General features: G+C 38.9%; 1 protein-coding gene across 4 annotated transcripts; it reads right to left on the bottom strand.

The window, feature by feature from the left end:
* Window positions 1-66,569: 66,569 nt before the first annotated feature.
* Window positions 66,570-267,968, bottom strand: LOC114158692 (MAM domain-containing glycosylphosphatidylinositol anchor protein 2). 4 transcript variants are annotated; one of them, XM_028040436.1, is made up of 18 exons: window positions 266,949-267,968; window positions 205,355-205,494; window positions 194,932-195,106; window positions 168,524-168,720; window positions 164,124-164,259; window positions 163,316-163,585; window positions 149,273-149,364; window positions 148,463-148,700; window positions 132,883-133,203; window positions 122,363-122,635; window positions 110,210-110,358; window positions 100,316-100,493; window positions 90,183-90,203; window positions 86,845-87,000; window positions 83,151-83,312; window positions 75,060-75,190; window positions 74,691-74,787; window positions 66,570-72,104 (listed from the first exon to the last, which is right to left on the bottom strand). In XM_028040436.1, the coding sequence occupies exons 1-18, from the start codon at window positions 267,019-267,021 to the stop codon at window positions 72,016-72,018; spliced, it is 2,898 nt and encodes a 965-aa protein (XP_027896237.1). In that variant the 5' UTR covers window positions 267,022-267,968; the 3' UTR covers window positions 66,570-72,015. The 4 variants fall into 4 exon arrangements, with proteins under 4 accessions (XP_027896237.1, XP_027896238.1, XP_027896239.1 ...); XM_028040437.1 differs by having other exon boundaries at window positions 164,124-164,256; XM_028040438.1 differs by having other exon boundaries at window positions 132,883-133,176; window positions 266,949-267,967.
* Window positions 267,969-288,358: the final 20,390 nt, after the last annotated feature.

The raw sequence follows: 288,358 nt of genomic DNA, 5'->3' as shown, positions 1-288,358 counted from the left end.
TCAGAATTGGAGCAGAAAATTCAAGATCTGATTTGAGTTGCGGACCTGCTCTCGCTACTTTCAATTTGACTGGACTTCGTGTTGTGCACAGTCACGATGAAATCGCTCTTCAGGAACTTCATTAGGCTGTGCCATTAGACCATAGGTCAAACAAAACAACAGAATCCAAACAGAGAAACAGGAATAAGGTTATTAATTTCATTTACAGACCCAGATACAAAATGAAAGTGTATGCAAAATTAAACATTTATTGCGGGGAAACTCAAAGGGTTACTTTAAAGAGAATAAACAATGCAATGCCAAAAAATAGAAGCCCTCTATTTTGGCTGTATCCAGTGATGCGATCAGTGACGTCATAACCCAATTTAAACAGGAAGTGCTGTGCCAGACCCGCCCATAGCCACTCTTTATAAGACAGGGAAACGTCTTAATGGTTCATGTAATTGGTGTAATACTGTAGAAATGATGCAACATGTTTTTATTAGTTGGAGGAAATAAGTGCTAAATATGAATATTACTGAATATGGAAACAGGCTTTAACAGGGAATTGAAATTTGAGAATGTGTTTGCTCGGTTAAATAATAATGAAGGAAAAGGGAAGATATTTAGTTTGTTTTTTTGTTTTTTTTAAATATCGGGAATTTGAGGAATAAATATTAGGATCCAACAGCTGGCAGTAGTGCAACAGTAATGGATGCAAACTTCCGTTAAAATCTAAAGAAGAAGAAGAACTAGCCCATGCATCTGTCACAATCTGAAGGGACAAACAATGGCGAGTATAAAAGAAACAAGCAGAAGAGATTTACCTTATAATAGAAGAATAAATAATATTTGTCTAATGGTTTAGTAGTGTTAGCTTTAAAAAAACAGATCCGACATGCATTACGGTGCAGCATTAATAATGCTAACGCACAAACAAACCCAGGCTAGCAAGTGAAGCTAAGCTAACAGCGATGCTTTTACTAAAGCCTTATGACCAACTTTAAAAAGATTAAATTAACTTGAAATATGTTTAAGGGACAAGTAGTAAATAAATACGAACTTAACCACTTTGTCACAGTGATATGTACTATTTGAGTGCAGCCAGGGAGTTTTTCCAGTGGCTATAATTTATTGACATTCACTGCGCAGTAATCACTGAACCCTTTTGCGGTTTACAAAACACTAAAGTTGCGGTTTTGGGGGGTCGTGCCCCTCTTTTGTGTGTTTACTTGCAGCAGGACAAATACCCAGTGATGACTCAGTCAAAAAGCCAAATGGAATTAAAATGGGAGTTAACTCAATTTGTTTAGGCAAATATTGTTCAAGGCGCTCATTAGCTGGTGCCCGGAAGCCTCCTGGTGCGAAGCCGCATGACCCCCCACCACTCCTGCAGTGTCATGCTTTCTTTCAGCCATTTCAGTTTAAAAAAAGAAAGAGCACACAACAAAATGAATATTCACATCACAGCGAGAGCACTTGTATTAACTCCTGCTTTGTATTTCGAGGATATTTTATATAAATTACTCTGAGGCAAAGGGGAAGGGGAGAATGAAAAATTGATTTAAAGAAATATGCACAGAGAGACTCTCTCCCACCACCTCCCCTTCCCTTCCTCTCTTGGTTTTGTTTCGATGGTGGGTGACATTAAGAAGCAACACTTAAATGGGATTTCAATTAGACAGCTTGCGGCCACAACTGTTCAGCCTTCTTGGTTAAATTGTATTAACTACAGAAAGTCAAACATATGTGTTGGCATCTTTGTGTGTTCCACGATAAGCCGCAGACATCCATCAAAGGATTTCCAATTATCACACTGAAAATAACAGTTTGCTCTTTTCCTGATGTTATTTTCGCTGTGGATTCATGTCTCCGTCATTCAGAGCCAACCGCGGCGCCCTCTGGCTGCCCTGCTCCCCTTTAGCCAGCCCCTCTCCCCCCCGGTGGAACACTTGGGTCCTGAACTTGACGACACACTCCAGCATGCCCTCTTGTCTGTCCGCTTGCTCGTGTTGAGGGCAGTGATGGAGAGGATTGTCTGGCCGGAAGGTGTTGTCCATTCGCCGTGGGCTCCTCCGTCCCGCAGGTGTGTGACTGACAGGCAACCACATACCAGGAAGGCGGCCAGATTAGTCAGCGACTCCACCAGTGCTGCCACAATGACCTTCACACCAGTGCTACGATTTGGACTTGTTTTAATACACAGTCTTGGTATGCGTTTTTCTTGACTCAGATGCTGAAAATTGGACTTTCTGACAAAGATAAAAATGCTTTTGAGTCCTAAAACAAGTGAAATGTTTTTTTTTTAAGTCCTATTAAATTTTTGTCAGTGTTAAAGTATAAACAACTTTCTACTCTGACTGCAGTTCTTTCAGTCTCCTGTAAAAAGAAACTCACGAGGCTTTGCAGACAACACTGTCAGTGGAGCCTCTTCAGATCCAGCCTACGAAAGTCCAAAACTTTGAACAATCGTGGTCATATGTCCTCCATTTTATTTTGCTTGATCCAGACTCCCTACTCACTAAAAAGGAAGAGCTCTTTGAAAAGTATGTGATTGGAATTTTACTGCTCAGCACTGCAAAAATATGCATCATTTTAAAAGATAAGAAAAGAAATTATATTGTCTGTTTGCACAGAAAATTGTTTCGCAACACCAGCTTGACACTCTTAACAGGACGTGAGACAAATACACAAAACCTGAGCAGCTCATCAATAAAACAGGCAGGGATGATCGTGTCCATGAGCTCAAAAGCTACAGCAACGGGCTGATGATTCTCACAATTTTTGGGTGAATTTTAGGCACAGGGATGGTGTTAATTTTTATCTATTTATTTATTTATTTATTTTTTACCCCCAATTTGTTGGAACAAATTTCCAAGCTTTGGATAATTCACGCAGAGTACATCATCCTAAATTTGACAGATCTGACCGGTCGTCCACCAGAACTGACAAGTCGGGCAACGAGGGCAGAAAGGCGCCCATGGCAACTCTGAAGAAGCTGCATCAGCTCCAGGCTGCCGGGGTGCTGTGCTGATCCACAGTGTGGCATCATGGGATATGTGCTCAACATGAGCAAGAAGCGGTTGAAAGTACCACAGACCTCCCGAGTGGTACCAGTGCCGAAGACCACATCTCAAGGACCTTGACAGACTGATCCATAATCGCCTTCGCCCCCCGGTAAGAACCTCATTAGACATTTGTTTGCTGCAAATGGTTTTTTTCTTATTTTTAATGGGCAAAAAAAAAAAAAAATCAGGCAGATTTTGTACATTCTAAAAATTATAACAAAAATAGAAATTACTTAATTCCATAGCTATCTCTGATGACCATATATTTTTTTGTCATTGTAAATTTCTTTGCTGTACAGTCTCTTATTGTTGTTTCCATTTACTTTAACTTGCGTGACAATGCAGCTGTTATTTCTATTGTATTCTACGTATTTTGTTTGATTCTGTAGGCCTTGCTAGCTTAGATAAATCCCAGTTTTCCTTCACACTGCTCCTCAGTAAGCCAGATTTCTCCTCACAGAAACTTTCCAGGGCATTATTCATCCGCCAGAGCAGCCTGGTGTAAAGGTGGATGCGAATCAAAAATACTCCAGAGTGTTATAACTGGATGAGATTCAGGGTGGGGGAATGTGATTAAGCAGCACTCTTCCCTCCCTCATTTCAACAATTAATTATGATAAGCTCTCCGACAGGCACTTAAACTTGTTTATGTTTAGGTTTAAGGCTGCGGTTATCCTATTATCCTGTTAGATGTTAATATGTGCTCCGCGGCTGCGCCAACGTTAAGCCTCGCGTTGCTGGAAAAGAGCACGCATGGTCAGCAAAGCATCCCTGGACAAATGGAAGAAAAAAAAAAGAGAAAAGAATATTATCCTGGATCAAGGATAAGTCAAGCCGGCTGTTCCCGTCCTCCACAGCCTGCTGCTTAAATCCAACACCAGCTTGCCAAATAAGCCTTGAGCCTCAGCGCTATTTCCCTGAGCTGCAGACCTTGACCCTTCACGCCGAGGGCCCAGAAACACTCACTCGGCCCCGGTATCATGACTGCTGCCGCGGAGGCGTGAGCAGATAAGGCATGATGAATGCAGATTGTTTGCGGTGTGACAGCCTCATTCTTTTACAGTGGGATGGTGCTTTCACAAGGGGCGCGCCCATGCAGCCCTGGGAGGGACTGAAGGAGGACAGGAGAAAATCAAAGAAGAACAAGATAGAGGACAAAGTGAGAATGTAATATAGAAAATAAGAGATTAAAAAAAAGGAAAAAAAGAGAAGGGTTGTGGGACTATTATCAAGCTGGAGGACGTCGACAAAAGAAAGATTCACTTTTGGGGAGTCGATTTTTCAGGCAAGCAGAGAAAATAATGAAAAAAAAGGATTCAAAGAAAACTCTTTAAAAAACAGAGCGAGCAAAGCAAAAATGCTTGACGGAGACGGGAAAGATGGACACCTTGTGCTGCACAGTTACTAACCTGTCGTTGTCTTTCGTTTTTTATCTCTGAGTTGTGGGATTTATGCTTCTCCCAGATACACAGACAAAGCCCCCGTCTGATACTCTCCATGGCAACTGAAAGTGGTGACTAATTTTAGGGTTGCTTTTTGGATAACACTTCACGTTATTAAATACCCGTTGGACAGCTTCCCTGCTGTGCCTTCTCCGAACAGGAGGGGGTTGTTTAACATGCTTAGAGGCTGGAGAACATGACACAGTTTTCCTGTCAGGCACATCGAAGCTTTGCCTCAAATGCAGACGATTGGCTCTTCCCGTTGTTGTAAAGTGCTGCAGAAAAGTGTCTGCACCCTAAAAGATCCCCTTCTCTTTTTGCTTTCATTGTCACACTACAATGCTTCAGAGAAACAAAAAAAAAACAAAAACAATTTTTGTATCAGAAACAAAAACTATCAGGAGGGAAAGAAGGAAAATAAATAAATTAAATGATACTATGTGGAAAGTGTTGCAAATGGGCAGTGACAGTTTCGTGATGTAAGTTGTAGCAACTTGTTTAACATGAAACAAGCGAAATGTCAAGAGGTCTTATTATAAACGCGAGTTGGGTTTCAACAACCAATCCGAGAGTAAATCTGATATGAATCTGCAAAAGAAAATGTAATGAAAACAAATCACACGCTCGCCAAAAAAGGCTCAGATCTCTTATTACATGGAGTTGTGACTTGCATCGCCTCATGTTGAGCCTTGTAACGAAACTTAAATTGTGTTTTTTTTTTTTCTCGTTTGTAGGACGTCAGAAGAAGGAATGTTTTCCTTCAGATGTCGGGGAACAAACAGCACTTTGAATGGGAGCAGCATCTGTCTCATGTTTCGATGCCAAAACAGCAACAGGAGAGTTTTGTCAGTAATGTCGACCCACCAGCCTGCATCCACGGTATCTATGGTAACAGCACTTTGTTGAAATCCACAGATCTGTTCTGTGGATTAAGGTGGTCCAAAGATGGGTCCAATGTTTATGGCGCTTTGATTCAGCATATTTGCTTTGACATCCAGCCACAAAAAAACTCTTGCTCTGAAAGTCAAAGGCACCACATGGATCAGTGGTAAAGCAGGACCATCATATACACAATAATCAATAAATCAGTTAATCGCATGATAAATTAAAACAAACTCAATAATTCCCATTGGCATGATTTATCGTTTCCCTCTTTTTTTCTCTTTCTCTCTAAAAGTTGATGATAAAAGTCTTCGGTTTGGTGCTTTGGTCTCAAGTTACCCTTTTTTTTTAAGGACAATTTTATTTACAAAGACTTCAAAATGAATTTTATTTGTTTTGTTTATTTATTTTGGATATTTAATATGTCTTCCAATTCCAGTGTCAAATGTTCATTATAATTTAAAGTTCATTGATCTTTTAGTATGTACTCTTGCATTATTTTGCCATTACCATTATATAACTTGAAAATGGTCTCAAAACAACAATATTATTGTTTATCGCAATCACTTCCGGAACAACTTATCGTCCAGCAAAATTTATCGTGACAAACCTATTCTTCAATTCAATGGTCCCAGGCTGGATTCCTGGACCCAGGCCATTTACTCCATGTCTTCCTCTTCACTCTCTGCCCTTCTTTTACAGCATTTACTGCTGAATAAAGGCAACCAGTGCCTTGAAAACCTTTAAAAGAAAGTCAAAGAATAGAAGCGTAATAAACATAATAATTTTTTTGGTTTGCTTTTAAAACTCGGTATGTTTTGCACTGTAAGCCAACTAATGTGTTAATTCCTTATTTTCAATGATATCCAAGTTGCATCAGTATGTTATTTGACTATCTGCCCAGGGGATGATCTGAATTTTCTGATAATCTATCATGCCTCGGTTTGGTATTCAAAGCCGCACTGGATCAGATCAGCAGTCACTGCTGTGTACCTGATCCTAAATAAATACAGCAGTCTGCTCCTGCTCTGCAGGAAGAATGTCCGTCTCTGACGTCATGCTAAAATCTGTTAGCTTCACTATTCTTCTGTATTTATACTATTTATTTTCCAGTGTCAGATTAATTTTTTGCACTAATCGTTATGTGAAACGTTCCTCCTATTACCTCAATATCAAAGCTCTTGAACTTGTTAGGAGCTGAAAGACCTTCTTCCAGCAGCCTTGTCGATTTTGTTTCCAACTTGTTTTTTCTTTTGACCATATTAAATGCTCTTTGGTTTACTTTATTTCCCGTTTTAATATGCTGAACTTGATGTTTCTTGACTTTGTGACTTTAGCCGTAACAAATCTGGTCTTTGCTGATTTCCGCTCACCAGTTCATTTGTAATGACTTCCCCTGGGAGATTTTAGTCTTGTTCCAGCACTTCTTAGCTCTTGTCTTGCTTCATTTCATGTTCTTTTCACTCTTTTGCAATGTGTTCCTTGCATTATTTTGTTCATCTATCCACTTTTCATCCTGGGGAGTTCTTTCATCACATGCTGTAGAAGCTTATTCACAATACAGAATTTTCTCTTTCGCAAAAAATAAAAAAAAGTGCTGACAGACCTGCAAACTGCTTAAAAAAGTTACAAGTTGAATCAGTTCGAAGCTAAAGCTTGTTACTTAAAGCTATGAAGTGTAAATAAACTAATCCTTATTTAAACAGTGAGCCAAAACCAATTATAAAAATTGAAGATGAGCCTTGAGATCCAGTGGAAAAGGCTGATCTAATCAATTTGTGCTGCTGTGAAAATAAGGTCTCTGAATAGCTTGGTCATCCGATTTACTCTAAAGACACAGAAGCCACCAGTATTAGAGGCAATGGGCAAGCGACGTTTTGAGGTCAAATTTATTTGTAGTTTCTAATGTAAAATGCAATTTCAAGCAAAAAGTACAAATAGGTTGAGTGATTATTTTCCTCCTTTTCTTGTCATTGGCAGCTACATTTAAAAACTTGCATGTTTGTTCTTGCACTTTGATAATTAGGACCTAGACCCATCTGTGTAGTTTTTAGAACCAAGATTTATTTATGGATTTATTTATGTATTTATTCACCATCCCTATTTCCATCAGGCTCCCTGTTGGTGCTAAAGAAAAAAAACAACCAACACCCCGCCCTAATTTGGGATAGTTTCTCCAAAGTGATGTGCAGCGTTAGCTTTTAGCATTATAGGAATAGTTTTCCTTTTACTCTCTTATAAAGAAGACTGACATGTTTTAAAGACATATTTAAAACACGTCCGCTACATACTGCAGCAGCTTTAATAGACTTTTTTTCTAAAGGTTTATTCACATTTGTAAAGAAGAACCTTGTAATCTCATGTTGTAAAGCATCCTTGGTCTTTATACAGCTATAACAGAGTGAGTTCTGGGGTTTTGTGGGCTACAGTTGACTTCTTGCTTCACAATCAGTTTTAAAAATGTTTCATTTTCATCAGCTATTTAATTATTTTTTTCTTATTTCCTTCTTGCTCCATGTTGTTTCCTTTTCTCCTACTATTTCAAGGTCTTCTGAACAATGAGATCTATCTCTGGTCTATGGAGACTGGATGTTTTATTACATAACACTTTGTGGATGGCCTGACTGAGAGCAAAAAAGAAACAACAAAAAAACCTGAGCCTAATTCAGAATCGTTGCACGCGCTAAGCGAGAGGTGATTGACTGCTTAATTGATACTCTCCACTGCACATACGTGGGCTGTTATCCCAGAAGCCCACAATTATTGATGAATTACCATATCATCAATATTTAAGCAATCTCACACGGGGTAACAAAAAAAAAGAAGGAAAAAAGACTGAATATAATGGGCTGCAATTTGTGAAATATTCAGAAAAGGGATCTTTCGAACTGGTCCCATGTGTGATGAGGAAGTAAACGGTCCAGAGCGGTGGCGTCTTTTCCCCCGCCATTATCACGAGGGCAGTCGTCCCTTCTGGCTCCAGATCGACAAGGAAGTCAGACGTCGGGAAGGACAATTGGCAACTTTTGAAACTTTAATCGCTGCCATGAATTAATCAATAAAAGTGGATAAATGAAGCAGGTGCGTGCGCCTAAACGATGACAGGGTAGGCCCCCGTGGCGCGCCGCTGCGCTCGCCTGCTGAATAAATCATTTCCTGTGAAGGCCTGGAGTGTCCTGCGGCGCGAGTGCTCCCTGACTCCAAAGCTTCTCCCTCCTGAATCTCGGCGGCGTTGATCTCAGGGCCGCGACTCGGAGCGCTGGGCTGACTCTGTAGGATCCCCTCGCCCAAAGTAGACTCACCCAGAATATTTATCACACAGAACCTTCGCTAATTTCTTGTGGGACTCAATTTACACCAAGCTTTTGCTGGTCAATGTCAACTGTTGGACTTTACGACTGACTCTCTAATCGCAACCTATTGTTGTGTATTTAGATTCAATCCTTAACACCAAAGCACATCAGAGACATAGCTTAATATCTTCCTCTGTCCCCAGACCCTTCAATTGATGCTCTGTGTGTCCTTAATACAATTATAGCCCACACCTCAGTTTAATATAGAACCACTGGTGGCTGACGGGTCCAACACCGGCTGCTGGTGTAATTATGCAGTTTGAGGGACTTGATTACTAGCCTCCAACACAAAGACTTGTCACAGCTTAAAGGTTATCCACTGTGGAAGAAGCAAACATCAATTTCATATTGTACTGGATGTCCAGAGCGAATCTGACAACATCTATATGAAGGCGTGTGGGACGACAACTTTCTTTTCTCGCAAGGGCCGTTGGCAGCAATAACATAGCATGTGGAATTGGCAGAAGATAATTACATTAGTCTATAAACAGGGTGATATTGTTGTTGATGTTCATTGACTTTCCAATCCCATGAACACTAGTTGGGAATTGCATTGTCAGTAACTTTTATAATATTAAGTTCCTCATAAACATCAAAATTAGAACCTACTCAACCCACTGGCCCCTATAATGTTTCACAGTTGTTGCCATGTCTGATAAAACAATGGATTTTAAAATGATGGCTAATAAGAGTGTCAAACGGCTACTTTTCACAGGACTGTTCATCTTTGGCTAGGTTCGGAAGAGTGTCAGTGTTATCCTGCGGTGTGTATGTTTTGCATATTTGCCTGTTCTTTCTTAAGACGTAGAAACCACAGAAAATAAAATGCCTTTGATACCTGCTGCTGTTTTTGGGAGCTGGAGCCAAGCGAGAGGAAATGTACGGGAACTAAGTTTAATCAAAGTCAGTGAGCATGCTGGAGACCCTCTAGTTGTAAACATTTAATGGATTGACGGATTGATACATGAACAAACCGACGCTGGGACAGATAGATAAATCATCATGCTTACACCTCCGTCTAATGTCAGGGTTTCATGCTTTTAAGAACAAAGCCAATCTCGGCTTACGCCGGTGCTCTTAGCCATGTTGCACCCGTCTATAGCACCGTGGTGTCTCTGGAGTTCAGTTTCTTTCTAATTCATCCTCAGGATTCAGTGGAGCGCGACAATCGCTCCTCTCCACACTCTTCCACAGATCTGAGGCTGTGATTACACCCCCAAATCAAATGAGGAGAGAGGCTGTAGGGAGATGGGGACGGTCTGGCAGATGTGCACACAGATTTATCATGAAAGCAGTGTGTCTGAGCGCTTTGAGACAGAAAATGTGGGTGGTGCGCACAGAATCGTTAAGGATTCACGAAATGCCCGTTGGTCCAGGAAAGGGCGTTGAGTTTTTGTATAGTGATTCAGTTGTGCATGTGTCTCATGAGACCCAAACATTGTTTGTTTGCGGTTGTGCTGGCATACACATTTTAGTTTCTGTGACAGAAGAATAGCCGGCCAGTGAAGCCGGTCAGAACAAAAATAAGTTCCAGCATCATCACTTTGTCCAGTGGAAATTGGTGATCCACTGAGTAGGCTTTTTCTGTATGTGGCAGCTGTGAACCTTTAGGCTTTGAGAGGTTTTTGTTGCTGTATTTCTAATTTTTTTTTTTTGTCCTTCAGTAGCCCAAGTAGCGCCAGTATGAAATATATAGTTGCATGTGGAATGGCATTTTTACAAGTGGATGGATTGCAGTTTGACTAATGGGACCTGCAGAAACCGCTGTGTCCAACCCCTATCTCCATTCCCCATAGTTTGGAGTTTCTCTAGGGAAGCAAATTCCAAGAAAATCTCGTTAAGATCCCCACGATCTGCTTAAACAGCAAAAAAAAAAACAAAAAAAAAACCTTTTACAAGGAGACACTTGCACGACAAGAAATTATGGATACTGGCTCCAAATGGTTTTACAATGTGCAGTGTGGACAACATTTTTAAAGAAGCAAGCCGCTACTTTGCCTTGCTTATGAACTTTTCACATTTGTCACGTTACAAACACAAACATCAATGTATTTTATTTTTTTTGTATTTCTTAATGATAGACAATCCCTAATTGTACAATTAGAAAATGGAGAGAAAATTATTCGTACAAATTCGATTCTCAGAAGTGTGTTATGTGATTGCGTTAAAGTAAAGACTTTGCAGAATCACTTTATGCTGCATTGACACTTTGAAGGCTTTTGAAACTGCAACTGATTAAAGAAAAAAATAGAATCAGAATCATTTTGGTCCGTACTGAAATCACCGTTAAATAAAAACAACTATGCATTGAGGTTTTTAAAAACAATACATCAGTTATACCTGAAACATGAAAACTTTCCTGAGACTTTTTTTTTGAATTACCTGAAGGCTATTTCACCCTTCTGCTGTGCATTTGTGGTCCAGTCTTTCTCCCAGTATGAAATGGTGCCATCTACCACAGAATAATTGCTTCCTGCCAAGGTGGCTCTACTGCTGCTTTTGCTCTCCTTACTTTTCTTTGCCAACATATTTTCTTCCAGGATTATCCTCTATTTAGCTCAATCCAGCTTCCCATCGACACACATAGCATTTTGCATACAGGGTGAAAAATTGAACTCATCTGAGTTCACAAGTGCCGTCACATGTGTTGAGTCTGTTGACATTAGGAGCAACACATTGCATCAGTGAAAGAACATCATACTCACAGGTGTCAGGACTTTATTTTTTTTTCCAGATGTACTGTAAATCTATCTGTGAATCTGAATGAGAGAAGAATTAGTTTTGAAATGGCCTAGTCAAAGTCTAGAGCTAAACCCAAAGAGAGAGATCTGGACAATCTGATCTATTTAGAGGACCTTTAACTCTTTCTAGCATGTAGCAAATACAAAGAACGATTGTTATGCCAGCTGACCAAAAACCGCTTTGGTCTAATTAAATTTAGTTTTGTGTGGACAGTGAGGAAAATGTCTTTTCTTCTTCTTCTTTTTTTTTTTTTTACAGTGTCTGCTAATGTCTGGTTAGGACTGACCCAGTATTGTTTTTTCCACAATGAATTTGACACCTTCATTGTGGCAAGCCAACAGTGTTTTTGTGTTTGTGAAATAAAAAGGATAAAATACACAAAGCCAAATATTGGGGTTTTGCCAAAAGATGTTACACATATTCATTCATCCATGTAATGTCTGCAGGCCCGCCTATCCATGCGTGGCAATCATGCAACCAAATTTCTCAGATATAAACAGTAGATGTGTAAAAAGCAAACGTAGCTTTAACATGGTGCTTTACATTTATTTACAAAGCTCTAACTATTTGGCATGAAGCATTTGGCAGCTATTTATTTTTATGTATTTTTTTTGGTAATTCTCCAGTCCCATTGAAAAGTTGCAACTGCAGTCCGTGCTTGTACAAATGAATGAAACAAAGAAATTACACAAGTAAAAACCTGATTTTGATGTAATAAAATGTAATACCAGAGTAGGGAAAGCAAAATATTTCTATAACCATGGAGTTTTCAGTCTGAAACGGTGAAGTAATGCTGCTCATCATCTCAGACTGAGGAGTGCATTCGACTCATTCAAGCAAAGTAGAGTTTGAAGAGCAGAAATAAATTGCTTGCTAACCACTTACCATTCTTAGTGCTCTAAATAGCCAATTAATTCTTATTTTAAAGGGAAGGTTAATTATCAAATCATTTAGCGATTTAATTAATTTTTTTGTTCTCATCAACTTAGTTTTAATAAATTGCAACTAATGAAAACAATTCTGTTACATCTTTTGCCAAATGCCTGATGAAAGCCCATTTCAGTTTAGTTTCTCAATAGTTAACCAAGCCCAGGTAAAAAAGTTCAAATTGCTTACATCAAACGTTATTTTTTTTGAAAAGTTAATTTTTTTCTGGAGTAAAAAATCAAAGAGGAAACAGATTAAAGAACCGACCGTTTTCTCTAACGTTAGATATAAACTCACCTATGTTTCACCGACACAGTAGCGAGCTGTTTGGAAATGAGAAAGTTCTGATTTGGAAAAGGACTGCAGTCACATTAATATTTTAAATGCATATTGAATATGGGATTTAAACATCGTCATACACACAAAAGTCTCTGTGCAACACGTGGAATTCAACCAAGAGACTCAGAAATCCTTCTAAATGTTTTACATTCAGCAAGACCATTTATGTTAAAGGTACTGACACCTCTTTTTTTTGTGATAGATTCTTTGTGTTTCATCTCTGTGCAGGACCTTGTGGGTTTATATTAAAATTAGTTTTTGCCTCCTGGCTTAGATAAAGTTACCATCCGTCCATAACGGAAACATGTTTCAGTCCCTTGAGCTCTAAACAATATAAATATCATATTGAATTTCTGCTTTGCATTTCGACAGCAAAGTTAGATATGGAGCTTTAATACTACTGCCACCGAGCTTATTGATTTCTGATTTAAAACCCCTAAAACTACTGTTTTCTGAAGAAATAGACAATTTCACCATTGCCTTCCCATATATCTGACAATTTCAGAAAACATAATAGAATCAGGCAGGCACCCGTCTTTTTGACATTTTTGAAAAACTCTGTGGCAGCTTTAGGAAGTCATCGATCCTGTGTTTGTCTTTATGACGACGCACTGAGAGCTGAACTAACCTGCGACATCGTGACCTAAAAGGACACGATGTCCCACAAGCTGGACGGCACTACCTCGCACGTAGAACGATGAGCTAAAAAAGGCAGAAGTGTAGAAATGTTCCTCAAGTTTTCACAATGGCCGATGTGGCGCAGCTGATTTACAACTCCGCTTAGCAACGCATGACTTCCTTCAAAAGCTCGTGCCAGTTAACATAGAGGCACGTGCAGGACCCACTTTGAACTCTTATCATGTGTAATTTGTTAAAGCCGGGAAACAAAAGTGTTCTTCACCACTCCACATTAATCTGCGGAAGACACTGCACAGACTTTCTTTGTGTGGGTGCATTAAACCGTCATTGTGCGTCTTTTTTTTTTTTGCTCGCCTTGCTGTATACACGTTATTTGTTTGCTTGAAAGGGACGAGAGCTTCAAAGTAAATGGGATCGCCGTGACTTCAGGCGGCCGCATCTGTCTCGGGCGTTTCACTACGTGTCTGTCAGCAATGAGGCCTGTCGCTGGTTGTTGCCGGTCCCATCAAGATGAGTGGCAACGTCCCCACAAGGGCATGGCGAGGCTTCAGCACGTCCAAGGGGGGAGAAAAGAAAAGAAAAATTACCCCCGGTAACAACAACGAATGTTGTTCCTGACAAGTCGCTTGTAATTTTATTGTTGACCAACCGACACCGTCTGCAGTTCAAAGCTGATACTGGGCCACACGCTAATGAGATCAGACTCTGATCCGGCTTCAGCAAAAAAAGAAGAAGAAAAAAAAATGATCTAAGCAACACCTTGTTTGTTAATAATTTATTACACAGCAACAGCCGAGGTCTAATTGGGGGGGGAAAAAACAAACATAAATTGTTAAAGCTATGAAAGTTCAAAGGCATATTTTGACACACTGTTTTTCTAGAATGCATCTACAAAAAAAGTGAAAATTTAAACAGATAGGCTGTGGCTGTGAGACATTTTTCAGACACGCATTACTGCGTCTGGCATGTGGGAACACAATGCAGCTGTTTGCAGTCAACTCAAAGGCTGTCTTGTTGAGAAAAGACGGCATCTTGAAATGGCCATACAGCATATGGTTACAGTCTTGTCACCTTTGTATTTGTTAAAGTAAAAATTGTAGCGAACTACCAAAGTTATCAGGGGCAGATTTTTTCCAAAAGTATTGTTATCCTTTAAAGTTTTTTTTATTCTGCCCTGTTGCATTATTTTTTAGAACATTCCTTCCCATTCCTCTTCAAGCTTAGATATATTGAAATAAAATCATATGTTATCAGTTTTCAAGCCTTGTCACAGATTTTAAGGTTTGTACTTCAACTAGGCCATCCTTTCACATGAATTTGATTTCCTCTAAATTATTCCATTAAAGCTCTGGTTGTATGTTTAAGGTTGTTGTACTGCTGAAAGTTTATCCTCTGCCTCACTGAAGCCTCTAAACAGCTTGACTCACAGGATTACCCCATTTTAACCTCCATCCATTTTCTCATCAATGCTGACCAGCTTTTCTGTCCCTGATGAAGAAAAACTATCCCCACACCATGATGTTGCCACCGTGTTTCACCGAGGAGATGATGTGTTCAGGGTTATGTGCAGAGTTATAGTTTTCTAGCATAATGTGTTTTGGCTGTCATATTGTACCAGCTTACATAAATGTGATGTACCCTGCATAGCTTGTGGCAAAGTAGGCAACAAGCAGGACTTTTTATGTTTTTCTTTTTCCAGGCAGTCTTCGAGAAAGGCAGATTTTTTGGAGGGTATGACAGATTCTCTCAGCTGAACTCCGCAGCTCCTCCAGAGCTACCACGACCAACAGGGCTGTTTGTTTAAGGGTCATCTAGGTCATGAAAGGCTTGCGGTTCTGTCATGCTATTTCCATTCTTGGATAACTGACTGAGAGACGTTTAAAGTTGGGATTTTATTTTGTAATCCACTCCTGCAATATCTACAACACCTCAGTCCTCCTCAATCAGATTCATCTCCAGTCGCTTCTCTATTTTTCATACAAACATCATGAGGAGTACAAGCTGTGTATTTCACGCAAGACATTTAATTGACAACAGACTGCAGTAGTTGATTGGTCTGTGATTTACGTCACTGCAAACTCCAAACAGCATCTCAACCGCCACAGTGGGCCGCTGGACATGCCATCTGCTATCAGAGAGCTGCACAGTGTGGAGGAGGGTTATTATGAGTTTAATTTTGAGCAGTGCCAGGAACACACAACTTTTGGAGTGCAATGATGGTGATTTTGCAGCCTCGCAAGCGGCACGTCTCTGAAGAAGTGAGAAATTATGCAGCGCTGAAAAAAGTAGTATGGTTTTTTTTGCTGTATTCATGTCTGAAAGTATATGAGTACTGTCATGATTTTTTTCCTAATAAACATACATCATATGACTCTCGGGCATCTATGGCACACATACTACAGCAGAATTCTGTCTTTCCAGATGTAGCTCCTGGGAGTACTTACAATGGTGATCTCACACATCTGCATACTGATGTTTTCACAGTCAATTAATAATTTCCATGTAAAGTGAGATTTATTGCACCCAAAGTTAGCTGAATACCTGCAGTACATCAACGCAAACAATCCTACATCCACACACTCATACCTGAGGATAATTTGGAAACCCAGTGAACGAGAGAAGAACCCCAACATGCACTGGGAGAATGTACAAACTCCATCCTAGAATGACATTTAAGCTTCGGACCTTCTTCTGCAAAGCAACAGTGCTACCATCTGCAGCCCCTCTTGAACACTGAGCACCTTTATGTATGGATTTCTCTAAAAAACACATTGTTTTTGTTGAAAGTTCAAGTATTTAATAACTAACAATAACTTCTAACATTTGGCTAAACTCAGACTGTAACTTAATCGGCTACTCTGTATTAAACTGATGGCAAGACATGGTAACCATTCCGCCATATTGGATTTCAGAAGCTGAAAGTGATGGCAGATAGATATAAAAACATGTGAACTCTGTTTTCTTTTGAAAGGTATGCAACCTAACAGCAAGTGACTGGTGAACACGGAGAGTCACTGACTGAACTGTTTTCATCCTGAGGCTACGTGTGCAGAGATGCTGAAAGAATCAGGTGTTGCTGTAAATGCTCCCCATGTATTCCCAGCTGAATTCAAATGGTGAGAGAAAACAAAGAATACAATGAGCTGCAGACATGACTAAAGATTTTCTACCTCTTCTTTCTTGATACTCTTTCTTCCTCAAGCCACATGTAATATTAAATGGTTCTTTTTATTATTACTATTTCTTGTCAACAGTTCTATTGGCTTGTCATTGGACTTTGACTACTTTTTGTTTTTGCTCATTTTCAGGTTATCCTTGCACCTGGTGACACCACATGCAATTTTGTGAAAAAGTGTTTTTTCTCCCTCTGATTTCTTTTTTTGTTTTTTATGTTGCAGATTGTGGAAGAAATTTAACACAATCAATCAGGTGAAAAATTATCTGAGAAATTAAAAACAATTTTCAATATGTGAAGGAAATAAATGTATCCAAACCAACTTCGCCCTTTGAGAAACAGTAATTACCTTTAAACTTAATAAGTGGTTGTGCCTCCCCCTCGGCAGGAACAGTGTTATCAAGCATTGGTGATAATTAGCAATGATTCATTTACAAGTCTGGAGAGTTTTTGACCCACAATTCTTTGCAGAATTAAGTAGAAACATTGGACAACCTATTTAAAGTCATACCACAGCATCTCAATCAGACTACACTTTGACCAATTCGAAACCTCAGTTTTTTCAACCAGTTTAGAAGAGGACCTGCTGATACACTTTGGGCTATTGTCCTGCTGCATAACGCCAGAACACTCAAGTTTCAGGCTCGTTGTTTGTCTGATGTTACACAAGATGTAAGGGACACACCATCCAGGAATTTCATCTCCCATAGATGCAGTTTTTGTACAGACTCAATCTTATTGTTATATCATAAATTAAGGTTGGGGTTCATGCACCCCATGAATTTATGTGATTTCTGCAGTGGTTTGGGTTATTTTGTGACCACCAGTGAGTGACTTTGGTAGGCCCGCCATGCCGGGGAATAATCTAAGCTGCTCCATGTATTCTCCATTTGTGGGTAATGGATCTCTCTATAGTTCTCAAGAGTAAAAAAGGTTTAAAAGTTACTTTGTAATCCTCTCTAGGCTAATAAGTCAATGACTTTGTTTTTCATCTGTGTTTTCTTTAGATTGGGGTGTGATATACAGTTGATTTGTCTTGGGTATAGCTCGTGAAACTGTTTATTCAGAGTAAATTTGTGTTTTAACTGAAGCACAATTATGTTTCCACATAGGACCAGGCTAGTTTGGACATCGATAAATGAAGTCATCATTTGAAAACTGTAAGAAATTTGAAAAATAAAAGTAAGAAAGAAAAGGAAAACTACAAGAAATTTTTAAGTCAATAATATAGTAAAAGGTGTATTGAAAAGTGGAAAATGCACAATTGGAAGAGAAATAAATGCATCATGCTTAAAAAGAGTAAGAGCAGTATCTGAAAAAATACAGTTAAGCCCTGACGCAGACTCCCTCCTTCACTGTATGCCAAAATTTTCAATTAGCTATTTGGGAATCTTTTTATTGGTGCTAAAATACTATTTCATGTTGTTTTTTTAAACGGTGCAGGGAAATCATCTCAGTTGTCTCTTTGACAGGCTGCTGGGAATAACGAGACCAAAAACAATCCCAAATTGTTCTTTGCTTAAATGTTCTGCAACGTGTAGACACAACTATGATTCATCTTTTATGTTTAAGAGCCTTTTTATGCCTGAACGATTCATAGGTCAGAGTGAAGTGGCTTAACAAACCATAGATCAATACTGTGAAAAGGGACAGGCAGTGGACTGAAATGATTGAAAAAGCAGCATCAATCTTTCTCAAAGCTACTTAAAAACATACAATAAAGCCCATTTGACAGTCGCCTCTGTTAAAACGTCGGGGGTTTGTTCCGAGGTGAAAAAGCAACTTCTCTGAAAGTTTAATTTCTTTTAAAATGTGACGCCTATTCAAAAGGCATAGAATGTGAGTCTGTGTCTTCCCACTGCGACAAACCCAAAGCTCATGGGGGCACCTTGAACTTACACCTTGCAATACTTTGCAAATAAGATTAGAGCAATTTAATTAGACAGAAAGCCAGAGTAATAAAACCATTAAATTAGTCAGTGGTGCAGAGCAACAGTGGCAAGGAATCACACTAATTAACCTGTGTCTCTTACTGTTAAAGCCCAGCTCGTCATAATGGAGAAGACTTGATGCAGCACTGACCCTAATGTCAGAACCTTGTCCGAAGCAGTTAAATTTTCATCTGCTGTGCAACATGACGATATACATGCAAAGTGTCTAATACCGCCCATTTCCTCAACAGCTCAATGGATGCAACCGTTCGACAACTGGCTGCGTGCCTCAGATACATGCATGACAGCCTGACAGCACGGATTTAATCTTTGCTCTGAAATGTGTTGAGAACAGTTCCAAAAAGCTGGGAACCGTAAAAAAAAAAAAAAAAGGACAAATTTGACTCTGATAGTGTTTGTGCACAAAAAAACAACAACATTTCATCGTGTTGCACAATAGCTTGCTGCTAGTGGTGGAAAAAACATTTGAAACATGGGGAAAAAAAGTGATGCTTCTGCCAAAACTACCAAAGGTAAATAGACTCGTTTTTAATGTGTCCACCAACAATACAACCTCCAGCATAAAGAGAAAAAAACAACTCCCAAGGTAAGAGTACTTGTGTTAGCTCTGTCAATGCTAATGAGGAGATGGTACCTAAGGCATTGCCAATAGCAGGTGTTGTATCTCTTCTCTAAAAAAGCAACAATGTCAGTAACGACCTGGCAACCCAATTTAACACACAGTAGTCAGAGTCACAGAGCAGCTGCCCATCTATCCATCTGTCCATCCGTCCATCCATGACTGATAAGGTCACAGGTAGTAACGGTTCCAGAAGGAATCCTCATACATCTTCAGTTTTTGGGAATCCCAAGGCATTCCCAGGCTAGAAGAAATATATCGTCCCCTCAGCAGGTTCACTGTGTGCCTTTGGGTCTCCTCCTGATAGGACCTGCCTAGAAAACCTCCAAAGGGAAGGCACAAAGGAGGTACCGCCTATTCCCTCTACGTGTCTCACAAGTTCCTTGTAGGATCTTGTTTTCAGTCATAGTCCATATAGACTAGGTCACAGCGTAGATAAGATTTTTCTTTTTGACTCGCCTTCCTTTTCTCCATGACAGACTGGATTGATGTTCTGAGAATAATTCATCCAGCTACTACAGATCAATCATTCCTAGGACCCCTCCCAGAATGCCTTGCACCAGTTGGAAGCCATCTCCTCATTCACAAGCTACATGTAGACTAGACAACCAGGAAGAAAACCACCAAACTCCTCCTGAATCTAAAGTTTGGTTGTAGCCCTCAGTACAACATCCTAGAGGTTATCGTACTCAATACAATCCTGTAATAGTTGTAACGCAGTCTGCAGTCCTATTTTTAAAAGAGCTGGACCAAAAATCACGGTTTGCCGCTCTGTGGTAGTTGTCTTAGTCCTTCTCGGAAAGTATTTCTTTCCCTGCAGCCAACCACCAACCCCACTCCTCATTTCTTTGTGAATTGTCAGATGATTTTCCAGAACTTCAGTAAGACCAACCAAAACTCCTTCTTCGTCGACTTCTCCAACGCCTGAGCTTTTGCTTCTCCAACAGAAGTCAGCCCTAACCATCAATAGCTAATATTTTAGTCATCTCTCCTGAAAGAACAAAACATTTAACTTTTAAACGATGATATGCGACTCTAGTCACTCATAAGCAAAATATAAAGATATAAATATCTGTGAAAAACACCCTTTGGACAGAAACTCCATGAACAAAACACCAAGAGCAACAATTCTTGTGAACTGAGATCTTATTGAGCTTGAAACAAATAACTGAGATGGATAAAAAAACAACAACAAAAAAAAAAGAATCGAGATACATGAACCAATTAATTGCAATAATAATCAATGGTAAGCTAGGAAGGAAAACGGTTGATACAAAGAAAAGTGGCGGGCTGCAGCCCTGCTGTTTGAGTCCTAATTTGAATAAATCTACCTCTGGAAGGAGGACAAAAGAATAACTACCTTTTAAAGATTTAGATTCAAGGTCAGTTTTACAGAAACTGAAATCAGCATGAACTACCTCTGTAGCATTTAAAAAAAAAAAAAAACGCTGAAAAATGTGTTGTCCTTTGATGAACACATGTAAGTTCACTGCTGTTCACAATTTCCTGAAACTGCAACTAGAGGGCAAGCTAGCACAGAAAACTTACTGCTCTCTGAGAGGGTTAAAGGCTTTGCCATTTTTTTCACTGGTGATAAATATATATATATATATATATATATATATAATATATATATGGGCAGAAAAGCATCATTTTACAGTTGCTTAAAAGTGAAATCTTACTGCAGTAGGAAAAAAATAATCATATTTATTAAATGTGAATATGTTATTCTTAAACCTCCACAAGTCAATGATTTGGTTTATTCGAGCGCTCACCTTTATTTTTTTTCTCTGCGGTTGTGATTCATCAACACACAAACCTGCGTTGAGAACCGGAGAGAGACACTAAACATGACATGTTGGGAGATTTAACATGAAAATTTGAGCAGCTCACATGTTTCTATTGGTCTTTCTATTTCGGGCAGCTACCGCTTCTGGCATGTGTTGGCCGACTGCGTCGCCAGAGGGATTTTGCCTAGCCCCTGGCATTGTCATTCTTCATTGATCAGAGGGGAGAGGCTAACAAGGTCTCCAGGCTACATGCTGCTTTCCGACTGCTGTAAGAAACCTGTTCCCACTGCTCACACTCAGTTGGGCTTTTTTATGCTGTCTTTCTCTTGGCAGTGTTAAAAAGACATGCTTATTCAAGAGTTTGCAAGAAATTGGACTATCTGGATAGCTTCTCTAAGGGGCTGGTGAACACGGGTCAATTTCCATAGCTGAGAATGGAAAAGGAATTAGCAATTTTTTCACATAGCATATCTTCAATATGCTCTTTATACATCCATCCATTTTCTAACACCCTTGTCCCTAGTGGGGTTATGAGGGGTGCTGGTGCCTATCTCCAGCAAACGTTTTGGGCGAGAGGTGGGGGTCACCCTGGACAGGTCGCCAGTCTGTCGCAGGGCAACACAGAGACAGACAGGACAAACAACCATGCACACACAGAATTTAGAGAGACCAATTAACCTGACAGCCATGTTTTTGGACTGTGGGAGAAAGCCGGAGTACCCGGAGAGAACCCACGCATGCACAGGGAGAAAATGGCAGAAAGACCCCGGGCCAGTTGTCGAATCCAGAATCTTCTTGCTACAAAGTAATAGCTCTGCCAACTGCGCCACTGTGCTGCCTCTTTATATTTACATTTTCATTTTATACTATCCATATAATACTGTGGTGCGAATGTACACCACGTTATCCATATAGAAGCTTTACCTAGTGTTTTAGTTGCAAACTCATAACATCCATGAACTACAGGGAATAATACGGGATTGCTCGTTGTAAAAAGGGAAGACAGTTGTAGAAGCAGCTGGACAGTGAGAATAGCGTCGCCGCATGACTCTGGAAGAGTCTATCTGATCTGAGAAACGCACTCAGTTGGGCTTTTTTATGCCGTCTTTCTCTTGGCAGTGTTAAAAAGACATGCTTATTCAAGAGTTTGAATAAGCTCTTGAATTATTCAAGACAAGCAAAGTTGTTGGGCCCCATTAAACATGGGCAGGTCGACATGTTTAATGGGGCCCAACAACTTTGCTTGTATTTAAAGCCGTGAACTGATGTGAAAAGTCTGCATGAGGAACGCGACGTAGAGCTGAGCTCTTTGGGAACGTCCCATCCGGAAATACATCACGTATTTTACCCGTTGCTTGGGTCAAGTTTTATGGTTTCACGATGACAAAGTGATGCTTTAGAATCACACAGGAACCGTGATTGCGGCAGATCGGGTTTTATGATGTGAAAGTCATCAGAGTTTTCAGGCTCCCAGCCGAGATGGGGAGCGAATAGTTGTAAAATGTTTGGGAACGTCCCATTGTCGTTGTCGCACAAGCACTGCAGCAGGTCCAGCCCAACCTGTTTGTTATTCTACAGTTCAACATTGCTGTTTTACTTACACAAGTGGGAAAAGCCTATCCATAATTAGGCTTGTTAACACTTTAGTTCAAGTAAAACAATCTTCATCATGAATTTAGGTAAAACTATGTACAGTTACAGCAACAAACAAAAGCCTAGCTTAAGGCATTAGCTTAGACAACACATGTTTAAGTGTTCAGTATTTATTGACTTGTCCCATTAAAATAAACTAATGCCCAAAAAGAAAGGAACTTTTTAATTAGCTTGCCTCCAGGTTAACCGATCCCGAGTCTTAGATCTGACCTTTTAACCTGCAACCTGCACAGCAATCAGCCCTCCATGTAACCTAGTCTGGTGACCCCACTGCAACTCTTTCTCTTTCTTTTCTTACTTCCTCATTAGTGTCTTGCTCTCATTGAAGAAAATCTATTAGACATCCTTCTGCTTCACACTGCATGACTCAGGATTTTAAAAAAAAATTCTTTTTGGTTTCCACATTTTAATCCACTCAAGTTTGTATGCCTCCGAACGTTAGCACATGTACAAGTCACGCCGTTTACCCGAAGTTGCTTTATATTTCCGTCTTTGATTTATTGCGCACTTGTTTATCTCCACAGACTCCATTCCTTCTCTTCCTCCTTCTCATGTCTGAGAAACATCCAGAGCAGCACATGCATCCCTCTTCCCACGCACTTTTCCTCTGGCACGCGACGCATCTGGACAGGATGAAAGCGAGGTCTGAACACATCTCTGCTGCTCGCATCTAAATTGACTCACTTTAAACTCTGAGCTTTGCCGAATGTCCCGTGGTTACAGACAGGAAGAAGGTGAAGCCACCAAAGGGCTCTGTGCCAAACTATCTGTAAATTTGCCAGAGAACTTTGATGCTCACAAAAAACAAAAATGAGGGGGAGGGTTGCATAATCAGACGAGCGGCGAATATTCAGCCTTACATATGTTTCACGTGCTACTTATTGCCTAAACGAATGGCAGTATTTAAAGCAAAAACAAGAGCATAAAGAAAAATCAATCAATCAATCAAATTTTATTTGTATAGCACATTTCAGCAGCAAGGCATTTCAAAGTGCTTTACATCATTACAAACACAGAAACACAAAGCAATATAGAATCAATAATCAAAACACAGCATTAAGTCAAGTTCCATCAATAAATTTGTAATTGATTACGTTTCAAATACAATCCTAAACAGGTGGGTTTTTAGTTGAGATTTAAAGACACTCAGTGTTTCAGCTGTTTTACAGTTTTCTGGAAGTTTGTTCCAAAGTTGTGGTGCATAGATGCTGAAAGCTGCTTCTCCTCGTTTGGTTCTGGTTCTGGGGATGCAGAGCAGAACCAGAACCAGAAGAACTGAGAGGTCTGGAAGGTTGATACAACAACAGCAGATCTTTAATGTATTGTGGAGCTAAGCCATTCAGTGATTTGTAAACTAACAGCAGTATTTTAAAGTCTATTCTTTGAGCTACAGGGAGCCAGTGGAGGGACTTTAAAACTGGTGTTATGTGCTCTATCTTCCTGGTTTTAGTGAGAACGCGAGCAGCAGCATTCTGGATCAGCTGCAGCTGTTTGATTGATTTGTTGGACAGACCTGTGAAGACGCTGTTGCAGTAATCAATACGACTGAAGATAAACGCATGGATGAGTTTCTCTAGATCTGGCTGAGACATTAGTCCTTTAATCCTGGAAAAATGCACTAATAACACACTGGAAAGCTGCAGACTGAAGTTGCTGAATAGATTTTGTTCTTTATTAGGAAGCAAAACAGAAAGGCAGCCCGTCTGGGACCTAATTGTATCAGAATTCGATTGATCTTACCTGCGTCATGCTAAAGCAGAGTGATGCAAACCAGAATAAATCCTACCAATTAGGTTGTAGCAACAGAGCCGTGCCATTGTCATCTTCAGACCCTCCAAAAGTTATTATTGTGCTACAAATTTCTTTCTTTCAAAAATCACAAAACATTTTGTCCCAAGCAAAGCAAATCTGACTGTGCAAAACAAGGGTAAATGTAACAAGGGAAAAGGCTTGTGTGTGTACAGAAATCGACTCAAAACTACAATAAACATGTGTGCAAGTCAGAAACACAAGCGCCAAATCAACCCACAAATTAAGATTAAGATTAAGAGTTTCACTTTTAACATGAAGACATACTGTACATGTCAACTGATGTGGCAAAGCACTAAGTAAGTTTGGCAAAATGTAGATGAAAACGTTCTGGTTTTAATATTGACCATAAAACTCCAAGGTGTGAGATTATTCTCAATGTCAGCGGCTTGGCAGCAGGAAATAAAAACCTGGTAATATCCCCATCAAACTATTGCATGTCTGCCAAGTGTTTTAGTGGAGTAGGAAGACATTTAGCTATGAGCGCGAGTACATCTGTTTTGCAAATATTTCAAGCTTTTATCTCCTCTAATTTTAGTGATAATGACTTACAGATAATAAAAACTCAAAATTTAGTGTCTTAAGACATTAGAATGTTGCATACGTTAAGTGCGGCGTGGCAGTGGCACTGACCGGCTTGCTTTGATTGCGGCAGCCCTCTACGGGAGGTCCAGGTCAGGCCAGTTCGCCGGTCAATCAAATACAGGAAGCGGCTTTTGGTAGCTTTGGCAGCGGATCAGGATCCAAGTTCTGCTGGGAAATGAAATCAGCTTCTCTATGTAGCTTGTCATCAGAGAGAAGCACGAAGAGATCAAAAATGTCCAAGTGAACGTCTGCATTGCGCGTGGAGTTCAGAAACCCAAACATGACAATCTCCAAATCATGAATTTCTAAATAAAATTCAAACTTTAATCTGAAAGGAGAACATTGGACCACTGAACAGCATTCTCGTTCTTTTCCTCCTTACCTATGACGGTTTTGACACTGTGTCTGGTTCAGCAGTGACTTGATACAGCAATACGACGCTAAGCTACTTTGAATAATTAGCTGACCTTACTGTACTGTTTATATATCCATGAACTGAAAAGATTCTTTTGCAATGGGCCTCAAAGCAATTGCTGTGTATTTGTACTACATAAACAAATTGAGCTGAACTGAAATGTGTAGGATTTGTCTGTATGCAGTGGCTCTTGATGCACTGACTGCAGCCTCAGATCATTTCTGTTTAATCGCCCCAACAGACTTGAATGGATTTCACTTAACAATCCTGTCAAAGCTTTGGTTGTTCCTACTGCTGGTGTCCTTCTTCCTTACACACATTTTCCTTCCACTCAACCATTTTTGTCTATGCCTGGATAGAGTGAACTACCGGGTTATTTAGCTCTGACCTTTTGAAGCTTACTCTGCTGTGTGGGGTGTCGATGTCATCAGTCTTCCCCATGACTGTGCAGGCTACCGACCCAGGCAAAGTATAATTTGCTGATAAAGGTGTGACAGTATGAGTTTTGAAAACTCACCTTCTCATGGTAGTTCCTTTAAATGCTGGGTTTTCATTATCTGTCAGCCATAATATTCAAAATAAAGGCAACAATGTAGCTGCTGTAATTTCCTTTTCAAGATAAGCTAGTCTGGCACAAATGTTTTGAAAATGCTCAACGTACTGCACATGAATGGCATTAAGCATATATTTTTAATTGTACGAAAATAATTCAGAAGTTAACTGAATTTCTTGATCTCATGCAGATACTCTGTCTGTATCAATAAAGATCTACTCTCACCAAGATGCTGAAAGCTTAAAATGGCCTAGATAGCGTAATGTTCTGACCAGTTTTCATTTCCTCAGCTTGACCACCTGAATCAAAACTGTTTCCAGGAGTCAGCAATGTACCGTTATGTAAAATAATATGTTACACGCAACGTCTGAAGATAATTCTCATGTACAAATAAACATGTTTGTACTAGGGGTGCACCGACTTATTGGCCAGCAGATTTATCGGTGCCAATTTCCTTAATTTTGGGAGATCGGTGATCGGATGATTTTTACATATGAAGCCGAGAAACTGGCTGACCAGGTTATGTCTGCACATTACAGTTAACAACAATCACACTACTGTTGCCAATTCAGCAACTTTCTTGATATATTGAGCAACATTTCAGACAAATAAAATGGTATCAGCCAAAATCAGAATCGGTAAGTTAGGCTTTTCAAAAGATCGACAATCGGCGATCGGCCAGAAAACTGCAATTGGTGCAGCCCTAGTTTGTACATTGGTATTTACATAGTTGCATATCTCTCTTTTTTAGGCGTTTTAATTCAGCAGCCTTGACTACATGCTTGCATACATTGTAGCACAATAAAATTGTAACAGTGAAGTCCATTATTTAACTAAAAAGGACAATGCGGTTAGAAAACAGAATGCTTGGCTTAGGAAAGATGTTGACTAAAACATTAGAACCTTGTCACAAAATTGCCGCCTCCCTGTCTGCTGCTGCTCACTGCATCGTCAGCTGGCCTGTGTTCACTCTGACTGCCTTCTGTCCGTCTCTCATCATCCTCTGCTTTTGGTTGCTGTTTTACGTCTGTTGCACCAGAAGTTGATGCTACAGCAAATACATGTGTAATTTTCCAACAGTTAGCAGCGTCTGCCTTCAGATTTTTCTCTATGCTTTGTGCTTTTCTGCCACCACTCTTTCTCTTTATGGCTTTCCGATCTGGTTTTCAGTCAGAAAACTAAAACCCATGATGAATTATGACAGACAGGGCCAACACAACGTCAGAAAATTTTCAAATGAGAGATGTTTAAGAGCCTGTCGGTTAGCGGGGGGAGGAAAAAAAAATTGAATCAGTCCAAAAGTGCTCCTGCCAACCAGGCAGAGGCCCGGTTTGCCCAATGACCAGTCCCGCCATGATGCCTGAAAAATGAAGCATGGGATTCAGTTGTCAGGTTAGTGAGACAGGTCATGTCGACGCTGCCGCTCCTTTTACGCGACTGAAATGCAAAGCAAAAATAGTGCAATTTAGATTCTTCAAATAATGAGCATTTATGTTTTTTGAGAGTAGGAGGAAAATCAACATGTGTATAGAAAGAATGCTAAAACTTCACACAGACCGGCTGGAGGAGCTTCTTCTTTCAGAGCTACAGAGCTTCCTAATTGATCACATGCAAGCGATCAATTAGGACAGCACTAAATACAGGTGTGAACTCACTCAAGACACGTGGAGGATGAATATGTTTTATATGTACACCACTTTTTAATCCTGGAGAAAATGTGAAAGGGGGATTGTAACCACAATTAAGAAGCAGCAGAGAAAACTAGAGGAAAATATGTTAGTGGATAAGTATATCCACATCACATGGTCATCAATACAAGCCAAATGGATGCACTTCCCATTGTGTTTTTAATTAAAATGCACTGCAGGTGTTGCCTATTACTGAGACATGAAAGCAAGTTTCAACTTTAATCTCCGAGATACGGTTCCGACTGTTCGCTGCGAGGATGAAAGGATGAAAGTGAATCAGTCCAGCAGATGAAGTTACTGTCTGCGTCTGTCATCCGGCGCCTACAAAGTCACAGTCGAGGCGCCGGCCACAGATTTTGATCTCCAAAGAATTTTAAGAGATCCGTGTAGATCTGGAAATAAAAATTCACGTACAATATAAAACGGTTTTACGACGCAGCACACTGCACCGTAATTTAGAAGCTTGTCATCATTTAATTCATTTTAAGAAAGAATAGTATTTAACATTTCTGAGAAAACTTTGGAGTAACCAGTTTCCGTTTTGAACATATTCAGACATATTCAATAAATCATTTGAAAAGTTTGTATTTGAAAGTCACAATTAACAAAAATAAAGGCCGTGTGAAGTTGATCTAAGCAATGTGTTTTACTTTACTGAAATAAACAAAGTATTTAAGATTAGAATATTGTAAGGTAGTAACGTGGGCTTCTTCTCTTTTTAAAAAAAAGTGTTTAATATCTATTAAAAGGTTATTTAAGGGCATTATTAATCAACTCCCAAATTTTCTCACTCAAAGCAAAACGTGAAGCGTAACTCAGAGGGGAGGATGACCTGTTGCTGCCCACACAGCGCTCCCAGTTTAAGGTTGAATGAAAGAGTTCTGGTTTACAGGGACCAGACAATTAAACATTTATGTCATAATAATAATAATAATAATATACACATAAAATATCTCGTTTTGGTTCTTTCTCTTGGCATCATGGAATGAATTTTTTGAGATTTGGCGCCAGGACTGTCAGTGATTTTGTTTGACTGTTGACGTTTGAGTGGAAAAGAGCCAGATAGTTAACTGAGAGCATGTGAGGGAGAGCAGATCTCCCCACGTTCCAGCAAAGGGCAGATGAGGCTGAACGCAGGTTCCAGCTGTCACTTCGGCTGTGCTTGCACATTGAGTGCGCCGCGACCTAACCCTGTCATCCCCACCAGTGCACACGACATGGCCGGTCCTTATCCTCTGTTACCCTCTCAAGGGTTAAACACACATGGTCTTTTCTTCAATCTAACTCTTGATCAGACAGATAATGACTTTGGGGAACAAGACCGGTCGAGTGACTTGAAAGGCTGTGTGTGTGTGTGTGCGTGTGTGTGCGTGTGTGTGTGTGTGTGTGTGTAAAACAGAGCGCACCAACACGGATGGCAAGCTTCAGACTTACACTCTGCAGGAAACAAATGTGTTACACATAAATATATTGACATTGATGTTTAAAGTATATGTAGTCAGAAAAAAATATATATTGCAGAGCATGTGTTCAAGGTTGCATTTATTTATTTTTACATTCTGTAAAGCAGTATGTTAAGAAAATATGGAAATATGCAGATTTTCTGTGAATTCTGGTTTTAATGTGTGTACCTTTCAGAGTAGCAGCTCTGCGTAAGGTCAGTCCTTCTTTAATGTCACACAAAACAGACAAACCGAGGCCCCTTCTGTCAGGTATAATAGAGCAAAAGCCGTCTCTGAGACCGGAAACTGTACTTGTGTACAGTAAATTTAGCGCATGAATAGTAATAGAGGTCACCACTTATAAAGACAGAATGAGGCAAAGCTGCTCCGACACCCTTTTATTAACTCTAAAATGTCAACGCAAAATCATATTCTATGAGTCTCCCTACATTTGCTTCCTTTATTTTGCTCCTTTTCCCTTGTTTTTTTTTCCACAGGAAATTTAGAGGGATGCTCACTCTCCGGAGGCGACACAATTTCCTGCGTCGTACACTTGAGGTCCCCCAGTCAACATGTCTCCCGCTACATTACAGCCAGACTTCACACCCGTTCCCGGTTGAGCTGTGTGCAGAGAGATGGTAAACGTTTGGAGGAAATGCCTGTTAAATCAGTGTATGAACATTCAAAGTGGGGCCTCAGGTTTACATGAAACTCCATTTGAAAGCGTTGTTTTCGGTTTTTTTTATTTTTTATATCTATTATAAATATAATGCTAAGCAATTGTAAACTTTGGGAAAAGAATAGTTTTCTTCAGAATCTTCAACTTGATTTTACATCAGCCCATTTCACAATTTTCTCCATCTCTTATTTGGGATATATCTTACGTAAATGAACAAAAAGCAAAACAAAGCAAATAGCAAAGAGCTTGAAGGGAATCAAAATACAAATCCCTCTAATGAAACCACACTTGAACTTTTAGCCACAAAAAAAAAAATACCCACACCCATAGAAAAATGCGCTGGCAGCAGCGTCAGGCACAAGTTAGTTTTCTCAAATGGCTCTGGAGTTTTAGTCGAGCTGGATAAAAACCATGATATTTTGCAATGGCAGTCAGTTTTGAAGTGCTGTTAGAAAGCGAAAGGAAAAGAGAGGCTTTATTTTTAGCATCACACCACAGTGCAGCAGAATAAAGATGGTTTTGGATTGTTACAGCCAGAGTGGCATCATCTGAAGAGGACTGTGGAGACGTGATGTCCTCTCAGCCTATCATATTTGAAGAACATTTGGAATCTACAGTGTCCTACTAAAAACTTAATCAAATAGGCTTTAGCAATAAAATGTTTTTATTATGGTATTCCCACCTATGCAACCAGTTTATGGCAATTATTATTATTATTTTTTTTGTATTTCATGACCCTCCTCCACCCCAGCAAGCTTGTTTGTCTTTGGCTTAAATTGTACAGAGAGGTTCTATTATTAATTTTACCGTGGACTGTTTAGTTTTGTGGTCGACTTCGGCTTGTCAGAGCAGAAGAGAAAGAGCGACATGCTCTTTTACAACGTCGGCACAGTTGCAAAATGGTCTTTTCCCATTCCAGCTCTTCTCCTGGGAAAGACTTGATCATCAAATCACTGTCATTATGTATCAGAAATAAATGATCAGGAATCCTACTGAACAGTGTGTGGGAAGCTATCAGTTGTTTTTAGGACAGGTGTCGTGCTGAACATGACACTCCGTCCAGGGAGGGACCGTCGCCCTGTGGTCACGTTAACATCAGGTCAGTGACTGTCTCAACATGTAAAAGGCCCTGGGAGAGCCCGACTTTTAGTGTCATGACATGACGCTGACATTTAGTGACACGGCTTACGACCGCCAGAAGTACATTTCTGCCCTCAGGAGAAGGACGTATTTGTGTTTTCTTCAGCATTAATATTATTTGCTTATTATAAACTAAAAACATACATCACTATAGGTCAGTAAATCGCTAGGGCCACCCTCTAATGACCTGAGTGGTCAGCCATATTGCCAATATTTAAAACAGTCACTGCTGTGTTGAAACTGTAACAAGCACCAGTCGCATCAGACATTTGAGTATGTGTTTGCCTGTTTCTAATTTTATTGTTTTAAGTTTTGTTTTCAAAAAAAACACAGAGTTCTGTCAGAAATTATTCAAACCATTTTTTTTTAAAGTAAACTATTTCAAGCCTTAATCTACCAATAAATTGGCCATCCACAGGTCAGGCGAGGAGAGCCTTGATTGAAGACGAAGCCAAGAGTCAAAAGGAAAACTTTTGACAAGTCTTAGGTCTGGCGTTTATGGCAGGAAGAAATCGACAGAAAACTTACACTGCACATCATCCGGAGCACCAACCGGGCAGTAAAACGCGGCCGTGGCAGCATCATGCTTTATGTATGCTGCTCATCAGCAAGGGGGCAAGGAAGCTGATCTGAATTGATGACATGAATGGAGATAAGTAATAATAATTTTTTTTTTTAAATGTCTGGAGCGGAGTCTGCTAAAACGGTCCAAACATTTGAATGGCCACGTCAGAGTCCAGACGTGGGTCAACTTGAGAATATGTGGCGAATGTTTAAAACCGCCTGAGTCAAGAGACGAAAACTCATGATCGTTCTCACTCCTCAAAGAGGTGAAAAGCTCCAAGCAGACTTGATCTCAAAGGATAGTGTGCGCACGTAGCTTACATCAGCACACCGCATCCCAAGCGCGCTTGGAGTGCGCCTCGCTTTCAAAACGTAGCCCAGTTGATCGTGCAGACGGCCACAGCTGTGGCACATTGGCACACGCCGCGCTCTGCTCTGGGTGACCCTCCTCCCCCCCGCGCTGGCCAGGATAAACGGTGCAGCTGTGGCAAAGCTTCGCCACACACACACACACACACACACCCACCCACACACACACCCACACACACACACCATCGCTCAGTCCTGTACTCTCTGGCTCCCCGTTCTCTCACAAACACTCACAAGCTGCTCGTCTCTGGGGACGTATCTTCATCTGTGGATTCGGAGAAAAACAAACTGCCATCAGAAAGCAACATATGGCTCGCTTCTAACGGAGCACGCCTCCCGGGACCAGGACCCACGCTCTTCAGACTTCCACTGCCAAGGTGTTGGGTTTTTGCCAAATGCACGTGTGATATTATGACGTATTTATACAGGTGTCAGTGTTGCAGTACATCCACACAGGTTATTTAGGGGTTTTTTAGCAAGCTTTTGGAATTGAAAGAACTGTGAGGTACACTTGGTGATGCAAAGATTTTCCAAACTGCTTGTGGATGCGGGTTGCAGAGGAACAATGTCAGTGTTAGAAGCACGACCTTGAGGGGAGCGTTTTCTGAAGACGTAGGAAAAGAAGGTTGCACCAATAAAACGCAGAGATTAAAATGAATCTGTAGAAAGCATAAACTGCAAAAAAAAAAAAAAAAAAAAAAGAGCGAAAGTGTCAGCTCGACAAACTGGAAAAATAAAGTGAAAGCAGCCAGAGCAATGAACAACAGGAAGAGGTGACACGGAAAAAAAACATAAACAGAAAGGCAAGGTAGAAAAATCACGGCAAGGCCGAGGGAAGAGACAGGCAGCGGCGGCTGTTATTAAAAGACACAAAGCATGAAATGGATTCATATTTAATATTCAGAAATATAATTTCACACTCAGTTTACAAACTCCTACAAAGTTTTATGTGTTTGTGTTATTGCAGCCGAGAGATTTGGACACTGTCGCTTCCCTGAGATGCCTTTTCTGATTGGCTCCGCACTTTTTACGCGGACGTAAATCTAATCTCTGAATTTACGAGCCGGAGTAGATTGAGTCGTGGCGGTGGGTCCTTCTGCTCACGAAGAGCGAAGGAGGCATCTGGTGGAGAATGTTCAAGAAAATGACATTGCTTGTTCTTTCTGCCTGGAAGAAAAATACAAATAAAAATATGGACCCGATGACCACTGGTTAGATTTTTTTGGAGGGGTGGTTTCCAAACAACAACTTATGGTCAGAAAGTTTGAAATGTCTGTGTTTTATTGTTCTGACTGAACTAATAACAAATAAAGTCTCTACTCTTCAGGTCACAGTCGGTAAGCAATTAAAGCAGGAACCGATTCACAAACTCCTGAGTAGAGAAAAACAAATCGTAGTGCCTCTTTTAAATGGTAAATACACTAAATTTAAATGGCCACTTAAAGCCCCTTTTCACTGCAAACCAAAGTCACCCATTCACACACATTCATGCAACTTTTAATACAGACAGTTTTTTTTTCTAAGCCTTGCGGGTCTAATCCTTCTTTATATACAGATTCACAGTCCAATGAACGCATTGCCAGCAACGGGGTCAGAGTTGGGTTTAGTCTTGCCCGAGGATACTCTGACATGTGGACAGTCAGTCTTTTGATGCCAGCTTTCTGTGGAAAGCTCGCTTTCCACACAACATCTAAAATCACATTGATCAAGGCTCCCAAATTGCGGTTAAGATGGCGGATGTTTTTCCAGGCGAAGCCCTCTGGGGGATAGTTGACTCTACATCATGGTGTCATGGCTTAATGTTTTAGTTCTTCAAATAAACTTTCATAGGGACGTTTTTTAGGTCGTTTACTACCCAACGACTGTGTTTTGATGTCTGAAGTGTTCATAAAAGAGTAGCTTGTGTGGCACAACTACTTGGTTTTATGTGGTTAATAGTAAAGTTGAATATGATCAATTCAGTGATGAGGTGATTTTGCAATAGCCCAGATCAATAAGATTAGAGGCTATTTTATGTATTTTACTGTCTTTGATTCATTTCACAAAATGTTTAAACAAGTAGTTTCTACAGCAACACTACAAGATCAGTGCATTTAGCAGAGATTGAACAATAATCAGGGGGTGCCTTGCTGTTATTTAAAATTAAGAGGTAAAACAATGCTGAGCTGCTTAGCGTCTATTTACCTTTAGCAAAATACCAACTTCATAAAGAGACAAAACCCAGTGAAATAAAATTACTTGGTAACAGAGACAGTCAATGCTGGCCTGGGCTAGTATTTCAATAGATAATAAGCTAATCCGTTGTAGCAGTGGCCTCCGGCTCCTGCCCCAACATCCAACCTTATTTTGGGTGTTTTTCTGTTGCCACACACCTGTTTTACAGGAATGGGTCACTGACAGGATTCTGTCAGCGCTTGAGGGGTTTGTGCAATCATTCATCATCAGGTCTGCTTTAGCAGGGAAATATCGAACACATGCAAAACAGGGTGAGCCGTTAGGAGCAGGTTTGGGGACTACCTGAGTTAAGCTGTGCCGCTTTGCACATCAAGCATCAAGCCTCCAGCTACAGCCGTAGTCGCAGTAATAATAATTTCATAGGGTTTAGTTTATACTATTCTCATAATGTCAGAATTTGGTTTGAGTTTGGTTTTGAGTCAGGATATTGCGTTCTTGAATTTCAATATAGTTGAGGTTTTGTTCATACTCTTTGCTTCGTGAGTGTAATTTATTTTCTTGCTCCTGTGTTTCTGTGTTGTGTTTACTTGTTCAGCCAATCAGTCCTATTAGCCTCCCCCACTCCCACTCCCCCACATGCCTCCATCTAGGTTACTTCTCAGCTCTTTCCACTCGGTAATTATTCCCACTTGGTCTTCATTCCTGCAATTATTCTTCCGACTATAGATAAATACCCCTCGGTTTATTAGGTTGTTCTACTTTGCTTCAAACTTGTCGGCCTCCAGCCCACCTTAAACTCACCAAATAATCATGGGAGTTTGGATTTGAAGGAGAGAGCAGAGTTCGCTGCCTAAAAATAAAATTCGGTACCACATTCACACTTTCAGCATGAACTAATTCAGATTTGTTCAGAGGAGACGTTCATATGCTAAATGTGAATTTTGACTTTTCATATTTGGTTATGTGGTGAGCTTTTTTTTTTTTTAGGAGTTAAAATTTATTTTAAAAATCCCCAGCTAAAATCAAGAGAAATATATTTGGATTGGAACGTGAAGATGATAATTTGTTACACTAAAACACACGTCTGGCTCAACAGGAACAAAATTTCTGTCAGTGATTTGTTCACGATTAGTTGCACTGAAATATTGTTTTGTTTCTAACAATGCTTGATGACAATGATGCAGAGGAAAGACAAACATTTCATGATTGCTCAAACAAATATATCTTATTTACTTTTATTCATTACTTCTTATCTGTTTGTTGCTGTTTATGTCAAACTTAGCACAACAAATAGACTGAGTTCAGGAATCTTAACTTGATTTTCTAACAGTTAAATATTCTCATAATTTTCAACATATTGTTGTTGTTTTTCTCTGCAGACTGAGTTTGGTATTATTGTCCAGATTCTAATTAAAAACAAGTAGGATGAGAACAATGGCAGCTATCATCAGAGCCTGATACTAATATTACAATTATAGGGCACTCTTGCATACTTTGTATGTTCAATAAATATTATAAAATACCAAGCTACATTTTACAAGCAACCACAACAGATGTTTTGTTTTTTCAATATCAATTTTATATCCATAGTTTATGTTCTGCCCATTACTTTGGACCCGATTCTGAAACATCTGCACCAACATGAACATTTTCCTAAAAACAAGTTGAACTCAGCTAAAGATTTCTACTCCTGTTCAACTCCACAAACATCGATGAGGTCATGTTGGCTGTAGGGTGACAATAATAATAACAATAACAATAATAATAATAATAACAATGATGATGATGATGATTTATCCTGAAAATTCCAATGGCATTTTTCTCTTTAAACTCTTCCCTTTGCATCCGTTAAGGCAGAAATAAACCCCATGCCATTGTTTTATGTAGTTTTATGTTTTCCATGAAAATAAGAGGGCTTCTAAGACAAAATAGAACTCAGTTTGTTGAAGACTATCATTAATAGTCTGGGTCTATGCCAGTCCTTTAGTGCTTCATTGGCACTGAGGTGATGAGCGGTGCTTTGGCTGACGGTTGGTTTGCATATGTTTAAAATCTTGACAAAACTCCACAGGCCTTATTTGGGCAAATATCCTACGACTTAATGCTTGTGGTATAACAATTTAACTGTATTTTTTGATATTTACTTTGTAAAAGGACACGACCTTTCTTTTTTTTTTTTTTTGCTCAGTGTCCGACTTTAATCAAATTAAAGCTGTTGTGCTTCAGGTCAGTTGTGGTTACAAAAATTATTTCAATTTGCTAAATGCTAAATTCTTATAAAATTCAGAATTTCACTTGGATTTCTATAGAATTGGGTGGAATTGGATTTTTCTGTATTATTTAACAAGCTTCTCACAGTAGCGTGATGGTTTTTTTTTTGGCTTATTCCTTCTGACAGAACTGGTGGAACCGAGTCGGCTTTGTAGGCTGCCGCGCCTGTTCATCTCGTTTTCTATAGGACTGAGATCAAAGTTTTGTGATGGCCACTCCAAAGCACTGATTTTTTTTTGTGTATGTCACTGTATGATTAGAATAATTGCACATTTGGGCTCATGTGGTTTTTATTATACAGATATTGATATGACATATTAGAGAATGAGAAAACATAATCAAAAAGCGAAAACTGACCATTTTCTGTCACTGATTCTGGCTAATGCTCTGCTTTAGTTGCTACAGAATCTGTGCTTGCTGTTTTCAAAGTGAATCTGGTTCAGCGCTGTGGTGTGAAGCCTACATACTGCGTTTCATCCGACATGAAAAATTTAGAACATGTTATATCACCATGCAGCCCACAGAGACGGGGAATTTCTGAGCAAACGCGCTTTTTTGTTTCATAATGCACATATAATTCTCGTTATTATCTCTCCTAAGTCATTCACTGAGGCAACATACAAATGTGTGTGTGTGTTTTTTTAACACTATTAATACACATACATAGAAACATAAAAGCACACCCCGTCACGGTTGAAGAAAAGCATTCAGAAAACAATAAAAAGCCCACTGCTGTAACGTCTCTTTTCTCGTCTGGTTTTGCGTTTTATGTCAAACTAACAGATGATACTAATAGAAGGCGTAAACTCAAAGACCATCTCCTTCCTAGCACAGACATCTTGGCACATGATATATTCCCACCTGGTGAGGAAACCAATGAGGAAAAGTGAAGGGATGGCACTGTCTTATCTGACTTCTGAAGACCTTCATCTTGCTCCAACCCAACTTCCCCCTCCTGTGCTCCCACTTGCCTTTCTACTTCCTCCCACTCGCCTGATTTGATCTTTAAAGTGGTGGAGCGGAGAAATAAAGGGAGAGGTATGCGTTTTTCTGTGTTAACCATGTGTGCAAAAGTTTTCCAATAAACCCACCCATACTCAGTAAATCCCCTCGATGGGGTTCTTAGATGAGCCCGTTTGCTTTACGGACTTCTTTCTCTTTCACAAGATGTAAACATAAGTTCATTCTATGTTTGCATGTGCTGAAACCGGCTTGTCTTTATTCATCACGTTATTACAGTGTAGACTGCTATGTGTAAAGAGAATATTTCTCGGCCTAAATGAAATACAAGCTGTTTTGTTTTAAGCTCAGCTTTTGTTGCAACTGGCTTTACACTATAGTGATGGGAATTTTGTCTCTTTTCAGAGATCCAGCTTTAGTTTATTATCATCTGCAGGCCCATTTTTTAACATAACTTGGCAAACAGGGATGTTTTATATCATAAATCCTTTCACAATCAACGTTTCCTAAATGAAAAGCCTCATACTTCCTTAATTTGACCTATTTGTTCTTTTACGAAAGACCTTCGAAAGACATTCTTACGTTTTTTAACACTTTAAGCAAATTTTTAATTTTGAACAAAAACAAACAAAATCTGCCAGACAGACCGATAATAAAAATTTATTATTACATAATATCTTTAATTTTTTGCAGGTGTTAGTTATACTTATAGGTTTTTGCAACCCACAAATATAACTTCATTCTTCACAAAATGTAAGCAAGAATGGAGTAGCATCAGATTTGAGCAAATGTAGGATTTCTCGCGTTTGCTTCGGTTGTATCTACTCACAATGCCCTGTGCCGTAGTTCACTTCCTGCTTTTGGAGTGGTCTCCAGTCCGTTTGCATCCACATATGCATCCGAACTGCACCAGAGTTCACTTCAGTCAAACCGAGACGAAGGTTTTTAGGTGGATCAGAGTTCGATTGCACATGTACACCTCTTCCAAACAAAGCTATGTACTAAAGATCGATTAGAGCGGACTATGCAGCCTTACAGGCCTAAAATAACAAATATGCACCTCATGTGTGGTGTGTATTTTTGGCTATAGAGTATGATTTTGACATTTGTTGAAAAGCCGGTGTGAGTTCTCTTTTTTTTCCCTTCTTTTAAAAAAGGGCAAAGATGGTGGGGTGGCGCTGACACAAAGGCAACCACAGCTGCATGAAGGCTTTCCACACACGAGACAGCAAGTACTACAATAGCAGCAGGAATTCAGAATCTCATGAGGATTTATACAACGATTTGACAGGAGGCGATCAAGAGAAACTTAATAATCTTGTCAAGAGATATGATGGGAAGTAGCCACTAATATATGAGCTATAACAACAGAAATATGCTACAGCTAACTGAGCAGCAGAGGAACTAAGACTAGCAAGTTGTGTGTCAATTGCTGTAACGTTCAAGTTTTGAGACGTGGTGAGCATTTTAACCATGTTTCAAACATCATTCAAATTACTAACTTATTACAGACACAAGAGCTGAATATTAAAATAAATAGTTACTGACATCAGATCTACTGGATAGTGTGTCAGTAAGATGCATTTTTCACCACAGATCAATCACAGAGCTGCTAGCTAATGTATCACCCCTTTGCTCTATTTTGCAGCCACGTTTTTCCACTTTGTCGCTCCCCACTTGGTGTTTATTCCAAAGATAACAAGACAGATTGTTTACATCTGCAAGTATGCATGAATTATGTACAGACTACATGTGTAACAGGGATGTGTGGAGCAGCCAATAATAAAACCGGAGCTGACACTGAGGAGATAGTGTTGTGTTTGTAGTCTGCTAGCGTAAACACCAAGTTTTTTTCTTCTTAAATCTGTGACAACTAACAGTCTCATGTAGCGTGCCCCCGGTTGAAGTCACAAAAAAGGACATGAGTCTTTTCTATTTTTTTTTTTTTTACATGGAAATAAGCTGTAAAAAATCAGGGTTTGGTTTATACCTGCACTCTAAAGATTTGTGACTTGTCCTGACTTATACTGTAGGTTTGGGACTCAAGGCTCCTGAAAAATATGGTTGTCATTTAATCTGGGGTGAAAGTCAGCCAGTGAGTAAAACCACAGACCACAGTGTTGTCAGGGATGTGGGTAGTTCTGTTGCAAAAAGAATAAAAAAAGAGTATTTTATTTATTAACTGGGGAGATTAGCTGTAGGCAAATGCAGCTTCATAGCAGTGAGTTTCTGTTTGTTTGTTGTTTCAAAAGTTTCAATTTTGATATATTTTTTTATATCCTGCTGTAAATCTAGCATCACTTCTTGTTCAACTCATTTAAAGCGCATCCTCTTTATTTCCTAATTTAAATTGCGTTAAAAAAACATATGTGCTGCTTAGAACTGATAACAGATTTAAATGTGCTGAACGCATGATTTTCAGAAAACAAACATTATTAAAAAGCATAAAGTTTCTTTATGAAAATAAATGCATATTGATGATGATTACAGAATGAGACACAGTTATTTTTCAGAGTAATTCACACTTTAATGTGCTGAAGTAAATGTTCCGAAATGTATTTTGTTCAATGTTAAACAAGGCCAAACCTCAAAGCAATCAATCAGTCAGTTAAATTTTATTTGTGTAGCACTTTTCAGCAACAAGCCATTTCAAAGTGATTTACATCATAAAAACACACCAATTCAAAACGCACAGTCGTCAATTAAAACATTACATTTTGTCAAGTGTCATCATCACACATCATTAATTTTGCATTGATTATGCTTCAGAAGCATCTCTAACCCGGTGGGTTTTAAGTCTGGATTTAAAGGCTCTCAGTGTTTCAGCTGTTTTACAGTTTTCCGGAAGTTTGTTCCAGATTTGTGGTGCATAGAAGCTGAATGCTGCTTCTCCTGGTCTGGTTCTGGTTCTGGGGATGCAGAGCAGAACCAGAGCCAGAAGACCTGAGAGGTCTGGAAGGTTGCTGCGGCAACAGCAAATCTTAAAAGTACTGTGGTGCTGAGCTGTTCAGTTTTATGAACTAGTAGCAGTACATGGCACGTATTCATAATGTGCAGCAATGCAGCGTTGTATAACAAACCGCCCACCCAATAACAGGAAATGAAATTCACACATTCATGACTTGAACTGAATTGAGAAAGAAAGAAACGAGATTTGAATTGGAAACTTTTTTACCCCCAAACACACAATTAATCATATGAAAAAAATACGTAGAAAAAAAACTTTTCTAAGTATTTTTTCAAGTATTACAAACTCTTGCCTGATGGTGTATTTATTACTTGTGTAGTCCTGTTTATCATTTACAGCACGTGTGTCAAGCTCAAGGCCCGTGGGCCAAATCTGGCCCGCCGCAGCTTTTTATGTGGACTACAAATTACAACAATAAATCCCTCCAGTTTCTCACAAATCCTCAAAATTCACACAAAGTTCCCAACAGATCCCCAGATTTTTTCTGATTTTGTTGTCAAAAACATTGGGTTTAACTGACTGCTGCCTTAGCCTTACTTGATATCAAGTTATAGTTCGTGATGGATATGGAAAGTGATAAAAAGTCACATCATACATTAATAAACATAAAAATCTTTTACAAATATTTCTAACTTAGCAAGGTTCCCCCCAGAAAACCTGCTAAGCCTGGTGGTTGGGTGCTAGGCCAGCCATCCATCCAGCAGCTCGTCGTGTTTTTGAGTTAAACTTTTTTAAAAGTTGACAGGAAATTTGAAAATATCACTTGATAATTATGTGTTATTGAAAGATTGGGAGATTAATACCTGTACACCAACTATAAAGTCTTAAAAAATGCTAACATTTTAAAAGGACTTAAAAAAAGAAGAAGCAATGGTTAGCTTGGTGGGGGCACAAGAAAAGCCTGGTGGCCCGCCAGGCTTATCATACACTCAGGGAAACTCTGTTTAGCATCACAAAATATGTGGTTTGGAAGAAAAAAGTCACAAAAACAATCAAAATTCTGGCGGGACAGCTAATTATTAATATTTAATGGATTTTATCAATACATTCTGACACAACAGGTCCTTTAATAACATCCAGAATTTTGATATGGCCCAAAATAAAACTGAGTTCGACACCCCTGATTTACAGCAATTATTACTACATACTACAAAACGCTATGGCGTCATCCGCCAACCTTCTGAAAAACGTTCTAAACACTAGCACATACATCCTTTAAAAGTTACACATTTCTATTAAGGGCAGGTTATTACCTCCAGAACAACTCAGTGTAAACTTTAAATCTACAACAGTAATACTATTTAGGACATGATTGTGTGGTAATGTTTGTCCACAGAAGGGAGACTGAGTCGTTGTCTCCAGGGTTACATTCTACACTGATGACTCAAACTCACATGCTGATCTCCCAGAAGTCATTTCCTTGCTTTGCATAAACCAATAATGTAATGGGGGGAACGTAATTCCCCAATGAACATTGAACATGAATAATTTAAAACAATACAGATGAAACGCATCTCAAAGTATTAAAGTCTTTCCAATCGAAGTCCATAAAAGAATGTAATCACAGCGCATTAATGTAATGTTGCAAAATCCCCTTTACAAATGAGATGAGTTGCTTGCAGTTGCAGGTATATCACTTCGATCTAATAAGAGCTCAGTCTGTGCATGTTTTATGTACTTCTGATGGATGGTAGCTGGTTAGTGAAGTCACCTCACGATGAACAGATGTCCAGCTTAAGTTTCACCTTTCTGTGAAGTTCAATGATGATCTCATGCTTTTGTTTTTTCAAACTAGCTCTCTTTCACATTCCAAACAATAGGCGATTCTATATTGGATCCTTTTCCCTTGGTAGTTTGGAGGAACGTGAAGAGGGCAAGGAATTTTCATTGATCTTCACCTGATTTGAGAAAAGGGCCAGTTGTGCCAGAATGTATTGATAAAATCTATTAAACTGTTAAAAATATTAATAAATAGCTCGTTTGTTGATACTGAACATCTTTTCACACTGATCAATCCTCCAGGATTGTGTGATTGTTTTTTTGTGTGCAATCCAAATCACAGATTTTGTGGCACTGATTTATAAATATCTGTAAGAAATGTTTACAATATCTGCATTAATGTAACTTTTTATTAATCACCTTATCAAATTGATCAAAAACCCAATGTCATTGATCAATCTGCAGTAAAATCAGAAAAAAAAGTGGGGATCTGTTGATTTTTGTGTGAATTTTGCAGATTTAAAAAAAAAAAAAACCCCAGGGACTTATTGATGTAATCTGGAGTCTTGCGGGCCACATAAAAAACTACGGCGGGCCAGATTTGGCCCCCAGGCCTTGAGTTGGACACGTGTGGCTTAGCTAAATGAGAGAGATTACTCAACCAGACCCAATGAATGAAGGAAGTCCTGATAAGGTTGCTAAATTCTGAATTGTGGGTAAAGGTGGTGTCGTTTTGACATTTAACTTCTTTCGACACCACAGGCGAAAGGTGACCGCAACAAAAATACCACCCTGGTGCAGGGGGAGGGTGTGTGTTAGGGATGCGCATGTACGGTAGATAACATTATGAAATGGCTCAGCGTGGTATTTGCAACTGCAGCTGCTATCTGCCAAGGCTGGAACAGCAGTGTGCATGCCTCAGGTCAAATGTCAATTTGTGGGTAGATGTTTTAAATACAATGTCCACCGTTAGTGCTCCGCCTCAGAAATATGGTGCAAATGTATTCAGTGCATCTCAGTAAATTAAAAATATTGGCTAAAAGTGCAATATTTGTTGGGAGTCACCTCAGAAAACAAAACTCATACATATAGGATCAACGATTTTGTCTCACAGATGAGGGAAAATCTAAAATCCAGTGTCTCAGAAAATTAGAATACTATATATAAAAAGAAGGTAATTATTGGAAACACACTCTAATCAGCTAATTAACTCAGAACAGCTGTAAAGGTTTTCTGAGCCTTTAAACTGTCAGTAAGACACACAATCATGGGGAAGACACACAATCCCAGGGAGTTTAAGTCACAAAAGGTCATTGATAAAGAAGCATGTTAACAGAAAACTGAGTGGAAGGAAAAAGTGTGGTAGGCAAAGGTGCACCAGCAACAGGGAGAACCGTATGAAGTGTACAAAGCAGTCTTAAACCAAGCAAATTTGTTGATTGGAAGCTGCCTATAAATAAGATGCTAAAAATAAAAGCAGGAAATAAAGAAATAAAAGTTAAGGCTAATCTACGTCAATCACTCTAATCAAGACCCATGAACAAAACAAAGTCATTAACTAAAATCAAGAGACAGTATTTTGTCAAAGAAAAAACAAACTACTGTATTTTTAGGACTATAAGCCGCTACTTTTCCCCCCCCCACGCTTTGAACCATGCGGCTTACAGCCAGGTGTGGCTTTTCTGTGAATTTTTCTTCAACCACCAGGGGGCTCTTTAGCAGGAAGTGAATCATTGGAAGTCAAAATTGGAAACCAAAGAAGAAAGCACTAATTTTCACTTAGAACAAGCACATGCTAGCAGCAGGCACCACAGAGAAATGTTTTCAAACTCAAACCAAGAAAACCACACGAAGAAGTTCATATGATGCAGTTTTTAAGTTGAAGGCTATCGATCTGGCAGTTAATAGAGCCGCTGCACGTAAGCTCGGCGTGAATGAATCCATGGTTCGGCGTTGGAGACGGAGGGCTGCGACCTTAATAGCAGATTTATTAAGGACCCAACCTGCATCCTTATGGAAAACCGAGAGCGGCGGAGATACCAGCAGCTTATATATGTACGTTTCCAGTTAAAAAAAAAACAACAACTTCATAGATGCGGCTTTTAGTATGATGCGCCCTATAGTCCGGAAAATACGGTACTGCAAACATTTGTGCCTGCCAACACAACTGTACACTGCTCTCATTGAAAATAATCAGTTTCAACAAGCCCCACATTATCTCTAAAATACTAGACCCAACAGAAAAGCAGAGCTTTATTGGAAATCATTAGAAATATTAAGCAGCAAAAATATCCAGCTACGTCCTGAGCTAGAATGCGCTCGTCTTTTCCATGTACATTTTTCTGTTCAACGTATTCAGCCCATCACCATACCTCAGCGCGACCAGCTGAGTTTGTGCGCGTTGGGCACATCCTGTGGGAGTCTGTGGAGGTCGTGTCTGGAAGGAGGACTGTACATCAGCTGGATGCTAATCGGCAGACTCACCTTCACAAAGCTCCCCGCTGGGATGGGCGAGGGGACCCGCGAAAAATATCCGACTGTGAGTGATTAGGTTAATGAAATAGAAACAATGGAGTTAAAGGACAAGGAAAGGTGGCCCTGAGGCAAATAGGTTTAGAGGAGAACCGGACCAATTGCTGAGACGGTTTCAGAGGAGAGCGTCGGGAGAGAAGATTGGCAGAAAAGAAATGAGAGTCAGGAGACACTGTCAGTCGGTGAAAGAAATGTCCATTTGTTTCTATAAACTGCTGGGAGGTTAATGAATGTAGTGCTGTCTCACAAAAGTTTTTAAACGGTCTCTTTTTTACTCACTATCTGTATAGTAACGACTCAAACAAAACCTCTTTTACAGCTTTTCGGATCAGAAACTGATGTCAGAAAATGCCAAAGTCTCAAAAGTTTGCAGCATTGGCAAGCATGAAATGTAAGTGTAGAGTTCATTTGTAATCAATAACCTTTATTGCTAAAACTCTGAAGGTGATAGCACAACAAAAATCAGAAAAAGTAATAAAATGACGACCTTTATTTTAATTTTACAAGGCATCTTTACTCCCCTGCTATTGGGTAAGAAGGATAAGGCCTATAGGCAGCAGGATCATCCTTTGAGTTTGTTTTTCCATCTACAGTTTCAAAAAGATTGTTTTGCAATACGTACACGTGAGCTGATTTTAAAGGAAATTAGTTGCTGTTTCCAAAGAAAACAGGCGTGAATAGATTTTCTGCTAGTCAGAAGCGTCATGTATCTGATTTGGTGCAGCACCAGAGTAATTCGGCGGGGAACACATGAAATGTCGTCAATGATCTCGAGGATTTCAATCCAAGTTCTGCTGGAAAAACAGCAAAAAAAAAAACAAGCAAACATTAGATATCAGCCTGAATAAAGCAAAGGAATTGTTTTGTGAAGAGTTCGGGGAATAAAAACCCAAAAGCTAAACGTGCCAGGTTTATAAAGACGTGCAATAAAATACCAAAGAAATGAAGTGTTTCCTTTGTGGGGGTGAATAAAGAAACTTAAAGACAAAGATTCGCCTTTTTCTTATTATTGAAACAGATTCTCATTCTTTGTTAAATGAAATTTCCATAACAGGGGGTAAAGTTGTTATGATGTCTGTCTTATGCTTTTTACGGTAAATACATTTACACCCTAAGTGACTTGGTTTTGATGATCAAATATAGAAAACTCAAAAAAAAAGAAGACATATTTCAGTTTCAAGACTTTCTTTGAGGAGATTAATAAATCTCAATGTAGCGAATCTCATGATTATTCTTCCTTTTTTCAGGGAGGAGCTTTATCAGACAAAGCAGTTGTAACGTCACTTAGCTGCCGTCAACACACTTTATACGAAGCACTGCAGAGGATTTTCTTCCTGCTCCCAGATAAGAAGTGTCTCTAGGTGATCTATTGCTGACATGTGAGACGGTAAACATTAAGTGGCTGAAGTCCACTGGTGTAGCCACAGCATTTATTACTCGTCTCTATGGAGGACTTTCACTCCTTCCACCAGGACAAGAAAAATGTCTGATTCCCCATTTATATTCCAGGGACTCGGCTTGCTTTCAACAACACAAACATTCCCCTCGTTCTCTTGTTCAACCTTGTAATTTTTTTTTCATGGCGGATAAAAGCTTTCCACAAGGTGCCCGGAAAAGGACACCTCTGTTTAAATTCTGTTGTAGGCGATGAGGTGTGTTTGATTGCCAGCGTTGTCGGCTTCGCCGCAGCCTCGGAGCGTTGTTGAAATTGGGCTGCTGACTGAGACGGCGGCGTTCCTCCAGATGTGCCAGCATCCTCCAGTTGGGTGATATAGGACACCTCAGGACAGGCACGAAAACACTTCTTCATTTTTCTCTACCGGCTAATTTTATTTTCTGCTGTTGTTCTGAAGAGGAGAAAACAGTGAAAGAAAAAAGCAAACTCTTTAAGAACAGTGATTTAATAAACTTGCTGACTAGAACCTGTTTAACCCCTTTGCTCCTTCTCACATTTACATTTTTAACTAGGAAACTACTAGTAGACTTGTTTGATAAAGATGATTTAGCGGCTCATATGCAGTGAGTCGGATTTTTCTAAGTTACTGGATAAATTACCCTTTTATCTGCTAATATAATCAACCCAAGTGTTACGTTTTAAAGGGGCTTTTCCAACCATTTTATAACTCAATCAAGTTACTATATTACCTTCAGTTGTTGTAAAAATCCTGCATATATCAAATATGACTAAAGAGAGATTTGACTTCATGATTTAATAACATTAGAAAACGACGAAAAGCTCAAAAAAGTCGATTCTGCACAATACTGCCTCTTTAAGGCCACAGCCAAAAGCCCCAGGTGTTCGTCTTTTCTTTTAGAAATCTTTGCCCCACTTTTGTTTTTCCACTCTAAGACGTATGTACTTTGGTTATGGATGTGCCATTTGTATTTTGTAGCCACCGGCAGCAAGATTTTATCCAGTACGCGTAATGTAAAAGTGATCGGATTCAGATTAGAGGTCCAAGAGACCATTTACTGGGAGGTTTGAAAGAAATGTCTTTCTGTCTGTTCCTTAATGGGAAGCACTACATCTTCTGAAACTTTTGAACCAAATGGTGAAGAGTCCTAATGAGAAGCACATTGACTTCCTTTTGTCGTTTTTATTCATTTGAATAAATGAAAAACTAAACATGTAAAAACTCCTTTCTGTTACCTTTGATTATCTTTCACATCAGATTTAGTTTCCTCCTATGAAACATTTAAAGTGTACCAAATAAAAAGCAAAGATAATAAACCTGCGAGAAGGTAGGTTGGAAATCTCTGTACTAGTAAAAAATATTATGACTCGAGGTGAAAAGAAAGATGTTTTCCAGGCAGACTTTAAACATGTTTAAACCACAGAAGCAACTGCATCCCTCTCTGCAAGTTTCCATCACAGCAAGAGGAAAAAAAGGCAACAGAAGGGGAAACTACTGGAATAGAAAAAGTAAAAAAATAAACCCTCAGCAAACTCAGTGATTCACCTCACGCTGTAGAGGAGTCCTGACCCAGAATCCCCACAGAAACCAACTCCATCACTCATAAACACTTTCCCTGTGTCTCAGTGAGGGCCTTTTGATCCGATAGAAAAAAAAAAAACACATCACGTGTTCAGCCAAAACAAAGAGTGTCGAGGACTGGCTTCAAGAGGTTAGAGGTCACGGCTTCCAGAGACAAAACTAATGGTAGGAAAATTATTTTTTTAGGCTAAGAAAGGGATAGCAAGGCTAAGATTTTTCTTTCTCCTTCCTCCAAATATTTTTCTTTGCTTATTTGTCTTAGAGGCTGAACGCGGGGCATAAAGTAAACTAACACCAGTCCACCCCCAAGAAACCTCTTAGTGCTCCATCAAGAAAGTGTGAAATATAACTGGACACCTGCATCCAAGAAGCACCAAAAATAACTCTGTGTGTTTACAACAGATTTAGGAGGGGGGCTGACTAGTTGCAGCCAGAATATCACTGTTAGCCTTTGTTAGACTTTTTGGCTGTTCATTACTCATGTCTGATTGCGTTGCCACTTCCACAGCACAGGAATACAAATGCAGCCGTTTCTGCTTCCTGAAAGCTGGAAGGAATTTCAAGTGTTTTTTTTTTGTTTTTATTTTGTAAAGAGTGATATCAGTGGAAACTTCTAAAAGGCCCTAGATGGATCACTTCCAGACCTTTTCCACCTTTAGCGTGAAATATATCTTGCCTAATTCGACTGGAGAAACTCACAAATGTGTTCGATCAAAACTTTAATCAACATAAAGGTGCAAAATGATTGCGGTGACGAGACTGACCCCTAAGGAACTGGTGCTGTCCCTGAATAAACTTTGATTTATTCTATAAATAAATGAATATCTTTTGCACTCATCCACTTAACCAGGGGCTCAAACTTGGTTTATCAGTTCATTAATCTAAGTGTTGATTTTTTTTTTTCACTTTCTCTTTCTGCCTGAGGTCACCTGGTCATGGGTTGCCATGGAAACGTGCCCGGGAGCAGGACTGACGAGAAACTAGTCTGTTCAATCAGCCTCACTTGGAGAGAAAGAAGAAAAAAAAAAACGCACATGAGCTGACAGGAAGAGAGATGACCTGGTTTGAGTCTTTGGGTTTTGTTTTCTGCTTGGTTTTGAACTTAAGCTGTTTGAGTAAAAATGTGTTTGTGTTTGTAGATTTTCTAGAAATTTTGTCTAACTGTGACTAACTGTGAAAGACGTGCTGGGTCTGAAAATGTTTCTTCCTTTGCTTGCTGAATCAATCACCCTCTGCTGTTAAAGATGTAAGAAGAAAAAAATATACATAAAAAAAAAAAAATCTGCAACCTTGGATCCAGTGCAGTTTTTTGTTTTGCTGCTTTTTACCTAAATGCCAACTAATGTGAAGCTCTCAAAAATACACATTTGCAAAAGAAATGCAAGAAATATTGTTGAAATACATGTTGATTTAATTCTGACAATCATACAGAGCTCTTTGTCTATATTGTCATCATTTTTGTTGTTTTGCTTCTAACTTATTAAAATAAAACTGGAATAGTCACAATTTACCGCAATGAAAACAAATTGCAGAATATTAATAACATTTTTGAGAAATATACATAAATATGGACTTACTTTCTGTCTCTTAACACTACTACAAAAAATATGACCAAATCAAGAACAGAATTTCTTTACCAGAAGAAAGCATTTACTCTTTACAATTTTTAAGTTTAGGATAACTTTACTAAAGTGGAATACTTATTGACAGTATAATGTAAAGACACCTAAACAAAACAAATCAAATACAGGAAAAAGTAATAAAATATATATTTTATTGTCTAAATGTTGTCAAATCTTAAAAGAAATCTTGCAAGCACTTTTGCAAGAGTTAAACATTCCTTCAAGTTGCTCTAGACTCGGCCAAGGTGTGCTGCTTTTCACCCTCCGATTTTTTTTTTTTGTCCTTCCGTGCCCTTTCTCTTTCATTTTCGATTTTAAACGACGTGTAATTATCTCCTAAGTGAACCATGAATTTTAATGACTGCTGCCAGTGAACAGAAATATGGAGAAGCAGCAAATCTCTTAAGAACTGAAGCATTTAAAAAGGGGTGGATGAAGGAGCAGCTTTGTTTGTCCATGTGCCCACTTCTATTTACAGTTTGGCCCAATCAATAGTTGCTCCGGGCCGTGAAAACCTCACTGAACCAGATCCACGTCTCTACCTCTTACCTCTGGGGACCCGACGAATGCTCTCGGCACACAATTAAAATTTCACACTTGATTGCATTTCACGGACTGTCAATATTGTTAAATGAATAACATTAAAGTTTAAAGGTATACATAAAGTTAAGGATACCAGAAATGTTCAGAAAAAAAAGAATTATTTATTTTCTAAAAGTACAAATATGAAGAGAAAAGGACTTTCCTGCCCCTCTGTTGGTTAGACCCTTAAGAAGTTTGTATTTTCTGAACCTAAATTTACTCCAACATCTTAAAAATCCTTACTTTTGGATAAGGTATACGTACGGACATTGCGTTGATTAGTTACGTCAACTATTTACCTGAACATACTAAATGACCATGGTTATTCCATCAATGGATTTCTTCTTCCCTGATGGGACGAGCATAACTCAAGATGTCAATGTCACGATTCATCGGGCTCAAATTGACGAAGCGTGGTTCAGGGAGCTCGAGATGATCATTTATCTGTGGCCTGGTTAAAATTTACAAGGAACATCCGCAATCAATACCATCAACAGGAACAGATGGATTCTGTATCTCTGGAGCAGCACGCTGAGGAAAACCATAAACCGCCTTGATTTGCATCACTTTGTGCCTTCGCTGTACTCAAATGGCATCACTGAACAAACCTTACTCTGGGGATGGATTATAATTTGGTTCTGTTTAGAACGTCTCCTTTTAATCTGATATTCCCAGACTAAACATCAGACTATATGCAGTTTTACAGAGTTTGACATGTTCTGCTAAACTGCATTCAGGGTGCGTCTCTCATTTTATTTTATTTTGTTTCTGTTTACACACTAAAGCATAAACTCCTTTGCAGTCTTTCACCATACAGAGTTTGAGTAGGTTGTCATGTTTTTTATGCGCAAAGTAGACCCTCCACCACTTTCTGCATATCTTCCCTGCATTTCAAGAACATAAATAAGATCCCAGCGTTGCGTTTCTAAACATTTGATGTAATTTCGTCCCACGGGAAGCGTTTCGTAATACTAAACATTAATTTAGACCATAGCTGTCCGCTCTCACAATGAGTAATCTCTGCCGATATTGAGGGTGTTAAGACAGTCACCTTAAATTTTGTGAGAGATAGGGAGCGTTATTGGACAAAAAAGTGCTGTAGTTGGAGGATACAGTGACGAGTGCGTGAGGACACAGGCAGATCCTCGGCCCAGATTATGGTCCATAATCTGGTAGCTTCAGACAGCACCTAAAATGGAAGACTGAGAAAATATGTTTTATATTGTGATGAGAAAAGGTTTCATCTAGCCAGTCCTGATGGCTTCCATTCCTTTTCCCACTTAGCCACAGCGGCGACCCGTCGCTTAACCCCAAGTTGCACACCGATCTGGGTATTGGTGCGAGAATATATGCTCGCAATTGTGATTGAGATTAGGCGAATACGGCTCGTACGTATGACGACAACAAACGTTATACAAATTCAATCCCTTTACCATCTGCGATTGTTACTAGCATGACAAGAATATCCCACTGGAGATGTTTTCTACATACCTTAGTGGAGGACGATTGTTATTACAAAACAAGTTTGAAAATGTGACTAAAAAGAATTTATTTATGCAAATCTTTGTGCCACTTTTAAGCTTCTATTACCATCTCAGTTGTAAGTGACTCGAGTCGGTATAGAAAAGGGTCGATTCAAGCTTTTACAGTAAATCTCGTAGCTTGGCGGAAAGCAAATCTCCTGATTTTCATGCTGCTGCTTTGTAGCAGTGCAGCCAAGCCCAAGCACACCTCACAGCAGAAATGACTACTTGTAGTTTCTTCCAATTTAGAAGCCAAGGTTGAAATCCTCTTGCCAGTTATTCACACCACTAGATAATGTTGTGTATTTGCTTTGCATTCTTTAGTTTCTTCCAACTAAATAACCAAACAGTTGGCGATCAGATACTGGCAACCCTGTTCATCCTGTGTGGCAAGAAGAGAAAGCAACATCCACAAATACAGAAACTGTGACACAGCAAACACTGTGTATGTTTCAGTCCCAAGGAACTGCCATGTGTGACAAGACCCTGAAATCTGGGATCCTCTTTCCTTGTTTTGTCTTTCTTCAGCCAGCAGAAGGTTTAGTCCTCTGGGAGCAGAGTTGGCACAGGACGGCTGCTTTGTTCTTCACCAACATGACAACATTGCAGCGCTGCAGCCGCAGTGCACTAATCTGTGTCTTTCTGACCAAAACAAAAAAGAGAGCGAGGGTCCGTGTCGCACGAAGTGACATTCGTTTGACCGGCCTTGTAAATCTCATTTCACATGCGCCACGCCACGGCGACGACATTCCAGCACGCTTCTTGCCGCAGTCCGTGACTAAAAACAAACAGAATAAAGCCAAGGGAATTTTCAGAGTTGTCGGCCTCAGATAAGTGCAGAAGACAGGTTCGCTGTGGTGCAAGGTGAATTTCGTAGAGGCATCAAAGAGGCACGGCTTGTACAGCTGAAACCCGAATCTGCAGAGCTTGTCAGAGCCTTGGCGCCGGCACATTTTTCAACTGATTTTCAGCCATATGGGAGGTTGAGCCACATGGTGAAAATATATCAGCGCAGCAAAAAGCTATCTCGCGTGATAGATGGAGGATTTTCACACAAATTCATCATCTGTCTGCATCCATCTCGCTGTCTTGCTGTTTTGGCAAATTCAACAACAGACAGAGATAATTAATTGGTCTAACTTCTCATCGTCATGCAAAGAGGTGCTTTGGTGCTGTGTTCTGGGCTCCACGGCACAAACGTGTGAAATCAAAAGCTGAAGGTGGCGCGGGAACAGACGAAACGAAGGCAAGACTGAAATGGTGGAATTGGAGTTTTACATGGCTGAACACTGATTTCTATCTGAGCGGCATGTTGTTGCAGCTGTTAGCGCTGATGCTTCACAGGAAGAAGGTCCAAGGTTTCTTTTCTGGCCAAGGCATTTCTCCATGGAGTCATAAAACAATTTGTGAAAGGTCGACAGTTTGATGATACATAACGATTTCATTTAAGTGATCCGAACCCCTTTGACAAACATAAGTGACCCCCTGTTAAATCATCGATTAACTGGGATTAACCACATCTTTAAATTCCGTTCCAGTACACACACCAAGACCTGATTTACTGTCTGAACTGAAGGATGAAGAAATTACCTATATAGAAGCTGCTCGACAGCATGAAGCAGGTAGAAGTCTGGATTTAAATGTGAATGAGATGAAGTTGCATTACCATAAAGATATCGGTTGTAGTTGAAATATTCTCAGTGTAGATGAGTTGAAAACATTCAGTGAAAAAGAGTGGATCAGCGATTTAAAGGACTTTTAAGCAGTTATTACAAATACATCAAAATTGTAGAAAAATAGTTGAGATTGAAATCAAATCTATTCTCACACCTCGCATCTTTGAGACATGTGAGCTACTCCAAAGCTAACCCATTGCCTATATTCAGCTTCTTTAATCAAAATTTCATTTAGACATCTTTGACTATTCATACTGGGCGTTTGAAACCTTACAAATCTGTAACTCTGGGGATTTCATCGCTGCTCATAAGCGGTCTGAGATGAGCGAGCGCTGGTGGGGCGGGGCGGATCCTCGTGGCATTGTACAGTCGAGACGCAGTGACGAGAAAAGGTCATTTGCACTAATGCAACATTTTTTTTTACTCCGTGTGAGAGATGTCAGCGCTGATAGATGATTCAAAGGTCAGCCGTGTCGCCACGCCCCGATTGTCCTGTAGGGTGATGCAAAACAGATCCGATGACCGTCCTCCATTGTTTTGTTTTTTTCCGCCCTTCATCAGGGAACAGGCGATGACAAAAGGCTCATCTTGTGGGCGGCCTGGACCTGGGTGGAGCTGGCTCTCTCGCACACATGATGGAATAACCTCGCCTGCAACCTCGCTGATGATGTTAAGTCCCTGACTGAGAGGTCAACGCAGCGGAGTTCAGGAATCCTGTGTGTCTAACTTTCATTTATTCTCTCGCCGACTCCGGTGACCTTCCCGGAAAAAAAATTCCTGCTCTTCTGATCAGTATCAAATACTTCCACTTTAATGAAAAGGCCTCTTGGTTTCACGCACACGTGTGACGCCCGCTTGGATAAACACACAGTTCATACAAATGAATCGCCCACTTGGTATGCACAGGAGCAGCAATGATTACTGAGCAGGTTTGTAGGCATTATGCTCACATCTTTCCAGTAAACAGAGCTCATGAAATCCCTTTGTGTCAATTAGTAATTTGAAAGCATCCAGATCCACCGTTGTGCTTTATTTACAGTCTTGAATTAATTAAGTTAAACAATATTGAGAGAGAGCTGCAAATATGAATGAAATGCACCAAAACAAATAACGAAGTGACTGTTTACTTTAACGTTGCTCGTAAAGGTGTTTACGTCTTTTGACCAAGCAGCCCAGCAGCAGAGACATAAAGCCCAGTAATGTGACTTAATCGAGTTTCTGATTTAATGACATCGTCTCGACTTCATGACTTTATGGAAGACTTTGGACTTGACTTGGATTTCCACACCAATGGCTTTTGACTTGCTTTTGGACTTGAACCGCTGACTTGAAGAGACTTGTTATCTTACATCAAACAGAATGTGTGTTGCAAAAGGGAAAAGTGCCGGGCACAGAACCGTGGAACCATGCCAGGCTCACAATCCCGCTGAGGCCCCCCGCTGTTTGCCAATAATTCCTCCTCTTGTTACGAGAAGCATGCTGCATCTGCTTCGCTCTTTACCTGCTCTCCTTCTACATCCTACCATGACGGCAAAAACACAGATTCTGGTAGAGAAAATAATAACAATAATTTAAAAAAAAGGCTTTTATATGAGGCATCATCATGTAAACAGGCATCTCTGGACCATGTTGTTCAGGCACTTTCAGTGAGATTTTAAATCTAGGCAGAGGGCAGCGTCTCAGACTGAGAGACAGTAATTTGAGGGCTGCAAGCAGTCATTCAATGTTAGTGCAGGAAGCCAGAGCTGCCTTAAGTATGTGGGTATTGTGTTTGGTGATGGGCCCAAGAAAAGACAGAGAACAACCATGATGCCTTCCCTGAAAGAATGAAAAAGAACAGCAAAAAGTTTAACTTTTAAAATCTCCTCTTCCCTTTCCTGTCACCTGCAAAAGATTTTCTGTCTTTACTCTTTCGGCTTAATCAATACATCACAAATCCAATCCATGAAATGCTCCAGTGTTACAGTTTCGTGTATTTATTCAATTATTTATTATTCCCCATGCAAATCTGTAAAATGTAAAATTTTTCTCTGTTCTGTGTTTTACTACTTATATGGGAGGAGCCATAAGTTTCCATATATAGAAAAAATAAACATTCTATATTGGACAACCGTTTTTACTTTTGTGGGTCTCTGTGTAATCGCTGTGTGGTGGATCTGCAACATTTCCAGTTTTCTGAAACTTGCAAATAAGTTTCGCCACAGTGTCGTGTGTGTGACGCTCGTTCCATGTTTTCTGTTAAAGTTTCGTGGAGCCGCGCGACTGCTTCCCGATCCAGCCTTCCGTATAATTTCAATTCTTTGCTCTTTTGTCAAACGCATCTTCTTGGGTATCTGAAATATAAACAAAATGTACATTTAATATTCTCCTATGTATGGAAACTTATGGCCCACCCTGTATATTTCTTGAATCAGTTCGAGTTAAAGTTGAACATTTCCAGCGAGCTTCTCATAAAATTCTCATAAACTGACACAGCAGAGAAAAAATACACAGTTTGTTTGCTCAGAGTGCAACATGACAACAAGAGGAAATACATTCGCTTAGAAAAACATGTGCGCTGAAAACTAGAATAGAAAGGCATCAAAATGTAAATTTACACAAAGACAGATTGATCAAAATTAATAAAGGAGCTAATGTGTGCTTTATGTTTAGCTTAACAACTAAGTTATTTGTGTTTGCTAACTTAACCGTGGAGCGTGGAAAGCTACAGGTTAGCAGCAGGTTTATATTGTTGCTTATTGTATGTTGATTATTATTATTATTTGTTAGTATGGATCAGTTTTTTAAAATTATTATTTTGTAATGTTGCCAAATGTTTTTTGTTCTGGTTAATATTAGTTGTTAAATTCAGCACAAATTGCCAGAGGATGTTGAAGTTCAGCCCAGTTAAACAAAAATAATAAACTTCTAAAGCCCTTTTAGAAAGTCAATTTTATTATTACTTCAATTAGTTTACATAATCAGTGAAAATAACGTGGCTAATGCTCGAAATGAAAAGTTTGGGACTTTGACGCTGTTCAAAACTGTCATGTTTCCAGCCCTTCAGCTCTGCCTTGGCTGTGCTGATTGCTTATTGCCCTCACCTGCACTGAGCTGGTTCCTATTTAAACAGCTGCTCGTCACCAGCTCAGTGCGAGATCGTCTGTTGCCACTGTCACAGCTTTCAAGCCTTGTCTCATGTTCCAAAGAGTTTTCTGGTTTCTGATCCTGCCTGTTTTTGACCACAGAGTTTTGCCTAATCCTTCTGCTGTTGAAAGTCCTGTTGCTGAACCCTGCCTGTCTCTGACCCTGCCTCCTGCCTTCTGGATTCTGGATTTTCATTGAGGCCCCCCCGTGCATGAGCCTGGACCGTTTCAAGACTCAGCTTCTGGTTGGTGGAGTTTGTCCCTGTCGTCTGCGTGTCCCCTGAGCCCCCCTGCCCCCAGAACTCCCCTTGTCCATTTACCCTACCTGCCCCTGGCTGGACTCCTGACCTCTGTGGATCCCCCATCCCTGACTCCACCAGTGAGGCCACACCCTTCTACACCAATTACTTTTGTAATAAAACCTTTGGTGAAACATCCTCTTGTTGTGGCTGCGTTTTGGGTTCTGGCTGATTCTCCTTTTAACATTACAAAAACTCGCATGCCTTGACTTTGAAATGTTCTTGTTTTTCTTGAGACTTCGCTGTCACTGGCAAAACATCTAAGCACTCTTCAACCCAACACAGAAATGAATGAATATGAAGAACGAGACAAAAATCCAACTTTTTGACTTTGATGCTCCAACACTGCATATTGCCCTCAACTTACCGGTGCCTACACAGTAATACATGGTGGTGGCAGTATTGGGCTGTGGGGATGCTCTCCTTCACCAAAGACAGTCAGGCAGGTACAAACTGATTGAGCTAAATATAAAACACGTATGCAGAAAAGCATTTAGAGCTGTCAAACATGCAGGGATGGAGGTTCACATTATTGCAGAACGAGGACCCCCCAAACTTCCAACTGATCTGGAAAACTACACTTTGATTTATTTAAAAGAGATTTTAATTAGTTTCCCAGTCTTAGTTAAAGCATAGCGCGACCCGCGCTGCAAAACAAAGCTACTGCTCTGCATTTTGAGGTCATGTTGTCCCACTGAGGGAACTGCGTGTAATACCACTTTGAAAAAGGTATCTGTCTTGCACAAAAGACAGCTTATTGCACAAAAATCTTCCATCCGCGTTCCAGAATAGCGCATGCTGTCATTATGGCTGCATTAGGAGCAGAATATGCTCATATTAGCTAGAAACTATTTTTCTGTTAAATCAGCTGGAAGAATAAAATTGAAAAGTGAGCCGGTCTATAGTGTCAGCACGCTCTGAATCAGTCATCGCTGCAGCGCTGATTCAGAGAGCATCCTTAGGGACAAAGCAAAAACAAAACAAAAGGAAAAACCGCAGGAATGGCTGGACTAATAAATGATGACCACTGTACTTCTTGGACAGTTTTTTTTTTCTTTTTCTGCTTCCCCTCTTTATGTCAATACAGTGGCCACAATTGAAAAGAAGATCTGATGTCTTCCTCCCAGGATGTGCGCTCTTATCACAGAGCGCAGATGTCTGAGTGGGAAGCCAGCGGGCCCAGGTCTGTGATGAGAACGGCTCGTTATGAGCGGTGGCACCCGGTGCGAGCGCTGCCTTCCGAAGGGCAGACGGATAAATTATTCAGCCCCAAGTTTTGCATCAGCACGGCTCAGATGGCGCCACATGAGAGGGATTAATTTATGCAGCATCCATGCGAGGACAATAAGCGCCGTCTCAAAGCAACGAGTTCAGTGAGAGGTGTGTTCGCAGCCATGTGGAGAGGCGACTCTCTGCTCCTCATGCAGAAACTGCCAATTGTTATTGCGCTGTGCAAGATGGTGGCTTTCAGTTAAGTTTGTAAAAGTGGAGTTCTCTGAAGGATCAGACAATATCTCAGCTACATTTAACACATTACATTTCACTACTCGGAGTTATACTGCGCCATGTTTGTTTGCCGTGTGTGTGTGTCTGCGTCCACACACTCCCTGTTGACGGATTAACATACTTGTAAATAGAGCCCAGAATGTGTGTGTGTGTGTTTAACATTGAGCATTAACGGCTCCTTAATAGGCCCCTACGTCTCACTTTTCACATATGGTCTGGTTGACTTCTGGGTCCCAGCTGGAGGCTGTTCGCAATGAGAAACAAAATAGCTTCTGTTTTGTTTGAAACTATTTAAAAACTCTTAGGAATTTTAGACATGTGTTCACTTTTTATGCTTTTGGGGTGTTTTGTCTCTGATGGAGTGGTTGAAAAAAATAGTTTGAGATCATCAAGGCTAAGAATCCTTCCGGCAAAGCGGATCAGGATGTTTTGTTTAGAGCTCTCTTTAAATTGATTTTCTTGGCAAGATAATTGAAAAGAAAATTGAAAATGATTTGGTTTTAATAACCAAACTTATTTAGCCTCTTATAAAATCTTTTAATTTCATGTTAAGGTTACAGTTTGTGATAATAAGATTGGGGAACGGCGTACTACTGCGCCGCAGTTAATAAATCATAAAGAATCCCAATGGTCCGTCTGCAAACATCTTTAATTATCCTCCCAGTACACCGATGGTGTTTTTTTTTTTTTTTTAAAGAAAAAAGTGAGGCGCATGCTGTCATGGAAAACATGTCGATACGGCACAGGCCACAGAAATGGCAGCTTCACACGGGCCTGAACGACTTTGACAGCAGCAACCGATATTGTTTGACTGACATGGCGGGAGGGTGAGGCGATGTTAGAGGAGAATTAGAAGATCATTAGCATTCCATGACATTTTCTCATCCACCCAGAAAGCAGAGGCAGCCTGCAAGCAAAGTGCCGTCGCGCATGTGCATGGCAAGGAGAAAAGGGGAACAGGATGTAATGGAAAGCGGCATTGTTTGGCAGCTCGGATACCAGGCGCGCATTCACATGCAGCTGTACGGGGCAACCTCTGGCCGGCCGGAACAGAGGAAGGAGGCGATAAGGGAACGGACAAATGGAACATGCAGCAGGGTAATTGAAAGTGCCGGGGATTTTAAAGGCCAAATGCTACCAGAGGTTATCCAGCAAAAACAATCTGAATATTTTATGGGACTAACTTATTATCTGGACACTAGAAAAAAAAAAAAAAAAGGTTAGTTGCGCTTCATAGAGGTTACACATGACAGAAGCGAGATCATAAAGGCCACCAGTAAACTTCAGAGTGCGTTTAACAAACTGGAAAATTACTTAAAGGAGCAGCGATTGGATTATTTACCCAACAGCCTTCATGAGGGAAACGCTAGCCCATCATAGCTTCAACTCTGCAATGTTCCTTTAATGCTACTTTTTCTTTTAATGAATCTGGAGAAAGAAAAAGAAAAAAAAAAAAAAGTTCAGCTGCTGGATATTAGTGAATAAGTTTACATCACTGCTCCTGTAACAAGGGCAGACAAACCTCGGACTCAGAGCGAGAGAGCCGCGGATGTGACGATGTTTGTTCTGATTGCCCATCACAGAGCTGCCAACTCCCAGCTCCGCCGTCGCTGCAACGCGCAAACATCGGTTTGATGGCCGGGTGCGCAGGCGTGTGTGTGTGTGTGTGCGCGCGTGCTCACGGTTAGCACACCCACACACATCCCACGCGGCGCGCGCGCACGCACATATTCGTAGCCTTCACTAAATCCGTGGGCAGCCCAAGGAAAGCCCTGAGGCTAAAAGAAGACTGATGGCAAGAACCGCATCTCATTAAACGCTCCCACTGTTCCTCCGGGGAAGGAGATGGATAAACAACACAGCTGGCAACCAGAAAACTCACCTTTAAGGTGTACAGTACGGCTCTGCCCTGGGGGAACAAGCGGACCCACAGCAAAGGCAAAAACTACACTGAGAGCAGAACATTATTATTATTATTTTTTTACACTCTTCACCGTACTTTCCAATAATTTATGAATAGACATTGCCTTTTAATGTCATCTTTTAAATATGAATGAGAAGGTTGAAAGGATGGGAAATGTTTACAGCAGTCCACTTTGCTGCAGTTGGATCATCTGAAACGAGCGTTGGCTGAAATTAAACCGGTGATGATTTGCAGGTGGGCTGAGCTGGTTGTCAACAGCAGCGCGGTGGTTCAATGTAATGTTTCCCAAGCTGCTCCGTCTGTGTAAAACACACCGATATTTAAATGTGTCGCCATAATAGCGTTTACAGTGCAAGTACTTTGTCTAAAAGTAATTAACTTAGCGTTTATTGTTTATCTGTGCTATGTCTTTGTGTTGCTCTGTCTCACTCTGTCCTTTCATTCTTCTCATGTAATGGCGAGCTTTTAACATTTTAACGGTGACCTTGGAGCTAAATAGTTGTAATTCAGTTCTCCCTAATAAAAAAAAAAAAAAGTGTGACACAAACATGGTGTCAGGGTTTGAATTTCTTGCGCTTCCCTGCAATCCACACGGAGTCGAAATACTTTTCGTCAGCCGCGGTGGAGCTGAAACTAGGATGTAATTGGCTGTTCAAGCAGCTCAATTATACCAAACATTCGTCACGCCTGGTTTTGAAATTGATAAATCAGACTAGCAAGAGCCTTTAGCAATGACCTTGTCAAAGCTCAAATCACATCAATCCTGCCAAAAATCAGGACGATGCCTAACAGTTCACTGCGTGGCAAACCCCCCACCCCCCAAACTACTTTAAATATACTGTGAATTATATTGATAAAATGGTTCAAACTTGCAGCTTAAGAGATATTTGACTAAATATTAGGTATGTTTGTGAGCCTGTATGCATAATTTTGAAAGTGTGGACAAGAGAAAAACCCAAGAAAAACATCATATTTTTTTTTGCTCACTTTAATGTCTCAGATTCACAAAACTATGAGTAGGGATTTCATTTGGAAGATGGGAATAAAACTATTCAAACCAATCGGGCCCCATGCGGAAATCTCACCATCCCTTTTGCCAAGTCATGACTTTACCATCATTCTTTAAAGAGTTATGGTATTCACAAAGAACTAAATACCTTAAAGCACACTTGCAGGTTCACCCCTGGATTGTAAAGGAAAGAAAAAGGTTTCTGAGTGGCCTAGTAAAAGTTCAGGGTTTGTTTCCTGCTTGAGACGCTTCAAACAGGAAGTTCATGCTTAAAATCTCTACGTTATTGCTGAAGTAACAAGACTAATGTAAACTAACGTAAAAGTGTCAAACACTCGATGGAGAGGGCGGCACAACCAGCTATTAGGTTTCCCATATGTTGTTTTTGTTTTCTTTATTTTTTTGCTTAAGGAATTAAATTAGCATTTTAAAACTACTTTTTGCTTCATGTTTACAATCTGATCTAAAACGTTGCTTTTTGATCGTCTTAATTATTTAGATGCGAGATAAAAGCAAAAACAAAAGAAATGTGTGAGGGAGCAGACAGGAGAAGAAGAGTTCAGATGAACGATTTAAAGTCCCAGAGGTTCGTATCAGTAAACGTCTGGCTGGATCTGCACATCCTGGGTTTTTGAATAAGTCTGCCTATAAGTTCAACAAGGCTTTTGTTTCTCAAAAACGTTTTCAGGCAAAGCGTTTTATTTCATCTTTGTTGGCTTACTAGCGTCTTATCCGCTGCCTTAGGTCAAAGGTAAAGGTAGTTATATTTATATAGCACATTTTCAGCAGGAGGCAATACAGAGTGCTTTACAGGATTTAAAAGGAAATACAAACTAACTAACAAACCAAAGGAAAGAGCAAAAGAAAAAAAAAGCTAATGTTGATCCAAAGTAAATAAACTAGATACTCCTATTCAGGGTTGGTAGATAAGTATAAGTAAGTTTACTTTGGTCTAATTTCTTTTCTGGTTTGGAAGAATAGGAGTCTGGAAAATAGTTGCTAAGGTTTTTCTGGGTTCCAAGTTCTAATCCCTGTTCTGGGTTGCTAAATAATGTGTAAGTAAGTAAGTATTCTCTGGACTTTCTAAGTGGGTTCTAAATTTGTAAAAGTAATGAGTACCACACAGTTTCTAAGTAATAATAAAAACTAAATGTTCCTGTTGTGGAAATTTTTTTTTCTGGATTCTAAGTTCGTTCTAATTCCTTTTCTGGGTTGCAACAATAGGAGTCTCTCTGCATAATAATCTAAAAAAATAATCTAATCTTGATCTAAATAGTGGGTACTCGACAGTTTCTAAAATATAAGCTAAAGGGTGACTAATAAACTAGAGTCTGGATTAAAAGTTCGTTCTAATTCCATTTCTGGGTTAAAAGTGACGCCACAGTTTGTAACAACATAAAATAAAAAAGAGGAAAGGACACATTAGGGCACATGGCAACATTCAGACAAAACAAAGGATAAAAGGACAGACTCATTTTTGAACCTACTAATCAAGGTATTGATCAACTAGTCCCATCTTTATCTTCCCCGGGTCATAAAAAATTTTATATTTTAGACATTTAGAATGCTCCAAATTTTGTAATAAATAAGAAATTGCCTTGTGAGCCTTTAGGGTTTTTGCTCAGGACGACTTATCAGAAAAGGAAGTCTGGTATTGTTGATTTCAACAGGACTTTCTGGTCACGTTGCCACTCTATCGTCCAGCCTCTCTCAGCTGTGCCTGACCTTTCTGACCTTTGGATGACTCCCCAAGGGGCTCCACACAAACTATTATCTGGTGTTTTTCCCTCAGTTGTGTATTTCTCACTACAATAAAGTCCCAGACTCGCATCTCCAGGAGAAAAACTTGCACTTCTCACAAAAAAAACAAAAAACAACAACTCCAAACTTGGAAGTACTGTCAAAGGAACAATTTGCACAACACAAAAGCTTTTGTTTCCGGGCTTTTGAGTGGAAGACAGCTTGTCACATTAAGAATGGCTCGGCTTTCTCTCTGAGAAACGACGGGGACGGAAGTGTCGAGCGCTTACAGCTAACGGGGAAAGAATGGTTTGTGTTTAAGCATCAAACATAAGATGCATAATCAGAATTCGAGTTTATTTCATTTATCAAACTTTTTTTTAACCGCATATTTGTTCAGGTCAGACGAATATACAATCAAATGTGATCAATTACCAGACGATACTCCTGCAAATGTTTCTTTGGGGAAAAATTAAAAAACATTTATAACCCTTCTTATGACCAGTGGGAAACTTCATATTGTTTATCTAATACGTAGCCTGGACGTTGTGAGTTAGAGAGCTTTAAGATGGACTTTGTTGGTCGTCTCTCAGCAGATCTCTGTCCACGTAAAATAAACCGACGTCGGTCTCGTTTCTCCACAGAGTGGCATTAAACTCTGTAGCTCTGAAAGAGTCAGTAATTCTTTGGAGGAAAACGGAAAGGAGAAAGTGCAAAGGTTTTTCCTCACACTGTTAACCTCCTCAGTTTTTACCACTACATTCATTAGTTACTGTCAAAAAAAACAAAAGTAATTTATCGTTCAGGCCACACAAAACACGGCTTTGATTTACAGCGTGCTTCCGTGGGAGATTTATGCAACCTGCAATTCATTTCCGTTCAGCACATTTGAGCTGAAACGAAGCGCAGCGTTTGCCAACAGTCTTCGGTTTCTATGCCAATGTGAACAGACTGAATCTCCTGGCAGAATCCCTGAGGCAGAGCCCTAGTTATTTTGTTACGTCTTCCACGGCGGTATTAAATTTCAGCACGGCAGTATATTGTAGAAAAAGTCCAGAGGTGGATGGAAAAAAAAAACCCTCCATAAAAATTTTTTTTCTTTTTTCACATTTCTCAAGTTTATTCCTCATTTCATCATCTAAACAGTAACAGTCAGAAGTTTTTGGACAGCAGAACATTTTGCTGCTGGTTTGTACTTGTATACATGATGTTCTGTATCGTCGATTTGCCACATTACAACTTCATGTTTTTGTCCTGCATTTTTGATTGTGTTAAATTTTCAGTTAAAATCTAAATCAAGCTGAAACAAACTCAAACTAGAAAAACACAAACCTCACAGCCTTTTTTTGGCATCTAGACCCTTTTGGATGAAGGGAATTAGCTTGGATCTTATGTTCACCTGGTTTTTGTAAGATAACAAAGCACCGACTCTGTTTTCATTAATTTTTTTTCCTGTGATAAATTGCTTGCAACTTCCAGAGAATAATTATCACATGCACACAAACGGTCTCTTGCAAAGCATATACGGCTTTTACATTTCAAACCGGATTGCGTAATCCTTCTTGCACTTTAATTTTTTAAAGGTCGCCAGGACGACCAAAAGAAATTGACTGATTATGTATACTGTACCAGCACATCTATCTGCCTTGTGAAACTGCATTAGCACAGATGAGGAACAAAAACTACAATTTAATTGGGTATTGCTCTGGCATTTTCTATATGCTCTCTAATTGTGCGTTTGACTTTTTAAAGTGGCAATTCTTGGCTGGGGCAGAACAACGTGGCGGGGAAAAGAACAGGATGACATGCACTAAGGAATCGGTGAGCATAGAAGAACTACACACATTACGTTACAGTTCTTAAACCCAAAAATCATATCTGATCTGCTTTCAGAAATGCTCTTAATCATTCCCATAAGCTTAAACTTATTCTCTGGGGGTCGGTTGCAGCTGAAGCGCAACTGGGAATAAAATTTAGGCTTTTAGTTGACAAAGTACACAGGTTTTATTAATGGTAGCCTTTAATTTTGATGCCATATTCGCCTTGATTCGTTGTTTTCTGGTGACAAATGATCACAGGAATAAGTCCCTGAAGTCTGCAGAGCAGGTCACATTACTGTGTTATTATTGAAACAAACAAATATATTTTTATTAATACATCTCACTACAGCCGTGCTGCACATACTGGTCTGTGTCTAGAAGCTGCAAGCACAATACCTTGTACATGACCAGCACCAGAAATATGGGAGATAAACAATATAAATGTGTAAAATATCATGTTTTATATTGTTTCCATCATTATATAAATATAATCAACTGCAGTATCATATTTTGGACTGAATTGGACAGCTTGTAAGTGTATCTGGATTTTTGTTGCGTTGGCTTAAAAACGCTTTGAGATAACATTTGTTGTGAATCATTTTGGTAACACTTTATTTGACGGGGCGCGCATAAAACTGACATGACATTGTCATAAATGTGACATAATACCTGCTATGAACATGAAGGAGTCTTCATGAATGTTTACGACTGTTGTCATGACATTTATATTCGGTAAATAATGACACATATAATGCAAAGTTGACTATTTTAATGGACTTTTAATACAAGTTTTAATGCAATTTTGTATAAAAAGTTTCATTATTTATCGAAAGACACTTCATGACAACCGTCGTAAACATTTGTGAAGACTTCATCGTCATGACAGGCGTTATGTCACGGTTATGACAGTGTCATGTCAATCTCATGCGTACCCCGTCAAATAAAGTGTTACCATAATTTTAGCACGTTTCTCGACTTGTGTCATGCAAAGTAACACTGAAGGGGCAAAGCAAATAAAATATTTCTTTTCTTTATTTTTTTTTTCCATTAGTTGCAGGTATGGCACAAAATGGGTGATAAAATCCAAAGAAATACAATGAGAAAGAAGCCTGATCAGTCATACAATAGATATCGAGCACAAAACAGAGAAGAACGACAGGTCATCATTACAAGGCGTCTCCACAGAACAAGATGAACAACGTCACTGAATTCACAGCTTCCTCATGTCAAATTTCATTCTTCCAATTGTGTTTTCATGTTTCAAAAGTGAGAGAGAAGGAGTCTTTTTTAGCATGTTATTGTTTTTAGTGTCGCATAAGCTGGAACTGATGTGAAAAAACAACATATGGCCTCTGCCCGGCCTGTGCTTCCTGATCAGAAAATAAAAGACAACAAGAAGAGAAAAGCCATCAACATGTAGTAAGAGTCGCTGTGGCAGTGATGAGGCAGTTTACCGACCTGTGAAGTTGTCAGGCTGAGCGGTGATGGCATCAAACGGTGACACACCGCTTCTTCCTGACAGCGTAAAACAGGATATTGTGTCTGCCGCTCTCTCACCATTCAGTGAATTGCACCAACTTTCATCCTAGACGTCACTCTCCCTACCAGTAAAGCCAAACTTTCCATATTAAGGGGACAACTTGAATCTTAAAACTCCAGTAGTAATAAAAGAAAATCATGCAGGGTTTGTTCCTTTTTGAGCCCTTTAGACGACCTGACTTCAAGTTTTTATCTCATCACAACACAGTTTTGTTTGGATCATTGCTGTCTCACTAAAATGATCTCTGTGTATTTCCACTCATAAAGGGGCATAAGGCTACAATTATATCAGATTTACATAGTTGGAGAAAGCAGATATTTACTTGAAATGCGCAGAAAGACAATGTTTTTCTCTCACTTCCTGACCTTAAATCAGCTTAAAACTCATGTTTTGCTCATGAGTCGGCCTACAAACCCAACTCAGTTCTCGTTGGAGGAATTGGCCAAAAGTTCTGCAAGCTGTTGCGAGAAGCTTGTGGGAGGATAGCCAAATATCTGGCCCAGGTTTTCACTGGTAAAAACCCAATTCTACCTCATTTTAGAGAAATATGTGTACACTTCTAAATAAAAAAAAAAAAAAAAAAAAAAAAAAAAAAAAAATCTGAGAATCACTTTCTTTTATTTTTGATGTTTGGCAAACAGAAACAGTTTTGGTAACTCTGACCTGAAATGGTACAATTTCAATTTCGCAGTGAGAGGAAAAACAGTTTGTTTTCTTACACTGCGTGCGTTTCAATAAACGACACAATGTGTCAAAGCCCTTCTTAGGTTGTACTGAAAATGAAATCATTTTCATTCAGAAAGACATGTTAGGGTTTTTTTTTTTGTAGAGACCCCTGACGGCACTGGGTCTTTAGACGTAAAATAAAACAAGAAAAAGGACGTGTGAGCTGACAAAATAGTAATTGGGGGACCTTGTAAAAAAATACCCAGAAGAAGCCACAAAGGGACATGTTTTCCTGAACAAAACATCGCTCTTTAAACTAAGTTTGTTTCAATGTGCACTTTATGTTATTACAAGGTATGCACTTTTAGGAATTAAGGCAGAAATCCTCCTATAAATTACATTTTGTCCCACAGCGGCTTGACATGGTTCTACACACATGGATAAATTTAATCACATTTACTAAAGAACTGGGAAATTGTTGGAACATATCTCATGTTGCAGTAATTATTTTCCATCTGCTGCCTGCAAAAAAAAAAAAGAAGCTCCTGACAGACCTCATCCCTGTAATGCTACGGTACCTCCAATTTAATGGCATTAAGGTCAGCGCTGGATACATTCATGCACAGTTGCATTTTCAATCAATGTTTTCTACTAATGTCAACATAAGTAACATATATTTGGAGAAAATAAATAAATTTAAGGCAGACCTGCAATGAGACTTTATGCAGTTTTTTTTGATAATCCTGGACCAAAGCCTATCTGACAATAGGTTACTTTATCTCTCTTCCCTGGAATGAAAAAATATGCTCTATCAGTAAAGATTATAAAACTGCATTAAAGCAGAAAAAACAATTTACTGCAGCATGCCTGCCGTCCTCCACCAGCCAAATGTTATTGCCTTTTGACTGCAGTAAAAGTCGACTTGAATCACTTGTTTTCTACTGCAAGGTAACATCTAATGTGTGGCCAGCATGATGCAGAGGTTTGCTTTCTGACCCAAACAATATGTTTGTTTCATTACTTGTCCTATCTGCAGACTGGAGTACTATCATGTTTCTTCTTATTGCTTAAATTCTCTATATATTCCAACCAATTTGTAATGTGTGTTAAGACTTAAGGTTCAATATAGCAAAAGTAATTAAATAGTTACAGGAAGAAAAATCAAGATATTGAACTGAGGAAATCTGCTGACATATTAACTGAGTTAAGACCAAAAAGTAGATTCAAAGATATTCAGTGATAACTGCAGTCTAAAATTAATAAGCTGAGATATTGCTTCAAAAATATGTTTTTTTAAAATAAAAAATACGCATTTAATAGAATTTTTTACAATTCTATATCCTTTTGAGATTTGCCTTTGTTATGCAACCAAACAACTTCTTGAAATCAAAATCTGCTAAGGGTCTAAATAGTCAGATCTATATCTATGCAATTGTATTTGAATAGTTTAGAAACAAAAATTCTCATAAAAAAGTTAACCAATTTAACTGCAGATATAAGAAAAACTGTTGGTGTTTATTAGAAACGATAACGCCTGAAAAAATGAAGCCACTTTGATAGAAACAAAATCTGATTAGATGAACTTTAGCCTGTTATCAGACAAGTAAACACTGATGCTGTTTTGTGTACAGTGTTGAAAGCACATTTATTGTGTCATATTTTAGTTGCTAACGTCTGCATGCTGCATTTCAATTCTTGCTGATCCATTTAATATGAGGATGGAGCTGAAGAAAAGGAAGAAATGTTTAATTTTTATTATTCAAAGAGAAACCAAGAAACATACATGTCACAAATGTGATGGTGGAAAAACAATACCACAAACCAAATACATTTGCCACTTAATATTAACATCCAGTTTTAATTTTAAACAAAAACTAATGCCCTGCTTTTTATTTCTGAAGCCTTTTCACTTTCGACAGATTCGCTCATCTCTTTTTCATTAAGATAACTCATTAAAACCTGCAAGAAGCACAAGTGACCCACATTGTTTATATATTCAAAGCCTATTATTTCAAACAATGGTACTTAGTCTGAGGTATTTTTACTCAAAGAGTAGATCAGGGCTCAGAGTGTAACCCACTTTTTACAATCACAATGCTCATGTACAAAGGCAAAAGAATGGCTTTAAATTAGCGAAATGCACGGATTAGAAATGAGGGATAGGGTTGGTGCTGCAGCGTAAAAAATCTTTCATCTGGTGAAGTGACTTAGGTCAAATGTAAATTTCCAGTTAGTCAAATTGAAATGAAAACCGGATGAGGTCTGTCACAGAGCTGGCAAGCTAACATACTATTTCTTAGTGTGATAAAATTTGGACCTAGTGGAAAATATCCATGTCCTCCCTTTCAAGTGATTGCAAAACTAATAAATCCACAAATGAACTGACTGCCAAATTAAATCCAGATATCTGAAGGCTAGACAAACAGAAATTTATACTTTGTCCAGGCCCTCTAACTTCCTTTCCCCCAGGAAAAAAATGGCAACTCAGAATTTAAACACTTTATTTTATTAAGGAATAAACAGACAAGATATAATGCATTATTTAACGTTTTGGAGGAGATGGTTAAAAGATTTTGTGGTTGTTGGACAAACTGCTTTTTCTCACTTGTTTTCAGTCGCAGGCTGTGCTAGTAGCATGACACTGGTACCAGTAGAAAACAGTTTCCCAGAATGTAGAAATCATTCATTACCTAAAGGAATCTTTGAATCAAATGTTGGAGCATTTGTGTTTTAAAAGGGTCTGTTGTGGCTATTATGTGCCATTCTGGTGTACTGCTTAGGGGTATGAAAGCAAATATTTTTAATAAACTCATATTGATGCCAATAACAACGACTTTGCAGGGACACTTTGGCACTTCTTGTTCTCTACCATACCATTAGGTGATACGGTTGTTTTAACTGAGCTCGTAGTTTTGGAAAAACTGCTTCAAAGTCGTCATCAGACAAATCTTTTATGCTTTATGATGCGTCAAATAAACTAGAAAGTCTGCATCATCAAAAGCACACGGAAAAAAAACATGTGATTTAGTAAAACATTACATCTAGTCAGAGCGTAAGGTTAAAAAAACGCCCAAGAACTTCATATACATTCAGTGTGATCTGAAATTGAAAATGACTAAAATAATAATAATAAAAACGAACAAAACAAAACATAAATCTATGGGTAAAATCTTTGATAAACATATTTCTCTGATAATATCATACAGACCAAAACATCATTGTATGGATGCCCTGAAATGCTCGTCATCCTGCTCTGTTTTGCTTATAGCATATTTATCTTCTTTACATGTTTCAGTTTCTTATAACAACTATTGTACACAGCTTTATGCTCACACACAGACACACCCTACTCAGACTAATCCAGGCTTTTACTGAAGAGGCTACATATGTTGGACCACGACTGCATTCATGGAGATTTCATTTATACTCTCGGCTGCAGTGGCGGCATTATAAATATGAACAATATAAGTAGAAAATGGACAAAATTTCCTGTCGAACACGGACTTGAGTGACGAAAAGCCTGAATCCGTGAGAGTAGGCCCCGCATGTGTTGAGAAATATAAAGGAATATTATATTGTCAAGACCTTAAACTGTAGGTTGTGCTTCCTGTACTCCAACATAAAACATTTATCATAAACCTTTGAATAGAACTCCTTGAACATTTACAAGTTATACATGTACCAAATTGGTTTACTGCTTATGCTTCCGTCGGCTTTGATATTTCAACAACGCAAAGGGAGACAACAAGAAGAGAAAAGGAAGTTTAAGTCATCGTCCAAAAAAAAGAAAAAGAAAAAAGAAAAAGAAGGAAAGAAAGAAGGAAACAAGACACAAGTCCTCAAAACCAGCAATGAACGGAACTCTTGACATTGTTGATTTCTTTTTTTTTTTATAATACATTTTTTAAAAACCCCGCTGGTTAAGGTTATGGTCTCAGGTAGATCTTCCACAGTCAATCTTCACAGTTTGTGTAAAAGCAGAGAAACATTCTCGCTAGAGTAATAAAATATCTCGACTATTATTATGGTCACTATCCCTTTTTTTGATTTCGATATTGTTCCATATAAATGGGCGTGGAGACGGGTGGGCGGTGTCACCCCGGCGAGGAGCCTGCGGTCCCAAAGTTTTTGCGTCCCTCCCTGTACAACTCCATGTTTTACTCAGCAGTTGCTCTTCTCTCTCTTTTGTTTAAAAAATACTCGCCCACAGGGAAGGAGGATTATGAGAAGAGAGTGGGGTATTCATTCCTTGAGATGTCTTTATCCACTTGCTTGATCTTCAACCGTCTTCCAGAAGAAGAAAAAAGCAAATCCACAGCCTCACTTTTTCTGTTTTTCATCCACATTGCTTCTGAACGCGTGGCAGCGGTTGGCTGCCCCTCACGTTAAATAAGAAAAAATAAATAAAAAATAAAAAAATGCAACGCCTCAGGCATGTCACACACACACATGGAGTCACAGGCAACCGACTGCCCCATGGGGAATATAATCACTGAGCAGCTCCACCCCTGTACTCCCTCTGAGCACGGCGTTGCCTTCCCTTCAGCACTTGTGGGGCGAAAGAAAGGATAGAAAATAGCCCATCAAAAGAAACATGAACAGAGACTTGTTCAATGTTGATCAACACTCAGGCTCACGATTCGGTTTGTAATCTGAAGGCACTTTTGTTTCATGGCAGAAAGTAAAGTGGCTTCTTTTCCACAGGCAGGCCACTAAACGGATCCCTCTCTCCTCCCTGCCTGTTTCTTCTCTTTCAAACTCTTTTTGAACACATCTTGCTTCTTCTTCTTTGTTCCCCCCCCTAAATTTGAACTAGCTGTGTACAACTCTGCTGATCGTTCTGCCTTTTTACAATTTTATTTATTTATTTATTTTTTTCCCCTGCCACCACACTGTCCATTGGCCACTTGGACTCGTGAGCACAGTGTTATCAGATATGTAGGCAGCTACAGGGGAATAAGCAGACATAACTAAATGTTGTCAGATTCCAGGTTTTTCTACAGAAGAGCACCAAGCAGATGAAGAAATGCCAAAGTGTGGTGTGAGGCTGGGCTAGAGAGAAAACAAAAATGGTGGCGATTGGCTTCTACTGCAAGAAAATGAAGATAAAGATACACAAGGAATGGTCTGATTCCATCTACTTGAAAGGAGAGAAAAGGTTTTCAAAATTCAGAAAGTCAGCATTATGTCCGTTCCGCTGCCATCCAAAGATTTTTTCCATTTCTTCGCAGAAAGGATTCTTGTGCTTCGCAAACTGATTTCCCTCAACCCATGCAAACTCCTCTTCCTTGTGCTCGTAAGAATCATCCCAAGTCCTGCATCGAGAGTGTTTTACATAAAAGAGGTCTCTTCAAATGGAAAAGTAGCATGTGTTCTTTATTACTTTTTGTCTCGTCTTGCTTTCACAAACTCTACCCCGCCCTCCCCCCGTGGTCTGTGGTCCTTCCGGGGACCCTGATGCTTTCAGTATGCATGAATCTTTGGTGATTGGATGCTGAGGGTATAGCTCACAGACGTTGGGTCTGAACTCTCTCCTCCGAGATGACGAAGAAAGGGGGTCACCTTTGACCTTCCAGGAGGGTCAGCACCAAGGTGGTGCAAAGCAACCATATATGGGAGGATGTGGACAGAGCATTGGCACTGATATCTAAACAAGGGGAACAAAAAAGGAACTGTCAGCTTTATGCACATTACTGAAAAAGACTAAAGGATACATTTTAAGAAATAAATACAACATGGCTGTTGTAACATATGATAGCCTAAAATCCAGATAAATCACATAGTCTTATCCACAGCTTTTCTGAGTTGGAGATGAAACGAGACTTCCAGACTGGCTGCTAACTCCAAAGGTAATTGGGTCACGGTGCTAAACTGATTGTTTGCTAACCTTCTGCAGCAACTAGCTGTGCTGCGAAGCTAGCTTGTACATAGTTGCATTTTGGTGTTAATGTCCTCCTCTAATTAAATGTTTTTTAAAAGCAGTTTCCACAAAAAACTAAGTAAAAATATATAAAATGTTTTGATTGTCTAATACTTCTAGTGAGTAACTTCCAATATCTTTCAGCTGCTAGCATGAAGTGCAACCCTGAAAACTCCTAAACATCCAATGCTAATAGCATTTGTTGCTAGCTGTAGCGTTCTGTGTTAACAACACAGAAACATATCAGACCAGTGACGTGCGGTCAGGTGAGGCAGATCACCTGTCATCATGGAAAAATAATATATAATGATAAAATAATTAATATTATTTTCACCTTGTGGTTTGTACTATAAAGTACCTATTTTTCATTTAGCTTAACCAATTCTGATTATTCTTTCTTCAAAATTGCTGGATTTCCCCATTTTCCCATTCAAATGCTCGGAAGCGCAGATGGTGAGGCAGCAGCGAGTTGAGCCTCACCTGGGATTGATCAACCTCTCTAACTGCACTGGCTGCTATTCCATGGGAGCATGCTCCTCCTGTCTGTACGTCACTATAAAATGGTTAAAAAACATTTAATGTATGAACTAATTTTCCACAATTTAGCTTATTTATATAATGGACAGTGTTTTTGTCACCAACTGTGTGTGTAACGTGTTTCGTGTGCTGAGCAGCGATCAGAAACGGCAGAGAACAGATTCAAGGTGAGGTAGGCAGTTCTCTTGCCTCATGGCAGGGGGCGCTCATGATCCCAGACATTGTGACTCCACAACTGCAGAGTAAGAGACAGTAACAGCGAGCTAGCCATACAGTAAAGTCAAGTGCAGCGATATATTTATAGTTTTCTCCTCTTACCACAGCAATCACTTATTAATAATCGCAAAATAAACATTAAGCCTAAAACTATACCACTGCAACAGACTGAATGTTCTGCTCTTTGTGTGGGAAATATTTTAGTGTTTTTTATGTGGCTTTGTTGTCAGTTGCTATGGCAACGAGTCTGCGTGTAGCTGCGCTGATACAGAGAGCGAGAAAGACGTGGTTATGAGTTGTTCTTTAAGGGTTTTTTTCCCTTTGCTGTGGAGCACAGTGCAAAATTAATAACGTCTACATGTCCAAGTTTGATTGAGTTAAAGGAATTATTCTACGGCGGCAGCGCGGCTACGCATGACATGTAGATGAATAATTTTTGCCCTCCAGCGTTGTCCGCATGCGCAAAATTTCCTTATGTGAACAATAATATGCAGGGGGTCTATATTTATATATCTGATTATGATTAAGTCAGTGCCTCACCAGCTATGAACCTCACCGCAAGTCACTGTATCAGATATATGTATAGCTCAATGTAAATCTAAGGCTTTACTTGAAAAGCCTTAGATTTACAAGTATACTAACCCAAGTATTTACTTGTGTTAGATTGAACCATATTTGTTCTAAAAATAAGTACACTAGCTAGCAAGGACCTCGTTAAACTACAATCTGTATGGAAATAATAGTAAACTTTCCTTCTGAAATAAAATACTTGATAACCCCAAACCTCAAACTATTCTCTTTAACACTAAAACTTGAGTCTTTATCAGCTTTTCTGAAGTTTACTGTCAGGGTTACATGAGTGAGAAATCACCTCCTTTTAGTTCCTTCTGAGAAGCTGCTCAATATTCTCTTACATCACCTAAAATCATGTAAGATTCATCATCTGAGATTGAATTCCATAATTCATAATCCTCTACCCTCAATCTGGGTGACCAGTCCTTTCACTTTCTATGAATTAATGTTGTCACTATTAAGCACAATGGATCCAAATAAATAAGGACGAAAAATAAAAACAACGCAGTAACAAAAGCAATACATCTGGCAGTCCAGATTTGCTTCTGCTTGATTTGTGTTTTTGATTATTTTTCTGCCACTTAAGTAAATGGATATAATAGATGGGCCTGCTTTGTTTGTGAAATATTTAAGCTCAACTCTCTTTCCGGCCATGAATAACAGGAATTAAATCAAAGCAGCAGCGTTTCCCTGGCTGACAATATGACCTTGTCAACTGCCGGCCATTTTCTGCTGCCCATTTTCTGTTTTTGTCTTGTTTGTTCCTGAGGTGCAATTACTGTGCCCCACTCGGCCAGCAGCATGGCTATCGTTCATGTGATTACAACCTCGTTGCCGTGGCAACCATGTTTCCTCCATGAGAGGCTGGGTCGGCGCTGCCAACTGTCTGAGATTAGATTCTGTAAATCTCAAGTATGTCTGGCGATGCAAACAGAGAACGTGGAGCTGAGATAGGAAGAAAGAAAGAAGCAGGTGGGCGCTACTCACTGGGCGGTGGATCTCGACACTCCCCTTCTTCGAGCGTGATATCGTCGATGGCGATGTCCCCCTCGATTCCTGGGCCCCGGACGCCTTCGAGAACAACCTGCAGAGAGTGAAAAGCAACTTTTATTATTGCAAAAGGTGTCAGATGTTGGTGAAACAATGTAAATAGTATCAAATTAAATGTATGAGCAGGTAACAAATGAATCTTTCTGAAATTATTTCTATACAGCTACAAAGTATACCACGGTATGCAAAATATAACACTTCTTTCCTAGTTCCCTCAGCATCTGCAGAAAACAAATAATTTATAGACAGAGACTCAGAAAAAGGGCAGAGTAGGTGCTCACAGGATTGATTACTTTTTTGTCTCACCTGGAAGGACGATGTGGGATGGATGCTGACTTTGGCCTGCTTCCACCGGTCACCTTGGTTACCACTTAGTGACCACACAGGAGCCTCTAAGGTCATTTGGCCCTTTTGCTTTAGAAAGGCATTAAGTTTTCCTGTGTGAAGCAGAGAGAGAGAGAGAAAGTGACAAGCTTTCTTAGGCTATGCATCAGTGAAATAACACTTTCTTTAAGTGGATTGTTATTACTAAAGCACCAAACAATCCTTACCACCTATAAGGTTTCAGCTGCGCGAACTAACTGTGTGGATTTTTTTGATTTTTAGTCCGTCATCATTTCATTAAAATGGGTACAGAGATGCCCCCACACAGGGCTAGACTAAATAATAATAAAAAAAACCCAGCCTGCTTTGTTTTTATGAGTTTTCATTTGTTAGTTGGAAACCAAGCAAAGGTGTTAAAAAACAAGCAAACAATGAAATAAACTATCCAAGGGATGCAATTAGTCTGTTGTCTCTCGAATGTGCATTTTAGTCCAAGGTCTTCCTTTCCCAAACTCTAATAAGGTATGAATGGTTTTGTTCTGTTTTGTCCATCAGCCCCCACAACAGCAACACACTTTAGAGAAATACTCGTTTGCTCAAAATGTTCCACAAATCATCCCCGTGTAAGAAGCAAAACCACGGCTTAAGACACGAGAACTTTATCAAGACAAAGTTGTTTCCAAGACCGAGTGCGATACGCTTCAATGATAAATAAAATGGAAAACTAAAAAGAGGCACCAGCTGTGATCTGAAAGCTGATTTTACAGCCAAATCAAGCAAGACATTTCACCAACAGTTTCATCGAAGAACAGTAGACATTTTGTTATCTTTTTAATGTCAGGATTTAGGTTTCAAATTGGCAGAAACAAGACTGTGATTATAAGCAACTAGTTTATTCATGGGTTAAAATGATCCCTATAGTGAAGCATGGTAGTGACCGCATCATGGTATGTGCATACGTTTGCACTTTAACACTGAAGGATAGTGGAAATGAGCTTTTTGGTCAGAATTGAAGTCCGGGTTAAAACAGCCATGAAAACGAGAAGATTTTTCTTTTTCTAAGTGACAAATGAAAAAGGATCTAAACAGAGACGTGTGAAAGCTCCTTAATCTCGCTCCCACACACAAAGACTTAATTGTGTATTCAGGTCGCAGTCATTTAAATGGAAATTTAAGAGTTATAATATCCTCTGCTTCCAATCTCTTGAAATATTTATATTCTCTTGCACATAAAGCAAAGCCAAGCAGTGACAAAGGTTAAATTTGGGTCATATGAGTTGATGCATTTATTAGGTGTTGCAAGTGAATCATTATTCTGTAGCTAATGATAATCCAGTCATACTGAAATTTATGGGTGATGTGTGTTTATGGGTGAGAATATATATGACTAAAGCAGGTTTATTCCCAGGGAATAAAAATATGGTTGGTTTCATTTGAATCAAACTCTTTCCACTCAGTTCAGGTGATTTTCCTTAGCCAAACCTGTACCATTATACAGAAATACTGGCTCCTGTTGATACAGAAAACCCTACATGGCAGGTCTGAGCTGAAGCCTGCCTTCACAGAGACCTCCTGTCTGGCCTCGGGCTTTGATATGAAACTGGAAGATGATGACACCGAGTGCAACCACTTTACCCTTCCTCCGAAACACACCAATTGTGCAATGTATTTATATAATTCATTCTATTTTCCAAGCTGCATGCGCGAAAGCAAGCACTCTCCTTTTGTAGTAGGGCCAGCAGGAGCAGCTTTCAAAGGTCCAAATGAGGTTAGCTTTAAAACCAACTGTGAAGCCCAACAGGACCACTCCTTAAGGGTCAAGCGAGTCTTAAGTGTGGTGTATTTCTGGCTTAGAAAGAAGCATCTAAGCACCGGCGGAACTGGTGAGCCAAAGCTGCAGCAACTGGAACAGCAGTCTTGGGTTTAATACATCTTTTCCTCAGCAAGGTGTCTCATTACTGCTAAAAAAAAAAACATATCTATGTGAGAAATTGAGGGGAAGCTACACTGTATGTCTCTGTTCATAGTGTCTCATCAGCACGGCACACACTTTCTCCAACGACAGCACAATCTCCTGTGAGAGATGAGCTCCCGTACAAAACATGACCCGCGGTTTCATCTCCTGTTGGAGTGTTTAGGATGTAGGAGGTTTTCCTGCTGAGCAAGCGGGCTCACTTTGTCTTTGAACCCATCATGATGTAGGTGGTTATGTCAGTGTCATCACATCCTGAACAAAGGCGTGTGTTGTATACTCTTTGTTGTACCTGTTTTTTTTCCCTTTCTTTTAAAGAGTACCTTTGGCAGCCTTGTGAACTTTAAAGAGATGCGAGACCTAAAAGATGTGAGTCTGGTGAAAAGTGAGCAATAGCTCCTGGAAATGTTTAATTATACACTGAAGACAAGAGAGAGGTGTGTTGAGAAGCAGTACCACCATACTTGCTAATAAAAAAAAGAGAGTTATTGCTACTAAAAGGGTCAGGCTTTGAACAGATGCACCAACTGTGCTTTGCTGGATACTTAATCCTATAAACAGAATCTGGTGTGGGCTCCAAAGTCAAACTTTGATGTGTGGCTCAGTAATTGAGTGTGACCTTGTCTCAGGTATACCTCCACAAGCAAACTACGGAGGAGTTTCTTTGACGCTGTGCCACTGTTCTCCTCGACGTGTAGGCAGCTCGCTATATTGACTGATTGTGGTTTTCAGAACGGCTGCACTGAATCCTGGCTTTTGACTTCCTTAAACAGAACAACCCAAACGCCTAAAAACAGCAGGATTGATAGGAAAAGCATAGATAGGAACTTTTATTTGATGCAACATTTAAAAGACCTTATAAGGTGTTTCACAAAATGTTTTCTGGTTGAACTTTTTAACATTTTCACAAATATTATTAATATTACAACCGCAAACTTAAATGCATTTTTTGGAGACAAACCAAAGTACTCCAATGTAGCAAATGGGAAGAAAATGGTTTTCAAAATATTTTAAGAAATCAAATTCTTGTGTCAATTCTTTTTGGGAAACTGATCAGAAAATTCAATGAGACCGAATGGAGGGAGTCTGTGAAGATCAAATTATCTCGTATTATGACAGCCTTTCCACCAGATTTTCTGAACTTTGACTGGGCCATTTTAAAGATAGTATGCTGTAATCTGAAATATTCAACATTTAGGGTCCAATACCGACTAAACATTTAGGGTCAATACTCCTCTTTCCACTTTAGGTTCAAATTGTTTGCAGTGTCCGACATATTTTCTTCCTATATTGCTTCTTAGTTAGTTATATCCATCTTCAAATCGTCTCCAACCAGCTCCACTGTTCTTGCAAAAGGGCAAATTTATTAAGTAGTAGACCTCTAAAGGCAACCTGCTGCCCTGATGACCTAAGCAGTAGGTCATCAGTAAGGACAGGCTACACTTTGTAGACTTTTCACTTCACAATTTGGAGCTTCTTTGCTTATCAAGTAGAATTTCACTAAAATAATTCAAAATTTTGGGTTGTAATTTAAAAGATCTAGACATTCAAGGTGTATTAATACTCTTTCCAGCTACTACAGAACACTGAGCAGCCAAAGTCTCAAGTGAATTTCTCTGTTGGCTGTAGAGACGGTACACTAAACAAAGCGTAGCTATGGACGGCATGAGCCGAGTTTGAAGTCCTTGACATTTAGCCCATTCATCATACCACACCATAGTCTGGGCATGGATTTCACCGCAGACAGGGAGGGCAGGGAAGAGAAGGTTGGCTGGCGATCAATTTGAGCAAATTGGAAATGTCACGGCCTACTCAACCTCGGCAGGGAGCCGGAGGAGCTCTCATCTCCCCCGCTGAGCCGCCCCGCCAACACCTCTATCCTTATATTCTCCCGACTGCCCTCACTTCCACCTCTCCAGATGTTTGTTCCGGCCCCCTGCCAGGACACTTCCACTCTGCATTTCCAGTGGGGAAACCCAGAAATGTGGCTGAATTACAGCGCATCCATGTTTCTGTTTGTTTTTTTTTTTTACGTATCAGATATCATCAGAAATTTCAGACTTAAAAAAACACTTCCAAATATTACTTCAGTATATTTACATTTGCCTCCCTCCTTACAAACTTCTATTACATTTTGTTAGCAAAAAAAAAAAAAAGAGAGAGGAAAAAAAAGCTGTTTTCAAAATAAAACTATCTACTGGTGTGTAAATCGGAAATTAAAGCTGCGTTTAGTTTCACATTTCACCCCTGGGCTTCATTACTCCCAGAGCACAATTCATTACAAAATCTCATCAACAGAACCAGTGTGATGATGTGAATTGGCTAAAAGATCTAAAAGAGCAAGACATTATGTCCTAACGCTAACGTTAATAATGTAAAGACATTCAAGAACAGAGAGGAAACTAAATCAATAGCATCTATAATTCTGGAAAAGGTTAAAGAGATATTTCAATAAAATGCAGTAAGAGTAATTGTCCAGAAATGTAAAGAAAATGAAAAAGTTGTGGCGAATGAACTAGGAGTGACTGGCCAACCATATTTACCCCGGAAGCTCATCACTGACTCATCCAGGAGGCGACAAATCAACCCGACCCAAATCATTTGTACCTCAGCGCTGCCTCAGTTGAACTCAGTGATTATCATTCAATAGCAAATAAACCAAGCAAAAATGCCAGCTAAGATGAGAACTACGCCTTTTTTCATCAGTAAGAACAAAGGACCATTTGACATTTCCCCCAAAATATCTTAATGATCCACAAGACTTCTGGCAAAATATCCTCTGACTGATGAGAAAAGAACTTTATGGAAGGTGTGAATTTAGTAAGATATCAGATAAACCTACAGCAGCATTACAATTGAAGAACATCACACTGACAAAATGTCATTTTCATATTCTTCTTCTTTTTAAGTGAGCAATGTATGGTCCCTGACAAATATAATTTACTTTTCAGATATCAGATTTTGACTGATAAAAATAAAACGTACATTTTTAAAGCTAGTTTTAATACATACTGAGGTTATCCAGGCATTGTGTAGAAGCTGTGGGGAGACTTATTCCTATCCATTTCCTACCTAAATTACTATATTATTTTGGCCACTCGTCTGCAGTAAAACTTTGCTATGGTGGCAGTCCCATTGTAGTATATCAAAAATGTTTTCTCATTATGTACAACACTGTGCAAAATGCAATCTCAATAGGACTTGCATAAATCACAGGAGGTAACAGTTTGAATTTAGTCAAAGCGAATCAATAAATTGTCACTTATAACAGAGGAAGTTGACCTCTTAACTCTGCTCTATGATTCATTTTATATTGTAATTATATTATGTGCTTAAGCCCTTGAAACCTTGACTCCTTTTGGACTTTTGGTTCTTTTCATGTCTCTATATTTTTTATGATTTGACTACAAACAGCTCTGCTCTGAGCCTTCTGTAGCCTTCAAACTTTGTCCTCTTTTTAATACTTTTAAGCCACAAAAATTGATTTTTGACATAAAAAACTGTGTTAGATAGTTTTAAATGCACTTTAATTTAAAAGGAGAAACCGTCATGGGCATAGAATTGTCTAATACTACAAATGTTTTTCTGGGTTTAAATTGCAGAGGAGCTGGCTAACGACTCAAAATTTGTTCCAGCTATACAACCTTATTTGAGCGTCAGCTAAAACCTGTAGACCTTAACAAAGAGCCCACGTGGGCTCTTCTCTTTCTGGACCTTCCTCCACCTGGTGCAATTTGTTAAAAGTCACATTCAGCCAGACCCCCTGTCCTGACTTGTTCTCTCTCCCCGTCCCGCTCTGCCAACTTGGCCCCACATTCAGGGACTGAGCGAAAGACCCCTTTTTCCTTTGAACTATGCCAAATCTCCAATTGTTGAGCTCTGATCATACTGTTCTCAATCAACCAAAGTCCTGATCCACTGTTCCCACTGACCAGTCAGCTGGTAGAAACGCCAGATTCTTCAACGCCACTTTGATGTGTGTGTGGGCGTGTGTTTATAATACTTTGTGGGGACCATTTTCCTGACATATACTATGTTGTGGGGACAAGGCTTTGGTCCCCACAAGGGGAAACGCTGTTTTTAGGTCAGGGGTTAGATTTAGGACTAAAGTGTGAATTGAGTTTTTGTTATGGTTAGTATAAGGGTAAGATTTAGGCTGTAGAAATGAATGGAAGTCAATGGAAAGTCCCCACAAAGATAGCTACACAAACATGTGTGTGTGTTTTTCTTAAAGCTATCATCCCTATTATCTTGGATATCTGCTAAAAGAGTCTGGGATCATTTGTAGTTTTAGCCAAGAGATTGTTTCTTTCATAGCTCCCTGTATTTTTTGAAAGTCCATCAATACCAACTTTTTCTTAAATTCTTTGAAAGTACATTTAGAAATTTCAGGGATAATCTTCCACCTCCACCCCCCTCCCCTCTTCTTCCACTTATCTTTTTCTCCATCCTGGTCATCATTTACACTTATAAGTTTTCAGGATGCTAATCTGGAAGCCCTGTCAATATTCTCCCAACCTGCCAATGTTTTTATTGTAATTGGACCCAATATTATGCATATTGTACATCTTTACCTCATAATCATCGCTATTCTCACTTCTCTTAAACAGGCTGGGCTCCTTCAAACCCAAGTTATGCTTGAAAACCAGATTGTTATTTGGCCAATAACTACAGTGACATTTCTTAATTCCCTTTTAATTCAGATATCTTAGAAAAATTGGTGGATGACCAACTGATGTCTGTTTTTCTGGAACAACTAAATTATTTTGATAAAAGCAAATGTGGCTGTTGTTAAATGTATCTAACTGTGAAATGTATCTAACAGACACTGGCCAATCTACTGTTTTAACCTTTCAGCAGCCTTTGGCACTGTCGATCACACCATCTTAATTAAATTAACTTCCTTATTTACTCACTAAACAGAGGTGTACAAATTAATCTTTCTTTAAAGCTACACTACTTTTTACTGTTTTAAAGTAAAAAGTACAGTACTTGAGTAAACTTTCTGAATGATACTCAGTGAGAAACTTCACTGAATGAAGAAGAACACTGAATTACTTTCATTTTGATTTTTAAAATACCAAAATTTCCATGTATATATAAATGTATATTTTGGTCTGTCTGATGATGTAACTTTACCCAGAACTCGATCGTAGCCTTTTTACCAAATACGTTTTTTCACTTTCCTTGAGTAAAAATACGTTGAAGTAGTGCCACTCTTACTTAAGTACAACCTTTGGGTACTCCACCCGCCTCTGCACGGCCCCTGACGATCGGAGGTAAACCCGAGGTAGCGATTTCACCACAAACAGCCTTCAACTGAGTCTGTTTTGGTGTGGCAGAAGTCATCTTATCCACATCCCCTAAATGCACAAACACTACAAACAGCATGTACTCAGAGAGCAAGGAGTGCTCGCGGTCGACTGATTGGGTCCCCGGTGAAGAGAGTCACTCACGAGCGGCAGAGTGCTCCTTCAGTCGCTCCGCTATCTTCAAATGGGCCATGCAAGGTTGTTATCTATATTCAGAGATGAATGTTAAGAGCTAATGCCCAGGATCTTTGTACGCACCTTTGAGGAGGTTTGTTGCAAAAGTGAGATACCTTTTGCTTGAGACATCTGTCAGATGCACTTGCTAAATTTAAGCTTCAAAGCACAAAATTTCCAACCTGCAACCACCATCGATAAATAAACCCTGTTTGCTACAAGGCAAATTCTGTCCTCTGCAGCAAGAGTGCTTTGCTTTCTCCAAAACATTTCATTCCTTCAAATCAGAGACCCGGAGATAAGTTGGGAATTACATGATTCGGTAAATAAAATAAGCTTTCGTACGTCATTCTTGACGAACTTAGTTGTTGATGAACTTCAGTAAATCTCCTTGATTTAGCCAAGAATTGCAATTTAATTTGAGCTCACACTGTGGTAAGTAAACGTGAACAACACGTCCTTCAAAGGGTCGCAGTAATTATTCTTTTCTTCAAGTGGGTTTATGATTTAATTAAGATAATCCCTCAATGTGGATCAACTGCTATTTGTTCCAGAAAGTAACACAAATATTTCTGTTGTAGAAGAGACAGAATTAGTATAAAAAGTATGTCTTACCTATGTGTTTCCCGTACATGTGGTAGAAGAAGCCAAAGCAATAGGCGGGCGGGTTGGGGATGCCGTAAGGGTTTTTGGGTGCGATGTTGAAAAAGGGGCTTACAAGCCGGGCCTGATCTCCTTCTTTACGTGGCCTGGATGTCTCAATATACATGTAGAAACCTTAAAGAAACAGAGACGCATTTTTAAAATGCGTAAAAAGTTCAAACAGGCAAAGAAAGAGGAAACATTTTACATCGTCTTGCTCAGAAGAAAAACCTTATTGAACTCAACTTACAACAGAGATCCTCAACATCGTCACTAAACATCAGTCAGTCAATCAAAACAACATAAAATCAACACAAAAGCAGTAATCCATCTATAGTATTGATTATAAACAGTTAGCTGTGATATAAATAAAGTGAGAAGCCCAAACATGGTGCTCTGAAACTAAAACGGGACACTTTTCTCAGTGTAGTGAATTCAATAAGACGATGTTTTGAGCTCAAGCCACACAAATAGGCACTATTTGTTTCAAATTCAATCTTAGTGTTATCTATTAAAAACTAATTAATTTTATTCTAATTCTGTGACATAAAAAAGTGCACTATGTAAAAAAATAAGCAATGGTTATAATATTACACTCATCAGTTATATTACTATAGTTTCTACGGTTTGCACCAATAAAACGTCCCAAGTTTTGATCGTAAAACTTCCAAAAACAGTAAATGCACCCAACGATAAACCTATTGATTGTTTTTCATATCAACGATATTTAAACTCTGTGACAGATAAATGGAAACTAAACCTTCCTTGTGCGAGATAACGTGGTTTTCTTTGAAGTTCTCTTTCTGCTAATCGCGGCAGCCCGGAACCAATCAGGCTGATAACATGTGGGTTAAACTTACACTCGTTCGGCCTCACACTCGTGCACGGCACGCAGGCAAAGAGACTTCTTTTTCTGATTGTGTCTGAGTGAAATAATCTGCAGCCAATCTGTGCCCTGCCACAGGCACAAGGAAGGTAGCGAGTGAGCAGCTCTAGGCCCCTGCAGCCAAACTCAAATGGAATATCTCCCTCTGTTGAATCTCATATCAGATAATTATACGCAGAGAGGAATCGGCCTGGTAATGAAATGCCGGACATTTGGAAACCATTAGGTGATTAAAGCCAATGCATTATTTACTGCTCCAGCTGCTGCCGGAGCCACAGCAGCATAATAGGCATTTATATTCCATCACAGATAACAACCATCAGAGCCCTCGTATGGAATCCTCAGACTGATTCAAACGTATCTGGTTTTAATGGTTCTGTCCTGATTGAGTTAGTTAATTCATGGGCCATGAGGACAGAGGGATTATTTCAAAAATAAATAATCGAGACTGCACACTGCTGGACTGAGATGTGACGACGCCGTAAACGTCTCCCATGCAATCAGACGTTGAGTGATACAAACTTATTCAGCTCGTCAAAAACAACCGACAGAAGGGACCAAAATAGTCAAAACACTCACAATATGTTTGTGTTGGCACATCATTAACACAATAATCATGCCATGTTTCCGTGCACTGCAGGAGCTTTGTGTTATCTTACACAAATTACACCACGACATCATAACTGTGTCAATGTTTAAATGAATGCACGGTTGTGTGTTTTGCAGTGATGCTTACAGCTGTCAGCAGTGATCACCAAGGAGCAGAGTGGGTTTGATCTGAAGGGTTGCCATTATACTGCTTGTGCAACACAATGACATTTATGTAAACCAGGCGTGTTCGTCCTCAGTCAGTTGCAGAAAGAGCAGTATTTATGTTTTCTTCAGTGTCTTTGTAATTTAACAGTTTGCTGAGAAGTTTTCAGAAGTAAATAACCACATTTGTGTTACTGACATGTTCCCAGTTCTCTGTATGAGAATCTGACTGAAAGGCAAAACATGTATTTAACTGCAGACACATAAACATCCAATCATTAATTAACTGGATGTCAAAAAAAGATTATTAAAATAGTTCTTCTTTTGTTTGTACTGGTACTTCGAATGCTTGTTTTGATGGTTGTTCAGCATGATGAATTAGCCCTCCACAAGTAAAGATGTTTACAAAAGGCTTACCTGTGTCGTTATTGGGATCTTGAGACGCCAAGGTGCCCTGTGTTGCTGCAGTTCTCATACACTGATTGTTAAGACATTTTTTACCTCCATCCTCATCAGTGTGTGTGGTTGTAAAACAACATGGGTCATTGTCCAGCCTTGTTACTCATGCAATAGTTTATTTATTTATTTTAATTATTGCTTTGACTATAAACCTTGCTTGAGCAATTTTAAGTGATTAGCTATTTTAGGTATGGACATTTTTGCCAAACAAAGATTCTCGCTTTACTTGAATGCCACGCTCTATAGTGCTTTGAGTTTTGAAAAATCTTTATTTTCTACAATCTACAATCATAGAAAGTGACTTTATGCTATAATGCAGAACAGTTTCCTTGCAGAATAAGTCAAATGTTTTATAAGTTGACAAATATTTCAATAGTATTTTGTATAAATGTCTTTTAAACTTTTCCAGGGTGAAACATTTGGGTGTCCTTGCATCAGCTTCTCAGAACAATTGTGTAACTGAACAATAATAAAAATGTAACAGAGTCAGAATCATAAGTTTTTTTATTGCCTTGTCTTTTGCTTTTGTTCAGGTGTTGCTTCACACATTTCATGCCAAAAAATATTAATCTTTGGGGCACGGAGCAGGACCGAAGAGCAGAGAGAGAAGGAGGAAATTCAAATCATCCCTTTTTTCAATCACAATAGGCAAGAATCATTTCACTGAGTCCAAAGTCTCTCTGCCTAGGTGTATGTTGACAGACAGAAATTTGAAAAGGTACAGCAAAAGCAAATGATAGCAAAAATTCACTCAAAGGTTTAAAACAAAACAAACAAACAAAAAAAAAAAAAAACATTTCAAAAACTTTTGAACTTACAATTATCTACTTTGTAAGGTCCCAAAAAAAACTAGTATGAAGTGATTGTCTTTTATTTTCTTCTGAAGATCAGCATTGCTTAAAAACAGCACAGAAAGAGATGAAAGCTTAGGTTTTGCAACCGTTTTGAATTTCTAGAAATAAAACGTCTGAACTTTTCAGAGAGGTGCTGGTTATGATACCATCACTTCTTTTCAGACTTACTCATGTATTCTGAGGCTCTGTCTGTGTGGGAGCGGCGGTCTTGTTGTGAAGTGATGATGAGTGGTCATGAGCAAAGCACTTTATAAATGTTTTACCCCACCAAAAAAACCCCCAACTATAATATGTGCACATCTATCTGAAATGTGTCATCATTTATGACCTCGAAGGCAGTTCTGTGGTTTTATCTGCGCTCCCCCAGCAAGCGGTTAAAAGTGCACGGAGGATGCTGTAGTCAAAAATAAAATCAGCACTCAAACAAACTCGGTGCTGCATTTTTATGGCTTGCAGTTTGCACAGTCTAAATTAGATTCAACAATTATGAAGAAAAGCAAACAGCAGTAAAACTGAGCGATTTCTTTAATAGTCCTGTTGAGAGAGATTATTGTAAATAAGATCACCTTTCACAGATTTTAGAGAAAACACTGCACTGTGTGAAGAATTATTCTAATAAAAATGGATAAAGTTTGGAAAAATCCCTCCTTTCATCAAGTGTAAAATCGCTTTTTGGCGAGAAGCTTAGCGAACGGGCAAAACTTGAACCACTCACCCTGCTTAGATCCAGAGTGGTCCGCGCTGGGGCCGGTGTTGGGTGTGTACTTTGTGTCCCGGGTGGCGGCGCTGTGCCTCGTCCAATCAAAATCATCGTTCTTGTCCTGGGTAAACATGCAGATTGGCTCTTCCTCAAAGCTGCAGTGGAACTCCCCTGGAGATTGGCAGAGAGCACACCCGGGCGTTCGCGTCATCGCAAAGAGAGCGGAGGACGGCACAAACTGCCTGGAAGCTACAGTGATGCATGTGAGCTGCAAGACCCCTGCTGTATATTTATGGGCTTTCCTGTAGTGTCTCTGTCTCAGCAGTACAGACAACAATCCATGTCCTAATTACATCATGAAATGTGGTGCAAAGGGTTTCTAAATTAAGACGTGACCTCTGTTTGACTGTAGAGAAAGCGCCGCTCAATGTTTTCAACCTTTTTCCTGACGGTGGCAGGCGGTGTAGTGAGCTGATGCAGATGTGGTACTGAGAAACGTACGGAAAAGCATGTGTGTGTGTGTGCGTGGGAGTGAAAAGGCATGTCATTACTGAGGCCTCAAAGAAAAATATTCAACTACGTACGAGTCTCATGTGAAAACATTATTTTTTACAGATTTTGCAAGGGGTTTGACATAGCTAAAATCAGTTCTTTTAACATTACTGGGTAAAAAGATGAGACGGCTGTCTTTGGAGGCCAAGTAAGGCTTCATCTGTACACACTCTGTGTGTGATCGGTTTGGAAATCCTCGTCATCTCAATCACAACTCATCCTCAAGGTGCTCCGCAGGCGGAGCCACCGAGGCCCCTGCTCTACTTTTTCCTCTGCACGTCTCCATGCCCCTTTGACAGCAATTTTTTTTTTGAAAGTGGAGTGTGCTGAGAGAATAAAATGGAATGAAAGGGTAATTGTAACTCTTATATGAGGTTATGAAGGGTCACTTTGACGGGAACGTCTAACACTGGATATGCTAATGAACAGTCAGAAATCCCACGCAAAAAATAAGCAAGAAAAAAAAAAGGCAGAGTTTTGGTTTAATGAGGGCAGAGCAGTGGGATCGGCAGTGTCGAAACCTCCATTTAATCCGCAAAAACAAACAAAGCTAAACACATAATAATCAGAGGACGCGGCAGCGCCGAGCAACATCCTCAAAGAGACAGTAAACCGGGAGCATTTAGATGCAGGATGTAGCCATGTGAGCTGATAAATATACATTGCTTTATTAAAACGTGGCCAGTAGCAGCTTGGAGTGGTGACCTTGCGAGGAGCAGGATCTGCAGCTTTTACTCAGGTAATGGAGCTAACGTCGACACAGGTACTTGGTGGGTGGATCGACAGAAGAAGAGAAGAGGGCATGGATGCCGGGAGAGCGCCAGGCGAGAGACGGAGAGGATAGAGCTGCGTTTGCAGGCACTCTCGACTTTTTTCCTCACAGGCACACAGATTTAAATGTAGGCCTGGTGCGAGACATTACCGCCCCCATCCGCTCTGAGCTAAACTAAATGTTTCTGCCTCCCGCGCCCGAGAGGGAGGCGAAGATTCGGAGAATAGGTAGAGGATTGAGGGTCGTAAATGGAGGCGTTCAGGTAAGATAGTCTCCTACGGGGATTTGGATAATGATGCCGGTGATTAGGATGTTTGTTTCTGTGCTGGCGATGTTTGTGTGAACACCCACCAAAATATAAATCAGCTGCATATAAATATATAACAGCAGCAACGCACAGCAGCTTACCACAATACAGTAAACAATGATTAGGATTCTCAGGCGACAAAGTGAATTTGTAAAGTTTTTGTGTAAAAATGCGCAACAAATGAGACTAAACATTACAATCAAAATACACTGAATGGGCAATATGCACAAAAATAGAAGCAACATGCAAACATTTTATCCAAAATTGTTAATTTCTCTCCCTGATTATTCACAGTATCCAACACTGTTTTGTGGAAAATTCAATTATCTGGATATGAAACTCTATTGAACTAGATTTTCAGATGAATCAACCTTTCACATCACCTGAATCTACTAGTTAAACTAAACTCAAAGAGAGAGAAACAATTTAAATAGATTTGATGAGACTTGACAATACAAATAATTGAATTTTTTCTTGGAAAGTTTTGCAATTAGCGCATCATTTTATGTTAAACTAGTAGTTCTCCATTGGATCTAAGAAAGGTGCAATGATATTACAATTAGGGGTTGTGAGAGGGACATCTTCATTGGGAAGTGTTATGTAGTCGCTGTCAACTTGTGACTGTCTGATGAAGTAAATGTGAGTTAATATTAGGGGCCCTGATATGAAGACGAGTGTTTCAAGCTCGACACTGAACTTCTATGACTGAAGCTCCATAGACACAACTTTTGAAATAAAAAAAGGAGCCAGTCCTTGAGACGTGCCAACAGCCTCAACCAATAAAGATTTCTCATCAAGTTGTCTGAAAACACTCATTTACAAAAGTATCCAAATAATCAGTTTGGCTCAACTTTGGAAACTCAGCAGAATAAACAAACTGTGAATGACTGACAGATGAAATATGATTTGCAAACACAGTGAGCATGCACGAATTGTAAAAAAAAAAAAAAACAAGACTACTATATTTCAACCAATATGAAAATACCACTACTGACTGACTGCTAGTTGCTGACGATGCTGAAGGTAGCATTTCCTTGGTAGCTAGCAGTAATGAATATTTCAGAGGTTTGACTCCATTTGATCAGTTCCTCTATTAGATCAAATTTGGCATTAGGATTATTTTAGATTGAGACAAACATAAAGGTGGATTTCACCCAAATGTTACTCTAGATTAAATACTTTACCATGACAACAACCACCAGAATGTGGATGTGCATCAATATATTTTTACAGATATAACTGAATTTGCATTCAAAATGTATTTCTTAGTTTAAAATACATACCTACAAAAACAGGAAATGATCACGAGGGTACAGTCAGCATATTTTCCCTTTTTATTGACAAAAATGAAAGTGTATGCTGCAGGATTGCTAAATCGTTACACAGCACACAAAGATATATTAAGTCATATTTACATGCTAGAAAGCAGCAAGAGCTAATGAAATATCAATCAGCTTTTTAAACATGTCACATCTTAAAAGACTCCATTAGGTGATGTGGTATAAAAAATAAGAAACCTCACAATATATTGATTGGTGAAACCTAAACTGGGATATTTTACAATATGGAATGTGATAATAAAAGATGATTCTTAGTTTCCCCCCAAATATTAGTAATACCTTGTCTTATTTGATATATTAGAATCATTACACCTGTAGAATCTAGTCATGCCAATGCTTTTACGCACTCTTTTGCAAAACGTAGAGAGAAAATGTTACTTACTCAAGTGAGGGTTGATGGGAGCTGTGGAAGAGAATCACCAGAGACATGAGTTAGCACAGATCACAGCAGTCTGTCAGCACATGAACCATTTTTAAAAGAAAAATACAGACATGCAAAAAGTAGAAGCACTTAGTTTTGAAATATTTTGTGTGATTCGCTGTAGAATCGTGTGCAGAATGATGCACGGGTGTATATATAGCTGGAGCACTGAAGGTATGTAAAACTCAGCCCAGGAATGACTGAAAGTATAATATCACAACAGATGAACAATAAAAAAAAGGCTGCAGCAGTCCTCTTCAACTTAACACGATGATTACAGAGTAGAGCGGGAAAAAAACGATATCTGAGATTTCAGAAAGAAAAGGTGGCGGTAATCATTCCCCGACTGTTATCTAATGTAAAAGAAAGGATTAGGAAGACGGCCTGATCACATTAATAAGCTCATAACGCAGCCAGTTATCATTACTGCCATTTACCGGCGCTGCTGATGTTCTCGTCCAAGGTGACTTCCATTTAGAAAGCTAAGCCTATTTTACACGTCCATTTAGGAGCCAATAAATTTTAAAAATGACTAATAATAGCAGCCGTTTCAGCCAATAACCTCCATGGAACATCTTGTCTGTGTTTACAAAAGCGTAGTTTTAGAAACTTGTAGATTAAATGTACCTGGGTCTCGGTGAGATTCTGTTTGCGTGTTGTTCACCTGAAGCACAGTTCAGCGCGTTCCTCATTGATAATTTAAAAGGCTACCGCCGAAGCAAACACATAAAGGTCAAGGGCATCATACAGAGCACAAGCCAGTTAGTTGGCACTTCACTTTTTGCAGATTAAATACCATTTAACCTGTCTAGAAGATTCATGGGCATTTTCATGATCGATTGCCGACCGGCTGAATAGATGAGATACATCAGCTTTGCTACAAAAACCATGTTGCTGTGTGATTTATGAAACCTTTCTGTGCAAGGGAGGAATTGATTTTAATCCAGCCAATTAAAGGAAGCAATAACAAATCATTCCTACAAAGGAAAACATTCACTGAAGTGTGAAGAAGTATTGAAATGCTGGAATGTTTTTTAAAGCAGTAACTCGAGTAGTCATTTCTGTTTATTATGCTGCTAATGGAAATGTATGTTACTTGTAGAGGAAAGAAAAAACCTTGTAGAGAAAAGTATAAAAAACACAGCATGAAAACATCCACTTTTACTCTGCGTCCTCATCCTAATAATATATGATGCCAAACACACCTGCATACCAACAATCACAGCTTTTTTTATTGAACCCACTGGGCTGTAGAAAGGCACACAAATTACAGAAGGGCAGGAAATCATCCGAGCTGTGGCAGAGAAAATGTTTTAAGAGATAACTTGCAGCCTCGGGCTTGCAGAAAGGATGCAGAGTTTTACGACAAATCTCAGCCTCTCTCTTGCTTCTTCCTCTCTTTCCCCCCTCAACCTCCTTTTTCCCCGCCTCCTCCCAAATCCTTCCTGCACTCCCCCGCCCCTCTCTCCCCACCCTCCTTCCTCTTTCCGACACTGCGGTTAAGAAAGTATGTTTTGTTGTCATATTTCTTACCTGCAGCTTCTCTTGGCTGATGCTCTGTGCCCGAGTCCAGATTAATGTGTCTGCTCAAGCAGCGTCTTCCCCCCACTGAGGAACTCAAACTGAGCAGTGAGCAAGCCCCGAGGCTTTTTAGCTACTGTCGTGTATGCAAGCGCTCTCTCCAAACCACAAACGCACAGATAATTTAACTTCTATTGTAAAAAAAACCCAATTCGGAATATGAATTATAGACAAAAATGTAATACTTTTACACCAAAGAGCTACTGCAGACTTCAGACTGCATGAATCATTATAAATCTTTGAGCCAATTGTTTTTCTGTATTTAAAACCTGAGAGTATATGATCAAATTTATAGGCGTCCTCAGAAATGCATGTTTTTTAATTAAAGAATTAATTGGTAGTCGTATAAGAGAGCAAATTTCAAACTCTTGATATACTAAAATTAGTCCATATATTTAATAGTAATTATATGAATTCATAATAATGCTTATATAAACACCTGCAGCCAAAGAGTTTGAATTTTAGACTCATTAGCAATTTCTGCTTTCAACAAGGTGCTTGAAATCCCCTTATGATCAGAACCCATGTGTTATCTTGTTAGACAACGGGTGTAACCATAGTAACGAATGCAGGAAAGCATTAAAAATGTTTATAATGGGAAGAAAGAACTTTTATCACAAGGACATTTTAAATCTTGCCTGAACTAAACCGATACCATGATTAAAAGTCCAAAAAACACATCTTTACATTCTATTAATGCAACCTGCCTACTTTGATTTCATAAAATCAATCAAACAATAATCTGTGTATCCTTTTTGGAGCACATACGCGACCAGCGTATTCATATGGTATGCCAAGGAACAAAAAATAAATAAATGAGAAGTCAAACAACAAATGTAGGTCTTAAACCCTTCGGCTACTTAACATTACACATGTGAAGATTTACTTTCTGTTTTCAGTGAAGCACAAGTCCAGAATATGTCCGACTTGGTAATAAATGTGTCTGAATGAACAAAGTCTTAAACTCCCAAAGCAAAACTAGAAAAGCACAAAACCTGCTGTCTGCAAGGAGGGAGAAAATATGCAGTAACTGGGAGATCTGGCAATGAGCTGCAGGAACCCAGTAATGTAAACCCTATGGTGGGTAATTAGTGATAGAGAACAGGTGGGTTGATTTACTGATGAAATAAAGAGTGGGACAAACAGGACGCTGAGCCATAAGCTGGAGGGATGTCAAAAGAATAAAAAAAACAAAAAAACATCAAAAAGGAAAAACAAAAAAATTAATCACCAAACAGAATATATGCTGACATAATAAAAGACTCAAGATACAAAGCCAACACCAAAAATCCCTCATTACGACAGGGTATAGCACACAAAAAAGAAAATTAGTTTGTGTCATGAAGAGAGATTATGTCGGTGCGACTGGATTTCTATTGATTACCTCAGATGTTTATTAATGTGACATGTAACACGACACAAGAAAGAATACTGAGGTCGGAGTAAAACACTAACTAAAAGACTTTGTTGTATCCTTTGTGAACACAATAAAAGCTAGAAAATATTCAACACAGCATTTGAAATCTTCACATTTTCCGTTTATTGTATAGACAACTTATTAATCCTGATGAAAGTTTTGTAACGTGCAGCGGTGCTATAAAACATCCATTTGTATTGGGTGCATTGCTGACCCGTGTTGTGTTCTTTTCCAGCGGAGAGGACAAGACAGACTGTTGTCTGACGCATGATTGACTTCCATCCAAAGTGCCTAATTTTGATTGAAACACAAAGTGAGCTCAGTGACTGCCAAAGGACACCGGTCCATCGAGGCAGTTTCAGATACCAGCGCTGACTTCATCTTGGCAGGAGTCCCGGCCCACTGGTACCTCGGTTGTATAACAAAGCGGCAGACATTTCCGTGACTGCAGCTTCATGCCCTTACAGAGAAATACCGCTCGGACTCTTCTGTCACTTCACTGACCTTGTGTAATGTAGGCTCTGAAAAATTCTCTGTGATTCACAGTTTGAACATCAGCTAAGCAGCAGAATGGGTGAGTTTAACGGAGTGATGTTTTTCAGGTAACATCAAACCCTTTAGCTAAAGTCTGAACTGTGCACTCAGACTCTAACACGTAGAAAACTCAATTGCGAAAATTATTCTTGTTTTTCATCAGATTGCAAAGTTACAATAATGAAAGCCTCTGAGTTTTCCAATAGACCCTCATATTGATCAGCTTTGCAGTGACTGCCTAGTAGAAAACAGAAATAAAAAATAAAGACATCAAAAACACAAACAGACGAAATCAAATCATATATATTTCATGACTTTTCTTTTTTGAAGCAACAAGGGTACATGGCTAAAATCCAAACAAATGCTGCTGTCTGCTTTTCAGGAGCTGATTTCTAAAGAATGTCAAGCAAAGGAACCCAAATGAGTATAAGAAAATCCATAAGAGCCCCTGATACGGGGTCTTAACAACCAAACAGATAAGTAACTCGCTTGCAGTCTGGCACAGCTGGGGAGCTTAGATTACCATAAAGAATCCTAGAGGCAACAGGTGTCTGTGGAGTGGGGGTCGCTTTTCTTAAATATGTTGATAAGCAAGGAAATTTACCCATCAGAAACCTCAAGAGCTCACTAATTTACATCCATCTATTTTTTTTTTACACCTACTTAATTCTCTTCAGGGTTGTGTGTGGGACTGGTACCTATTTCCAGCAGTCAGCATTCAAGAAGTACAGAGTGAACATGTGCTAATTTACATGTTATACCTAATATTACTGCTGCAAAACTGATTTGTAAAACAGCTATGACTCTCGTATTTTCTGTGATTTTGAGCAGCAGCCAGGCAAACAAAAGCTCCAGGGAGTTGGCGCTTCGAGTCCGTCTTCCAGTCTTTCTTTCTGTTATCTTGCTGCTGACTGAATTTCTTATATTTAATAGGTACATCTAAAGGATCCACTGATCCTGTCATCGTGGGAACTGTTAGAGAATTTATGGGTGCATTTCTTTATTTTATGAAAATAAAAAATAGCAACTGTGGTGTTCTTTCCCTTGTAGAAGCTTTAGAAGGAGTTCTGTGCTGCACCTATTTAAAGAGCGTTGAATAAGTGTTCGAGGAATGAATTTTGCACCAGAACAAATGGAGCTGAAATTCATTCCTCAAATGCATAATACAGGTTTTAGATTTTTTGTAATTAAAAAAAAGGAAGAAAAATGTCATTCTTCATAATAATTATGTATACCTTTCTACTTCCACTTAAAATACACAATAAAACTCAATCAAAATGTGAAGGTATGAATACTGTTTCAAGAGACTGTGTAGCATTTTAGCCAATTTTTAGGATTATTATTAAGAGAATCTGATGTTTTCACTTCACTTCAGCCAATTTATTATTACAAGACCTCCACAAGAACATTTTAAAATAATAAATAATTAAAGAATGTGTTTCATTTTTCAGATTTAAACATCGGTTCAGGTAAAAATTTGATTAAACACACACAAAAAAAGAATTTTTTGTGAGATAACGTATTAGATTTTTTCCAAGTAGGAAGAGACTCCAAGTCAGCACAAATATCAAAGATCCTCCACAGTGATAGTGAGACAGACATCCTTCATGCATAAAGATATGGCATCAGGAAACAGCTGTTGTACAGAGAGGGCAGACATAAAGCTTAAACTTTAAATCTTGCATTGTTCAGGGAAAGCTATGACAGAGAAGGGAGGCGATGACAAAAACCAAGCAGAAGCTGAGTTTGTCTCCGCAGTATATTTTAAAACGGCATCCAGAGCTGGCCGACACGACCATTCTTCATCCTGCAGCTGGAGACACAAGAACTGCTTTGGGTGTTTTCTTGCAGAGTCACAGAAAATCTACTGCCATCGTAGATAATAAAAAAAAAAATGGCTCGACCAGCTGAATCACGCTTTTTTACATTTTATTTTTTACGTAGTAATTTTTTTAGACTCTTTGGGAACTAATTGCTCACCATCCAAGGCATAGAGAACCATTTTCAAAATGCTGTACGGATGGAAAAACAAAGAGGTGCACACACCCAATCACGCAGGGTTACGCCATGTTTAAATCCCTTAAAATTTGTCACAATAAAAAAATTATTATATTAGTATTTTATGTCAACACAAAGTAGCGTCTAAATGTGAAGTCAAAAGGAAAGCAACACAAGATTTTCAAACATCCCTGTGATCACACTGTCTTCACGATAAAACATGGCAGTGGCAGCATCATGCTTTGAGGCGACTTTTCTTTAGCAAGGACAAGCTGAAACTTGTATGGAGCTAAACACAAGGCAATATTGAAAAAAAACTTGAATTGTAGAAGACTTGAAACCTGGGTTCTGGTTTAACTTACGACAGGACAATTGTGCTAAGTTACAATGGAAAGATTATGATAAGTTAGAATGGCCTAGTCAAAGTCCAGACCAAGTGAGAATTTGTGTCAAAATGAAAAACCGATGTTCCCTGACGGACCAATCAGGCCGAGCACAAGCTACTTAAGAATCTGTCAAATTGTGCAAAACTGAAAGAGGCATATACAAAAATATTTGCAACTATAGTTGTAGTCAGTGGTGGTTATATAACATATTAAATAAGGGGTCTAAGTACCAATGTATGCAAGATTTTTATTTCTTAATAATCGTAAAAACCTTTCCCATTTTTACCATTGTTTGACACCAAGACGGCTCAAAAAACGGTGAACTGAATCTATACAACTTGATCCACAGCGTTTGTCAGTGCAGGAGGCAGAACAGAGGCGGCCTTCGTCCACAACTGTGGCATTTGTGCTAAAAGTCCTCTATAAAGATAAATGTGTATAAAGCTGGGCGCACACTTAATAATAACTAGAATAGTTGAAAATATCCAAGTAAATTCACATAAACAGAGCAAAAGGATGAGACCCCATAAACAAACACAATGATTAACTACAGTATACAGAAAAAAAAAATACTACAATATATTTCTTTAGATTGGAAAGCCCTGAATGTAATAAAACACTGACAGTTTGTACACAGGAGCCCCCTCAGGTCCTTGTTCTCCTACCATGATTAAACAGTAGCCATAGCGCAGACGATCTCGGGCCGCATTTCAGCCGTCAGTCAGGGTGACTAATGGGACCCGTTCTCGGTGCAGAGTGAATTTGGCTCAGACCTGCGTTGGCCTGATACAGTAACGTTATAGAGAGCATGGGAGAACAGAGCACCCTAGAGTGATAATTAGTCCAGTCTCTTGTTGTGCAGGCTGGAGATTTGAACACCAAAACTTACTTGGTTTCTTTCTGTTCTGTCTCTCCCCTTTTCTCTTCAGCTCCAGTTTGGCTCCCTCCGACTATCCTCCTTTGCTTCTCGCTGTCTTAATTAGCCACAGTTCTTCACATATTTGACTGAATTCAACTCGATTCAGTTCATCTGAATTCAATTCAAGGTTTAGCCCAGACCACTGGGGGAAAGTTTGCCTGTTTCTCTGTCTTCCCGCCTCTTCTAGGATTCTCTTTTCCCCTAACAGTCGTGATGAGCTGCAGTGAAACTAAATTATTCACAACTGCAGCAGCAGCGCCACTCAGGAAGATCTCAGCAGGCAGTGATAGACGGAAAACAGTTACTTTATGAAAATGCACATCTCAAGTACCTGGGTATCTGGATGGGACTGTCAACCCTTTCGTTGCATATCAGTCAACATGCCAAGAATAAAACTGTACCTGCAAGCTGGTATTTTATATCCTTAAAATAAAGTGTATTATAGTGTGTGTTCATTGGGCTCAACCTGCAGTTTACTTGGCTGATTATTTTTGTGGTGAGCCAATAGTCTCACTAGCATCTTGCGTATTTTGAGATTTTATGTTGTCTTGATGTCCATCTTTAATATTTCTAACATATTGTCCTTGAATGAAAGGACAAATCTTCCTTCAGCCCTAGTGTCTTAGTCATAGTGCTTTATGAAAAATATTGATCTAGCTTAGTTTTCTTCATTTCTTGCCATATTTTAGACATTGTATCATATATTATCAAAAGGATGTGCAAGTAATCTGTCCATATTTTGCTTTAACATGTTATATTTTCAGGGTTTTTCCATCCGCCTTTAAAAAGACATACTAACCGTTTGCTAAGGGATAAGAAAAAAAGGTCCCGAAACAAAAGCGGTTGTATTTGAAAATGTAACTGCCCCCCTTGTTAAATCATAAAATAGCTAAACTTAACACGTTTTTGGAGGGTGGATTTCAGTAGACACATCGATGCCTGATTACTGCCTGGTGGTTAGAATCAAGACATCCGTCTAATATAATGTGTCTAACAGTAAATACGCTCAGGCGGTAGTGACTTCATGGAATCCTCTGATTTGATAAAGCGCTATACAAATGCAGGTTATGAAAAAGCATCTAAAAGTTGTATCTGTGATCATCAAAACTTTCTGTGAGTTGTACGATTTGGAAGGTATGGCTTTCAGTCAAATCCGGTGTAAAATGTATTTACAGAGGGAAGACCATGCATTTAAACATGGTAGCCATGGTGATGTGATGGACTGTGGTCAGAGGACTGGATGTAATTGATGAAGTCAGCTATGTTGCAGGACTGATACAGAGCACACCAGCGAATCTGTAACTGAATGACTTAAAAATAAAAAAAGTTTTGGTAAAATTGTTTTGCAGTCGTTGTGGAAGAGCAGTCAAAGTACCAACTGTAGACTTGGATTTAACAAGAAATAACATTCAGCATTACTGTTTTGTTTTTTTTTCATTTTGTTTTATTTTGGACGCCTTACAATAGTTTTATTCACTTCATAGTTGCATAAGAATGTAGATTTAAAAGAAAAAACTTAACATTGCTTTCTTCTGGTCAGGCAGACACGTCTCTCATCTTTCTTTGCATGTGGCGTTATCGAATGGATCTGCTTGATTACGGGTAAACTGCTAAGGAACGGCTAAAAGAAAAGTATTCCAAGAAGCGGCCTGCTAAGCTGCTTTTACTCTGACTCAGACTCTGAAGTTGTCTATTTATTCTTGCAGCTCAGCTACAAAGAGGGGCTTGCTTGCGAGAAGACAGCCAAAGCGCAGTTGAAACACTTTTCTCGGTCATCATAACTGACATAGAGGATAAAGACGTAGAAAAGATCACCTAGGAGATGTGCATTTATATGGAGCGCTGCAGAATATAACAGTATTGACTATATGTCTTACCTATTCCTATCTCTGTGCTTTTGTCCTCTAAGTCTGGGACAATAATCTGAGATGCGGCAGTGGTTTTTATGTCATATTAGAGAATATATGTTTCACTGCTTCCCTTGATAGCAGGAATTCTGATAGCATACTAAAGTTTTATTGATGTATGCATATTACTATGATGAAACAATATCTCCAGTATGCATTCAAGTTTAAAACTACATGATTTCTTTTTGCTTAAATGTAAATATTGTATAAACTCCAGATCTGATGTTTCTGTGGAGGAGAATCCTTCATGTGGCCAGAGTTCATTTAAACTGTCAGCAAAGTCTTAAGCTTTTTGCAGTATTGCTCAACTTAAGGTAAATATCCATATTATTTAGGATATTAATGTCACAACCCTGGTTTGCTTCCACTATGCAAATCCTGAAACTCATGCTTTGAATCACTTTGTTGAAACTTAGTGTAGTGGGCTTCTCAATATACATTTGTTTCTTCATTCCTTACGTATACAAGGAGAAACAACAATCAACAATCTCAAACTGAAACACTTATCTTTTTGCAATTTCACTGCAGTTTCTACAACAGTTCTTTGTAAAGCACAACTCTTTACTTTATTACCATGATCTTTGGTTTAGAGTCTAAAACTGGATGAAATACTACGATTGCTCTGTTTGATCAGCACTGAAATAAAAATACCTTTGTGCTATTAGAGAAACATTCCAGGAGACACAACAAATCCTCCGGCAGAAAAAAAGAGACAAACAAGAAAAAAAAAAAAAGTTGTCCATGGGCAAACTGAGTGCAGAGAAACATGAATCATCTCTGACCAGTTTTGTTTGGTCTGATGACCTAAATGACATGTTTGAGTCATCTGATGCTCTGATGTTACGGCGATCTCTCGAGCACACAAACAACAAGTCAGCCTTTAACCAAGCCAAGGATAAAAACCTGACTCAGGGAATAAAGGTCAGAGGAAGAGATTAGTCAGTTGATCAGCATTCATTTGGCTCAAGCTGGAAAGGAGCAAAGCACGCTGCGCTGAAATCAGGCTCAACTCTCAAGATTTAATGCGTTAGATGCAATTCAAATGACTTTAATGAGTTCACTTTTTACTGGTCCATCCTCATACATATCATGCATAATAGATCTCCGTCATGATCACAGAAATGGCTGCTGATGCCAAAGTGAAATTGTGATATTCATCCACGAATTGATGAACATGTGTCATGGTGCAGACGCATAAACTGGATTACAAAGTCATAGTCACTATTGCAACACCACGGAGATGTGTTTTACGCCACACATAGAACCAGCACTTAATTTGTTTTTTCTCTTTTTCGACCTGCTTTTATGTCGCTTCTTGAGACAACACTTAAAAGACACTTTTTGACTCTTACCACTGTAGGTGACGATCCGGACGGTGGGGTCACCGTCTCCAAAACGAGTGATGGGAGTGAGACGCACCTCGTACGATTCGGGTCTTATCAGCTCGGTAAGGTTGTGTGTCATGAGCTCCCCTCTGCCGATGGTATCGCCCACAGAGATCTCCTGCTCCCACCAGCGCTGCAAGCCCACCTGAAGGGAAAAACCAGCAAGAAAACGGGATTAGTAGAGTGTAAACGGCACTTGATGATGTTGTCACTGACATTTGTGCACAAAGCTGTCAACATAAAATGAGCTTTAAAGTTGAGAGCGTAGTTAACACATGAATATTTGATTTGCAAAAATTTGCTGTATTGTTTTTCAAGCTGTACAGAAATCACAGCCCTGCTCTGTTTTAATGAGTGAATCATAAATAACAGCTGTTGCAAATATGACAAAATGGACTCAGACGTCACTGCAAATCTGTTCAAAACGATTAAAATGTTTGAGCTTTGTCAAGAAAATCCCTCCAAACATTTGATGCAATGCCACGTAGTTAATTTAGTCTATTTTGATTTTCATTTCAGCTGCAAACGGTTACAAATACATAATATACCAGCGAAATGTAACTTTTAATTTGACTCAATGTTTCCCCTACGACTTCCATGTTGCGTAAAATGAAGATTAAAACTCACAATACCACGGAGCAAATTTTCACGCCCTGATAATTATTCTTCACTGGTAGATTTTTAACCAACAAACCACAAAAATTCTAAGTTTTTGATGCATCACAGGACATTTTGCTGTGTTTTCAAAGCTGTTGAAATGATGGAAGGAATAAAACACAACTACACACTTTTTACTTGTGAAACATGAACTTTAGAAAATAATACTTCGGGGCGCAATAAATAGTGTTTTTGCACTCAAAGAGTAATTGTAATAAACAATCAAGGTTGCAGTATTGATCAAGATAATCACATATTCACAGTTTAACAAAGACAAATTAAAACTCCAAAAGGCAAAAATCAATACAATCTAAAGAAAGCAGGGAACCGCAATAACATAAACGTAATTAAATTCCAGTTTCAAATATCCTAAGTTTGTTGAGGTTTGCTCTCTAATCCAAAGGCTATAAAACACGACTGGTAAAAATCAAAAGTGGCTTTAAAGATTAGGATCTGCAGGTTATGTAGAATATAAATTGGTGTAGCATTTATTAAAGTTGCTTTACTGAACTGAAGGGAAGACATGTAAGTGAAAACACCGTTGGGCATTTAAAACTCTGAGGAACTAGTCACGATGTTGCACCCTATGTCACAGCTCTCATCGGATGATGTCAGTATAGAAAATAAGTCAATAAAACCAGTTTGTTACCACTTTATTTACAATATTGTGTGTAAAAGACTGAATATGTTTTAAATGTAAACCTCTAAAATAAGGCTGTCATTTTTCAATTAACAGTTTCTATAGGCCGACTAAAACTACCACTAAGTGCCAGTAGAAATAAATACATTGAATATTTTGTTGTTTTAATGACTCAAACTCATTTTTCCTGGCTGCTGCAACCATTTGAATGATGTTTTTCACAAAGTAGTCAAGCAGAAGAAAGAGTCTTACATTCAGTCGTGCAATCAAAAATCCCAACCATATGTGGGTGACCCAGGTGTTGATGAATGCTGCTATGTTTGCATCATTCACACATTTTCTAAAGTGTTCTGCAAACCCATTTCAACATGGACCTTGGATTTCAAATTTGGCCCTGCAGTGTACACAGCCTTTCTCCAGTTGAATAAGCCCGGTTATCACACAAAATATTGAGTGTTTTTCATCAGCAGCGATACAATGCGGCCCATCTGGATGTTAAAAAGACCCAAAAGCAGTCTATCGGGGGCAGAAAGAAGCAGAGTTGGCTACATTTTATCTGTAGGAATCAGTTTAAGGGAATGACCTGCTCCAAGATAAGTTACTTCTTCTGCGGCACACTGATTATTCATGCTTTCGTTTGCACTCTGAAGAGTCAGTTGCAAGCCCGGCGCAATGGAGATGGAGTGAACGAAGGTGTGATAACAGAGCACTGGAGTCATAGTGTTTAGGTGAGCACAGTACTAATGAAGTAATTACTTGTAGTTTGGATGATCTGTAATTATGGGGTGGAAGTTTTCATCACCATTACCTTTGCAGGTAAATAGAGTGATTCACCCGACAGAGCTAGCTTGTCCCTACCTGAAAATATTTTCCTTCCTCTTCAGTACAAACGGCATTGCTGCTGATTGCTAACACAGTCTTGGGCTGACAGCGTGTGTGTTTCTCAAACTCTCAAATAAAAGAGGGAACAATTTTAAGCAAAACAGATCTTATTCGTTGGAAGGGAAACGACGTTAATATGTGTTTTTCTTGTTGGCCGGAAAACGAGCTGTCATTTGCGCTCTCAACATCTGAAACGAGTCTACCTTTGAACCCCAAACACCAACAAAGTAATTCTGCCTGGACTTTTAATGTTCACTGGAAACACTCTCTTTATGGACCATTCTCTGTAAACCCACAAAGTGGTTGTGTGTAAAAATCCAAGTAGATAAGCAATTTCTGAAATACTTAGAACATCCCATATGGACCCAACTATTTAATTCAGCCTATTTGTGTCTTTTTTTTCTTGAATTATAGATGTTTAGCAATAGTTGTTGCCACATGTTTTAATACAAATACTATAATTTTTAAAAAAGTATTCTGGATGAAGTAAAGAGAAAAAACAAATATTTATTTATATCACATTTATATTTACTATCCCCACATTATTATTGTTATTGTTACATTTATATTTATTACTACCACATTTATATTATTGATAGAAATTATTTACAATTTATATCACATTCTGGATTTACCACTACCACTATGTCTAAAACAACATTTGCAATAAAATTATGTGTAATGGAATGTAACAACACTTTTCTTTAAGACTGTTAAACTTATTTTTTTTATGATAAAAGCAATCTGTTTTCCATCCACAATATTAGCCTTTTAGCATTAATCCTGTTTTTTGTCATGCTTCCAGAATGTCTCCAGTTTTTCCTGTTTGCTGCTATCTTGGCTCTTGACACTTGCTTCATTGAGTGAGATTTGAACAGAAAAAGAAAAAAAACAATCACCTTTTGTTTGCTAAGCACAGCACACTAAATGTGGACTTACTCTGATGCCAGTGGGAAGGCTTGTGGCAGAATGTGAGTGTGTGGGGAACCCTTTAAGTCCCATTCAGAGAGCACTGCATCAGTTCAGATAGAGAGGACTAATGTTACTTCTAAATTGCCTGCTTCACTCACCATCACAGCAACGAGCTCTTCAGCTGCTTCTTGGCAACCAGCTAATTATAATGCCTTGCGTGAACATATAGAAGTGCACAGTGCAGCATTTATGCTTTTCATGTTTGACTTGTGAATTCAGCTAAGCTTTCTACATGTTTTTGCTTTGTGTTTTATTAATTTCATGCTGTTATTGTTCCCCAATGTGCATACATTTTTACAATGGGTCTAAAAAAAGGGCTCAGACACATGTGGCCTCCAGGGGCACGCTGGATAAAGAAACTCAGATATTCATTTTGAAAAGACAGAGGGCTGCTGAGAAAGAGGAAGTTCAATAAAAAGGAACATTTCAACAAAAGTAACAAAGAGACGCAACTTGAAAAGCAAAAGACCACAAAAATGGAAGGATTGCAAAACCTAAACACTATGTTATTGTTTTGGATTTGATGGAAAACGCCAACTTGAAATTTCTTATTTCCAGCAAAGACAAAAGGACAAAAGAAATCAAAATTAAAGTCAAATATTTTAATTGTCAAAGTGGATATGCTTACAATTATATATTTAGCTGTAAATCTGGTATGGGAGCAGCATTTTAGCATCCTCTACAAATAAAACAGCTACTTTTCATAGTTCCTGTAGCATCTAGCTGTGCTACAGTGCTAACACAAATATGGATCTAATCAGCAACAACAAGGAGAGATTCTGTTTCAGCTGGTTTTTATATATACAGTACAGACCAAAAGTTTGGACACACCTTTTAATTCAATGAGTTTCCTTTATTTTCATGACTATTGACATTGTAGATTCACACTGAAGGCATCAAAACTATGAATAACACATGTGGAAATATGCACTAAACAAAAAAGTGTAGAACAACTGAAAATACCCCTTATATTCTAGTTTCTTCAAAGTAGCAACCTTTTGCTGTGATTACTACTTTGCACACACTCTGCATTTTCTTGATGAGCTTCAAGAGGTCGTCACCTGAAATGGTTTTCACTTCATAGGTCAACCTGCCCTGTCAGGTTAATAAGTGGGATTTCTTGCCTTATAAATAGTCATGGAAATAAAGAAAACCCATTGAATTAGAAAGGTGTGTCCAAACTTTTGGTCTGTACTGTAGATATAAATAAAACTGTACTAAAGTTTTCAGAAAAAATTTGTACTCTTTGAACATCTTTGTTTTCAATAATTGAGCTAAATTTAGTGATCAATTAAAAACATCAGTAAAAACAGTTTTTACTTGACAATAAAACTGGAGCGGTGTCAGATGAGATGTAGTGCCAATAAAATAATCATAGAATAGTTGTTTGTCTGTTCTTGTAACAAAAAAAGTAAATCACAAAGCATGTTTTGACCAATTTATCAATAAATTAAGCACATAAGATTTGGCATTTCTTATGTGCAGAGCCATATGTGTTACCTTGACATTTCCGTTTGACTCCACTTTTAGCAAAATCACTGCTAAAACGCAACAGTGTTAAAATGCAAGGAGATGAAATAAAAAAAAAAACCCACATGATTAATATAACCGTAAAGAGTAAAGATAAAACAAATTTATGACACCCATTTTATGTATTTAAGGTTTCACAAAAATCTGTAAAATATGTTGTAATATGAAAAAAAAAACATCTTACCACTTCACTCGGATGGAAGTAGTAATAGTAGTAATAGTACTGTATCAGAAAATCCATGTTATCTAAAACCTATTTGATAACACGGTTAGAAGAGGACGCTATTGTGGAGAAATAACAGATTTTCTTCTAGAACACGCTTCATTTGTTTTTCCAGACTCCACTTTTAGTCGAGTTGGCTAAAAAATGTATAATGCTGCACATGAATCTTAAAAACATATATTATTATGTCCAGAGTGGTCATTGTGTATTTTCTGAAGCTGCAAGTAGAAGTAAGCCCTTAAAACTAGTGTTGTCAAAAGAAAAACGTCAAACGAAAGCCAACATCAGCTTTTCCCTCATTTAAAAGCGAAAAGTGCCATTAACATAAAAATGAAAATGAAATAGTCAATTTAAACCACAGAACTCCTGACTTTTGGGCCTTTTTCTTGGCTCTGCTAAATTGAGTCATCTACCTCCTGTCAAGTTTTTTTTTCTTCCTGAATTTCTGATTAAAAACATATCGATTTATTTCACGTGATTGCAGCAGCAGCGGTAACTTCAGAAAAAGAAAAAAAAAGGAAGACGTTAGCAATGTTCAAAGTCAGCCTGTGAGCCAGAAGCAACATGAGAACAATCAAACGGACGGCGTCATGTTTGACAGGAGCAAATCGTCTATGGATTACCAGCATGTAATTAATATGGCTTCTATTGATCCGCTTGCTCATCCTGACATGTCAGATCAATTCAACAAGACAATACAGAGGCAGGAGAGTGTGGCTTACAAGAGTGGAGAACAATGTTGGTCAAGTTGTATTAATTGTGGCTGAAGTCATCCCTAAAATGTATGAAAACTCACTAAGTATGTGTCAGTTTTGATCAATTTATAGCAGTAACACAACTGCAATAGCTCAACAAGTATTTTAGCCCAGATTTTCTTTTTGTCGTCACTATTGGTCATTTATTATTAGTGTTGATGGTGAACATTTCCTATCTGTAGTAAAAAAATACTCAAATTTTTGAGTTCAGGTCTTCAGGAGCAAGGACAAATAATTCATAATTAAAACAATTTAAAGCAAAAATCCAAACTATGTATGAGTGCAACAAGATTTCTGACAAACCATTTAAATAATCACTGCTGTAGTGTGCAGGCAAACCTACAAAACAGTTGTTCACCAAGCTATGAAAGGGTAATCAGAAACACTTTGACACTGTGTGTGGGAGGTTTGATGATTTGATATGTGCCTTTCACACATGCCTGGAAGAAAATCTAAATAAACTTAATGAGAGCTTGCTGCATTTTTCGTCCAGTGGATGTCTGTGTTGAGAAGCATGACATTGTTTTATCACTGAAGCCACAACATTTTGTCCTGCAGCAATTTGGGTAGCCTGGCCATTGCCTTCCTGTGCAATTTTGCTCGAAAAAACTCTCAGCTGATGTTAAGCGATGGTTTCATAAGTATTTTTTTCTCTTTCAGAAACCCCCCCCAGTATTTTTGGACTATATTACTTTGACTACTTTTTCCACACGCTTTGAACCATGCGGCTTATGGCCCGGTGAGGCTTATCTGTGAATTTCTCTTCAACCACCAGGGGGCTCTTTAGCAGGAAGTGAATCATTGGAAGTCAAAATTGGAAACCAAAGAAGAAAACACTAATTTTCACTTAGAACAAGCACATGCTAGCAGCAGGCAAGACAGAGAAATGTTTTCAAACTCATACCATGGGAACCACACGAAGAAGTTGATATGATGCAGTTTTTAAGTTAAAGGCTATCGATCTGGCAGTTCAGGAGGAAAATAGAGACGTAAGCTTGGAGTGAGCGAATCCATGGTTCGGCGTTTCTACGTCCTTAATAGCAGATTTATTAAGGACGTTCCCTCTGCTGCTTCCTTGTGGAAAACCGAGAGCGGCGGAGATACCAGCGCCTTATAGCCCGGTGCGGCTAATATATGTACGTTTCCAGTTTTTAAAAAAAAAACTTTGTGGGTGCGACTTATAGTGAGGTGCGCTCTATGGTCCGGAAAATATGGTAAGTGAATTTGATAAAAATTCACTTGAAAACTTCACCACAAAAAGCATGCCAATGAATTGAACTATAACTTTTTCTGCTTGCTCCCCTTATATATTCTAGACATATACAGGATCAAGCCTATGTATATGAGCTACCATTTGGTATATCTTGCTGAAAGAAAATCAAGCTCTAGGAACAGAGAGAAGATTTTGAAGCCTGGCTACAATATCAAAATAAGGGCAGATGTCACACATTTCTGCTGCATCTCTGACAGATGCTGTGATTTATGCTTTGTGCGTCTGGCTGGTGCATACCTTTCAGCTACAGCTTTATTCCCATTTCCCCTCCAGTCAGACTGTTTCTGACGAGGGCACCGGGCGATAACACACAGCAATCCGTTATAAAGGCATAAGGTTCACCACTACCAGGTATTAATTCAGAGGCAGTGGGGGGAAAATGATCATAATTCTCTGGGAAAGGCAAGGGAGCTGCTGCTGGATCTATAAATAGATTTAAGTGTTGCAGTGTGCATGTGAGCTTTCTTTACTGCACCAGTCACAGCGATCCTGGGGATATCTCTGCAATTTTTTATTTTTTTTTATTTACAAAAGGAGCCTTTACTCCCACATGTTTCTGTTTCATTTCTTGATTTTTCTTTTGCAAGCTGCCATGAAACTTTTGCTGCTGTCTGACTAACTTTTCCAGAATATATATATATATAAAAAAATCCAATCAGTCTCTTCAAATCTGTTCTAAACACTGAAATGCAATCAGCTACAGAAAGAACGAGTGGCAACCTAAAGAATAATTATGAGCTCACGTCAAGAATGCAAAAAATAAATGAATGAATTTACATTCATAAAAAATCTATGCGATTTTTTTTCTTATTAATAAGTAAATGAGAATATTAGATTTTAGCAGGGTTTTGCTTCGCACAAATTTAAAACCTTAGAATGTGCAGAAAACTGGCTGAAACTTAAATAACAAATTGTGCATTTTTGAAGGTTTTCACACAAAATGTTCAGTAAAAGCAATATTGTTTTTACTGACTCCGCCAAGTAACATAACAGGCAAATAAGTGCATTGCACTACACAAACATAACAACCTTAGAAAGTGTTTTGAAGCTCTGTGTTCCTTCAGGGTGTAGAGCGAACGTGATTTTTATTATTCATTACAAACACAACCAAGGACGTGTTTGCTAATTCTGAGCAGGAATGAGATAAATTCAGAATTGCAGCTTGCATGCATTTTTTATTTGTTTTGCTTTCTGTTTGATTTTTTTTTTTTATTTGTCATCATCCAAATGTGCAATTCCTAACTGCAATGTCAACATTAACCTGAACTTATAAGGGCAATGCAATGTTTGTGGCCGTAATAAAAAAAAAATTATATTTAGAATGAACCTTTTCTAGTTGGAAATCCGGGGAAAGAGAGAGAGAGAGAAGAACCGAGAGAGGAAGGTAAACATTGATTGCCCAGAGAGAAAATGCAACCTTCCCATCCATCAATGCCGCCTGCCTGTCATCTGTGGAGTTTGCAAGAGAAGCAGGGAAAACAAGAGGAGTGCGTGCTAATTCTCACTCCGGGGCTCCACTTCCACCTCTCTGATGGGAAGCACAAACAGAAGCAGTTCGAGAAAAAACACCGTATACGACTCCTAATATGTTAACAGCCTCCACCAAGCATAATGAGACAGACCATGGAGAGGAAATAAAACTCTATAAGTACCACTTCTAGTTGCTCTATATTCAACACTCATGTTTCATGTTGAAAGGTTTTTGTTTATATAGTCTGAAAAGTCTGAAACAGCTGAGCAATGCAGTGGACGTTAAGCACGACTGAGTTTAAGTTGTAATAATTCTGTCTTCAGACACATGCCTTTTACTATTTAAGCTTAATATCCACTGTGGACATTTAAGAAGATATAAAGTTAATCTGTAAACAAGTAAATCGCACCATCACAATCAATCAATGAAGTTTAAGTACAATGATGAAGTTATTGTTGTAGGACTAAAAAAAAATCCTATGCTGCTGACACCAAGAACTCAGAAAAAGGGTTTCTCAATTATGTAGAGCTGACCATGCCCTTCAAAAGCATGTTTTCACATTTTCTAATTTTACAACACACTTAAATTACTTTGTTATCATTTGATGAAACTGATCAAATAAGAAAAACATTACAGAGTTGAACTATGTGTGGCATGTATTTCTACTCAGCTCATGTTCTAATGTTACAAAATACATATTTAAACAACAACAAAATACACATTATTATTTTTTTCACCAAAAGTTAGAAATTAAACCCCAATGTTGTGTATTGAAATGCTATCAAATAATACATTTGTTTCTGAGATCCCCCACAGGGTCACAAACTACCACAACTGGAAAACTTGAAATATTACAACACTGCTGTAGCACATTTAAATTGGCATCGATTTATTTTTTAAATGATCACAATACAAATATCCTCATGTTCCTCCCTTTGCATGCCCCATTTTATACAACTCTGGAAAAAATGAAGAGACCACTGCAAAATTATCAGTTCTCTAATTCTAGTCTTTATAGGTATATGCTTAAGTAAAATGAACATTGTTGTTTTATTTTATGAACTACTGACAACACATCTCTGACATTCCAAGCACAAATTCTGTATTTATTTGCAGAAAATGAGAAATGGTCAAAATAGCGAAAAAGATGCAGTGCTTTCAGACCTGAAATAATGCAAAGAAAACAAGTTCATATTCATTTAGAAACAACAATAATAATGTTTTAACTGAGGAAGAGTTCAGAAATCTATGTTTGGTGGAATAACCAGGAAGTTTTCAATGGGGTTCAGTGCAGTGGGCTCTTCATTTTCTCCAGAGCCGAATAACATTGGCAGTATGTTTCTGTCTATTGTAAAAATGCGAGGTTGTATTGTCGCAAAATGAGAAAAGGTTAAAGGGTTTAGAAAACTTTCACAAGAAAATTTAACTTATTATTTTTTTAAATCTTTGCATTCTTACCTGTCTGATGCCGAGCCTGTAGGCAACGATGGGGTCCACAGCACCGGGGTTCATCTGGGTCCACTGCAGCTTGAAGCCATAGACTCGCGGCCTGTATTGCCACAGAGGGCTGTAGGTGTCGTAGTAAAACTCCGGAGGGTAAGCTTTACCTAAAGGCAAGCACAATATGACAAACATTTACATTTCATGTTTATTTAAAACATTTTGGTCTTTAAATTCACATTTGTTCAGCGCTTCAGCAGTTGGGGAGCTTTCTGTGAAAAGTAATCTCTCTCTTCTTTTGTGGGCTCTGGGCTGTTTACTTTTCCTGCCATTTATAACATACTGAAGAAAAGAAAAAAAAAAAGACCCCAAAGCCAAAATAATTCCTCTTTAAAGTTCCCCAGAAACTGCTCGCTGAGTGCTATTTCCTTCTTCAGATTTATTTAGCTCCTGATAGGCCAGAGGGGCATTTCTTGGTGGTTTGTTCTCGTTAACTTAGGTGTTTTGATCAGATAACCACTTCCATTCTGCTAAGGTTTCTGTAGAAATCAAACTGTTGTTTTATCTGTCCCGCTATGAGTTAGTGATTTTGAAACATAAAGAAATATATATATCAATTACCGTTAAGAATGCATAAAATTAATCAGTCTGTGGGCCACATGCTTATGAGAATAATCTATAGCGCAACACAGAACACACACAAAGAGCTAATTTTATTTTCCTTGCTCAAAAATACTGTAGCAACAAAATATTCAGTGTTCAATTGGAAAACCAATATAATTTGTTCCCTACATCGTCAAAGGTCTGGGAAAAAAAATCAGAAAAATTGCAGCACATATAAAGTAATACTTTTAGTGGACTCAGAGAAACCTTTGTGTCAGTTATTTTCAAGAAAATAAAAATAATTAGTTGTTTGGGCAGACAAATATTTACTTAAAACATACTTCTCTAAAAATAATTAGAGTGGAGAATATGTCGATTGAGTTTCTTAAACCAAGACTGCATCTGATGTCTTGGTACGAACTTCAACCATGTGGGTTATTTGTGGAGGGGCATGTGGGGCTGCGTGTACATACCAGTGAAATTCAGACTGGAAGGGACCCTTTCAAAAAATATTCACTCTTAAAACACGAATTTCCAACATCAAGATACAAGTGGAACTCATGATTAAGAAAAACCCAGCAGATAAAAAATATTTTGTTTTGATATAAAAAGGCAAGAAACCGAAAAAAAAAATTAATTAAATGCTCCACCGTACTACTGGGAAAACCTAGTGTTTTCTGAGGTGATACTATTTTTGAAAAAACAATTGAACCATTATTCTACACAATTTAAGCACATTTTATACTTGCTTCCTGCATCACAACACACCACATGAATGCTCTTCAAACTACATACAAATACAGTAATGTGACACAAACGCAAAGCAATGAGTCCAATACATTTATGTACTCTCTCGGCTCTCTGCCAGGGCTAAAAAAATTGAGGTATACAGGCTCTTATCAGTAACATTGCTTACTTTGTTAGAATCTGTGAAGATATACAATATTGAAACAATAATAATAATAATAAAAAACAGATTTTTCCAGCCTTGAAGCTAATTTCTGACAACTGAAGAAAACATTGACTTGTACGCTGAATTCTAATCAAGATCCAGCAACAAGCTCAGAAGATGACATTCCATGGAAAAATAGAAATCCACCTCAATGACATATCATGCTGTGTTTGTCCTTGTCATTTGGGCTTGTTTATTGTTGGATGACAATACCCAGAGCAGATGATTTTAATGGCCATGCAGCAGTTGAGCTACCATTATTAGAAGCCACACTGGGACTTCCACACAGACATGTGGTGATTTTTAAAGTACTTTGTGTGGATAATAGGTGATATAAGGTTATGTTAATGGCAATATTTAAATGTTAGTGTGTTAGGCCTGTGATAAACTGAAAATGTAGTCAGTGTCTAAACCGTCTTTTGCCAATGCTTAATTTTAAAAAAGCCTCCTAGTGTCTTCCTAATTACACTAATAGAAAGCCAATTAGTTTTATGTTGTCAGAATGACACTGAAGGGAGAAAAGAAAGAGAAAAAAGTTAATCAGCACCACTGGACAGCTCCTAACTTGGTAAATCTCAAGCTAACTTAAAATAAATGTAGTCCATACAGACTAAATGTTCTGCGAGAGGAACTATTAGGTCTGCAGTTGGAAAAAAAAAAAAGTCTTCCTTCGTTGAGTATTTACTAGAAATACAGTCCTTTGCAAAAGAAAAAAAGTTTTAAAATGTTGCCACAATACATCTACAGGGTACTATAATACATCCTATAGAGATTCTATGCTTGAGATAAACAGTAAAGCATAATTACAAAGTGGAAGGAAAACCAGACACGGCTTAGAAAAATTCTTGCAAACAAGAAATCTTAAAAGTGTCCTTCTGCTTATTTATTCAAACTCAATAGTTTGTGCAAACACCTCTAGCTGCAATTACAGCTGCAAGTGCTTCTGGTTTCTACCCTCTTTGCATGCATGAATTTTATTTGCCAATTTCTTTATGCAACACAGCTGAAACTCAATCAGTTCAGATTTCACACATGTTGAGTCTTGAAAGGAGCAATATAAAAACAATTCTTCTTATTTACTTACTTAATGTGTGGCATATTTATATTTATATCCAATGTAAGGTTTGTGTTAACATCTCAAAAGAGGAATTGTAGCAATTATAATATAGAGAGATAAAATAGTGTACCAAATAGATGTACAAATGTCTTATTCATAATCTATAATATCACAAAAAGAGAATTAAACACTTAAATAAACAAAGATGAACAAATCTATATAACACAAACATGTTAATAACACTTAACATTGAACTGCATAAGTTTTTTTAATACAGCTGAAACAGCCAAACACTCCATGTGTAATTATTGAAAATGGCCAGATTTGATGTTTCCTGCAGCCTCTAAATAGTTTAATCAATTCTCTTAATAACCCAACAAGTCAAAGCTGCTCAAACAGTGGGTTTTGTTCTGCATTTTAGACAATAAATCAGCTTAATGATGCTTTGGGCAGCCTGTTGCAGATCATTTGGCCTTCGCATGGATAGAGGTATTTAAAATAAAAAAAAAAGAAGAGGGGGAAAAAAACAGCGATACAGAAGAAAATAACATTCATTCATCATCTTGATAAAATCACTCAGAGAGGAAAACAAATAGGCTCTGGCAAAAGAAACAGTGCTGATGATTAAGCAAAGTAATTTATATACAAATAGAATAGAATAGAATAGAATAGAATAGAATAGAATAGAATAGAATTACTTTATTCATCCCAGCAGGGAAATTATTTTGCAGTTACAGCAGCATAGAGACAAGACACACAACAACCACCACTGAGTAGCAATTTAGACAAGATAAAATAAAAATAAAATATAACATGCTGTCAATATAAAAAGCAGCTTAGAGCAGTCCTTGCAAGGATTCAAAATGCAGAATACTTCATGGTTTAGTTAGAAGCAAGAAATACACCTCAAAAGGTCATTGTTGGTCGTCTGCTGGCTAAAGCTAGCTGACAAACAGGAAGTGATGATGCCGCCGTGCAAGCTGCCTCCGCATCTCCCCGAGATGAACCAGAGGACAGCACACGTGCTAAAATAAAAATAAACACGTTCACAGAAAGAGAAAGAACACGAATGTAGGGATAATTACTGCCTGCACCTCGCTAAGCTCTGTTTTGCTGCATTGAGCCAGCTGTGTTTACAGCACACTGTACAGCAAGTGTTACATAAGCCTGCCTAGAAGATAGTGACAGATAGTGCTGGGAAGGAAAAGAGGATGCCGCAATTTGCTGCGAAGCAAGAGCGAAGAAAGGTTAATTAAACAGTCTCAGAGAATCCCACAGAGACGCTGCTTCTGGAAGGCGTGAATCAGTTCTTTTATCGCATAAATGTATATTGTTTCTGACATTTGTAGTAAAAACCAGGATATACATCAACCTTTTCTTGTTTACCTTTTAGCACTTACAGGGGGAAAAAAATATCAAAAAGAAATTTTTTGGCACATAGTCAGGACTCTTTCTTTGAAAATCGCTCAAATATAAAGTATAATAAAGCAAAATGGACTGACTTCCTAATCACACATTATGTGTGGTAAAGCGCATTACCTAACCCACTTAGGCTGCTTGAAATGGGTAACTCTGGGTGGGAGACATCAAACATAAAGCACAGAGGGCTTAATTGATTTTTTTTTTTTAATCCTGTTTATAACACCATAACCAATGCAGTGATTCATAACAGCTCAGCACAAACCTTCAGGCAAGAAGTTGACCTTATTTGCAGACTTATTTTTCCTTTTTGAGAATTTACATGTGTGTTTTCATCTTCAGGAAAACACTGTACGGCTGCAGCTGTGGCGTCACAAGGTTCAGAAGAAGACTTGCTAACTTTTGGATGCACAACAAAACCATGTCATGATCTGTGTCTTTCTGTGTTTATTTAGAGTTTTCTGTCCCCTTAAGTCTCTTCGTTGTCCTGTCCTCCCCTTGATTGTTCCCAGGTGTGTCTCGTTTCTATGATTACCCCCAGTGTATTTAGTGTCACCTGTGTGTCTGTTCTTTGTCGGGTCCTTGTCGTTACTTGCCGCCCTTGGCGTTTGTCGTGCCGTTCCTGTGTGCCCTGTCTACCTTTCGTCCCTCGTTAACCGTTTGCTACCGGCGTCGAGCCCTGGCTTTAGCTCGGCCGTGCTGCCCGGCTTTGGGACTGTTTTTGGACTGTGTGTTGCCTTATTAAATTCCTTATTCATCATACCTGGGTCTACAGCGTCTGCCTCACCACCATCCACACCACTTTCATGACAGAAGGACCCGACCAATTGTACGGTGAGGCACGCTAATTACATCATGGACCCAGGGGGCTTGCGGAAAACCATAAAGGACTATGTCGAAGAGGTGGCAAGGCCATACTCTGCCCGTCACCGCCTGAATATAGCCACACGCTTGGTGATTATGCTGGACGAATGGATCCCGCGACTTCCGCATCTGGGGCTGGCGGAGTTGCAACAGGAGGCAGAGAGGGAGTGCCTGACGGCGGCTGCCGTGCTGAGAGGTAACCCTCTGCCTCCCAATCCGCACAGTTTCTCCGCCAGCCCAGATCCAGCTCCAGCTCCGGGACCAGCACCCCCAACCGGCGCAGCCGGCGCACCCGAGGCCGTTTCAGCCGGCGTTCCAGCCGGCGCACCCGAGGCCGTTTCAGCCGGCGTTCCAGCCGGCGCACCGGAGGCCGAATCAGCCGGCGTTCCTGCCGGCGCACCGGAGGCCGAATCAGCCGGCGTTCCTGCCGGCGCACCGGAGGCCGAATCAGCCGGCGTTCCTGCCGGCGCACCGGAGGCCGAATCAGCCGGCGTTCCTGCCGGCGCACCGGAGGCCGAATCAGCCGGCGTTCCTGCCGGCGCACCGGAGGCCGAATCAGCCGGCGTTCCTGCCGGCGCACCGGAGGCCGAATCAGCCGGCGTTCCTGCCGGCGCACCGGAGGCCGAATCAGCCGGCGTTCCTGCCGGCGCACCGGAGGCCGAATCAGCCGGCGTTCCTGCCGGCGCACCGGAGGCCGCATCAGCCGGCGTTCCTGCCGGCGCACCGGAGGCCGCATCAGCCGGCGTTCCTGCCGGCGCACCGGAGGCCGCATCAGCCGGCGTTCCGGCCGGCGCACCGGAGGCCGCATCAGCCGGCGTTCCGGCCGGCGCACCGGAGGCCGAATCAGCCGGCGTTCCGGCCGGCGCACCGGAGGCCGAATCAGCCGGCGTTCCGGCCGGCGCACCGGAGGCCGAATCAGCCGGCGTTCCGGCCGGCGCACCGGAGGCCGAATCAGCCGGCGTTCCGGCCGGCGCACCCGAGGCCGAATCAGCCGGCGTTCCGGCCGGCGCACCCGAGGCCGAATCAGCCGGCGTTCCGGCCGGCGCACCCGAGGCCGAATCAGCCGGCGTTCCGGCCGGCGCACCCGAGGCCGAATCAGCCGGCGTTCCGGCCGGCGCACCCGAGGCCGAATCAGCCGGCGTTCCGGCCGGCGCACCCGAGGCCGAATCAGCCGGCGTTCCGGCCGGCGCACCCGAGGCCGAATCAGCCGGCGTTCCGGCCGGCGCACCCGAGGCCGAATCAGCCGGCGTTCCGGCCGGCGCACCCGAGGCCGAATCAGCCGGCGTTCCGGCCGGCGCACCCGCCGGCGCACCGGAGGCCGTTCCAGCCGGCGCACCCGCCGGCGCACCGGAGGCCGTTCCAGCCGGCGCTCCTGCCGGCGCACCGGAGGCCGTTCCAGCCGGCGTTCCTGCCGGCGCACCGGAGGCCGTTCCAGCCGGCGTTCCACCCGAGACCCTGACCTCCAGCGTTCCACCCGAGACCCTGACCTCCAGCGTTCCACCCGAGACCCTGACCTCCAGCAATTCACCCGAGACCCTGACCTCCAGCGTTCCACCCGAGACCGAGACCCTCAGCGTTCCTCCCGAGACCGAGACCCTCAGTGTTCCTCCTGAGACCTCGACTCCCGAGACCCTCTGCGTTCCTCCAGAGACCCAGACCCCCTACGATCCTCCTGAGACCCCGACCTTCTGTGTTCCCACTGAGACCCCCTGTGCTCCACCAGAGACCCTGCCTCGGGGGGCTCGTCGTCGCCGTCTGTGGGCGGCCCCCGGGACTCCCCGTTGCCACCTCCGGCGCCGCGGACGGCCGCTAGACCACCTCCGGGGTTCCCGCCTCCAGCGCCGCGGGCGACCGCCGGACCGCCTCCGTGGTTCCCGTCTCCAGCGCCACGGACGGCCGCTGGACCGCCTCCGTGGTTCCCGCCTCCAGCGCCGCGGACGACCGCCGGACCACCTCCGTAGTTCCCGCTGCCGCGGACGACCGCCAGACCACCTCAGTGGTTCCCGCCTCCTTTGCCTCCGCCCACCCTGTGGGTAGTTTTTTTTTTTTTTTTGTTGTTTATGGACTCTTGGCCCTTCTTGTTTTTCCGCCCACGACTGTGGGTTGTTTTTTTTTGTTCGTTTGGACTCTGGCCCGCCGTCCGGCACCCCTCCACCCACCCTTGTTGGGTTTTTTGGGTTTTTTTTTTTTTTTTTTTTCTTGGGCGTCTGGTAGCCGCCCTTGAGGGGGGGGTACTGTCATGATCTGTGTCTTTCTGTGTTTATTTAGAGTTTTCTGTCCCCTTAAGTCTCTTCGTTGTCCTGTCCTCCCCTTGATTGTTCCCAGGTGTGTCTCGTTTCTATGATTACCCCCAGTGTATTTAGTGTCACCTGTGTGTCTGTTCTTTGTCGGGTCCTTGTCGTTACTTGCCGCCCTTGGCGTTTGTCGTGCCGTTCCTGTGTGCCCTGTCTACCTTTCGTCCCTCGTTAACCGTTTGCTACCGGCGTCGAGCCCTGGCTTTAGCTCGGCCGTGCTGCCCGGCTTTGGGACTGTTTTTGGACTGTGTGTTGCCTTATTAAATTCCTTATTCATCATACCTGGGTCTACAGCGTCTGCCTCACCACCATCCACACCACTTTCATGACAAACCAAGCAAAAAGCAAAACAAAAAAAAGACAATGGTAAACAAAAAATTATAAAGAAATGGCTCAGCTGCATTCTACTGTTTTGATAAAGGAATATTAACTTTTTCGATTAACAAAAAGGCTAAAACATAAACTTTTATTTATACAGTTTTCTTTTTCTGGCTGTTCTAGTGTGAGAAACCCTGAGATAATTTTACTAATGCAGAGATGCAGCAGAGAAAATATAATTCAACATTAAATAACAACAGTAAGGCAGAAAAATGGCAAAACAGGATGTAGCAGAAAACATTAACATAGGCCACCTATAACATGCTGTGTATAAAATCCAAGCTGTGGGAACTGGCGACAGGTTTTAAACACAAAAACAGAACGTACGTAAAACCGCCAAAGCTTAATAAGATTGATGTTGATCAAGTTTTTAGAATCCTTTCTCTAAGAAATTGATTGAAAAGGTTTCAAGGTAAAATCAATGTACTTCCTGCACTTTTTAAAAGACAAAAATATATATATATAAAACGCACAAATTGATCCAAAAAGACCAAGTATGTCTTATTAAAACACGCAAAAAAAAAGAGCCAAATAAACAAAATACAAAGTGATGCCAATGCCATTTATAAAACAAAAATAAACAGCATAAAAGCAACCTTGGGGACCTCATCTCTACAAACTGCTACATTTGAATAACAAGTGAACTTTGTAGTTCATTGGGCTGATTTAGATTTAAAAAAATCTAAACTATTCAAGCAATTCACCTGTTCGTCTCTGGTTAACAACGGAAAGCCAAGAGAGTTGAGGAAACATAGAGACCAAAAACAGTTTTAGATGCAGTCAAAATAGACCAAAATGCACCGCATCCTACACAGACAGAGCATGTGAATGCTATTCCTAGCATGCTAATGCTAACATCCATACCTAGCTAATCTGATTAGATCATTAAAAATGCCAGTTCATGACAACACAATTGAAGTCAATTGAAGTCATGTTCTTCTATCTCTGGAATATTTGAAAGTTCGACAATATTTAGTTTTGTACACTGACCATCTTTCAAAAATTTCTGTTAAAGATTATTACAGCTTCAGTTAAATTAGATAAAATGTTAAAGTTAAAGCTATACTGCAAAAAGGAAGTAATATACAATTGCTAACAAATTATTTTCCAATAGGCTGCTATTATGAAAGGAGTTTTACTATGAATACGCATCACAGTACACCAAAAGGAAATTAAGTTCCTCTTATGTAGAGTTATTTTTGTATTTTTGGCAATACAGATTAGTGTCTAAACTCACACTTAACACTAAAACTTTCAAATATCTCACCTTGCTGGGAACAGGCTTTAGTAAGACTTTTATTCCAGTAATTATAAATTGTTGGAGTAAAACAAGCTAGAAGCATGCGTGTTTCACAACCTACATCTCAATCTAGAGCTGCTGCTTTGGAGAACATTTGCTGCCTTTGGACAGAAACCCTGTGCATTAATCATCAACCGCATCAGACTGGAATGGAAACAGAAGAAACAACGGCGCGATGATTCACAGACGGAGAAGCAATTCTCTGCCCGTTCTAACTCCTCAGAGGAGAGCATTTGCTAAAACTCAGGGTTCCAGCAGCAGAGTGTTCATGCCAAAGCTCAGTGGTACACATTACATTCCTCTAAGGGGCCTCTCCCATGGCACAATTTAATGGCCAACTTGGCCCTTGCAGCCAACTCACAGATGTCCCAATAGCTTTTAACATGGGCATCCATGCACATGCACAAACGCTCTCCCCTGGCACCATCTACTTCTTCTGGGTGACAGTATTTATGTAGGCCCAAGACTGGCTTGCTTTCTGACATTAGTGTGTGTATGTGTGTGTGTGTCTGTCGGCATGGAAGGAAATATGTTGTGCATGGTATGATGAGTGGCTTTGCAAGTTGAATGGCTGCGGGCCAGGACTCCAGACTGATATGTTTGTTACTCATCAGCACAGCCCAAGAACGTCAGGAATGCAGGTGTGAGGGAATATCTATTAAGGTGGTCTCCGTAGAGAGAGTAAACTAATATTTCACCAAACTGCATCAACCATAAAAGATATTTGATGAACTTCAGCTAAGAAAGGACTCTCTCTATCTCTCTACAGCATATTATTTATTTCAGCCACACACACACACACAGTGGTGCTGATATCATAGCTATTGAGTTTCAGATAAAATTGAAAAATCGTCAAGACTAAGAACTGGGGTTATGGGAACCGGGTATGGCAGACTTCATAGATGATGGAGGGAACCAAAGTGGATTTTCTGCACTGTGCTCCTGCACTCAGGGAGTTACTAAAAGAGCCTCCATACCTTTGGCAGCTACTGAGTCCAGATGGTAGGAATCTGGAGCATTGGGCAGGAGGAATCAAGCAATGCGTAGTGGGAGGAAAGGAGGATGAAAGGGGAGGAAAAAGGGTGAAAGTAAGGGGTTAGAAATATCAGGAAAACCTTAAGCCCAGTTAAGAAAAAAAAAGACAGTTGTCTGAAGGGAACTGTCCGCCTCTGTCTCTCTGCTCTATCTAGTTCACCAGGAATGACTGATTTATGCAACACAGACCAGCTTTCTTTTCTGCACAGCACGTTGTAGGAGAAGCTTAAAAGGAGAAAGAAGGATGAAGAAAAAATTAAAACACAAAGAGGGCCAGAAAAGCAGCAGAAATGTTGAAATTTTAAGATTAGAGAACACTAAGAGATCAAAAGGAAGATAATAAAAAAAAAAGGAGAAAAGCAGGTGGCAAAGGATTAAAGTGACAAATACTCATCTTGTGACCCTGCAGCTCTTGTCTCTAATAGGAGGTCTAAGAGATTGAAACCTTGGTCAAAGTTCCTGCGGTCACTCAGTGTGGCCAAACTCATTTGGTCCTGTCACAACAACCAACTCAAAGATGGACGCATTGTGTATGAAGTAAGAAGAATAGCGACTACACAAGTCCAACAACCTGCTGGGTTGCAAGTACAAAGAAAATAATTTTTAAAAATCCCATTATTGCAGAAATTTGGGCATCGAGTTCATACATAAGAAATGTTGAAAGATATAAAATGACCTGGACACATTTTGTATCCTGTTGCAAAAAGAAAAGAAAAAACAAATCACTCAAACACTGATTTCCTACAGGAGTAACTTTAAATAAAGTCTCTAAACCGCAGTGAACAACCACATCTCTTAAACAGCAAATTGGCTGTTAAATGAAGAGGAGAAAGAATAACAAAAACACTCTCTTTCCTCTATAGACCAGTTTTTGAAACACAATGGCATTTGTGTCGACAGGCATGAAAACTGTGAGGAAAACTACAAATGAATTTTAGAGCTTACTGGATCCAGCATGAAGTGGCAAAAGAAAGGTTGGCCTACAGGTCAGCAAAGACAGTCTCAGATCAGGTCTAGCAATGAGGCTAGAAGGAAGAGCTGCATAGAAGGAAGTGATTAGCAATATGAAATACTCAACTAAAAAATTGGAAACGGTAGGAGAGCAGAGGTTGATAGCAGATCTGACCATTTTAATCACCACGTTAAAATGTATGGATGTCCACTTTTTGGATGAATGGACAGATGGCTAAATCTAGCGACTGATGGACAGAGGTAAGGCTGGACAGACAGACTGATAAACTGCTATAACAATGCTGTGCAGATTAACAAATTGATGGGTGAGCCTAGGCCGATGGACAGACAGCAACATGGGAGGGTGATGGACAGGTTGACGGATGTTAACATAGATGGATGGACTGGACGAAAAGCCGGACTGATGGATAGTTGAATGGATGCATGTATGGATAGATATCGTTTTTGCACAAAAGACAACATATACTTTGCTTTTACATATTCCAATCTTTATCACAAAGCTGATCTGATAGAAAAAAATTATCTACTTCTACAGAAAACCTTTTCTGTTAAAACATTGTAAGATTTTTTTTATTTTAAGCCTCTTTGGAAACCCTATGCTGAAAAGAAAAGACATACGGGTAGACATGACCCTCAAACAGGCTTTACAGGTAAATTATCTGAAACTGTTGAGAACCTACTGGCCAAATTGCCATGAATTAGGGTGTAGAAGCTGAGGATGGACGTGGTCAGAAGCAGGGTTGAAGTGCACCAATGAGTTTAATGATGATGCAGAAAATCACAAAAACCAGGAAGCACAGGTGAACGGTGATACAACGAACATAAAAGTCTGGTAGACACTGGAACGTGACTCGGACAGGAACGACAAAAACGATAGACAAGGACCCGGCAGGGAGCAGGGGACACAGGCGAGGTTAAATACACCAAGGACTAATCAGGGAAACAAGAGACAGCTGGGGACAATCAGGGGGCAAACAAGACGACACAGGGACAAAATAAACTGGAAAACGCATACAAAACTCAAATCACCACACAAATAGCAGGGAATGACAAAAAGTGACTGGAAAGCAGACTAACTAATGAAGCATTCTGCAGTGCAATAGAGAACTTTAAAAATGCTTAATTAGCCCAGCATGAAAAGAAAATTGATGTGTCAGAAGTGTACAGACTCGCCTCTATCAGTATAAAAGGAAGAAAAGTGTAAAGTTGAAGGACAGACAGAACAGTTGGTTCAATCAGTGAGAAATGTAAAAAAAAAAAAAAAAAGAGTAAATCTTAAAAAATATCGCCTCCTTACCTGTCACGCTGAATGTGCATTTGCCTGCTCCGGCCTCATTGATGACGTTGCACGTGTACTCCCCCAAACCTTCACGATTCAGGCTGCGGATCCTGTGCTCGGTCTCGTCTTTGTGTGTGTCAAACGCGCCGGCGTTGAGCAGATTGTTTGCGAGACGCCACTCGTACCGCAACACCCGAGAGGGGTGAGCTCGCAGCACCCTGCAGGTCATCACCACCGGCCTCCCCAGGCCCTGACGGACCTCCATGTGCACAGGCTCCACTGTGGGAGGATCTGAATGGCAGGAGAGAAAAAGAAAAAAACTCAATCATTTTTGAAAGGGACAAAAACAAAAAGAAAGGAATAAATGGAAGGTATGGATGAGGTAGAACAAGTTGGTACAATTGCTGGAATGAACAGGGACAAGAATGTTTTATAGACAAGGACACAGAGTCATTTCACACAAACTTCCACGTTGATGTTATAATGTAAAAATATTTACAAGTGAAGAAATTGAAGGAATAAACTGTTTATTTTTTAATTCATCACATTACATCCCCATAAAATACACTGAAGTTTGATGTTGAAACAAGAAAAATTGTGAAGAATTAAAGAACTATGAATACTGTTGTAAGGCAGTGCAGTGAAATTGGCACAGACTTTTGCAAGACAAACTGCCGAAGCACATTCACTTTTGAGGAAACAGGGGCGGGGGGGGAAAAAAGGTGGGGGAACATTAAGCACCTTGTAAATAAACTTTAGCCCATCTCCACTGTAAATCGATACATTTCAGAAACAGATGAAAAATGAAAACAATTGCAGGTGGAGCGGCACGGCCGCGTTGAAATCAATTTGCACGAAAACCCCAAGAACGTTTGAAATAGAAATCAGTTTCGCTTCGCAGAAAACGGGTAACAGGATGATGAAGTGCACCTCGAGCTTTTAAAAATGGAAAATTAATAACTTATTTGAGTATCTGACAGCCTTCACCTCTTCCCACACAGAAAACCTGCTGGTGAATTATTCAACCAGTTGAATGGCCTTGATGAGACCCAGGCTGAGTTTCGGGAAAGTTTCGCCATGTGTGATGCATACATTCCAGCCCATTTAGTTTGCATGAGACAATACGTATGATGGTGCGCGTGTAGATTAACTGTGTTTAGGTGTTTGTGTGTGCAAGCAGTGGAACAGTTATGAATAATTCCCCCATTTCAGGCATCTTTTACCGTTGACTGGCTCGGGTGGGAGCTTGACAAAAGTCACGACGGGGCTTGGAAAACGACGGTGAATGAACACGGCGGAGATGCGACAGAATGACACAAAACCCCTTGATTGCCTCAGATTTGCATAATTTCTGACAGAGTGCAGGAGAGACGCCAGCTTCAGAAAAGGTTGGGGATGCTATTTTTTCAGAATGTAATCTGTTACAGATCACTGATTACCTGATTGAAACTGTTATCTCCGACATAATCTTCTACATTATTCACACTCAGTAATATAATCTGTTTACTGAGCCTTCCAAACTTGATAGGATGTGGAGCCGTGAGCAAAGTATGAAAATGTACAGCATTAAATTTGATAACACTATTAACGTCATTATCCCTAAGCCTAATCAGAAATTAAGGGAAGAAAAAAAGGAAGAAATTTTATGTTGATTTCGTTTGCCGTGTTTTAGCAACAGTTGCCTTTTTTTTTATTTTTATTTGCACATAAATAAGTTAACCTCACCCCTGGCAGTAGAGAAGGACAGATCCACAAGGCCAGAAATGTGCACAGGGGGTACGTGGGCTGTGAGCATTATGCTGAATGCAAAACAACACGCTGACATGCAGTAACAGAACAGAGTGGGGTTTTATATCTTTGCCCTCGATGCTAATTATCCTTCAAGTCGCAACATCCTACAGTTCACTGAGGCGCCATTATGATTAATGACACACCATTAGATCATATCATGACTGGCCGAAATGGGGAAAATGATAAATCGTAACAGTGGAGGGTCAAAGTAAAAGTAAACATAAACCTTCTGAGGTTTAGGACTGAGAAAAAAGACAAAAACAACAAAAACTCTTTCACCTCCTGATTCTATTCAAAAGGTGGAGAGTTAGAGTTTTTTAAAATTTCTGCTAAGTGAAACAGCAATCAGTTCCTCCTCTTTCATAAGAACACAGCCTCGGCTTTTACCACAACCCAAAAGCTTGTCTCTGAAGCCAAAAGGAGTGCCTGGACGTCTACTTATCACATTAATATTGTAGGACTCGTTAGGACGGCGGTGAATAACAGCTAGCTCCACAGCCTCCGTGAATGGCACTGGATCAAATTGCAATGAGTACATTCCAATTTCCAAAGAAAGACAAATAATAATAATAAAAAATCTCTCATATAATGAAAACATCCTTTAAACAAGGGGACAAGCCTCATCTCTCCCTGGTGCATTTCTTGTAAAGCACCTGCCAAAGCAACGTATGAAGAAAGGAGCAGGAAGGTCCTGAGTGATATTCCCTGAGCAATGCTTGCAGTGGTTAGCGTAGCAACCACTGTGAGCTCAGACTTGCTGTAATCCACAGGCTGGGGAAAAGCCTGAGTGCCTCCTGAAATGTAATCTGTCATCAGTCACTGGTGGATGGCTTGACACTAATGTTGAGAAAAACAACATTTAGGGAGCACAGAGGCCTTTTCTCCCACGGCCCATATGGACTGACATCTACAGTTGCCTGAAGAGATATGAATGAACTTTAGGGAAATATACAAATGTTTCTTACACATACAGGAAGCTAGGAACATTTCTGCATGCACCTGCCTTTCCACAAGCCAGTTTATAAGCCTACAGGAACAGGTTGTGCTAAGGAGTCACTTGAAGTCTGCAAGAAGGTAAACATTGGTTTGAAAACACAAACCAATGAGAAAACACACTACTGTTGAAATGACAATTTTTTTGTAAAATAAGCACCCATCAAAAAATTCACAACCAAACTTTTTTTTCACTTAATAGGATGTACATCCTGTAAAATTCTGCTAAAAGACAAACAAATCCGTGAAGGGGGAAATGAATAGGGATAATAACATGGTCACTGAGATTGCACACCATGGTTCTCACACTATGAAGCACTGCTGATTAAATAACAACAATCAGTAGGTAAGTCAGCATGCCACATCTTCACTATAAAACAATAATTAGCCGCTCCACCAGTCGGCCGCCCCCAATAGATTTAGTTTGGTTTCCAAATAGGCCTTTTCAAAACCTTTATTTTATTCTGTCTAAGCCATTTTCTTGTTATTAGGATGACTGCTTGGACAAACTGTGAAGCTGAAAAGGAAATCTCTTTTCATCTTAGCTTCCTAGGAAACAAATGAAGGTTTCAGATTAAAACTGCCTGCTTATTGTAAGAGTTTATGATTTCATCGATACCTGACAGGCTCATTGGTGACATCACAGTTCATGCAGAAACATCAGTTCTGTGGGACCTCTTTTTTTTTTCTGACACCAGGTTTAAAACACGGTTTGGAACCAGAACAGGTTCCGAACTGTAAGGGAGGAAAAGAGCAATGTCAGAAATCTTATGAGGGGATTTATGGTGAAGTTCTGTTCTTTCCCGTTCTGGATTACAGCTCCAACATCGCACACTGGAATATTTAGAAGTTTTGAAAAGCACTTGCAACCGTTTCTATTTGCATGTTTTGCAATAGTGTACGTTTTTGTGGAGGGTTCTTTGCTTTTATCTTCATATTACATAAGTGAGCAATGTTTTTAAAGGCCATCAGTTAATAATAAAGTGGATATTGATTCGATCAAGAATGGTTTCTAAATAATTACCAATTTTACTTTGTTTTTTGGCTTTCCATTCTTTTTTTGCAAATCAATTTCTTCTCATATTCAATACATTATTTATGGACAAAATTTGTCATGCTTTTTTCTCAATACGTGTGAATTACTTTGGTTGGTGGAAAATCTGTTATATATTTCATATAAACAGAAATATCTGTGTTTTTCGACTACTGACAATATTTTGAATGTTGACAAAATTTGTAATGGAACCATGGTTATTGTTGAATTGTTATCATTCTCAACCAGTTCCGTGTTTTTATTATGCCATAAAAATGTGACGGGAATATTCAGCATAAAGTAGGAAGCATAAAGTATTCATCCTTTACCTATTTCACAACTGGACTTATTACACCATCATGAGCCACCCGTTCTTTCACAAATGTTTGCAGAAGCAGTCTGCATGCCTCAGTGTTGGATTTTATTCACCTCAAGCTATGAAAGTGAGTGAGAACACCGTCATTAAGTCATTCTATGTGATGACCCAATGCATTTGTCAATAACGCCTATTTAAATAATGTTTTTCTTTCTTTTTTTACCCTTATTGACACCTTAATTATTACTGACATTTTATACAATGACCCCCTTTTGCAACCTGATAGCACAAATGTATTCTCAGTTGTTTACATAATAAACTCCTTGCATTTTAAAGGTGATTTGAATATGTTTTACATTAACTCACTAAAGAACTAAAAACATTTAAAAAAAAATACTCTATGGATGGATGTGGCAAGAGAAGAAATTTAAAAGAAAAAAATATATATTACAAATAAATTCTATAGCCATTCAACGCAACATGAGCTTTTAGCACCAATATTCACTTTATGGTATTAAGAATAAAAGCACTAAGAGCAGTTCACTCACTGCCACTGAAATAGACCCAGTGGCTCCTTTTCTTTTATTGCACATAAAAGCCTACATTTACAATAAGGCTGAAATAGAAAGCCAGTGCAAACAACCAAATGCTCCCTGGACACAGAATTAAGAAATTCTATCAAAAATAAACACAATACTGAAATTCTTCAATATTGTAATACTTGTGACATATGGATGATAGCAATTTGATTTGCAAAAATAATATAAGCTACTGACTTTGCAGGCATATTTTAAATTGGTTTTGAATGGCTACAAAAGTGATGCTCCAGGCAGGACATGCTGTAGCGAGCATGAAGTACTCATCCTTTAACTTTTTAAACAATAATCTACAATCACTTGTGAAATTATAATTTCAAATTAGTAGCCATAGTGGGAAATGAGAAAGTTAATTGTTAGTCAGAAATGATTGTCATTGTTTTTGTATGTCTCTTTGTGATGCCTGAAAGTGATGAACTGACATAAAAGCCAGACAAAAATATATTCACAGTTTCCTTAAGCACACAAACTGATAAACGCATGCGACATATGCTTCATCCTGATTCTTCCTGAAACTATTTCTTTCTGATCAGTAGAAATGCAAGCACTGACATAAAAAGGCAAAAAAGCACTTCATTTGTTTCAGAAGAAAATAAAATGTGGAAGTGCTACTAATTGAACTAAATCCAATTGACAATTTATGGCAAAAACAAAAAAAAAAATCAGACAGCACAGAAATGACCAACATCAAGATTTGAAGACAGTTTGTATGGAAAAATGGGTAAGAAACAGATGAGCAATGAATGGGATGTACTAAAATATTTAAAAAGTTCATACATTTCTGTAAGTGCATTTTTTCCCGATGTCATTTGAGGAAAAATTTCTTTGATTTCTTTGACTTTTTAATAGTCTAAGGAGGGGTCTGCAGTCTTTGAGTGCAACAGTTTTGAATGCAGCAACATACCTGAATCAAATGAATGGAAATGACTTCACCTTTGCTAAACCTGTCTGAGATGCCAAGGAGGTAGTTAAGTGCAATTAGAAATGCTTTAGAAACATGTTTATTGACAATAAGTTGTTGTGTTCAGTAGTTATTTTACCCACTGTATTTCATTTGGTGTTCTGTGACTTTGGGTGACTTTATATGTTCTCTGTAATGTATTCTTAATGTATACAAAATAAAGGTGAGATTTCTCAATTTCTTTGGGTAAGCGTATACTCATAAAGCTCTAAACAGATTTACCAAATGTGCCAATAAATTAGGGAGGCACTAAAAGCCTGGGCATTGCATGGCCTATGTGAAATTGGTTTGACCCTGTATATTGTGTGTCAGAACAACAGATCATTCCCCAAAACACTCCAACTTATGTTTTTCATAGAGCCGGAGCAGCTTTATTCTATGTGGGTGGAAGACAGAAAACCAAGGACTTTTGTTTTTTAGATGGAAGCAACAACCTTTCTTGTGAGAGATTAACCTTTGTAGTCTAACAGCTCAGTATAGAGGAAGAAATACCTTCATTAAGAAGTCACCAGATATATACAGAATATAAAACAATAACCCTAATTCAAGTGTGTTATAATGAGTTCCTGTGTTGAATAATGCATGAAAACACAACTCTGCATCAGCGTGTTGTCCTTCTCTTTCCCTTGCCGCCGTAGTTGCTCACAATGAACCTGAGCACCATTATTATTATACTGTTTTTAGAACGGAGTGGCACTTCATAACTGAAACCTAAAACTAACAGTAAGAAATGTAAATGTTATTATTACTGGGAGAGAGGTCTGGTGATTAACTAATAGTTTTAGTACAAGTGACCAAGTAAGGAATTTGTTTCTCTGCCTAATGCAAGCTTCTGTTTACAGGATACAAACATATTCTTGACCACTTGGGCCGTTTGCTTGCAGTGGCTCATCGGTGCAATTACTTACCACCAAAACAAGAAAAATAAAAGTAAAATTGTATATCTAAATACTCTGAGTGAGACCAGCTGCAGTGAAAAAGATTAATTTGCTAACTTGGGTTGGCGGTAAGCTAATGTGTTAGAGGAACAGTGACTCTCAGGGGTCTGCGATGCAGCCCCTCTTGTTGCAATAAGGAAAATTAATTAAACACAATAATCTTGTACTGCTGCTCATTACTTTTTCCTAGACAGTAGCTCAGTGTCCCTGTGTGTCTGCTTGATGCATGTCAGGAGGCAAGGCAGTTGCTCAAGGGGACAGTCGCTTGGTTGAATCGGGCAGGTGTCATGAAGGATGTGGAGGGGAACAGAAAGGGACGTCTGGCTAAAAGATTTCTCTGCATCTCGGCTGAAGCAGAAGTTGATCACACCCTGACAGACATCACTATCTAGGACAGACGACTTCTCTATACCTCTTTCCCCGCTCTCTATCTGCGAATTCGCTCCCTCTTTCAAGCCCCTGGAACATGCCAAGTCAGTTTGACTAAGAACATTAGGGTGTCACAGCTTGGGATTTGGCTTTTGCAATTCTATTAGAGCGATGCCTCTAAAGGCAGGCGCCTTCCTTTCCCCCTACCTCTCCTCCTGGCGTCGCCGCTGCCAGCCAACAGATGCAGGTTTTTACATATCAAAGCCGTTGACTTGCCAGAGTCGTTCCTTCACGCCTCTAATGCTCTTTGCTTCAGAGGACTGTACCTCGGTGCCTTGATCAAGTTACTAAACGCGGCTTTGCACATGGCTCACCACCAAAGGCGGGCGTCTCATGCTGGGACCTGGAAATGCAGCTGAGAAAAGCATCTCAGAGGGATTGGCTTGTGCTTACACACCATAAGACAGGCCAAGAGAAAGTGGGGAGGGGGGGATATTCACACAGCTCAGAACACAAGAAGGACCAACTATTGTGCTAATAGAAAGAAAAAAAGATCACAATCTGAGAAAGATGAACAAAGGTGTTTGTATTTGGTAAATGTAGACAATGACACTTGTGGATGTAAAAATAGTGGACAAAAGAATGTCAAAGCAATAGAACAGCTCAAGTGCTTTTTAAAAATTGAGCTTTGATGCCAGCTAATAGACAGAAACAAGTGTAGCTCTGCAACATGGCAGAATGATTGATTTATCACAAGCGAGGCCAGAATAAGTCTCTTCATTTTATGTTTTGCTTTGAAGATGGAGAGCAGATGAAAGTGTTGCACGGCATCAAAAACTACAGAACAAGAAGGCGGCTTTATTAAAATAATACCAGATAATAAGAAATAATTGGAGCCTCAGAATGAATTTAGTTAAAACGAAGAGGGGATTTTTTTTTTTCCCAGTGTGTTCTGTAAACTCTGTGTTCATCAAACAATGATGCAACTACATACCAATTTAAATCTCAACAAGAAAAGGAATAGATTAAACACGTGAATTTTCCTTTTATTCAGCTGAAGCTTTGGGAGTCTTTGCCTTCTCCCTGACAGTGTCAGTACGTGCAGAAGCTAAAAATACAGGAAAAGGGACACAGCAAGTCTGATCTGGTTTATTCTCACTGGACATTAAGGAGAAGCCACCATTAACTTCCGCACAGAGAGTTGTTATAAGTTACGAGACCTCAACAAAAAATGTGCTTACTTTTTAAAAAAAGTAGCCTTAAGAGGTTGTTCCCAACTTCCCCTGCATTATTTGTAGGGAAAAAGTAACACCTACAAAACTTAATGGTTTTCACTTTTAGTGCTCACACTAATGTTTACTGGCTAGTTAAAGTCAGACAGATTTATCGTCTTAACTGAATGTCCAATACGGATCATCTGTTAAGACAAAGACCAAAGCACGCTGTGTCAGCAAACTTTTTGTAATGACAAAAATTTCTGCAATGCTTAATTATTATATCATTTAATATGTCCTTCTATCCAGATTAAGATGCAATGCAGTTTTTTGTAGGAAAAATGGAAAAAAGGTAAAAAAATAGATAAATAAATAAAAATTGCGGTGGAATTAACGATTTTAGTTATAAAGTTTCTGGACATATAGTTTTTTATGATGTTTCTTGTCTGCATTTGAGCTGAAAAAAAAAAAAAGATTATCCAGAGAATTGTTCATGTTCATGCTTCTCTCTGATCTACATGCTGTGCCTGTAAACTGGTTTCTGATGAGAGTGTCAAGCAGGTGATATATTACCCATTTTTCTTTTTGTAAGACGAAACAAATGATACCATGTTATTAACATAAGTGTAGTTTTTTTGCATTTGTTTAAAAACAATAGCCTTCTATAGTGGCTATAATCATAGTCAGTATAGAGATACAAAAACAGATGTCCATAAAATGTCATCATCAGTTCAGCTGAAAGGTGGATGCCTTCGCATAGAGTAGCTTAAAACCATTGAAACAATGAGGGGAGAATTACATACTAATCCTTTATGGCAAAAACGGAAGCTGGTTTTCGATTCTCTTGGTAACCTTCGATCAAAATATTTGTAGTGGTAGCGTGAAGTTAATCTTGAATCAAAACAGACACAATGAGAAGGCACAAATCTTCACTATTCATATGTAAAATCTTTTCGGACATTTTTCTTTAAGTGGAAACATTAGCAATAAAAAAGGGCATATTACTTATAGTCATTTATGGGTTCTTGTTCTTAAAAGGGCGTTTTTTAAAAATCAAACTAGAGAAGTCAGCCTCAGGATAATTTAGATATTTTAATGTTGTTTTTTTTGCAACCACCAGTTGTAATTGAACTGTCTGTAAGTTGCTCAAATTTAAACCAATAAAGTTATCTTCCAGCATTATTATACTGCTCCCAAAGATTCAAGAGTTTTATTGTTCTTTTTAAGTGTTGACTTAAGTTTCCTCACCAAGTTCACATTTTAGCCATGACTGAGTAACAGCTTAAATAATTAAGCTCTCTTTTGGTTTTTGCCTGTTTTTTGCCTCATTGGCAAAATACCATTTTTGAGTTCAGGCGCATAAAGACTTTTCTTCAGATAATCTTGCCAGACTAAATGACTAGCTCCATGTCTAGTTGCATTTTGGTTGATGTATTTAATATAAAACTTACATAATACACTGGTTTGGTTTAGGTGAAGAAAATAAAAGTGCAAGTCAATATAGGAGAAAGTATGGATTAACTTCTGTAAGTAGGCCATGAGGAAAATGATGCGAGCTTGGAGACTAAGTCTTTCCAGTTGCTATAATCACTTGCCAGAGAAGGGTAAGAACCGTACATGGCTCACATTCACTTTCTTCCTAGCCATCTTTCGGTCTTTCTTCACCAGAGAAAAACCTCCCTATTGCTGTCAGAGAACAAAGGCACTTTGAATCTCTGCTGCTCACTCAAAATGTTCCTTTCAAATGTCCACAAATGAGGACAAAATGAATACCAGTGGGAATAAATTAGCTGCTTGGTAATTAGCCCTTAAGCCATTCTTGAATGTCACCAATCAAAGTAGGGGGAAGAAGTTTCTCAATAAGCAGTGGGTCGGCAGTCGGAGGGAGGCCCGGAGATAGGGCATGAACTCCTCGGATCTTCTCAGAAATTATCACACACACTAAAAACTAAAGACGTCTAAGAAGTCAGGACATATCTGCAGCTTTGTGCATTTGTTAATATTAGTTCTGCTCTCTTCAGTGGATAAATTCCTCTCCGTAGAGCAAGAGGTGGAGTTTCCTAAGAAAGATCGGACGAAGGTTGACAAGTGGGAAAGAGGGGAATCATTTCACACCCTTCAGATGCATTTTGGATGCATGAATGTACAGACACAGAGGACTAGAACCCATAAGGATTAATTACACGGGACACAGCAAATACATCACAGTAACAAATGGTGGACCTTATGCAGAAGCAGACCCTCTCACATAGCTACAAGTAGCAGGTCACAATACATTTACATTTAACTTTAGCTACATGCATGACAGCCTCAACCTGTTTACTCACATTGGACGATCAGCTCCACCACAGCCTCCCGGGGCTTCACGTTGAAGCCGTTGTACTGACTGGTCTGGCAGCGGTATGACCCCGTCATCTCTCTGGAGACGTTCACAATCCGCAGGACGCCGTCATAGCTCTCCATCTGCATGCTGCCGTCGGGCATGGGCGCCTCCTTGTCTGCTCGTGACCACAAGATGATGGGCTTAGGCTTCCCTGAAACAAGGCACTCCAGCTCCACTGTGTCACCCTCACGGGCCACCAGGGGGGACTTGCCCCGGGGGACTGTCAGGCTGGGAGGAACTAAGAAAGAGAAAAACAGAGGAGGGACTGATATGGGGCTCTAGAAAGTCAGCAGACGGGGTGAAAGGCAATGGTTGACTTGGAGGGGAAAGGCAGCGAAAAGATATGGGAGGAGGGAGCGAGTTGGAATGATGCACTCTCAGCGAGATGCACAGCATGAATGGATGAACCGTGAGATATTAGCAACAGTAATGGCAGACAGAAGGAAGCAGACAGTCATAGCACAAAGGAGATGTAAGACCACCATAAACAGCAGCAATGAGTATCAATGTAATCAGGCAATGGCCAACAATGAGCAATGCAATGATAAGCAACAACCCCAACCTCAACAAAACAAGTTCAGGTGTTGAAGTTCTACAGAAAATTGCTGTAAACTACAAACTAAAAGTCCCAGGTGGACATTCCTTCTTACACCGGCATTATATGTGAACCATGAGGATTAGACAAATTAGTCCAGCAGAGAATTCACCCAAGAGACAGCGCTCACAAACAAGGAATCGATGCAACCATTGTGCTGTATACCAAAGCTCATTTCCCTTGTTGATGTTCAAGGGAATTCAGTAACAAGATGCGAAATGAACACATAAACATACAAAAAAAAGAAAGAAAAAAATCCAACTGCAATCTGGTGAGAAACATTTGCTGAATGTGTCATTCAGCAACGTGTGTGAGCTGCCACAAATACTACTATCTGTTGGTCAAGTAAGGAATGCAGCAGCAGATTCCTGGGGCAAAAACAGATACATTTGTCAAAGTGCACATGCCATCGGTAAATAGAAAATGACTTTTTACCATTAGCCATAATATATTAGCAATCAACAAATTTCAGTGGTTGGTGCAGCCACGGTTGATCAGTGGGGTTAGGATTTTTATCTTTTGTTGTAATCCTTGCTTTTCAAAACTGCTTTTCAGTTTTATTATTTTCATACACAGTAGCTCTTGTCTCTTCAAAATAGTGAAAACAAAGAGAGCATATCATTCAAGTGAGGAAAATAAATAATCAAGAAACTGGAGTCAGAAAATTGTCACAGAAAAACATTTGGCCTGAAAAATTTATAAGATAATTTAAAGCTGCATCTCTACAAATAAACCAAACAAGACAAAACAAAAAATACGACTGAATGAAAACGTAAGCGTATCTTACTACAAAACGCTGATTGGTTGGAGGTTAATTAAAAATGTCTAAAACTCACTGAAACAAACCTTTCATTATAAAATTATGCTACTTAGCGAAAAAATATGTTTTCAAGACCTTTTACACATCTTCACCAGGGGTGCCAACAATGTGAAAGTCGCTTTGTATACACAAATCTCAGTTTTTACAATAATATCCTACACTGCAGCTGCACATTGATTACACTGAGTTTAAAGAATGACAGTACTTCTTGCATTTGACATACATTATTTAAAATACATTATTCTTTCTGTTGTGAAAAGTCAAGGATTAAATTCCTGAAGAAATTTTGATAAAAAGATGTTTCTGCCCAACAGTTACCCATAAACATGTAGTGTACCATCAGCAGCAGGAGCAGAACTGTCATTACAATCAACAGAAAAACCGTCTTCTTGCTCTTGTTGGCTTATTTTCTCCGTAATATTCGTCTCGACATCAAACTTACATCGACAACTTACACTTCAAGGCCGTTTGTGCAATTTTCATCGTTCTCAGCATTCACACCAGCATCATTACCATCTCTTGTCTGAACTTTTTACTCATTCTTTTACTTCTCACCGAACCACCCTACAGCAAATACACAAATAAAAATCTTTTAAGTACAATCTTAGAGTTTACGAGCAACTATTGACAATTGTGATGAGAGGAATATAAAAAAGAGAAGTAGGGCTGAAAGGAGAAAGTGGTGAAAGTTTTAAGTAATGGACATTTTTTTTTTGTAAGGGTATTTATGTGTCTCAGTTTAAAAAGCAGCAACTCCAGCAGGTTGAATCAGGCCGTCTGGTTTCTCATCGAGCTTGCTGGCCAAGTAAATTTGTTTAATTAGTAAACCTGGCAAACAGCGCCAGCTCCTAGAGTGCTGTGCAACATGCATTTGTGTGTTTATGTGTTTTTGTGTGAGTCCAAGCTATCAGTAGACTCCAAGACTATTTTGTAGCGCTGCTCCCCAAAAACAGTTTACAGCAAGCTTTTCACGGGCCGATAATCTCCTCAGCAATGATGAAACCCTGTTGTGCTTCCCTGATGATTTTTGAATCACTGTCATTCTGTCCAAACAATGCTGCAACTGGAAAAGAATCAAGCCAAGTTGGAGGGTTTTTTTTGTTTGTTTGTTTTTTTCTTTTTTTTTTAACTGTGATGAAATCACATGCAATCGGAGAAAAAGAAAGAGTCAAGACATACTTATAAAAAATATTTTGCGGCCATTTTCTGTTTCATTGAAGGTAAAATCCTGCACCCATTTCAGAGCTCCAATTGTCTTTTTTACCCCAATGAGCACATCTTTATCACAGTGTTAGGATTGTGCTTAAACACCCACTCGTAAAAGAAGGAAATCACATGTGCAGCAACAGAATAATAAGGATGTAGAAGCATCTCCATGGGCTGTGAATTGCAGCAAGAAATGCTTAAATCTTAAAACTGAATTTAGGCCAAAATTACTGTAATCGGTTTCATGGCAACAGTTTTCACACGTCAATTTGAATCTTTCTACAAGGACAAACTGGCAGCGTTTTTTTTTTTTTTTTCTTCCTTTAATCAATTCAAGAAGACATGACAACAAAAGAATAACCAGTTACACTAGAGGCCAAAAATTTGGACTCAAGAACACATTTGTACAAAACCTTGGCATATTTTGCAGCAAATTAAACATGATCAATCTATAAAGAATAACTCAACAAATTATATTTTGCTTTAATTATGTATTTTGACTGTTTGGCTTGAACACCATGATTTAGATATTATGTGCAAAATGCACTTTATTTTTTTCCTCTTTAGACTGAAGTTGTGACTCTTCCAAATTTTCTCAACCATAAAACTAAGTCCTTTTTTATAAATCAATATTTATTCAGAAATATGTAGGTAAAGACAGCAAACAAAAAAAATGCTTAGAGATGAGAGCAAAGTCAGTTAATTCACCCCAACCTCCAAAGATCTCACAATGGTTTTTAGCAAAAGCTCTGTAAGCACAATTTGAAGTTTTAATCGTCCTATTTTTGGCTCGACTGGCCAGTTGGAAACATGAAAATCAGATTTCAGTGACTATCAGTGAACAGATGATATCTGAGGGCTGACAACAATCATCTTCAATGTGGAAGTTGCTAAAGAGGAAAGGACACTCAGAGCTAGCAGGTTCCAGCTTAAATTATGGAAAGTGTTTAACAATTAATACAGAGGAAGCAAAAAAAAGTGTACAAAGCAAATTTAAAATGCAACTATATTTTCTATGGAGGCATGTCGGCTCTTTATTCAGGTGCCTACTTTTAACCCTTTCATGCATAGTGGTCACTACAGTGGACAGCTATCTAAAAGCCATTTTCTTGTGCTTCCTGTGGATTTTTATGTTATAAATGCACACAGACCACTGAAGTGGACACTAATGCATCATAAAATATACCATCAACTACTGACCATCAGCTGCAAATGCAAGAAATTATTTTTTGTTAAATACAATATGGCCGACAGACAAAAAAGCATGAGAACCGACCCGGTCCCTCCTTCTACTGTAGACGACTCTTGCAAGTAAAAAAAATATTGTGACATCAGATAACCCCTAAGGAACAATACTACTGATGTATTTTTCAAAAAACAACTTTGTATTTGGAGAAAATTACAATTGATCACATAAAAATAAAAAATAAAAAAAAATTTATTTTTACAAAAAAATTTTCCTACCTTTTTTATGCCTTAAGAAAAGAATTTTAAAAAATGGAAAAAAAAATCTGACACAAAGGATCATAATTCATGCATCAGAGGGTTAAATGGAGGGAGTAAGCCTTCGGCCTATTTAAATCTTTAAACCTCAGTTTGTTGTGGAAACTTGCTGAAAACATTGTCAGCCTTCATTTTATTGTTGACTTAAGAATCTCCATTCATTTACTCCAGGGAACCCACAAACAGAGACTGCTCCTTGCAGGTGCTAAACTTGCTAATTTTTATTATAAGATGCTAAGCGAATCTTGAAATAGCAAGTCTATTCATATTATTATTTTTTTTTTACTTTAACATTTACAATTGTGTGACAGAGCGGCTGCTCAAGCAAGAAAACAGAAAACAACTGGAGATTGTAAATTAGCTACAAAATTCTGATCTGAGGTGCACAGATCAAATTAATTTAAATTAAAAAAAATTACATAAAATTTTTTAATTACGTTAAAACATAGTTTTTAAATTATTAAAGTTTAAATTTCTAACTTATCAATGAAAATAATCTTAAATATTTCATAAATAACTAGAATGAGTTCAGCATAAATACTGTATGTACAATGATATTTACATTTTTCATTGTGGCTATTTCAGAGGACCTCTGCTCAATTTTTAATGAATTATTTATTATGAGAAATCTGAAACTGGAGGAGATCTAGCCAACACAGTATCTTGTAGGGTATGTATGAATAATCTAATTACAAGAACATTAATTAAGAACACTATCAACATTTGGCTCAAGTTGTGGGTCACAGTCAAAAAAACTGATCAAAAGCTGAAAGAAAAGAGAACAGGTGATCCAACTTAAATATGTTGCATTAAATGGTGGTAAGTAATCAAATTAAGTTAATTTTTTTAAGTTGTAAAGTTAAACAAATGTACATAAAGTATGTTTGACAAAATTCATTCAGTTCAACTACTTGTGACCAATTAACACAGCTTTATTAGGTTGGAAATCTATTCTCTTTTCTCATTGCATTAAAATGCTTCAGTCATCGTCTCTGCTTACGGCCCCAAATCTGCATCTACCATCCCTGCAGCCAAACTGATCGACTTCACTCACTTGTGAGTTTAGTATCAAAAGAACAAAAATTATCCTCACGGCAGTAACAACATGTTCATTTCATATTGATACATTTCCTGATTTTTATTCACACACCGTCTCAGCGGAGGCAGCCGGGTGTTAAGTGCTGACGTGCTTTTCTCCATTTTAAACGTCCGCCATCTTTCCTCGGGTCCAAGCGGTAAAACAACAGCCAGCAGGGAGCAGCGGGTAACCGTCAGCATATGGAGGAGAGGTGCATTCGCTGAGCTGCCATCTTTACACCTGGCCTCTTCTGCCTAGATTAGACAAATAATTACTGTAGTCTGTCCACAGATTTTGGCAGCACAAATGCTGGCCATCAGCTGCTGCCATTTCTCACCTCGTCATCACAGAAAAGCAAACAAACCCCTCCCCTGCTCATGCCCGCCTCATCTCAGATCTGCATTTTTATCCTTCCTCCTGGTGACCACCCTGTCTTTGCATGTGAGAATGTCCGTTGAGATGCGGAGTGTGGCGGAGGGCCTGCTGTTGGTCTTTACTGTGCTCTCATTGTGCCAAAGCCCTCCAAATGCCAGTGATGCCTGCGGGGCACATTCGCTCCGTGCGGATGCTTTTGCAGTGCGCGTCTGCGTGGTTTTTATGTCCCCGCCGTCACATGTTCGCATACGCGAATTTCTTCTTGCCCACGGGTGACAGTGCGCTGTGATCCCGTTTCAGTTCCTCGGTGAAACGTGTCTCATTGCAGCGATGGAAATATTGCACGTGTGTCTTTTTGTGGGCCTAAATCAGGAGGGCCCCGTAAATTGGCCAAGGTTCTCTGGGGGACTCGGTATGTATAATCCTCAGAGTGTAGAGGCTGATGGCTGGTGCCTTTCAGCAGGAAACTGCAATACAAGAAAATATCAGGCGATTTGCATTTTCTTACAGCGACGGCATTGAAAGCAGCGCGAATAAATGTCTTTGAGAATAAACATTCCCACTGCCCCTTTTCTAGTAGGCGCTGTGACATCACTCCCCGTCGCCATGGCAACATATCATTCTGAACTACTGCAGACCGTGTAGGGAGTGTGTCTGTTTGTGCAGTATTGTGGGCTCAGACAGCTTGAAGCCAACGAGTTGGTCACAATGTGACAGGACTCTCTGTTCCTCAGAGCCCTGGAGCTCTGGGGACGTAGAGAGGAGTCCCATGGCTCCGCTGTGAGGATATTTGTGAAAGTGTGTGTGTTTGGCATGTGAGACGGGGTGTGGAGGGGTACTGTTCCGCTCTCCCAGCTGCTGAAGTGTTATAAATATCCACAGATGTGTTAAAATTGCCGTAGCCTGCTGATAGACTGCAGCGACACACTGCTGACCACACAAACACACCACTGAGTATATGGTTTATTGTTTTGTTGTTTTTTCGTAGCTGTGTGCATGTCCCCTAAAATTTTATAACTCTTCTTGCAATCTTTCACTTGAGCCCCTCGTGAATTCATGTGGCTCAGATTGCGGAGCAGCAGGCTTTCAACACTCATGCTCTCATGGGTGGCAGCTTGATTTGTTGCTACAATGCTCTCTTTAATGTTGTTGTTCTGCTTCGGTAGGGTTTGTTTTTTTTCACCATGCATCCAACCAGACTGAGGAGCAGAAATGCTCTGTATAAAATGCAGGAGAACCACCTCCTGCATGATGGCTTTGTTCTTCGATAAGTAGTGAGCGTTTTCACTTGACGGAGCAAAGTTTGTGTACATCATTGATGGAGGCTTGACGGTGTCCCTTCCATCAGCTAAGGAAGGGTTCCTTTCCTTGTAAAGTGTTCCTCCTAGATGGCCCTCCCACCCATCTAATTGCAACTACAGTAGGTGCAGCTAAAGTTACAGGCTGGTTACCTTGTTTCATTATCATTTTATGGGCTTAATATAAAAAGAAAACTGCCCTTACATCTTCATCGGTGACTGCATTTTGGTCTGCTTCCTGTTGATTTATCTGAAGACACTTAGAGGTAGGTCCTCAGACAACACTTTGTCTGTAGACATTGGAATGTCAGTTCCACTATCTGCAGTCGACCTTGAAAACATCACAGGTGTCATGTTGACATATGCTGCCAGGCAGCCGTACATCACTGAGAAGGCACCACTGTCATCAGCTGTTTCCATATGACTGATTTGCAGGACAGCGTCTTGTAGAACGGCTCTTAAGCAACGTCATCCCAGTGCCGTTCCCAGAATTTTTGGAACCTGTCGCAAAGATCCATTTGTGCTGATAAGTTTGTGACGTTACTTTCAAACTCAAGAGATGATTAAACTGGAGATTTCACATTTAATTGCATCCAGATGGCTTTTTCATCAATTCAGGGACAAATCTATACAAATTCAGAACTTTGAACTTTGCGTAGCAGCAAAATTTTATTTAAGAAAAAAAATATCTTGGAATGGCTAACTTGTACATTACGACAAATAACTTCGACATTTGTTTCTCAGAAAAATCTGTGAATCTGCAGGAGTCCACTGTAATTCATCTGAATGAAATTCAATTAAACTCCTGTCAATTCATTTTGAGTCTGTGCAGTTTTACTTAATTCAGTTCAGTTCAATTAATTGTATATAGTTTGACTAGAGTTATCAGCGTGATACCTGATAACTCAGGTATCTGTAGGGCTTGATAACTCAGGTATCACGCTGAGTTATGCAAAAACACTATTGAGTCCAGTTCATGTCATTTCATATGCAGCCCAGTTCAACTCATTTTTCTCCCATTCTATTCAATTATTTTCAGTGCCATTACAGTATTTTCCGCACTATAAGGCGCACTGGATTTTAAGGGGCACTGATAATGAATGGTCTTTTTATTAACATATAAAGCACACCAGACTATAAGATGCATTAAACAAAACAGATAAGTCAGTCAGTCAAAAACACAGTATGTATTACTCCACAACATTCCTGACTGCTGTAGCCATAATGTAACATAACTAAAATGTTTTGACTGAGCACCGCGAACCACCCAAAATCGCTTTGAGGTCAGTAAGCACAACCAGAATCAATCCATATTAATTTCTTATATATTGTTCTGTTTTACTCCAGAACAATATATAAGGCGCTCCGGATTATAAGGTGCACTGTCATTTTTCTGATAAAATTCAAGGCTTTTAGGTGCGCCTTATAGTCCAGAAAGTACGGTATATTGCAGCTCCTTACTACACAGTCAAATTACACTCAACTCAGATGTATAAAAATTGTAAACAAAAAATTGCTAGAAAGTTGTCCAGGAAAATTAACAGACATCAATTCAATCTCCTTAGAAAGTCTGAAATGTGTTATTTATTTATTTTTTAACTTTTAGTTTATTGTTCTAACAGTGATAGATCCAAAATAACTTTGCGTGTAAATTGGCTATTTGTTGTGATAATGAACTGAGAGCAACTGAATGGTCTGAGGTTAGTAAATTTTCTACAGAATATATTTCTATCCATGAGACTGTTAGACAAAAATACATAGAGACCTACTGAAAAATTACATTAACATGCTGCTAACCTCCCCAACGCTGCTCAACAGGTATTATTTATGCTTTGACACAAATAAATTAAACAGCTGCATCCCTTCAAAGAGAGCAAATTACACCTGACTATTTTCATCCTACAGCTGAGCCAGGCTTAAGTCAATTTTTTATCTTTATCAGGGTCAATGGATTTGCTAAAATCAGCACAAAGAGCAGTCAAATTGTCCATCCATCCATCCATCCATTGTCTGTTCACCCTTGTCCCTAATGGGGTCGGGAGGGTTGCTGGGTTGCTGGTGCCCATCTCCAGCTACGTTCCAGGCGGGAGGCGGGGTACGCCCTGGACAGGTCGCCAGTCTGTCGCAGGGCAACACAAAGACATACAGGACAAACAACCATTCACACACACACACACCTAGGGAGAATTTAGATAGACCAATCAACCTAACAGTCATGTTTTTGGACTGTGGGAGGAAGCCGGAGTACCCGGAGAGAACCCACGCATACACAGGGAGAACATGCAAACTCCATGCAGAAAGACCCCGGCCGGGAATCGAACCCAGGACCTTCTTGCTGCAAGGCAACAGTGCTACCAACTGCGCCACTGTGCAGCCCCAGTCAAATTGTCATAGTGTCTTTATTGATGTGGTGGCTATGCATGATGAATCATAGTCAAACAGAGAATATAAGCTGTCAATAGGAAGTTAGACAGAGATGAGTCTGCTTGCTACAACGTACTGATTAATTAAATTGTCAGAAAAATGGCTTGCTACGTACTGCGTTCATTAATATAGCTCATTTTAATCAGGCGAGCAGATAATTATCTAAACAATTTAACTGGATGTGTTTTGGAGGTTGAAAGAAACGCCCGGTAGCGGCAGAATCTCAGGTGCGAACTCGACGGCAATTTAAAAAAAACTTGAAACAAAGTGAACACCACTAACTTTTTGATCATCTGTCCTGCTGAGAGTGAGATTCACATAGCATGATAATGGTAAATGGCATCAGCACATCAGCTATCGGCAAAGTCTTTGTTTGAACCTGGCTTTAAATACCAACTATGCCTCTGTACCGTATTCTGCACTGCGTTAGAATTTTATCTTGACAAATGCTTCCGATCTGATTTCAAATAACATTCGAGTCACAACACCATCACCACCTGAAAATCTCAGACGCATCTAGTCGCTGCGTGTGAACGTTTGCTCCTGACAGGTGTAACTTGTGTTTTCTGTTGGAGCTTCATCAAGTTCTTATCTCCTTTCAGAGGTTTCTGTCTCTTGCGGTTTTTAATCTCGACAATCTCCTAAGGGGAGGTCTGTGTCCTCGTTTCAGACCACACTCATAAATATGCATCGCCCCTGGAATCTCTGGGAGCACTGCTGAGATAAGAACTTGCTTTTTTAATGAGTTTGCCACAACAGTAAATATTAACGCTGTTTTACAAAAAGGAAAAGTTATAAAAATCTGTGTCCCTAAATATTCTCTTCGGCCAGGGTCGGACCCGATCCCTGGTTTGGAATCAAAACCGGGAGCCAAAACTAAGAGCCAGTGAGCTTCACCCTCATTCCCAGCATGAAACCCTGGCAGATCTGCAGTGTAATCTCCCCTAAACACTTTTATTAAGACTTCTAATTGCAGCTCGGCTTTCTCCCTTCAGGAGAACAGGCAGAGGAACAAATACGGAGCTTATTCATCGCATAACAGGCTGCAGGCGCGTAGCAAAGCAGAGGCACAAGACGCTTTAGCACAGTGCAGCTACAGAGCTCGGCAAGACACTCCACTGATTCGCGGCGTCAGCCAAACTGACAGAAACAGGCATTCTCAAGAAAACAACCCGCCCACATCCAGGTAAATGCAGCAGGAATCATAACAAGCAGAAACCACATTCCCAGTATAATTCCTGATGACAGGTGCATCTCTATGCCAACGCAGTCCTTTCATACCATCTCATTCCTCCCTCCACATTCGACTGGAACAGTGCAAGCTTAGGAAGCAATCAAACCCGAGCCTGAAGGAAACCTTTCATTTTATCCAATCACAAAACAGTCAGTCATTTTCTTTGTTATTTCTCCAGTCAGACAGCTGTATTCTTTTATTTATTTATTTCTGCACATTAAAGGATCTGCACTAATGTGTTGGCAATGCTCAGGCACTCCAAAAGAAAAGACTGCACTACTTAGAAGATAATGAGGAAACAATCTTGGCAGATGCAATTGATCCCACTGTTTTAAAGCACAAAGATTATCAAAGGATTATCTAACAGTAATTATGCATCCAAGGTCGACACGCAACTTTCATGTTCACATACTGAGTGGCAGCTGAGGCGTAAGAGAGAAGCAAGGTACCTACTAAAGGTAAGGGTGCGTGAATGCATTTCCTTGTGTGCTTGTGAGTTTTGCCTACAAGGGGCGAAAGAGCTCCCTATGAACCTAATCGTTACTAAGTCGCATCACAAACCCCAGCCTTCCTTATCGGTACCAAACACATGCCGGTAAAGTCAAAGCAAGCGGAGATATCTACTCCGCCTGCAGCAGCACCAACTTTTGGAATCCCCCAAACAGATAATCTGAAGAATCTGGGAGGAGTGTGGTGAAACCCGGAGACTTCCAGGGTTTGTGTGCACCATAATGTAGCATGAACAAATACCAGAGCAGCTTAAAAAATAAAATATTGCGTAAAAGGGCAATGCTTCTTGCCAGTCACCTCAGAAAGTGAAGCTAAGTAATTTTGATGATTATGGGTTACAGACTATGACAATCCAAAATTCAGTATCTCAGAAAATTTGAATACTGTGAAAAAAGGTCATTAATAAAAACTCATAGTGTCACACCCTAATCAACTAATTGACTCAAAACTTAGACTTAGACTTAGACTGACTTTATTGTCATTTTGCATGCACAGGGTGTATACAGAACGAAATTTCGTTGCATACGGCTCAGGACAATGTTTTGAGCTTTCAATGTTGTGAGGTTACTCCAGAATAAAATAAAATACAGTATAAGATATGAATATAAATATAAATATAGAATATAAAGTGCAGGAATGACAGTAAAATATGAGTTATTTAGCTCTGTACATGTGCAAGGTATAAAGTGGAGACCAGATTTTAAGTGCAGTCCAGTTAAGAGTTCAGCAGTCTGATGGCAAGTGGGAAAAAGCTGTTTTGGAACCTGGTGGACCTGCACCGGATGCTGCGGAACCTCTTTCCAGAAAACACCTGCAAATGTTTAAACAGTCTCTCACTCTAGGCTACACCATCACGAGGAAGTCTGCTGATTGGACAGATGTCTAAAAGAGAGTGATTGACACACTTCACAAGAAGGGTAAGCCACAAAAGGTCATTGCTGAAGAAGCTGGTTGTTTGTGCAAGCATGTTAAGAGAAAATTGAGTGGAAGGAACAAGTGTGCCAGGAAAAGGTCTGGAGGAAAAGTGGAGAGGTACAAAGTCCAGTGTGAAGTTTCCACAATCAATGATGGCTTGGGGTCTCATGTCATCTGCTGGTGTTGGTCCACTGTGTTTTTTGAAGTCCGCAGTCAATGCAGCCGTCCACCAGGAAAATCTAGAGTACTTCATGCTTCCCTCTGCCTGCAAGCTAAATGGAGATGCTGGCTTTATTTTCAAACAGGACTTGAAAATAAACACTGCCAAAGGTACCAAAAACTGGTTCTGACCACAGTGTTCCTGTTCTTAATTGGCCAGCAAACTCCCCTGACCCAAACGCCTTAGTAAGCCTATGGGCTGTTGTCAAGAGAAAGATGAGAGAGACCAGACCCAACAAGACAGATAAAGTAATCGGCAGCAGTGCCACAAGTTGATCACCTCAGTGCCACGGTGCATTGATGCAGTTATTCATGCAAGAAGAGACCCAAACAAAAATGTACAAACTTTCAGAAGCCTGACATTTGTGCATCAATTTTTGATTGGTCTAATGTGATATTAACATTTTCTGAGAACCTGAATTATAGGTTTTCTTTACATGTAAGCCATAATCATTACAACTGCAAATAAAATAAGTAAATAAAAACTTGAAATATTTTACTGTATGCATAAAACATCTGTATAAAATGACCGTTTCAATTTCTGAGATGGCTGACAAGAAAATATTAAACATTACGCAATATTTCTGAGATGTACATTTCAACGAGGATTTTAGAACTGACAGTCCTTCTGTCATGAACAGTGTCATTTCGTTCTGCTTAGCCTTCCATTACTTTGTTTTTCCAACAAAGTATGGTCATATTTAGATTTCCTGAATGTCAGCCAAACAAGACATTTGACAGCACATTTCCTCCCTCTGCTGTTATCTTTCAGATTTCGTATTCCTGTCATTTTAGCACCTACGCCTTGCATTCTTTGACAATGACTGACAGGCAAAAGAGCAGTGCAGACTCTAAGAAACAGTGAAAAGCTTCTGTAAAACTTTTTAAAGTAATTTGAACAGTAAAACACGGCATGGCCGAAGTCACAGAAATGCAGATCATGGAGCCAGGCGGACTGATGTGTTATGCAACTAGCAAGCTCCTCATGTTGCACGTATGTCAGAAGAGCGAAAGCAGCCAGTTGATGGAATGATGTTGAGTGTCTAGTGCCTGATTTGTCTTACAGATGAACTCTGGTTTTGAGATTATAGTTACCTAAACAAAGTTTAGTTTTTTTGGGTTCAATTTTGGGGTTTAAAACATGTCTTTCTTGCCACAACCTCAAAAAATTTGGTTTGTGAAAGACTTTTGGAAAGCCCCTAGAAGTAAAGAGATTGTTTCTTTCATTATTTTGGCACAATTTTACTTAACCACTATTAATCTGTCTGCGCAATTTAATATAATTTTATATTGAGGTAAAAGTTTCAGTTTCACTTCTGAAAAAGTAAAAGAAAACTATCTTAACTATCGGCATGTTATATATTCACATGTATTTTACATTGATGAGTTTGTCATTAACATATACAAGTAAGGCAATTTTCCAATGTCTAATTCAATTTTTAAGTTAATCAGAATGACTGAAGGCTTTTATTAAGTGATCCTTGGCTTCTGGTTTTGCTTGAATATAATTTACGATGCCCATTTCTGCAAGACATACGTACATACCAATAATTAGAAAAGGTCAAAACTGAAATCGTGACAAACAAATATGGACAAACGCTCATGTTTATCTTGTAACCACGCATGATAAGCAGGATTTAGGGGAGGCAAAAATTATCTAAGCTCTCCATTGGAGAACCGTAGCAAAAAGAAGCATCTTGGTGTCACTAAGTCTTTTTAAACAATTTATTTGAAGACTTTTGCAAGTACCTTCACCAGGGATGCCAATTAATGTTGAAGGTACTTCAACAATTATTGAAGTGTTCAGTTGAACACACTTGAAACCAGATATTTGCATACATAACCTTTTTTTTCTCTCACTATCAGGAAATGTTTAGGATTTTAGACATTATTTATATTTGCTAAATGCCAAAAATAGGATAATTTTAATTATATATTATGTTAGTCAAAGTTGTGACTTGACTTGTATGATGTTTATGCCTGATTTTACAAATTGGGAAAGCCAAGATGACGGTGTCATAGTTTCGTAAGCTTTTGATGGGTTTATTTGCAACACAACTGTGGATATGTTTTAAGGCAACATATTAAACCCTTTGCTTCTTTCTGTGATATTATGGAAAAAATCTGAGGAAATCAAACAAAAGACCAGAAGGAGAATTCATGGAAGTCCACAAGATTGGTACATCCTTGAGTAAAATTTCCAGATTCCTGAAGGTGCCACAATTTATCTGTTCAAACAGTTTTATGCAAGTATAAACATTGTGGGATTCAGAAAGAAGACAGGTTTTGGATTCCAGAAATGAACTCGCTTTGCTGCAAAAATGAAAAGCCTTTTGAAGAATGTTAAAGCTGGTGAGAAAGTGTTATCATCTACAGTGAAGCGAATGTGTTTAGGGACAAAAACCCTTCATTTTTGAAGACATGTCCTGTGGTCTTAACAAAACTGAAATTGAACTGCTTACCCTTAGCAAATGTTGTTGTGGGGAAGTTAGTTTTGCTGCAAAAGATCTTGTGCACTTTGCAATATTATATATGGCATTATGAAGAAGAAAGATTGAAGCAACATCACAAGACATCAGCCAGGACATTAAAGCTTGGACACAAATGACAACGATCCCAAGCTGAGAGCCAAGTTAGTTACAAAGTCACTCAGGAGGCGCAAAATCAAAATGGAGTATTCACCACAAAGAACAGAACTGAGTCCAACTTTGTAAAATGAGCTGAAAAGATGTGGGCAACTAAACCTACTCAGCTGCACGACTTCAGTGAAAATGAAAAGAGAGATACAGATTAAAAGGGAATTCTACCAATCACCAAGTATATATATATCAACTTTTGAATGGGAATAAAGTCTATACAAGATCTCAAAAGACTTATAGTGGGATTTAATGAAATAGAAATAATTGTAGTAATTGGACCTCAAACAGAAATTTTTTTGTTTGATGTCAAATCACATAGTGAAGGAAAAATGTTTATGTTTCACTGCCTGATTTAATGCAGGACAACCCAAAGTATCCTTAAATGACCTGTCTCCTTTAGTTTTACATATTTAGCAATGAATTAACGTTTACTTCAGCTACACTTATTTCTCAATTGTTTTAATATCTTAGCATCAACAATCATATAAAATATATAGAAAATGTCAATAATTCAAACAGAAATGTCCAACACCAACACCCCAAAAAATACTACATGTACAAAAATACTTCATATGAAAGTCAAAATCACTTTTTAAAGCCTCTTTGTATGGGTGAAGTAGCTGTAGGATGTATGTCTGATGGAATATGTTGCATGGAGTGGTGGAGGTTTTAAAATCTGCCACTGACACAGAGGGGTGTGAGGCTCACCAGTTGTGGAGGAAATGTTAACGTCAATGCTAATCTCAGGAATGCCTCCGCCCTTCAACGCAGCCACACAGGTGTACGTGCCAAAGTCGGTAAACTTCAGGTCTATGATGTCCAGGTTGGTGGTCCCGGGCGAGATGTCGGGGTCCGTCTGAGTGATGACCATGCGCTCTGAACTCCGAAGGGCACGGCCGTTCTTCAACCAGCTAAATGTCAGTTCCTCTGGTGGTGTTGCTTCCACCTAAGAAATACAGCTCAGTGTTACTGGACAACTAATTTATCTTATTGTGTTCATGCTTTATATATATATATATGTACTGTATATATATATATATATAGTATATATATATACAGTACAGACCAAAAGTTTGGACACACCTTTTAATTCAATGAGTTTCCTTTATTTTCATGACTATTGACATTGTAGATTCACACTGAAGGCATCAAAACTATGAATAACACATGTGGAAATATGCACTAAACAAAAAAGTGTAAAACAACTGAAAATACCCCTTATATTCTAGTTTCTTCAAAGTAGCAACCTTTTGCTGTGATTACTGCTTTGCACACACTCTGCATTTTCTTGATGAGCTTCAAGAGGTCGTCACCTGAAATGGTTTTCACTTCATAGGTCAACCTGCCCTGTCAGGTTAATAAGTGGGATTTCTTGCCTTATAAATAGTCATGAAAATAAAGAAAACCCATTGAATTAGAAGGTGTGTCCAAACCTTTGGTCTGTACTGTATATATATATATATATATATATATATATATATATATATATATATATGTGTGTGTGTGTGTGTGTCACACCTGACAGGATATCTTGACTTCACGCCCAATCTGGATGTTGTCATCATTGTGGTAGGGGTCAGGCGTGATCCAGAACCGTCCTTTCTTCAAAGCTGTAAAAGAATATTTATGTTAAGAAACGCATCCACCTTTGTACACAACACATGTTGCCAGAGACATTTATTGTAGCTTATGGCTCTCCTTGTTATATTGACGCAGTGTTTGAAGTGTACTCCACAGAACAGGATTTTATAGATTTTCAAATAGATTTTTCTTCTGTTCTTCATTTTAACCTTTCCCAGTGCACATACTTAAACTGTGAATTAGTGTTCCTGTCTCTAGCAAACATATTGTAAATATAGGAGTTTTGATCGCTAATTTAACATGTTGTTAAGATGTTGTTAAGGAGCGTATTTTGTTGTAAGCTTTTACAGCTAGTTTGGCAAACTAGCTTTAAAAGTTTGCCAAACTAGCATATTTATCTTTTGTTGAAAGCTTTTAAAGCTAGTTTGGCAATCTAATCATCATATTGGCTTGCCTGAAAATGCTCTAAGTTGACTTTCAATATACGTATCACTTTGGACACAGTGTGTGCAGTGTATTAAGCCGAGTCACTTTCTTCTTTTCTTCGAGCATCCAAAGTAGTTCTTTGGAGCTTCATAATCAAATCCTGAGTTTTCACTTACAGCAAAAACAATTTTTGCTGTGATTGATTAAATACTGCATTCCACATAGATGCAGATGAAAACATAATCTATTGTTAATCTTTCTCCTTAGTTCAAAGTCTTACATTTATCCAGCCTATATTTGATGTTTAGTTCAATTTAACATTACTTATATTTATGCTTTAAAAGAAAGTTTGTGGTTTATTCGAATGCCATGAAGTTACATAATTCCTCTAAAAACACAAACTGTTTAATGGGCTAACATTGAAATGGCAACTTTTGATTTGAAATATGTCCGCATCCTTTTTTAATCATAATTTGACATTTAAACATGAATTCTAACAATTTGCGAGTTAATTGAAAAAAACTATATATATTTTTTTTCTTTAAATGAGAAATATTTTTTCCTCACCTGTTTTTTGCCTAAAGTTTCCACCTTTTGGCTATGCTCTTTGTAAATGCCCAGTCAAACACCTAAACAGACTGAATATTTTATACTATTATAATTCTTGTATATACAGTAAATGGGATATACAAGAATTGGGAATTTTCTATATACAGATACTAAATAGTCATGTTTGTGTATCTGCATTCTTTCTTATCGGCTGCTTTTCATTTGTAAATCTCTGGTTGGGGTTGTTAACTTCTTATCTTAGTGTTTTCATGTGTAAGCATCACACAAAGTATGACCTGCACAGTCAAGGTATTTGATAAATGTCTGTTCTCAAAGTCAGAACAGAATGACCGGAAATTGTCAGAACTGGTTACTCGGTGGAAGTTTCAGTTAATTATTGTGGAATAAAAGAACAGTTCATTCTGTCCGTGTGACTGTTTAATGTTTTCGTTTAAAACATGGTTTGGCTGCTCACTGCAGTGTGTTTTTTTTATTGTATGTTTTACTGTCTCTATGGCTGTGTCTCTCTTAAAAAAGGAGATTTTAATGAATGCTTATAGACTACAATGTTTAATCACTGAACTAAATCCCACATGTGAAACAGTGTTGTATGTATTCTTATTTGTATCTATTGGCTCAAAAGGCTGATGTATTGTTACACACACTGTGCTACTAAGATGTATGCTCAAAAAGAAAATGAAGTAAAAAAAAAAAACATGTTCTCAAACATTTCTACTCCAATTTGGTTTGCAAACTCTCTTTAAAACACAGCTCCTACTAAATGGAAAAGAGATGATTTTATCATAATGCATGCTGTATCGGTTCCAACGCTTGCATACTCTTCTAAAAAAAACAAAACAAAAAAAAACCTTACACCATGGAAGTCTTTTCATCTAGCAATTCCCAAGTGACATTATCATATTCAGTTTGGTAAAGGGAAAACAAAAACAAAACCCCCGTGTCAGATTTAAACACGGGAAATTGAATGTGCAAAACACATTGTGATGCCTGCCAAACTGCACACTGAAGGAGAGATGAGTGACACGCGCCTCCTTGGCATGATCTTCCCTCTCACTTTTGAAATCAGCGTCGGCAGGCAGAGAATCCTATTTCTGATGCATGGCAGATACAAAAATTGGAATCATGTCAACACTCAGCAAACCCTGACGCATTTATTTTCATTCCTGTACCCCTATATGTCTTTACACTGTCAGGCTTTTCTGTTCAACATTGATGTATGTAATTCAATAGTGCCTGCACGGAAAATGTGTCATTTAGTGTAATACAGTGTGTCACACATATATGTGACCTTTATGGAAACAAGAACAAATCTTATTACCACCAAACCGACATACCCCATTTTGGGTAAGCTGTACAGCACTGTGTACATCCACAGCATAATTTTCAATTTGCCTAAAGCTAACATACATGGGATAAGGTTAATGAGACAAGACAAAGTCCATAGTGGAAGCCATTAAGTAGGCATGTCTGGAAGGAAGCACATATTTTCTACTACAATGCATGTCAAAGGGAGCAAATATCCTGAGGCAGAGTTGCACACTCATTGTTCAGGCATGGCTGTACATCTTGACAGCTTGGAAAGGCGTTTCTATCTCAGTGACGGGCGCAGAAGAGTTAGTGGCCGCGTCACAAGGAAGCATTAGATTCAAATACACAGGCGGACTTGCACACCCACACAGCCCATCTTTCTAAGTCATTGTGCTGTTAGAGGTGACAGCGGATAAACATTTGGGTTAAGTTCTACCTTTCCTTTGCTTTACTGTTGTCAAAATGTTCCTCTCTGAGTGTAGGAGACTGTGCAACAACTACGTGTTGTAGAGTCACACAAGCAGTTCCCCAAAAAATTGTAATTCCTTTACAATGAATTTATTTGAATGTATTTTTTAAAAGCTGATATATCTTTCAACTGTCTATGCTATTTTTTGTGTTTACTCGCATAAAAAGCCAAGCATGTAACTTTATTTTTCTCTTTTATAAGTCTGGTTTGGGAAAAAAAGCAAAGAAATACTAATCTTGTATTCCTGTCCTTGCAAAGTTTCCATCTGGAGTCAGATTCAAGATACAATTTAGACTTCCACTCCCCATTAGACTTCCACTCTGCTTCTTGTGGTCATTTATCACTTTTCAATATAAACAAACACTGGAAATCACAATGGTATCATTATAATCAGAGCACAGAAGTTATAATTGATTAATATCACAATCTCCTCCATTTTCTATTTACTAGTAAAATATTGGGGAAAAATAAAACATTTTTATGTGAAATTGAGATTATTGCTCACTGACTGGGAGAGGAAAACAATAAATGCATGATATTTTCCATGTGCAGGATTTTTTTTAAATTGAAAATCACTTTCTAAAACTGCATGCAGATTATTTAGATACAAAAAAATACTTGCATTTTTACTTCACAACAATATTATACAACAATCTTGTTTCCTACTTTTTACAGAATATTCTTCCAGTGAATCAGCCTTCCTCATTTCCGCACACACCCACGGTGCACTCATGCATATTTTAGGATTCCTCCCTGTGTTCGCCACATTCCAAAAAATCCTTTTCTGCCACTTTAGTCAAGCATAAATAATAAATAGCAAGTAGGTATTCCTGTAAATCGACTACGCTTGTGTACACAGAGATAAGCGGGCATTACTTCAATTGGTTGTAATAAACATTTTCTGGCCTGATGCAAAGATTAAAATACTGTCTGTTCACTTATGCATTGGAAAAACGCAAAAGGATTATTTATTTTTTTTACTTTTACGTGAGGGATTTCGAAAAGCAGATGGGGAGGCTAGTGCTGAATTGGGCGACTTTATCTGGTGACGGTAAGTTGTCATTCCTCCCATTCGTGATACAGCAAGTCACATGAATCTTTAATAAGGACTCTGGTTGGAAACAGAACTTTCCCATTTGCTTTGGAGGTAAACTGTTTCCAACTACTCTTACACAATTTCTACAAAATCATAAATAATAGCTCATGTTGGCTGTATATTTCACTTCTATAGTCTGAGTTTACAGACATGTAGATGAACATATGCTGACTGTATGTAAATCCATCCAGTTTCCATAGACGCGCAGGCATGACCGCTTCCACATTTAAGCTGTATGACAGCAACAGCAGGGTTATTTACCAGCTTTGTTTCTAAGCCGTTTTCTAAGAAGTTCCTTTTCGTTATTGTCACAGCTTAAATCATCTTCTTACATGTGTAGCGAGGATCAGGGTGCTACCGGTGGATTTTATGATACAACTGTGTGCATTTATGTCTGCAAATTCTGTGTCAGAATCTCAGACAGCAGTGTACTAAGTAAGATGACGGGTGTTTTGTTGTGGGAATGCTGAGAATTAGCTCCACTCTCATATGCTGAGCACATATTAAGATAGCTGGAACTTAAAGCCTGAAGGTTCAGAAATGTACTAGGTGTTTTGGGTTTGGTCACTAAGAAAGGCCTTATTCTTGCACATTTTTAAGTTAAGCCAAATACATAGACTAATATGTCATTCTGATCTGGACGTGATCAATGACGTGTAAGAGAATTACAAATAAAATTGGATTTATTTTTGTTGCTATTGATGTTTTCCCCATTGTTCCAAAACACATGAAGCATAATTAAGCCATGCTTTGTAGGTTAATAGTTTTTAAAGTCTTACAATCTCACTGGAAGAAGTGTGAAACAAGGCCTAATTTACGCCCAAGTCATGCTGCAAACCTGTGCTGAAAGAAACACATTACACATTTTCATTACTATTAGTGACATTTGAGCGTTATTTTGAATGACGTCGTGCACACGCACACACACACACACACACACACACACACACACACTTTGGGATGTTGCCTCTGCTTCAAATATAAATAATTAATGACCTCTAAGAGCAAGAGGGTTTGACTGCTGTTTTCTTTTATTATTGTTCCTAGATAGAAATCAGGATTGCTTAAAATCTGTATCAGTAGGTGAAAGCTTAACAAAATGTCCCAACTGGAAATCGGCCAAAAAAAGCCTAATCAGTACAGCTTTAACAAACACCATAAAATAGTGTCATAAAAGTGATAGCATGCACTTTCTGGGCTTTTTTATTTGAACACAAAAGAACTAGAAAACCTTTTCAGTAAAAGTCAAACATTTAGGCTGTTAAAGTTTGATTATTAGCCTCCTATTTGTAACAGCAACTTTGGTCTTTAAGGGTTGATGGGTTATTGTATTCATTATTTAGGATCGCCTCTGACCTTAGCATGTTTTCTTCAAAGCTTACATCTAATGCGAGTTATCCTGTACCAATATTAAGTCTGAGAAGCCTTGTTTGCAGTGTGGCGTTTCTGTTTGCATAGTAATTAACATAATTTTAGCATTGTGGAAAGTATAATGTCACTGATTCTAAAGCCTAAACCATGCAGTATACACATGTCCAAAGAAAGTATATTTTCGATGAATTTTGAAATCTGTTACACTTTTCTCTACTCACCGAATCATTCAAAAGAATCAAACATCCACTGCAGGGACTACAGTCTTCACTGTAACATGAAGTGGTGAAATGGTGCCTGTTTTTGTCCACACTTTTGCACTGTATGTTTCCTTTTTTCCCTGCTTCTGCCAGAGAGGTTGCATGCAGTTCAACCGTGATGCTGCGATTATTCGAGGTATTCTGCCGGATCATTTCCATACTTAATACAGTGTCCCTGTTTTCTTCCTTTTACTGTAAACTGAAAGGCTTTGTGCCCGTGGAAAGCTTTTTGAATCCTCCATAGCTTTAATAGCCTCTGGGAATAATGGATGGCCTGTACATGAAAAGCACTGATTTTCTTACAAAGAGAAAACCTAAAGTTGAGGTCTTTTTCAGAGAGCTTGTGTCACATGAAAGGATTACAATAGCACATCGGGGAAGTAAAGCAGCCCCTTACACACAAGTAACAATAAAAACACGTCAAGAGTAATGAAAAAAAAAAAAGCGTCACAACATGCATACAGGTTTTCGCCTTCAGTCTCACTTTTGTACTCAAGTACACCCCAGTTCATATGTTCTATTGATGATTATCTTCTCTGTCAACCCATCAATACTTTAAAGCAACATACTGCATTTCTCATCTTAGGTATCGGCTCATGGAGCTGAAGTTGTCTCTCAAAGCCAGTAGGATGACTGTGCAAAACGCTCGTCTCATCTGCTCGGCTCAAGGTTGCTCACAAAAAAAAGCGGCGTGGCCATCGGAGTTGATCAAAACACAAGGCATTCAAAGCACCTTTAATTTTTTCTCCTTTTTTCAATCCACGGTCCTCTTATTAACAACGCAACCCCCAGCCTCTGGACTTTTACATTACCGAGACCAATTGCGTGTGTCTACTCTTTGGTTGGGAGGAAAATGTTGGAAAACGCTTCTAAAAACTCATCTAAACTCCACAGATTTTCTGAAGGCCAATAGGATGGGAGACAGAAATGGTTTTCTCAGTTCTGGAACTCAAGACATTACCGTAAATTATACAACATGATAGCAGTTTATTATACCAGTGTAGGGGTGTGCACATGTGTGGGTGTGTGCAATTGGCTGTGTCTGCATTAGTAGCTGGAAATGGCTGGCTTTGGTGTAGAAACTCCATACCTGCCTTTGTAAGGAACTCCTCGAGGAGCAGTCATGGAAATCTGATGACGGCGCTGCAGTGTTTGATTTTCCATCTTTGATAGCTGCACCATATCTCATTTCGCCTCATCACACAGAGGGAAAATGCGCTGCTTTGCAAAAGGATGGAAAGCAGAAGCAGGTAGTCTGCTGCGTGTGCACACAGAAAGGCAAACACCAAATCCAGCTGGCTATTTTGACACCGTCTATAGCTGATTCTCTCTCTGTTAATCAGTTCTTCATTTCAGTTTTGCCTGGTTTTATGTGATATGCAACCAAAAAGAAAAGAGCAACCAGGCCACAGCATTTTCGAGGGAGATATCTCACAAACTGCTGAAGAATAGACTGACAGGGTAAAGCAGGGTGGTGACCTGTGTTTGAAGACGTGTTGCAGACCCTTAATCCATAGAAAGGATCTCGTCAGCGGGGTGATGTGATGCCAGGGGCCTGCTGGGCTGGCTGTGGAGATGGCCAAGGCCTAGAAGGCACTCTGGCTGGTGTGACAGTATGGCCAGAGAGGCTACCATCTGCTGGGGAGAGATGTGTGTTTCCACACACACGGCCCCCTTTGGCAACAGCAGTTTGCTGGGGCTTCTCAAGGACCAGAGAGGAGCATAACCAGCTGAGATAAGCAGTGATGAGGCCACAGGGTGACCCTGCTAAACATGCAAATTGAACTGTGCCCAGCAGAGCCGAATGATTAGGTTTTTCATGTACACATGGGGCATATCAGCTCATGAGCACCGGATGATGACCTTCCATGTGAACATGTGCTTACAATATTTAACAGTTTTAGCAATCACAGGAGCAACCCAACAAACTGAACATTTATGCAATGAGCACATAAATGGTGCCTCCCTGGCATGCACAAACATTCCTTTTTGAGAATGTTTGAGTTTGAGAGAAAACTTATCCCTAAAAAAAGGCCACACATAAACTTCATCAAACTTTATTGTTGCTGTGTAGATAAGCAAAACATGTTTTTAAAAACAATGCTGCAGAGTCCTGACTTGAATCTAATCGCTAATCTAATCGCAAATGTAAACAACGACATCTCAGCGTGTAGGCTTTATTTGCACTTTTCATACCTTTCCTTCTTTTTCATGGTTTTTGTGGCTATTTAAAAATGCCAGTGTCTATTAAAGAACTACAAGATGTCCAGACATTTGAAATCTCCTGTTAAAACGTTCAAGATTATTTTTAAAAACTTTTCTGAACTCAAGTCAGTTATAAATTACATTTTAAATTCTTCAAGATTAAAGTTAACATTGTCACACATGGGGTTTATACATTTGACAGCTCTTTGTTATTACTTCAAAAAACAATATAAGAAAGGCAAATATGTTGAAAATTAAATAAAAGACACACCCTGGAGACATAAATGTCTGTTCAGTTACGTTTTTCTTTTTTCCCCAACTAATCTAAACCAGCAGAACACCCAAACCAAATTCCAGGATGTTTGCATTTGGCAGTAAGGGTTGCAAAAAAAACTTAGAAAAATAAATGTATGAGTGATTGATCTATATCTCAAAATCTAAGTTCAGCTGTTAAATCTAAAAGTGTTGCTTCTTTATACAAATTTACCTTGCAAACAAAAGCATGTGGATTAGAAATGACCACATTTTACAGTATTAAAGGAAAATTTATGCAACACATTCCAGCTAGCTCACAGCTGACAAACAGAATTCATAAGGTTGTTTTTCTGCACAGAAAAAGACGTTAAAAGTTGGAACTTGACAAAAGTCCCCCACTGTGCTTTTACAGCACAGTGGGAAATAGAAAAACTATTGTTAAAAACACAAGTAAAAAACAGTCCATCTGTATTTAGAGAAGTCCTCCCCCCACCCAATACAACAAGACCACCCCACTGAGGTTGTAAAAGATGCGTTTTTCAGCACCCAAGTGCTGCAGAATGCTTCAGATGGAAGAAGCTGTGCTGATGTTTGGACCTACGTTTAAAGTGTTTATACCTTAGTGACCATTATTATCTGGCCTGATGTGTCTGTGTTTAATTTTGCCTCTTTTGTTGTGTGGGTGGCAAATGAACTATTGCTGTCATTAACATTATCTTGTCTGTCTTTGTTTTCTTTTCTTTAGTGGCACATTGGATCCAGGACCCTGTGCTTAGTGCTGTCTCTTTTCTGAAGGAAGCCATAAATAAGCCATCGCTGCCTAAAACAATGTAAACCTCTTTACATCCTATAAGCTAAGTGTTTCTATGATGGAGCTTCTTTCCTAGATGGAGCCACAAATGGAGCGATTGTTGCCATTAACTTGTGCTTGTGGAGCTTTACTTTTTCCTGGTTCTGTGGGTTCCGTCTTCTCAAACCCCAGTAAGTCATATCAGATGGCTGCTCAAACTGAACCCGCTTTTCTTCAAGGTTTTTCCTGCTAGGAGAATTGTTCCTCTCCACTGTCACCACATGCTTGCTCAGGAGGAAGTGCTGCTGACAAGTTGACATCCTCTTTCATAAAACACTCAAAGTCAAATGTCTCTGCATTTCCTGAAAGGACTGCATTGGTAGGGGGCTCAAATCAAACAGCCACTGTTAAAGCTCTGAGCTGCCAAGCAAGGCTCTCTGTCAGTAACAACTGATTCATGTACGGATTAGCCAGCTCTAAAGGACGAAGGTACGATGCAGAATGTGCTACTAGTTTATCTAGGAATTAAGGAATAAATACACAATGGATTTTGTTCAATTTTGGTTCCAAATGATCACAAAAAGAACCTTGGATACTTGCACACCTTCTGTTGTGTGAGTATCCATTTTTCTTGTAACATCTTCCAACCACTGAGGCACGCGATCAGCCTCTACCTGATCAACTCTAAATTAACTCTAGTTTACACCTGTTTTGGTTTCATAGTGCCGGCTTGATTTTTAAAAACTTTTTTGTGGGCTACATAGATGACTTGTTTAGTCAGAGTCAGAGATATTTTAAGGTTTTATGAAACAGTAGTTTTATAAAAGAGGCAGGCCACTTGTTGTATTCAGCTGTTCTTCCTTAAAAGTGTTTTTTTTTTTACTTGCATTACAAAACCAGATGACTGTGAGCTGTATTATATTTACACTTACAGTTGAACATGAGTGGATTTCAATCTGATTAAACGCCACAATGCAAAAACATAAAATATTACCAAGTATTTTTATCTAGTTTCCTGGACAAATATCTTATTACACTTGTGTTAAGACAAAACTAGCTTAAAAGTAGCTTTCTAGCAAATATAAGAGCTTGTTTTAAGCCAATAAAATTCGAACATTATTAAAAAAGAACTAGTTTCATCTGCAGATTCTTTTTTTCTTATAACATGTGGAAAAACGTCTTGTTTTCTACATTTTCTTTTTACTTGTTTGGAGAAAGTTATTTTTTGCAGCACAGGATTTCATTGGAATACAGTGGATTGATTTGAAAATTGTCACAATGCTATATATTAAGAGATGAGTTGGACTTGTTTGTCTTTCACCTCATTAAGGTACCTTGAGCTGAGATCTGATGTAATGTGGCTCTCTATGAATAAACATATTTGAAATAAATGAGAAGTTTATATTTAGATATAATTCTACACTTATTTCTGCGCTTCTCTGACATCTGACAGCTCATCAGCCAAAAATAAAATGATCCAGAGATCTATCAGGACATGTTAAATCCACCTCCTGTTATTTAGTGATGCCAAAAATTCCCCTTTTTTGACAGCTCTTCGTTTGTTTGTGTCTAATAGGTAGCCCACCTGACATACAAGTAGAATAAGAGTCTGTTTTCTTAATGACATTTATGGAGCTCAGTGCATTTTCATTTGACATCAAAAACTACTTTCCAGAGAGGTTTCTGTATGCATTATGTCATCTCACTACACCCCTAAGTGACTGTCTACTCTGCTGTCAATGTCACAACAAAAGTAACGATTCATCGATGTGGAGAAAATTTCCCCAATTTATGTTTTCTTTTTACTGATCCTCAATTTCCTTCGACACGTATCGATAAATTGTGTCATTTCAGGATCGCCTCCCCTCCTGTCTCAGCTCACTTTAGTTTGCTTCCCTCTCCACTTTCCTATGAGATAAGTAATGACTTACTGATTTGGAAATACATAGGACACAATATATTGCAGCTTGTTAATTCATCTCTCCACCTCCTGCGGCACGTTTTTGACATTTAGTTTGACTTTTCGCGCTGAACTGCTCAGCAAAACTAAAGTTGTAGAGTGCTTTGACGCTTTTAGATCGTGCAAGGTTAACATCACAATGATCAATCAGGAACGCTTGTACCTTGATTTTGTAGTTATGTAATCCAGGGAGATATAAGGGAGCCGATATTATATTAATGAAGCCAAATGCTAGCAGCCTGTATGAAAGGGATCCTTGTTTTTCCTTAAAGCAGCACATAAAAAAAAAATCTGTGCCTGCTTATCTTGCTAATCTCTTAGTCAATCGGAATAATGCATATCGGGCCTGTTTAATGTTTAACAGTTTCAACGCTCCAACAGCTTTATTCAGATCTGTCAAATCAGCAAGTGCATATTCAAAAGTCATGTATATTTCAAGTTGCTGCGATTTCTTGATGATATTCAACAGGATGCCGTACGAGTGCCATTTTCAGCTCCAGATGTGGGATATTTATTGCAGCGATTGCCAACAGTCAGCACGCTCTGACTTATTTGCTCCCATGTGACACCTGACATCTTCTCTTTGATATAAGCCGCTCAGTTCTTAAGTCCTCGGCTGTGAGAGCACTTTCACAATACTGAGAGGCAGTTTATCTGTGGGTGGGTTGAGGGGGTGAGGAGGGTGTTGGGAATGATTTGTGAGGGATTTGATTTTCATCCGTCTCACTATATGGCTGCATAAATAAAAGCCTACAAACAGGCTGAGCACAGAGGCGACCTGATGATGGAGCTGTAGCATAATGTCTGCGGTGACTGGAGAAAATGGCGTGAAACTTCCATTTGTGAGCTTGTCTGCTGAGTTGCGATTTAAATAAGCTCATCTGGGTGCATGAGATTCTCTCTAGAAAGTTAAAATGCTGAACAAAACACGTCTTTTGCCTTAAGGTTCCAGCTTTAATGACATTTTCTTTGTAGGGTTTCTAGAAATTAATACATCTCTCGATTCATCTTTTACACAATGGGAAATAAACGCCTAGTCACACACACTTTTCTCTCAAGCTTAAAGTGCCTTGTACCCCTAAACCTTTTCTCATTTTGACAATATATTTTATTAGGATTTTATTGCAAGTGCGTAATCGTAAAGTGGAAGCAAAACATGTTTTTGTTTTAGTTTTAAAGCAATAAAATGACACACATCTGTATTCTCTCCCTCAGAGTCAATATTGTGTAGAACCACCTGTCTTTGTGACTATAAGTTTTTAGGGTAAGTTTACATCTACAGCAAGAAATTTTTGCCATTGAAAAATGGCAGGTATTTGGATTGGATGTAGCGCCTCTGTAAATAGCAATTTTCAAGTCTTCTCAATTTGATTCAAGTTTAAAAGACCATTTTGTTGTTTGTCTGGCTGCTTGATTAGGTTCGCTCTCCTGCTGGTGGCGTGAACCTCTTACACTCTAGTTTTTAGAGCCTCTAAAAGGTTTTCCTTAATGGCTGTCCCCGAGTTTCATTAATCTTCCCATCAGCTCTGACCAGCTTCCTTGAACAACATCCCCACAGCATGATGCAGCCATGACTAATGATTGCTAACACACCTTTGAGGTCTTCACAGAGCAGCTGTATTTACACAGAGCATAAATTACACACAGGTGGACTCTGTTTACTAATTAGGAAGCTGCTGAAGGCTATTAATAAAAATGCAAACCACATTTTCAAATATAAAACTGCTTGAAAACTACATACATCACACTCTGTTGATCTATCACGTAGAATCCCAAATAAAATAGATAAATTCTTTTTGTTTTGTAGCGGAATAATTATATTCCGCTACAAAAGTATCGCTACTTTTGCAGTGCGGTGTTGTAGCTCAAAAGCTGATTACTTTGTGTGATTCTTTGTAAAATTGTGTGCAGTTTGCATGGCAAAAGTTTTATGAATTGTTGTTAACATGAAGTGCCAGGCTCAAGACTGGTAATCCATAAACTGTCACAGTAATAAACAGCTACTTCTCAAGAAACAATGATTGTTTCGGTAATGAGCGATAGGCAGGATCTTCTGCTGCTGATGTCTTTCAGGTGGAGGCAGCAGGGAAAAATATATATTTTTTCTGATAATGACCAAACAGCCGCAAATGACCTTAGACCTGCTGTTTTCCAGTAAACTGGCACTTCAGTCAGTGAATTTAATTAAGAGGTTCATGCTTGTTGTGCTCTTCCATTCTGTTCGACGATTCACCAGTAACTAAAGAAGTAATGAACACATGTATCTGAAAGGAGATTTTTTACAAGAAGTGCTGAAAAAACTGTGAATGGAATAAAATACAAGGAACAAATGGATATGTTACAGAAGTCACATTGAGGTGCTCTTTTTACCTTACATTTGGTGAGGTAATTGTATACAATTTTCTCCAGCAAGATTATACATCTTACCTAATTTTTCCCCTACCTTTGTTGTTAGGTTACCTTTCTGTAAAACACTATACTGTAAGAGTCTGGTTTTGCAGAAAGATCAGTGGTCTTTCTGTTTTTGTTGATTTTGGCAGAGAAATTAAAGGAAAAAATCATAACACACATACTTATTTTTTTAAACAATTATTTTCTAGCTCCCCAGCTACAAGAATTTCTACCAGAACTCCTACATTAATGTAATTCATAATATTTTGAATGTTAAATCGTACCATTGTACTATTTTCCTAATTAGTACAAAATTAAAAAACATTTTTCTATTTATTTTACCCTGCAGACATACTGAAGAGATAATAGTCTACATTCCCCTCTCCCTGGGGTGCCGTGCTGAAGCCTTTACTAAACCCATGACTTCCAGATATTGATCATTTTAGTCCTAAAAATACTTCCTCAATTCTTCACTTGTTCACATCTACAAAGTACAAAAAATTCGTGGTGTCTTAATACTTTTGCACAGCACATTTGCACATACAAAAAAAAGAATAAATACATGGCTATAAAATAAAAATATTCAACCAATAAGCTACTTCAGTGTAATTTTAATTTGAGTACTTGCAAAAAAGGCTGTCTGGTGGTAAATCATATAAACAATGATATTTAAATCATGATCTTATAGCCAAATTGCACAAACTTTGCTCTATGTTGATCGTTTTTGCAACTACTAAATAGGCATGAATGACTTATAGCATCACTTTTCAGCATTGTTTGATGTTTGATGTCCTAATCTGCAGCAACAACCCATTTTGCTTAATGGCTTAATCATACTTCCAACATTGAATATTCCGACAGGCGACCATGCTTTCCTACCTCGCACCACGATGGTGGTGGACTTCTTGGCCGGATTTCCCACGTTGTTGCTGGCCACGCAGCTGTAAACCCCGGCTTCGTCCGAGGTGATGGCGGGCAGCGTGAGCGTGCCCCCCTTCCCTATGCTTCTCTGCGGCAGGCTGTCGTTGCTGCTGACCCAGGTGAGGATGGGGGACGGCTCCCCTCCTGTGGAGATGCAGACCAGCGACACGGTCTGACCAGGATTAACCACGATTGGATCCTCCACCAGAAGTTTGATAGATGGAGAAGCTGCAGAAAGAGTACAGTCTCATGTCTACAGGTAGCAATGCATTTATGAAAATATTTTATTTTATTTAAGTTTTTTTTTAAAGGCCATAAATCAGAGATGCACCAAGAAATCAACATTTCACGTTAACTAGATGACGTTCGGGTTCAAACATAAGTAATATTTTTCTGATCAGTATTTTATAGTGCCAAAAATTTTCAATGATTCATTCAGACTGTGGGAAAATGAGAGAAAGCAAGACTTTTACAAGATAACAGAAGGTGTATATATATATATATATATATATATATATATATACATAAAATAATAAGTAGTATGCAAACAAATCACTCATCCATGTGTTAAGTTGACTTTATTTGCACATAAGAAAACATGAAAACACAACGGTTAAAGAAAAGATACATAAAAATGTAAAGGGAATTAACTAAAACTATTACAACAGATCTAATCTAGAAGACTTTAAAAGCAATCAACTAACAATAAATGATGTGACAGACAAACAAAGAAATATTTAACTAAAAGAATGACCTTGTTCTCTACCTGTCTTATTGGTGAGTCCGAAGATAACGCTGCGGTCAGGAATCCCACACACATTTCGGACAGAGGCGATGCAGCTGTAGTTGGCGTAATCTTGAGGACGCAGGTTCTTCAACTTCAGGATCTTTGTTTCCCCCTGCAGCTCAGACCAAACCAACACTGGTATGCAAATATGTGCAAAAGCATCATCCTAATTAAAAGCAGGAATGCTGCAAAAAATAGATCTGGGGAGGCTATGAAAAAGGCCTAACAGCTCCAGAGTAAGGTCAGCGACATGAATATTTATAAAGCTTTAACAAAGACAAAGGGGGAGAGGAAAAAAGAGCAGAATTCAAGCACATTACTGTTGCACTGAAATAAGAATTATGCGGATACTTTATTTTAAATGAAGAAAGAAATTTGTCAGCTCGGCTGCTATCAGCGAGAGGATTACTCCACAGAAAAGGCTCCTGCAGTATTTTCACAGCAGAGCTACAGAAATATGCACGGGCTCAGTGGGGGATCTCTCCACAGAAATGACTATCTCATTGAGAATATGTGTTTGATTCCAACTGGGCCTGTCAGCCACAAGCCTCGCCCTAAAGGTTAGGATGAGGATGTAAAACCTTTGATATGGCTGACTCCAGCGTGTGGGTGAAAGGACGAAGAGAGGATTAAAACATGACTCAGACACATGCTGCAGCGGCCCAGAAAATATGGCAATCACTGGTGTCTTTTAGACCCTTTCATATCCACAGAAACCGAAGGGTGACTTAATTGTGCCACATTAGCTACGGACCTCACATTCCTCACCCTTTCTCTGACTGTCACTTTCCTCTGCTTTGAAGCAGATGTCAGGGGATGAGGGAGGTAGTAATGTAGAAATGGTTAAGGTAGAAATGAAAGGCAGAGAGAGGAAGTTGCAGGGAAGGAAACTTTCTTCATAAAAATAAGGGCCAAATAGATAAATAAATAGAAACACAAAGTAATTTTTCCAAAAGCGGACTTGTGAAATGGGATGATCTAATTGATGGGAAGTCTGAGCACTATGGAAACAAAATGGCTCCATCACCATGGAGAGAAATTATGAGGGCACTTCAATGTTGAGTTCAGTGAAAAATGTTCCAGTCTATTTTTCATTTAAGTGTGTTAGTTGAATTTGAGCTAGATTTAAATCCAGTCAAAAAGTTTTTTCAAGCAACAGAAACAAGAAAGACAGGTACAACAGTGTTGAAGGGGTGGATTGGGATAGTGGTACCAAAATTTAAGAAAGGGGAACAGAGAGTGTGTTCCAATTATTAAGGGAACATACTTCTCAACCTCCTTGGGAACGCTCATCTGGGGTCTCGAGAGAGGAGGCTGGTTGTCGGACATTGGACCCAGGAGGAGCGATGTGGCTTTTGTCCTGGCTGTTGGCAGTGGACATGATCTTTACCCTCACAAACTCGCTGAGGGAGTCGTGGGCTTCTGGCCATAAGTTTTGACATTTTGATTTTCAGACAATGCTTTATTAGGTCTGTACTGAAAAAAATTAGCTTAAAATCTTAAGTCCCACATCAGCGTATGTTGAGATGAGATGATGTTCTACTTTGGTTTCTTAGAAAATTTTGCTAGGACTTCACAGAGTGGGCAGAAAAGCAGAAAAGCACCTGTAGGATCAATTATCTTAAACATCATGGAGATGATACAGTAGAATTGTTTTTGTCGCCACATAGTATATGCGAAAGTAAACACTAAGTGAGAAGTGAGTTATAATGAAGCTATTCACTGAAAATTAATTATAGGAGCTTTGGTAAAAACTGCTAAAGAAAATGGTATCTTTGACGTTGGATCTTTACCAGCTACCGGTCTTGAACATTTTAACAGTATGTACAAATATACTTAAGAAATCCAGAATATTTGATTCAAAAATGAGTGAGAAAGAAAAAAAATAACTTACAGCAGCACAAAGTAGAGGGTTTCTTCAGTAAACCTACAGCTCTGGGCTGAAGTTTTATTATAGAAACTAGTTCTCTGTAGTGAATTTAAAATACAATACCTGCATGTTTCTAACATCTTTGGGAGTCTAACACATGTGGAACGTTGAGGATAATGCAAAGCAAATGAAAGAATAGTTGAAGGTAAGAGTTGGAAAAATAAACTTCACAGGAAATCTACTTTCCTGGGTCCTGCACCTGTCTGTGGGACATGATGCTGAAAACATTTATATGAGCAAATTACTTGGAGTTTAATCAGGTCATATTTGGAGCTGGTCTCACAAACTCCTAATCTCTGTGTTTTAGGTTGTGCTCCAATTTCCAGACCCAATTAGGGTACTAATAGTGGGGTAATAGGAAGGATGGTGCGCAGATGGGATGAGTGTTATTTGAGGCCCAATAGTGCAGCTTCTTCATTCTGCTTCACTCACTCTATTAGTTAACACCCATCTTTCTTCATATGAGCCAAACATAATTTTCACTTCCTTTTCCTCCCTTTCTTTATTTCCTAAGCCTCTTTTCCGCTCCATTTTTTTGTTGTTGTGCAGATTCACATTCTCACTGATGCAGACTTCCAAGTACGTATCAAATCACATTTAACTCAATCTATTGAAAAACTACAATACCTTCACAAGTGATGGAACAATCTCAATCAGCTCTTTGTCGACTGCAGAAAATCCTTTTTGGAACAAAGCTTTTCTGTTTCAGACTGCATAGAAAATACACTTGCTCAACCACTTGCCTGATTGTGATGGAAACCCAACTCACAAATATGCATGTAAACCATGAAATCTAGCATTGCTTTTCAGAAGGTTCACTAAGGCAAGTTCTGCTGTCCCGTCTGTGAGGTTAGTTGTGCATGAGGTAGAAAGTTGAAAGGGAAAAAACTACAATTACTCCATTTTCCTAATCTATGAGATACTCTGCTGATTTGATAGTTATGAACAAAGACTTGCCCATGAGTGTAGTGACAATGCAGATTATTGGTCTATGCTTATAATATGATGTTCGTAAACTATTTACTCTTAGTCTATATTTTAGCCTTTTCTTTAGTTGCCTGTTCAATGGGATTGGAATTTCATAGCAAGTAATAATCATAGATGCCTCTGAAATCGCTTTATGAGCTGAACTTAATCTAATGTTTGTGTTTACTGGCACAATCTATAAATGTGCTGTAAACACAATATTTTATTCCATATTTGTCTTTTGTGAGAGAAGAAATCAATAACCGCAATGCTCTATGAGCACATAAAGTATCTGCCACAAATACTCTTCCTTGAAAATAGAGATGAATTTCACAAGACCGACAAAAGCTGAAAAAAAAAACACAACACTATTTTTTTACCATTAGGTATTTCAGCTGTAATAAAAAATGTCTTAATACTAACATGTGCCTTGGTAAGCATCCAAAATTCGCTTTGAAGCAGCAGTTATCTTTAGAAATTGTTATCCATATTGACAAAGTATAATTTCTTTCTGCCTGTCAAAATTATTTTTAGTATACTGCTATTCTACTTTTTGAGTATAAATGCTAAGAAGTATACCAGATTTGTCATGCTATCCATTTAATTTTAGACAGCTTAAGACATAAGTCCAAAAAGTTAATTCTATATTCACTCAACATATGCCTTTTTTATTCTGCAATATAAAACAGGTCTTAATGAGCTGAAATTATCCGAAAATGTTTCAGTAGTGAGGTTATCTCGACTGCTAGACATCCTTTGGTGGAACATAAGGAATCTTAAGTTCCCAAAAGAAACAAGATATTCCTGTACGACATCACTTTTTTTTTCATGTTTCGGGTTTTTTAAAAGAAATATTTTTTGAGCTTGAAAATCCTTTTATCAAAAACAATGTGACTGCGACTGCCAAAAACCCTGAAATTCAAGAGTTGGAAATGCTGTTAAAATGTCAAATGCTACCAGCATGGCATCCTAACTAGAATGTACAAAACAGAAGTCTAAAAACAGAAGGCTGTTATGCACTTGGGGACAAAACACCATCCGAAACTGTGGAAAAGCTTCTGGCAGTTTGTGGTTTCTTCCCACACTATGCGTTACATACTGTACAAAGAGGAGCTTTGGGCAGAAAACATTACTAAGGACAAAGCTACAAAAACAACTTGTGTTACCAAAGCTTTCTAAGGAACACTTAGGTACACTTAGATTAGGTACTAATCATGGTCACTGTGATGGGGGTTCTTTGTTAGGGTTGGAATAATAGAACAGACTGAAAATATTAAAAAGCAGGGGAATAAAAGCAGTGGTTAGGTTGACTATCTAGTTCCAACTATAGGTAAGGAATGATTACAAAACTACTCATAATTTTAATTAAAAACAAATAAAAAAAGAAAAGAAAAAGTCAAGGTTAGTAAAACCTTAACAGTGATCCTTCTGAAACTAGCTTTAATTTAAGACAAACCACCACACCACCTTCCCCCTATCTTACCTGTGTGAAAAACGGCTCATAAATCTCCACACCCTTGTCGGATCCCTGTGTCAAAACTTCCCTCCCACGATGCCAGCTGTAGCGGACGGGCGGATTGGAGTTGGCCACACAGCGCAGGAATACAGTCCTCTCATAGTAGAACTGCTCCTTTGCTTCTCCTATACTCTGGTGAACCGTAATCACCGGATTATCGAGGTCTGTTGGAGGAGCAGACAGACATCAGAGAAAGCATTTAATAAAGACTTATCTTTGAACTGGGGGAGTTTATTTGTTACATTAACACAGAACATGTAGACATGTAAAGATGGGGACCAGTTTGCTTAAAAAGTGTAAAGGCCTTAAAGCAAATAATTATTTGGGCATAATAAATGTAATCAGCAAAGTCTTGAGTTCTTTTAATGTCTCTCCTCAGTTGTGCTTACTTAGAAGTGAGCACAAGGTGCTTTTCCAAGTATTTAAGCTTTGCTTCATGTCGGATCCTGCTGGATTGTTTGGTGGTGAAAATGTTTTTGGCCAGGTCTGGCAGCAGTAATAGACTATTCAGCTCCAAATTGTTTCTAGCATCAGTAAATACAACTGCGACACCTCACAAGCCGACCTCTTGGATTGCCGTTTAAGGCCAAGAAAAAGGATCAGAACTTCCATCACATTAAGAGAGACAGCTATCAGCATGCACTTTGGGGTCGATATGAAAAAGAAGGTGAGAGGCCCCACTACTTAAACTACTTAAGTCAATAGGATGCAGCCCAAGGGCACATTGACTGCTCAGTCAAATCGAGCTGCTGCATGCTCCAAGTTGCTCTCCATTCTTAGCTTTAAACAAAGCAGAGAATGACAAACACTGCAGAGAAAATGATGTTTGATGTCCATCACTTCAAAGAACTCTGTTCGGCTGGCCTCGGCTCTGATTTAGAAACTCTGTGATTTGACACATCCATCCAATTCCCGACAGATTTGAGAGGAAGTTTTACCCGAACGCGAGACAGTTGGTTATTTGAGAAAGCGCTTGTGGTTGATTAAATGGATTCAAAGTTAATCATCTTACCCAGCTATCACATTAAGCCTTGGCAAATGGTGTTCATCATAGCCGTGCTGTCTTTTAGCATGCTAATACTTCGTCTTTTAGATTACGTCCATTTGCATGCTCAAAGAACGCGGGGAGTGTGCTGCTTCCCTTTCATCTCTGTCCGAGATGCAATCAGTTTTTAAACACGAGCAAAAAGGCAATAAAGGAAGTGGATGAAAGAAGCTAATGCAAGTTATCCCTCATGCTAAAATTCTAACTGATAAAGCCTGACCTTTTGCATATGAAGGGAAAAAGGAATGAGTGCATTAATGGGTGTGTTAGTGTTTCAGCTGCAGAGCAACAAGGTGGATGATTGGACTTGTGGGTGAATATGCATGTGGGAGAGCTTACAGTAAATGAATACACACATCTTTAATCATTATCTGTCTACAAAAGGGGTGAGGGGGAAACTATGCACATACCTCAGGTATTATTAATAGTCAAATTCATTGCTTTTAATTCAGAGGCTTTGCCCCATGCCTGGATTTGCTGGGATCAGGTCCTAATCAAGGTGCCCGTGGGCCGTGATGCTCAGCATCCAGCCTTGGCGCTACAGCCAGAAGAATGCTGATTCCTCAGTTTCATTAAAGGCATGTTCTGCCCTACAGCCCCTTAATCAAAATCTAGCTGCGTTCAATACTTCATCCAGGATCCATTACAGTGTCTCAGGTAAGAGCAATTACCTTTAGGGAGGAGGGGAGGAAAACCCGAGGAGTGACAACACGGAGGAGAAGACAGAGCAATCGCAGGACAATTTCAGACGAGGAGATCGCTCTAAGTAAATACACTGATTCATTATAGCGAGGCGGGGAAGAGTGTGAATCCTACATCTTATCAGCGACTCCACCCGCCTCTTGCCCCATCTGTTTCCAGCATCAAACAGTCAATTTACCAACTGTGGCAAAAACGGAGTGATTCATTGACAGCCCTATCTACCTTAGGATACGCGTGTCTTTGAACGCTGGACAGATATGCGGTTGCGGTGACAAGAGTGAAAGCGTGTTCCCCTGTTAGTGTGCGTCTAGGGTAAGAAACAGTTTGAGCTATTAATAGGGCCGAAATTATATGCAGGGAGGAAGTGGATGCTAGAAGCGTGGAGATAAATATGGAAATATGGAAATGTACAAGCTGGATTAAAATTTGATTAATTTTAAACAAAATTCCACCTCCAACATCAGTCTCTCTCCTGTAAGGAGTTTGTGCGTGTATGTGTGTCACTCTTGTGCAATTAGCTTCTTAAGTCACGCTTGACTGATTGTGAGGCTTAAATCCCTGAGCCCAGAGGAAAACTGTGTTGTACGGGCTGCCTGTGCCAGAGTTGTTAGGGTTTGTAATTGCAGGTTTATGGCTTCACAGGCCGGTAAATCTTCCCATGTACGGCTAAACGCTCCAGTGCACTAACCGTTGCATCACTCCTGCTCACCTCTACCAACCATGACAAGTCTCAAATCTTTGAATTCCTCTGATATGAAAACATGGGGGAAGGAGGAGGAAGGGCAGGATGATACACAGACGTGCAAACGCTCGATGCGACGCCAGTGTGACTCATGGGTGGTCTCGCAAGGCAGGCGCACAGAGAAAGCAGGAGCACTCGGTTTATCACCAATCATTTCCCTCTCCAGTGTGAGAAATCCTTTAAACAAAGCCTGAAGATGATGATACTCCCATCTGATTAGCAGAACTACTTTAGAAGTGTACTAAAGTGTACCAAAGCATTTGTCGGACAAATAAATGAAGGTGATTGGTTTGGATGAAAGACTAAAGAAGGCACTTCATTATCACATCAAACCAAAGCTCAATCCTTTCATGCCCCCCTTTGGAAAAAAACAAAAAAAACAGCACCTGTGTGAAAACATGTGCATTACTCCACTCTACCGTGAATCCAGAGACCTCTGAGGCTGTCCCTCCCAAAGCGAGTTTGCCTATATTTTCTTGACTTTGATGTCTTTCACCCTCTGCACCTGACGTGATGAAGTCACCGTGGAAAAGATACCCATCATGCTGTCAGCCGTGAGCGACAGAATCATGCCTCTAATTTCACCTAATGACTGTCCTGAGGGGCTCGGTGGGGGGGTTGCTGCTGACCCAAATGACATTTGTGTCTTTCATGAGCAGAAACAGTGCCATTATGTCACTGACAAGCAAATTGCTTTCATTTTCTTCCAAGGGCAAAAAGAGAAATAGAAGGAGGTCAAGATACAAAACTAACAGAAAAACTTTACAGTTAAGTCCAAACTAATGCATACCTCTGGCAGGTGTTTTAATGTCAACCACATGTACAAGTTCAAAACCTGCCTGATCCATTAATGTTGTCCTAAATGTATTGTTTGTTTTCTTCTGTTTTACTTTGTCTCTATATCTGATTAATCCAGCAAATAATTATCACAAACACCCATATGAAGTGAAGCAGTTGTCAGCCACATTATCGTTCCGTTGCATCGTATTTCATTTATCTTCTCCATAAGTCTCCTCCAACAGCAGGAATGTTGGAAAAAAATAATTTTCAGACCTCCAATAGAGAGAAAAAGGACCCAAAGGAGCATATAAGACGTCATGATTCTTAAAAAATAAAACTAGAACCAAGGATTTAGTCTCAGCGGTTGCACTTCATAACTTATATAAAGTATCTGAAAACTTAGTGGAAAGGTGGAACAGTAACAATGCTTTTAAATCACAGCAGGAGAAATGAAAGAGGTTCAAACTCTGGCTGGAGGAATAATATTCACAGATTTTTAATTATTAAATCCTGAACGTTTTGTTGCAAAGGAGCATTATCCACTCAAACTCACACATTTCTTTCAATTTAAAAATGGTGCATGATATAAAGTTTGGGGGATATTATGTGTAAGACTAGATTTAAATGATATATTTGCACACAAGCAATTATTCCTTGTCTATGATTAAATAACAGTAGATTGCAAAGATTAAAACTAAAACTAGTTTTAGTTTTTAAAAACTAAAACTTTACCAAATCTGGTAAGCCTCAGATATGGTTCTGAGGTGTACCATATCCCTTAAATTACAAAACGTACATACATAGTTCAGGATGAATATCAAAACAATTATCTCCCAGCTGATATCATTTTCTGAGCTATAATTTGATGCTGTTGATCTGATTTGGTCTTCATTTCTACAGTGGTAATAACTGGTGGTGAAGGTAGGGCTATTGAAAACTGCAAAGTTCTTTAAGTGGAAACATCTTCAGTTTGACACTCTTGAAATGATCATCGATGACTAGAGAAATTAAAGTCGACCATTATTTTAACTGTACTATATCCTGGGTTAATAAAAAGATTGAATAAAAACAAAAATAAAATATATAAATCTGAAAACTATTAAATATATAAATCTGAAAACAATATAACATATACAGTAACTATGTTATATTGAGATCATGTGCTAATATAAATGTACTCTTAATTAGGAATAATCCAATACATTTCACTATGTATTTAACATCTTAATCCCAGCACAGGCAAGGTACAAAAAGTAAAGCTTGACCCAAAAATGAAACACAAACATTAGGCAGTCTCTCAATTAACAAAGAGGGTAAAGGTCACACTACTGAAAAATTGACAGAACCAGAGCTGACTGGTCACTTTCCCTGTTCATTATATAGAAAGTGATCCCCTTGTCTGGTAGAGTTTTGACATCATCCACATTTCTTGTGTGTGTGCAAGAACTCCCCAGCTAAAACCAGATGATGCTGATACAGTATTGTATCAGTTGTGACTGGAAACTTTATTTTCAGCAGAAAGACTGAAAACTGTTGGATGATGTCAATTAAGCAAATAATAATAATAATAATTTTTTATTATTTTAAAGCCATTGTTGACATTTCAGCTCTTTCTGGTTGTTTTTTTTTAAAGGGCCAGTTACTGTAAAACAGAACAACTTAAAGTAAGTCATCTGTAAAGTTAAAATTTGAAAAAATCTTTGTCACCAAGTCTCGTATGTAAAACTTAAAGATGTCTTTAAAAATAATAAAATTTTTAATGCTTTGATGCTGTTTTACAGTGTTATTTCTGTAATTTTGTAAGTGATACATGGCACAGCACCATAAATGAAATCTAGTAATGCTTGAAATAGGCCAAATTACATGGATTACTTATGCAACACCAAAGATGAAAAGAAATTGATAGAGATTCTGTTTACCGCTCAACAGCTATCATTTTAAATATACTACTGCAGTTAATCAATCGTCAAAAATGTTGCGCAATTTATTGTTCAATAGCCATGCCTAGCATCTGTATTGCCTGTTACAATGAAACAAATTAACCACTATCTTTTTCAAATCTTTATCCAGGCAGTATTTCACAGGATCTGATAACAGTTTGATAACAACCTGAGACCTGCTCTGGGCACTGTTTGGCTAATTGTTTGTTTTGTGCTGCTTTCGCTGAATTAATTCTGTTTTTAATCAAGGGACCTTTGCTTCACGTCCCAATCTCTGACAATTCAGTCAACTTAGTAGAGTGGATTGATTTTAGGTTGGAGAATATTCAGTGCATTATGCTTTTTAGCAAAATGCACTCCATGTAACATCCAACTGTACAGAGCAAATAGGCACCATTAAAATGAGATCGTCTCTGCTTCCCAAAGGCTTTCAGGATTTACTAAAAACACTGGAAAACATTTCATATAAAATTTAGAACAACTATTTAGTAGTATCATCCCCCCACAAAATAATTGTACTGCAGCTGTGGAATATCTGCTACATTAGTGTAATACCTGCATGATTAGTAAGACCAGTTTTAACTTTATAATCTCATGTTTTGAAAACACAACCTGTGTTATCGTTTCCCCAACACAAATATATTTTTATTCTTTAACTTAACAAGAAAAAAAATATAAAAATTATTGAGAGTTTGAGAAATTTTTGTGAAAAGTTGAATGGTTCTTCTTATATGTTACGATTTTTAACTTCTCAAAATAGAGATCAAATTCTTCAGTGGATTTTTTTTCTCTTCAAAGTTTCTTCAGAGGCTGACAGCTAGAATATCATTAAAGTGCTATTTACATTTGAGACAGAATTTACGTACAGTGAGTGAGTGGGCGTAATTTGAAGTAGGCAGCAGACAGATTTTTCTTGAAAGAACTCAGAACCTCAGAAGTTTTAATTTAGCTGGAATGTGAAGGCAATTCCAAGAACAGACAGAGACTATACCACATAAAGTAAAGCTGTTGGCTGCAAACACCTATGAAAGCCCGTCAGACAATTGTATTCAATTGTAAACCAAAAGAAAAAAAAAATTGGTATTTAGAAAGCAAATGTAACACTTAATGTCCTTTTTTGCAAGGTAAAATGTTAATAAGCCATAATTAATATTTTTTAACACCCATCCTTTCATATTTCTGCTGAAATACGTGAATGCAACATATGATTTACTGTCAGGACATTTGCTTTCTTTCCATCTCTCATACCTTTGGCAACAGTGACCTCTATCTCATGGCCACGCTACACAATAACTCCCTTCTGCTGGCTGGATCTACTTAGTGTCAGGCTCTGGCTTCATAGCAGAGTGTGACTACGGTGGAGGATGAATGTCTGCAATATGTCCTCTCTGACGAAGCTGCCTGTGTGGCAGAGATATCACAGCAAACTGAATATCATTTTTGGGCCCACGAGCTGAGAGGAAGCGTCTTTATATACCGCTGAAGAAGATGAGAGAAAAAGCCGGAACCTTCATCACACACACCGTGTGACATTCAAGTGAGAGAGGATAAGAGATTTTGTTTTGTTGAGATAATTGGATACACTGGTAAATGAGAGTGAATGCCATTATTAAATGGAATCATGTTTAGAAATGTTGCACAAATAGAATTATTGATATCTTGGTTAAAAATAATTGTTTATTTGATTATCATCAAGCACTTTTCAACGTAAACACATCTCTGTCAAAACGTTGTTTTTTTAACGTGCAAAATGGGACCATGATAAATACTTTTAACATTTTCCACATATTATGTCATACACACATATTGTGTGCAATTCACTTGAAATCAAACAAATGCACTAAAGTAAAAGCAACACGTGAAAATCCCTAAATTTACTCTTTGCTGAATCATATTTTACTTCAGTCATCTATAGTTCATACCTGCCATTTTAGTGAATTTGATTAACCTGAAATATAACTCAGTTGCCCTCATAGTTGTTTCCATGGCCATTTTAGCTCATTTGCATTTTTTAGCTAAAGCTAGTTTGCAGAGGTTACACAAGATCCTTTCACTGTAACTGATTTTTTTTACATTCCCAAATAGACCCGGTATCTTAAAAGGGGTGTTTGCACTTTGGGAGCTAAGCTATAACAATGCTCTTAAGTTACTTTCTCATTCCGTAATCATTTAATGTGTTTGAATGCCCAATATAAGCATGATCAAGGAATGTTAATTTAAAAATCCCTACATTTCAATGTAAAATCGACAATTCTCAATATTTTAAGTCTACTATTTTTGGAAAAAAATTGTTTCTTTAATTTGCACACAGTCAAGCAAAGCACTTACAACACTAAAGAACCCTTCTGAATGCTCAAATTAGTGAATTTTGGGAGTATTGTGTTTTCCCAGCATTTCTTTGTCAGAACTGACTTCAAGTTAGATTTTCAAGTGTCAATTCATAGTATATTGTGAAATTACCTCTAATTGTGCACTTCTTTTGTTTTGCTTTTTATGTTTATTTTTCTCAGCACTTGTGTCATGTTAGCTGATTGCTACTCACCGGTGTTCCATTAGCTGATTACCCCTGCCTGTGTAAATTTACTTTAGTTGTCATTTTTCAGCCTCACAGAACTTTTTTCTAAAGTAAATTACTTTAATAGCAGTCTTTTCCACGAATCTCTAGCTACTTATTAATAATGGGTTTCCGAGCAAACTGATAGAGAATTGCTTGGAGTATCTGGTATTGTAACTCACAATAAACAATATACATGTAAGATCAAATAAGATCCAAATTGATGGACATGTTGATCTCCAAGTCAGTTTATAGAGCTTCCAGAGCCATGCTATGACTTACCAAGATTTTGTTCAAATGTTGAACAAAGGAACAAGATAACAAACACAAGCCCTGCTAATGGTACTAAATAGGACAGTGGATTTTAGACATTATTCTTATAACCAAACCAACTGACTGATTCTGTATTTATCAACCATAATAACATGAAATGTATATGTAGTCGGATTCCAACTGCAAACTTCAATGTGAAACCTATATAACAGTAAGAAACCTCTCTGTCAATTTGTAAAAATGCTTTCAATTGCTCCATAACCCTAACCCTCACATGTTGATGTCCTTGTAAGGAACGTCAGGTTTGCACAGAATCTAACGGGAAGGTCAGACTGGCCTAAAAGGGTTTAATTGCTGCTTCTCTAGTAAAATCAGGCATAGTAACACAATGAGCACCAATAAGGGTTGGTATACTGCTTTGGATCAGAAGCATAACATCTCATATCAACATCTTTAAAAAAAAGCAACTTAGTGTTTTGTTTTGTTTTTTGACACATATTTTGATTCAAATGTATCCATATTTAGCCATTATGTTCAAGATCTCTAACACTAGCCATCATTTTGCTACACTGTATTTTTAAGTTGTTCCTACTTGGGTAAACTATTAGCAAAATAATAAAGTATAAAACAATACAATCATCTATTTTCAAATACACATGAAAAACATACAAAGCACAAACATTCCTACTGCAGTATCCCAAAGATTATGCAATCAAATGTATAGTTATGACATGCATTTAAACACTCTGTTGATCTTCATAAGATTGATTTAGAACAAAAGGCAAACCATCAATAGAACTGTATAAACATCAATAGAATATATTTATAATTAAAAAATTGTGATAAAAATAAGTGTCCCCTGCATTCACCATAAATGAAATCCACTAGGAATTCAGTGATTTTGGAAATGTTCACATCTTAACATGTAATAAAAAAATCCGCAGGCTTATTAGCATCATGTCGGGCGAATGTAATACTCATTACATGCAGAATGCTGTAATATCTGTGGTTTTGAGCAGAATTCAAATCTAATCAGGCTAATAATCAGATCAGTTAGCGTGGGTGAAAACTGGATTTTAATAAGCTATAACAAAGCAGACCTTTCTGACAGAAGCTTTCCTGAAGGCTCTTCTTTTTCCCCTCTTTCTATGCCAAAAACATTAACCCAACTGGGCAAGTTTGGTGACGTCTCAGGAAGGCCAGCACACCACCAGGGCCATGTTTGCTGTGTGGCATGCCTTTTTGGAGCCGTGTAACGAGGGCTGAATTATTCATCAAGTATTTCTGCATTCCTGCATTTACTTGCAGTTGCATTTCTACTGGGAGACGGAGAGAAAGCTAGCGTCTGCTCTCTTTCACTGGAAGATCTTTTTCATTTGACAATGTAGAGGCCTCATTTTGTTCTGTCAGGAGAAAGTGTAACATTTTAAATCTGTGTGAATGATGCATTTAGGTAACATAATAAAGTCCTTCGGGGCTCCAACTGTGATATTGTTTTAAGATCGGAAGCTGCTGGAGCTTCTGAAAATGGCGGCATCTTCACCTTTTTTCAGCTTTTCCGATTCAGCTGTGTTTGGAGATGAAAAAAAAAGTCTTCCAGTGTGTGGGCGCGGGGGTGTTCATGCTTGTGTGGGAACACATGGATTTAACATGTGATAAATGGAAGGGCAGACGTCAGCAGCCTCAGTAGAAAGGCTGCAAACCCCTCACTTCCTCCTGGTGATGGAAATGGGGAAATAATGAGGCAGAGTTCTGCTCTGTGTGTTTGCGTGCGGGCGTGTTTCTGTGTGTGTTGGGGGTGAGAAGTAATGAATCTCCTCCTCATCCTTTCTCTTAGACAGTGGCTTCTGCCTTTGCCCATCTTTTCTTTAATTCATCTCCCTAGAAAACAAGCAGACCACTGATCTAGCAGCAACGCCTAAAAACTCACCATTAGTGTTGGAGAAAAAGCACCAGGAACATGATGGAGAACTTTTTCTGGCTTCAGCCTAATGACCTTGTGTGTGGTCTGGAAAAAGACCACCCGAGGCCATCTCCCTCAATAACTTATCAAATGCCATTTATTGGCAATCGATAAGTAAAAAAAAAAAGGTTAAAAATAAATAAATAAATTAGCACCTCTTCCATTTCTTCTTTAGACACGAAGGACATTTGTTTCGCTCTGAGAAAGCTGATTATTTATACAGCATAACTGCAGATAAAAGTGTCCTGTATGTAAGAGGCTTGTTTGTTCTGTCAGGAGTGCAAGACACAGTGTTATACATGAACAAACCAGAAGAAAAGATTTGAATTGTGAAAATCCATGGTCATTAAGAAAACATTAAAGTTTGAAAAGCATTATTTCAACTGAAACACACATTGATTCAGCGATAATAATAAGTATTGACATTGGTCCAGCCCTAGTTTTCCTCAGTAAAAAAAATAATTAAAAAATGATTGCCTTTAAAGAGCAAAATGTCTTTTAAAAACAGCATTTATCACAAGTACTGATTTAGAGTATCAGCAACAGCTCTTCAGTAACTCCCTCCTGACCTTAAGGGCAGAACTGAGACATCTTCCCTCCATCCAGGTGTGATGTGGGAAAGGACTGATGCAGAACAACAGGTTAAAATCAACCAGCTGCTGCTTGAGCCACCAGCCACCAGCGTAGCAATGCTGTAAGAGTCAATATTTGAAACAGAAGGGTTAGAGTTACTCCTGCCTCCTTTTGTTCTGGGTTTCAAGGAGTATCCATTCATGTTCGATGATCAATAACCCAGGATGGAAACACTTGGTGACGAGAATAATGATTGTTTTTCCAACTTAATCTAGTAACAATAGATTTCTATAACCTCAGGATGTTTTTCATTTGACTGACTTCCACGAAAGCTTGCCCATCTCCACCAGTCAATGGTCAACAGGCAGGGTACACCCCGGACATGTCGTCAATCCATCACAGGGCAACATAGAGACACACGGATGTTCACACACAGACACACGCATTTGACAATTCAGAGAGACAATTAAGCCAAAAGTCATGAATTTGAACCTTAGGAGGAAGCTGGAGCCAATTTATGAATATCATAATGAATAATAAAGTTCATACGCTGAAAATACGCTTATATACATGCTAATGCTAATTTGACTGAACTTTAATCCTCTCATATACATATTTAACTTTCTTGAATATGTATTGATCAGTAACACATTCATACATGACATTTGAGATAATTGTAGAGAAGAATAAAGAAATTAGGAGAACACCTATCTCTCTTGCACAGTACCAAAACATGCAGCATCTTAAACAACCAAGTAGCTATTTTTCTGCTGTACTATTAAAACAATTTGTTAGACAACACAAATTCATTCAGAATACATTTTTCTAACTTAACAATCCAAAAGGCAGCAATAAATGAGGATGCTTGCTGCAGTCTTGCTCTGTAAACAAGCTTGCTGCTGACCTGAGCTCAATTACACCTGTGTGTACAGTCACAAACAATCATAAGGTTTACTATGAACTTTGACCTGTAGCTAATAACTCTGTGTATTTGCACAGAAAAATGCTCTAGAAAAGTCGTTTTCTGCTGTAAGATTGGATTTATGCAGGACGGTGAAGTGAATTGGTCTAAAAACCCTTCAAATATGTTTTAATGAACTACAATAATCTTACACTTTTTTTTGTTCATTTTATACTTAGCTTTTGTTAAGGTAGTGAGAGGTTTTGACTGTTAGTCCACGACTTTCCTGTCGAGTAAAGTGAATGATCTGCAATGCTTTGCAAACCTTTTCGTTGGTCCACAGCTTCATGGTCTCTTTAAAATACTAGGACAATTAAATCCAACCAAATGTCATGGACTCCACCAGCAAGCTTAAAATAGGTTATTACTTGATCTTTCAAAATGTCAATGGTCCAAAACCTATGGCTAAATAAAGATAGAAATAGTCCACCAGACAAACATTATAAATCTTTGATCAGAAGCACATCTGGGACCTGAACTCACCGAATTAAGTAATGTGGGAGATTAAGCAATATGCATTACGATCTGCAATTTAAAAATGTACAAGTTTTAAGAATTTTTACACATCTCATCTTTTTATCTTCTGACTAGCACTGCATGCAGTGCTACTGAGCAGTGTATGTACTGTATGTGTGTCTGTGTTTATATAAAAAAAAATTGCAATTAGCTTTATTTTCTCTACTTTATTTTTCCATGTTTGGTTGAGGTTGGATTACACTGAAATGTATGCAGCAGACTGGACTGTATTTAACTTATCCCACGTTGACCAAAAAATGTTTATGTGTTTAATATTGATTATAAAATTTTATATTTTTAAAATAATACTAATCAGTGACTCCTCAGCAGTCATTAATAAGGACTATATATATTTTTCAAATAGAGCACAATCTAGAAACATCCTTTTTTAATGGGGTTTATATAATAAATTACGTTTATAGCTATATTTAGGTTATATACTTTTATTCATACAGGGGGATATTTAGTTAATTCTCTGAAAACATTGTCTGACATTTTCCCATCAGATTTTAGGTACATAGTGAATTTAACTCTTTTTCAGCTTCTTTTCCTTTACCGACTACAAACAAATCATAAATCTGCAAAAATCTCATTTCGCTGTTGTTTTCCAAAAGGTTTTTGCCTTTGAACTCTTGTCCCAGCGAAATTGCCTCAGGCAACATCATGCAATTCACGGGGAGTTAGCAAGAGCCCGTTTTACTCAATATTTCACTTTTTTAACAGGAGTGGAATTTAAAGCCAATATTACAGAGGCTTTATGCATCTTGAGCTTGCATTGAAGTTTTTAGGTCCACATCCAAACGTACAGGGGTTGACAAAGGTTGCCTTTCATGCCCCACGAGAGGCTGTTAAAATGTGAAAAGCAGATCTGAGTGAATGTCTGCAACAACTAATCACATTAGCATACAGAGCAGAAAAAGCTTACTGCATTTCCTCAGCTGCTAATGGTGAGAAAAACAAAGGCAGCAGAGGAGCTTGACTCCACAACTCTGATTAAGGGGCCACTCCCCAGAGAAAGTCCTTGCAAGAGTAATGGGGAGTCGTGAACTGGCTTTACTTCCATTAACCACACCAGCAAACATTTACATAATGTACACATAATGTGCTGATTCATTCTGTCTTCATTCAAACAGGCCTCAGATAACTGACCGTGGCTGGATCACAGCCATTCATCACGTTGGGTCATTTACATCCAAAAGCACTAAACAGGTACCACACGTGCATCTCTGCCAACATACATTATCGGATCTTTTTGAAAACTTCCACATCGAATCACAGGAATCGCACAACATAGTGCACAGAGATACCATCTGTGAAGCCTTTCTGCCAAATAAATCTTAAAGTGTTAAAAACGTACAAAACATTTATGTAATTTCAGGTTTTTTTTCAGAAACAGTGTTCAAAACAATGGAGATCAAGAGATTTCCTTTCCTGCAAGTTTCACGAGAAGATGTTTGGCCGAAGAGTCGACGGGGACATCACTTTAAATTTGTCTCACCCTTGTTCTGAGAGACGTCTCTGAGACTTCAATGCCAAGTATAATCAGGGAAAGCTGCAAAGTGAAGATGGCTCAAAGTATCAGAACCATGAAGTTCACGCCTGTTCCTTCCTAATCAATCACTCGCCTGTCCACCAGACATTTCTCGGCTTTTTAGTATGATCTTCATACGCTGTGACGTTGGAAGTCTTACATCCTCTAGTTTCTCTTGATGCAGTGCTTTTGTAACTGATGGAAAACACGACCAGCAGAGACTTACTCTACCAAAATGGCTTAATTCACCATTTGGCTTAGAAGAGATGCGCATATCTGACTACTGTGTACTCTGGGATGCATAACAGACTTAAACCAGATGACCTGAGTTGTCTGCAAGGTTGATACATGCAACAGTTCTTTAATGTATTTTGGTGCTTAGCCATTCAGTGATTTATAAACTAAAATATGTACTTTAAAGTCTATTCTCTGAGCAGCCATCCATGCAAAATGATAAAGTCCAAAATAAAACCACACACTGTGTCTGTTAGAGATCCAAAATACCTGAATTATCACATAAAGTCAGAATAGTAAAGCATTTCTAAAACAACAATACCCATATGAATTTTTACCAAGGTAAACTAAGAAACCGAGAACTGGTTCCTTCCTACTTCAAAGCAGTATTACCTTTTTTTTTTTTTTTTTTGATTTTAGAGATTCTTCATACCACAGTGATGGATCCCATAAGCAGTGCTTTACAAGGTAGAGCAGAAGCAATGCTGTTCCTAATTTTCACCCCTAGTTCCTCAGCTAGTTGTCAGAGAATAGCACTCTGGAAAAATAACAAAAACCAGATACGAAACAAATAAAACATTTACAAGCATCAACACTCTATGGCAGGCAGAAATGAGAATGAACAACATGAGAAATTACAACACTGGAACAAAAATAAACACTGACAGAAGAAGAAAAAAAGTGTAGTAAAACAAACCCTCCAATACAGACACGTAGAGAGTAACGGTGAAGAAAAAACACTTCAAGGTGTAATTGAAACAGCAGTTTTAGTTTCAATCAAGAATAATGACTGAAAATCAAAATTGAGAGCAGAAAAGCTTCTTTGTTTGTGTTTTTCTTCAAGTTGGCACAGTATTTCTGCATACATTAGAAAAAGAAGGAAAAAAAAAACTACCTAGTTATCTCCTTCAGTCTTACACATATTTAATAATCTGTTTCATCTTTCTAATGACAGGCTGTAAGGAAAGAAATCAAACTTTGAAATGATTTATTTTTCATAAAACTTCTGTCCATTTAGTAAGACAGTAAGATCGCTTATTTAATGGTTCATTGAAAATTGGAGTTCTCTATTGTAAAGGTTGGTTAAAATTGTGTTCCCTTCACAGGATTATGACATAAAACTGTGGCAAGAATAAGGAGAATTGAAACAGTTGCAGCCTTGTTTCATATTTTGACTTTGTATGAGTAGCTGTATCATGATAATTTATCATTTTTGTGCTTATTCAAATGCAAAATCAACCCAATTCACAACATTTAGCATACTCATACCAGTTCAAAAAGTCCTTTCAATATATCAGAAAACCTATTTTATCAATTATTTTGCTCAATTAATAGCATGGACAGATCTGCACACTGGAGTGAAATTTATCAGGTACGAAATGAAGACATTGTATCCACTTGCCTGATTACACTGTGCACAGTAGCTGAAAAAATAGCATCAATGTTTATGGAATCCAAATGAAAAGCATTCACAATAAAAATATTATATATATATATATATATATATATATATATATATATATATGCAAACATGTGTGTGTGTATATCAGTGATGTGCGGTGAGGTTCATAGCTGGAGAGGCACTGACTTAATCATAATCAGATATATAAATATAGACCCCCTGCATGTTATTGTTTACATAAGGAAATTTTGCGCATGCGGAAAACGCTGGAGGGCAAAAAGACTATTCTTCTACATGTCATCCATAGCTGTAGAATATTTCCGTTAACTCAATCAAACTTGGAAATATAGATATTATTAATTTCATGCTGTGCTCCACAGCAAAGGGAAAAACCGTTGAAGTACAACTCAAGACCACTTCTTTCTCGCTCTTTGTATTGGCCAGGATACACACAGACTCATTGCCATAGCAACGCCCCTGAAAAAAAACACTAAAATATTTCCCACACAAAGAGCAGAACATTCAGTCTGTTGCAGTGGTATAGTTTTAGGCTTGATGGTTATTTTGCGTTTATTAATAAGTGATTGCTGTGGTAAGAGGAGAAAACTATAAATATATCGCTGCACTTGACTGTATGGCTAGCTCGCTGTTACTCTGCAGTTGTGGAGTCACAATGTTTGGGATCATGAGCGCCCCGTGCCATGAGGCAAGAGAACTGCCTGCCTGACCTTGAATCTGTTCTCTGATCGCTCTGATCGCTCCTCAGCACACGAATCACGTTACACACACAGCTGATGACAAAAAACACTGTACATTATATACATGCGCTAAATTAAGGAAAATCAGTTTATATATGAAATGTTTTTTAACCATTTTATTGGCGACGTACAGACAGGAGGAACATGCTCATAGAATAGCAGCCAGTGCAGTTAGAGAGGTTGATCAGTCCCAGGTGAGGCTCAGCTCGCTGCTGCTGTTGTTGATAGTTTTGAAATAAAAATTGTTCTGAGTTAGATAAAATTGAGTTAGAAAGGTTATGCAAAAATGATTACAATGCGTTTTAAAATGTTCTTAAGGCTCTTAAAGCATAATCTATATTTTTCCAGGAGTGCAAAAAATTTGTGGCATTGCCATTTTGTAAGAGGAGCATGTTTGACATTGTTTCTTGGAAATCTCCAGCTTCATCACAGAACACAGTCACTGATATAGGTCTCGTTGCCACCATACAGAGTACTTGAGCAGCTTAGAGGCAGAGTTGGAGCACGAAGGGACGAAGGGAGAAAACTGTGCATAACCCACGAAGAGTTAATCTGCAGTTTTACAAACGATCTAGATGTGTGTAGGAGATCTCTCCATGTCAAAAGAAAACAAACTGCAAAACAGTTCCAGGTTTGTTTTTTTCATTTTTTATGTTTTTGGTATTTCAAAGTCAGCACAAGTGTTGTGTGAACTCAATGCGCTCAGTCTGTCAGCAAAATGTGCACTTAGAAACACAGCGGGGATGACTCCCAACTGGTGCCTGTGCAACAGCAACTCTGTCCACAATAAACTAGCAGTGCATTATAGAAGAGAGAGTGTGATCAGTTTGAACAGTATGTAAGCTATTGGCAGGCCACCAGTAATATATAATTTTCTTTTCTTCATAGGCTTCATACAGTGGCTGGATGTGACCCTCTGGCCTTGAGCTTGTCATGTCTGATATACACAATGTAACGATTGTAAAATCAGACATATCTTCAAGTTTATGTTTTTATTCTTTGAGTAAATCTGTACAAAGGAATGAGTCATTACATTGTATTTCCAATGTGCAGAGGTGCATTAAAAATATTTACATTACTTTTTATTCATAAAGGCAATTCCAGATGTCAATTCTTCCTAATAAGAATAAGATGATGTTGTTACAACTCTAAGGATTTCCTCAATCTTGCCTTGGACCTGGAGCTTACCATTTTAATCCCTTAAGCAATTTCTGCGTTTATGGCAGGACCAAGAGCATCTGCAAACTGATTTATGAATAAGAGCAAATAGTTTACCCCTGGGTGTGTTTGCATCTGCATATATTTAATGTCATTTTCTTTGACAATCCAGAGCAGAAATTAAGCACATGCAAAATATGTTACTTTTTGAGCTTCCCCCTTATGTTATTAGAGATAAATCTTTATTGTCATTGTCACAAGGACAACAAAATTTAAAGCCTTATTGCTGCATCACTATGTCCTCATAGCATGTTTTGATGTAGTGGCTGCAAAAAAAAAATGCTACTTATGTATTAGGTAGGCCTGTCATGATAGCAAATTTTGCTGAGCGATTAATTGTCTCAAAAAATTATTGCGATAAACGATAATATTGTCTGAAGACCTTTTTACACTGATTTAATGGAAATGACATAATAATGCATGTGATTTCCTGCCAAAGATAGATAAACTTTATTTTCAAAAGAATATTTAACACTGGAGCTGATAAACAAAATAAACAAAACAACCAAAAACAAAATGGATTCTCAGTCTCCATTAACAAAAAATGTACTTGATAAAAACTAAACAGCATAAAGCCAAAGTGGAAATAAATACTGCATTCAACCAAAAGACTGCAGATTATGAAGTCTGTATATTATGTTGCCCTTCAGTAATAATTAGATTTAAATAGAGAAGATGGGCACATCGACTACCTGATGCAATAATTCACACTACATGATATTTTGCTCCTATTTTTCCCCTTATGACAATCTTAGAACGTTGGTCTTTCTAAGATTGTGTGGTGTGTTACGGTAGATCATCGTTGCAGCTCCGATCTAAATCAGGGTTTTTTCCCCGACTGGGATCTTAACGCAGCCTGTTGAATGTGACAGGTAGCCAATCAGAAAGCGCGGATTCTCCTCCGCGCTTTCTGAGGGGAAATTACGTCGGGGAATCCCAAACAGCTGACACGGCGCAACCCGAAGTCCAGCCGACGTGGAAACAACATTAATGTTTATTCTACATGCAAAGAATATAGAAATGACAAGAGGAGGACTTGGAGCGAAATTGCTACCGCAGTTGATAAACCCGGTAACTTTTCAGCTGTTCTTCGTTAACGTGACGTAAATAGTTTATAATGATTTTCATTCATTCAGGACTTTACGCTGACACTAGCCACATGCATTGCAGGTAGATTGTAGTAAAGCATTGATTAATGCCTGGTTTTAAAATTAGTTAACTGAACTTGTAGCCATTATTTTGTGCCCATTGTTGGACACCACACGGCAGGACCGAACCAGATCGAACCGTTATACCTAGGATTTCTGTAGGCTAATGTTTGGTCTGTCAGGTTTTGAAAATGGGCCGACAATCAGCCCACAGCTCTAAGATCGTGTAGTGTGCGCTGGGCTTTACACTAAGGAAATGAGGAAGGAGGGTCAGTGGAGAGAACCGGAGTTGAGCCTTTTTTTCATTCGGTGTCATCAACAGGAAGAGAAAAAGGCCGGAAGAGACGATAATGCCGATAATTGAAATGACTTCGATAGTTTTAATTTATCGTACGATTAATCGATTTATCGTTTATCGCGACAGGCCTAGTATTAGGTTTTAGTAAAGGCATTATATGGTTTCATGTCCTTTTCCATAGTAAGAATACTTTGAAAATGTCTTGCTCTTGTTTTGTAATCCTTGTTTTAGTCTTAGTGAAATACTAGCTTCAGTAAATGCCCATGTCATTTTTGGGATGTTCTGTTTGTTTTATGTTTCTCCTAAAGACACCACATTACAAATTGTAACTTAAAAAGCAATACAAAAATGACTTGAACCTTTAAGTCTTAAACGGAGCCGGCGAGCCAGCCAAGTTTGCAGTACCGTAATTCTGCCACACTTTGGGCTATTTGAAAAATTCCAGCAGTTTCTGTGAAAGGGGAGACGTTGCACTTTCCAGCCAATATTGGGTTATTACGGTAATCCCCCCCCCCCCCGCCGTAGCAGGGAATGAAATTAATCTGAGGGTACTCTTAATAGATGGTAAATTGCAAAAATGACTTGCTAGATGTTGAAAGTTCCAGTTCCAGTATATGGATAAATATACATTTACTCACAGGACATTTAAAGAGCTGCGTACAAATAAAATAAGTCAAAATATCAAGGCGGACATTTTAAATTTAGGACATAAAGGGGATTTTTGCAATAAATGGAGAAAAAAGCTATTGTAAAAAAGAGAAAAAGTATATATATTAGTTCAAGGAATACAAAAAAGAACGTTTAGAAAGCAACTATATATTTCTTCAGTAGGTTGAGTCATAGCTCATACTGAACCTGCTTCCAGCATCAGCTCAAACTCAAATGAACCCACTAATCCATAGGCTCCCCTGAGATCACCATCCCACTCACTTTCCTATGCATACACACAGTATATTACGTAGTCACTTTAAAAGAGTCTCCCCAGTGTACGCAAGTGTGAGCTTAGAGTACAAATATCAGTAAAGAGAACAGATAAAGGAGTTATTAGGAACTGCACAAGCTTCAGTCAAATTTTCAGTTTCTTTCTGTTTTTTTTTTTAAATTAACATGTTCCATGTTTCTCCGAGTCAACTTTCTCTAATTAACCTTTCGGTTTTCTTGCTCTGCGCACACATTTACTCAGACATCTTGCAGCGGAGCAGCAAGATATGGACCCCTGATGAGATCGGGAGCGCCGGTTTTACTGATAAAGCAAAGCCGGCACGTCCGCTAAACAAACACCACCAACCAAAGCTCCTTCATGAAGTCCATCAGAGGGCGGGCAAACAGAAAAGCAGACACACTTCCCCAAGTCGCCCCCACATGCTGCTCAACAGTGTTGCACAGCTAAGGAAGCGTGTGCCAAGACAAGTTAAGCCTTTGACAAGTTTGTGAGAGTCAGGACCTTGCTGGTGGAGAGGGTGTTCATGCATAAGCAAGCAGCTGAACCCAATGGGCAGTCCCTATTTCTGTTGCCTCTTGCAAGAATGACCACAGAAAGAAATTGGCACGCACATCTTCAAACTTAGAATCTACACGGACACTGATGTCGACAAAAAAAGAAGAAAAAATAAATAAGATTTACCCTTTGAGTGACGTCCATACCCCGAGACACACACATAAGATCTACACACGAACACACAATATCCTCATTAAAATTCCCAGGCTTCTGCAGCATCGGTGTGAAGTAAGAGCTGTGCAAGTCCCTCCACTGATAACAGACAGAAATTGGGCTATTGTCTTATTTTAATCCGTTTGAAGGAGTGAAGCTGGAGATATCAGGGAAGAGTGAAGATGTGTGTGGAACAATCAGTGAAAATTGCACCGCCATCCAGTTGGTTTCCACAATAAAAAATGTGCCTATTTTGTACTGCACTAGAGTCACTGAAAAACTATTTCCACATCAATATCATCCACCCGATATTAGCATATAGAAAAACACGACCGGATGTTTCTTTCTGGAGTTTAATGCAAAAGTCAGATGAGGCTGTACGTCTTTATCTTCTTTTCTGCACTGCACCCATTTGTTCTCAGTTTATTCTCAACTGCTGAGGTTGTTCAAAGCATTTTTAAAGGGAGTGCTAAAGTGGCCCTTTTGTCAAAGCCTGCATGGTAAATGCTGACCTGGTTTATGGCGAGGCAATTTGTTTTCCATTTGACCACAAGCTGAAAACATTTTGTTGTTTGCTTGCAGAGGTAATTTGACAACCTTGCGTAGAAGTGGAACAGTAGTGGCCCATTTTGTTTTTAATAATAATAATAATAAAAAAAACAGCGTTTCAGTATTGATTAGCATTCACAAAGCCTATAAACTACAGGAGTATGATTAAGGTTTCAAAAAAAAAAAAAATCAAAAGTTGACACTTTCAAGATTTATGAAATATGACCAAGTAAATGTTTTGACACTTTTGATTTTATGTCTTTCCACAAAAATAATAATAATAAAACTGCGTTTGGTGCTGTTTGTGAGCTAAAGATTATTACACCTTATTGTGACACTTCTAATCAGTCAGTCAACAGTGAACCAGAATGATTTAAGTTCCCCAACCTCAATTTGTTATTCACTCAGTCACTTCTCTTTCCTCCTTTGGCCAAATCTCTCTTAGATGTATTGTGCTCTGTGTCGGTCAATGAACTCTCTGAGCCCGCAATAAGCAGCCCCGGCAGAACTCTTAAGCCGTCCTCGATCGCTCACTCAATGAAACATTAGACGCTGCAGCAAAATTAATGCGGCTGAAATTAGATGAGAACACTGAAAAGGCTTCCCTATAGGAGAAAAAGAGGAGAGTTTCTTAAGCCGAACATCGATCTGTGTAGGAGTTGGGCAGGGTGCTGTATTAACTTTGCAGAGGACCTTCCCCAAAGACCAAACTGTGGCCAACACAACTGAGGTGTCAGCAGGTATAAAAGGTGCTTACATGGACTTCTGAGCTTTGTTAATATGTCACCTTTGAGAGTAAATAGCTAAAATTCCCTCCTCCAGGCTGACAGGATTACTTTAATTATGCTGTATAGAGAATGGTTTACAAAACACTCAAAAGTAAACTTTTGCTTTTTAATCAATACAATAAATAGCGACAGAGTGTCGCATATTTTTTTATTTTTTTGCAAATAAACACCTCAAAAAGTGGTGTGCAGTTGCTTTCACGTCACTCTAAACACAAAACGCCCGCTATAAAGCTTGTAGGTAGCAGCATCATTGTATGTGAATGTTTTTCCTTCAGCTGGAAAGAGTTGATGGAAGCTGGATGGAGCGAAACACAGAGTAAAACTGGAAGAATATCTGTCGGAGATTTCAAAAGACTTGAAACTGAAGCACAGGTTTAACTTTCATTAGGACAATGGAGCTACAAGCAGAACCAGAGCTACAATAGAACAGCTTACATCAAAGTATAATGGCAAGTTTGAAAAGCCCAGTCAAAGCCAAGACCGCAATCAGATTGAAAATATGTCACATGGCTTAAACGTTAATGGTTACCATGAATATACATTCAATCTTGAAAAGAGAAATGAGCTAAAATTTCTCATTTTAGCTCATTTCCTGTCCATTCTCCTGTATGAATGTGCAAACCTGGTAGAGAAAAACCCCAGGAGACGTAGAGGGGTAATTTCAGCAGAAGGTGGTTCTACAAATAACTGACTTAAGGAGACTGATTATACTATTACTTTAGAGCTATGTACTACTTTGTGTTGGCCTTTCACATAAAAACCCCATATATATTGGAGTTTGTGATTGCAATGTGACAAGATGCAAGCAATAGTTCAAAGGATATGACTACGTTTACAAGGCAAGTTATATTTAACAAAAAATCACTAGTGTCATATGTGGAACAGCTGCTTTTATGAAACAGGAAAGAGGATGAAAATGTGTATTTAATCTTATAAAAGTTGAAAGAAAGAAAAAAATGATGATTTCAATTCCAGAAAAAAGGAGCAAAACAATTCTCTGGAAACAGTAAAATGAAACTAAGAGCAGAATCCTCTCAGTTTTAAGCTTCTTAATGTAAAATACAGTGGCGCTTGCATATGCAAAGTATCCCTCCTCTACAGAGAATAGTGAACAGTCTGTCTTGCCACTTAGTATTATTTTGAAAAATAAACAAAAGTGCACAAACATTGACCATGCACGGCACAGCTGAAAAAAAAAAAAGAAAGAAGCAGAAAACATAATCACAGGTATTGTTGATAAGAGATCCAGCACCAGAATGCCAGTTTTTGAGCTAATTAAAATTTGGAGTTGCTACCCACTAAAAATAGCATGTGCTGCAGAGGTTCATCACTTTATTCCCCTCTCAGGGGACAGCTGGAACGCCGCTTTGTGGGAATAATGTTCTTCTGCTGGATGGGCAACATAACACAATCCAAATGGAGCACACGTGCAAGTGCAAGGATTTTATATGAAAAGAAAAAAAAGTTGAATTTCGCCACATAAAATTTATGGAGGCAGTATTCTTCTTTTTGAGATACAAACAGAAAACAGAACAAGTGTCACTGATCTTTCTATATAAGAGTGCAATATCTGCTTATAGAGACAAACTCCACTAGTACTGTTCAATATACATTTATGATTCGGTTTCATTGATCTAATGTTTATGTACATGTTAAATATGCAAACATTACAGAAAACAAATATATAGAGACAATAGAGACCTATAACACAATGGAGCTTTGGCATCCAGCTAACAAACATAATGAGTTTGTCAATTACAGCACAAAAACTACAAATGCCGGATGATGAGGCTCCCTCAGAAACCATTGTTTCTGTCCCACAGATGGTCTATTATGAGGGATGGCTTCATTTCCCCGTTTGTTCTTCGTGTGGGCTCCTTAGTACGGCCAAGGTGAAATGGTGCAGAGAAAAGACAGGGCACTGACTGTCAGCTGCTGAGATGCATTTAGCCCTAATCTCGTAGACCACCAGAGCCATCCCCAAGCTTTTCTAAACAAGGTTCAATTCCACAACCTCTATCCAGGTGTCAGTCCAAATAAACAGGTGTAGAAAAGTGACTTGTACAGAGAGGTGGGGGGATACAGCAGGGGACACGGATGAGAAGAGCCAGGAGAGTGAGGAACCGGACTGGTAAAAACAGTATAATGTTTTCATAAAGAAGAAAATTCAAGAAAAGTGGGCCTGAGGCAAAATGATGGTGCTGCATCATTTAGCAAACAGAATTCGATTTTGCCTCATTTCCATTGAATTGTACAACTCAAGTCAGAGAGGTTCGGCAAGCTGTTTTGTCTGTTTTCATTGTAAAAGTGGCTCACTCAATCAGCCTGTACCACCCGGTACGGTTAGGGTGGAGTTACTGGCATGCGTTACGTTTCTGGCCACACTGATTTAGCCTCTTAACAGCAGGAGCAGGGATTATTTCTTGTGAACAAAACTGCAGTTTTGCAGAAGCACATTAATGATGACAGAGGTTAGAAAATGCCCAAGACCTACAAAACAAATACTAAGGCCCAAGCAGGAAACAAGAAAATGACAAAGGCTTGCCGAGGTGTAATAAGTTACACTATACATTAAAAGTCCTTTTAAGGAGTTAGAAGTGCTGACCATGGAGTTTTCTCCAGCTTTACGAAACACAAACTAACACAGTGCTCTGCCTTCCCCACTTGTTGCTGCACATTGCTGTATAGAGATGGTGCAAAAAAGGTTATTCTCTTACAAGAAAGAAATATTGCAATGTTTTTAAATATTTCTGGTTGTAAGAAAACACACAAAGGCTTATCGGTTAACCAGTAGACTCCAGGTTGTACTCAAACACAAAGCCTGACTAATTAACCTGGTAATAACAGCCTTTTATCCTTGAGTTACTATAAGAGGCTACAACTGACTGGCAAAAAGGATAAATTATACAGTAGGGATATTTGGATACGTTGTTGATTGTTATTGTGATATTCTTTAAATTTTGATCAGAATTCTGATTTATTTTGACACAATGGTAAATTCTAGAGGACATTACCAAACCTCAAAATAATAATAAGAAAGAACAGCATTGTTGGGATTGTTACTTTCACAACTTTACTTACTGGTGGTTCTATTAGAGCATCAGCAGATATTAGTACATTTATCTGTAGAATTAAATGTACCTATTGTGTGCTGTTTCATGGTAGAAACCAAACTTCATAGTGTAACATGTGTCCTACAGCAGCACATTTCCTAATGGGTGCATTTCACGAGAATTACTTGTGCTTGTAGATTTGTGACATAAAGTCAGAGCAAAACAATCAATTGCCAAAAAAAGCACTGAGGTTAAAATATGTTTCATTGTCACTTATCCTTATTTTAATTAATATTACACAATATTATGATAAAACATTAAGTGAGTTAAGTTCAGATCGATCACCCCTATTTAGCGTGGTAGGCAACAAGTACCAATACGTTTGTGTTATTTTAGTGTTGTTGACTCAATATTGTGACTGTAATAAATAAACAGAATTATTGCTTCACTGTTTCAAATAAAAGCAGCTTGACCACGTTTTCATCTACATTTTACATAGATGAAACGTTTGTTTACTCAAGGTTATCATATCATTAGAATCTCATAGAGGCAAATGCCTTGTTTGAACTAAAATGTTCTTTTTTAAGCTAAACCGTAGCATTATATGTCTGCAAGCACTTGCACATTACACTTTACCATAAACAGAGACCGGTGTTGGGCCACGCAGATTTTCAAATGAATACAAGTTTACCTGGAAACAACTTCATAAGTGAAAAACCTTAGCTCCACTGCCTCTTCCTCTCCTCGATCAATAGCATATTTGGTAACAAATGAAGCGCCGAGAGTGCATCAAAGATGTATGATTATTTTCCAAGTCGTTTGGTATGAAAAAGAAAAGAAGAACCTCTGCAGAGGAAGAGAAGCAGCAACGAAAGATGAAGGAGGAATCTCTGAGATGTTTTCAAAAGCAAAGCATGTGATTTTGAATGAATCTCAGCAAAATTTCTTGAAGCAGAGATGGTTAAAACCCAGGGTCTTCCTTTTATTGCAGATAATTATAGTTCACCTACATATTTTTTTGTTGTGTATAAACTCCCGGGTTTGGCTGTGTCTGCACTAATAGCCATAAAATATAGGTTAGTCCGATATGAGGCAACCATTCTCGTGTCTCTACTGTTGAGGTGAACGGATGCCAGAACAATAAAGCAATATATATAAATCACTGTTTTGTTTGTCAAATGCTGATGGAGCTTTCTGGCTTTTCATACAGATGTAAACTGGAGAGGTCGAATTTACTGTCTGTATTTTAATCAACAATCTATGAGAAGCAATATAGTCTCTTTTATTGTCTTACCCTTGAATAAGTACAGTTTCATTTTTCATTGAACCCCGCCACCAAGCAGCCACAATATAAAAGTCTTAATGGGCAAAAATGTTGCCAACGTATATGTACTGCCAAAAGGCTCATTTTGTTGTGTGTAGCATTGTTTAAAAAAACATGGATTTAGGCAAGAGGCAAATGTCTCAGTAACTTGATGTGAATACTAATCTGTCTCATCTTAGCATCTTTGTAATCCTTGACAAATAGCACAAAAAAAAAAAATCAGAGAATAATAATCCACAACAAGAAACAAGCAGATATGACCAAGCAATCTTGCAAATGTCTGTTCATATTTTTGAAGTAATGCAATGACAATTTAAGACATTAAATAAAAACAAAAATATACAAGTGGCCATGGAAAATATCAGAACTTACAATACACGTCCACTCGGATGGATTTAATTGCTGGGGAACCGAGGCCGTTCTCAGCCTTGCAGTAGTAGCGACCCCCCTGTGTCCTCTGGATCTTCGCAATGTTCAAAGTGTCATTGAACACACTGGAGTCCTGGAAGCGATCTGACACGCTGCCAGCTGTCTTTGTCCATCGGATCTGAGACGGAAAAAAGCAAACACCAATCATTTCCAGAACCCATTTCAAGAACTAATCCTCTGTTAAAGAGGGTAAGTAGTGCACCAAGTACACAAACACTGTTTAATGTCTAGCAAAAGACTTTCTGGAGGTGTGTTGTGATGCAAGCAACAATAACTCGCTGTACTTTGCCAACAATGTGCGTTTCACAATAACAAGACATCTGAATAGTGCAAGAGAACTTATAAAGATGCCAGATTTTTGTGAGATAAAAAAATTAAACCTTGAAAAACAATGAAAAATATTCCCCAGTTTTGATTGTAATGTGTTGTATGTATTATTTTCAATAGTTACTTACTAGAGATGCAACTCAGCACAAAAACACGAAGCAGGAGTTTCATGTCATTATGAAGCGTGACCGATTGCTAGTGAAAATCATATATGTAAATGAATAACGTGCAGAGCCCGGTGAGACAGTTGGTGGTACTGTTGCCTCACAGCAAAAAGCTCTTGGATCTTTCTGCATGTTCTCTCGATACATGCACCTGTTCTCCCTGGGTACCCTGGCTTCCTCCCACAATCCAGAAACATAACAATGACGGTAATTGGTCTCTCTAAAATTGCCCACAGGTAGGGGTGTGCGTGTGTGTTTATGTTGCCCTGCGATAGGCTGGCAACCTGTCCAGAGTGTACCCTGACTTTTGCTCAATTACCACTGCAGACAGACGCCCTTTTCCCCAGCATGGACATTGAATCGATGGAAGTGCATGGCCAGATCTAAAAAAGAAAGTATTTTTTTTAAGCCATGCAGGTGAAAACAACTGAGTAAATTGTAAAAACTGGCCAGGCAAAGGGAGGGTTGCTAACACTATGCTGTCAAACACTATGGCTCATAACAGGCATATGCAAACAATGCCTTGATCTGGGGTTCTTTTGGGTGTTAATAAGCTATCTTGCTCTGAATGAATAAACGTAATCCAGCCAGCTCTGTTACAACTAATGAACTCCTGTCTAGAGGTATTCAAGCTTCTGTCATACAACATGACAGAAAAAATCTCCATTTAAAGCCAATTCGAAGATAGAAAGTGGTTTTCTTAAACTATCTGTTTCAACATAAAACTGTTTGATAAATTTGGCAGCTATGGATCCTCTTCTAATATTTCTCCACTGTCTTTTGTTTCACACCAGATCTACCTCAGCATGGCCTTCTCAACATGAGTACCTTTCACTAACTGATGGGACCCAGTTAGCCCATGGCATTGAGGTGTAATGAAAGGTGAAATAGTGTTACTCTCCAACATGAGGTTGTAATTGACTCTCAATCATCTCCTTCTCCTGTCCTCATTAAAGCTTACAGCATGAGCAGGTACTGTGACAACTCTGGCCTGGGGGCCAACACAGCGAGAACCACTGAGCACAGAGCTCTGCTTGATCCCTCACTCTAAGTAAGGCGCAGATGGACTGGCTTGCCTGTAGAGCCTCACATTTCTCTGTCTAGGCAGGGGAAGCTCTGAATTAGAATCCAATATCTCCACACTGTATGGTGATAGCATCATCTTGGATGCTGATAACATCCTATTTTACAGAGATAGCATCAGATGGAACAGGAATATCATGGCATGCAGGGATAGGGATTGGACCTATCAGAGAGACTGCTGTGTGTTGTACTGACTGGGGGTTGGAGGGTGACGGGGTGGAGGTAACCATGGCAGCTCTGTTGTCAGGTTATGATGGTTTTAACTTTGCTTATTTTCCCATCAGATAGGAGAGAAAAATGAAAGGGTGAGTGGTCAAAAATCCTGATACAGAATGATGAGCAGAAGACGGCACTTGCATTTATTTCATCACAGAAGTTTCAGATTCTCTGACTTGCCTAAAGTGTCTTTGCTCGGAGCAGTTGAAATAAGTTGGGTGTATTCAACGGTTGGTTTTGTCTTAGTGTTTCTTTTCATGAAACTCTCTCACTCAAAGAAATGATTAAGCTTCTCTGCCTAGACATTTTATGAAGTGTTCCCATGGACTTAAAAAAATTAATCAGGCATAACATTATGACCACTGACAGGTGACGTGAATCACACTGACCATCTCCAAAATAATGATATTGGTTAACATAAGGTCAAAGGAAGAAACAGTGATGAACATACAACAGGGTCATAGCTCATTGATCAGATGATGCTATCTGTCCCACATTCAAAAAAATTACCTACATTATTTATGCTGATTTAGAAATTTAAGAAGAGACATTGCACTACAGTTTGTTGCTTATGGGGATGTATTGCCTTAGACCAATGAGGTTGCCAGTACCAGTCATAATGTTATGCCTGATCAGTATACTGTACACACGCTTCCAAGAGTTTGGGCTTTTTGGAAAAGCCCAAACTCAGCAACTGATCAATGCTGAAACACCACTGATGGAGAATTTGTGGCCTTATTAAAGCGGCTGGGGACATCATGAGTTCAGCAGAACAAGCACTAAACCTAAATAAGTTACGAGCATAAATTAGGTGTGGGGTGGAGGGGGGGAAAAGGTTTGAAATTCTGTGTCACTCTTCTACAGTGTGCTGGATTCTCTCGCGCAAACACAAAGCTTTCTTTTTTGTGTCGATCTCAGCAAAATTCAGCATTCTCTAAGCTTATAGCCTCAGCCTTTTCTTTGCCTTTTGTGCAAAGAGCTTTGAGTTTTAGGAAAACGCTGTATCAATAAGTGCATTGTTAGAGTGACGTTAAGAAGTGCGCATTCAAACGAGGCTTTATACTCTCAGAAAAGACGGAGCGTCGCCGTTTGTTCACAGGGACAGTAGACCACATTATCGGATGAGCTCTCAGCTCTTCCTCCACCCCAAGGCTATTTTCATGCCTTCGCTCCTCTGACTTTTTACATCTAAGCACCTCAGGGGAGTCTTGAAGTGTGCCTGGTGAGAACAGTTTGACCCTCTCCAGTCTCCTTAGTGCAATGCAAATACTCTTGATCGGGGAAGTTCTAGCAGATTTGAGCATTATGATAATTGCTGCTCCTGACACTAAAAGCCTTGCTACATTTATTTTTCTTCTTGGCTTTTTCTGCTGCTCAGCTCATATTATGTGTTTGCAATTACAATCTTATGAATAAGTCAAACTGCCAATGGTGCATCACCCTGAAACTGCTCTCTTTTAGAAAATAAACCTGTGTGTGGAGACTGCTCTTGTATATTATTGGGACTTAAAAATTCAAACAAATAGTGTGGCTTATTATTTGTGATGAAAAAAAAAAGGATATTTGGATGGTATTTTTTTTAAAAACACAAAAACATGACATTTATTAAGGCACAAAACCAAAACTGCAAATCCCTATTAAACGAGACACCCAAACTGATGGATCAACATTTGCTCACATGGAAGGAAGAGGCTTGTACCCAACTGAAAATCCCAGCAGTGTTTGAGACCACACATGCTGGGATGCCGCGGCAAGCGCTAATTAAAATGCGCCCAGTATCTGTTGTTATGTGGGGATCATATGCTGGAGCACGCGTCCTCGGTGAAGCTCCCGTAACGCCTGCTGTGACGTTTCCCTCTCTCCAACTACGGACCGGCTTCTAATTGCTTGCCATCTTTTTTTCTTTTATGCGCCATTGGTGGTCTGTGCCTTCTTGGTGGTGCAGACAAGTGTGGCTGAGCATGACAATCAAGTGATCAAAAGAACCAACAAGAGGTTCAGATTCTGAACTGTGAGCACATTTTCTCTCCAAGTCTATTTCAGGAAATCTGGCCCCTGACTCACAACAATGGGATGATCAAATCAAATAAGGCAAATGGTTGATGCTTTGACGGCACACAGAGTACCAAATGAGAAACTGGATATTGAAATAAAAGCTCTAAGACTCTCTTTAAGTTACTACAGTGTCGATAGCAATCAAGGAGAAAGCACCATCTGCTGGATGCACCAGCACTGTGGGTAAATGTTATGTGGAGCTCCAAAACAAAGCACGTATCCCAATTGGTGGGTATTAAGCCAAGCGTCACGGGGCCTGAGGTCAGCTTATTTGTACTTGCTGACCCATGGAGGTTTGAGTTGAATCTTGTGGGAGAATAATTGAAACAAAGAAAAAAAAGGAGAGTGTTTGCAATGTGGTGTTGGAGCCTGGTACTCAAACAAAGTAGTGTGGACATAATGGACGCTGGCCAAGGCAGAGGAGACAGGGGCAGATGGCTTTATCATCAGGGACTCTTTGATGTCTGTTCATAGCATCAAAGACAATGAATAAATCTGGAGAAGAATGACCATGAAAGCATGAAATGATAAAGCTGTCCACATTTGGTTTTCTAATGCGGAATCACAGAAGGTGAAATAGTAATGTAGAAAATGTCACGGTCAGTGGATTACTCTTGTTTTTATTATTATTTTATTTTGCATCCTCCAGTAGGAGGTTTGTATTTTAGCTTTGTTTACGTATGTCTTCTGGACCTTGAGGCTTTTCATACTGTAATCTTACATTTTTTACAATATCATCTTCCTCTGTATTCTTTTAAAATCTTGGTTCTGCAGATTTAAAAAAAAAAAAGTACATTTTTGTTTACCCCATAAGTTTAGTTAGTTATTGCTTTTGATTGTTTTTCTTTTTCTCTGCTGAACTTATTCATTATACCACTTATACCATTAAACATGTTAGCATATGCAACTGCATTACCAGATAAACCAGCTAGCCACACTTTTTTTTCAAATGAGGGAACATGGTATGGCGAAAGAAAATGGCTAACTTAAGCTAGCACCTGGTGTCAGCTTAATTTACTGTAGCTAATTATTAAATGCCCACATGGAGGAACATAAGATTGTGACATCAGATAAAAGGGATTTAACCATTAATGATGCAACAACCAACTGTTTTGTATACTCTATCCTTTTCCAGAATACATTGACTTTGCACAAGTTTTCATCAGAAGTATCACACGTTCTTCAGAGATATAATGGAATTTGATGTAGCACAAAATATTGTTAATTTACTCATGTTAAGACTCTCAGCAGACAAGGAACGGTGCGCATGCAGGTCTAATGTGTCCTGTTTGTACAGATGCCATATTAACAATTTTGTAATAATCAAGTGAGTCTGGAAGGTTTTATGGACTTTGTTGCTAAGATTTCTTTTAAATTCTTGGCATTTGTCTATTCACTTTGAAAACTTTAAAAAGGCAAAACAACTTTAAAAGGCAAAACAAAATGGTTTATTTAGGCTTTATGATTTGTGAAAGATTTGGTCTACAATTAATTTTTACTTTCGTGTAAATTGTTTACATTCCTAAGCCGTTGCTAAGACAAAAAAAAACATACAGAGAAGATAAAAAGCAGACATTTTCAAATCACTATAAGAGAAGTCAGGCACTACATTTTGACTGATTTAGATTTAAATCAACATTCAGACCAGGGATGTAAGTTCATTTGATTTGCAAGGAGCTGACAGATCTGGAACACACCCAGTGAGAGGTTTTATTGTCATTTTGTGTGACTAACATTACAGAACCCCGTGGTGTCGGAGCTGACCTCTGTGTCTTGGTTTATTGCATCCCCGGTACTACGGCTATCAAGGCAAAATTCGACCAATTTTATGGAGAAACGCATCGTTTTCACTGCAAGCACGTGAGAGCACAGAGACATTACATATGACTTCAGGTCTCTTCCAGTAGGGATTCTGGGCATCCTGAATCTACAACCATCATCTAAAGGTTTTCTCCTTCGATGACAACAGCACACAGGTGCCTTACCACATTGCTCATCCAAGAATTCACTAACTATGTCATGTTGAGATTCTGACACAGCCTCCCATTTTCCCTAATCTTAATCTAATTTAATGTGCCAGATGCAATTGAATCTTCACTGACTGTCAGTATTGTTCCCTTACAGCCAGTCACTGAGGAAATATACAAAACACGAAATTGAAATGGGCATGGCTGTATGGAGAAATGCCACTGTCTGTTTTTTTTTTAAGCAGACAATTTGCCCAGTGCCACTTGCAGTGCACATCTTTTAAGAATTTAAAATAATTGGCTGGTGTTTTCGCCACATGTCAACAGGTCCCCATGTTTCTGGCAGCGCCTGTTCTCACACCTTGAAATGCCATGCCAACAAGGAAGCACCAAAAAGCACATTATTCAGTTTTCAGATAATTAAATGAGAAGACAGACAGGTGTTACCATTTTTGTGTGTGCCTGTGTGTGGGGGGGTGTGAGTGTGAGTGGAGGAGAAATTGTATGAATGCCAGGCTTTATTATTAGAAAGCCTGTGTTTTTTCTCCAAGTTGGGGTGGTGGGCGGATGGGCTTAGGGCTGACATCAAGGTCTCTTGTAAAGAGGCTGCTGCCTGACTGGACAAAATCCAAACACACACAACAGTGGGAAATCCTGCGGTGGTTTCTGTGCAATTTAGAAAAACTTAGCACATTTTACTCTGCTGGTTTTTACATTTAAAAATTTGTATGTGTTCTGTTAATTCCCAAGAATTGAAAACACCCTTTATGTGTCTATGTGTGCTTTAATTGTTGCAACCTGCATTTTAAACTTTATGTGCAGGAAAAAATAGGCACACTGTAAATTCTGTACTCAAATGCTGTGGCGCATATCTGAGTTAAAAATCAAACGGGAAGACAAATACTAGTTCCTCATGATTGGTTGGAAGTTAAATGTTTAGGCAGGTATTGTTCCCCTCCTATGGTAAACAATATCCTTCTCCTGCAAAAGTAACACAATTTTATTTCATTAAATATTTTAATATTTTTCTCCGGGTCAGGGGGGGTGTCCTGCCCCAAGTGGAGGAGTTTAAGTATCTCGGGATCTTGTTCACGAATGAGGGAAGAAGGGAGCGGGAGATCGACAGGCGGATTGGCGCAGCGTCTGCTGTCAAGCGGGCGCTGTACCGGTCCGTCGTGGTGAAGAGAGAGCTGAGCCAAAAAGCGAAGCTCTCGATTTACCGGTCGATCTACGTTCCCACCCTCATCTATGGTCATGAGCTTTGGGTCATGACCGAAAGAACGAGATCGCGGATACAAGCGGCCGAAATGGGTTTTCTCCGTAGGGTGGCTGGGCTCTCCCTTAGAGATAGGGTGAGAAGCTCAGTCATCCGGGAGGGACTCAGAGTAGAGCCGCTGCTCCTTCACATCGAGAGGAGCCAGTTGAGGTGGCTCGGGCATCTGGTCAGGATGCCTCCTGGACGCCTCCCTGGTGAGGTGTTCCGGGCACGTCCCACCGGGAGGAGGCCCCGGGGAAGACCCAGGACACGCTGGAGGGACTATGTCTCTCGGCTGGCCTGGGAACGCCTCGGGATTCCCCCGGAGGCGCTGGAAGAAGTGGCCGGGGAGAGGGAAGTCTGGGCCTCCCTTCTGAAGCTGCTACCCCCGCGACCCGACCTCGGATAAGCGGAAGAAGATGGATGGATGGATGGATGGATGGATAAATATTTTAATAAATATACAATGGTTGAGATAATTTCAAATTACTTAAACAACAGAAAGAAACCTATTTTTGTTTTCCTTTAATTGTTTCAGTCCTGTTGTTTCAGTTAGATCTACTGTAAATTATGAAGGAATATTGACACATGTCAAATTTAATGTGAATCATATAAAGACACCAATTCATGCTTAAAAATTATTTAATGTTACTGTACATTCGAGGATGTTAAGATTGCCTTACAGATATAGATTACCATAAATATGACAATAATTTACTAATTAATCTTTTTGTTTTCTTTTTGGCTATGACATATGATTTTCAAATGTCAAGATATGGCTTTAATTAATATACGAGCTAAAGCTATCTTTTCCTTTTCATTATTTTTCTATTAAATAACAGACTTTTGGCAATGATTCATTAGTTTCAACACATTCCCTTTTTTTTCAGTAGCATAAACTTTTTCCCCCTATAAGGTGCCTCTGCATGGCACCTTTTTGGTTTTGTAATTGATTCAGACCCAGCTACCCAAGCTGAATATCACATTATATATATATATATATATATATATATATATATATATATATATATATATATATATATATATATAACAATTATAAAACCAGTTAGCGTTCACCAAAATATTTAATCAAAAGAAGTACGGATTTCCACTTTCAACATCAGATTACTGCAAACTTCTGTGTTAAACCTGGTTTTTAAAACACATTTTATAAGTTAACCGCAAAAAAAATTGTACATGATGTCCTTAGATAAGTGTTAGTACTGCTATTCTGCTTATTTTCTTTCTTTCCAGCAGTCCAGGAACATTGCAGGTCATTTAAAATTCATTCTATCAACACATTTTCACACAATTTAGAGAGGTGGTGCATGGTTTTTTAACCATAACTGCTCTGAAATAATCTCACATTATTGCTGTTTTTGTCTGATTTCACAGTTTTTAATCACCTCTGGGATTCTGTTGCGATGGGAAAAGATTTGTTTTCCATAATAGCAGCAGTTCTTCTGCTGGTGGATAACTTGCTCAGCATTGGGATGCATAGTCTATCTAAATAACCTAGTTAAGGCTAGTTAACGTCAAGGGAAAAAAAACCCAGTGGAAATGTTACTTTGAAACTCTTTCCCGTTGGTTTAATACTGGGAAAGAAAAAAACCCATAATATTTTTAAGACAATTATGTGTTAATCAAGCTTAAACGTGCCTAATCAGAGCAATAATTACAAAGTTTGAATTTTTTGAGGGTGATATTACACTAGAATAGTACAATATGACTTCATTACAAGGTGTTTTTTTCACACATCTTTAATAAGTGTGCAAGTTAATGAGGAGATTGCTGTGAGTAAAGCAGAGTAGAAATTTGTCTCCTTATAATGAACGTGTGAATAATTCTGAAGTACTTGGTGGTTACTCCTCCTGAACTCATGTAATCTAGTTCCAGAGATAAAAAAGGAAACTTGTTAAACGCAGGAGATGTGAGTAGTGACACAACAGTACAAACTGGGTCTAATCACAGCTGATCGTGCTCTACGGCATTTGACAGAACTGATAACATTTTCCCCATAAATGCCATGAAAGGTAAGAAACTTATGTTAATTTAAAAAGTTTAGGAGTAAAAAAGATCTCAATTAAAGATTACTGATGAACTTTATTTGATTTAAAAAACATGTCATAAGTACTATAGCAAAAGTAGCCGCCTTTCTGTCGCTTCCTAAGGTAACCTCTGAAACTTCCTCAGAGACTCAGGAATGGTTGTGTGCAGACACAGGTCCCCTGCTACTGCCAGAGGGGAGAAATATCAGACATGTCCCAAAGTTTGCAGAGACTTTGTGCCAGGGGATCTGCGTGAGAATCATAAAGACTCAGTTTCAAAGGAGATGCTACCTCCCCAACCAGAGCCCTGCAGGGCGTTTGATCTCCCACTCTGCTCTCTTCCCACCCTTCCTCTTTTTGCTCTTTTCGGTTTTTCAAAAAAAAAAAATCCTAATTAAGTGAAAAGATGCAATGAGAGCAGAGTTGTGACCTATCTGTCAGAAACAAGGATAGCACTACATGTATGAAACTTGCTAATTTAAAAGCCTTCAGCTTAACAATTGGAAAATAACAATCAATATGTTGTTTTGCTTTCATGTCCAAAGGCCCCTGTCCATCAAGCAAACAGTTCAGTCATATTAATTTAATGCACGAGCTTGATCTGGTCTGAGTATGAGGGATAACTTCATATAATTGGAAAAAAAACATGACCTAATTGTTTGAAAGATTAGCAGAAGAAGATTAGTACAAGAAAAAAAATAACGGATGGTTGGGTAACTTCGGGCAAATCAGCACCTGCAGGAATCAAAGTCCTAACAAGAAGACTATTTTTCCCGTTCTTGCCTGATGTGATGTTGATGAAAGCAAGAAGTGGAAAATAAGAACAAATACAAAGTTGTTGTTTTTTTTTAATTAGTTCACATCACATCTGTAAATACGAATGTGAGAAAAGCTTTTATCTGACGCTGAGCACCCATGTGGATTTACATGACCCAGAGTCTTTTTACCGTGGCCCGTTTCTCACTCATTATGCTTTGTTTTGGCAGATGTTTCTGCTGTTTTGCTTTCTGCGTTCTCATTAGGCTTTTATTATCAACATCCAGGTGCGCAGTACAAGCTAAACCATCAATAATTAAAGGATTAAACTTTTTAAGCTGGTTTTAGTGTGCCACCATGATGCCTGTGCAGAATAAAAAAAATAAAAATGAAGACAGATGGAGGCCCAATTACCATCTCGTCCCATGATATCCTGATGCAGCTATTTTCGTCGGTGGCTTTGGATGGTGGGGTTTATGAAATCGCTTCCTTTACCTGTGGCCGAGGATGGCCTGTCACTAGGCAGGTGAGCTCCAGCGTCTCTCCTTCTCTGATGGTGTACACCCTCTCTGTGTGTCTCTCCTCTTCAACGTTACAGGCATGCCCGGAGTGAATGATGCGGACAGTTGGAGGTGCTGTGGAGAAAAATGTCACAAACCAAGTTAGTGCCACTAAATTCAGAGGCAATGTGTAGTTTAGGGGCATTGGATAAAAGTTCATAAGTTTATCTCAAGGCTATTGTTCCAAATGAGATATTGCCAATCTTTGACGAGCATACATTTGTAAAAAAAATAAAAATAAATAAATAAACTGGTTAACTCACATTTTAGGGAAGTTCTTTTTTTTACACAGCAATTAAACCCATTAAACTCAGAAAAATTATTGTAATTTGTCTTTAAGTTTTTTTTGTGAATTAAATCGGAATATCTATATTATAGAGACTACTTCTAACAGCAGAAGAAAAGTTGAACAGTACAGAAAATAAATTGAACAACCAAGTAACTATGCAATTATTACATGAGAAAAAAAGAAAATTGCAATATTCAAAATTAATGGATAGGCAGAATATGCAAATTAGGGTTAATATATTAGTATTTCACATTATATTGCAAATGTTTCATCACCATAGAATCAATGAAAGCAATATAACGTAGCAAAGACTTCATATTTCACATGCTAATCTAAAATTCAGAGTGTTGGACCAAAGCAGAGTCTCAAACCTGACAAATAGCAGCGCTAAAGGCACTGATGGTCACACAGTGTTGGAGTCACACAAGAAAAAGAAGAGTAAGTAAGCGTCAGGAATTCCCACTGTGCATATCGATAATTTACAAAGCCAGCTGGATAGACTCTAACTGCCCTTAATGCCCACACCTGATGTATATGTTTAGTGACTGAGAAGTGAAGTTCAATGAACACAGTCGGGATATTGTTTAATGATAAAGAAAGGTGTTATGAATATCAAGCCAGGTGTTAAATCTGGTAGAAAACCTGTAGTGAACCATAATGCTCAAATACCCACAATGTGGAAGTAAAACAGTTCTGCAAAGAAGAGAGCGCCAACAGTCCTGCACAGTCCTTTAAAATATTTATTTATGTTCTTGCAAATGCCGGGCTTGGCAAAGATCCAGGTCAGTTTGGTTTGCTTTTTTTTTCTTTCTCCCACTAAAACATGAAATCAACAACTGAAAACAACATCCTTCTTTTCTTTGATGAGCTGAGACATTTAAGTGTGGCAAAATGTGAAAAGAAAATAAATCTGCAACGGGCATTTTGTCAAAATGGAGCTGTCTGCAAAACTTGTCGACTTTCCCTAATATATCTTGGCAAAGCGTAGACTGTGACATCTGAATAAAAACTGAAAGATATAGATATTTTGTTATGGCTAAAAGCAATCAGTATCACTCAGATTTGTGTCAACGCGACAGCCAGCGAGATTGGGAAGCGCATGAAGCAGTAATTTAAATACAGTGTCGAATAAATGACCCTCTGCTGACTCGTAATGAGAGGCCCTCTCTTTTTCTTTATCATCAACTCTAATATCAAAAAGAATTCAGAATGCTATGAAATTATCTGTCAGAATGTATTTATAAGAAAATTATAATTCAAAAGAAGCAACAAGTGATGCACTGCAGAGTTTCGCACTGTGACAATTATAGATAAAAAAAAAGAACCGCCTTAATTTGCACCTGATATTTGTTTGGTTTTGTTATAGACACACGTCTACACCCTTTCCAATCATGGAAAATCATCAATGAATGGGGATGTAGTATACCTAGATACTTATGTATTGCAGATAATCATAGAAGTCTGGAAAAGTACTTGACACATAAGGCAATACCAATTCAAATAACATTGGCTGGAAATGTTATTTAGTCAGTATTAAGTATCCACAGGTGATTGCTAACAGCTGGTACTACTGAAGAAATAATAATTTAAAAAAACGTTTTAATATGTTCACACACCAACAGGCACTGAGACTCAAGTAGTCAGGGTTAAACTGAGCAGAGGAAGGGGTAATTTAAGGTAACCCACTCAAAATATTCGTTCCTACTGAGCTGTGAAAACATGGTTGCTCATAAGCGGCCCCTGACAATACTAGCATCTGTTCAGCATTTATTCCTCTCCAGCTTCCATGATTAGTGAAGAGGTTAGGGACGAGATGGGTTAGAGAGCGGATGCGGGATATGATTAGGAGTAGGAGGAGTACAAAATAGTAGGGGAAAGAAGAGGGAAAAAAAATCCAGCAGGAATTACAAGGAGTCACGCAGACAGCAGCTTGGCTTTCATGTCGGAGGAACGGGCTTCCTGTGCGGGCCCCTCTCGGCAAAGTCGGCCCCCCTGCAGCAGGCCTTCTTCTACCTCCATTCAGGCAGCCATGCTAATGAGCGAAGCGAAGCGACACTCCCCTCCGATGTTGTGTTGAGAGCCTCAGCCAGAGTGTGTGTAGCGGTAACCAAACATCCCTCCCTGATCCCCACCATGCTGTTTGTCTCTCTTAGCTTGTTAGCTTAATGCTCCGTCATGCCCGTCGTGCTTTTCTAAAGGCCTCGCAGATTGATGTGTGCTGATACAGATGCTAATCATATCAGGTTGTTTGGCTTTCTTCAGTCTCCCTCTGCATCTCTTTCCCCTTCTCCATTTAGATTTAAAGACACTGGTGGTGAATTCCATTGGGAGGGTAACGCTTGAGAAATAGGCTCAGTGCAAGGGGCTTCACGCAACGCTGCCACTTAAAACCAAAAAAAAAAAGGGGGCTGAGAAACAAGACCCCAGGGCAAGAGCTAAACAAAGTGCTAATGCCATTTATTCTGATGAGCCAGTATCACAGCAGCGCACTATCAGTCCTGGAGGAAAGCTGGGAAACACCCATAATTAATGAAAATCAGCTCCTATCTGCAACTACACACTCACAACTGCATAAACATACGCTTACTCTTCATGCAGGCAGACATCTCCAAGCTTAAAGCCACAAAAGCAAATAACCCTCTCTCGAGCATACATAATGAGGACACTTATGTTAAAATAGTCACACATATCCTTAAGTGGCTAAGACCTGCTCTTTTATATCCCTTGGCCCAAAGCGTGAAATAAAATCACTCTCATTACTATTTCATTTCCAGTTTTGTTTCTTTTAAAAGCCACTTGATATTCAACTGACAGTAACTACTCATAACATCTCCGGAAAGGATATGTGGGGATGGACAGAAAGACATTAATGCTGTTAGATTTTAGGCCGTGCCATCACGCTGCAAGATGTCAGTAAACTGACAGGACGGAGATAAAAGACTGAGGGGAAGAAGAGTGATAGACAAAAGCTTTGAACACATCATATGCCTTACAAATTCATTATGTGGATTAATATGGTGTCTCATACATTTGGAATGGTGTGCTGGAGGTGTCTTTTATCTTTTCAACCTCTTTTGATTTCTGGATTAAGACCACCCTAACATTTCCAGGACCTCCAAGAATGATTAAAAATTGTTTGTCTGGCTGCAAAGGTGAGTGTGAACGCAAACATGACTCTACCACGCTCCTAGTACAAAGGACATAGGATTCTCTTGGCCATTACGACACATCTGCACAAGAATGTGCCCTCATAATCTGCAAAATTTCCTTATAAATACGAGAGTTTCCTGCACTTCCACCATCAGTATCAGCCATATATGGAGACAGAAAAACCATCAGTACTTTCATCAGTTTGTCAGCATATGAAGAGGCATGTTTTCTGTGCAGCTGCAGTGCAAGACTGAGTGTGCCATACTGAGCAATAATTTTGAGGTGCAGCGTTCCTTTCTGAGCTTATTTCAGTACATTTTGCATTTCAGCTGCAATATAATCTCAAAATTATTACCCAACAGTCAACCTACAGTATATACCCACTCTGGGGTTTTGGGATCTTCTATAGAGCTGAGGAGCACTTTCCACTTTACCTTATGTGCAAGGCGTCTGTTCCCAACTCTTCCACAGTTTAACCCCAAAACTGGATTGATCCATTTGTTGATTGCAATATCTAAGGCTGTTGTAAACGAATATTTTAGTAATCGAGTATTCTATCCATTATTCTTATGATTATTCGAGTAATTGGATAAACAAAATTGTAATAATAAAAAAACATTGGTAAATACAACATGACAGCAGTGTTACTATCAGATATCAACATCAGTCAAATTTTCACATTTAAGCAATTACTTTTCTGTAATTTAGAAAATTAACCTGTAACAATAATAGCTCTCTTTCTAAGTTAACCTGAAGAAAAGTTATACAAAAATCTGAAATTATATTCAATTTAATAATAGAGGCAGGCTCACAAATACGCTTATAAAATGTCTATACGCCAGCTTTTAATTATGTATTCATCTTCAGTCAATTTAATAGATGTACCCTCACCTTGCCCAGCCATTTGTAGCTTTTGTGTTCATGTTAGCGACAGAATTTGACACTTTTGTTCAAATTCACACGGAAACACAATTAACCAGCTACGCGCTCTGCCGCTCATTTGTTGAGACCGGGATGATATGAAATTTATTTTCCAGTTCGTCCGTAAAGCTACGCACAGAAAGCACAGCCACCCGCAGCGTTCAGTCCATCTGCTCACCTGTATAAATAATCCCACCGTGCTCTTCCCCGCCGTTCACGTTGAACGGGTGTTACCAGTCAGCAGCTGCGGGAGGGAAAAGACTGCCGTACTCCAGGCATCGCGCCAGTCAATTTAAGGATGTTTGTTAATCCCCCCCCAAAAAACGACAAAAACCCGGACATTATAGTCAGTCAATAAAATCCTCCCAGTCCGAAGTTGAAAATTGGACGTTATGCTAACACTTAGCTTCCGTTAACAACTCATAGGCGGATGTGAGTACGCTGTGCAACGCCACTAAAGTCCCGACCGCAACACCATGAATTTTAATAATCGAGGTACTCGAATCATTCGAGGAATCGTTTCAGCCCTCGCAATATCTGTAGTGACGACAAACCTTTAAAAAATAATCAAAATACTCAATTTAATAGATTCTTGATTTTTGTCAAGCAAAAGGGTTTTGGTTATACTCAAATTAAAGAAAAATACTCATTATTATGAACCATATGCATATGCTTTCTCCTAAGAAGTAAAAGTGGTTTCTATGGAAAATCTAACTTTATGATTATAAAAATATACTTTGAAATATGAAACAAAATGGAGAAATTAATAATTAAGAGCAATACTTAAGTTTTATAAATGTGCCTTCAGCACTTAAATTTAAAATCAGAATTTAAATAAATTATAGATTCTTTGGAAATTTAACAGGAATGACATACTATTAAATATTAAGTGGGTTTTAACAGTCAGAGTAATGTATTGTTATTCGAATATAGCTTCTTTATTTATGAATGCACAGGTCATACCTTTCGATTATGGGTCATGTCCTCCTGTTATGAAACCATTCCGACTTTTACATCCCCTGCACCAAAATTTATAACAAATTTATCACATCTATTGATTAAACATTTAGCTATCTGCTAGAAGCAAATATGTCCGCCCTCCTTTCGGGAGCTCTGCCTTCTTCACTTCAGTTGGGTGAGACAGAGATGACTGTCTTCTACCACCTATAGAGATGAAATTGGAATTGGCCAAAACACAACCGATGGAGCCATTGAGAGGCAGAGATGCTTCTTGGCAAAAGCAGATGCTAAAATTGACAAACAAATAAATGTGGGGGAAAAAAAAGTCCAACATCTGGGGCTCATTTTCGCAGCGGGTTTAATGTCCTCAGACCGACCCCTAAGGACTACTAACAATATCCTGCCAGCTTTTTGGCTCTATAATCATCTTCTTACAATGGCAAATGAAGGACGACAGATTAAGAAATAGATAGAAAAAAAACACATAAATAATATTTATACTATAGAGAGTAGTTAATGAAAAACAAACCCTATTCCAGAAATAAACTTCCTACTGGCTCTTAACAGGCCTCACAGGACAGAGATGTATGAAATAAAAAACTTAGTGACTGAAATTACACATTCGTGTTGGCCATTTGTTTTCAACTAAGTGTGTAAATAAGGTCAATGCTGCACAAACTATACCAGATGTTTAAGAACATACCATCATTTTTGCATGTAACGTTGTTTAAAGTGATCTTCAATCTGTGTAAATTTATTCAGTCCAGTTTGACTTCTTTGCATAAAAAATTAGCTATGTTGATTTAAAAATCTTTTTTATTCTGCACACAGAATAAAAAAGCTAATATCAGGTTTGAGAGTACAGATGATTTTAGATTTTAGATAAAAATATCAAACACTAATTTCAACATTATTAACCAGCTGCAGGACATACCAATCTTTTCTTGCAGTTCTTAACTAAATGTTCTATTACTTTCTGTAATTTTCAATTAATTTTTTTCAACAGTGAACCCAAATGTTGCCACCCCAACAAATTTAAAGGACTAATCCCTGTTTGTTTATAATTTAGGCAAATTAATCCATGGTGAATGAGCCTGGAAACCTGCTTGAGGAACTGTTTTTGTAGACAGGACACTGATGTCTTACTATCACAAGATCATGTGCCAAATATCTTTTTATATAACCTTTATATACGTGAAATCTTAAGTTTATAATTTGACATTCAGAGCCAAATACATAACATGTCGATTTGTCCCATGATCGGGGTTTACCGGACAAATATCACACAGAAAGTCATTTGTTTGTGTTACCCCCCCCCACACACACACATTGTTTTAATTTAACAATTAAATGCAAAAAAATCAGACACAATCAGGGTGAAAATGGCCAATTTTATTAGCTGGCCAATCAACTGATTAGTGCATCATAAATAACAAGAGAATTAGAGTTAATTGAGAACTGCCTAACAACATGAGAATGAGAGCAGTATGTCATCATTGGCATAATTAGTTTTTAGCCAATACGTTTTAAATTCAATAAGAACAGCTCACCCAATATTCAGAACATAACTCAAATGTCAACTACAAATCACCACTAAAATATGGATCTTTATCTATATAACAGAAATATAAAGTTAAACCAAATCAGATACAGATTGCATGAAACATAATAAACATTGTTTGCACCACTCTGTTTCTTAGTACCTTGAATTTTAATACAAATTAAGACGGTGACCAAAAGCAATTTCAGTAGTGCTCAAGTCATACAAAAATGGAAGGACTATTTATGAATGTAACTTCAGTACATTATAATGATTTAATGTTATATTTAACTCTCCATATGTGTTCAGCTGCAATGAGTAAAAAGCTGTACAATTAAATCTTCCAAAATTTGAGAAGGTGTGACATCCAATATAAATACATTAAAATTGAAGAAGAGTAATATGCAAATTCTCTTTGCTGATGCAAAACATTGGCAACTGCCATTTCAAGGTGAATTCTGTGGATTTCACCGATGAGGACAGGTAGACATGGTCCGCTGTCAAAGGTGTCACACACTGTATTATTTTCTGTGCTTTTCTGCATGCATTTGGAAAGCATACACCCAGCGATTCAGCTGTATAATTGAGAAGCAACTCATCTATGGGGTCATCCATGTGTGTTGAGGACCTGGAATGGTTTTCTAGCAGCACATGCATATTATTACATCAGGAGTTGTCAGAGGGTATTGATTATACACTGTAATGCACTCCCTGCTCTCGTCAGCCTACGCTGCTATTGTAAATGAGAACCTTTATGGATCCGGCTTCGCCCTATCAGCACTGATCATCTATCACACACACTACGTATAGTTGGTTGTGAATTAAGCCGTTCTGAGGTGTGCAGGGACCACTGTGTCAGCTTATCCAAATTAGTGGAGTAGATAGCCTATCAAAATCAAAAGAGATCCAGAAGGACAAAGTAAATGACCTACTTTATTTGGAACTTGTACATTGGGTAGTTTCTCCTCTTCATAGTGCCAGAGGCATGAAAACCTTGAGAGCTGAAAACAAGCAGGCCCATTAAGGCTAAACCCATTAAAATTTGGCTCTAGGACTTGGCACCTGTCCACCAAAATATGCAATGAAGACCAGCAGTAACAAGCATTTCAATTAACTGGTCGATAGAAGAATGAATTTTAAAATACTAAGCACAAAACAATTCTTCTGATTTAACTGTTTCAACCACTGAACTGATATAATTTAAAGCTGGAATATTTAAGGTACTCTAATAGATTTGAGTTTTATGAGGCAAAATATGTTTCATAGACAATCAACAGCAGATTAACTCTTAATATGCATTTGTTAGAGCCAATATTTCAGAGTGCCAAATGCTTTAAGCTAAAAGAAGACTAGAACATCATCAACAAATCAACAAAAGTCATGAGTTAGGATTGACGTGAGTTTGAAAATGGCCAAAGTAGTGGCTAGGAAAGTGGCTCAAGGCATTTCAGAAACATGAGCCCTGGTGGACTGTTCCCATTATCTGGTATTTACTATAACTTAATAAAAAGTGGTCCAAGGAAGGATCAGTTGACATGACCATAGTTAATAAAACTTTATTGATGCACTGTGGGAGCAAAGACTGGTCCATGTGGTCCAATTCACCAAACTGCTGCTGCAGTTCAAACTGCTGAAGAAGTTATTGGTGAGAATGTCCTGCATACCTGTACACCTGTCAGATTACCCATATATTTTTAAATCCCTTTGTTGTCTCAAACTGTGTTTTGTACTCACTTGGGGAACACTTTAAACTAATATGGAGCATGGGAACAAGACAAATGGATCCAACATTGTGATGGTTTGGTGAATGTTGTGCTAGGAAACCTTGATGAAGTCGACTACTTCATCATCACCGCATATGAGTAGAACTCCTTCATGAAGACAGTTTCTACATTTCTTAGATCATAGTTCAAGTGAGCATCTGTGGAATCTGTTAGCCACACAAATCCAATCCAAGAAGGCTCCCCTCACGTAAAGGGGAGCCTCCTCACGTAAAAGGATCTGCTGCTAAGATTTTGGTGCCAGGTAGGGGTTGAGTGGAGTTTAGGGGTAATTAGTCAGGGCTTCTTTTGGCAGCAAAATTGGGATTGATGCACTATTTGGTGGGTGGTCTTTATGTCATCCATAAGAATTAAACTTTACAAATATGCAATGTGAATTATATACCTTAAATGTAAATTGAGAGCTGCTGGAGCGGTTCGCAGCCGAGTGTGAAGCGGCCGGGATGGGGATCAGTGCCTCCAAATCCGAGGCCATGGTCTTGAGCCGGAAAAGGGTAGAGTGCCCTCTCCGAGTCAGGGGGGGTGTCCTGCCCCAAGTGGAGGAGTTTAAGTATCTCGGGATCTTGTTCACGAATGGGGGAAGAAGGGAGCGGGAGATCGACAGGCGGATTGGCGCAGCGTCTGCTGTCAAGCGGGCGCTGTACCGGTCCGTCGTGGTGAAGAGAGAGCTGAGCCAAAAAGCGAAGCTCTCGATTTACCGGTCGATCTACGTTCCCACCCTCATCTATGGTCATGAGCTTTGGGTCATGACCGAAAGAACGAGATCGCGGATACAAGCGGCCGAAATGGGTTTTCTCCGTAGGGTGGCTGGGCTCTCCCTTAGAGATAGGGTGAGAAGCTCAGTCATCTGGGAGGGACTCAGAGTAGAGCCGCTGCTTCTTCACATCGAGAGGAGCCAGTTGAGGTGGCTTGGGCATCTGGTCAGGATGCCTCCTGGACGCCTCCCTGGTGAGGTGTTCCGGGCACGTCCCACCGGGAGGAGGCCCCGGGGAAGACCCAGGACACGCTGGAGAGACTATGTCTCTCGGCTGGCCTGGGAACGCCTCGGGATTCCCCCGGAAGAGCTGGAAGAAGTGGCCGGGGAGAGGGAAGTCTGGGCCTCCCTTCTGAAGCTGCTACCCCCGCGACCCGACCTCGGATAAGCGGAAGAAGATGGATGGATGGATGGATGAAATGTAAATTGATAACCCATTAGCATTTGGTATTTTAGCAAATGTACGATGAACTAAGGGCTGGATCTAAAATCCATGTTTTCTATTCAAAATTCTGGACAGAGAAGCCCAATGCATCCGAGTGCTGTACTGGAGTAATCCTTTGCCGTTTTCCCAATTTCCTTTCTGTTTTTCTCACCATCCACGATGCAATGTTGGCAGTGAGGGCCTGTTGTGGCAGTTTATTTCCGTAAACAACACTAATCAGACATCTGTAGGGAAGGATAAAGCCCAGATTGGCCGTAACCATGCAGCAGTTATCTGTTGATAGGCCCAACACTCCCGATTGGCTGTAAAGAGGCAACAGCTTTCTATATGGTTGGCTAGGACGGCAAGCCAGCAATGGCTCACTGTGGATAGAGTATCTGGCATCCCTCAGAAGATTGGGTGCTGCTCGCCAAGAAACTGTCTGATGATTGGCTGTGCTGACTCCAAAGTGAACTGATTGTCCTATCAATGCCCACAGCACAGGCTGGCTGACAGGGCTGCCTGCTGGCTGGCTTTGCCACTTTCCAGAACACCTCCAGGGGACATACAGTAAATCCGTGCCTTTCGGTGTGAAAGTGCCTAAATGTGTGTATGGAGAGTGCATGTGTGTGTCTCTGTAGTATCCATAACTTTTTCATTGGGAAAGTGTGCAGCTAAGCCCTGCCAGCAGGCACTAACACCTCATTATTCGAAGCCAGGCAGGAAATGGCTTTAAGAGATCTCTTGCCGAGCTGCGCTCCTGGAAATGTGGGTTACAGGTCTTCCCATATCAGCAACAAATGCCTGGGAAATGCCTCTTTAGCTCAAGTTAGTTAGACTGCTGCACTTCATCCCAAATCCACCCACTGACTTGGAGTGGGGTATGATGACCCTAACCCTAACCCACAGAATACAAACGATTTTGATCTTGAGCAAACTTTTTATAGGTATATGTTTGAGTAAAATGAACATTGTTATTCTGTTAACTATTGACAGCTTTTTTCCGATATTCCAAGCAAAATTTGCAGAAAAACAGAAATGCTCAAAATAACGGAAAAGATGCAGTGCTTTCAGACCTCAAATAATGAAAAGAAAACAAGTTCATATTTATTTAGAAACAACAATACTAATGTTATATCTTAGGAAGAGTTCAGCAATCAATATTTGGTGGAATAACTATGAGGTTTTCAGTGGGGTTCAGTGCAGTGGACTCTTTATTTTTTTCCAAAAGTATGTACAGTATATATATATATAAGTAAATAAAACTAAACAGAATGAAGAAGGATACATCATTTCTACTTCTACAAGGGAAAACAACAGGTTACTGACCTACGTACAAATACAAATATCTACGCGTTTCAACCAGAAACAGGTTTTTTATTTTTTTTTTATTTTTTATTTTAGTTTTTGCGGCGCTAGTGGCTCGTATTTTTTCGACAGTGGGCAGACAGGAAGGACGGTGAGGAGAGGGGGGAAGACATGCGGCAAAGGTCGTCGGGACCGGGAGACGAACCCGCAACGTCCGCGTCGAGGACTAAGGCCTCCAAACGTGGGGCGTGCTAACCCCCTGCACCCCCACAGCACGCCCCCAGAAACAGGTTTTAAACTAAAACTATATATTTAATTAAGCACAAAAATGCAGCTTTAAAAACACTCTCCTAAGCCTAGCTTGGGAGATAAGACTCCTGCTCAGAGAAATGTGACACTTAGATGGTCACTAAGCTGTGAAACTGTGCAGGTGAGGCCGAGATTAACAACATGCAACAATAACCATAACGTTTAACACAACACCTAACCATACTATTAACATCATATTTGTTTCTAGAGATTAAGAAGGCAATTACAATACATCGAGTAAAGAAAACCTAAACTAATAATAATAATAAAAAAGTGTTGCTGGTATTAATACATACCTATGGTGCACAAAATGTATTTTTAAGATCCACTGAGGTTACAATAAGAAATATTCTTATAATCATGTTATTTTATGTCCATTCTGACAGAGCAGATACACACACACACACACACAAAAAAAATAAAAAAATAAAATAAAAAATTGGTGTGCTCTGTATCAAAGTTTGATTTATGATCTCTGGAGTATGTTGGGTCTGTGAGACATATGAACTAGGGCAGAACACAAGTGGTAATTTTAAACATTAGGTTATTTCAGAAATGTTCCAAAGTTGGGAGTGATCCTATTATCCACAGTGAGGCACGAACAGAAGGGGCTCATATCAGCAGCCGTAGCCTAAAGGGAGGGAAACGAGCTTGCAACTATACTATTTTAACATCATCAGTTCAAGGCGAGCTGGGATAACGTGGGTGGGCACAGCGAATGAGTCACACTCTTTCCCCATCCCCCCCTCACTCATCATCAGTTTTGATGTCCCCTGAGGAAGGTACTAAGACACTGATGCATTACAGGAAAGGGTTTTAGGGATGGTACAGTCTGGAATATTAAAAGTTATCACCCAACCTTTTTTTTTTTTTTACGCAACCAACTGTGAAGTGGTTCTCTCTCTCTCGTTCTCTCTTATAGTCCATTTTACCTTTATAGCTTTTCTCCCAGGACTTTGATCTCTCTCAGTACAACTTTCTAATATGTCTCATAACCCACTTGACACCTCATCTATCAACCACAATTGTCCCCTGAATGGACCATGCTGCCTGGATTGTCGTTTAATCAATTGCATTGCTACAATAACGCACCTGATTTAATTCACATGCCTTTTACAAGTCTGGTAATTCATACCAATTATAATTGTGTACATATTCAGCATATTTGTCCCTGTTTGTCTGAATGTCAATTAGAACAAACACAATGTTTACTCTCTCACACTGACTCCGGTAGAAAGGGAGGGTGAAATAAATCAATTACTGCGAGTTACGAATGCTGTAAAAACAATTTGTCAAATGTGAAGAGATAATAGAAGAAATATTTGATTAATTTGAAGATGCAACAACAAATAAATGAGCTTGATGACATGGGAGGCTCAGCATTAATGGGTTGTACAAAGGAGTTACTTATTATTTTGTCACACAGTCAGACGCTGAGCCAGCGGCAAAAAAGAGGGAACGGAAGCAAAGCGTCTGTGTCGGGGTCAGACAACCGACTGTAGCAGAAGAAGGAGCTGAAGTAAGTAAGAGCCAGTAGATCAGGCTAATGTGCATCATTTTAAAGGAGTACTTGTCATGACAGCGGACTTCCTGGCACACACTCCCGCTGTAGCAACTCTAAATTTTAAGCAGATTGTTTAACAGTCCATTGCGTAAATGGATATTGCTCATTGACTGTTGTTCTTGGCTGCCCACACAGTGTCGGTGGAAGAAGACAGAGATGTATTATAGATCAGGAGAGGTCTAAAAGAATGAGCCTTCACTGGTATTTGTTGTACCTAAAGAATATGCCAAATTTGCACATCTGTTTCCATCTATGGTACACCACAAAAATAGCTCCCAGTACTAAACACACCCTTACAGTAAGGACCTAGCCTTATTTGTGGAGGTGGATATTCTCTTTTTATTAACTATTCATTAATAAAAATATCTTTTAAACTATTATTCTTAGCCTTGGTCCTGAAAAAATAATGGGTGGTCTTGTGTAATGAGTAGCTACCAAGATGGCTGCCAGATGTACTAATCTACTTCGGAGTGCATAGTAGCCAAGTATTGATAAAAAGAAAATTGATGTTTTATTATGTTATTACACTTAGATATATTTATAAAATACAGCAAAACAGGAATCTATTAGGTTGCTGAGTAGACAAAAGAAAAAATTTAAAGAATAAAATATGTGAAGAACTTAATTCAGAGAGAACAGAGAGATGTGCAGGACTGCAGTCTTTACTGTCCACTTCATATCAAAGAAGTGGACAGAAGCTGTGATCTAGCTCTCTGCTGTCAGAGCAGACTACAATTAGTGAAGGCGACACTTTGTGCTGCTAGTCGTGCTTCCAGCTCAGCTTCCTTTTTCTTGTATCGTCCCTCTAAACAGGCGGTTATGGTTGCTGTCGAAGGGATGTTAAAACTTTAGTTAATGCACTTTGTTAACTTTGACAGTGCATTAAGTCACAAAAGCCCTCAGAATCAACCTGCTTATAAGTATTGTGTCTTTTTCCATCAAGCTTAAATTTTTCTGCGTAATGCAGAAAAATGTAAACATCACATCCTCGCCTTTGATTGAGAAGTTGACGCTGCTCCGACTTGTAGCACGGCGGAATGAACGCTGTTGAGGTGATAACTTAAGAAGCTTGTTAATTGTTTATATATCTAAACAGAGTCGCATAAAATGAATATTGCATCCCACACCGGACTCCGTTTGGACTGTTTCACTTTACCGCCGTGGGACGTATCCTCCATCATCTTTCTTTTTCTTACAACTATCAACTAGTTCCACTAAAGGATGATCAGTGGCGCCCTCTTCTGGATGGTGGTCACACTAATACGCTGAAAGGAGATCTAAGCAGATGTTTAAATTAAATGATTGACACCCATTTTTATTTTTTTCCGAAGAGTTTTTTGCGGCGCTAGTGGCTCGTATTTTTTTGACAGTAGGCAGACAGGAAGGAGGGAAGACATGCGGCAAAGGTCGTCGGGACCGGGAGTCGAACCCGCGACGTCCGCGACGAGGACTAAGGCCTCCAAACGTGGGGCGTGCTAACCCCCTGCGCCACCACAGCACGCCCCAGACACCCATTTTAATCTAGTAATCTAATTTATGATAAATCAACAGATTAAATTAGAAGTTGTACAATTCATATAAAATGATAAATGACTGATTTTTGAAAACAGTAGATTCTTTTTCACCAAAGATTTCTAAAAAAAATAACTCTGTTAATACTGATATCAAGCTTTGCAGGTTCGCTGTTCACAAGAACTTGAGTAACAACTGCAGCAAATTAAACAGCTTTATGACAATACAGACTCTAAATTAAACTCAAAGTCATCTAATTTAGTCCCCAATTTTGTTTCTTCTGTACCGTTCTCACTTGGAACTAAGCAAGAACAAAATTCAAAAAGAGAGAGCAAGAGATTAACTACATGTGACAAGACATCCTGATTAGAGGCACAAAAACTACCTGGCAGAGGTCCAGTAAAATTTGACTAATTAAGCAGCGACTGAACACAGATGTGGAGAAGGAAATGGACTGAACACTGTGTGGTGTGTGTGGGTGTGTGTGTAAGCAAAGGGAAGAAGCAAAACTTGTGGATCCCAGTGGACCAAGGCAAAAATATTTTAAGACTCAACTGTCATATAACATTTCACATTTCTGTTGGAGGAATAGCTGAAGTCTATCAACAGAATGTCAGAGAGAACAATATGTAGTGGTTTGACAACATAATATTGAAGAGTACTAAATTTATTCTGTTAAAACACCGACCTGCTACATGTAGGCAGTGCAGTACAGCAATACACTAAATCTCTGGTGCACCAACTAAACAGAAGTCAGTTTAAAATCAAGAATTAGCTGTGCTCTTTCTATAAAACAAAAATCTGTACAATAGCCATCACATGCAGATATATTGAGCTCCAGACATAAAACATAATTCAAGGCACATCTCTGCTGACTTTGAAATGTGGAAAAATTCCATCTCACGTGAGAGTTTATAGGGTATAGGGAAAAAAAGGAGCAACAACAACAAAGTTAAATCTGTTTCTGGGGCGGTGCTACACCATATTTCCTCTCTGACAACTCATAGCTTCCTGGAGTTTGTCCTCCAGCTAACAAAAAGCAGATACTTGGAGATAAATAAACTTTTTTAAAAGGGTAGCACTAAGCTAATTTCAAATCGAATAAGACCTTCTCCTCTTTGGAGTTAGAAATAAAGCTCAACCAAACGGACGGGTCATAAATCACAGTGTTATTTTGCTGTGCTCTGACTCTAAAACACAAATCGAATTACCTGTTCGCCCACGCGGATCACCCAATTTGGCCGGCATACGGCTAACCCAAACATAAAAAAAATGCATGTACGGTTGTGTGTTCAAAGTACCTAGTGCAAACATTGTAAATTTAGTAAATGCATTGGGTTTTATTGAACTTTCCGTGAAGGGAGGCTACACATCCACAGCCACTGAGACACAGACACACACACGCAGCACAATTTTTGTGCAGTGACAGTAAATGCCACATTATTGTGATGTACAGCGGAAGACCACATCATATAAAGGTCGGTGTGATGGAATCTCTCTGTGAGGCTGCCGGCCTTGACACGCAGAGTCAGGTCCTAAAACTGTTTATGGCGCAGCGAAGCCTGACAGCATCCCTCTTTTCCTGTAAACAAAGCACTAGAAACTCCGGATTTATGACCAAGGCAGCCAATAAATTTGAATAATCATTAGTTTAAACAATCCATTTCTGATTTCTGAGTTTTCTGTCTGGTAGCTGAGTCATGATCTTTACCATGGAGAAATAATCACTATTGATGCAGCACAGAGGAATGATGCAGCTTGGAGAGACTGACTGATGCCTAATTATCCGCCGCCTTTATGATCCGAACTAAACAAACACAACATCAGGTCTCATCAAAATAATCTGATAAAAGTCCTTCAATGAAAATAAGGAGCTGAAAGGTCAGTGTTGTAGTTAGAACAGAAGTGTGACAATAATTATGACGATTTCTCAAAGCCACTTTACAAAATGAGAAAGGCGTAGGAATGTGACATGGAAGTAGAGTAGAAGGCAAATAGCAAGAAAATAGCTTCTCATCGAGAGAAATTAGTAAATTATTTCAGAAGTGTAAAAGTAATGGTAACCAAGGCTGAAGAAGGATACACCATATCCAGTAAGGATGTACTGTATCTAAAGTTCCTTTTTAATTTCACTCACAAAGAAGTGGGATCCTCAAGATTCTTACTTCTCTTAGGACAAAGGATGAAATTTAGCTATTGTGCTAATTCCTGCATATTTACGCTGCCATGAATTGTGGAATGTTGATTAATGTCCAATGTCCTAATCAAATAAGTTCAATTAAATTAAATTGAATCGAGTCTCCATTGCAACCGATGGTAAAGCAAAGGAAGGGTGCTGTAGAGTTTTTCGGTTCTCAGCTCATGATTTTGTTGGTTTGATATTATCACCATTATTACCTGCTCCTAAATGTTTACTATACATTTAGAACCAAAGAAGCATTTTTGCTTAAAATGTTTCAAAACGATTGATTGTCATCTGTATAGTGAACATAATTTAATTAGCTATTTCCTTTTTTAATGACTCAAGCAGTCATCGTCGCTTCTTCCATTGTATTTGTTTAAAGGTATTTAAAGGTCCGACTTTAAATATTGTTGACACTCGTCAACAACACAGCTGGGTTTGGTTCGAGAAAAGTTTATCTCAAGTCGGCTTCTGTAAATACCCCGAGCAGAAATGTGTTTCCAGCGGTGCGTTTGTGTTTTTTGGAATAAAGACTGGGATCTCACGAGTGGGCTCCCCGCTGGTTAAAAATACCAAGTGAAATGTGATGCTAAGTGAGCCGACAGCAGCCTGTGGTCACCGTAATCCTCCCAGAATGAGATTATCCCTGTGTGAAAACAGTGAGGAAGGCTGGGGAGGGCACTCCCATCTGCTGTGTGTCTAAGACCAGACCTATCAAAGCCCCTTCCATTAATCTCTGTACACAGACACACCTAGGAAAGTGGCATATTAGCTCTCCCCCTGCCTCCCTTTAAGCCTCAGTCGATGCAGGGCAAAGTGAAGCATCGGCACATTTTGCATCAGCACCTTCAGGAGGAGAAAAAAAAAAGGACCTCAAAGCACGAACCTCGCTTCTGCTCTTGCTGCTTTCAGCTGTCGGTAATGCTTACCCTGCAGATGTAAGAAATCACACTAAATATAGAATGGAGCAAAAGATCATGCTGCATCTCCTAGATCACCAGAGAAGGGGCTTATTCAGAAGAATTGTACTTATTAAAGTCAGGTGAAAATGATATGAATTAAAATAGAAAGTGGTTGATTTTTTGTTGTTTTCATGTGGTTTTTACACAGAATTCCAATCCAGATGATGGCAAGTGACTGAACCACAATATAACTATTTGTAGCCCTTACTAAGAGAGTAACCAAATTAGGAATCATATGGTAAAGCATAACATAACTGAGTATTTTTTTGTCTCTTTTCTTGATTAGGGGATTCGGAAAAGGAGGAAATCCCAACAACTATCCACAGAATGAACAAGTGTGAGTGTTCAAACCTGAATCTGCAGGGACAGCGGTGAAGCAGCGCTTTCTCACATCATCACTGTACAATTGTACAAAAACATGAAAGCATTTTTTTTTGGCAGACCTTTGTATGAACTGCAACACTTTCCTTTTAACAGGATCCACAGACATGCTGCTTGAAGGAGACGTCTGTATTCCTAAAACCAGGACTGCCGTGAAGCGCCTTAATAACCAGTATAGCTACTTCTGGCCGCAGAATTTGAGAGGGATTGTGGAAATTCCTTTTGTTATAAGTGACGAATGTGGTGTGTTTAATTATTTAATGGAACAGGTTAGTGCATGTTATGGCGTCTCGTTCACCTTACTGAAGCTCTTTCATCTCCAACTGTAGATAACACTGAGAAGAAAGGTGTTATCTACAGTTGCAATGAAAGGTTTTGAGGGTAAAACTTGCATCCAGTTCGTTTCTATGGAGATGAATAAAGTTAGCTTTATTTTCTATTTAAATTAGGTTTTCCAATTTTTAATTTAATTTTAGCTTCCTAAAATAGTCTCTTTATTTCAATTTGCGAACAACTTCTTTCATCAGAGTAAATCGGGGCTACAGCGTAATCAGCAAGTCAAACTTAGTAGAGTTGAAGCTCTGCTGGGATGCACAGATGCGGTTGGACATGAAATAAACCTCCTTCCACTCCCTAACCCTGTGGAGACATTTTCCACTTGGCCACATTCTCTGCTTTTAGATGTGTGCTAATTTTTTTTTCTCCTTAAAGTCCTGTACAGCTTTTCCGTCCATCTTCAGAGAACAGGGGCTGTAATGTGTGCAAGAAGAGCATCGAGAGATTTTTGGGGAAAGATAAGAGAACACACCAGCGATAGAAAACAAATCCCTATTAAGCAAATTTCCCTCCTCCCTTGATGTATGTGTGCACCAACAATCATAACAGTGCTGCATGTATTTCTCCTGTGCTCTGGCTTAAATGCAGTAAATAAAATTAAAAGAAAGTCCGATATTAAACAGTGTTTTGCAAAAGCCAGCAAGTCTGAAGAGTTCAGATGGACAGAGGACTTTAATGTTTCATAAAGTAGTTTCAGTTCATATAAATCGTTCTGCCTATGAAATATTCAAAATCTACTTGTTTATTGAAATATTTAGTATTCTGACTCTGTTTATGCTCCAAGAATCTCCGGGAGATTTTTCGTCCGGCTATAAATTAAAGAAGTTCTATGAGACTTGATTGCAGATGAGTTCAAGATCCCATGACAGAAGTACAAACAGGCCACGACTGCAAAACGCTGAAAACACTGTGGCTAAAATAGTTGAATGTTCATTAAAACTGATAAGGGGAGTAATGTCTCTGAACTTTGAGGCTGGCATAAATTAAATCACAGTGAATAAATATTTCATCTTTCTTGTGGCAATCCTTCTTGTTAACACATCTGCCTCTCTTGGTATTTGTTTTTTGTGGGGTTCATCCGCCCTAAATACAGCTAGGGCGAATGAAACGGGAAACCTCGTCTCCGTTACCTGGAGTTTAGCATGACTGACCAATGTGATAAAATCTACAAAGGATATTCCGTGAGGCTTTTACAGATGCTCTTTGACCGGACTTTAAAGGGCAGAGTGTACATGACCAGCAGGGTCTCCTGTAGGATGTCTGTTTTAATGAGAGCAGGCCGAGCAGAGCCAAATGCACTCTGATGTGTGATGTCACCAGTAATATGCTGGCAGGCCATAACCGCTGGCTGCCTGAATGGCTTTTACCACCATGTTGTTAACACAGATCAGTGTACCTGCCTCTCTTCAAACACAATAAGCTGCAGCGCACAGCTTTTCTCATTTCTCTACTTGAGCTGCCTATTGACGCCCAGAAGAAAATGGAAATGTTTACAGTCACGCAGTGCTATCTAAGCTAAGCTAATTCAGACCTCGATTCTGTTTCAAAGTTGTTCCCTTAGGAACTCATTTTTATATACCTATCTAAAGGAAAAAAAGAAAACATATATTTTTGCACCTGCTGCTTGTAAATGTTTTCTTATGCTAACATTAGCATAAGAATCTGTTTAATATCCACTTAATGTGTTACTGGATAGAGAGGGAAAAAAAAAAACATACCAATGCCTGTATGGAGGTTTTTAGATATTCATTTAGTGCATTTCTCTCCGTTAACATTTGCACAACAGTCCAAAACAGTCTGTCCAAACTGCAAAACCTAGTTAGACTTAGACTTATTTTATTGTCGTTGGACAAAGTCGGTGAAATTGGCAATGAAATGTCATCATTGGCCACCGGAGCACAAAAAAAAAAAAGAAATCATAAGACTGCCTATAAATAAATAGTCACACTTGTATAAAATAATAATAATATATTGGTAAACATGTATAACTTTGCATTTTCAGACAGTGTTAGTGGGGGGATTGAGTTGAGCAATCTAATGTCTAATGGGAGGCAACCATTTCTGAGTTTGGCTGTTCTACAGTGGATGACCTGCACAAGCGTGTCACTTAAACTGTGTCACTAGTGTCATCAAGGCAAATTAGTTTTACACCATGACATAAATGACAAAAGCAAATGATAGTGGTCTAAAACAGCGGAGGAGGGTATGGAAGAGATCAATGCATGTGCAAAACGATTTGCAGTTTGTTGGAAGGAATGAGAAATTGCTACTATTAAATGACTAGATGTTATGAGAATTGTAATTCTGATCAGAGAATTGCACCAAAGCAATTGGAAAAATAAACTGTAATTTGAGGTTTTACAACATATCCTTTCATAGTTTGACCTAGATACATAGATACATTTTGAAATTACGTACTCTGGCCATTTGTCTACTCTGAGTCTGGATATACCAAAATAAAAAGCCCTTTAAGAAATCATGTTGGTTCTGGAGGCTTACTGTCATATCAAGAACTCTTTGGTCATGTTTTTGTCTATTTATTTACTTATTGATTATTACTTTGTTTTATAATGAGTTTGTTGCATATATAAGCTAAAACGTACAGTGCAAATTTAAGTCTAACTTGGTAGACCATAATGCCATGTACCCTAACATTGTTAAAGGAGATCCTCAAAGTATTAGAAAATTAATATGGCCCAGATCTATGGGAACTACGTTTGAATGTTGAAACAATATATTGTAAGTTGAAGAAATCTAGATACAGATACACAGCATATTAAAAATTAAGCTGAACCAAAACACACGCAAACAAACATAGAGCTGTTTTGTGTCTGTTTCAAAGCATGACCTGGGTCACATAACAAGTGAGCTGCTAAGTGCCCCCTTTGAGACAGATGAAAGCAGCATTCACACACACAAAAAAGTAAATTTAGTGAACCGCACAATCAAAGGCAGAACCGATTGCCATAGAAATTTTGGGAGTCTTTGTTGTTGCCTTGCAGGACCCAATGGAAACGATATGCAGGCTGAAAGAGGCAGGCAAACTCTAACATGATCTGTTGTTGAAGCTTTTATGAAGATTCACTTTTCTTCCATTCTCAAGATCAGAGGAGCCTTAGGAATCATATCAAAACTTCCATGATGCCTCAACCGAGAATACCGTCCTGACAAGGATCTGTTGTCTCTCAAATCTCATAAATATTTGACACTGGGATCAAGAGTGAGTTTACCTTACATAAAACAAGGCGTTTAAGAGGAGCTGATCAAAAGATCATAGCTGATCATAGCGGGATAATATATCCAAGCAAGTCGAATACATGTAAATTGTCATTACAGGCCATGCGGCAGAGGGCTGCACCAAAGAGACGTGATGTTTAAACAGGCCTTTGTAAATGTGTAAATCAGAGCGAGGCATTAGTCTTCAATCCCTTTGAGCTGTGTTCACAGAGCTGCTCCGCATCCCAGTTCCTCAATGCTGAGGAATTGCAGCTGTCGAAAATGATGCGGTCCCATTAGTGACGGAATCCAAGCTCAGACGGAGTCAGACAGAAAGCTGCTGTGGGGACAAGATGATAACAAGGTGCTCATTGGAGATGTGAGGGATGGTGTTTGCGCATCACCCTCCGTGTCTGTCTGATGAGACCAGGGCAGAGGAGAAGGAGGGGAGATGATGGGGGCGGGGGTTTAAGATAAAGACAGAGCGAGAAAGGCGTGGAGAATGAGAAAGAGAGAGAAATGGTTAAGGGAGAAAAAGGACAGAGGAGATAAGATGAGACAAATAGAGAGGGGAACAATGAGACTGGGGAGCAAGAGGGAGTGACTCGGAGAGTAATCACGGACGGTAACACCGAAACACACAAATCAAAGCTACAAAGCAAGAGAGCGAGGAGATTCGCCAAGAAGCAGGGAGGGAAGGAGCAAAATCGCCCCAGTAGCCAGCGCTCGGAAAGATTGGCAGGTTTATTTCCAGGGAGTTACTGACGGCTCATTCTGCAGATTGTTTCACCTCTAGGCTAAACTGTGAGCATAGCGGGATAAATACGAAGACACCATGTAACGGCAGTATAGGAAGCTACCGCATTCGGTACAAAAACATCAACTCCACCATAACAGAAGAACAGATGCAGCGCATGTCATTTGGTCTTTCCTATTAATTGTTTGACCTTTGTTTATATAACCTGCATGAGAATCTGAAGTGATAATAATAATCCCACTAATACAGTCTAAATTTCATACTAAACTATATGGTAAAGAACAGATCTGGACATCACCTTCCTCTTTTGCAACTTAATTTTAATATTATATTACTGGACTAAAAAACATAGCAAAGTATATCGTTGATATGCTGACTGATGTGGTAAAACATGTTCAAATATGTTTCCCTGTGATTGTTATCATTCTCAGAAGAATAAATATCAGGTACCGCCAACACTTTGGTAATTGTTCAACTTTGCTTGGTCAATTTTATTTATACATCACCAATCCTCAATAAAAGCCATCTCAGGATGCTGTGCAGAAAACATTCCTAATATACACGGAAAAATGTGAAATGATGCAAAGAAGTATGAAGGTGGTTGGTCAACATGTCCCTCCACTTAAACAATCTCTAGAAAACTTGTAAAAGGCAAAGGCGTGCAGAAATAAATGCTTCATCGAAGTTTATTGTTTGTTAAAGCTAATGAATCAAGTCTTGTTTGTAAAGAAAAATACCACAAGTTTGAAACATGTTACCGTCTTAATAGGAAGTGTTGCAGCATGAGAAAAATTGGGTTATGTTACCATAACAAATGAGTCTAATCCTGGCAACCTTTGTTTGGAGAAAAATGGCATCAAAACAAAAGCTGAAGCAAACATTAATATAGTGGATTGGGAGTAGATAAGTAGATTAAATTAAAATAAGATTTTTTTTTTACTCTAAAACTCTATTTATTAGTACAAACAGATTTATATAAATGTATTGTCTGTTTTTCCAACTTTAATACATCATTGATGAGTAAGTAGGTGGTGAATAAAATGTTTGGAGTAAATGAACCCTTCACACAGACGTATCTACAGTTGGTAGATAGAAATGTCAAGTAATTTTTATTTAAGTAAAGGTTTCCACATAATTCTCCTTATTTAAAAAAATCACTACTTGGACAAGCATGTGTCTGTATTAATATTTTCCTGGTATAAGAACATTTCACTGGAAGATGTATAGTTTTCACTAGTTTATTTTCTCTGACAAGAAAATGAAAAAAGTAACTGAAATTAAGTTACTACTTGATGCAGTATTTGGGGCTTTGTTGACCCTGAGGCATGAACTAAACTAATCTGAATGTGGAAAACAGCAGCTCTCTTCACACCACATTTTCTAAAAACTATCATTGTTGATCGTCTTTTTTTATGTTCATTATCTGGCTCATCTTTTTGTGCGTGCGTGTGTTTGTTGCCTGTTTGTTTTGATTTCCGTTACTTTGGGAGATTTTTTGCCATGCATTAGGTGGAATATTTTTAATAGGAGGTTTGCAGTCGCTGGTGTAGTCACAAATATCTGGTATGCAGAAAGCGCAGTAGGCCCTGGTACAGTTGTTTAGATTTACACAGGCTTCATGGTCAAGCTGACTGAAACGTATGAATTCAAAATAGGTCCATCTAGCATTTATCACAAGAAAAAGAAGATATGGAAAATTCCTGAAACAAATGTGCTCCTATATTTAACAGTTCATGGACTGGACCAAAGAATTTGCACATTGCTTGTTTGGAACCATCTTACAGTTTATTAGTTTGCTTATTAAACAAAAGACAGTGACTCATATTTATATAAAAAAAAAAACATTACATTCATGCTGCGTCCTTCCTTGATGTTTTTGCTTGAACACTGCAGCTGCCTGTCCTCTATCTCCGAAAGCACTAGCAGAGTGCAAAACTCCAATAAACAGTTTATTCCAGCAGACATTTTCTATTATGATGCAATCCATTCATGTTCCATCTGAAGACAGAACAAAGCACAAAACTATATGAAAACAGTGGAACAGAGAAATGTGTCAGCACCAAAGACACGAGGAAGTTGTTAAATCACCAGCCCATAATAATAACTGAGACAGTAAAACTAAATATTATAGGTGTGCAAAAATAAAGAAATAAACGACTGCTCTCTGGGGTCTGTCTTTGTAGAAGCACTGTACAATTTAAACGTGTGTTCTAAATGTGGATTTTATAATTGCTTGTAATTACAGTGCCGTTAGGTGGCAATTACACAGATTGCATAAGTCTGACTTTGTGAGCATGACATCCTCCAATGCCACTTAGTCCATGGATTAATATAGAAGCCCTGTTGCTGTCAGACACGATAGCTAGACACACGGCCTGTTAATTATTATGATAATTAAATGCGGTTCGACTGGTTGCAAAAGTTTCCAAGCAAATAACACTGGGTGATCATCGTCTTCCAGCTCTTCCTGATTGTCACACTGCTTCTGATTGTGTGTTTTCAGAGATATTTTCTATGTTACTCCGAAGCAAATGTAACAGCTTGTTAAAAAAAAGGAAAAAATCAAACAAACAAAAGTACTACTGCAGCACAATTTTAAAGACAAGTTAAAAACATCAAATAAGCACCAATGTTTAGATGACAAAATGAAAAGCAATCCCCAGCAGCAGTCCGTAGTCCCTATTAAAAGCACTGATCACTTGCAGGGTTTTTGCGCTCCCAGATATAGCCAATGAAGGGAAATTATGTTTCCTTTTCTTAAAAAAAAAACAAAAAAACTAAATGCTCCTCTTTGTCTTTGTTTACAACGTAATGTTTCTGGGAGAACATAATGTCCCTGCAGAGATTTGGTGCACATTTAAGATATTTTTAACTTAGTATACTTGTATATTACCCAATTAAAGCGGTAATTAATGCAAGCCGCATTTCGCTTCCAGGAAAACGTGAAACATAAACACGCATGACAAATACCGCACACGAATGAGCCTTCTGCAAAAGCATCCAGACTCTCCCAGAACAAAGCAAAAGGGTCAGGAGTCACAGATTGTGCTTTGGAAATGTTATTTCTATCAAATTCCTTTTGATGGCAAGTTTGTTGGCTGTGCTGATTGTGTTTCTCCACACATCCTTTTTTTTGCCCCCAATGTACTGCCATCATCTTTCTCTAGACAATTGGAAAATGTGATTTCTTCCTGTTGAGTGAATGGGTTGGAGAGCAAAAGAACGTCCAGTCGGGCGATGCATGTCTCTGTCTTGGAGCAAAGCACACTGTCCACAAGGACATGCTACATCAGCAGAAGGGTCAAACAGTGTGAAGTGCAGAGGGGAGGCTTTTATAAGAACACCGTGCCAGCTTCTTTGTTCACTCAATGCTTTGAGGAACCATTGACAATTGAAGCAATGACATTTTCACAGACAGGGAAAATAGGGTTTTTACCTTTGGTGTGAAGGGTGCCTGCCCTGTTTTAAGATTTCATCATGCAATTGATTCAAGTCGTTCGAGGGGAAATTGAACGGCTTTCCGGATTCTCTTGAAAGTTTTGAAGTTTCACGTCAGAGAAAAACAAAAATCCCGTCATCCTGTGTACACAGCAGCATTTGAATGACTTTCTTCTTTTTTCATCTTAGACAGATGCAAACTGCATTGTGCTTTGTAAACCTTGTACCATAATCAAAATGTCTTCAGCCACACACACAGAAAAAACCTGATGATTTACTGACGCAGGTGCACCCAAACAGGATTGTAGCAAAAACAATAAAAATCTTTGCAGAGCTAAATGGGTTGTTGTAATGACTGGAAATAAAGTTTTATAAAAAAAATTCTTTTCAGTTTTTAACCTTGCTCAGGACGAGCGTGGTAAATGTCAAAGTCAGACATCAGGGAAACGGGGGTGTTGTCCCATCAGACCATCAAGTTCAGAAACAACAACAACAACAACAACAAAAAAAACATAAAAGTGCACACAGGGTCAGTGCGACCCCGCCGGAGACTGATCTAACTGTTGCCGTCTTAAAACTGTGGGAGGTTTAAAGGACACTTTGTACTTTTTTTTTTTTAAAGATTCTGTATATTAGTCATATTTAATGTTCCATGAATTTACTTTCATTGTCGGGGTTTTATATATCAAGACATAATTCTATCATCCTATCCTTGGGATGTCCGAAAGAAATTAAAATTTAATATTAGACCCAACTTTACTGGCCACGTTTTGTGCACACAAACAAGGCATTTGACTTTAATTCTACTCTTTCTCTATCTGAATAATGATTTTGATTATAAAAAATTATTTTAAATATAAAAATGCATAAAAAGGTTTTTATGAAGGAAGATAGTAGCAAACAGACATACACAAAAACATCTCTTATTTAGAGGGTGAATCGCTGAGGCTGCCATCTGTGGTGCCGTCTTGAACTAATATAAAAATCACATTGTGAATAAAGATGTAGGCAAAATATAAAATCAGTTGCTAAAAAAACAACAACCAAAAACAAAACTAAGATCTTGTAACTCAACAGGTCGTAGAACCACAATGTGCACCATTTACTTGAGTGGATACTTTTTAGTTCACTTTACTAGCTTCTTTCATGCAAAAGTTTGGGCCACTTTACTTTCCTGTGCTGCTTCAGTTCATTGAGATTTGTTGGTATTTATTTCAAATTCATACAGCATTTAACTGGTACTTAGTCTTATTTTTATTTCAGCTGCTCTGTTGTAAATATTTTTGCTTTGTAGAAGAGCATACAATTGACCTAACATGGGCCAATCCTTACCTATTATACATAAGCTAAATAAGTACATTTTAGTATCAATCTCTATTATTTAACATGTTTTTAATTATAGCTACCACAAAGAAATTTGAACTGGAAGCGAATCGGCATTGGCAGGTCAGAGCTTTAACAAAACTGGGAGTCTGGCACACTCTAAGTGCATCCTTATCAACCCACTGTAAATGAAACACACAGAAAGAGAATCACAGCTCATGCATAGGAAATGAGAAAGGTGTGGAGGGTTTGTGATGCAAGGTTGTCAAGTCATCCTGAAATGTCTGATGGAGGCTGAATAGTAGACAACAGATGCCGTAGTTTCCTTCTTCAGCAACCTGTGACCCGAGTACTTAAATTTCTATGTCTGCTCTCTTCTCAAACAAGCAGAAAATAAAAAATAAAGATTTACACACAGAGTGAGGCGGACATTATTATTAAAGACAGCATGTGTGGGGAAAATAGCAGCGATAGTCACGGCAAATTATAGCAGTGCATGTGGTCATTAACTTTGAAGTCAGTGCACCGATTCTAAAATCCCTTCCTCATTTGTTTGACAATTTTATTTGGGAGTGAGCACTGTGGGGACTTACCCATGCAATTATGATAACTATATCTTAAAATAAAGGCTATTTTCAAAGTTAGGATGTTTACCGAAAACAAGTCAGGTGCTCCAAATTTCTTAGATATTTTTGAAGTAGGATAAATATAATTATTGGTCTTGCCAAAATATACCAAAATACTTCTTTAAGATATGTTCTTAGAGTTCAGTTTCCATCTCTGCTTAGTCTGTAAGATGGCTTTAAGTAACTTAGGGTTTGACTCATTTGTCTAAAAGGCTGTTTACTCTACTAGTTAGCACAAGACCATAATTGAAGAGACTTTTTTTGCCTCACTTACAACTAAGTTGACATGCTTTGTGTCAGTATGATGCCTCTTGTGATGAGAGGCTCATTGGAGCATGAAAGTGGGCAATGTGACTTTGTCTTATATAAGTATTTCCAGTGGAACAAATAAGGGAGAAAACTGGTCAGAGGGTGAAAAAGAAGTATTATTCAGTTTTCTCTAGCAGTCACAACATGACCATCATCTAGCTATCAAAAAAAAAAAAAAAATACATTGTTTCTTTTCTAGTTTATGTCCCAGAGGCGTTCCACGGTTGCAATCGTTTTATTTGTTACACCAAGAGCAGAAAACATAATCAAACACAGGGATGAGATCTGGTTCAGTCTTTATATCATTAGAACAAACCACCAAGGCTCTCAAGGATTTACATTTTCTTCCAGCACAACATTAGTAAATTTTTAACCGACTGGAGTTTCTTGCCATGCCAGAAATTGTGACATGCAAACATTTTATAATTAGCACGCTTATGCATTTTTGCGAAGTGTTTGAGTGCCGATCAGAAGCACGTGCCAGAGTAAAAACTGCCCTCAGAAATTCGTGCCAATGGAGGTGTATTAATTAAACAAAATAAACCCTCTAAAGGGCAAATTTACAATTGAATTACAGCCTGGTTGCATTTCTGAGCGAGTGTCGATGAGAAAGTCCAGTTTTGTTGCAAACATCCAGAAGCTCAACTTATCTACAAACACAGACACAGTCAGCTCATTACAAACTAATGCAGCCCAAAGCAGAGCCTGTTCATCAGGAGCTTGTCACATAGGAAATACATTACAGTGGCAGGCTTCTTGTAGTTACAACACAGGATATTCAATTGTCTCTTGATTAATTTAAGACGTTCTGCAGTTTTAACAAAAACAAACTGTTATACTATACCGAATCTTAAAACAAAACATGAGGAAAATTGAGAATGTTTTAGGACAGGTATGACATTTTTCCATTAATTGTATTTCATAAAGTGAATTAGAAAAAAACGCAATAGTTCTGGAATATTATCATCCTTAATAAATGAACATGAATAAATAAAATACTTTCTCACAACTTGCCAATTCATGACAATGTTTTTTTTTTTTCCTTGGTGGTGAAAATTAGCCCAATCATCAAAAAGTAGTAGAACATGGAAACATTTAGGACACTGTTTTCTGTACTTCAGATAAAGTCTTTTCCCTCCAGATTTTCTATTTTTCATTTTAAAATTCTGGCATCTTTCATGTATGATAAAGTGCTGCCAGGCGGAGGAACGGGTCATACTAACAAACTTTGCTTCTCAACAAATGTTCCAGGCATTGCGCTTCTTTACAAGTTATTAGTTAAATACCTGTTATCAATGCAAGTCTGTTAGCCTCAGAAAATGCTACACAAAGTTTTTTTTAAATTAAATTTCATGTCTGTCAGTTTGTTGCCAGGTTGTTTGCATTTTAATTGATTGTGAGCTTAATGCCATGTGTTATTTTTAGGTCATGGAAGTGGTTGCAGTTAGCAGTGCTGCATGTGAGGAAAGGCTGAATGTTTTATTGTTTGCAGTAGTTTCCTCCATTGTCATGCAGAGCTGCTGCACTTTATACTGTGCAAAGAACAAACAGAACCATGTGGAGTGTTTCTTCTGAGCATTGTTGAGTGGCAATTTACCTTCACATTTGCTACGTTCCTTTATGTCCAGAGAACCTTTCAGTGGATATCAGTTGCAACTGCTAAGTCATTTTGTTTTAAATGTAATTTAGAAATATTAACTATAAAATGGCTGTGCTGCAGTGGAAGGATAAATGACTGTTGAAATAAGTCGCATGCATACTATCTTGGTTTTATCCAAAGGTCCATTTCCCTTTACCTGCACCCCCACCAGGCTACCATGTTTATTTTAAACAGGGTTTTTATACACCAGTAACAGTGACAGTAGAGATGGATTAAGCTAGTTTTATAGTTGACGCATTAAACTGGAAGTGTCGTTCCTGAACCTGAGCGTTGGTCTCACGTGATTATTATTCCACATTATGATGCCTTCTTATACACCTCTGAAGTGAATTTTTCACATTTCCTAACAGAAAAGCACTGCCCTAGCATCCCTACAAATGGGCTTAGCAGGTTTTCTGTGGGAAAGCCTGTACAGTATGTCTCAGTTATTTTACTGACGCCTTTAACCCACACAAAATATGTCACCTCAGTTTAAGCATGGTAACTGAAGATTTTTTTTTTTTTTTTTACAAATTTAGCATTCTGACAAAGAGCTCATAATCAATTCAACTGTTTTCTACTAAAGACAGTTATTAGCAGCTGACCTTCTGTAGGGACGTCACAAGAACATGATGTTGGATTGTTTCTGTTGCACTGACCTTAAAACAATAGAAAATACAGTGCTGCCAAAAGGGTGTAATGAACTGCACAGTGAACAATATGGTGCTTTAATAGTGGTAGCAGTAATGTTAAGTATGTGTGATTTCATGTGTTATTTGTTCTTGACACGTTCTTCAATCGCCCTCATCGGCAGCCTTCAAAGAGAGCACTACGTCCCTCACTCTCTACACTATGCTTAGGTGCACACATAGCAACAGTATCCAAGGCTTGAATGAGCTTTTACTCACAAACACTGACAGCCTTTTCAATTTGAACATGAAGTGAAATGTTCGGTACACTAACACGCTGGGCTGGGGCTTCTACCCGACCCGAGCGGAGGAATCAACTTCCCCTCTGACATACAGCACAATTACACAGTTCCTTAGAGTGAAAACTGCAACATTCTGCAAGTTGAGGTATGAAAGGTGGTGCAAAAGGGGAAAAGTGTGGCACTCCATGTAGTGTAAAATGGGAGGTTTTGCCAGTGCACAAAAAGGGAGGACAGCTGCGCAGAAGAGAAGGAGCACATGGAGTATTATACATCTGATCCCGCTGCATTGCCAGAAGCTGCCAAGGGAGTCCAATACATCACACTGTGGCAATGTCAAGAGAGCAGTGCTATGATTGATCACCTCACAACCCACTTTAATTTAAAGTCAATGGCATCTATAGATACCTGTCAATGCGGGCCAACATGTAATGTCTCCTCAATGGCCAGAACCCCCAGCTCTTCAGCCGAGGAGCGACTAAAGCCAAGTAGAGCTTTAGCCGCCCGATGTGTCCAGGAAGAAAAAAAAAGGAAGAAGGGAAAAAGTGGGTAGGCTAATCACTCACCTGGTTGTATTATTTCTATGACAGAAAGTGTAAGGTGTTTAATGGCGATTTGTGTCGAAGATGGATTGCAGCAGGTAAAACCATTTTAACGCTTGACTGAGTTCCCTACGCAAACATGACTGAAAGGAAATTAATTTTCATTATTCACTACTGGTTACAGACTTTAGTTCGAAATACAGTTTCCACCGTTGGCGAGGTGAGTTTTCCTCCATGCTTACGACAATAAATATACCAGGATAAAACTGTCTGTCTTTAGCTCATATGTGCCATTTAAGAGGCATTGAATGGGATCCTGCTAAAAAAAGCTTTAGTGAGAGTCTGATTTAATTATTCTACATTGATTTAAGTTCTTGTTTGTGATTAATTAACCCTGATATTACACAGAAAAAAGAAAACTAAATTAGTTTTTGATTTCTGAGAATTTTTTTCACGCCTCATCTCATCTCCCTGAATCCAGAATCATGTATTATCTTGTTTCATGAGTTCAGTGTCTCTTTACAATCCTAGCAAATGCATTTAAGTTTTGTGTGATGGTATTCTTTCCCCAGTATGTACACAACACAGCATGTCTGCCGTTTGTCATTATATACTTATTGCTACAGAATACTGTGAGTGCATCAGGTGAGCAGGAGGCTGTGGATGTTTGCAGCCACACTGGGGGTGGGATTTTGAGCAATACTCCACAGTCAGAAGCTTGGCAATTAAAATTCAAAACAGTTTTCAACTCAAAGCTGTAGTCCCAGTCAAGTCAAAGATAGCGCAAGCTCATTCAGTTCGGATCAGGTAACTGTGGCTATCAACAGGTACCATTTGTGACAAGTACCCCAGGAAAGGTTGGACAGAACCTTTTTTACCACAGTTAACTTTTCAAGCTTCCTATACTTTCATCTATCCTTAAACTTCTAATTTATAATTGTTTTCCTCATGATCAAAAGGTAAATAAGCAGAAAAGGCAACAACAAATCGTACATGTCATATTGTAAAAAGACAAAAGTAGCTTTTTCACCAGGAATTACTAAAATTAAACCAGGATTCTGAGCCTTTTGCAACTGTTTTACTTTGTTAAATCCCCTGAACATATCCTGAAAAAAAAATCAAACAAACATTTTGAGGTCTTAAAAGAAAAGCAAATCCCCTGAATGTAACATATGCAGGGCCATTACAAGTTAGCCCTGAGCAAACTTACAAAAAATATATAAAAACCACCCACTGAGAGGGAGGAGTGAGTGTCTGTTTTGTTCATTTCATGCACAGTAAACTGTGCCTGATTGTGCCGTGTCACCCTGTTGCTCTAAATCTATCTCCACATGCCGACTTATGCATACTCGGGCACATTTTGAATAGGCAAGAGTCTATCTGCCAAACGGAATCACATTTTCTGATGCACTCCATACTGTAAGTCAGCTAAGTGGCTTTAAGCTGATCATCCAGCCATAGAGTCCAGTTGGAGTACATCAGTGTGCAGACGTAGGGGAGAAAGGTTAAAAGGAAAGATGAACTGTTAGTGTATTGAGCAAACAATTTTTACAGTAAGCACTAATAGGTGCACAAGACATATACTGAACCTTACTAAAGTGTTCACGCTATTAAAAATGTCCAATATTTTGCTACAACTGTAAATACAATATATTTTATCACGATTACATGTGATAAACCAATACACAACAGAAGGAAAATTATTCTAAAAATGTGTGGCACGCATGTTTTCATCCAATTCCCCTTGATAAAATCTATTGCAACCATAGCAACCAGTTCAATGAGAGGTTACCTGATTAGTAATTTAAGCTCACCTGGGTTTTAGATTTACAGTTCATTAGAGAACATAGGGGCAATGGACGGATTCTCCCACAATCACAACAAGATCTTGGTAAAAAAAAAAAAAAAAATTATGCAACACTGGATGGAAATAAATACTGCGACATTACAGAAGCTTATCAAAACAATGCCACACCAAGAGTCAGTGCATATTATAAGAAGATATAAGAGCAGAATTCAAATGATAATGTGGAAGTGTTCGTTAGTCCCAGTGGAGATAAAAATTTCACTACAAAGAATAGGTTGTTGATGTCTTAAAGCTATTTAAGACCACTATTCAGCATCTTAAGTTTCAACAACAGCCGACCAACCAAATATATTAAACTAAATTTTCCCTTTTCAGCGACAGCCGTAATCAACACAATGACTCATAGTGGTTTCTAAGTACTGCTAAATTGATTGTAAAAGTAAGGTGAAATTAAATCAGATAAATGAGACCTTCACAAGCCACCACTGCTAATCAAAAAAAAGAAAAAAAAAATTACAGCTTTGTTTCAGAATGAAAGGTCTTTCATTACATCGAGGGAAAATGACATATAGTTTCTTGTGCTCAAAAGGGCAATTGCATGCCATGACACATCGCTTAATGCACAACCATATAAAACAATCTCAAACACAACTATGATTTTGTGACTCCTGCAAAGCTCTCCCCGCTACAAGAAGACGTCCAAGTCGGGTCAAGTTTATTTGTACAGCGCATTTCAGCAGTGAGGCAGTTGAAATGCTTTACATCATAAAAACAGACGTCAGCAGTTTTGAACCTAGCAGTAAATCTTACAATTTGTCAAATGTCACCAAAACCATCAAGCAAAAAAAAAAAAGTTGATTCTGACTAATTAAAGGAAACAATAAAAACAGCTGGGTTTTTAGCTTTGATTTTAAGGAAACTCAGTGTTTCGGCTGTTTTGCCGTTTTCTGGAAGTTTGTTCTAGATTCCGCGCCCATTTGGAAGTTAGATTGACCTACAGATCACAGACAGTTTTATAGCATCGTGCTAACACTTCATTGCCACACACTAAACTAAATGTGTTCCCATTCATGTGAACATTACACATTAAACTCGGAACCACACTCTTCCTGCTCTGTGCTTGTTCTTAACGGCCCAGTCCGTGCCACAGGCGTGACACAGCTCCTCTAATAGTCAGTGCTTAGTGAATGTGGAGACCCCTGAAATGTGAAAATCAATCATGGATGACAGCTCATTTGGGCTATCTACCAGGGAAAGGCAGAGAAAGAGAATAAAAAGGGAGCAGAAATTCCAATTACACAGTCAATGCTCATTTGTTCCACGGATATGTGTAACTTCTGGCTGATGTAGTTAATGCCTCCATCCGGGTATACTGAGCATCCTGCAGGTATAACTTGTCTAATAGAGGCAGTGTTCTGTGAATTAAAAAAAGAGATATCAACAGCCCAGGTGTTTAAATGAGGAAGCCACAAAGCTGAAAGAGTATTTTGGAGCCAGGCCACATATTCCCTAATATAACGAGTAAAGCATGGTGACCTTCGGCTGCTTAGAGAAGACAAATAACAGCATCCTGTTCAGTCTGAATGATGTCAGAAGGAAACAAACAAACTTTATTTTACCACTAGACAAACAGGACAAAAAGTCTGTTTTAGCACACAAGTAAAAAGGGGGAAAACTTAAACTTTAAATGGCATTAACAAATCCCAACATAAGATCACGATCTCCCAGCGGCGGCTCACGTGACCCGTTTAACCTTTTAGCAAACCACGCAAACTGCACGATCTGTTTACCGGCCCTCTTGTCGCCCATGGCTGGAGTGCCACTGCAGCTCACTGTGAAGTCAAACTGCTCAAAATGAATATAATTTTGTCTGGGCAATCTAATAAAACCCAAGACTCATTTTCCCCTTTTTCCTGCCTACCTTCCATATATCCTGACAGAATCGCTGTGATTCATGCGGGCCGCGGTGGCAGCTCTCAATGAGCAAAAGGCACCTTGGGGAATTTTATGATCCATGACGAAGCTTCCAGGATCATTGTGGATGTATGCATGTGTCACTGCATATTAATAATGGTCTCTGTCTCATGAAAGCGCCAGCACACCTTCAAAGGAGATAATTTAATCTTCTCACCGCTGAGCCTCTTCTGTGCTCCGCGCCCGCAAATACTTTTCCCCCGGAATCCAAAGGAACCCATCGGTCGGTGTGCACCTTGGTTTTCAGAAGATAAAAAGCAAAACAGGGAATGATAGACGAAGTAAAGCCAACAAGGAGGAGAAAATAAGCTCCAGATTTCAAACACTGCCGAGAAAGATAACTCAGAGGTGAAGGAAAAACGTTTTTCCCAATGGCTACATATGTAAATTGAGCGGTCACACAATGCAATCCAGGCGACTATGCAGAATAGTTCTATTTTGTTTTTTTTAACTCAGTTATCTGAACCATGTGCAGTCACTTTAAAGTCCCTCATTAAAAATTCCTATCCAGTCGAGCTGTTTTATCTTTTGTCCCCATTCATGTACTGTTAGCTTACAAACAAGCCAAAGAACAAGGCAGGCTGCTCTTAACTGAGCTCCATGAGGCCTTCATCCCTCTTCTTCTCATCTTCTCCTTTAAGGACCCACACCCTGTGGTGGATCCAGCAAATGAGGAAAGCATCGTTGGATCCTGGACCTGTATACAGTATACAGCAGCACCATGGAGAGCACAGCTAAAGCTACAGATGAGTGACTGAGCAGCAACTCTTCACCTTCACTTTTAATGAACACTCGAACAGCTGCAGTTTTGTCGATCTAGCTGCCTGCACATGTTTTCAAAAATGCTCTTTTGATCTCTGACGTGTAGAGAAAGGGTAAAATTTGGTGTTCCAGCACAGTTGGCCCTTTGAAGGGTTATAATGAGGCAGAACGTTTCCAATAAATCTCCAGAAACACGCAAAATTTGCAAATATTCCAAATTTGACGCTTTTTATTGTAATTATGACAATAAAGGAGAATTTGGGGAAATTAACTAGAAATTGGTAGTAATTTAAATGAACTCTCATAGCCATATATAAATATATGTTTGGGTTTCTTTGTCATTGGCAGACATTAACAATACTTCTTCAGCAAGAAGCATGTATGAGACTGGGAACATCACTAGTTCAGACGTACTTGCACCAAAAAACTAGTCGCTTTTAGGGAAGATTGTTCAAAAATATATTTATTTGTAAATATAGATGTATATTCTAGAGATTAAATTCCCTTTTAAGGCAGTTATATGATTTTTGGTGTGAAAGATTAAGAAACAACCTAATATTGCTTTGTGTACATTAGTTTGAAGGGAAAAACAAATCCAATGTGAAAATTCCTGCAATTTCAGCCTCTTAAAATCGATTTATCTATATTTGTCACAAGTGAATACTAGGTTTTATTCTCCTAATATACCATAGCAAAACATTTATAAGAATGCTAAAGTTGTTGTAATACTCTAACTTTAATGTTAAAAACGAAAAGCCAGTTAACCTTTGTCCAGAGGGAGATGTCACTAAAGAAAATAAGAGCTGCAATTAAGTAGATTCACAAAAAAAAGAAACATTGCTGCAAGGCAATAAAACATTTACTGCACAAAGCAACCCTCTGTTAGCAACAATGATAACAAAGTGCTTTTAACCATAATGGTAATGTCAGCTAATGAAGGAAGTGCATTAGGGCGATACATTAAGACTCATAAACCCAAGAAAAGAATCATTAATAATCCATCTAGAAAGTAGTCAACCAGAGAAAAAAGCTAAATCAATGTCAAATAAGTGCTCGTATGGAGCAGCTCTATTGAAATGCAGTGCAGAACATTTGGAATATTAACATTGAAGCTTAATCTCCTGATCTTCATGTGGGTTGGTGTGGTTTAAATGAGTTTTAAAAGCTTTGCAGAGCAACATGAGTAACCTCCGCCTTTTGTCTCGTGAATATCAGCTATTACAGCTTTTTATTTTGCAGGGCCAGAATATGGTCCATTTTCTAATTATCTTATTTCATGTTTTCTTTTTTCTGTGCTCTATTGAAGACGCCAGTAACTGCAGAGAGAAACAAATCTGACAAAATGAGAGAGCTTGCAAAAAGCAAAACGGACCATATCGTATGTTGCTTGTTCCTAGGAAAGTGGGTCTACATTGCCTTGTAGGAGCATGGATAACAAGGCATTAACAAAAATGCACTCAGAGAAAATAAAAAGAGAGCTTAGCAAATCTTAGCTAAAGACTGAAAACAGCTTCTAACAACGCTGAGCTAACATTATGAGGAGAGGCGTTAATCTACACATTTTCAATGAAGCCTGAAGAAAGGAATACACTGTCGTAAATCAGATTCATTTTTAGCTTCTGTTAGAAGGAGCAGCCTAATGTAGCGTACGCTGGATCTCATCTCATACTCTCTCAACCGATGGGTTCACCACAATGCAAAGAAGGATCAGGCAAAGATGACTTCTATGGGCTTTGATTGCCGATAACTTTTGGCTAGCCAACCTTTCATCCATTTCAGGAGAACTGAGAAGAAGCCTCGTACATTTTACACCTAAACATCTTAAGACAGACATTGTATGTGAGGGACATAAATACTTCCAAGTTAATCTAAATGGTTAGTATTATTAATAATTGCTTTGTTGCACAAAGGTCTGACTAAGAAGACTTAATAACATTAATATGCAGAAACCGATTTTCCTTTGGAGTTTATAAGGATGTCGGTCAACTAAAAAAAATGGCAGAAATATCAAATATATTCGCCTGCCAATGTTTCGCCACAATGTGAGTCTAGGGATATCAAACTCCACTCTTATAGAGACGCTGTCATAAAGTTTCTCTCTGGTCCAACACATCAGACTGTAATGACTGAATAACCTCGTCAGAGTGCAAACATGTTCTGTTTCACACCTGAGATGTAAACAATTCCCTCCAAAATGTTGGTAAAACACAAGACTCCATATGACCATGATTGTAAACATAGTAAATATAATTGCAATACACCTAAAAGATGTAGGTGATACGTTATTTCGTACTAAAAAAAACTTAGAAGGTAGCAAATTCCAAATTATTAAACAAATTGGATTTAAGTGTCATAAAGATACTATTTTTTTGTTGTGCTATTAAATTTATAGATGGTATTGTGTGTCAGGGCTCTTTGAATCACTATAATTAATTTCAGAGAGCTGGTAGATTAGCTGGTCTACTGAGCTCAATTAAAGGAAATCTACTGAAGAAGGATGTTCCACATTATTAAGCAGGCCACAGGTTTTAAGCAATATGGGAAAGAGAAAGAATCTCTGCTGACGAAAATCATCAGATAGTTTAGTGCCGTATGACAAGGTATGAAAACATTAGATATTTAATGAAAACTGAAGCGTTATCGTACTGTGAAGAAATTTGTGGCTGATTCAGAACAAAGATGGGTTTGTACAGTAAAGGCATAATGAGGAAGGTTTCTGTTAGACAAATTCATCGGATTAAGAGAGCAGCTGTTAAAATGTCCTTACAAAGCAGCAAACGGTTATTTGAAGCTGCTGGTGCCTCTGGAACCTCAAGGTGGAGGATCCTCCAGAGGCTTCCGGTGCTTGAACCTACTATTGGGCCCCTAACCAGAGCTCACAAGCAGAAACGGTCGCAGTGGGTCCAGCTGTACATGAAGATTAATTTTCAAACAGACTTGTTCACTGATGACTGCTGTGCAACCCTGAATGGTCCAGATGGACGAAGTAGTGGACTGGTGGTCGATGGCCACCACATCCCAACACGGCTGTGACGTCAGCAAGGAGGTGGTGGAGTCATGCTTAGGTCCGAAATCATGGGGAGAGAATCATTGGTCGGCCCCTTCAGAGTCCCTGAAGGTGTGAAAATGACCTCAGCAAAGTATATGAACTTTCTGACTGATCACTTTCTTTCATGGTTAAACAATAAGAGCTGTACCTTCAGTAGCAAAATCATCCTCATGCATGACAATGCACCATCTCATGCTGCAAGGAATACCACTGTGTCATTGGCTGCTATGGGCATAAAAGGGGAGAAACTCATGGTGTGGTCACCATCCTCCTCTGACCTCTGACCTCAACCCTACTGAGAACCTTTGGAGTTTCCTCAAGCAGAAGATCTGAGGGTGGAATGCAGTTCATATCAAACCAGCAGCTGTGGGAAGGTTTTCTGACATCCTGCAAAGAAATTCAAGCAGAAACTTTCCACAAACTCACAAGTTCAATGGATGCAAGAATGGTGCTGTGATATCAAAGGGGTCCTATGTTAACATGTAACTCGGTATGTTAAGATGTTTTTGATTGGAATAGCTTTTGATTTTAGTACATGTGACCAATTAATGCTGCACATTCAAAGAATGACCGTTTGCAGATCTTTATAATCCATAAAATGTTTAGAAAATCTGCTGTGCATAATAATTTGGAACAGTGCATTTTGAGTTTTTTCTTTTTGAAAAAAGATACTGTTCTCATGGGGAGCTTTGTTCAGTAAAATTAGATTTATACTGTAATAGTTCATGACTTCAAAATTATACTGACCATCATTTGCATTGACCATTTAAGAAAATCTGAGAAAATATCACTTGCATCATAATTTAGAACCCGGTGTATAATAAATGATGTTGGAGAGTTTCATTTCATATGCATCTGGTAGTCATAAAAGTTTAATTTGGTGAAAAAAGATTTACATTAGCATCAATTTTGAAGCAATGCATGGGCATTGTATCAGTACAATGACCATACAACTTATCAGATTTCAGCACATTATGTCATCACTTGAGCTATTGTGCAATTCCCACAGCTTTTCCGCTCCTGGTGCTTTAATGGCATTATCATCATTGTTTACTCCCACCTCTGCAGCAGCAAATAACCTTGTAACATGTACAACAAGCTGCTTAATGGTTTAATAAATGAGTCAGAAGCCCTCTTATGTTCAGTGTGTGTGTTTCAGGTAGAGATACCAGGGGAGTAAAACATGCAGAAACCGAAACCCAACCCGTGTAAGTTGGATTTTTATTTTTTTGTTATTCCATCCGTGTGGGAATGAACTGCACGGTTCATGAGATGATCTTTTATTCACCCATCTTGCTTTCAGTAAACCGTGTTTGCGGCCATGACGAACTCCCCCGCTGTCTTTAAGGTTACTTCCTGTCACCACACTTTCACCTCCCCCACAAAGAGCGTGGAAGAGGTGAGAGGGAGAAAGCCTGAGCTGTCATCACAGTTTAGATCAGTGTCCTGCCTCCAGCCACCACTGCCTTTACACCCCCTGCCCTCCACCTCAAACCTCAAGCAGAGTATTATGTAACTTCAAAAACAAGGTCACGAAAATACCCAGAGATGAATGAAGATGGATAAATAGGAGGAGAAGGAGGAGGAAAGGAAGATCTCTCTCTTTTTCTGCCAGTGCACATGTGATTCAGCAGGGGGTCAGAGCACTGGACTGAGAAAGCCTGCAGACACGCATTTATCCACAGACACATGCGCAAATATGACATGTACAGATACAGACGTCATATTCATGCAGCTGTAGAGATCATGATAGTTTCACCAACACACTGCCCATCATGTCTGTGAATTTTTTTTCCCCCAAACTAATATTTAACCCTTACTGAAACTGAAATTTTCTAAACAGACCCTCCTTTCATGTCAGGGAATTTAACATCACAGCTTCTTTGCATTTAAAAAAGTAAATACTTGATGCAAAATAGAATTGACACAAATTAACTGTCTCATTTCAACAGGAATTTATCAGACATTTTGTGTTATATTATGAAACGATACAAGCAAACCAAATGAAAAACTTAATGGCAACATTTTCAGTTAGCAGCAAAATGTTATATATTAAATATTTGACTCAGTTAAGTATTTTTAAGACACTAAGTGACATCTGAGCCTTAAACATGCTTAACTATTTAGACTTATGTTGTTTTGATTGTGGATTGAGCTGAATGATCTCTACTCACATCTCATTATGTCAATGTGGGAGTAAAAATGTATCTCCGTCTTCTGCAATGTTTTATTTATTTAAAACACAGCGTATTAAGAAGTGGCGTTTCTCGTGTTATGGGAAGCTTCACTTTTTGAAGACGCATGCTTTCTAAATCTGGCAGCAATAACACGATACTGGAAGCGTGCGTGCACAAACCGCATCTGTCAAGAAACATTTTACTAAATGTGTTGGTCAAATTACAATCATGTTACTTTGATGAGAAAAAGGGTAGTGCAGAATGTGTTTTTGGCAGATGCCATTTTCTCTCTGATAAGTTACTTTTTTATATTGCCGCTTATTGGGATGATGCAGGTTCAGCATGAACATGTCACACAGATGAAGTATGCTTCAATGATATTGTTGCCAAATTTTAGAAAAACACAAGCAGACAAAACAAATAAAAACAAGAAAGTAATAAAGTAATAAGTAAATAAAGTAAAGTAATCATGTAATAATTCAGTAAGATCATTACCAGTTTTAGTTTTACTTTAGCAACAAACATCTGCAAACATCTTTGCCAACTTCATTGTGGTTAATTACTTTTAAAAGCTACAGTCTTAAAATATTCTAGGTGTTTTAAATCTAGATTACATGCTATATTTATCACTATTAACACAGGGACCCAGGCATTATCATGCATTATGATAATCCAATACTTTACAAATGTGTTTACACATTCTCCTGGCTTTCTTTGTTAATGCTGATGAGTGAAGTTGCAAGCTGTTTGACGTCATTAAAATGCCTTGAAAGACTACAGGTAAATTCTGATGCTTTGCCAGGGCTTAAATAGGCCACATCTTCATTCATTAGGGTTAATTAACTCTCCAGATAATTCTTTCCTAAGAAGAATTAAATCTGCCTGACAAACAACGGGTTCTCCAATCTTCCTGCAATTACTGCCACCGAAAACTAAAACCTAGCAATGCTAATCTCGGTGTATAAGCATAGGAGTCCTCAGGTCTATGTTCATGTATCCATGCGGTCATGTCATTACAATCTAATGGGCTCCTGTAATGCCAGCGGAGCAGAGACATGAAGGCTGTGATGTGGAGAACAGGGAACCATTTGATGTCTGCCAGTTGAAAGAATAAGCCTTCCTTTGGGTTGTGCTTTCCAGAGAGGCATGCTGGGATTGCGAAAGCTCTCGCCCAGGGCTAAAGGGGATTTTTGGTGGGCGTCACACATCCAATTACCTCGGTAGCATCACAGAAATCCTTGGAGATTGCACACACAAACAGATATTCGCTATCACACAAGTTCGCCCACGCATATATCAACATGTAAGACTCCCACTGCAGGAGGGCTCTCACCACAGAGAGGATGAAGCCAATTTTTCTTTTTTTTCATTCTGCCTTTGCTGCATCAGAATTCATGAATACCATCAGCATGTGTTGATATGTGACTTAGAATATAAATATGAATAGCAATCGCCCAGGTTCCACGTCTTTGAAGATCTTTACTAATGTTTTCAGAGATGCATTACCGGATTTGCATTGGTTTGTCTGATCAGCCAAAAGCAAATTCAGAACCGTTAATATGCTGAGGTCCATTGGTGCATTTCAAAGCTGTCTTGAAGTGTCCGAATTTTGATGCAAAATTTACATCGCTCGTCATTTAATAACCCCGGCAAGAAACTTTAATAACAACAAGATCCCACATCAACAAACCAATTGTGTGTCACAGCAAACAGTAGCTCATTAAAAAAACAATATCCTAGAATTAATGAATTGTAAAGGTTTTTTTGGTTTTTTTACACACTGGCCCCTTAACAGGTTAAGAAGTCTCAAATTTTCTCTTCCTGTGATTTAGGGGACTACAGGCCAGTGGGAAATCATACTTCACCGCATGCTGCAGCAAATCGATTTTGTGGTAGATTTTTAATTATACTGATTTGTCATTCATTTTATTAGTGTGATAAAATTGCCTGGAGCACATCTCTGGAGCTGAAAAGTTGTGATATCTGTGTGGCATTAATTTACACATTGTCACTGTGGGGAATATAATGCTACACGTAGTTAAAACACTGGCAGACTTTACTTGGAATGTATTGGAATAGATGTTAGTTGAGACTTTTGCAATATTTTGACTTGTATAGATAAAAAACTTTACGTTAACAAAACGTTAAACAAGTCTTTTTCATATCTCCATGAAAAACACACAATTAAAACAACCATCGCTCCAGTTTAACACTCGCTAACCTTTGCACTTAAAAAAAATCTAGTTTTAAACTTAAGATAAAATCATCTCTGAGAAAAGCTTTTTAGCTACCTAAAAAGAACTCTGACTCAAATTCAATAATCCCAATGTATGTTTACCTGCTTGAGGAAATCACATTGGTAAAATATCAAAGGACAAGTCTGAGCACCATTTTGATGTTATGTGTCCTGACTAGAATATAAATGTATTTTTTAACTGACGATATGGTTACAAATCCACCAAAAAAATAAATAAAATAAAATTCCGACATGCCATTTCAATAGTATAAAATTTGAATAATAAGATGTCATATGACTCAAGTTGTGAATAATACTTACTGAATAATAATACATAATCCTTTTGATGTAATACACTCAAGACTTTCAGGTAAATATTGTTTTTTTATTTTCAGTAACAAGATTTAGCGACTAATCTGCCTGAGCTTAATGTGGTCTAAATTTAGCTTCAGATATTAGCTGGCTAAATGAGGGCTGACTAGACATTATGTTAAAATCCCTCTTTAAAACCTTTGCTGGAAAAAACATAACAATTCACAAGATTGCATGCATAGGAGAAAAGAAAAAATAAGAGAATAGTAAATAAAGGCAGACCAAAGAGCAGGAATAATGAAAGAGGGCAGAAGGTCAATGGAAGCCGCAAATATGGCTTTTGAGGAGAGCTTCTTTAGAGCGCAACTCTTCACCAGAGAGAACGTAGAAACGTGACAGTAAAGATAAAGGAGGAGACGACCACCAGCTGTGTGTTTGTGTAAGCAATTCTGAACATTTTGTAGCCAAGATTTCTTCTTTTTCTTAATTGTATTTGCAGAAGAGGGAAATTTTGCATTGGTGAATCTGCTGAGTTACAGATGTAAGTGAAGTCGAATGCAGGCAAGGCTGATTTTTTATGCTTGTCCCCTATCAAATGCTACAGGGAAATGCCTAAAAATAATAAATGGATAAGTTGATAGTATTACAGTATTACAGCAAGTTATCGGTATAAAGAAAAATGACATAAAATACAAAACCATCCATCCATTATCTGAAGCCGCTTATCCTTGCAGGGTAGCCAGGGGTGATCTGGTGCCAATCTCCAGCAATCATTGGGCGATTACAGCCACATGGAAACTGAATTCTGGATCAAACCACTCTATCACTGTTCACTGCATTTTAGTGGAATTTTTATTTTTTAATAAGATTTTTCTCAACATCTCACGGCAGTCTGAACTAAAAGACAAAGTAAAAAAGGCATAATATTCCTTATTAAAAGCAAACTAGCACAGCAACACTAACAAGTTCAGGTGATTTATTCCCTCTCACCTCTGAGTGTCTCATTCCGTCACATATGTTAACTGTCTTTAGACTTTAAATGTCCAGTATCTGTATTACCAATCATATGTGACATTTGCTCTCAAAAGCAGTAAAATGTAACTTATTATATCCAGCAGTGTTTGATTTTATGACCTGGTCATAGGGCTTGCACACGGACTGTGATACCGGCTCCACTGCATTCTAAAACCCCTTTTCTTCACTGAGCACTTCATAAAAAGCACTTCAGCATGAAGTTGTTTTTTTAAAGGTTTTGTTGGCCTTTATTTGATAATGAATGGACAGGAAATGGGAAATGAGAGAAGACATGCAGCCAAAGTCACCAGGCTGGGAATCGAACCTGCAACACGCCGCGTTGAGAACTAAGACCTCCATATGTGGGTTGTGCTTAACCCCTGCACCACCACAGCAGGAAGTTGTGTGCAGTTCTGTGGAGCTTGTGTTGCGCTCTGGTCAGAGTTAAAAATGTTGAAATGTGACTCCAGTGCACTCTGGTAGATAATCATACAACAAATAGAAACAGAATATCAATCAGCAGAAAGCAACTTGTCAGAGAGGAAACAGAGCTCCTCCACAAGCTCCACCCTGCTCTCTGAATCATAGGGGCTCCCCACATTTCCTTAAAATTATTCCTTTAAACACTGTGGCTCTGTTACAAGTGCAGTATTTTTATTCAAGTTTGCCTAATTGGGTGCATTTTTATTCTTTCAATATCATGTCTCACAGAGTGATGAATTTGCTCAATTAAAGGGGACCTAAAATGCAAAATTGTCCTTTTGCACATTTCTGTCCAATTGGGTCTTTAATGCTTCTAGAAATGGTCTTAGTTATAAGGTAAAAACAAAACACCCAGTCACTTTTTGGCAATATCTACGTGTTTTGTTTCTATCTGAAAAACCTTTACGAAAACCTCTCGCTTATTAAATCATAATCGACAGGCCCTGCCCCTCACCTAGCAACACAAGCATAATAATGAATAATACCTCTCCTTTAAACAGAGGAGTCCGAAATTACAATAAAACAGATGTCCAACTACAATGCCTTTTCTATTTACTGAAATTATACCATGCAGCAGGCATCTTAAATTAATCAATTGACATATTTCTAACTAAAGCAAAAAATAAAGTTAGCAAGGCAAGGATAACGTTACTAAATGTTATAAAATTACTTGATCTGTCAACCGCAAAAAAGGGGGAAAAAACCCCCTGAACATCTGGCTTTGTACCCTACAAGTAATTGGCTCATAAGCAGAGAAATGTGTACCACTGATAAATGATTCAAGCCTCACTGAGGCCAGGAGAAAATGATCTAAATCAAGCACACCTCACGCTGAGCTGGCCCACACAGACGGGGTCAAGAGACAAAATTGGACAGCTAAGAACTGAAAGCCAAATCTTGAAGATTCAGACCATGTTGAGACCCTGGTAACGCAGCAAGAATCAATCTACAGCTGTGAGTCATATGTCTAGAAAAGGAGGAAATGTTCCAGAGATTTCTGAGCCCTACAAAGTTCTTCATTTCTCAAACTAAGTTTATTTCCAGCAGAAAGCATTTAAGAGGTTTTGCGACTGGAGGGAATTAGTTTCCAATTTTATTAGGCAATCTTGTGTTGTGTAATTAGAAAGAAAACTATTCCTGAGTTTTGAATCCTGTTGGTGCGAGGCAAGAGGCTGTAAACATCACACTGAGTAAACACTCCTCAAGGTAGAAATAATCATCAACTGCAACGCTTTTGTTGTAGCGGCATGAATAAAGACGAGGAAAGACAGAAAACTTTCAAAACCGGAAGAGAACTTAGAAATCTGTATTAAATGTTGATATAAGAATTATTTTTCCACTGAGATGAATCTCAGAGGAAAAGTACTTGATCTGATTCAGATAAGTGTGCTTGCTTCACCATAGGAAGCCATTAACTGACAATACAGGATTTGATGGTGACCTCAAGGGTGCAACAGCCCCTGGGATATGCTAAATTTAAACAGGAGATGAAGAAAGCACAACACTAAAGACATTGGCTATTACAATGCATCTTTCTAAAAGAATAAGAACATTTTATAACGATACTACAGAATAGGGAGCTAGCATATAAATACAGAGTATAAATGGCTGCACAAGCAAAATTAAGTGCATAATCATTGCCTTTAAAAAGTATTCATACAGCATGGATGTTTTCGCAAATATAACATAGTTGTGTCATTACTACAAACTTTACTGCAGCAAAACAAAGGTGAGCATAACTGTAGACCAGATGGAAGGTGTTGCGTGTTTTTCCCACATGTTTTCTGACTAAAAAATGTTAAACCTGTGGTCTTTTGAATTCAGTTCCCTTTATTTTAATAACCCTGGTTGAAATCAAGTCTGTGTGTATAAATATAGCTGTTCAGTGAAGGCTTTGGTTGTTAAGACCAGAGAACATGCTTGACAAGTCAGGCATAAAGCTCTAGAGAAGTTTAATGTTGGGTAAAGATTTAACATTCAAGCAATGTTGCTAGCTTTGATCATCCGTCATGGATTACTGAACAGAACCACTGTTTGCCCTGCTCTTCATACATTTACACCCTGAACATAAAGAAAAGGTGCTATGGTCAGCTAGGTTCAAAATGCTTTGGTCTTTATGTGAAATGCTAGATGTGGCAGAAACTCTAAATGATGTTGATCTACGTTGATGGGGAGATTAATATAACTAATTTTAAGCCATTCATAAAAGAAAAGCTGTTAGAGACCTGTGTCTGGGCCAGAGGTTCACTTTTCAATATGACATTGTTAAAAAAAGAGCCAAACTGAATGTTTAGGTCAAAACAATAGTTGTTGTTTTTTTTGTCAGAGATGAGACATTTATACATTTTAGAATCTGTCAAGACTTAAAAGTTGACATAATTAGCAAGGAAGAAGATGCAACGAATCCAGTTATAGATGTTTTTCCTTTCACTGTACAATTACCTTCTACTTTGGTTGGTCTACCAAAGTAGACCAACCAAAGTAGATTCCAGTTTGCAGTTGTAAAATGTGACAAAATCTGGTTAAATGTGACAAAAACCTGTACAAATACTTTTAAAGACAATGTAAACCGACCAGATCATCATGTTCAGAACGTTGAGACACATCCAACCATCTGGGATAAGCACTGCTTGGTTCGGTTGAAGTGATCTCCGGCACAGTTCAAATGCATATGTGAAAGCCAAGTGGACAGGAGACCACTCCTAAAGCCAGAAGTAGACTATATTATTCAGTGCATTCTGGTTAAATACAACTAAAACAAATCTGTGTGTCTGGCACTGTGTGCAACCACTAAAATTTCACACCACTGTAATTTTATTTACATTTCTTGAAGAAGGAAGCTGCGCTCATGTCTTCTTTTTGTGTCGGTTCCTTTAGTAATTCTTGGTGCAACGCCACCACAGGGGGAAGGGTAAACGGGTTTTATGAAAGGGTTGGGGTTGTTTGACTCAATGCAGAGTGAAAAAGAAACACACCAGCTGAAAATGTAAGAAATGTTGCACTTTTGGTCCACCAACTGAACTGAGTCTACCGGACTATCATTTTTGAAAATACCTTAAATGTCCAACAACCCCAGCCCCCAGCCGACGCCGCTCCGTCCCTTGCTTACTGTCTGTTTGGTGCTGGTTTTGATGCCGAGGACTACTGAAGGCGTCACTGTCAACGTGTTTGCTCCACTGCTGTTTCTGCTTGTCAGAAAAGCTTACGCATTATTTGCTGCAAAGATAAGTGGGGACCCAGTTCCCACAGCTGCCTTGCAGCAAAGAGATGGTGGGGATTTTTAAAGAGACACGTTCAGCCCTAACCTCCCTCGCGTGCCTACCGCCCATCTCCGTCCCAATCCGTCCCCGCCTCTCCTATGCTTGCGATCTCATCTTCTTTCATGCACAACTGGGAGGCTGCGGTCAGGAACGTTTGCTTCCTGCAATCACTTCACATTTGTTTCAGCATTTGATTTGCCGGCGTACTAGAAGAGAGAAAGAGAATGAGCGAGGGGGTGGGCGGCAGAAGAGAGAACAAGGAAGTCTGAGGACGCACGATGCCAGGCTCACATACTGTCACCATGACAACAGACATCACTTCACAGGAGCAACACTTAGGATGCTTGTGTAGGCTGAAGTGACAGAGTTGAAGGTTGGCATTAGCCTCTTGTGGGTGCTACGACGCAGCAATCCCCGCCTCACCCCCCTGCCAAGCCTCTTGCTTTTTTAGTATTCCCTCCACAGTTCGGCTAAAAGGCGCCCCGTTGCTCCTGTCAGCTACCTGTGGGGGGACTGCTGAGACTTGTACCTCATATGTGGAAAAGCAGGTCCTGCCAGTTTGACTTAGCTCAGACAATTCAATTGAGTGAAAACAGCGCAGGGAGACAGAAAAAGACATTCATATTCAATGAGACCCTTTCATCATTTGCGTCACTTTGAAGCTGGCTCGCATGTATAATTCTCTGGGATCTGAAGCGATGCCAGTCACAGAAATGATAATCCAAGATATAAAACAAAAATGCACCACACACTTTAAAACAGGATCTTAGCAATCGGCTAGTAGACTACGGTGGTTTGCAAAGCTATTCCTATTTTTTGGACTATTCCTGTGTTGAACAACCTATTTCAATGAGATTGTATGTGACAGGACAACAAATGTAGTGTAGAATTTGAAGCGGAAAAAAAATGATACATAGTTTTCATGTATAAACTTGAGAACTGTACAGATGTTGAACATGACTGAGGTTATGGACTGTAACAGAAATCCAACACAAAAACATCTAAGGAAACATACATGGTCAATAAAACATGTTTACGTTGGAACAGGGTTATTATAAAAAATATTTTTATGAGGCAGTGCAGTTCCTCACACCAAACTCCCTTCTGCTCAATCGTGTTTTTTTATACAGATATTGACTTGTGAGACCTTGAGTAATCATAAAAACTGTTATTCATGCTACAGAATTTTTACTTTAGATCAGACACACCAAGTGAAGAGAAAATAGGAATGGGAATGTTTCCGTTTCTGTCAGTATTTTTTATGCAAATTGATAAAACAAAAATAATAACTGGAGTCAGCTCACATGATTGCAATCAAACAATTGTAATAATTGTGATTGTCCTATTCACTCCAAAACAAAGGATCAAAATCTGCGCAGCTATTCTCAACCTAACTACCATAATTTCCAGTCTATAATCCGCTACTTTGTTCACACACTCTGAGCACTGCCAATAATATGTGGCTTTTTATCAACAGGTTTCAAAAGGCTGGACTGATTCGTGATGAAGAGGACAGTACAAACTCACACGCACATTGAGAGCAACAACGAAAGAGAGACTGAGGAACCTGGTGTGGGGCTAGGGACGCCTGCAGGATATTATTGGAGAGCATGGACAAAAACCATCCTGATCCACACAAACACAACCACATCTCCAACGCACAGCATACGCATGGGGCACAAAACCAGCACAATGCACCTGACCCACACAACTACAGTCCACATGTGTGCAATGCACATGGCACAAAGAAACGATGTCACACCACGCACTCGATGGTCAGTTCCTGACCCACACAAATAGGCCGGGAGCGAAGCTCGAGGCGCAAAAAAACCAGCGCATATGACCCACACAAGGTCCAACACACACACTGTAATGCATTCACACATATATATGGCTACATGGCCTATTTGTAGCAAATAACACTAAATGACAAAAAAGGAAAACAAAACTTTCCTATTTGAAGTTAATTCTCCACCTGCCATTTTCCAGGTCAGGTTCTGTCTAGAGGAGAAGTAAGTGAAATGACAACATTTATTTCCTTTCTGTTCTTTTTGGCAAACATTTTAATGAGATTTACCTGTTTAAAAGTCTGGTTATTCATTTTAGTTAGCTTTGGTACACATTCCCATTTAGCTTATGGAAAAAGCTCACAGCCAGCAAATAAATAAAGGTAAACTAACAAAAGCACAAATGAATCATTTTTCTAGAGTTTTATTTATTTTATTTATTTTCAATGCTATGGATGACTTATTTGAAGAGAACTCAATAGTCCGAAAATTATGACACGGCATTAGCAGGATAAAAAAATGTAATCTGCTTTCAACAGTCACTATCTTTTTGAAGGGTTGGTTATGGCTATTTTCACCACAAATTCCAACCAAAAATGAATCAAATGCAACAGAGTTTGTAATTTAATTTTAAGTTGTTTAGCATCACAGACACCTCAGAAGCAAATTTGACCCAAAACCTGCCAAGACCCAGTATCATGAAGCTAGAAAAAAATCTCAATATAACGACACACATTTGGCTGTAGTTTTGTCAGTATGCTCTTGTTAAATAGATATTTGATCTGAAGGAGTTTAATTCTGGTTAAATACAGGTTGAATGAAAAAAAAAAAGTTTGTTTGAAACAGTTCCAGTTTTATCTTGCAGTCTGCAGACAAACCCCCTCTCATGGAAGGTGAATGCGTTGCACTGCAGTATCAAAGCGGGTTTTTCCCCAGAGAGCTGCTGTCTGTTCTGTTTCAGGACACAACTCCATCAGCACTGTTCACCTCACATTCATCTTGAACTGAGGAACTCTCGCTGCAATTAATCGCGGCTCTTAATTGCGGCTGCACCATGTGTCAGTCAACTTGAGGAAATTAACCTTTGTGTGATAAATGAAATCCCTCCATAAAAAGGCTTCCTGCATGCATGAGATAAAGTTAGCAGTACCATGGGTGACATTTGGAGATGTTCATCTTGTTCTGAATTTTTAATAAACTGGCACTTGAGTTGAATGTTAAATGACAACAATTAACTTCTAGCTGCCTTCATGAGACAATAGTCAAAATATATAATTTATATTTTTATAAAGGAATTTGAAATAGTCAATGGTATTTCTAAAGTCTAAAGAGCTGTTAATGGGAAAAACTGCCTGAGCGACAATAATTTCATAGCAGTAAAAATAATTTTAAAATGCAGCGCTGACCCTCTACCACTTTCTGCTATCTACTGGTCAACAATGGTGTGAAACCTGAAGCAGCACCATGAGATCACAACTTTAGAGGCAACACTGTTGTCCAGTGGGCAAGGTACAAAAACAATTCGGTTGACATAGAGACACAACAAAACTGTCTTCACTAATATTCTGGTGACTTCTGATCTTAGTCACCAAAATTAGAAAATCCAAACAGAGTTGTGATAGTGAAGGAGACTAGTTGGAACTTGTAGTTTGATGGTAATCAACGTTGTCCGTGCAATGTTTAAGAAATGCAAAGTCAAGTTTTTCTAGAATGTCGCAAACCTATTGTTTTTGTTTTTAAACTGTAAGTTTTTATTTTATGCTTTTTTATTGTTATGTTGTGTTTTGATGTACAGCACTTTGTATCAGCTGTGGTTGTTTTAAAGTGCTTTATAAATAAAGTTGGTATGGATGGTATGGTATATCGTTTTGAATAAGGCTAATAATAGAGAAATTCCTCCTGTGCATTATTATAAGCCTGGCGGCCCACCGACGTACAGTTACACTTATTTGCAATATTACCTTTTTTTAAGGTCATGGCTACAGTTGATCTTTTTCACCTTGTTTTGCATTTATGTGAATGCTGACTTAATATGCATCTTCAGGATAAAATACTTTGGGCCCCTTCCATCAGAGGTACAATCTGCTTCTGTTCAGTCTAGGAGTCCTCTGCAGGTTAGAAATATATGAAACTCCAATAGAATTACAAAATACTGTATATAAATAAATCAGTACATGGTGATATTTCAGATAGTCAGTCGAACAGGACTAAATGAATGAATGATCAAGATCATTAGCAGTAGCTTTATGTTCTCTGCTTTATATAGGGTTGGACAAGTAGCTCAGGGTTTAGGGATGAGGGCTTTACCGTTAAAGCAGCCAGGCCCATTATAATAAGCTTATTTGGTCTGCAACATGCAGATTTAGCATTGAATGATCCAGAGGTAAACAGTCTCTCTGACCTCATCCAAATCCTCATGATAGACGGATGAAAGTATTTTATAAACTTATCGTTTAGAAAAATGAGGCGTTCTTTAGCACTGTGGGGGAATTACATGTGCTATCAAATTCACAAACAATTAATTTTTACAGAGGGATGCAAATATCTTCATTATAAAATATTGCAAATTAACAGTATTTTTTTTTCTTTTGGCAGCTATTTCAAAAAGTTAACAGTCAACCACATATGCTGAAAGGATCAATTTAGAGCTGCTTTTTGTCTGTAGGAGCAAACTGGAGTACCCGACATAAACACACACATGCATGCCAACCACACACAGAAGGGCCCCAGTTGAGATTTGAACTGGTGACCTTCTAGCTGTGAGGCAACAGTGCTAAACGAATAAACACTAATATAATCAGACAATTACATCAAAAAGTGTTAATATCAACTTTCCGGATTTAAACAAATCCTGTGTGTGAAAAAATAACTCATCAACCTTTATTAGGTCCATGACCTTTAAATGCTGACATGGTCCAATATTTGTTTTCCCTTTTCTGTGTGTGATGAATATAAGTTTGAGGAACTTTTGTCAGTTTTAGGGTTAATCTGATGCAAAGCACACCAAATGAACACTAACAACACTTATTTATTCAAAATACCTAATGTAAAAGATAAACTAATACTGGATTTATATACCTGTGCAGCTCTGTAATACTGGACTGCAGATAATGTAAAGGTGGATTTCGCAATAGATTCTGATACATACTATGATTCTAAGATACTATGTTCTGCCTTGCGAAAATACACTGTCTAGAGTAAATAATGCCCTAGCATAACTATCTTATGCATCTGATACTGAAGTAGGCACAACATGAAATCCACCTTAGACGCATGCCACAGATTTTTTTTATTATATTGAAAAATTTGGTCTCATGAAGCAACATATAGCATGTATATGTCCCACTGCTATAAAACAAATTCAAATACTGCTTTTTCGCCTTGGGTTTGAACCCTACCCAGAGGCTTTCTGCATGGATTTTTATGTTCTTCCCATACATGTGTAGATTTCTCCAGGTATGAAAACATGCATGTTTGATAACTGATCTCTTAGGATTGCTGCAACGTATGAAGGTGTGCTGTGAACACCCATGTTTAGGGTGTTCGCCTGCCTTCACCCAATCTCAGCCCACAAAGTGACATCCTGCCAAAATTTTACATTATCTTGTCTTGATGCAGCACAACACTGTAAATTTTACACACCTGCATCTCAATACCCAGGCACTGCACGAAACGAAAAAACCCATGGCATCACTAGATGTTTCACAAAATGCATTTCATTTATTTACATTAAGATCCATGTAAAGATAATGTCAACATACAAATATGTTACAGAGTGACAGGAGTTATGGTTGTCTGTAATATCTAACTCTCATGTTGCTGTCACTGATTGTATTTTAGCACAAGCCAACAAACGGTATGATTAAACAAAATGTTCTTGAATTACTGTAAGTGAAGAGCAGTTTTCTTTAAGTTTGTGCCTGTTTTGTAAACACAAAACACACAGGTCTATCTGCTAGCTATGTATGCCATAATTAATTGGTGGAGTCAACCTTAATTTAAAAAAAGTAGAAGAAATAATGGCCTAATTAGAGTTGGGTTAAAAATACAGTGCATTAAAGCATAAACAATGTTTTTTTTATTTTTATCTTAACCATTCAGCACTGGATTACTTAACTGTTAGAGTCTGCTAAACTCAGCAGAAGTGTGTGAGATTTAAAACTCAAGCAGTGTCTCTGCAGTGTATGTTGAGTACTAGTCTCAGAGGGTAGGCTCCGAAGAGGAGCAATATTCAAAATGATCAAACTGGTCCCATCTGAAGCCCCTCTGAGAGGTCCAAAGGAATCCTTGAGGTGTTCAACTAAGTGTTCCACTGCAACAAATTCCTTGTTCTGTGTTCTACCCAGCTGCATATCTTCATTTGTCCCCCGACTAAAGCTGCAGACGTCCGTCGGCTGTTACCCCGAGGGGAATGAAGGAAGAGCCTGGCAGAGGAATGACAGGCAAGGAAATAGGAACTTTGAGCAGAAGGAGAAGAGACAGAGTTATCTGCGATCTTATTACGGTGGGAAATGTAAGGGTCCTGATCCAAAGGAATGATGAAGAACTCTGTGGAGGAGGCCTCTGAGAACCAACAAAGACGGCTTTAGTTTCACTGGCAGAATGCATTTGCATAGCTTAGAAGCCAAAGCGTCTGAACCGGGGCTCATGAAAAGGGAACCTCAGCAATTGCTTGGACTTCAATGCAAACGAGAGGGAGCAGGAGACAGAAGGAGAAAGACAGCAAAAAAAGGGAAGCAGAAGTGGAATTGTGCGGGGAGAAGGCAAGGGGAACTTTTCTTTCTCCTCCCTCTTCAGCAGCACAACACAAATGAGATCAGGGACATCTGTGCATCCCATGGAGGTTGTCTCTGACTGACTTTGATGCAAAGGGAACATAGTGAAGGCGGTACGTATCCAGAAAAAGTAACAAGTGCAAAGACATTTCCATGCAATCATAAAACTCATGTTTGATTGCAGCTTTCTGATATTAACATTTACACCCCTTTAGCTGTCACTACCATTAAATGCCAATGCTATATGGGGTAGTTAACTAGACCACATATTTTGATTTGATGCAATTAAGAAGCTGTTTTGACCAAGTGAAGACAACACAATGGTGAGTAGAGTTCAATGTAATATAGCAATCCATATGAGAAATGTATGTTGAGAAAAGCATCATGAAGGGAAAAATCCTGCAAAAAGATAACGGAGGTTGGAAGAAAAAGAGAAAAAACAGATGCTGGTACTTTAGTGGAAACTCACTTTCTCTCGCTTTGGCCTGCGGTCATGGTGGGATGACTAGCCTTCATCAATTCTCCTTAATGACTATGGCAGCACCACTTAACACACTGCTATGTGATTTCTTCATTACTGCATCATGATATCACCATTTAGTCAATGGAGATGGCATCAAGTGATCCCCGCGGATAAAAATAACCAGAGAAAATTTACTAAATGTCCCACTCATCTGCTTTAGGGTCCATTTAGAAACCAAAGAAGGGAAAGATGGAGTTAATGCAACAAAACAAAATGCTATAAAGTCGAGTGGCAAAAATCTCAATGGTAACTAAATGCGAAACAAAGTACAAGTACAGTGTATTCAACTAGGAATGGATCAGTAAGATCTTCTGACGATATTAAATGTTGACCAGAAATAAAAAAAGAAATAATTTTTAGCAGTAATATTCATGATGTTTACCAGGTATTAGTTAGTTCAATGTTAATCTTTTGTCGTCAAAATGAAATCTCTATCAAGTGCAGTTGTTGTCACTTGGTCTGGAGACATAAGAACAAGCTATAAGTATAAGATGTGGATAAGTAGGTTAGTCCTTTAAGCTTGACACTATCTTTGATACTCTTATTTTGAAGTAAGAAAGGAAGTAGTTCTTAAATTGCTCTGTGGTATGTAGGTAGTTTCCAAATACAAACTACTTAGCATGTCAGAAACCTCAACCACTTTTAAATCATTTGCGTAGCATTTTTCATGCAGAAAAATTAAACGGTGACATAAGTTGTACCTTCAACATTCTGTGACAGGCCAGCTCCTTTGGAAGACAACTTGTGACTTGTTTATCATTACTAGTGACAAAAACTGTTGGTACGATTGAAAAACTTCTCTGTAGAATCCTAAAGGAAATTTATTAAAGCATGAATTGCAGTCTGGGTTTTTTTAAACCAAAGAATACTTTACGTCATTTGACTGCATTCTGTATACTTAAAGACAACTTTCCATGAACAAAATGAAAAATGCCATCGTGTTGTGTCTCATATTATAGTCACTCACCCACTGCTTTTCACCTGTGATGCTGAATTCCCACAACCACCATATGTCTAAGCCTTCTGTGAATCCACTGGGAGGCAAGAGTACATCAATGTAAATGTTTTGCAACCATCAATAATAAATGTTGACTTTTGAGCCATGCCAATAAATTGCTGTATACAGACAGTTCCCCTAGAGGCTTGCAGTAAACATAAGGCACATACAGGTCTTCACCAGTGGTTCCTCTTCATTTGAGAGAATATGCTTTACAACTTAGAGAATGTAGCCCTTCCACTTTATAAACAACCCTGTTCTTTCTACATAACCTGTTATATACATGGAAGGCAAGAAAGCACCATTCCAGGATAATCTAAGAAACCGTATTGATGAATAAAAGAGGAATTGGCTTTGCTCTAGGGATTTTTCAAGCTGCTCAACATACATGCAAACACTGAGAGTTAAATGCCCAAACAGTTCCATCTGGTGCTCCCCTCCACCCCACCTCTCTAGCTCATCCCCTGTCCCTTCTGCTTCTGCTGCTGTTGTTACATAGCCACAAGTCCACACATACCACTCTAGTAACATCACATCAAGCATTATGGGATATGATTCCCTTCTAATCTGCTTGCATCTTCATCCACTCACATACGGTGGCATGGACAGCATGCTTATACCAAGGATCAACGGCTTTTATCGGACTTTCACGATATCGGCTCTTATGATTAGTGTCAGCCTGTCAGTTCTCAATGTCTGTCGGAAGCTGATGATTCCATGTCATCAGCTTAAATAAAGCTGATGACAAAATTAATAAAAGTTAATATTGAGCTAGGTGAGGGCAGAGATTTAGAGGCTGTGACCTGAGCCCTGTTAAATAGCTAGGAATGCACTGACTCTAAACAGCTTATACTGTAAAGGTTGCATTTATTTAGAAACGTTTTTTTCCATATATTCTTTTTTCGTTCGACTGTTTATTTGATGTCGTGGGGCTTTATTGCAATCATGTTTGAATGCAAGGACAACTGTTTTTGGGCAAATACTTTTAAATGCACATAGACTAAAATAGAGAGAAGCAATAAATTACATTTTTGACAGAAACATTCCCCCTATCCATTATTCTGAACAACAAATTTGATTAGTACATCATATTTTTTGGAGTGACAAAGCAATGTACAGTAGAGGATATTTGGAGATGTTTGTAATACTCTTTGCAATTCTGTTTTGTTGAAGTTGAATGAATGCAAGATTAGACAGGGTACATATTTAAATATCCAACTGGTTGATCCCTAGTTAGGCCAATGACTGACCAACTGGAAAGCAGAGGTGTGACCAAGTCACTGTGTTGCAAGTCTCAAGTAAGTCTCAAGTCTTTGTCCTCAAGTCCGAGTCAAGTCTCAAGTAAAGACAGGCAAAAGTCGAGTCAAGTCTCAAGTCAGGAACCTTTAATTTCAAGTCATTTCGAGTCGTTTTTATTTTATTTTATTTTTTATAATTTGCAATTATACATAAAATTCAAATAATAGACCATTTGTTCGTTTTAAAATATGTATTTATCTCAAATGATAGAACATGTGTAGCTGAACACAAAGTATAAAAAACATTTTTAAATTGGACCACTTTATTGCCCAGTTCTGTTAAACTTGATATTCAATAAAAAAAGAGGAAAATGCTGACATTTCCACAGCACAATACAAAGAACCATAACAGCAGTTTTTTTCCTCTTTCTCTGACCTGTCAAAACAATATATTGTCAATATAATTTTCCAACGTAGATGTCTTCAAATACACCAACCATCCTTAGATGATACTAGACCCGGCTCATCATCATGATGGGACAGAGAGACTCTGTTCCCTGTGTTCAGGTCCAGAATCTGCTTTCTGTTCCGGAGCCCCGCTCACTATCCACCGGCTTCCTGAGCTAACACGGTGCACATTATTTGTGGAGGCATTTGAAGGACCGGATTTATGGTAAATAATCACCAATTTAACCCGGAGTACACATGCTAACACGAAGTTAGCTAAAGTCAACTATCTTACAGCAAAAGAAAAGCGCCACCTACCGATCTTTGTGAAGCTTCAAATGCCGGACAAAGTTGGACGTCGTGGCATTTCCATCCGATATTCTCTTCTTGCATGTTTTACAAGTTGCAGTTCGTTTTTTAGTCGAAAGTTCATAACCTACGTAGCCAAAAGAAATTACTCGCGGAAGCATATTCGAGCGGTTATTTCGTATTTCGTTCCCTGAGCTCTGTAGCTTTGCCGCGTTTTTTTAAACGTCCAAATCCTGTTAATTTGATTGGTTGTGCTGCAGCTACGTACACATACATACATAAGGAGAGAGGAAAACCATAGTGACGGTCTGCGCATATTGATACGGAATGAGTGAAACTAATTAATGACGCCACTTTATAAATAATGTGTTTTAAATTTTAAGACTTTGAGTAAAAAATATCAAGTCTTTTCAAGTAAACAGCTTCAAGTCGAGTCAAGTCCCAAGTCAATGGCATGAAAGTCAAAGTCAAGTCCGAGTCTTTGAGCATTTTTTCAAGTCAAGTCTCAAGTCGTGATTTTAACGACTCGAGTCTGACTCGAGTCCAAGTCATGTGACTCGAGTCCCCACCTCTGCTGGAAAGTCAAAAATCCAAATTTCTTCCAATCTGCTACCATATCTACGCAACATATTTTGTAGAAAAATACTTTGTTTTGTGGGCACAATCCTATTAAGGGAAGAAGACTCAAAGTTAGCTATTTTCAGTATCAGCTAGATGTTTAGAATAAAGTGCCCATACGGACAGAGATGTGACAAGCTACTTAAAAAGAAACTGTATTTTCTACATGTTGAGAGACGTCTGCACTTCATTCAGACTGGGGAGAACAAGATTTTCAGCAGATAACAAAAAGGCTGAGTTAAGTACAACAAGGTTTCTGTCACAGAGCACAATGCATATTGCTGGATGTCTTTAAAACTCTCACAGACTTCAACATTCTTGGGAACACACACACAGTGACTGTGGTTTTACTACAGAAGTCTTAAACTGTGAACTGATTTATACTTTTTGTTTGCTTTAAAATGTTATTAAAATTGTCTTTCAAAGCAACTTTATCAAACAAATGGCAAAATATTTCAAATTGTGTTGCTATATGATAGTTGTTAAAGATAAATCAAAACAGGCCAAAAATTGGTTCAGTTTCTCAAAGCTGTCCACAACCCAGAAATTGAAAATTGGCCAAACATATTCTAATTTAAGTATTTGAAAAAGAAATACATACAAGCTCTTCCGATGTTTGATGAGTATTGCAAAGCACTAAAATTACACGCAAAAATTAATTTCCAGCTCAAGCCAATTAAGGCAACTTCAAATTACTGTTTTCACACCCATTAGCTGAAATGAATGCAGTCTATTTTTTGTGTATCACTTGACAACTTCAAATGTTTTCACCACTTGTCTAGACTTGAGAATGCCACTGAAATGCAAATTGCCTTCACAAGTTATAATTTCAAAGTTGTGAGTTGAAAAAAAAAACAAAAGGTCAAATGCATATTAAAAAAAAAAATCTGATTTCTGTGGCACCCAAAGGAAAAACCGTTACCATGGGAAAAACCTCACCAGCCACAGATCACAAACCAGCATTGTTGTCCCACACGTACGGTCACTATTTACAACAATAAGCAGTTTATTATCATGTCACTTTGCATCTTATCAAGGTATCCTCAAACTGTCCACCCTTTATCAATGAAAACATTGATTTGATTTTTGATGAGTATTTATTTGGTGCACAAAATACTACATTTCAGTTTAATTGACTTATTATAATTCACAACAAATATTGTCTCAACAAAGTGCCTCAAGACGATATTATTCACTTCAACTTACTCAGGTTAGTAGAGCTAGCTTGTTTGTGTAGCCTTAGCCAATTTTTAATTTCTAACTGTTGGGTGATCAACTGTAATTTGAAGCCATATATAGTTCAGATATCGGTCTTCAGGTGCAAGTGGAACATAGCAAACTAGATCACAGTTGGCGCCATAAAATACACAAATAGTAGATGTAAGAAGTAGTACAGTCTAATTGGATCATCAATTATTACTGTCCCGCCTATTCCTGTTTGGCTCATGCCTCTAAACGAAAAAGGAAAATCCTGGTGATCCAATGATAGTTTCTGTCATGTTAACTGTGGCCGTTCTTGTGCCTCACACTCCGTACTGACAAAAATCTTCTAAGCCTGAGAAAACACAATCCCCACGTCTCCACATCTGGCTTTAGCATTCCTCCATGGGGCCTTTTTGCTTTGGTCAGAGCCACCGTTAGTGCTGACAGAGAAGGGCTGGGCACCTCAAGGATTCCTCCATGTCCTCGTCTCGGTGCACATGAATCACTTTGTCCTCGCAGTCCTCCTACAGCTGCCACTGTCAGTGCTGCTTCTGCTGGCAAGGCTGACGATTCATACCGGATATAATTTGCAGCACTAATTGCAGAGGCATAGGACAGGAGTTTGCTTTTGTGGTGGAATTCAAGTAGCAACAGATGACGATGCTCACCTCTTATTGCATACTAGCAAAAGAAAAAAAAAAAAAAAAGCAATCATCTAAACATCAGCAGTTTGTAGCAGTTTTCTTGTTTAGAAATCATGACAGAATGTTCTGTTTTCTTTGAGCTGCATGTGGTAAGAATGTCCCTGCATCTTTCCTTTCTGCAACAAGTCCTTATAATACAACGTTTTAGCTGAATCTCTCCTGCAAGAGACTCAGAGATGCTAGACATAAGGAGGAGGTGGGTAGATAGAACCAACACACAGGACTATCACTCATGATGATGCATACCAAGTACCACTGCTCGACAGATTACAGTCCTCATGACTTCCACAAAAGCATTTGGCCTGATGTCAGATAAGGAGCCACATGTGCCATTTTGAATCATAATTAGCAAGGTAGGGGAAATAATAAGAACAATCCCGAAGGCTTCAGAATAGACCAATCGGGTTCCTCTGTAATAACATATAAATGTAACCTGCTAAATTTAGCCTGCTCACCGAGCATGGGGAGTGATGGATTGGATCAGAAAAGGGGCTGCACACACACGCGATTTGCTGTATAACCAAAAAGGGGGGCTACATTTAGGAAGCTGCGATCTCAAATATGGTCTTTCAGAGCTGGTATATGTCAACCATACATGTATTTCCCCTAAATAACAACAGCATGAAAGGACACTGCATGCAATAGGAAAACAGCTATGAGTTGTACAAGGTCATGAAAAAGCATGTGGGATACACGGACTTACCATACACTCCTTGGCAGCTGATGCCTCCGACGACCAGCGCCAGCAGCCCCAAAACAGCGACAATTAGATCCATCCTTTCACGTTAATCTCTGCATATCCAGCTCTCTCAGTGGGAAGAAGTCCTTTCCGGGGCGGTGCGACGGAGGCGCATAGACGCGGCACTTCTCGTCGATTAATTTAGTCTTTGTATTTCACAGAAGGTAAGTGAAATAATGTAAATTAGCCTTCAGTGTGAGCTGCCATGTAGGAGAATGAACGAAAATGCCGAGCGGCACCCAGACGCCGCTTAGGATGTGACGAGGCAGGCGGGTAAGACGCGCGGCCAGGAGCGGGGAATGAACTGCAAAGAGGCCGGTCTTTAAAAATAAATAAATAAAAATAGAACAAAAAATATGTTCAAAACCACCCTCTTACCTCCAGTGGCCTATAATATTTTAAATAGTACTCTGTAAAAACACGACAAAAACGAGTGAGGACACACGGGTTCTGTCGAAGGTTCGGCGCCCACGGACGAAGCTCATCAAATCCAGCTGTGGTCAGAGCTCACGCCGCGGATGCTGCGTCGGCTGCGAGCTGTCAGATGAAGCTCTCATCACTCCCCCTGTCGCCGCAAAAACAGCCCAATTCTCCCCGTCTTCACCTTTCCGATGGATGAAGTCCTCAGAGGCTGCTTATCTCCATACGTACAAACGCGAATTACTGAGTCACATCACGAGCGACACGGAGAGTCGGCTCATCTCTCCCTGTGGCAAATGACGAGGGGAGGGTCCGGTCCTCCGGTCCGGTCGGCCGACGGGTTTTTATCCACAGCTCCTCGCCAACGAGACCGCTTTTTTGTGGTTTCCACCGTACCGAGCCAGTACGGAGCATCAGTCACGTTGCGCAATACGTGCTGTACGGACGTATTGCACACCGAGTGTGGCACCGCAACCGGTCTGCACGGCTACGTCAAGAGGTGCGTTGCTTCCAGTGCTCATCTGTATGGGAGGCTTCACTCGGCGTCAGGAAAGGCATGAGAGAGGCGCAGCTGCTGGATGCTGAGAGAGAGAGAGAGGGAGAGAGAAAGAGAGGGAGGGGAGGAGGAGGAAGGGATGGAAGGGATGGAAGAGATGGGAGCATTGGAATTCAGGGGGTCTTACTTTAACAGATCTTTTGCCATCACACACACACACACACACACGCACACACGTCTGTCTGCTCATGTCTCACCATTCTTCTTCAGGATGCAGAGGTGCCTCTTACAAGTTTCTGATGAGGGACAATAATTCCCCCATCACACTATTTGTATTAGTCTTTCGTTTCATTGGAGTACCAGGACATAGTGCAGTTTGGCCATTTAACATAAACCAATTCTTTATTCAATTGTTTTTTAAATTCTATTTTATTTTTTGCCACATATACTACACATGTTTAAAGAATCTACGTCTCGGACTAAAATTGTGCAAACTCACCTCTGAATGCCAAAAGCAGAAGGAGAAACTGGTGAAAGTGACTTTCTGTTTAATACAGCAAAAAACTATCTGACTAAAATAGCATACCCAGTCCCGTCACAGCAAAACAATAATCCCAATGCACATGTAATATTTCGATAGGGATTGTGTCAAAAGCAACATAAATGTTTTAAAGACCTAAGAAGACATGGTGTTTGACAATTGTGTGGCATGTGGCATGTTTTTCACTAGGCATATAGCAAGTAGCTTTAAAATGCACTAATTGATTAGATCAGAAGACTCCAAATGTTCTTTTAATTGGTTTTGAATGAGGATGAGAAGGTCTAATATTGAAATTTACTCAGCTTAAATATTTTTACTATACTTACTATTCTTGTGGCTGTTGGCAATAACCTTACATTTTATAGCTGTCGGTTTAGACAACAGCATGACAATTACATAACATGTCTAATTAAAATAAATTATATTACACCATACTTAAATTTTCTCCGAAACTGAATTTTTGTTTTTCATTAGCTGTAAGCCATAATCAAAATAACATGGAATACTTGAGAAAGACTTGAAACATATCACTCTATGGATAATGAACATATTTAATCAATGTTTTTCACTTTTTCAATTGAATTACTTACCTAGCCATTGCTGTCCCACACAATTGTGCTTAAATCTCATTTCCTTTTAGCATTCTGTTTGGGATTTCTCCCATTGAGCTTAATTTCTCCAGTGTAATTTCAGTCAGGCCAATCAGTAAACAGAAGGAAGTGTTGTGGACAATGATGTTGATTTTCTATGCTGTTTAAGAATTGTAGTTTGCCTTTATATGGTTGTAGTTTGGTACACAAAGTCTGCAGAGTTAAATCAACACTGTGCCGAGTCTATTTGGTCCTTTTCAGAATTTATCCTCTGCAGATAAACTCTGTGGGATTCTGCAGCTCCTCTTCAACCTTAGCTTGAACCAAGAGAAGGTTCCAGTGATGTGGAATACGTACTGCGTTGTTCCAAAACCGAAGAAAAGCCACCAATCCGTCATTAACGACTATAGACCTGTTGATCTGACTTCTCACATTATGAAGGTCCTGTTGGCCCACCTGAGTAAGCAACAAGCACATATCAGGAGCCCTGCAGTTTTCATACCACGATGTAGTTAGAGTGGAAGATGCCATTATGCACCTGCTTCAACAGACCCACTATAGTCTAGACAGAGCCGGCAGCACTGTGAGGATTACGTTCTCTGATTTCTATGGTGCATTTAATACAATTTAGCCTGATTTGCTTTGCCAAAAGCCCCAGAAGACACAGATGGAGGCCTCCACAATCATTTGTATCTATGACTACCTGACAGACAGACCACAGTTTGTGAGACTGAATGACTGTGTCTACCCAGGTGATTAGCAGCACAGGAGCACCACAGGGGACTGCACTCTCACCATTACTTTTCACTCTGTACACTATAGACTTCCACCAGAAGTCAGAGTCCTTTAATCTGCAGAAATACTTAATTGACTACAGATGTGGGGTTCATCAGAACTGGACCCATGTTTTATGAAGTTCTTTTGATTTTATCTGTGAAAGGTGCCATATAAACAAAACATAGTAAAAGGTTCTGTTTTGGGGACTACTGTGGAAGCAACGGAGATTATGATTCTTTAAAAAAAAAAAAGCCCCTTCAGTCAGAGGCATTATGACAATCGTATTACAGACTGCTACAGGAGATTTTGCCCATAGATATCAGTATCGACAAGAGCCTTTGAAAAACCTTAGATAACATGACCTACAATATTTAATTTCCCTTTGCTTTTTTATATTGACTTGAATAATGCCTCCTGTATTTCATTGCACCTTTTTGAGTTTATAAAAAACAGAAAAATTTATGAATGGCAATGATTTTTTAAAAACTCTTTCCTTTTGTGTTGGATTCAGACCTTTTCGCACCTTTAAAGGATGAGCACATTTGATTTCTATTATTAGTTATAGTTCTTAGAAAAAAATAATGTGTCAAACTAAGCAGGTCAGACCCAAAAGAAAACCAAAAATTGGCAAAAATAAAAATAAAAAATTAGATGCATCTTTAATTACCATCTTGGTGAGAGATACTAAAACTAAAAGCATAAAAAAAATATTCAAAGGCTTTCTTAAGCTTTTACTGTATTCAGGAAAAGTGGGGAGGTAGGGCTTGGTAAATAAGTGATATTTGAAATTGACATTCTATGATTAGACATTCATAAAATAGTTATTTTTGTAGCTACTTCTCTACTTCTTTCTTAAATTCATTAGGAAAAAGAAGCATGAATTTAAGATAGTCTTTCTGACCAGATGTATGGACTTCCCATCACCCTCATGTCCCGGCTCGCATGACGACAATCAGTGATGCGAGTTTTTTCTTCTTTGATTCAGTAGTCAAAATCACCATTAAGGTGCACTCTGTGACAAACTCACAGTTTTTATAAAAGTTTTGAAAAGGTACAGCTAAGAGGTTCCCAAATGGGGTCTCAGAATTGCCTTAAGGGTCCTGCAGGCAGATTCAAGGAGTTTTCCTCCAAATTGAGAAAATTTGTGTAATTATATTTCCTTTGACCACAGTTAGTGAACAGAAAGCACCGGAACTAACAACCGTGATTATGGCTTTCTCTAGAATAAATCTGTGTGGTCATATAGACAATTTCAAAGTACCAAAAATATGGCAAGAGTTTCGATTAAATGGGTCTACAATTATACATTTCCTGTTCAGGGGTGGTTGCCAGAGCTGGCTGATTCTAAAGCTGGACCATTATGTTGTTTCCTAGCAACAGAATTTAAATGAAATGGATTTAATTAGTGTATTTTTCCCTGAAATGAAGAGGGGAAATGGAATATTTATTGGACAAATGGGGCAGAATATGTAAGAGCCAGTAGTTAGATCTCTGACCAAAAAATTCAATAAAATAGCTTCAAGCCATAATTGAGTTAGACCAGTGGGAGTAAATATTTTTATTGTTTCTGTTGTGCTGTGTTATAAATCTTTTCCTTGTTTTTTAAAAGATCCAAAGTCAACATTTTCAGCTTTGTTTTGGGCATTTGTCACTCAATTGAATCAGGCAGAATCAATGGGATGATCCCATTTCGAAGCTGTAGGGTTTTTTTCTTTTGCAAGTAGGCTCTGCCTTTTTGAGAAAATAAAAACCTTTATTAAAGCAAACTGAAAAAGCAACATAAAAAACCTCGTGTCAACTCTACTCAAAACAGTCTTTGGAGAAGAGAATAAAGTCACAACAGTGGTAACTTTGGCGCCCTCTACAGGAAATTCCCAAACAAATCAAAAATCAAGCAGTTACCAAGGATAATATTTGTCCCTGGTGTATTATGTGGAATACATTTTAATAAGAAGTAAATTAGATTGAAAAAAAATAAATTTTTTTGTTATATGGTTCCCAGCAAACTGACAAACGTAGTTAAACTCAATGAATATATTGCTGCATGTGTGTTTCAAGAGTTTAACTTTTTCAATTGTTGTATATTACAAACACTTAGAAGATCATACTTGGATATATGTGTGATGAATGTGTACAAAATAGTACAAAACTATTATTTTGATAATTTAAAAAAAAAATCAAATTTTTTGTTTTCTCTACCTGTATTTATGTTTATTGGTTGTCAATAATGGTTTTGTTTTTGTACATGTCACAAGTAGTAGTTGTCCTGTCAGCCGATCCTCCTTTCTGAGCTTCTCCAGACTTACTATGGGCCTCTTGGCTCCTCCTTTGATCAATGCTCTCCTTACCTGAACTCTCGGTTTAGACAGACAGCATTGTCTTGAGAGGTTTTCAGTTATGCTACGATCTTTCTATTTTTGTATAATATTTCTAAACTCTATGCTTTGTTATCTTGAAAATTAGCTTTTACCATCTGCCAATGCTTTACATGTCTTCATACTCTCCTGTCCTGTCTTCATGATTTTGTTCATGTATGGTCTTATCAGTAAGCATCTTTATAATACAGCTGTATCTTTTTTATCTTTTCCTCCAACATTTGTGTTTTTCAAGTTGTCTTAGCTGAAATTGAGAACATTAAAACTTTTGTCAGTCAGTCAAGTCAGTGCGTAAAAATGTTTGACTTGTCAGCTCCTGCTCACTTTAAAACTTTTGGCGTCACAGTCCGAAATGGACCTTACCAGAGGGGCCGCTTTTCATTGGCTGACGCCCATTCTACGTGGTCACGTGCGTGGCCGTCTCACAAACACACTTAGCTTCCCGTTAGCTAAGTACAGCATAATGGCAGAACTGATACAACTTCTACACCTTGAAGCCTGTCTGCTACACAGTCTTACGTTAGCTAAACAGATCAATGTGTCTGTATCCGACATACACTAAAGATTTTATTTTAGCAGAAAAGGCTTTGGACTAAACTGTTACTCGTGTTAGCCACGCTAGCACCAAGTACAGCTAGTCAATCAACCGTCGCTGTGTTCAGGGAAGCGCTGATTAATAATCGAGAAATAAATATCAAGCCTGGAAACTTGATATGGTAACGGACTGAATGTTATGTTTTTAACGTAATCTTTGCTCGGCTTGCGGGGCGCAGGCGGTTGCCACGGTAACAGGAGTGCTTAAACTACAAAGAGAGAGAGAGAGTAAAAAGGTAAAAGTGGTTTTGAGTTGATCACCTGTTCGGGTTATTTTACCTTTGTTTACCTTTGCTGTGGCGCATTACAGCCGCTGTAGTTTCTAAATGTTGGACTAATTACCTTGTTCGTTTGTGAGTTTACGTCATTCACAACAAACATCAAATAGAACAAATATATCTAATACAATTTTAACAAACAAATGGCTTCTACCGCGGTAATTATGTGAAATTAAATTAATTATATCCCAACTTCAGAAGATTTGCCTTTACCTTTACAGAGCTCTTTGGTTCCTCCTATCAGTCTGTAGCGTCTCATATTGACGTCATCAAACCAAATTTCAGATCTACCATAACTGACTGACACCTGCTGGCCTCAGGTTTGCAACCAGCTTGTGACTGAGAAACCAGTAACCTCCTCCCAGATGATGACATGAACTTGTTAGTTCCTCTGTCCATTTAGTAGCTGATATATTGTGAAAATCCGGTAGAAATGATGCACTAATCGAGTCATGTTTACATAGAAACAACGCGCCGCGATGCTTTGTTTGTGAGACTTGCGGTCGGTTGTGGGTGGAGCTTGGTAAGGTCCATTGGAATGAAAGTAAATCCTTCATTGCCAGTTAAATCAATTAACATCTGACGGCTCTTTTAAGAACTTTTAAATGTCGATTTCCATAAAACAAAGGGAAATAATGTTGGCAAACTTTATTAAGTTAGAAAACGTTCATAGCTAAATAATTTATGAGAATTTTTTTGTCAGAGTTGGAACCCATTAAAACAGTAGTGCTCCATTCTCCTGCTTGTATCTAATTCTGTGTTTTCTTCTTATCCGGGACCTTCTTGCTGCTGATTATGTGTATTACCACACCTTTGCATCACCCACCCAACATGGACCACATTGAACAGACCACCGAGGCAGCAAAGGTTTTTAACTCTGTTTCTGTCTTTTGTGGATAGGTCTGCTTTTAGCCGTCTGTGTTCACCTCTCACTGTGATTGATAGGTTTATTTTATCCTAACCCTCATAGGTAAATGAACAGGAGGATAATTTTTCTAACAGTGATGTCTGATGTTCTGCAAAGCACTAAAATCTGATCGAATTCTATAATGAGACCCACTGTCAAATAGCATGGGAATATTTGGTTCTTATTGTGTTTTTTTTTTACATAAAATAATGTTTTTGCCTTATTATTTTCCTAAATTTTGTCAGCTGCTTTGTGTGCTGTGAGGTTTTATAAGCAGCAGAAAACAACGGGATGTGACATTTTGGGGAATGCCTCTCCAGGCTTATGAATTCGTCTTCAAACGCAGTCTAAATGTTTGTGTGACGTCAAAGTGAAACGATGAGTTGGCCTCGCTGTTGCACCGCTGTTGCACTGAGTTGCTGTGACTGTCCAGGAGGAGAACAGCTGAGTGTTGTGGCTTTGGTATTCTGACAATATTCTGCTCCGGTTGGCTTCACCCACGAGTGAATCTCAAATGGAACAGCGGGTATTTTTCCATCTTGGTGCGATGAAAGTCATATAACAGCCAGCCACCTGTGGAAACAGTTCCACTGTCTGCTGGAGCTCAGAACTTGTCAAGCAAATTTCATTTTCCCTCTCCCCCCCATGAGGTTACTGTTGTGATGTTTGATTTATCGGCATGAATGACACGCCATAAGTGAATCGTTACTTCAAACAAAGAGAAATGCAGTTTGGCAGAGGAGATGCAAGATAAAACATTACATATGTTAAGTGTTCAGATTCCAGCGAGATGTAAAGGTCAAATTAATAGAAAACTCATTTTTCTTCAAATAGTAATGTGATGCCACAGTGCTCTTAACTGTTTTAAAAAGAAATGGGGGGGGAAAGTAGCTTTAAATTTTTGATTTAAATGATCTAAACCTACCGCTGGGCAAAAAACATAATTGCAATGAATGAGTGGCAAACCAGTTTTTTAGTTTTAGTTTCATAAGTCAAATACCTGATTATTTCAAGACACAGAGCAAATTAATCACTTAAAAAGAATCTTTCAGATGACATGAGGTGGGCTGAAAGGTAGCCCAAAATATAATGACGCTTAGGAACAAATGAGGAAGAAAATCACTGGCATTTATCAGCCTCTAGAGGATAAGGAAGTCATTTCTAAGACTTTGGACTCAGTGACACCCATGAAAAAAAGTCTAATCATTTCGAACTATCAGTAGAGGAACGGGGATGACTGACCTACTTATAGCACTGCCTATCAGTTTATAACCTCAGCTGTGGAAGGTTTTTGCTTAAAGGGTGGCACAACCAGGAATTAATTTTACAAATTGGCACAAGTTGGTTTGGATAGCCTTGTTTTTCCTCCCTGTAAAGGCAGTCCCTTCATTTGAAAAATGAATATTGTACTCGGTGAGGTTATATTTAAAGTTTGTTTCATGATCTAAATTACTTAAGCATGATCAAAAAGAAAAACAGCAGAACTCTGTAAGGTGCAAATACTTTTTAACTGCCCAGTAGGCGGCGCAATCAGCAGATCCAACTTTGATGCAATTTCTGCGCATGCCACTATAAACACGACATTGTTGAATTTGCCTCACAAAATAAGTCCTGTTCATGACAAGAAATAGTTTTTCAAAGATTTAACAAAACTAAAAAAAAAAAAAATAAAAGTTGTTGTGATCTGCTTCTATCTTAGATCCAAAAATGACTTTCTTCCAGATTTTGAGGGAAAAAATTTGGAGACAAATATGAGCAATCCTTTGAAAAGAAAAGAAAAAATTCCAACGGATTTACTATGCGGTGGAACTTTACCAAAATAGAAATGACAGATTTTTAAAAGTTTATTATGAGAGTCTTAATATGGCGCTTCTACAAGCTTCATCTTAAGACTATTCATGGAGCCGAGATAGCAGGAAACAATGACACAGCAAACACTAGAAATAATTTATTGAGTAAACAATTCAAAGACCTTTTCAGTTTGATCTTTGTTTACTACCAAACTTACACCTTCTTGACAACAAAAGCAATGAGTGTGGATTGAATAGAATTGAATAGAATAGAATTCAACTTTATTGTCATTGCACTGTCACAAGTACAAGCAACGAGATGTACTGTAAATAATGTACGTAATGTAAATAATTGCTGTGTAGTAATTTAAAAATCATACAATTGTGTTTTTATACAAAACAATTCACAGAATTTGGAAATATCTGTGTACAAAGCGCTGTACTAAATGGCTTTAATCTGAAGTTCTTTAAAAAACAGTCCATCAAGAACTGACCTGATTACATCAATAAAACAACAGCAGAGGCTCAGGACTCTTCTAGAAACCGTTCTGACGGATCATAACAGAGTTCAGCTCCAACATGCGTTGAATGTACATATAAAGAGAAACACTGCATGAGCTCTGCGGTTTCCTCAGAGTCAGTTCAGTTTAGGATGGGCTGAAGTGGAAAATTGTTCTGCAAGCTTATGAATCACCAACTCTTATCCTTCTTTTTTTTTTTAATGATGGAGGCCACATCCTTCAGGCTAAAGAGAAGAAGCACCAACCGGCTTATTATCAAAGTGCAACCATAAAGCAGGCATCTGTGATGGTGTGCGGATGCATTAGTGCACAAAGCATGGCTGACTCGCAACATCTGTGAAGACGCTATTAGGGACGCATCGCTCACACATGTGCAGGTTCTTAAGCACACACGTTTAGGACACTCCATACCAGACCTCTGGCACATTGTGAAACTAAGTTATACAACAAAAGGGAGGGGTTGTGGCATTAAACATGATCAGAAATCACAGTTATGACTTGCCACGGCAGAGATAATAAAACCCTGGCTTTACTGTAAACCATTCTGCAGAGTTAAATCAACACTATGCCGAGTCTATTTGGTCCTTATCAGAATTTGTGTCAATTTAACTCTTTTCAGAGTTATTTCAGTTGTTTTCAGAGTTGTTTTTGACAAGTTTCTTACTTGTCAAACAAGTAAGAAACTTAAGGGCAGGAATTTGTTGATTTTGTGTGAATTTCCACGATCATTTCCAAGAAACTGCCAAATTATATCAATCAGTTGATTGATATAATTTGGCAGGAAACAGATAAAAACTGCATTCATTTGATTGATAACATAATATTTAAGCACACTTAGTGTTTGATCTAGAATCTAAAGGGCCACATAAAAAGACATGGTGGGCCAGTTTTGGCCCATGGGCCTTGCGTTTGACAAGTGTTGTACAGTATATTCCTATTACTGATAATATACTGATATATATATATACAGTATATACATGTACAGTATATACGTATACTGTATATACTATATATATGTCCACTTTTTGATCTTTGGTGTAAACTTGTGTACCTTGATGCTGTCGTAACACCTGAATTTTTCCCCTCTGGAAAAATAAAATCCATTTCTGTTCTATTCTTAGCTAAGAATCAGATGAGGCCAATAGTCTGACAGACACAGAATCTAAGCCAAAGCCTTTAAAAGCTTTGGTTCTCATTCTGTTGGATTGTTTTGTACTGCATAACCTTTTGTTAATCTAATCCAGTATTTCCTAACCCTGGTCCTCAAGACACACTGCCCTGCCTGTTTTAGGTCTTTCCTTGCTTCAGTCCAGCTGATTTCAATTGATGACTGGTGTTTGTTGAACTGCAATCAGTAGAATCAGGCACATTAAAGCAGGGAAACCTCTAAAACATGTATGACAGTGTGCCTTGAGGACCAGCGTTGGGAAACACTGATCTAATCTACACATTTCCAGGAAGTGTTTTTGTTTTGCCTCTGTGTGCTTGTGGTAGACACCAGAATCACGTCTGTCCAGCGGAGATTACGTCTTTGACTTCTTTACAATGCAGTTCAGAACTCCAAGTGAGGAACCCAGGACATTCGGACATCAGGAAATAAGGTACAAGCCGGTTTGAGGGTGACCTTCCCGGCCAAACAACAGCTGTGTGTTGACACATTCACAGCCGACAGAGGTGGGAGCTGAACCTGCCGAGGTCTAAATTTGGTTCCCAGAAGGATGTGACAACACTGTCGTATTTCCAACCAAAGTAACACACTCTTCAATTTTATTGTGGCAGTTCGAATTGGCCAGAGTCGATTGTGTTTTCCAAAGGTGCCAAAAGTAACTAAAGTTGGAGTTTATTCCTTTTTTCTTTCCCCACTGAAAACTTGTTAAAGCTACTTCAAGTGCTTGAAACTCTAAAATACACAAACCTTTCAGTTTCAGTTTTAGAAAGAGACATTTATTTAATTAATTCATGAATATTTTGGTATTAAAGAGGTTTGTTGAGGTGGTGTCAACACCCCTCAACCACCTCCTCCACACACACAAAAAAAGATTGTGTTAATTGGACCAATATCACATGTGTCCTGCACTGACATTCGCTGTTCAAGCAACTGACTCCAGCTCTTTCGCATAGACTAGCATTATGTCTCCACTCTGAAAAGCAGGCCTTGGTCTGGACTATAAAAATAAACAGCCCTTGTGACAAGCGTGACATGTGTTTCTGTTGTACAATTTTTTTATTTTTTATTTTATTTTCTCCACAGACACCCTGTTTCCTCCCCGCCCCCAAGTAGCAGGAATCCGACACGCTCAGTATTCGCAGCAGCAGGAAGCCTGTCAGCTGTATTAATCCATGTAACTGGGGTTGAGAGGAGGTGGATCTCACAATGAGCTGCAGGGGTTTGTGGAAGCAGGTATGGTGATGCAAACACAATTCAGAAACCAGATCCCTTTGTTGTGGCCTCTGGTGGGCATCCGTTGGTGGTCCCATACATGCTGAATACGCAGTGAAACAGGTGAAGTGGTTTGAATACACTGCGCATTTGAAGCCTTTCAAAAGCTTGGCAGGATTTCATGAAACATAAAGACCTCGTGAGGGCGGTAGAGACATTCTTATACGGCTAAACTAATAATATTTCTTTTTCTCTTCTCCCACTAATGAATAGCTTCTATTACACCCTTCAATAGTATATAATGATTAAGCCCTCCCTGAATTAATTCATTCTTCAATCTTTATTGTGATTGAAGGATGCTTCTATGTCTCCTTTAATTCAGTCGTACTGCAGCTTTCCATTTTAACAAGGCAGAACTTCCTAATGGCCTATTGATCAGCTGTGCTCCCCAGTGATTCGTCCCAACTCATCCAATTGATTCTGTCACGGCCATTTTGGTGAGACAGCACAGAGTTAACATGGCTCACTAATTAAGCTGTATGAACTTGCGCGCCTAATTAAAAGGGCCTGATATCTATTCTGTGCAGGCTGCTGAGATTTATTTTATGTGGATGACTGGAGGTCTGCGCGTCCCATCGAACGGGCGTCTGACGATGAGTGAGTGAATTATTAATGAAATGCACAAAGAGTGGACTGGTCAGTAGTTCACTTGAGCTTTTTAGGTTTCCATTCGAACAAACTGTCTCCCGTCTCAAGCTGCAAACAGATCCAAGATGTATGATCTAGATCACAGATGTCTGAAGTGCGGCCTGTGGGCCATCTGCAGCATTTTCAATGATTTTTTTTTATTTTTTATTTTTTTGCACCCCTGGCTGCAGCTCAGCAATGATACAAAGTTGAGCACTTCAGCACTGGCTCTGAATTTTTTGTTCACGGACAAATTACAATCTCAGAAAATGCTTTGACTGAACAAAAAGCATGTGTCTTTAAACAACCACACTTTTAATTTTGTAGTGAGGACATTCAGCAGGTTTTCTTCAACAAATTCTTGAACTTTATTAAATGCAACAAACACGTTTAAAGAACAAATGACTCACATGTTGCTCACTTGAGAATTTTTTTCTCCTGGTCAAGTTTCCACTACAACTAATAGGTTTACTTGGAAACATAAATAAATAATGTGTGCACCTAAACAATGAAATGCTTCTACAAAAAAAATACAAAAAAACATTTTTGATGAATAAAATTTGCATGAATGCAGCTATTGACAAACTGATATTAGGTTACAGAGGGATTTTTGTGACCTTGTCCTATAACACATGAATATTTACACTCAACAATGAAAATTTAACATTTTCTATATGACTGACTATAGCATGAGATGAGAAAGACATGAGAAATGTTCCACTATTCAGCACTCTTCAACAGAACCATCCTATAGCTCTTCAGTATTTAAATAATGCAAAGTGAGATACGATATTTGTGCCAGATTTATTTGCGATCACAATGAAGAGTGATTAAGTTTTATAGCGACATAAAAAGATATTCTTTAATTGTGATCAGCCTATGATTATAAATCTCCCCGACGTAGTAAATGCAGTGTCGCAGTTTAGTATTCAGCATTATTTGGCTCGGTGTCTGAAAATGTAATTATCTCTGTGTAAAGAGGGTAAAGTGAAGCCCGTGTTTGCCGCGCGAGGCCAAAAACATAAATCTCGAGAACAGATCTTATTCTGGGCACATTCATTTCACAACACACTGCACTCCGCAGACAGTAAATTACATTACCAACTTCAGATCAAATTGAAGGTAAAAATGTAATAGAGGAAGTCCTCATTCAGAAAGTAGTGCACTGCTATTGGTTTGTTTTTCAGCGGGCCTAAATTACATGCTACTGCAACCTTTCCCACTCAAAAGGCCACTAATAATTACTGTTTGTACCTGTGAGAGAGATAATTGGCTGCTTCATAAAAAATAAAAAAAAGACACAATTACACTGTAATCATGTCCTTTGTCTAGAGCAGATCATGTGCCTGATATATGTGGAAGCCACATTGTGTCTCTGAGCTCTCCCTGAAGCCACGGTGAGGTCGGGGCTCAGGCTCTTAACTGAGCAAAGCTTTGTGTGTGAGTTAAAATACAAACGCCACTCGTGGGATTGGACAGGATTCAGTGTAGATAGAAATGAAAACAAAAAGCAAAAAGAGCCACAATCAGGTTAGGCTGACTTGCAAGCAAACAAATTAATTATAGATGAACAATGAATATTGCATACTGCTCTCAAAATTGTCGTTACTTCTGTTTCATAAGCCAACAGATTTGATTTACGCAGCTGGATGTTCACGTCCACAGGAGCTGAATTCCCATCACTTTTTTTGTGTGTGGAGACATGCAGCAAAAAAAAAAAAAAAAAAAAGAGAAGAGAAGAGGATGTATTTTAGTTTTACTGGAAACTGAAAATAGGTTTTACAGTACACTTAGCTTGTGTTCCGATGAAACGCATGTGAAAGTGTTTTGGTTTTTGTTCTGCAGCATCACATCACAGTCTGTGTGTATTTTTTTTTTTATCCGATATTGCCCTCTGATGTGCAACACCTTAAAAAGTAATCAAGTGGGCCAAACAAAGCCTGAAACAGCCACTGCATGCATCCAGTGGCTTTTCTATTTCAAACTATAGTTTAGAGTGTGGGGTAATAACAGCTCGGCCACCTGCTCACCCGAACTTGTTTTAAAATGTCCTTGTTTTCAAGGCGGCTTCAAATACACACGTGAATCCAGAGTGAATGCCAAGGTCTGTGCTCCGGCCCCCGGGTTTGGACGCCACATACAGATCGTTTTTAAGCTGTGAGTAGAAATGAGGGAACTCAAATCACCTGCAAAACTGAAGAAATTTGACCCTGTGGAGAAACAATTTACGTTGTTTCATTAGGATCCTGGTGCAGAACAATTAAAAAAACTAGTGAGATCCTAAAGATTTAGAGATACAACTCCTAGAACAATTGGAACTGAAGGGTGTTAGATAAGAAAGGAATATTAGGCAATGAATAAACCAGGTCCCAAACTATCCACAGGAAACAATACACTGGGATCCTAAAGATTATATAAAAACACTTTAAAAGATGCCATTGTTTGCTGTGGGTCTCCAACTGTGAGCTCTGGAAGAGATTTTTTTTAACCTCCATTAAACATCCAACCTTCCTTGTGGTGACAAGGAAAGTTGTCACCACCACCAGTTCTGTCATTGTTCCAGTTGTTGACATTATTGTGCTATACATATGAAAGAGTTAGGTGAGAAGCATTATACTTTTTGAAACAATTTCCTGATTTATGAAAACACAAGTACATTGATACATGTTTTCCTGTCTTCTCAATTTTGCAGAGCAGTTAGGAGAAATTGGCCTCTGAGTAATTTTATATTTTTATGTCAGAGAAAAACTGTCATTGTATTGTTGTGAAATAGGACCCCTATGTTGAGAGTGGCTTTGGTAATCTAATGAAAAATAAACAAAAACTCACAGGGAGCCAATGCAGATAAAAGCAAAACAAAAAAGCAGGAATCCATGTTCAAAAAGCAACAAGATACAACAGGAGGAACCAATGAGGAGTGAGAGTAGGAGATGTGTTTAAATACTGTGAGAGTGAATTCTGGAACAACAGACCGGGGCTGATTGGCTAACGGGTTACAGGCGTGAGGAGAGTGAGCCGACTGAAGAGAGAAAAAGAGAGAGGGAGGGGCACAATGAAAAAATAAACATATTTAATCTAAAATCACTAAGAAGAACTGACCTGAAGTAAAACTGAAAAAAGGCTGAGCTAATCAAAAAATGAGACTAAGTCAAAGGAAAAAAAAAAACAGGAACTAAAACTAGAATCAAATAATCCGACTCTAAACGACCCAAACCAACCAAGCACCCGACAAAAACAGAAAATGATAGTTTGGTACATGTGAAAATGAGTATATAAAAGTTTGTGTGCACAATATCAAAAGTAAAAATATTGAAAATGCATCTAAGTAGTTACCATAATGGTACTGATTGATTTACTAAAAACATTTGTTGACATGAGATCAGAGAGTGTTAAAAAAATGAATTAGTGGTAATCAAGAACACTGCGAGTTTGTCCAGACTTCCCATCATTAGAACACTGTGACATTATTTTCTAAAGATTTATTTTTAGAGATGTAGCGTTTATAATCTCAAAGTGTTTGTCAGATTGCAAATTTTACCCGAGGATCCCAATTAATTAAGATTATCACCCAATGCCTATTCCGCAGTTGGTGATTATTGCTGCTGCGCCACTAAAAACATATCTACATATTTGTTTTGTCAAACTGCTGATGTTGATGTTTTTTCCTAATTGAATAATAAAGGTTTCTAACAGGTGATTCGTATCTCATCCAGTAAATGTTTGATCCGCATCAGGATTCAAGCACATTGAGAAGGTTTATCTGTCCCTTCAAATTAAAATTTTATTTTCATGCCTTAATCATCGTCTTAAAAAAAAACCCCTCAATTAATGATGTCAAAAAAGCAACAGTATTTTATTGGAAATGACATTTTTACAATTTTTTCCACTGTTTGTTTCATGAGAGCGTCAATATGTATCAATAAATTCAAGAACATGATTAAACTGAGTTACTGTGTTCAGTTTAGTGATATAGATTACACTTCTGGAGCTGGAATAACTGCACTGATTTAAGGACAGAATTAACTCACAGGATTAAGCCATTTTTAAATACAAATGTTTTCCAAGCACTTTATTTGTGCTCGACTTTCTTTGAAGGCTGTGCCATGCATTTACAGCAGTAGTTACCTTAAAATGAAGTAATAAATGCGTTTTTTAATCATCATTTGCCTCAATAGTACCATAAAAAAATTGTCATGATATTCTAAGTCCACGTTGACCACACTTAAACGCAAAAACTGTAGCATCTCAGTCTTTGGGTGATTGGTGACCGAGTGAAGTCAGACACAGTGACAGAAATAATAATAGCAACCATTTAATACTGACAAAACAGTTTGTATATACTAGTTTTTTAAATTTTTTTTTTAATTAAATATCAACCTGGGTCTTAAATGACTGCAATTTGTATTAGGGGGGAAAAAAATCTAACACAAAATCAGTTCTTTGAGTTAAAAATGTTAACTTTCCTAAAGTGAAACACAAGACAAAAATGTGATATCTAACGCCAAAGTATTGGTAACACTTTATTTGATGGGGCGTGCATAAGACTGACATGACCCTGTCATAAACATGTCATAACACCTTTAATGAACATGAAGGAGTCTTTATGAATGTTTACGACTGTTGTCCTGAAGTGTCATTTGGTAAATGGTGACACTTTTAATGCAAAGTTAACACTCTTAATGGACTGTTAATACAAATTTCAATGCAACTTTATGACATTAAAAGTGTCATTATTTACCGAATGACACTTCATGACAACAGTCATAAATATTCATAAAGACTCCTTCATGTTCATTACAGGTGTTATGTCGCGTTTATGACAGTGTCATTCCAGTCTTATGCACACTCTGTCAAATAAAACGTTACTCAAGTTTTAGCTGCCCTTTGTAGGTCTGCAAACAAACAAACTAACAAACAAACTGTGAATCGCTTCAGACCTCAGTGATTTTATTTACAGCATGTAGGAGCGGAAGCTGAATTTTCACCCCTCCGTGGATTTGGGGAAATTCAAATGCCACGCTATCCTCCGTCACATCATAAATCCGCACGCAGAGCTCATTTGCAAATTAGATTTAATCTTTTTTGACATGCTGGTGTAAATTCCATTTGAGATAAACGTTGCGTTGTTCCTCATACTGCCGCAGTCGGAGGCATGTAGTTGGCATGCGCGCAACTGCACTCCGCAATCCAGACATTGACGCACCGAGCGAGGTTGCATTTGGATCCGGTGGGAGTGGGAGAGCTTTGTGTTTCTTCTGTAAGTATGCAGTGATTTCACATCATCACCAGAGACACTTTCCGGGTGCCGTTCAATTGTTGGGCAGGAATCCAGCAGCGTAGGCTGCTATACCGCTAATGAACCGAAATTACTCAAATAAAATGAACACAGAAACTCCAAGCAGGGAAAAGAGAAAAGGAAGGCAATATGTGCCACTGTGCTAAATTTGACAGATTCGTAGCTGTTTGAGTGCATGCAATCTCAAACTTATTTTCCCGATATGTTTTAAATCGCTTCAAATGTATCAGATATCTGTGAAGGGAATGAAAATGACAAAACGACTATTTACCTTTCTATGAAAGGATGAACTGAGCGACACAAAAGGCGCATTTTGAAATCAAACCTGCGGAATCTGTGGTAAGATTCGAGCATTCAAGTTCACAGATGCTCTTCATCACATATGACGGGTCTTGCATTGAGAATTTGAAAACTTTAGTTGCAAGACAAATAAATGAGTATAAACACACCGCAAAATAGAATTGGTTCTAAGTACAAACACACACCACAAAATAGTAATATTTGAAATTTAAAACATGTAAATGTAGCATTTTCTTTCTACTTCACAATTATGCACTGGTTTGTGTTGGTCTGTCACGTGAAATCCGAATAAAACACACTAGAGTTTTTGTGTTTGGAGCATGATAAAAAAAAAAAGAAGAATAGAAGTTCAACCATGTCAGGTATAAAAATCTGCCATATTTGAACATACAAAGCACAAGTTCATAAGCAGATACCCACAGTTAATCTGCAAGCGGGCATTTGATGCAATGGCTCTTATTCGTGCAGACGCAGAAGACCCTGCGAAAGTGTTTTTATCTCGTTGTCAGATGGGGCTCGGCTCGGGCGTGGGAAGCAGGTGTGCTGACGCGGAGACGCCGACCTCTCCGGAGAGCACAGTCCAGCAGAACAGCGGCGTGGAGGGAGGGAGGGGCCTGATTATGCTGTGACACAAGTTCAGCGTGCTGCCCTAAGCACTGCTGACCAGACGCATCTAATGGGACGTGCAGGTGCCAGGGAACATGGTGAAACACGAGGAGGGCTGCTTAATAAACAGATAACCACATCAGTCTCCCACTGTTCTCCTCTGGCTGATTAAGGCCTGCTCAGGCTTGCGTTTCCTAATGAGCAAAAGCGCCGCCATTCTCGCCGCAGGAAGCTGACCGCAGTGGCACTTAAATGCATTTCACTCCTACAAAGGTTCACTCGCTGCTCTGTTGTGTTCATAAACGATCCTCAAAATAGCGCCGCTCGGGGAACGCCTGGCGAATGTGATTGCGTTGCTGCGGATGAGAGGACGGGTAATGGAAGTGAGCCGCACTCGGCTTCTCCACAGAAATCAGCGAACTAATGTGACGAGGGACAGAGATGACAACAGCAGATTTAACATCTCAGTGAGCCGGTGAGGAGAGCGCAGCCTGGCAGCTCCCATCTTCTCTCCTTCCCTGCCTAATCTGTGCCTGCGCCGAGGCAGCCTCCCCGGTGATGATGGTGGTGGACGGATATGGTGGCGCGGCAGCAGCGGAGACGGCAGATGGCCAGCTGTCGTACCGTTGGATGGGAGGGGTGGTGGTGGTGGGGTCAGAGGGAAGCCAGAGCGAACTGTCAGAGCCCTGCATGCCAGGGACGCAGAGGAACCAGGCAGTGTTCCCGCTGCTCAGCAGGAAGAAGAAACACACCTACACACACATCCATCGCATAGCATGTGAGAAGCTTATATTCCCTGTTACATTTCCCAACCCCTTCAGTTCTCCCAAAAAGTTATAAATAGTGAAGTTACATGTTTGTTTGTCTTCCTGCAGTTAAGTGTTTATTTTGAAGTGACATCTTTGGGGAATTGTGAAAAAACCCGTTTCTACGGCAAATCCTCTCGATGATTGTGGATCAAATGATTTTTATTTTTTTTATTTTGTCTCCAGCACCTTGACGCTCAGTGTAATCTATTTTACAGTGTGTTTTGGAGGTACACTGGAGTTATTCATTGCTCAACCATGTGCACACTAACATATCATTTAGTGCAAACTTTTTTTCTGGAGAGTTTTATGTAAAAGTCTAAGTTTTTACAAAAAGAGGTAGAATCTGTCCTCTGTATGTATTGTGGACAGATGGATTGTGAAATTTCTGCTTTTACCTTCTTAGCTTTCAGAAACAAATCGGGGTTCAAGAACAGCAGCATTACGCCTGGTCAGCCAGGATATGGAAAACACCTTGGTGACAAAATAAAAGGAAAGAACTCAGAGCGCTGTTTTGCATCTAAAATATGTACATTAAGCTGAATGTCTGAATGTCTGAACTACCTGTGATCCCAAATTTTACATCCATCTGGAGTTTTTCACACATGATGCTGAATTGCAAAGCCACATACAGTTGAAATCATATACTATATATACAGTATATATATATATATATATATATATATATATATATATATATACAGTATAAGACATAAGATTGATGAGTGAGACTTTATGTGCTTTCAAACAGAGGCAGTGGGACCGATGGCTTGGACCTCAGCTGCATGATACATGATACGACTCAGCTTTTTCCAGAAAATGTTTATCACTTGGATACCAGGAAGGATTTTTCTTCCTTCTCTCTTTTTTTTTGCACCTGTGAGAACAAACGCAGCATGGAGACCTGCAAGGGTGACTTGATGTACAGTTGAAACCAGATTTTCACACACACCGAATAAAAACAGACACACATATTTTCTTTTCTCACTGTCTGTAGTTAAAATCAGACCAAACTTGTTTTACGTTGGCTGGAGTTACCAAAATAATTTCTACAAAGCTTATAAAACCTAGCAAGATTTTATTACATTTTTTTTTTACTTTCTATGAAAGTTAGCTGGATTTCTGGCCCATTCCTACTGACAGAACCGGAGTCAGGGCAATCAGGTTTATAAGCCTTTTCAGCAGACATGTTTTCAGATCTACCCTCAACTTCTCTATAGGATTGAGATCAGGGCTTTGTGATGGCCACACCAAAACATCGACTTGTTGTCCATAAGCCTGCCACTTCGGCTGTATGTTTAAGATTATTGTACATTTTTGCTGATGTCTTTAGATGTCGCCCCGTTCACTATTTCCACATAATGTAATTTCCTCATGAGGCCATCAATTTTATGAAGCGCACCAGTCCCTCCCGCAGCAAAACAGACCCACAACACGATGCTGCCTCTCACAGACGTCACATTTAGTACGGTGAGAGCATTTTTCCTGTTTTTCCTCCAAAGACCAGCTGGATTAGACCACAGATGGGGACACATGTTGGCCAGTGCAGTTTCTGTTTAGAATGGAGACAGGACAGAGGCAGTACCTCAACAAGAGTAACTTATTTCTTAGGCAAGACATCCTGTTGCTTGTGACGGGTTCTGCAGCCCTCCCAAGATTTTTCTGACCTGAGCAGTTTGTAATCTGCATACAAATGTGGACGAAAAGTGCCAGTAGAGAAAGAAGCAGAAATGTCACTGTGCCATGCGCCTACTCAATAAATGCTCCAGTAGGTGCAGTAAAGCAGTCCTCCAACATAACTGTGCATTGTTCTTTTCTCTTTAGGCTTATGGTTTCCGTCTGTGAAGCCAGAAATGTGACAAAAAGCTGCAGTTTTGTCACATTTATACAAAGAAAATACATTCTTCTAGGCTTGTATTAAGCTGGTTAGCAAGAGTTTGACAATGAAGTTTTTTTTTCCTTTAATTATTGAAAAAGCATCATTTTTAACAAAAATAAATTAAAATAATC

Source organism: Xiphophorus couchianus, chromosome 15 (genome assembly GCF_001444195.1).
Source record: "Xiphophorus couchianus chromosome 15, X_couchianus-1.0, whole genome shotgun sequence".
Classification (NCBI taxonomy): Eukaryota; Metazoa; Chordata; class Actinopteri; order Cyprinodontiformes; family Poeciliidae; genus Xiphophorus; species Xiphophorus couchianus.
Note: the sequence above shows the minus strand (reverse complement) of the source record. Positions and strands in the feature narration are given on the sequence as shown.

Bases quoted from the DNA above. Each gene is read 5' to 3' on its own strand.
- LOC114158692 (XM_028040436.1), bottom strand. From the start codon at position 267,021: ATGGATCTAATTGTCGCTGTTTTGGGGCTGCTGGCGCTGGTCGTCGGA. The intron at 122,636-132,882 runs GTGAGTAAACAG...CCTGCCATTCAG, and splicing joins GGTGGAGCTGATCGTCCAAT to ATCCTCCCACAGTGGAGCCT. The intron at 110,359-122,362 runs GTAAGGAGGCGA...GCTTGCCTTTAG, and splicing joins ATGCACATTCAGCGTGACAG to GTAAAGCTTACCCTCCGGAG.